Here is a 222,455-nt window from a genome sequence, read left to right on the forward strand (position 1 = left end):
ATGCCAAGTCTGAGACACATGAAGGGATGGTGAGTAAAAACGTAGGTGGATATGAATAGGAGGATACAGCTAAGCAAACTCTGACTCTGAAGTTAATAATAACATTAACAATAGTAATAATGTCTAATAGAATAATGTCTAATTCGAGGGGTGAGAAGGTAAGCTGGAAATAAAATATGGGATAACAAAAGCATCTAAGTTGAGAGAAGTTAACAAGAATTAAAGCATTCTCAGATCCTCGTACTGGTCTAATTCAGCAGGATTAATATTTGGATTGGTTTTGGTTTAGTGCAGGCATGTTAAAACACTTGCTCAACAAATTGTTCAACTTCTTTAGCAAGCTGAGCAAGTTGTTCAAGTGGACATGGAGTGGATAACTTTTTCCAAACAAGTCGAGAAGGAAATTTTAGTAAGAAAAGGAAAAGAAGTCAAGAATGAAGATTGTTAAACATTATGTAAAGTGACAATACAGTCACAAAAAGATAGATATTATATGATTACACTTATATGAGATACCTAGCAATTCATAGAGACAGAAAGTAAAATGGTAGTAGCCAGGGGCCGGGAGGAGGGGAGAAAGAGGAGTTGTTTAATGGATATAGAGTTTCAATTTGGGAAGATGAAAAAGCTCTGGAGATTGATCTCACAACCATGTGAATATACTTAACGCTATATTGAATGGTACACTTTAAAATGGTAGGATGGTAAATTTTATGTTAGGTGTATTTACCACAATATTTTAAAAGGAAAAAAGACTGGAAATTGTTTAGAATTTTTTTAACCATAAAATGCAGTATAAAGAGAAAACACATAATAAGCATAATAAGATAGTATAAATATATTTTAATATATCAGTAATCACTTTAAAGTTCAATATACTTAACTCTCCAGTGTCAGTGTTTTCATATTGGATTTAAAATAACAATCCAGTTACATGCTTGTTATGAGACACAATTAAAATATAAGAAGGCAGAAATATTGAAAGTCAAAGAACAGTAATATACATACTGTCATAAACCAAGTTTCCATACTTATGAGGACTGTTTCTTAGTTTTTACACACTCAAAACATCTACTCACACCTCCCACAAGACACTTTTGAATGCAGCAGACTTAAGACCTGGGGAGGTGATGGCAGAAATTGCATTACAGAAATACAAACAATTTCAAATCAAATACAGTTAGAGCATTCATAATCTAAAAAATCTGAAGTCAGCAATGCTCCAAAATCTGCAACATTTTGAGCACTGATATGACATTCAAAGGAAATGCTCACTGAAACATTTCAGGTTTCATATTTTCAGATTAGGAATGCTCAACTGGCCTGCAAATATTCCAAAATCTTTAAAAATCTGAAATCCAAGGTACTTCTTGTCCCAAGTATTTTGGATAAGGGATACTCAACCTGTATTGCACACTTGATCTTAGCAGTTCTTTGGTCACCCTACTCCAAAGCTCCAGGCATCATGTAATCTCATTGGCTTCTCCCTTAACCCTTCCCCTCTCTCTCCCACACTTGCACCCAGGATCTCTAATTCTTCTTGCTCATCATGCCCAGCAATTCAGCTTTCTCCCATCCTCCTACCCAAACCCAGTCAATATTCAAATCCATGTAGACGCTCTGAATAATGACAGACATTTTACTTAATAAGAGCCTTCCTTCTCAGAAGGTAGTGATTTATTATTACATGTAGAATTAGAAGCAATCAGGAGAATATTTTAATATCAAATACTGCACAGAGTGTGGCTCATTCCAGAGCAGTAGTTTCTAACCAGCAGTGAGCATCCAACTTCTCAAAAGCCTCTCTGCAAATCCTCTTAATCAGACCTCCTACCATGGATTTGGATCCACAAGTATTTCTTGTAAGCAAAAGAGAAAACAAAAAGAAATTACTGTTGCTGAGTAGGTTGTGATCACTCAAAAAGGAGAAAGAGTGGGTTTCCACTCCACTCTTGACTTCCTAGTCCAGCCCTCCTAATTTGTCTGAAATGTTGCCATGGTTTCTTCTCTAGCCAGTTGGCCTGCTATTCCTCCTCCCGCTCCACTGGCCCTGTACACGCCACATCTGAGACCATGGACTTTTCTCTTCTTGCCACCATCCCATATTAAATCTGCATCACCTCTCACCAGGAATATTTGAATGGTCAGACCATCTTCAGCCTCTCCCCACCAATATTACTATTCTCAATGCTTTCAGAAAATTATTTTCCTTTTAGAAGAACATACATTCACTGATTGTCTATGATGTGCCAAGCACTGTTGGAACCTTCTGCAATATTGCAACTACCCACATACAACAGGTATTACTATCCCCATTTTACAGACAAGAAAACTGATGCTCAATGCCAAGATCACAGAGCTGGTGGTGGAGAGGCCAGGATCCATGACCACATCTGCTTCCTGCAGAACCCACACTTCTTCCACCACAGTCATCTCTGCTCCAGGTTTGCCATTTTTGCCACTTCTACCGAACACCTGTATAACTATTAACTTACTATTTTTATTTATATCAAGTCTATTTTTATTCTTAGATATATTCTTTTTAAAATCTGTATGTCACTCCTGTTCATTAAAAATGAGTAACACTTTTCCTCGGCACGGTAGCTCATACCTGTAATCCCAGAACTTTGGGAGGCCCAGGTGGGTGGATAATTTGAGATGAGGAGTTCAAGACCAGTCTGGCCAACATGGTGAAACCTCGTTTCTACTAAAAATACAAAAATTAGCTGGACGTGGTGGCACACGCCTGTAATCCCAGCTACTCGGGAGGCTGAGGCAGGAGAATTGCTTGAGCCTGGGAGGCAGAGGTTGCGGTGAACCGAGATCACACCACTGCACTCCAGTCAGGATGACAGAGTGAGACCCTGTCTCAAAAGAAAAATTAATAACTCTTTTCATAAACAGAAAGTAATATAAAGTGAAATGAAGATAATTTGATTTTATTAAATTTAAACATAATAAGGAAGGATAAAGAAAAGCTCCCTAATGTGGTTTGTGGACCCAGCGTGCTTTGGCCCTGTCCCCTCCAGCCTCGGCCCCTCCGCTCTCTAGCTTGCCCTTCCACAGCAGCCTTCTTTCTGTCCTTAGTGCTTGCCATGTCACTGCCACAGGGTATTTGCACATGCCACTCGACCTAAAACCCTCTTCCCCATCATGTTTACTTACCTCCTTCCAGCCTTTCAAAGGTCAGCCTCGGGAAACCTTTAAAGAACTTCTAATTGGGCCAAATCCTCTCTACCTCAGGCCTCAGGGCGCTGTGGGTCTCTCCTTCATAGCACTTTTCCCAGGGACAGTTTTGCATTTGTTTGTGAAATTGATTAGCCTCTGTTATGTAAATTCACCAGGGCTATGACTATTCCTGGTTTTGCTCACCATTGAATTTCCAGAATTTAGCATGGTGCCTGACACACTGTAGGCATTTAATAGTATTTGCTGAATGAAGAAAAGAGTGAATGAGTGACTGAATGGTTCCCAGATTTTTGAAATCTAAGTAGTAAAGTGCAATTCCATGTGGATGTAACTTTTTTCTTCCCTAATCAACACCTGTGTTTCTGACTTGATTATGTGGTGTGAGAGATACTGTAAGCTTTCTCCGGTGAGGTCACCACTGCTTCCTTTGACCAAGGAGGCACAGCTGGGTATGGTGCTCACAAGTTTTGAGAGTCAGTGCTTTCTGAATCTTCTGAGTCCTCCAGATACTGCCATCTCCATGGTCCATCCTTTGCAGATCTGTGTCATCCCATTCACACAAGACTGTGACAGATAGGCAGGGGCTTCCATATGGAAAAATAAAGATATAACTAACAAGGTTTAAAACAGCCTTCCATGATTCTTTTAGACTTCACATTTCATAAAACACCAAAAAAATGTGATCATTTCTCTGCCAAGTCTGCATAGTGTTTCTCCAAAATCTCTCTATCTTCACTGCCAATCTCTAAGTCAAGCTCTTGTCCCTGGCATCTCAACCATTCTAACAGACCCCTCCAGCCTTTGTCTTCTCTAATGGATTCTCTAACAGGCACAGTCCTAAATTCATATATGGGCAGGTTGCCTCTTAGCTGAAAAACTGGGAAGTCTCCCAACTCCCAATTCCCCACAGATCACATCAAGGCTTCCCCAGCAAACATTTAAAACCCCCCTTAGTGCAGACCCCACCCTGCCCATTCCGCTTCTTTGCTCAACAGAAGAGAAAGCCGCTTGTTGTTCTGTGGTCACCCTGAGATTCAACCCAGGCCTGCAGCTCACGTATGGCCCACATCACACCCACACCAGCACCAGGCCCAGGGGACCAGGCAGAAGGAGAACCTGAGCGACTCAGTGTTAGTCCCCACAGCTGAGGAAGCTCTCAGAGGTGCAGACAACCCTTGCTGCTGGGTTCTCGTAAATGCTGGAGGAGGCATCAACTTAGGCACAACTCACAGTAGGTGTGAATGAAAATATCTCTTTCTGCTTTCTTTGAGAAAAAAAAAATACCAACTCACATTGAAAGAATAGAATCATTTACATTACATGGATCCTGGGAAAACCATGGAAAACTGCACTCAGGGAAAAGAATGGCAGAAACAAGGGGAATCACCTCCAGAGGCAAATTGGTTTCTAAAACCATCTCTCCAGGAAGGGAAGTTAATGGGGAAGCAATCCAACAAAAGACCCAGAACCACTGCAGACAACTGTGATTCAGTGATGTCGGTCATGGAGCCGCAGCTGCAATACGCTCTTACTGCGGAGCCCAGGCAAGTCACAGAAACTCTCTGAGTCTGTGATACAGAGATGGTAAACTAAACGTCATCAGAAAAGTGGGAGGATAAGGAAAGATATGTGAAGAGGTGTTATAAACTGTAGCCTGCTTTCAAGTGTATATGAGCTCAAGAGAGACCTCTGGGGGCTTTTTGGGTTTTCTGGAGGTGGTTGCTTCTGGCAGAGAGGGGATTACAGATAAATCAGGTCAGATCCAGAATTTTGTCCCCACCTTTGATGATTCAGAAACATTTCATTTATTTAAGAAAATAGTCCTGACTGCTATCCAGGGCAGCTTTTCCCCAACATCATGCTACCAAGGAAACCAAATTAATAACCAGAGATTTACTTACTGGGTGGGGGTGGAAGCTGAGCCAAAGGAGACCAGATAGTCAGAGACACACTTTTTTTAAAACCACAACTTACACAGAGCCTGAAATTTCTGATACAGTGGAGAAATGGTCTATCAAAACCAGGGTGAGATACCGCAGAACACCAGACACAGTATCTCACTCTGTTTGTCGGTAGCAGAACAAACCCTGTAATTGGTTTTCTTCAATTTCAGGAGAAATCCTTTGTCTGCCCTTTCTGTAGATGTCTACCCGTCTGTCTGCATTTTCCACTAGTATGACACAGTTTCTAAGGCTACAGTTTATGCTGTGGTTCTTGGTTTTCTTCCTTATCTTCCTAATTCAGAAAAACCCTAATCTGATCAACCACATGTTTAACAAGCCTTCTCTGAGTTCAGCTTTCCATGTATTACGGAAATTCTTATTATCCAGGAATGTCACTTCCTGACCTGATGGAGAAATTCAAAGAGTGCCTTCTTTTGTACTTTAATTACATTTCCAAGTAATTCAGAAAAACAGACTTGGAAAATGGCTTGAATTTGGCTCCAATATGAACAGAGCACTGTGAGGAGAGAAGGCCTGAAAAAGCAGCAACATTGAGCACCAAGGTGGCCAGTGCCTCCGGGGCCCATCTTCCTGGTACCTTTAGGCATCAGTGTTTCTGTGTTGTGTGTGTGTGTGTTTGTGTGTGTGTGCGTGTGTGTGTGTATTCCTCATCCGTGGTCTCAGGAAAGAGCAGCAGACATCTGATTTATGCCAAATTTTTTAGACAAAGTGCCATAGTAGCCATCCCAAGGCCAAGCATGAATCTAGCACCAGGGCAATCCACAGGGAGAATTCCAGTTCAAAAAACATAAGGGAGAGCCTGGCACAGTGGCTCACTCCTGTAATCCCAGCACTTTGGGAGGCTGAGGCAGGCGGATCACCTGAGGTCAGGAGTTTGAGACCAGCCTGGCCAACATAGCAAAATCCTGTTCTATTAAAAATACAAAAATTAGCCAGGCATGGTGGCAGGCACCTGTAGTCCCAGCTACTCAGGAGACTGAGACATGAGAATCACTTGAACCCAGGAGGCAGAGGTTGCAGTGAGCCAAGATCCCAAGGTCATGCCACTGTGCTCCAGCCTGAGCAACAGAGTGAGACTCTGTCTCAAAAAAAAAAAAAAAACAAAACAAAAAGCAAAAAGAAAAAAACAAAAACAGACAAACAAAACCACAAGGGACAAGTGTGGCCCCATCCAGCCTCAGGTGTTCCAGTGAGCCGAATGAAGCTGACACGTAGTGCAAAAGGAGATGGCATTAACTTAGAACTGTGGGATTGAGCAAAAGATGAAAGTACCAACTTGGGCCAACCCTGGCCCGTTTGGAACTGGGAGTACTAAGGGGGAAATGACAGTCCCTGCTGCCTACTCTGTGGGACCACATCTGGACCACTACAGGATGCAGAATTCCTGGAACTTTTACTGGGTGTAAAGCGCATTTGTTTCCACAGAGCAAGAGGAAATCAGCTTCATTCTCAACAAAGTGCACAAGTCTTCCTGGCCCACTAAGGCATCCTTTTTTCTTAATGGTTTAATGGGCCCTGGGTAAACAGTGGGTGAGCCCCTGACTTAAATGGAAAGGTCTGAGATTATGTAATACAGCCCTGCCGAGCTAATAAGGCAGGGTGGGGAGCTGCTTCGGAGCTATTGCTTTTATACGAACAACCCAGTGGATTGTTTTACTGGAACAAGCTTTGACATAGGTTTCATTTACTAAGGGAGGAAAATTTCTCTGAAAGTAGGGAATCAGCAGACACAATATATGAAAGATACAGTGGTGAAGCAGCACATAGTTAAAATGTGTCATGCTACACAGTGACAATGGTGATGGCTCAAGGATGGGGTGGGGGTCAGGAAAGGAAAACCAGGAAGGAAGAACTGTGGACCCAGGGTCAGGATCCTGGGCTGTCATGTAACATCTTCCAATAAATGTGATCTTGGGGGAGACCATTTTGGGCCTTGGTTTCCACATCTGCGAAATGTTATTATAGCCATGAACACTTACTGAAAGCTTACCCCATATGCCAGACACATCTTCCAATCAACTTATGTGAGTTATCTCATTTAATTTTCACAACAATACAAAGTAGCGGGGAAAACTTCTGGCTTCTCTTGAAAACTCAGAAAATCTAACAATGTTGAGTATGAGTCCAAAATGTCAGCAAGAAGCCAGAGCTGAATAGGGAAGGCTGTTTTAGATGAGACCATTAGCCACAGACCTCACCACTCTTCTTACTGTGCTACTTATTTCCTTTATAGTACCTGAGTGGTTCCTGCTGCGTGTGGGTTTGTGGCCCCTGCATTAGATGGCCTTCATGATTCCTCTTCACCCCTGAGCTTTGATGTTTTTTGCTCCATGTCACCTTCACCAGAGTGGTCAGGCCATTCTTCAATATTCAGACCTAGGCAAAAGGTGCATGACTTTGAACTCCCCTAGTTAAGTTAAGGCTTCTAGAAAGAACAGGCTTTGGGAGCTGAGGAAGGGTGCTCACTGTGCCCTATAAAATAGAGTTTCAATAGACACTGGGTCCTCTGTGGCCTGACCTCCCCTGTGTCGGCAACTTGAGTCTCACTTGAATGGGGAAAGAAAGTAATAGAGAAATGAACAAGGAAATTCTGAAACCCTCAAGACAAACAAGGACCCTCCTATCATTAAGGTAAAGCCAAGTGTGACCCTAAGGCAAGTTACTTAACCTCTGTGTCTCAGTTTCCTCATCTATAAGTTAATGACAACCTCTACCCCATAAGGGAGCTTGAAAGAAAATCCAAAAAAGAAAGAATCTCTTTGAGTTGCTAATGACTCTTAAGTTTCTGGTTCTAGTCCTTTGACCATCATGACAGTCCTATGGTTTTACGAAAGAACTATCCATCTCTATTTAAAAAACAAAAAACACAAAGACCTTTTTTGCTTAAGCTAACTTGTGTTGGGTTTCATCCACCAGGAAGTTAGAGAGAGAAATTACTTAGAGATAAACTTACACATTACAAATCCTTCTGTTCTGTGTGCTTTTAAAAATGTTCAATTTCTAAATGGGCCTCTGGTGAAGATAATGATCACCTCATTGATTTGTTCCCAGGAGAACAGGATAAAATGAAGTCCTGCTGATCACATTTCTAAATCTTTTTAGTCCCATTGCTTTGGGAAAGTTTCTACACCAGTCATCCTTCTACAGCCTCCCTCTTTCCCACTGTTCCTTCTCTGCAACCACCAGGAAAGGAGGAATCCCAGAGCAGTCTTGCTCCATGACCATCAGGTCCTTTTCACTCATAATCCTCTTAGACCACATTCTCTAGGAATGTACTCATTCTTCAATGGGTGCCTCCACTGAGGAAGGTGCCCTATTCATCTGGAGACCAACATGTTCAGAGCTGCTAGTATCTGCCTCCTTCTGGCTCTTCAACATTGCATTCAATCTAAAGAGCTCCCCCTACCTTCCCATAATTGTTATTTTAGTTTAAATAAGAAAGAGCTGGTTTCTGTTGTTTGCAACCCAAGAACCCTAAATCCAATATGGCACCTTAGTGGTGAGGACAAGGGGGTAGATGGTAAAGGGGAGATATTGATATTGAATTGTCAAGGAAAGCCTTTCTGAGGAGGTGAAATTTGTGCTGAGCTTTTTTTTTTTTTTTGAGACAAAGCCTCACTCCTGTCCCCCAGGCTGGAGTGCAATGTCATGATCTTGGCTCACTACAACCTCTGCTTCCCAGGTTCAAACAATTCTCCAGCCTCAGCCTCCCAAGTAGCTGGGATTACAGGTACCTGCCACCATGCCCGGCTAATTTTTGTATTTTTAGTAGAGACGGGGTTTCACCATGTTGGCCAGGCTGGTCTCAAACTCCTGCCCTCAGGTGATCTGCCCACCTTGGCCTCCCAACGTGCTGGGATTACAGGCGTGAGCCACTGTGCCTGGCTGAAATTCGTGTTGAGCTTTCAATGAAGGCACGTGAAAGTCTGGGGGAGGGAACATTCCAAGAAAATAAGAGCAAATGCAAAGACCTTGACTCAGAAACATATTCAAGGGCAGTGAGGAGGCCAGTGTGACTAGAGTTGAGTGAATGAGCAAGCATAGTAGGAGATGAGGCAGAGATGTAGGCAGGGGCTGGATTATGTATGGTCACTAGGCTGCAGCAGACTATTTCAGTTTTGTGATACAATGAAAGCCACAGGAGGGCTTAAACAGAGGATGACATATTCGGATTTTTTAAAAAAATGTCTTTCTGGCTGGCTGTCTTTTTTTTTTTTTTTTTTTGAGACAGAGTCTTGCTCTGTTGCCCAGGCTGGAGTGCAGTGGCGCAGTCTCAGCTCACTGCAAGCTCTGCCTCCTGGGTTTATGCCATTCTCCTGCCTCAGCCTCCCGAGTAGCTGGGACTACAGGCACCCGCCACTACGCCCGGCTAATTTTTTTTTGTATTTTTAGTAGAGACGGGGTTTCACCGTGTTAGCCAAGATGGTCTTGATCTCCTGACCTTGTGATCCACCCATCTCGGCCTCCCAAAGTGCTGGGATTACAGGTGTGAGCCACCGCACCCGGCCTGCTGGCTGTCTTAAGAATCAACTGTTAGGGACAGGTGTAAAAATGAAAAGATCAGTGGGGACACTGTTGCAGGAGTGCAGGCTGGAGGTGACCATGGCTTGGGTGTGAGCTATGGCAGTGAAGATGGAGAAAGGCAAATAGATTTGTGAAACCATTTCAAGGAAAAGCTGTCTTACATAATTTGCTGATGTGGATTGTGAGGGGAAGAGTATAATCAAGGCTGAGTCTTGGATTTTGGACTGAACAACAGCATAAATGCATTTGCCATTTGCTGGGATGGTGAAAACTAGAAGAGACATGTTGTTTAAAGTATTAGTCATCTACTGCTGTGTAAGAAATGACCTCAAAACTTAGTGGTTTAAAATAGCCATAAGCGTTTACCATCTCACAGTTTCTATGGGTCATGAATTCCAGAATGGCTTAGCTGGGTTCCTCCAGCTCATGATCTCTCCTGAGGTTGCAGTCAAGATGTTAGCTAGTTGGTCTTGGTTGGGACTAAAGGGTCTGCTTTGCAGGTGGCTCACTCATGAGGCGAGGTTGTACTGGCCATTGGTGGGAAACTGCCATTTCTCCCTACCGGGACCTTTCCACAGTCTGTTTGAGTGTCCTATACAAGTGATGTAAGAAAGTAAGGCAAAAGCCACAATGTCTAGCCTTGGAAGTCACACTTTTTGATTTGCACAATATCCTGTTAGTTATACAGATCAGCTGCCTTCATTGTGGGAGGAGACTACACACGGGCATGAATACTAGGAGCTGAGAATCACTAGAGGCCATTTCAATGGACCGTCACCACACCATCCACACTGCTGCCAGAAGGAAGTGCCGACAGAGCCAGCAGGTGCGTCAGGGAGGCCAGTCTAATAAAGAGGAACTGAAGAATATGCAGGAATAGGAGTGGAATGATCGGATTCAGAGAGATACAAATGGATCAAAGAGAATGATTCCAGACACATGGAATGGAGACTTCAGTGGAGCTGGGTGTTCCCCATTGAAGTGTGAGCTGAGCTGGACAGACCCTACTTCTGCCTTACATACTGAGTGGCCCACCAGGCTTTGTGAACGGTGATGCAGTGAGGTGACCACAAGAAAGAAGAGGGAACCCCGAAACTGAAGATGTAAAAAGAAATCAATCCAGGCTGCTAATCAGGTTTAAGATGCAAGTATCTCTCCCTCCCTCCTTCTCTCTCTCTCTCTGTGTGTGTGTGTGTTGTTGTTGTTGTTGTTGTATTGAGTGGGAGTAGAGTTGGGGAATGAGCCAGAGATCAACCATGTTGGAGAGGAACAAACAAAGGACAAGGAGGCATTGAAATATGGGGCAGATCCATACAATACTGATAAAACCAAGTGGAAGTCCTGCAATTAACCCTGTGATTTTTGCAGCCTGGCCATGCAGAGCACAGCTTTGTGTTTGAGGTTTGTACTGAGTCTCTTGGAGCAAGGATCTATAGAGCCACATGTCATTTTCCAGCTGTGAGACCACTTTCCCCTTGACAGGTCAAGGTGGAATTCAGTCCCCTGCATTTTTGTACCCCTACCCCTTTCTTTCCGCACCTGGACAACTACAGCAAGACCAGTAGAGACACATCCCATTGAGAAACACAAGGCTCTGCCTACCACACACACACAAGTGTTTAATGTGAAACCACCCCAAACACAGTACATAGTGACTAATGCGCAGCAAAAGACAGAAGCTGAGTATCTTTGGAAGGGAGGATGGGAAAATTAACATCACAGGCATTCATCCATCTCTCCTCTTTCCTGTCCTGTCCTGTCCTCTTTTCATCTCTCCTTTCTCCCCTCTTCCCTCCTCTTTCTTCTTCCTCCCTTTCTCTCCCTCCCAGTGCCTTTCTCTCTCTCTCTCTCTCCCTCTCTCACACACACACACACACACACACCTGTCCTGTCCTTTACAGGAGTCACTCATCTTGCAAGGCTGGCTAATGGCACAAGCACGTCTGGGGCCCATATTTCTAGCTTACAGCTTCTTCCACAGGGACAGGGCTGTCTCTCTCTCAGTGCCTGAACCTTCTTAGGGACTCCTCAAGGAATGTGGATCAAGTATTGAGGAAAGTAGTAATCTCCCCAAGACACTCTGAGATCCAAGAGTTTTCTCCTAAGAGCAGGCATCACACAAAGGAGACACCATTTGCCCATGTGACCTGAAGGGGTCTAACTTCATCCCTGAGGCGACCTCACACTCGTTCTGGACACTGGCACTTCAGTGAAGCCTAGTTGATCAAATTTGATGAATCTTACCTTAAAAATGCAAAGAGCAGGTTCTGTGAAGCCACAGAGCCCGGGGCTGCTCTCTCAGGGAGCCAAGGTGCCCTCTTGCTCCAGGCCCAGCCTTGAGGAGAAGTTTTCTTAATAAAGGACCGCATCCCAAACCTGTCTGGCTTCTCCACTGCCCTGTTTCTGTCTCCAGCCCACATTTGCAGAGCTTGCACATAACTCAACTTTGCCATCCTGGGAAGGATTTGAGCACAAAGTCTGCAGTTCAGCCTCAGAATCAAGCGTGAGGGAAACAGTCATACCGTCCTGCCTCCAGGACTAGCTACATAATTTGTGGCGCCCGGTGCAAATGGGAATTTGAGGCTCCTTGTCCATAAATAATTAAGAATTTTAGAATGGTGACAACAGAGCATTAAAGCACTGGGCTTTCTGAATGCAGGGCCCCGTGTGACTGCACCAGTTACACACACATAAAGCTGGCCCTGCCTGCCTGTGACTTCCCCTGAGTCCACAGCCTTGATGCCTGCCCTTAACATCCTTCCAGCCAGTCTCCCTGCATGCCTCTCTAGCCCTGGGCTGAGCCACACAGGGCTCTGAAGGAGAAATACTCTTCCTTCCTTATTTATGACCTATCTCTCATTCTCTGAGCCTAGGCAATTCCATCATTCACCTCCTGGCCAGTACAGACCCTGTGGCCTCCATCACAAGTCTCTGGGCTCCCCCATCCCTCCTTGTTACAGTTCTCTCCCCATCTGCAGCTCATGCCTGCCTTCCACACACCTTGCAGTCTCTTTCTGTCTCAGGTAGTCCTCGCACACATCTTTCCCCTGTCCAGCCCTTACTCCATCTCCCTGCCATTGTTTCTGAAAGCCATCGCCTCATTTATTCGTCTTGTCACCAGGATTCTGCCCAACAAAAGAGTTCTACCATCAGCTTGGGAATATTCCCTCCCCTCATAACAACTCCGTTCAGAGTTTTATAAGACTGCTAGGCTTTAAAGATATTTTATAAGTGACAGGAGATATCTAAAAGTTTATTTTTATTACAACTCTGATTTTATAAATGAGGAAATAGGAATGTGGATGGGGTAAGTGGCTTGTCCAAGGTCACATAGCTAGTGAGTAGCAAAGCCAAGACGGGATTCCAGCACCTGCTGACTCCTACTACAACTCCTAAAGTTGGGACTGATGGGGTCATAGGAGAATAAAAGAATAAGGACATAAAGGAAAAAGGCAGTATGTGGTTTTTTAAAAACAATGGCTGCATATTCTTTGGCACCACTGAGAGGTGGGGATCTATGTCCCTTCTCTTGAGTCTGGGCAGGTTTGTGACTGCTGCAACCATTAGAGTAAGGTGGAAGTGATGAAGGGTCAACAAAAGTCTGCCTGGTTCTCCTGTGATGCTCACTCTGGGGGAAAGCCAGCCTCCATATAAGAACTCCAGACATCCTGAGACTGCGATGCTGGGGAGACCACAAGTAGTGCTCTGGTCAACAGCCCTAGTTGAGCATCCACCTAGCAGCCAGCATTAACTCCAGCCATGCAATGAGCAATCTTGGACTTCCAGCCAGTTGGGCCATTAGAAGATTCCAGCCCCTGCCTAAAAGTTTTTTTTAACTGAGGCCCCAGACATCATGGAGCAGAAACCCGCTGCCCTGACTGAATCCCTAACCCACAGATCTGTGAGTATACTAAAATGGTTGTTCAAAGACAGTAAGTTTTGGAGTGAGCTGTTATGCAACAGTAGTAAGCTGGAACAGCTAGGTACAACCCGTGCATCTGTTCACTGATGTTCAAGTCATAAATTTCACATGACTTCCTCTAACTGCTTTTCAGAATTCCTTCAACAGGCAACAAAAAGATGGTGCTTTTGAAGAATGTGCTTAGAAAGAGCAGGGATTCCTCTTCCTCATCCACATGCCTCAGTCCAGCCAGGTCTGCTTTCTGAAAAGAAGTGGAGAGGCTAGGGTTCCAACTCCAGTTGCATACTTAACTTCTCTGAACTTCAGTTTTTCCTCTGTAAAATGGGAATTAGTGAGTAATTCCACATAGTGGAACTGGTAGGGGATTTTAGGAGAGCAAATGTGTGAATATGCTCTGGGAACTTTGCAGCACAATATGAAAATAATCATTAAGGCCCCCTACAATCCGTTCCCCCATCCACCCCACCCCCTCTCATTTTATCTTGGTGCCTGGTAGATACAGGGTGACTCTGTCGAAATAATGTTCCCAGTCCAAGCCATTAGCTTTCCAGAGGCTCACACAGCTGTCATCTTTCTCTTCCAGTTTGCACCTTTCCAATAAAAGCATTGCCTCTTTTGATTACAGGAGAATTCACTCTAATTGACTTCCAGGCATTAAAGTTTTACTGAGATGAGCTCAGAGGCTCCCTGGGGATCAGGGGAAGTGCAGAGCATTGCTGCCCTTAGGGCCCTGGTGCTGCCAAGAGTTTCTAAAACAGCTGGCTCTAAATTTTGGCAGAGCGACTTCTGGGGAATATAAAGAGCAGCTCAGAGCAAGGGAGGCACTCCATCTCGACTTATCCGAGGTGCTGGAGGGGAGAAACTGCTGGGCCCCGGGCTCCCTGCTGCATCTCACTCACCTCTGCAATAAGGGGCAGAGACCGAACACAGACATGGAGGCCCTCACACCTGCATTCCTGACCCAAATCTGCCCACACAATGCCTCTATGTGGGCACAAAGGAGTGAAAGGCATGGTGCCTGCCCTCAAAAAGTCAGCATTATGCTTGCATGTATGATAGGTGTTGAGATAATGTGAGGCAATATAATTAGGTGCCAATTTAGATGGCATAATTAGCATTAAAAGAGGTAAATTGGAGGAGGAGAGAGGAGCAAAGATTAGGGATGACTGAGAATGGTTTCCTACTAGGAAGGAAACAAGTGCTGGGCCTTTGAGAACAATAACAATAGTAAACACTTACATACCACATGCTCTGTGCCAAATCCTGTGCAAGCCCTTTATATACTTTAACACATTCATTCCTCCCCACAGCCCTTCGAAATAGAGTCTGCTTCCAATCCCCTTTTCACAGATGAGAAAATCATGGCATGAAAAGGTTAAGAAACACGGCACAGGTCAGAGCTAGCAATTGGTAGAGGCAGGATGTGGAGCCAGAAAGTCTGACTCAGGGGTCTGTGTTCCTGACCACCACACTGTGTGTCTTTCAAGGCAGTAAAGGAGATGAGAAGAAAGGGAAGTACCTTCCAAGCAGGAGACACTGCAGGCACAAATGCACAGAGTGGGGACTCTGCTCCCCATTCAGCGGCCAATCACATCTTTCTTCCGTCTCCTGGGGGAAAAAATAATCATGTATATGGTTTTTTGTGCTTAGGAAATTTCCAGGATGATATGGAAAAATAAATGTTATCAGTGATTACTTCTTAGAAATGGATGGGAGTGAAGTGAAAAAAGTATTTTATACTTTCTAAAAGTTAGAAAGTTTCACCTTGAATCACTTTTACAACTAAATATTGTTTTATAAAAAACAAATTAAGACTATCCTCCCCATGCCCCACCATTTCTCTGAAGGAAACAGTTGCTCAGAAGGAGAAGAAGACCAAGCCAGGGCCAGTCCTTGGGCAGCAACTGGGTACAGGGAAGATGAGCCTATGGACTCTTTCCTCCGCCCAGAGGGAGCTGGGGACCTGCCCTCCTGCCAGCTCACAGAATCCATCCTTCAGGCTCTGGACACTATGCTCACCCTCACCCTCTCTTCCTTTGTCTCTGAGCTCCCCAACCTTCCTACTCACAACTGTGTGTTTGCAGAGATCATAGAGAGATGAAGACCTCTTTGTTTGACCTGATAATGTTGTGCAATTTCCTAAAGTTACTTGACAGCTTACAAAAATTGACAAAATTTGTATAAAAATTTGGATTTCTGACTTTGGATAAAATCAAAAGATCTGACAATCCTAGGCCTCCATTTTCACTGGACAATTTGGAAGCGGAGTTGATGTTAAGGTCAAATGTCATTTACATGGCACCTATGCTGTTGTTTTTCTTATAACTGGCCTGCTTGCTTAGCTACATCACCTGCTGGGTCCTGGTAAGCAGTTGAATTGGCAGTCTGTGCTTTATTTTTTATTTATTTATTTTATTGTATTTTATTTTTGAGACAGAGTCTCACTCTATCCCCCAGGCTGGAGTGCAGTGGTGTGATCTTGGCTCACTATAACCTCTGCCTCCCAGGTTCAAGTGATTCTCATGCCTCAGTTGCCTGAGTAGCTGGGATTACAGGCGTGCACCACCATGCCCAGCTAATTTTTGTACTTTTAGTAGAGACGGGGTTTTACCATGTTGGCCAGGCTGGTCTCGAACTCCTGACCTCAGGTGATCTGCCCATCTCGGCCTCCCAAAGTGCTGGGATTACAGGCATGAGCCACCATGCCTGGCCAGTCTGTTCTTTAGATTGCAAATAACTCCCAGTTGTTTCACACTTCTGCTTTCCCAAAGATTCTTGAGTGCAGAAACGAAGTCCAATACATCCTTTGCATTCCACCTATATTCTAACAGTGAAGCTTTTCATTGAAGGCCTGATGAACTGATGTCATGATTAAGTTACAGAGTAAAGACCTGGATTTCAGTCTATCCAGGACTGGCTATGGCCACATCATCTGTGCAGCTCAACACTCAATCCTCCTCAAGAATGGTCTGTGCTTCTATGCCTCGGAATATTGATAGACAACATGCTGCTCTCCCCTAGGCTTATGGTTTTACTAAATATAACTGCTGATTTCTGTTATCTGTCTTTACAAACAAACGGCATCCTCTGGTGGATCTGCCTTCCCCGCCTTGACAGTCAACTTCCCATTACATCTCTCTTGCTCATGCATATTATATGAATGACTCATGTATCAACAAAAGGAAGAATCCCTTATACCTTTTACTTGATTCATTTCAAATAGTAAAAGAAAATACCCTTACAGCCTGTGTGTCATGCTAAACCTCTTTCATACCTTTAGTCTCACCAAATACTTTCAGCAACCCCCGGAAGGTGGCATGGTCACCATATTACAGATTAGGAAACCAATGCACAGATAGGTCAAGTAACTTGCCAAGCATCATATCTCCCAGCTGGGACCTGCATCTAATCAAGTGCTTTTTCCTGATACATCAAGGGCAGGTAGAGTTTTACTGGCTACCTTTCCCTCTTCCATTTTGCTTTTGTTCACTGCCTAGCCTTCAGCTGTGGGCCAGGCTGAGAGCTTCCTACGCCACTCTCCTACCTTACCACACACACTTGCCACCTCAGTCCTAGGTCAGGTACAGACATCCCCGATTCTCAGGAGCAATGGCCAATGCTGCACTCTGCCCACTCAGCCCCAGAGAACTGGTCCCTAATGGGTTGCAATAAGAGGAAAAGAATATGTGGTTCTCTCGAGGCATTCCTCTGCCTCAGATTTCCTGTGACCGTGATTGTTTGAGATGACTGTGACTCCCAAGTGCTTGAGAATCCAGCTGGACTCCTCTGGGGTGGCCATGGGAGAACAACAGTGTCCTTTTTGAAGGGCCTTGTAAGGGACAACATACGCCAGACACTGGAGCGCCTCTGGGAGTTTTATTCATTGGAGAATCCAGGATGAAGGCTACCGGGATCAGAAAAAAAAGAGCCCTAACAGAAGCCAATCTCAAATGCCACTGAGAGGCACTGAGCCAAAGCTGGGTCTCACTCTCCTCGGCCAGGTTATGTCGTATAGCAGATGTCTCAGAGTTATGCTAGCCTTGGCTCCCTTCTCCTCCTCTAAAACTTCTAGTTTCCAGTCACATACTTTCATACTAAACAGGAGGGAAATTGGTTTTACTATAAGAAACAAATCATGTGTTGATCATAACATCAGGCCAAGAGGAACTTCTGGTCACTGAAATTTCATAAAACTACAGGGAGGCACTGCAAATGCAGAAGAAACAGAGGTCTGAGATAGGAAAATCTGCACATTCAAAGAAAGAAACACCCAAGCAGTCTTTTTTCATCACTTTTCTCCTGGCCTGTGTGCAACGGTATCAGCTGCTGTTTATGCCCTGTCCAATATCCCACCTATCCCAGCCCACCTAAGTTCCACAGCACTGGAGATGCCTTCCAACCCCTCAAGTGCCTAGTGTCTCTCTTCTTTTCTGCCTCCTGCATGCAGGGAACTTGGAGTAGGGGGCTGCAATTAACACCACTGGGGGCAAGTTCTCCACAAATTACATGGGAAGCAGCCTTGCCTTCCTCTAGTGGGAAGATTTTGCAGCATCTTCCATGCAGTCTCTTAGAGGGTCCCAGTGCGGTGCAGCCCTAGCTGTCCACGCAGTAACCATTCATTAGCATACTCTACATGGACTTTTCTCCTTTCCCTGCCTCATTCTCCTCTGTCCTCAACTGGTCTTCCTGGGATCACTCCCCAAATAAATTCTGTGCATCCAAGTCCTTGTTTCAGGGTCTGAAAGAAAAGAATCAAACTAGACACAAGATAAGACTAAAAACTAACTCAGTGATATACTTTGATTGCAATTATTCTTATTTTTCTTAATGCTAATTATAAAGTATTCCTATATATTGTCATGGCAGAACGATGGACCAGCTAAGCTCCTGGATCCCTGTATAGGAACCTGTAACAGGATGGTAAAATGAGCACCCAGGATACTGAGTGTCACATTTAAGGTGAAATGCTGGACTAGCATAGGAAATGTTCAGAACATGTTTAGGACATTTCTAGGGTACTTACATAAAACTGTTTCCAAGACTCTTGGCCACTTTCCCATTTGTTGTTGACGTTTAAGAGGCCACAAGCTGGAAAAGAGAAAGAGGATCTCTTTGGAGAGAACTGTTGGTATATTATGATTCCTCCCTACTTCTGCCCTCATATCCATCAGAGATAAGCACATAGGTTTACAAGCCCCTACATCAAACCTAGTGAGAGGACATCAAGGAGCACTCCTGAGGAAGTTGGCCTAAGTCCCTTGGAGTCTGCAGTGTCTGTGGATCATGGAGGGGTTTGTCAAGCCAAAGCATGGGGAGTGTTTCTATGGACGAAGTGGGAGGCAAAGGGGAGAGACAATTTAAATAGACTTGGCCCACAAGATCCACCTGGAGACAGATGGAAGCTGGAGGGACCTACACTCACAGGGCTCTGGGGGAGAGACTCACATGGCCAGCAGAGGAGCTATTTGTCTGCAGCTGAGAGGCTGCCAGAAATGTGAGGCCAGTCTCTGAAGACCCACAGAAGCCCCACGAAGCCGTCAAGGGAAACACCCCTGCCTCTCATTCTACCTCCCTACCTCCTCGCATCTACATTCACCCACCCTCCACCCTCAAAGATACAGACACACTTCCTGGGAAGCTAACAAGCTTGACAGGAAAGGGTAGAAAAGACATAGCGTGACTTCTGGGCCCCAAAGAAGCCCATATCAGCATATAAGGGAAGCTTTAATTTAAGAACTTTTTTTTTTTTTTTTTTTTGAGTTGGAGTCTCCCTCTGTTGCCCAGGCTGGAGTGCAGTGACGCGATCTCGGCTCACTCCTCCCGGGTTCACGCCATTCTCCTGCCTCAGCCTCCCGAGTACCTGGGACTACAGGCACCCACCACCATGCCCAGCTAATTTTTTGTATTTTTAGTAGAGACAGGGTTTCACCATGTTAGCCAGGATGGTCTCCATCCCCTGACCTTGTGATCCACCTGCCTCGGCCTCCCAAAGTGCTGGAATTACAGGCGTGAGCCATGGCACCCGGCCAATTTAAGAAGTTTAAGAAGAAACGTGAATGGAGTTTCCTGGATGAAATTAGTGTTTGAATTGTGGGCTCAGTGGACCACCTTCCTCCATGTTGGGAGGCAGGGAGCATCATTTAATCTGCTGGGGGTCTGAATAGAACAGAAAGGAAGAGGAAGGAGAAATTCCTCTCTTTTCCTTCCCACCTGCCTGTTTGAGCTGGGACCTCAATATTCCCCTGCTCTTGGACTAGAATTTACAGCACTGGCTCCCCTGGTACTCAGGCCTTTGGGTTTGGACTAGAATTACACCACAGTTTTTCCTGGTTCTCCAGCCTGCAGATGGCTGAATGTGGAACTTCTCAGCCTCCATAATAATGTGAGCCAATTTCTCGCAATAAATTGTCTGTCTATCTGTCTGTCTGTCTGTCTATCTATCTATCTATCTATCTATCTATCTATCTATCTATCTATTTATATTTTGTTTCTCTGAAGAACCCTGACCAATACAAAGCCATAATCCCACAATGTACAGATAAGGATGTATATAGAGATAAGGACTGTGAATAAGGTCATAAGAATGTGACTCTAATCTGATAGAGCTGGTACCCTTGCAAAAGATGAAGAGACACCAGAGCATGAGCGCTCTCTCTCTCTCTTTCTGTCTACTATGTGAGAACACAGTGAGAAGGTGACCATCTACAAGATAGGAAGAGGGCCCTCACCAGGAATTTAATTGTATGGCAACTTGATCTTGGACTTCCCAGCCTCCAGAACTATAAGAAATAAAATTTTTTTTCAGTCATCCCACCTGTGATATTTTGTCATAGAAGCCTACTCTTAGACACATATAAATGTACAGAAAGGGTGGATGGACATAGGCACTGGTTCACAGAGAAAATACAGTCAAAAGACAGAGCCCAGAAGCACCCATGTAGCATTATCCAGGGCAGGGAGTGCCTAGCAGATAGGTATCTCAATCTGCTTGAAACGAATGTCCTTTTCAAGGATGAGTGTATCTTGCTGTCAAGATTCATAACATCAACCATCATTTATCCAATTAGCCTCATTTGCAGGAATCCCAGACTTCGTGATTAGGTGGCTTCCAGGAAGCATTTTTCTAAAGACTCTAGGAAGCTGCCATAAGGCCCCAGTTATCTTGGCAGTGTTGTCTTTTATTGTAAATGAATAAATCAACATCAGCCTTGTGTGGACTTTGAACTTGAGACCCTACTTTTGAGAAGATCAAAGTGCTGAGAAGATAATGTTCCCATAATACTACAATTGCATTGACCCACCTATTAGCATCTGCATCCATAATCACTGTCTTCCCTCCTGCGGTATATTGCGAAGATGGCAACAAATTCTTCCATGCCCTATAGTTGTGTAAATTTGCGGTTTCTCCCATCAAGAAGGAGAGTCAACTGGACATGGTGGTGCATGCCTGTAGTCCTGGCTACCAAGAGGCTGAGACGGGAGGATCACTTGAACCCAGGAGTTCAAGGCTGCAGTGAGCAGCCACTTGATCATGCCACTGTACAGGATAAATGTTAATTCTTCCTTCACTGCCAATCACATCTTACTACTTTCTTTGCCTCCTCCTGGGTTTACATGACCATCAGTTCCCCCCTCAGTTACCACAAGTGGCCTCCTAACTAATCCCCCTGCTTCCACCCTTGCCCCCTCTAATCTATTCTCAACATAGCAGTCCAGTGATCTTTTAATAAAGTCATGTCATGTCACTGCTCTGCTCAGAACCTTCCCATGGTTCTCTGTTTCTCTCAAAGTCTTCACAGTGACCTCAATGACCTCCGAAGCCCTGTTCTATCTGCTTCACTCCCATTAAATCTCTGACCTTGCTTTTGGTCTCTCTTACTTACACTTACTCCACTTCAACCACATCAGTCTTCCTGATGTTCCTGGGACAAACCAGGATGCTCTCCTCTTAGGATTTTGGCCCTGGCCATCCCCCTTTGCTGGAGTACTCATCCCCAGATGTGAAAATGCCTAGCTCCCTCATCTCCTTTAAGTCTCTGCTCAACTGTCACTTTCTCCATACATCTATACCAGTCACCCTATTTAAATTATAATCCACAAAGAAATCCCAGTCCTCATGCTATGCTTTATTTTTATTTTTCGTTTCCATAGTACTTACTCTCTTTTAACATCATATACAACTTATTAGGTTTGATACATATTCCTCTGCCCCTACTAGAATGTTAGCTACACAAGGGCAAGGATCTGTATCTGTTTTGTTCACTGACAATCTCATGTGCCTAGAACAGTGGATAGAACACAAATGAGACACTTAGTAAATGTTTGTTGAGTGGCTAAGTTAGTGCTTGAATAATGGAGATAAATGAATGTGGAATCTCCATGTTCATCTCTAATTTTCCATCTCCAAAGATTCAGAAAGGAGCATAGGCCTTAGACAATGGGGCTTTCCCCACCATCTGCAGTATCACATAATACCTGTAAGTATTTATCATGAATACCAACCAATGCCTGTTAAGGTACATGTTTATGGATTAATACTTTTAATTCAAGATATCCTCACTTGGGACAATGAAGGTGCATACTGATAGGAGAGAATCCGATTTTAAAAATAAATGTATTAAATATCTATAACTTAAGGATGAGAAGAAAAGATTTTCATAATCCCCTTCCAAAAACAGAGGGATTCTTTGCTTTAACAACTCCCTCCCATAAAAAAGAAGTCTTGCTTTTTAAACATGGAACTTCTCCCAAAACTGATTAGAATGAGACTCACTTTATAAATATTTACATGTACTGTTTTTCAGAAATATGACTACTACGTTAAGGGAAGGAAGAACAGTTATCTCTGCAGCTGAATTTCTCACGAAGTCCAGAGGGCAGCTTTTATGAGCCATCCCAGCATTTCTATGATTTAAGTTTGAAGCAAGCAGATGTAGCCATCATAGGAAAATGTCATTCCTCTTGGAGGAAGAAGCTGGATGAGTGAGTCTGGAATCGGGTTTGCAATCTCCACTAACCAAACACATAGCAGCACTTCTATGATGCTTTTATGTCTAGTGGGCTCTGTAAGCTCTTATAAGGTAGAATTAAGGAGTTCCTTAGAAAAAGCCTATTTAAGAGGAACACTTTTACACTGTTGGTGGGACTGTAAACTAGTTCAACCATTGTGGAAGTCAGTGTGGTGATTCCTCAGGGATCTACAACTAGAAATACCATTTGACCCAGCCATCCATTACTGGGTATATACCCAAAGGATTATAAATCATACTGCTATAAAGACACATGCACACGTATGTTTATTGCGGCACTATTCACAATAGCAAAGACTTGGAACCAACCCAAATGTCCAACAATGATAGACTGGATTAAGAAAATGTGGCACATATACACCATGGAATACTATGCAGCCATAAAAAATGAGGGGTTCATGTCCTTTGTAGGGACATGGATGAAGCTGGAAACCATCATTCTCAGCAAACTATCACAAGGACAAAAAACCAAACACCACATGTTCTCACTCATAGGTGGGAATTGAACAATGAGAACACATGGACACAGGAAGGGAAACATCACACACCGGGGCCTGTTGTGGGGTGGGGGGAGGGGGGAGGGATAGCATTAGGAGATATACGTAATGTTAAATGACGAGTTAATGGGTGCAGCACACCAGCATGGCACATGTATACATATATAACTAACCTGCACGTTGTGCACATGTACCCTAAAACTTAAAGTATAATAATAATAATTTTTTAAAAAGCCTATTTAAGGATAATTATTCCTGGGAAAAGTCTACTTAACATGAATCCACTTAAATGGGAAGCAACATTTTACAGCAAATAATGGAGGTAAGGGAGAGTGTGGATTGAAGCTTTAGCTTTAAAAGAACTAAAAATTATAATACTACATTTGTTTTCTTTTACATGTAACCACTTTTGATTATCATTGCAACTATAGACGAATTCTTAGGACAGGAAGTTGAATCAAGACTCATTTTGGTGTGCTTTTTTTCTAAAAAACAAAATTGTAAGGTGGCAAAATATGGCATCCATCATTTCTCATTTGACCTTCATATCAAGATTTTAAAGAAGGTAAATTTTGCAAAATAATCAAGGACTTCACTTTTCTCCGGGACCTCTCCTAACCCTTTGAATTTCTAATTATCCCCTTTTGAAGACTCTATTATGTCATCATCTTTGTTAATTTTCTCTTCTTCAATTGTAATCAAACAAACTCTGCCAGACGCTCATCTCTTGGAGGCATTCTAATAATTATTCCATCAGTCCTCCTCCATTGCTTTCATTATCTTAGTGAAATCCTTCATGTTTGTGAGATTGGCAGTTTCACCTTGCAATTTGTCAGCATAATAATCACAGTAAAAAAACCTGACAATAATAGTGGGTGGGAGTAGATGCCAGTGTTAAGCCAGAGGGAGGTGTGAGTGGAGACTAGCTTTGTAAGGTTCTGTTAGTGAACATTTCGTGTTGGGATGACCTTTGCTTCCCAACTTATAATTATAGGTACTCCAATAGTAAATACTCTGAAAATGAGGTTCCCCTGCACTCAAAAACAGGAATTAGCATTGCAGGTTCTTGGTGAAAGTACTAATTGGAAGAAGTGTGATGATGGATATAGCACCTGGAAAGGTGATCAGCTGTAACCTATGCATGCTGGCTGAGGAACTGACCAATACCCCCTCAGGCTTGGCTCCCAGCTTCTGTAGGTTTGAGCCCTAAAATGTGGTCAACACCTGAAGCTAGAATACTGAAAAGATAAAGTAACACAAATATCTGCTTTGTAGCTACTGCCATCTAGTGACTTTAAACTTCATTTCCAATTTGATGTTTGTTAACATCGTAACCAACTCTAAGGGGCAATACATTGCATGTAGTCTGTGACTTGGATGGCTTAGCTTAGCTTTGTAAGAGCTGACAAGACTTAAAATCCTTTCCCCCTGTTGGGAGTCTGTTCGGAGGTCTTTGATTTGTGTCTGGGTTGGTGTGGACTGGGTAGAGCTTGGTTTTACAAGTCCTCAAGGTATGCATGATGATTCACTCTTGGAATAAGGCTTGTTCTTTCATCTCCTGACTTTGCACATGTTCTTTACATTGTTGACCTACTCTCCAGCTTCTCTTCCACTCAATCAGCAAACTGTTCTTAAAAATCAAATTCAAATATACCCTCTAGAAGGGCGTTCTCAACTCCCCCCTCCCCAAACTTGTTCTCACTTTCTTCTGTGCTTTTAGATCAAGTTTTACTCAGTTCTGTTACATTTACCACATGCAACTTAATTATTTAATAGTCCCTTTCTTCCTCTAAACTCAAGATTTTGGGGTGCAACTGTTACGGTTTGATCTTATTAGCATGTATTTCATTCACTACCTAGCACGTTGAAGATAATCACTGAACATTTATTAAATTAATTTTTTTAAATACCGTGATTGGCTGGGTGCAGTGGCTCACTCCTGTAATTTCAGCACTTTGGGAGGCCAAGGCGGGTGGATCACTTGAGGCCAGGAGTTTGAGACTAGCCTGAGTAACATGGCGAAACCTTGTCTCTACTGAAAATACAAAAAATAGCTGGGCATGGTGGTGTGCGCCTACAATCCCAGCTACTCAGGTGGATGAGGCATGAGAATTGCTTGAACCTGGGAGGCAGAGGTTGCAGTGAGCCATGATCATGCTACTGCACTCCAGCCTGAGTGACAGAGCAAGACTCTGTCTCAAAAAACAAAAACAAAAACAAAATCCACGATTATGCCAAATGGTTCTTGGTTTCACCAAGGTTACATTAACCTCCTAAACTCATTTTTTTAGTGAGGTAAAATTCACCATTTTAACCATCTGAAAGTGTACAATTCAGTGGCTTTTGATATATTCACAATATTGTGCAACCATCACCACTTTATAATTCCAGAACATTTTCATCACCCCTCAAAAAAAACTCCATATCCGTTACAAAGCTGATTTCCATTCTCTCCAGTCCCCAGCCCTTGGCAATCACTAAACTACTTTCTGTCTCTATGAATCTGCCTACTCTGGGCAAATAAATACGATTATATAATATGTGGTCTTTTGGCTTCTTTCACTCAGCAAAATGTTTCTTTTCCAAGGTTTATCCATGTTGTAGCATGTATCAGTATGTCATTCCTTTTTATGGCCAAATAATATTCTATTGGATGTATATAACACATTTTGTTTATCCATTCATCAGTTGATGGATATTTGGATTGTTTCTACTTCTACATCTATGTTTTCTTCTAAGAGTTTTATAGTTTTACTTCTTACTTTTACGTCTTTCATCCATTTTGAATTAATTTTTGTGTATGGCGTGAAGTAGGGGCCCAACTTTATTCTTTTGTATGTAGCTATCTAGTTGTTACCAGCAGCATTTGTTTAAAACAAACAAACAAACAAACAAAACACTATTATTGGCCGGGCGCAGTGGCTCACGCCTGTAATCCCAGCACTTTGGGAGGCCGAGTGGGCGGATCACGAGGTCAGGAGGTCGAGACCATCCTGGCTAACACGGTGAAACCCCGTCTCTACTAAAAAAAATACAAATTAGCTGGGCGTGGTGGCGGGCGCCTGTAGTCCCAGCTACTCAGGAGGCTGAGGCAGGAGAATGGCGTGAACCCGGGAGGCAGAGCTTGCAGTGAGCCTAGATGACACCACTGCACTTCAGCCTGGGCGACAGAGTGAGACTCCGTCTCAAAAAAAAAACAAAAAAAACTATTATTATTTCCCCATTGAATAGTCTTGGCACACTTGTCAGAAATCAATTGACCATAGATGTATGAGTTTATTTGTGGACTCTCAATTCTATTCCATTCAGCTATACATCTATCTTTATGCCAGTACCAAACTGTTTGATTACTGTAGTTTATAATAACTTTTGAAATTTGGCCAGTGATTCCTAACCTGAAAAGTTCAAACAAGTCTAAATGAGAAACAAATATTGTGATTTATTTTGTCTATAATATGACCCACAACCAGTGCTTTAATAAATTCTCCTTACATGAGCTTTGTGCAAATGGACTATGTTTGTGAAGTAAAAAGAGCTGAGTTTCACCATCTTGAATGATTTATACAAGCAAAAGGCCAAAGGCAAAAAGGAACAGGAAAACATACACAGTCCAGGAATTTGCTGGCTTCTAAGAAGGGATTTGTATTTCTACAAGTTTTGTAACTGAAGGTTCAAAACCATTTTACCCAGATCACACAAACCATGGAGGCTCCAACTGACATCAAGGGTATGTAAGATGTGAGGAGACAGATGTAGTACAATTCTTCACCCTTCCCTGTATCCATACCCTTTGCCATGTGGCTTTGCAGTTTCTCGCACTCCTTGATTTTGCATTTGGCTTTGTGACTTGCTTTGGCCAGTGGAACAAAGTAGAAGTCATAGTATGTTGGTTGCAAACCTTAAATGCTCTTCTGTAATTTTGTTTGCTTTCTTGAACCTCTGCCTCTGCCAAAGAGAAACATACTTGCGTTAGCCTGCTTGGCCAGGAGAAGGATAGGACACCCATGGAGTCAAGCTGAACTGCTGCAGCTAAGTTCAGTCTAAATCAGCCAACAAGATCATGTTCTTGTTCTTTTTTAGGAACTTAATTTAGAAAATTAAAAGTTGTTTATTACAGTGTTTTGCCTACCCAACTAGTAGGGAGTAAACTTATTTAGTCTTTGTAGAAAATACTTCTTTTTTAACTTTTATTTTAGATTCAGAGGTACATGTGAAGGTTTGTTATATAGATAAACCCATGTCATGGGAATTTGTTGTACAGATTATTCAATCACCCAGGTATGAAGTCCAGTACCGAATAGCTATCATTTCTTCTCCTCTCCCTCTTCCCACCCTCCATCCTCAAGTAGACCCCAGTGTCTATTGTTTTTCTTCTTTGTGTTCATAAGTTCTCATCATTTAGTTTCCACTTATAGGTGAGAACATGCAGTATTTGGTTTTCTGTTTCTGCATTAGTTTACTAGGTATAATGCCCTCCAGCTCCATCCACATTTCTGCAAAAGACATGATCTCATTCCTTTTTAGGACTGCATAGTATTCCATGATGTATATGTACCAGATTTTCTTTATCCAATCTGTCATTGATAGGCATTTGGGTTGATTCCATATCTTTGCTATTGTGAACAGTGCTGCAATGAACATCTGCATGTATGTGTCTTTATGGTAGAATGATTTATATTCCTCTGGGTCTGTAACCACTAATGGGATTGCTGGGTTGAATGGTAGTTCTACTTTTAGCTCTTTGAGGAATCACCATGCGGATTTCCACAATGGTTGAACTAATTTACACTCCCACCAACAGTGTATGTGTTCCCTTTTCTCCACAACCTCACCAGCATCTGTTCTTTTTTTACTTTTTAGTAATAGCCATTCTGACTGGTGTGAGATGGTATCTCATTGTGGTTTTTATTTACATTTCTTTAATGATCTGTGATATTAAACTTTTCTTCATATGCTTGTTGGCCACACGTATGTCTTCTTTTGAAAAGTGTCTGTTCATGTCCTTTGCCCACTTTTTAATGGTTTTTTTTTTCTTGTAAATTTGTTTAAGTTCCTTATAGATGCTGGATATTAGACCTTCGTCAGATGCATAGTTTGCCAATATTTTCTGCTATTCTGTAGGCTGTTTACTCTGTTGATGGTTTGTCTTGCTATGATGAAGCTCTTAAGCTTAATTAGATCCCACCTGTCAAATTTTGCTTTTGTTGCAATTGCTTTTGGTGTCTTTGTCATGAAATCTTTCCCTATTCCTATGTCCAGGATGGTATTGCCTAGGTTGTCTGCCAGGGTTTTTATAGTTTTGGGTTTTACATTTAAGTCTTTAATCCATCTTGAGTTGATTTTTGTATATGGTGTAAGGAAGGGGTCCAGCTTCAGTCTTCTGCATATGGCCAGCCAGTTATCCCAGCATCATTTATTGAATAGGGAGTCTTTCTCTCAATCCTTACTTTTGTCAGCTTTGTCAAAAAACAGATTGTTGTAGGTGTGCGGCCTTATTTCTGGGCTCTCTATTCTGTTCCGCTGGTCTGTGTGCCTGTTTTTGTACTGGTACCATGCTATTTTGGTTACTGTAGCCCTGTAGTATAGTTTGAAGTTGGGTAATGTGACACCTCCCGCTTTCTTCCTTTTACTTAGGATTGTCTTATTTGGGCTTTTTATTCCATATGAATTTTAAAATAGTTTTTTTCTAGTTCTGTGAAGAATGTAATTGGTAGTTTGATAGGAATAGCATTGAATCTGTAAATTGCTTTGGGCAGTATGGCCATTTTAATGATATTGACTCTTCTTATCCATGAGCAGGGAATTTTTTTTTCCATTTGTTTGTGTCTTCTCTGATTTCTTTGTGCAGAGTTTTGTAATTTTCATTGTACAGAATATGAAAATATCTTTATTTTGCCCTCACACTTTAATTATATGTAGAATTCCAGGTTGACAATTTTTTCTTTCCACTCTTCATACATATAATTCTATGTCTTCTGCTTCAGTCTCATGTGATACTGTAGCAGGACGAGCTGCAGACAAAACCTCTCAGACACTGAATTGTAGAAGGAAGGGCTTTATTCAGCTGGGAGCATCAGCAAGCTACTGCCTTAAAATCCGAGCTCCCTGAGTGAGCAATTCCTGTCCCTTTTAAGGGCTCACAACTCTAAGGATTTCACATGAAAGGGTCGTGTTTGATTTGAGCAAGCAAGGGGTACGTGACAGGGGCTGCATGCACTGGTGGTCAGAGAGAAACAGAACAGGGCAGGGAGTTTCACAATGTTCTTCTATACAATGTCTGGAATCTATGAATAACATCGGTTTTTAAGTTATGAGTTGATTTTTAACTACTGGATTTAGGCCAAGCAGGCCCAGGCCTGGTTTCAGGCCTGGCGCCGGGCTGCCTGTCTTTGGCTTTACTTCCTTGTTGTTTCTTCTAAAACAGGTACTGAGTATAAAACAGTATAAAACAATATGAGAGGGTCTCTCTCTTCTCTCAATACAGGGCTCTGAGCAAAATCTGCCATTCTGTACTAGGATCTCCCCAGACATTGGCAAGTGACTGCAACCCCTGAGAGGGGTAACAAAGCTATCTCAGGGACCAACCTCTTTGGGAAAGACCAAGCCTTTCCTACCTCTGGCTTCGCATAATGAGCCCCATTCTAGTCTCCTACCACGTGTGAAAGTGTTTGTGGCTCCCATTCCTGCAAAGGCATTAAGTTTTGGCTCAAAGTGCCCATTTACAGTCCCGGTTCCCCAAGGACCATGTGACTTCAGCCCTTGTTTGCCATGTGGGCTGTCTTTTTGCTTCACATAAACTTTCCATTAACTTCTAGATCAACTATCCACATTTTTTAATTTTAAAATATTGTCTTATCCATTTTTACATATTTGGAGCAAAGGAAAAAGCATTTGGCATGTGCTCACTCTGAGGCTTTGAACAAAACCCTCAATCAGTATTTAAACATAACAATGAGCTTTACTAATTTTTTCCCCTCATTCTGCTTCCTGCCTCCCACTACCTCTCGGATTTGTTTTTTGTTTTTTTTGTTTTGTTTTGTTTTTCTTACCTGAGTACATACTTTAATAATTCCTTCAGAGAAAGTCCAGAGTACTGAGATTTCTAAATCATTATTTTTAAGAAAATAGTTCTCTTTCATCTTCAATGTTGAATGACAGTTTAGCTTGGTATATGTTTCTAAATATAAAGTAATTTTCTCTCAGTACTTTGAAAATTCTGCTCTATTGTCTTTTTTGTTCAATGTTTTTGATAAGAAGGCTTATGACAATCTGATTATCATTCCTTATTATGTAATACGTGTTTTGTCTCTAAAAGATTTTAGGATTTTTCCCTTTATCCTTTACATTCTGATATTCACTATGAAGTCCACACATGGCCTTTGCTTAGTTTTGCATTGTGTATTGTGTTTATCAACATATTTGATCTTTCAGTGCTTCAAGTGACAACCTAAACAACTAATCAATATCTGGGAATGAAAGAACCTTCTCTTGAGAATCTGACCAGCCCAAGAAGTCCCAATGATACCAACATAAAGGATTCCTTGAAAATAGCCCAGCCAGATCATTCTATGATAAAGCCCACATCTGATGCTCAATCAGGGTTTGCATGCCCCACCATTATATAACCAATCAAGAATCAACAGACATCTGAGAGCTTTTTTATGAAAGATGGAGACAAACCAACCAATAGATAAAAGCAATCTTGAGGAAACAGATTCTGAAAGGAGGGGAAAAAAAAAAAAAGAAGAAGAAAACATATTATCGAAGTCTTCAGGGTACTTAGAGAAAATGTTGCAGCCATGAAACTACTTTAGCACAGTGGTTCTTGCCTGTAATCCCTAGCACTTTAGGAGGCCAAGGTGGGAGGATTGCTTGAGCCCAGGGGTTCAAGTTTACAGCAAGCCATGATTGTACCACTGCACTCCATCCTGGGTGACAGAGTGAGACCCTGTCTCAGAAAAACCAAAACCAAACCAAACCTAAATAAACAAACAGGAGCATTCAGAGGACTTTAATGTCACTAAAAGAAAAAATTTGTAATTCAATAGAAGAATTGAAAAATAAAGTTGAGAAAATTGTACAAAAGTAGAACAAAAATAAACAAGACATAGAAAAAAAGTGGTGGTGGAGAGAGGATCTGAATAGTAGTTTCATAGAGAGAGAAAAAAAGAAGAATTTAAGTGAAACTATTATCAAAGGAAAAATTCAAGAAATTTTCCCAGAATGGAAAAACATGAATTTCCAGATTAAAAAGACCTAGGAAATGCCCAGTACACTGGACTCATACCAAGACATATCACTGGGAGATTTTAGAATGCTGGGAAGAAAGAGAAAATACTTGTGATATAAGAAATATACATAAAAGAGCAACTCAAAGCACTCTAAAAAAATTTTAAACAATTTTTTAAAGAAATGTCCATTTTATCTTCATCCCCTGTTCCTGGCACAAAGCTCCTAAAACCCTTGTAATTTCCTGAGTGATAGGAGCACCTTTTGTTATAACATTGGGTCTTAGTCCCCGGTTCCTGACATAAGAGCCTCTATGACCGTTGGAATCTCCAGAGTCATAGGAGAGTCTTTTTTCGTGTTAATAAAATGACTGGTGGCTGGGTTCCCTGGATAGCCTCAGGATAGGGTCTGGTTGCCAGAAAGACTGAGGCATTTTAGGAGGGGAAAGGGGCTGGAGATTGAGCTATTCACCAATGGCAATAATTTATCAGTTATGCCTACATAAAGGAAACTCCATAAAAACCCTAAATAACACTTAAAAAAGTTTCCAGGTTGGGGAATACATCATTGTGCCAGGAGGCACATCCCAAATCCATCGGGAAAGGAGCTCCTGCACGCAGGACCATTTCAGACCTTGCCCTATGTACCTCTTCATCTGGCCATTAGTTTGTATTCTTTATAATAAACAAGTAAGTGCAGGTAAAGTGTTTTCCTGAGTTCTGAAAGACATTGTAGCAAATTATCAAACCTGAGGAGAAGGTCATGGAAACCCCAGATATGTAGCAAAGTTGGAGAGAAGTGTGGATGCCCTAAACACCCAATACTTGCAACTGGCATCTGAAATTGGGGGCAGTCTTATGGGACTGAGCCCTTAATCTACGGGGTCTGCATTAACTCTGGACAGTTAGTGTCAGAAATGAATTAAATTGTAGGACACCCAGTTGGTGTCCAGAGAGAAGTGGAGAATTGCTCAGTGTGGGAAATCTACACATTTGGTGTCAGAAGTGTTTTGAATAGAGGCACAAGTTTTTATTTTAATACTAAAAGTTCTCTGAATGTAGAGTAACAGGATCAGTAATCACAATGGCTTTTGACTTCTCAATAGCAACATTGGGGTCTAAAAGATAATGGAGTAATTCATTCAAAATAATAATAGAAAATCATTTCCAAATTATTATATTAATTCAGCCAAACTCTCAATCAAGTATGAGAGGAGAATAAAGTCATTTTCAGACATGCAAGGTCTGAAAAAATGTGTCCCCAGGCATCATTTCACAGAAAGCTACTGCAGGATATATTCCACTAGAACAAGAAAGAGGAAGCCTTAGGATATGGGAAGAGTATATAGCATAGAAGAGAAATCAAGAGAATCCTCTGGATTTTGGTGAAAGGAGACACCCGGATAACTGCTGAGCACCAGATATAGAGGGAAACCATTTCAAATGGAGCAGTCAGAAAGATCCAGAAGGAAGTCCTTTTTAAAAGATTAAATTATTAGAACATCCAATGCATCTAAATATATTTGGAGCTGGGCACAGTGGCTCATGCCTGTAATCCCAGCACTTTGAGAGGCCGAGGTGGGTGGATCACCTGAGGTCAGAACTTTGAGACCTGCCTGGCCAACATGGTGAAACCCCATCTCTACTAAAATACAAGGGTGGGTGTGGTGGCACGTGCCTGTAGTCCCAGCTACTCAGGAGGCTGAGACAGGAGAATAACTTGAACCCAGGAGGCAGAGTTGCAGTGAGCCAAGATTGTACCATTGCATTCCAGCCTGGGCAACAGAGCAAGACTCCATCTCAAAAAAAACAAAAAAAAAGTATGTATATATATTTGGACCAGTAATTCCCAAAGTCAGGTCCAGTGGCCCTAGGGGTCCCTGAAACCTTATTAGATAATTTGCAAGGTCAAAGCTATTTATGTAATAATACTAGATATTATTTTTCTTTTTCAATCTCCTTCTCTCGTAAGTATACAAAAAAGTTTTCCAGAGGCTACATGGCATGTGATATTACAACAGATTGAATGAAAAAGCAGATATGAGAAGTCAGCTGTCTTCCAAGAAGCCAAACATTAAAGAGATTTGAAAATATGTAAAATAATATCATTCTTATTATATTTGTTTTGTTTTAGAAAACATAGTTACATTTCATGAAAAATGTTAACATAAAATACATTTAGTATTTTAATGTATTAATACATAGATTTTATTATTGGTAAGTTTTAATTTCAAATATGATAAATGTAGTGGATATGACCCATATAATCAAAAGCTCTTTGGTCGTCTGATCCTGCTCATGCAAAAATAAAAAATGCATATATATATATATATAAAGCTCTTTAGGATTCTCCGTCATATTAAGAGCGGAAAGGGCTCTTGAGACCAGAAAGTTTGAGAATTGCTGATTCAGAAAACTAATGGAGAGTTTAGGTTGAATTTTTGTTAGGTAGACCAAAGCAAACAAACAATTATAAATTCCAGAGAAAATAGAAAGTTGAACAGAAAAGGAAAACTAAGCATAGCATACTAGATGGCTCAGCTGAGAAGAGCGTGTACACAGTCTTTTAAAAATATTTTTTATTTTCATTTTTTGAGACAGGGTCTTGTTTTGTCACCCAGGCTGGAGTGCAGTAGCATGATTATAGCTCACTGCAGCCTTGACCTCTAGAACTCAAGTGATCCTCCCACCTCAGTCTCCTGAGTAGCTGGAACTACAGGTGTGCATCATCACGCTCAGCTAATTTTTTTTTTTTTTTGGTAAAGATAGGGGTCTCATTATGTTGCCCAGGCTGATCTTGAACTCCTGGGCTCAAGCTATCCTCCTACCTCCACGTCTCAAAGTGCTGGAATTACAGGTATGAGCCACTGTGCCCAGCCAGGGCACGTACATAGCCATATTAATGTAAAATGATATTGTCTAATCAAAGGTATGACATAACTATATTAGATACTAGGGGCAAGTCTAGTTAAAGGGAAGTTGTCAAAAAAGAGCTAAATTCTCATCTTCCATAGTGAGAAGTCAACAGATAATAACTAACTCTAAAAAGAAGCTTTTAAAAATAAGCATGTCATTTAGAGATATGAAAATAAATCCTAAAAAACCCACAAATAAAAGTAGAAGTAGTGGCCTCTAGAAGGGGGAAATGAAGAGGGAGATGGCATTTTCCCAACAAGTCCTGTGGAATTATTTGACTCTATGTATAATTTTGTTGAAGATGAAAGCTGAAAATAGAAAAAAATTAGTACAAACAGAAGTTTTAGTTTTTTTTTTTTTTTTTTTTTTTTGAGACAGAGTTTCGCTTTGTTCCCCAAGCTGGAGTGCAGTGGTGCATCTCTGCTCACTGCAAGCTCCGCCTCCTGGGTTCACGCCATTCTCCTGCCTCAGCCTCCCGAGTAGCTGGGACTACAGGCGCCTGCCACCACGCCCGGCTAATTTTTTGTATTTTTAGTAGAGATGGGGTTTCACTGTGTTAGCCAGGATGGTCTTGATCTCCTGACCTCATGATCCACCCGCCTCGGCCTCCCAAAGTGATGGGATTACAGGCGTGAGCCACCACTCCCAGCCCGTGAGCCACCCTGCCCAGCCTAATATTTCTTTTTTCTTGACTTTACAATAGATAAATTCATGAGATAGCAGCTAAATTTTCTGATTCAGAGACCACCGCAGTAAATTTGGGATTTTAAATTTTGATTTGAGAAATGGAAAATTGTAATACATGTTTCCGAACTGGGGGGTGGAACATAAGAGAATCACAAGGGTGGGATTGCTGAGGAGGGGTGTGTGTGGTTTGAAGAAAAACTGCTGTTCATTGAAGAACCATTAATATTTATAAGAAACAGTGAATTCAGAATCAAGAGAGCGGACTGTGGTTCCAGCTCTGCCACTTACTCCCCTTGTTGCCGAACCAAACCTAGGGTCTGCTTGCCTGGCGCAGCATAGCCAAACATTAACACTGAGGTTTTGCAGCAAGAGAAAGGAGGGCATTTATTTGCAGGGTGCCAAGCAAGGAGACTCAGGCAGCTATGCTTAAGACCCGACCTCCCTGATGGTTTACAGAAAGGGTTTTTAAAGGCAGGGGTAAATTTCAGGAAAGTAGAAGTTACAGGCAAAATTATAAATTGATACATGAAGGTTATACACTGGTTTGGCCTAAAAAGGTGGGATATATTTAAGTGAGGGCTTAAAGGCCATAGGTGGATTCAAAGATTCTCTGATTTGCAATTGGTTCAGGAAGTAAGGCTTTGCCTAAAAACTTAGGGTCAGCAGAAAGGAATGTTAAGTTCTGGCCTGTAGGCGTGTCCTTCTCCAGGGCCCTCAGGAAGAAATTTAGAACAAAGAACAGTGGTCAGAGTTTGGTCCTCAGTTCCCTTTTATCTGAGGTCTACGTGCCAGCAGATGGCATTTTCCATTTGGTGGAGGTCCAGGTTTCCGAAAAAACAACTCTGAAAAAGGACATATGATAAGATATTATCTTTAGTTTCTATAGGGAACCAAATATCTTGTGGTTCTAACTTCCTAGTCTACTGTTTTAAGCTAACTTTTTGCTTATCAGGTTGCTCATTTATTTCTCAAGGCTAGCTAGATGCCTGGAAGTCTCCTTGAAGGAGCTCAAGATTTTCCTATATTTCCATGGTTGGGGGCGGCGGGTTCCTAAAAATGGTCCCTGCTCTGTCTCATCCTAACCAAGTCACTTGCTCTCAATTTCCTGTTAAATAAGAGGAGTGCACTTGATAGTCACTCAGATTACAATTAAGTCAAAAAATGATTGTATGTTCTACCAATAATATTCTGAATTACAAAAAACAGGTCAGATTGATCTGGACAAGGAAACTCTCTTATCTTTAAAATAGAAATAAAAACATTTTAGAAAAGAAAAATAATATTTGATTTGGGCTTTGAGATTTACAAATTAAATAATATGAAATTCTGGGGCCAGGAGCAGTGGCTCATGCCTGTAATCTCAGCACTTTGGGAGGCCAAGGCGGGCAGATCACCTGAGGTCGGAAGTTCGAGACCAGACTGACCAACATGGAGAAACCCCTTCTCTACTAAAAATACAAAATTAGCCAGGCATGGTGGCTCATGCCTGTAATCCCAGCTACTTGGGAGGCTGAGGCAGGAGAATCGCTTGAACCTGGGAGGCAGAGGTTGCAGTGAGTCGAGATTACGTCATTGCACTCCAGCCTGGGCAACAAGAGTGAAACTCCATCTCAAAAAGAAAAAAAGAAAAGGAAAGAAATTCTGTTGATTGAATAAACTTGGTGTACTGGATCAGCTCCTTCCTTCCTTCCTTCCTTGCTCTTTCTTTCTTTCTTTCTTTCTTTCTCTCTTTCTTTCTTTTTTTTTTTTTTTGACAGAATCTTGTTCTGTTGCCCAGGCTGGAGTGCAGTGATGCTATCTTGGCTCACTGAAGGCTCCACCTCCCAGGTTCAAGCAATTCTCCTGCCTCAGCCTCCCAAGCAGCTGGGACTACAGGCATGTGCCACCGTACCCAGCTAATTGTTGTATTAGAGACAGGGTTTCACCATGTTGGCCAGGCTGGTCTCAAACTCCTGACTTCAAGTGATCCACCTGCCTTGGCCTCCCAAAGTGCTGGGATTACAGGCGTGAGCCACTGTGCTCGGCCTGGATCATTTTCTTTACATGAAAACTCCATAGCAGTTTTTCTTTGAGCTCCTTTCCAATAACTTCCTTGCTTCATAAATTCTACTTAAGATGTTGTTTTCTCTTCCTGATCTCTATGTGGGCAGAAAAAAGGTAGCAATGCTTACGTAATAAATGATTATGCTCATCTTTGACTTTTTCTTATGTTCATTTCTACAGTTTCTACTGCAATTATTTTTTTTAACTGAGGATGGCTAAAAATGTACCTCCACATCTCAAAAAAAAAAAAAAAAAAGAGAGAAGGACTGTGTGGTAGATAGAGCTCCCTCTCCCCTCTCCCCTCTCCCCTCTCCCCTCCCCCCTCCCCCTCTCCCCTCTCCCCTCTTTCCACGGTCTCCCTCTGATGCCGAGCCGAAGCTGGACGGTACTGCTGCCATCTCAGCTCACTGCAACCTCCCTGCCCGATTCTCCTGCCTCAGCCTGCCGAGTGCCTGCGATTGCAGGCGTGTGCCGCCACGCCTGACTGGTTTTCGTATTTTTTTGGTGGAGACGGGGTTTCGATGTGTCGGCTGGGCTGGTCTCCAGCTCCTAACCGCGAGTGATCCGCCAGCCTCGGCCTCCCGAGGTGCCGGGATTGCAGACGGAGTCTCGTTAACTCAGTGCTCAATGGCGCCCAGGCTGGAGTGCAGTGGCGTGATCTCGGCTCGCTACAACCACCTCCCAGCCGCCTGCCTTGGCCTCCCTAAGTGCCGAGATTGCAGCCTCTGCCTGGCAGCCACCCCGTCTGGGAAGTGAGGAGCGTCTCCGCCTGACCGCCCATCGTCTGGGATGTGAGGAGCCCCTCTGCCTGGCTGCCCAGTCTGGAAAGTGAGGAGCGTCTCTGCCCGGCCGCCATCCCATCTAGGAAGTGAGGAGCGCCTCTTCCCGGCCGCCATCACATCTGGGAAGTGAGGAGCGTCTCCGCCTGACCGCCCATCGTCTGGGATGTGAGGAGCCCCTCTGCCTGGCTGCCCAGTCTGGAAAGTGAGGAGCGTCTCTGCCCGGCCGCCATCACATCTGGGAAGTGAGGAGCGTCTCTGCCCGGCCGCCCATCGTCTGAGATGTGGGGAGCACCTCTGCCCTGCCGCCCCGTCCGGGATGTGAGGAGTGTCTCTGCCCGGCTGCCCTGTCTGAGAAGTGAGGAGACCCTCTGCCTGGCAACCGCCCCGTCTGAGAAGTGAGGAGCGTCCTCCCTCCTCGTCTGGGAGGGAGGTGGGGGGGTCAGCCCCCCGCCCGGCCAGCCGCCCCGTCCGGGAGGTGAGGGGCACCTCTGCCCGGCCGCCCCTACCGGGAAGTGAGGAGCCCCTCTGCCCGGCCAGCCGCCTCGTCCGGGAGGGAGGTGGGGGGGTCAGCCCCCCGCCTGGCCAGCCGCCCCATCCGGGAGGCGAGGGGTGCCTCTGCCCGGCCGCCCCTACTGGGAAGTGAGGAGCCCCTCTGCCCGGCCAGCCGCCCCGTCCGGGAGGGAGGTGGGGGGGTCAGCCCCCCTCCCAGCCAGCCGCCCCATCCGGGAGGGAGGTGGGGGGGTCAGCCCCCCGCCCGGCCAGCCGCCCCGTCCGGGAGGGAGGTGGGGGGATCAGCCCCCCGCCTGGCCAGCCGCCCCGTCCGGGAGGGAGGTGGGGGGATCAGCCCCCTGCCCGGCCAGCCGCCCTGTCCAGGAGGTGGGGGGGGCGCCTCTGCCCGGCCGCCCCTACTGGGAAGTGAGGAGCCCCTCTGCCCGGCCAGCCGCTCTGTCTGGGAGGGAGGTGGGGGGGTCAGCCCCCGGCCCGGCCAGCCGCCCCGTCCGGGAGGGAGGTGGGGGGGTTAGCCCCCCGCCTGGCCAGCCGCCCCATCCGGGAGGTGAGGGGCGCCTCTGCCCGGCCGCCCCTTCTGGGAAGTGAGGAGCCCCTCTGCCCGGCCAGCCGCCCCGTCCGGGAGGGAGGTGGGGGGGTCAGCCCCCCGCCCGGCCAGCCGCCCCGTCCGGGAGGGAGGTGGGGGGGTCAGCCCCCCGCCCGGCCAGCCGCCCCGTCCGGGAGGGAGGTGGGGGGGTCAGCCCCCCGCCCGGCCAGCCGCCCCGTCCGGGAGGGAGGTGGGGGGGTCAGCCCCCCGCCCGGCCAGCCGCCCCGTCCGGGAGGGAGGTGGGGGGGTCAGCCCCCCGCCCGGCCAGCCGCCCCGTCCGGGAGGGAGGTGGGGGGGTCAGCCCCCCGCCCGGCCAGCCGCCCCGTCCGGGAGGGAGGTGGGGGGGTCAGCCCCCCGCCCGGCCAGCCGCCCCGTCCGGGAGGGAGGTGGGGGGGTCAGCCCCCCGCCCGGCCAGCCGCCCTGTCCGGGAGGTGAGGGGCGCCTCTGCCCGGCCGCCCCTACCGGGAAGTGAGGAGCCCCTCTGCCCGGCCAGCCGCCCCCTCCGGGAGGGAGGTGGGGGGGTCAGCCCCCCACCCGGCCAGCCGCCCCGTCCGGGAGGGAGGTGGGGGGGTCAGCCCCCCGCCCGGCCAGCCGCCCCGTCCGGGAGGGAGGTGGGGGGTCAGCCCCCCGCCCGGCCAGCCGCCCCGTCCGGGAGGGAGGTGGGGGGGTCAGCCCCCCGCCCGGCCAGCCGCCCTGTCCGGGAGGTGAGGGGCGCCTCTGCCCGGCCGCCCCTACCGGGAAGTGAGGAGCCCCTCTGCCCGGCCAGCCGCCCCCTCCGGGAGGGAGGTGGGGGGGTCAGCCCCCTGCCGGGCCAGCCGCCCCGTCGGGGAAGTGAGGGGCGCCTCTGCCCAGCCGCCCCTACTGGGAAGTGAGGAGCCCCTCTGCCTGGCCAGCCGCCCTGTCCGGGAGGGAGGTGGGGGGTCAGCCCCCCGCCCGGCCAGCCGCCCCGTCCGGGAGGGAGGTGGGGGGGGTCAGCCCCCCGCCCGGCCAGCCGCCCCGTCCGGGAGGTGAGGGGCGCTTCTGCCCGGCCGCCCCTACTGGGAAGTGAGGAGCTCCTCTGCCCGGCCACCACCCCATCTGGGAGGTGTACTCAACAGCTCATTGAGAACGGGCCATGAAGACAATGGCGGTTTTGTGGAATAGAAAGGGGGGAAAGGTGGGGAAAAGATTGAGAAATCGGATGGTTGCCGTGTCTGTGTAGAAAGAGGTAGACACGGGAGACTTTTCATTTTGTTCTGTACTAAGAAAAATTCTTCTGCCTTGGGATCCTGTTGATCTGTGACCTTACCCCCAACCCTGTGCTCTCTGAAACATGTGCTGTATCCACTCAGGGTTGAATGGATTAAGGGCGGTGCAAGATGTGCTTTGTTAAACAGATGCTTGAAGGCAGCATGTTCGTTAAGAGTCATCACCACTCCTTAATCTCAAGTACCCAGGGACACAAACACTGCGGAAGGCCGCAGGGTCCTCTGCCTAGGAAAACCAGAGAACTTTGTTCACTTGTTTATCTGCTGACCTTCCCTCCACTATTGTCCTGTGACCCTGCCAAATCCCCCTCTGCGAGAAACACCCAAGAATGATCAATAAAAAAGAAAAAAAAAAAAAAAAAAAAAAAAAAAATGTACCTCCAGCTAGAGTTTATAAATGCAAGATAAATGCTTGATGAGCTGCTATTAGAGGTTCCTGAAAATAAATACCAGGTGACAGTTTGCACTGTTCATCAAAGAGCATTAACAGAGATGAGAGGGTGGCATACTTTCTTATTTTAAAAAACAACCAAATGAAAAAAAGTCATCAATAATGCTACCACTTAGAGATAATGATCTTTAGCAAATTACATCATTAATAGTGTCTTCCAATCCTTTTTCTTGGCAGGTATAACAAACTAAGTGATCCAAAAACACATTTTACATGCTTAGTTCACACAAACTTTCACATACATAAAATTTGTATATGCCATAGTTGGAGCTATGCAGGAGATCCAGTCCCTGCTGGAGATGATGCTAGGACACAGAAAAAGAGGAAGAAATTCTCTGGCTTCTGCCTTTTTTTTTTTTTTTCCAGTCTCCCAGTAGTGCCTCCCATTGGCTGAACCCAGCCAGAAGTCAGCTGACGTAAGATCTTGGAAAATGCAGCCCACAGCGGGGAAGCCCCAGGAAGTCACAGGAAGAAAGGTAGAGGCACAAACAAGCACAGGATCAGCATAGCCCACCCTTTTTGCTATTCAGCATCCATTCTAATCTTTCTGCCCATACTTAACTCTCATAAAACAACCTTATGCTTCTACCTAACATAAAATGTTAGGCGGAAGATCTGTCCTACAAATAAGGATGTTCTTGCTCTCTCCCCAACAAGGGGAAACACAAAATCTCATCTGTCATGTTGTCCACATCAAGTCTAAGATCTCCAAGGGATATGCAGCAACAGCAGGTCTGGTTGTATCTTCTCATACCTGGTTGCCATTGAATTAAAGTTGAGCACCATTGAAAGTCTTTGTGCAAAACCACAGGGAAAAGATGAAGGGCAGAGGCTTGGAATTATTGGTTTAAATACACATAACACTGCAGCCTCAGTCCTCAGCTTCGTATCTGATCATGAAACCATAGTTGATACTTATCACATCCTTTTTCCATTACCCATTCCATAATACCTTTGCCTTCGAGCAGAACCTTGGCTGGTTGGAATTGTTTACACAGTGAGGTGACCCACACCTTCATTCTTTATGGGTTTTAGTCCTTACTCGTCCTGAATTTTTGTGGTCACTCTTACCCACCTCTTCCACACTGACCTTTTCTATTGAACATGCAAGTATTAAGAGGTGCCCCAGGGAATTCGTGATTCCAGACATGGTCTTCTCAGTCCTCATTGAGTAGAAATGCCTCCAATTCAATGGAACTATTGTGTCTCCTGATGTAAGCATTCTGCTCTTGGGAATTAGGACTTCTAGACCAGAAGTCAAGGTTACAGACAAAGTCAACAAACTCTTGCAAACAGGTTATTAATTGTAAAAAGGAGCCCCTCCCATTTCCATCACTTGGTTTCCAAACAGTGTGCTCTTGCCAGGAGAGAAAATGAAACATATATAAATTATTGGCTCAAAACACATCCTATAAGACAATATCCCAACTTGGTAAAGTATTGTCTCCCAATTATGTCTGCCATAATTGAGTCTTTAGCAGATCATTCTACCATTTTTATCAGGCCAGCTGCTTCTGGATGGTGGGACACATAGTAAGACCAGTTGAATCCCTTGCTGTACTTATTTATGGTAAAATGAGTTCTGTGATTGGAAGTGATGTTGTGTGGGATACCTTGGGGGTGAATAGGAATCCCATAAATCCATGGATAGTGCTGCTAGTTAAAGCAAGTTGAATAGAAGCAATTATTCATATTCAGAAAAAAAATTCAATGAGATAAAAATGCTGCCCACTTAATGATGGAAGGGCTTCTGTGTAATTGATCTACCATCAGGTGGCTGGCTGGTCTCCCAAGGAAATGATATAGTATGAGGGGCTCATCCTCAGCCTTTGTTGTTGGCATATTGTGCACTCAACAGCAGCAGCAGCCAAATCAGTCTTGGTGTGGGAAAGTCCATACTGTTGAGCTGAGGCATGGCCTACGTTTCTGATGTCATGGCCACTGCTAACCTCTCCACAACTCATGTTAAAATTTAATTGCCATTGTAGCAATATTAAGAGGTGGAGCCTTTAAGAAGAGAGAGCCATTAAGATCAGGGCACTAGGCCTCCACCCTCATGGGTGTGATTGGTGCTGTTATAAAAGGGCAAATTTAGCCTCTTCTAGCTCTCTTCTTGCCCTTCTACTTTCTGCCATGTGATAGCATAGTAAGAAAGCCCTTGACAGATGCCAGCCTCTTGATCTTGGACTTTTCAGCCTCCAGAACAGTGAGCCAATAAACTTCCACTCATTATAAATTACCCAGTCTCAGGTATTCTGTTACAGGAGCACAAATGGACTAAGACAACCACTTTGGGTTTCTATACACAAACCCACTGAGTAAGCACAGAACGACTGAAAAAAGAGACTGACTTATGGCCATAGGATGATCATCTTGAAGCTTGATTATTGTGAAGCTCCACTGATGTTAATGCCATCTGCTCAGTATTTACATTGGATACAAACATTTGTATACTCTGTGCCTCTCCTAATTCAGGTTTCCCAGAAGCAGAGCCTGAAACAGAGGTTCATATATATGCAAAATTTTTTTCCAGTGGCTTAAACAAATAGATGTTTGTTTATTTCTCATAGAGACAGTGACTACACTGAAAAGGGTTACTGAGCACTGGATTGTTCTGGTCATCACAGGAAAGATGTGACATATATATTTTTTGAGACAGAGTCTTGCTCTGACTCCCAGGCTGGAGTGCAGTAGCGTGATCTCGGGTCACTGCAAACTCTGCCTCCCGGGCTCAAGCAATTCTCCTGCCTCAGCCTCCCAAGTAGCTGGGATTACAGACACTCACCACCATGCCTGGCTAATTTTTGTATTTTTAGTAGAGACATGGTTTCACCATTTTCGCCAGGCTGGTCTCGAACTTCTGACCTCAAGTGATCCGCCAAACTCAGCCTCCCAAAATGCTTGGATTACAAGCATGAGCCACTAGATGTGATATATTTTTAAGGCGCTATCAGGAGAAACTGATAAGGGAATGAGAGAAGCAGGGTAGGGAAGGAAAAGGAGCTATGTAAGAATGTGGGTTAAAGTGACGTCTAGCTTCATCTGATCCCACAGGGAACTTTGAAGTATAAATTGTGCCACAGAATCTGTCCCACTTTGAGGCAAGGAAAGGGGCTTTAGTACCCCCATTGCAGATGGTCATTGGCCATGGGCTGCCAGGGTAGGGAAGGCAGTAAAATTCTCAGGTATCTGGGGTAAGATGGCTTTAGTTGTTCAGGGGTGATCCCCCAGAGAAAGTTGCAAGTATGAGGTATTGCCTGAAACACCCTGTCAGCTCAAGTATGTGCATACAAACTAAGGCACTGAAAACAATTCAATTTCTGATGTTTATTCCTTTGTGTAGATCCATGTTTCCACCTGGCATCATTTTCCTATGGCCTGAAAGACATCCTTTAATAGTTCTTATAGTGCATCATGTAGTAGTGATAAATGCTTTCAGCCTTTGTTAAGTTTGGAACATATTTATTTTGCCTTCATTTTTATTTATTTATTTATTTAACTTTATTTATTTATTTTTTGAGATGGAGTCTTACTCTTGTCGCCAGGCTGGAGTGCAGTGGTGAGATCTTGGCTCACTGCAACCTCCACCTCCTGGGTTCAAACAATTCTTCCGCCTCAGCCTCCCAAGTAGCTGGGATTACAGGCACACACCAACATGCCAGGCTAATTTTTGTATTTTTGGTAGAGACAGGGTTTCACCATGTTGGCCAGGCTGGTCTCAAACTCCTGACCTCAGGCGATCCACCCATTTCAGCCTTTCACAGTGCTGGGATTACAGGTGTGAGCCACTGTGCCCAGCCAGCCTTCATTTTTAAAAGATATTTTTATTGGTTATAAAATTATAAGTTGATAGTATTTTTATTTTAGCACTTTAAAAATGTTGCTTCACTAGTGCTTGAACTGACTGTGTTCCCCTCAAATTCATATGTTGAAATCCTAACACCCCGTGTTGTTGATATTGGGAAGTGGAGCTTTTGGGAGGTAATTATATCATGAGAGTGGAGCCCTCAGGAATGAAATTAGAGATCTTATAAAAATACACAAGAGAGCTTGCTTCTTCTCTCTCTGCTCTCTGCCATGTGAGAACACAATAAAAATGATGGCCTTCTGCAAACCAGAAAGTGAGCTCTCATCAAACATCAAGTCTGCCTGCATCTTGCTCTTGGACTTTTCAGTCTCCAGAACCCTGAAAAATGAATGTTTGTTGTTTATGCCACCTAGTCTATGGTAATTTGTTACAGCAGCCCAAGCTGACCAAGGCAACTATTTTCTCACTTACATTGTTTCGAACAAGAAATCTAAAGTCATCCTCATCCTTGCTTTTCTGTAATGCCTTTTATTCTCTCTGGCTGCTTTTAAGAGCTTCTCTTTATCACCAGTTTTATGATGTGCCTTAGAGTTGTTTTCTTTATGTTTCTGTACTTGAGTATTTTCTGAGGTTCTTGGATCTATAGATTTATAGTTTCCATCAAATTTGGGAAAATTTCAACCATTATTTTTTCAAGTATTTTTTCTGTCTCTCTCTCTCTTTCCTCTCTTTTGGAAGCTCCAACTGTATTGTTTGAAGTTGTCCTGCAGTTCACTTTTATTACAGTTTTCATGTAAAAGTTCTATGTCTTTTTTTTACATCTTTTATATCTCTACTCAACTTTGTGAACATATGCATATAGTTACAACTGTTTTAATGTCCTACTAATTATAATACCTATGGCACTTCTGCGTTGTTTTGATTGAACAATTTATCTCCTTATTATGGGTCATATTTTCCTACTCCTTTGCATGCCTGGCAATTTTTGTTGGGTGGCAGATATAGTGAAATTTACTTGTTAGGTGTGGGTATTTTGTATTCCTATAAATATTCTTAAACTTTGTTCTGGAACACCATTAATTTATTTGGAAAGAGTTTTGTTTCTTTGTGGTCTTACTTTTAAGATTTGTTAGGTAAAACTGCAACAGCATTCATTTGGGGGCTAATTATTTCCCATTATTAAGGCAAGACTCTTCCACAGGGACTACCCAGTGCCCTGGCTGGTGAAATTGGGCCACTATTCCTGGCTTTTTGTGAACCCTGGGCACTGTTACTTCTAATCTTTTTAGAAACTTCTTTTCCTGACCTGAGGTTGATTCTTCACACACATGCACTGATCAGTACTCTGCCAAATACTAGAAAAGAACTCTCTACAGATCTCTGGGTTTCTTTCTGTGTGCAGTTCTCTCCTTGTTGGTTGTCTGTCCTGAAAACTCCGGGTGTTTTTATTCTCCTTCAGACTCTCAGCTACTTCTCCTCAACTCAAGGAAGCTACTGTACTCTGCTGGGTTCCCCTTCCTGTTCTAAGACCTGGAAGCTCTCTCAAGATAGGGTTCACCTCCTTTGTTTCCTGTTAAGGAAACTGTCTTTTGTTGTTTGATGTTGAGTGTCTTTAAAAAATCATTGTTTTGGGCCAGGCGCGGTGGCTCAAGCCTGTAATCCCAGCACTTTTGGAGGCTGAGGCGGGTGGATCATGAGGTCAGGAGATCAAGACCAGCCTAGCTAACATGGTGAAATCCTGTCTCTATTAAAAATACAAAAAATTAGCCAGGTGTGGTGGCGGGCACCTGTAGTCCCAGCTACTTGGGAGACTGAGGCAGGAGAACGGCGTGAACCCGGGAGGCAGAGCTTGCAGTGAGCCGAGATGGCGCCACTGCACTCCAGCCTGGGTGACAGAGCAAGACTCCATCTCAAAAATAAATAAATAAATAAATAAATAATTGTTTTGAAACTGCATTTGCAAAAATTATATAACAGTGATAAAGTTATGTCAGTGGGGGAGATCTGATCTAGCCAAATGCTCTTTCTTTTGCCTTTAGCCTTCAAGCTGCCCTCCTAGGCTTAAGCAAGCTAACTTTGGGAGAAATATAGTTCATAATTTACATGATAATAACCCTTCCCCAAAATTCAACCATCTTTGTAAAGCTAATGAGAGACCACCAGGCTAGGAGGATAGAGAAGCCTGAATTCTGCTAAGGTGTAGACATAAACAATTGCCAGCCATTATTCTGGAGGTCACAAGATATGCAACTTCCCCAATTATTCCTGCAGATAACATTAATATTATAGAACCTAAGATTGGCCTTTTGAGATATCTTTTCAGTTTTTTTGCATGTCCGATAATGGATGGCTGTACCTGGACCCACCAACCACTCCTGTGACCCCACCCAGAAGTGACTCAGTGCTCAGGAGAATCATTTCCCACACCCTTTTGATTGCACCTCCAACCAATTACCAGCAAGCACTCCTACCCCTTTCCCCAAACTACCTTTGAAAAACCCCTAACCTCTGAGCCTTCAGGGAGATTGACTTGAGTAATAACTCTGTCTCCTGTGTGACGTGGCCGGCCTCACATCAATTAAACTCTTTCTTTACTGCAATGCCATGGTCTCCATGAATTGATTTTGTTTGTGCACTGGGCAGGAAGAGTCCATTGAGCAGTTGCAGTTTCACATGTTTGGTCTATTTTTTCATTGTTTCAGCAGGAGAATCAATCCAGTTTCTGTTATGCCATCTTTACCTGAAGTCAAAGTCCACTCTGCTGTTATTTTTATGAATCCCTCACTTCCATTTTCCAAAGCTTAATTTGTTCTTTTCATAACTTTTGAGTAGAATGTTTAATTCATGTCACTTTCTTATTTATAATGATATTCCCTTTTATCACAACTTTATCCATAACCCATACATTTTACTTTATAGGGTTTTTCTTATCATCGCTTTCATTGTCTCATCAGATAAATTTTTTAAATCTCCAGATGGTTGGGGTATTTACTGTTTGATCATTTTGTACCATTGTTATTATAAACTTCTTGTTTTTCCACATTATGAGTAAAGGCTGCGGTGAAGCAGACCCCATAGTGGTTAATAGTTTGAATGCTTGAGTCAGAAGGCTGGGGTTTACATCCCTGCTCTTTTTCTGACTATATGATTTTGCGCAAAGTATTTAACCTAAGGCTCAATTTCTTCATTTGTACAATGGAGATGATAATAATACCTATCTCAAATGGTTTCCCCAAGAGTTAAATAAAGATAATAAGTATCCGGGAAGCCTTAGCGCATAGTAAGCATTCAACAAATCTCAATTAAAGTTTCTATTTGGGAAAATTTATAGATTTATTTGTGGTCAAATTTTGATACTCACTGATACTTGAAAGAATAAAAAAGGATGTTCTCAATAGGTGTGAAGGTCAATGTTGCAACGGATGTTACTGATCTCCAACTCCATATTCCTTTGTCCCGCCTCAGAGTTTGCCTGAAGCTGCATTGGGCAATGTGCCGACAGGACAGTTTCCCTCAAGAACCTGTACATTTCTCTGCTTGTCTACCTGAAGGTGCTCCAGGGACAGTCCAGCAGTGTTTGAGATTTGAAACTCTCAGAGATAATTCTCAATCAGTGAGGAACAGGAAAAAAGGGATACAAACCCCAGCTTTCCTGTCCCTTGAGAGATAAAATCTAAGGTGTGTTGTATATATTCTTCCTAGAATCCCCAAAAAGACTCAGCTTCGGTCACCCACAGAAGAAACCCACTCATTTTTTATGCACCCTGGATGGGCTTTTTCCTCTTCCTGTCTCACAGTTCCTGCTCTTTCTCTTGGGCTTCCTGAGATTACCTCCTAAATCTGCTTTCTGTAGGAACACACACTAACACAGATATGTATATGTATTAGATTGTCCTAGCAAATGCACTGTTCACATCTTCTAAGCAGTGGCTCTCAATTCTCATTTCATATTATAATCAACTGGAGAATGCATCAAAATTTCTGGGAATGGTGAAATAAAAAACAAATCCAGATTTAGTAAGGAAAGACTTTATTCAAAAAAAAATATTGCAAAGGGGAGTGGGGAGGAACTATTGCAATAGTGAGAGAAGAGCTATTACAACAGAGAGAACCTTCTGACCATAAGATCTGTTAAAAAAAAATAAGCTTATGCACATTAAAATTTTAATAAGTTTATTTGAGCATTCAGCTATTTGTGGATGGGGCAGTACCAGACTACAGGTGGTTTAGCGCTCCACCAAGAAGGTAAGGGAAACTTTTTGAAGGTGTTCATAGAAGTAAGGCAAATTAAATATTTGCTTGGTTAAAATGGAAAATCCCTAGTTAGAGGTTAGTTGGCCATTTCTGATTGGTGAAGTCTCTAGGTAGAGGTTAGTTGGCAGTTTCTGATTGGTTAAGCTTAAGTTTTGCTTTATTGTTTACATTGAGTTGGGTTTTAGTTTGCTTAGGAACTCAAGGTGCTGGAGCTGTATTAGCCTAATGGCCTCCCTATTAATGATTTTGACAGCTCTCAAGGCCAAAAAGGGATTTCTTTTATACAGAGGAGTAAACAAGACAAGAAAGACCCTGGTGTGGGGAACTGGGATGAAAAGGTGGCCTGATGGAATAACAGATCAGAGAATGGTTTGCTCTGAGGCCAGCCTATTCTTGAGGGGCTGCTAAGAAGATGTTGTGGGGACCTGAGTGAAGGAGAGAATCTTAACCGAAGTTTGGTTAACAGGCATTTGTTCTGAGTCCCACCTAAGTCATGTGGGAAAGGATGGTTCTTTGCAATGGGCCTTTTCCAGAACACAAAATGGGTGGGCAAGGGAAGGATTCTTAACTGTTTCTTCTTTCCACAATGATACGACTCAGGTAAAATTCAATGTTGTCTAGATGGAGCCTGAACAACATTTTCTAGAAGCTTCTGTAAACTAAAAATAAAATTCTAAGCCCCTCAACTGACTGCTTGGCCAAGGAGTCCCCAGCATAATCTTGAAAACTGAGTTATTGGCCATGATGGGATCGGGGGTTCAGACACACCTTGTTATACCCCCTCCCTGACTAACCATGATTAGGCTTTCTTCCCTCAGGGCTTAGCAGAAACCAGCCCTTTCAAAAGACTCCACCACTGATATCAATCAACCAAGTGCCTAAGGCTGCCCCTCCTTTTTTCCCTGATAAGAGATCACCACTGGAGTAGTTTTGGCCTGTCTAAGGAGAAGGCACAGTAATGGTTTGTGTGTCCTCTGCTTCACCTTTTGATATCAGAGGGCCAAAAACTCCACCCTCAGATCATGCTAACATTGCTATGTTTTGTCCCTGGGACTCATGGAGAAGCGTGAAGCTCAATTGTGCATGTGCATGTTTCTCCTTTCATAAATATTCATGACTCTTCCTATAGCTTAATAAATATGTATATTTGGCCACTGTGCTACACATAAATTTCTGCTCCCTTTGCCCCTCCCTTGAAGTGTCTGTTTCTGGCTTCTTACTGGAGGCTGTGCTTCCCAGCCTGTCAGAATGGCCATCCCGCAGGCTGCAACCCTTTATGAGACATAAAGCTTTCCTTCCCACATTTATGAACCTTATCTTTCTTCAGTTGACACTTCCTAGGTAAAGTATAGATTACAATAAGAGACTTGTGAGACACATCAACCAATCAAAATGTGTAGACCTTACTCAGATCCTGAGTTAAACACAGTTTTTCTTGCCAGGGGCAGTGTCTCACACCTGTAATCCCAGCACTTTGGGAAACTGAGGCTGGTGGATTGCTTGAGTCCAGGAGTTCAAGACCAGCTTGGGCAACATGGCAAAACCCTGTCCCTACAAGAAAAATACAATAAGCCAGGCACGGTGGTGCATGCCTGTAGTCCCAGCTACTTGGGAGGCTGAGGCAAGAAGATTTTGAGCCCAGGATGCAGAGGTTGCAGTGACCCCTGATCATGCCATTGCACTCCAGCCTGGGTGACAGAGCAAGACCCTGTCTCAAATAAAATAAAATAAAATAAAATAAACACAGCTTTTTAATAATGGCATTTGTGCAACAATTGGAAACTTTAACACTAAATTTTCGATGAAGTTAAGGAATTATTGTTATTTTTTAAGTGTGATAATGATACTACGCTTACAAATTTTTAATTTTTAAAAAGTGATAAGGGTATTGTGGTTATGCTTTTTAAAAGGAGTCCTTACATTTTAGAGATACTGACTGGAAGAAATGTTTATAGATCAAGCAATATGATTTCTGCGATTTGCTTCAATATAATCTGGAAAGGGGGAAACTGGATGGGGACACAGCTGGTCATGAATTGATAATGGTTGATGCTAGGTGGTGGACCATGTGGGCTCATTTGGTTAGTCTATTACTTTTGCATATGTTTGAAGTTTCCATAATAAAAAAGCATTTAAAAAGAAACTTCTAAATTGTTCTTCATATACAGCCTATATTGAGAACTGCTATTCATACCCTTACTTATTTTTTGTCTGCTCAATTGTCAAAACCTGAAAGGGTTTTTTTGAGGGTTCTCCTCCCATGACTTTTATATTTCTATTCATTTCTACTTGTATTTTCTGCAATGCTTCCTTTATATCTTTTATTGCTTTATTATTTGTCAAAGTAGGTTTATAAAAAATACCCTTTTCTCTTTAAAAATAATATATGCTTATGGCAAAAGCAAAGAAAAAATCAAGCAGAATATAAAGGTAGATGATGAAAAATAGACTTGCCTTTCACCTCAGATCCCCAACTTTCTTTTTTTTTTTGAGACACAGTCTTGCTCTGTCACCCAGGCTGGAGTGCAGTGGCATGATCTCGGCTCACTGCAACCTCTGCCTCCCGGGTTCAAGCGATTCTCCTGCCTCAGCCTCTCAAGTAGCTGGGACTACAGGCACCTGCTACCACGCCTGGCTAATTTTTGTATTTTTAGTAGAGGCAGGGTTTTACCATGTTGGCCAGGCTGGTCTCAAACTCCTGACCTCAGGTGATCTGCCCGCCTTGGCCTCCCAAAGTGCTAGGATTACAGGCATTAGCCACTGTGCCTGGCCAAGATCCCCAACTTTCAGTCCTTTCAGTCCCCCTTCCCAATCACCAGTTTTTTCTGTCTCCATGGAGGAGTAGTGACTATGTATATAAACTGTAGGGACCAAAAGGTGTGATACCTGTCCTCCCCATCACAAGTGTCACTGCAGATACTCCTATAACAAAAGACAGGTTAACAAGAGAAGAACATAACAGATTCATTTAGTCAAAGTTTTACATGCTTCAGAAATGAAGACCCAGGGACTCAGGGAAAATAGTTTGTTTTTATGTTTAGGTTCGATGAAGAATGGATAGCCATGTAGAAATGTGATTAGACAAAAGGGTATGACCTAATAGTAGCAGATAGACTGGGGAAGCCCAAGAAGGCCTGTCTGTTCAGAATCTTCTTGGCTTCTCTGTTGTAGCATTTATTCCTCCTGGGTATGGGGCAGGACCCTTTGGAATGAGGTTAGGTCTTATGACCTACTATCAGGCAAGGGCAGATCAGAGAACATCTTTATGGCCAGTGTTGGGGCTCAGAAAACAATATCCCAAAATGAAGGCCTCAGAAGCAGCCTTAAGAGAAAAAGTTTCTCCCCTGAGACTAGCCATACAAACTAGAATCCCTGTTCCCCAAGGAAGGTCACAGAAACCAGAACCCCTTTACCCCAAAGCCAGCCATAAAACCACAACATAATACTCTAACTTTTCCTCTACCTTTCTGTATAAAACTGGTCATAAAAAAAGTTATCTGATCTTCCTTGTTTGACTGTAAGTCATAAGACTCCCATTTCAGAAAGGGTCCTGCCCCATACCCAGAAGGAAGGAATGCATGCTCAGAGAGGGCCAGAAGAGTTTAGACAGACAGGCCTTGCTGGATATCCCCAGTCTATTAGCATTAGATCATACCCTTTCTGTCCAATCACATTTCTACAGGGCTGTCCATACTTTTTTGAACCTAAGCATGAAAATGGACAATTTCCCCTGTATCTTTGGGTCTTCCTTCTGAAGGCTCCTGTATATACACATTACATAAATTTGTATGCCTTTTCTCCAGTTAATCTGCCTTTTCCAAGTTGGTTTTTCAGCAAACCCTCAAAGCGCCAAGTGAAACCCCCTGGCCTCTGCACGAGCTCTTAGACAGAAAGGTTGGAGGAAGTTTGGAGTAACAGCTTGCTTTGGATAAAGGGAGTTCTAGCTTCTAAGAGCCCCCCTTAACCCCTGGGGAAGAGCAATTCTTGTTCCTGACTTACTTCAAGAGAGGAGGGGTGGGAGACAGGAGAGCAGGAGGTCAGAGAGACCTTGGTTCTGAGGCTGCTCCTGAGACCTTCCAGTCTCCTTTAGTTCAAAGTACTCAGCATGCCAAATTGCCCTCAGAGAGGGTTCTTCTATCTCACACAAGAAAGGGTTTGGAGCAAGCCCGTAGAGGGAAGTGAAAGCAAGTTTATTAAGAAAGTAAAGGAATAAAAGAATGGCTACTCCCTAGACAGAGGAACAGCACAGGATGCGCAGCTGGTTATAGTTATTGTTACTTCTTGATTATATGCTAAACAAGCGGTGGATTATTCATGAATTTTCCTGGAAAGGGATGGGAAATTCCTGGAACTAAGGGTTCCTCCCTGTTTTAGACCATATAGGGTAACTTCCTGGCATTGCCATGGCATTTGTAAACTGTCATGGCACTGGTGGGAGTGTCTTCTAGCATGTTAATGCATTATAATTAGTGTGTAAGGAGCAGTGAGGACAACCAGAGGTCACTTTCATCGCCTCCTTAGTTTTGGTGGGTTTTGGCTGGCTTCTTTACCACAGCCTGTTTTATCAGCAAGGTCTTCATGACCTGTATGTTGTGCCAACCTCCTAACTCATCCTGTGACTAAGAATGCTTAACCTCCTGGGAGTGCAGCCTAGTAGGTCTCAGCCTTATTTTACTCCTCCCCAATTCAAGATGAAGTTTCTCTGGTTCAAACGCTTCTGACAGTTCTATTGCTATTATTTCTTTCTTTTATACCTAATGCACTAAGTATTTTTATAACTAAAGCAGTATTTTTGTTGACAAAAATACTTAAAAGAGTACTTGCTTCAGCAGCACATATACTAAAATTAGAATGATACAGAGAAGATTAACATGACCCCTGCACAAGAATAACACGCAAATTCATGAAGTGTTCCATATTTTTATTACATTATGTGTCAATTAAAAATAAAATAAAACTTTAAAAAAACATAGAAGAAAATCCTTTCAACCTTAAATATCACATACTGATCTGTCATTAGAGATTGTCTGCAATGATTTCTCAGCTGACAAGTCATTATACAAGGCAGATACTTATCTTTAAAATAATCCTGTGTTCTTTTTTATGTGTGAAGGTTCACTTTCTGAAAATTCATTAAGCTCTATACTTAAGATGTGTTCACTGTTCTCTACCTGGGATATAATTTAGAAATGTCTTCTAAACAACTCATTTGCTCACCACGAATTATCTGAACTACAACCTCGCCGGGTCGTGGGAGTTCTCCCTTCTCCCATCATGATGAAAACCTTTAAGTCCAACTTCCCATGATACCAGTGATTTTCTCCCGGGTAAAGGGCCTTTAACATCCTGCAGACCTCTGTCAAGGAAAACCAGGGCCAGACAGAAGTTAAAGCAGTGAAGACAAATTTTATTCAGGAGCTATTGCAATAGGGAAAGAGAGACCTCAGTTTAGAATGGGCTCCCTTCTGAATACAAGGACAAGTGGGAAATTATGGCCAAGGTGCAGGGTGAGGTCAGTGGATGGAAATTACTAAAAGGGAACATCAGCAATAAGAGGGATTCTAAACTGACTCAGCTTCTAGCTGAAGGCAGCCAGGATAAGAAGATACTGAGGGAGAGGGGTTGAGGAATTTCATCAGATATCAAGGGTGGTCAGATACCAAGGGTGGGGGATTCTAGTGACACTAACTCAGCAGGATTCTTTCTGAAAGCAGAATAAGCAAGCCAAGGACAGAGCCCATGGTCTGGGTCTTCAGGGCTTAGAAGAGCCTTATTAGTGTTAGGTCAGAGAGAGTCTGTCGCTCTAGATGTCCCTAAAGCCCTCAGGGGTAGGAGAGCTAACTTTCCTAGACAACTTCTGAAAACAGCTGGCCCTCCAAATCAAGACTGCCTGATGCCACTTCCTCCCATGGAGGCCACTTCCAGGAATGGGTCACTCTACTAGAAAAAAAAAATGTCCAGCAGAAGCCCTGGCCCTAGAAACAACTCACATGGAAAGATGGGTAGAATGAGGGACATTGAACATCCCTGTCTTGTTTACCTTGGCATGGGGGGTTTTCCTTTACTCAATAAAGACTATTCCTTACTTAAGTCATGCTTGCAAAGCCAGTGGCAACCATAAAGGGCCTCATCTGGCAGGATAGATCCTCCTTCAGTTTTATTAAACCACGAGATTTGCAAAAGGATTGTTACTGGGTTTTGGGGGTCATTCACTTACTCAAGGTTGACACCAGTTTTTCAAAAATCCCTGCTTGTTGCCCAGGGGTCAGTGCATGATAGTGAGATTCAGAACACATGACTTTCTTTTGTAAATTGGAAGCTCAGCTCGAAAGTGTAGGTAAGAAAAGAAGGACCAGCATTGGCACTCAGCCGTGGGCAAATTTCTCAAGCAAATGAACTTTAGGAATAAACACTCGGCTTCTGAAAGTTTAGCCCCTTAAAACTATCACTGCCCCTATCCCTTAAAACATCTCACAAACCCGACTGGGGAGGCTGTTTACCCCACATTCACAGCTGCTATTTCAGATACTACCAAGGTTGAAGCAAGGATTTGAGAAGTAAGGAGGTAGGAGAGTTCTTCCTTAGCTGGTGGCTTCTCTGGAACTAGCAGATGATTGAAGCTGGCATTTTACCTTCTAGAGCTTTCTTGGGCACTTCTGGGAGCCCCAGCTCTGTGACCCAGCTTCAAGTCTCCTGAAGAGGTGACATATTCTGCTCCTTGGACTAGCTGCATCCCTCTCAGCCCTGGGTCATGGTGATGCACCCACACATTTTTCATAGTTGAAGACTTCTTTCTCACCTCCCAGGTGGTCCTCTTGAGTGGGACTTAATTCAGTTCAGCCTGGATTTTTCTCCCATCTCCCACACATCCATCTAGTCTACAGAAAACCCTCATCAAACCCTTACCCCCTCCCAAATAAAAAACTGTGGGAGTACAGTCTGTCAACTAGCACTCTTGTGGCTCTACCACCAAAACAACTAGTTGGCCCATCTCTAGCCCTCTAGATTTTGGAGGGTTACACCCCAGACCACCCATCTGGTCACTTACCAAGCTCTCAGATGCTCTCACTGAAGATCTACCTCATTATATTTCGGATCACAGCATACATCCCCTTGGGGGAGAAGGGATAGAGTTCATAGCACAGATTTTTTCTGAAGAAATAGTTTAACCCCTCTTCCCATGTTCTGACACTGTTAATATCCTTAAACCTGCTAGATGCTTATAACTAGTTCTCAGGGATATTTCATTTGTCAATTGGCACATAGGATCCGTCTTAAACCTATTTGAGATTTTATATTAATTATGTTTCTATTTCAGGTCAAACTGAGACAATAAACACTCATGCCATACCATTCTTTAACTGCTGTCTTGTCCTGTTTTCTGTTGTTATAACAGAATGCCTGGGACTGGGTAATTTATAAAGAAAGGAAGTTTATTTGGCTCACAGTTCTGGAGACTGAGAAGTCCAAGGGCATGATGACAGCTTCTGGCAAGAGCTTTGTACTGCATCATAACTTGGCAAATGGCATCACATGGCAAGAGAGCAAGAGTGTGCAAAAAAGACAAAACATGAGGGGTGGCCTTGTGTTATAACAATCTGCTCTCATGGTAACTAATCCAGTCCCGTTGGAGCAAGAACTCCCCATCGAGAACTAACCCAGTCCCATGAGAGCAGCATTAATGTCTTCATGAAGGCAAAGCCCTCATGACCCAAACACTTCATAAAGTTCCCACGACTTTTCAACATCATTACATTGGGAATCAAATTGCAACATGAGTTTTATAGGGGACAAGTCATATTCAAGCCATTAGTAACTGCCTATGCATGGCAGTATCAGTAACTGTCTGGATGCATCTTTATGGATGTATCAACAATTCATTTAATCTGTCATGGTCATTTACTTCAATAATGCTTTAATAAATATCCCTTTACCTGTGTTTTTAAGTCAACTGTGAATATACCGGTAGGCAAATTTCTAGAAAAAGAGCTAAGTCACTCTGTGAAGAGGTTATACCAATTTACCCTCCCAATCTAAGTGTAAAAAAAGATGGTTTTTCCACATCCTCTGAACACAGTACCTTATTAAACTTTTAAACCTTTTCCAATGTAATAGGTAAAAAAATTATATCTATATAAATATGTATTTTCTTGATTATAAATGAAGTTAAATATATTTTTATGCAATTTAAAACCACTTATTTTCTTTTACTATGAGATGCCTGTACATATCTTTTGCCCATTTTTTCCTATTGTGCTTTTGGTATTTTTCATATTAACTTGTAAACACTTCTTGTATTATTAGGGAAATTGGCTCACTGTCATGTGTGTTCCAAACAGATTTTCCCATAGTGGGAAAGGACATAGTGGGCAGGGGAACCCATGAAGAGATGGTTCAAGGCAAACGTAGTACAACTCAGGGCATTTAGAATGTAGCTACATTTGGAACAGCATCTCTCACATCTTCTCCTGTCTTCCAGATGTTACTGAGTTGTTACCTTCTCATTCATAGCAGTTCAGCAATGAAGATTTAATCGAAATGTAAGAAAAAGGGTCCATTGGACAGTCACCATGGCAACTGCCCCTCCCACAGTATTTACCATTCAAAGGCTTCTGCAGGCATTCATGTACAACAAATTAGCAAAGAAAGATTTCCAGATTCACAACCCTAATTTTGAATGCAGTTTGAAGGTGCTTAGAGACATAAAGAATGCCTGTGCTTTCTATAGGGAGATTACTAGGAAAAGAATTGTCTTCAGTTCCAGCTTCTGGGGCAAGATGATTTGTTCAGACATTAGAGTATATTTTGTTTTTGGTGTAATTTTTCTTCCATTTCCACCATCTGCTGAGGGTTGCCAGCCCACAGTGCTTGCTGGTCTCAAGAGTGGTTTATATTCCTGGGCATAAAGCAGAAACTGCTTAAAGATCATCTCTGGTCTTGCCCTTAGTGAAAGCTCAAGCTCACTGAAAAGTTTTAAACTATACATCTAAGTGGGGAGGGGCATGGCGAGGACAAGCCAATTCTCTTTGGAGGCAAGAGGAGGAGTGAGCGAAAGCAGGAGAGGCTCTGCAAAGAGGGCAGACCTGTGACCACTGCTGAAAACATCTAGGTTGGTGACAGAACCTGGTCGTGATGGCTGGAGCTCTTCAGGAAGTGCAGCCCTAGGCACTGGGATTCCCGGTCCTAACAAAAAATCCCAGTCTCAACGGCAGAAAAGACCAGTGGCTCGCCCACTTCCACAGGACCATATTTCTGACACCCTAAGGCATCTCAGCCCTAACCACTATGGCCTGAGGATTGTTGGTGCTTCCAGGCATATAACCCCTGGGATACATGAGTGACTTTATGGTATATTAGAGTGTCAGAAGAATCTTAACAGTAACTGAAGTTACGTTTTCTATCATTTTAGCTGGCCAAGAGCTCGAAATTATTTTTATTTTTAATAATGCGACATCCAATTTGACACATCAGTTTGTGGATTAAAATTTACATCCAGCGCACGTTTTTAGACTAGTATTGTTAAGAAGCCTCAGCCAGTTCAGCTCCTAACAAAAATCCTACCACACACACACACAAAGCACATTTGTGACATGGTTTTTATATTGTTTTTATTTTGCCCACTTAGTACTTTACAAACACATTTTGCTTTATTTCTTTTAATGTATTTTCATGATCAATTATAGAACTTCTATGGGAGAAAATAGGTTTCCTGAAAAGATACTTTGGTTATGACTTTTCATCAGTAGGGATTAAGTGTTAAGTATTTTGAAGTCTGACTTGTCATATTCGCCAGTTAGTTCAAATCAAGGATGGCCTGGATGGTTCTCTACTGCCCTCCAGTGGGAAAGCTAGATGGAGGTCAAAGCATTTTTGAAATGGAAAATGGACTGGTTTATGTGTCTCTAATATTGGGATGTAAAATATATAGACAGAAGGAGATAAAATAACTGAAGGATGTTTTCTTCTCAGTGTGTTCAGAAATAAGTGAACTGTTGAACAATGAACCATTCAGCACCATGACTTCTTACAACTTCAAAAGGATATTGTAAAGACTGTATTTAAAACCGAGGTCTTGGCCAGGCACAGTGGCTCTCGCTGGCCTATAATCCCAACACTTTGGCGGGCCAAAGCAGGAGGATCACTTGAGGTCAGAAGTTGGAGACCAGCCTGGCCAACATGGTGAAACTCCATCTCTACTAAAAATACAAAAATTAGCTGGGTGTGGTGGCGTGTGACTATAATCCCAGTTACTTGGGAGGCTGAGGCAGGAGAATAGCTTGAACCTGGGAGGTGGAGGTTGCAATGAGCCAAGATTGCACCAGTGCACTCCAGCCTGGGTGACAGAGCGAGATTCTGTCAAAACAAAAACAAAAACAAAAACAAAAACAAAAAAGAAGGAAGGAAAAAGAAAAAGAAAGATAAAATGGAGGTCTTTCTGCCAGGACAAAAATAGTACACAACTTTGAACTTAAACATTTTAAGCATTCTGAGTCTCTATGTATACTTATATAATCTTGCTTTACTTCTGCATAATTATTTAATTATGATCTTCTAGTCTATTGTATATCATAACACCCTTATTTCTTCAAAGAAGACTATTAAAGGGCTATGAAGAAATTATGCGGCTTCTCAGTTTCTCCGTGAATCTGATTAATATCCGTGATAGGCTTGCATTAAAAAGTTTATTTTATTTACAGAAAAAGTTTGCCAAACCCTGCTAAGTCAGAATTCCCACCACATTTGCATCCTGCTTTAACCAACTGGTAGATATATTTTACAGTGAAGGAAAAACTTAGAAAAAGTACATTTTACTAACATAAAAACAAACAAAAAAAAACCAAAAATGGTTATACAAAAGGAGTGGATTAATCTCTGAATACTGACTGATTCTTATGTGCTCATTTCCCCCTGTACTTCTAAATATACTTCTAGAACTGATGTGTTTAAAACAGATTGATATCTGTGTCAGGAGCAGGGCAATAAAATAAACTCAGTTGCTCAAAAAAATAGTTTATTTAGCATTTCTGCATTATTTAAATGAGTCTTATTCTATTCTTTTAAAAATCTGTCTTTAAAATATCCAAATTAACATATTAATCACTAACAGACAGTGGTGGTTATAAATAAAGGCTCTAATTATGTTGCATTTTAAAATATATTTTCAAAATATATTAATTCCTCTTGAACAAACAAAAAATATGAAAACACTCACCGCTCTCCTCTGGTAAACAAGATGCCAACTCTAGGGTACGGTGGAAAGACATACTGGATACTTTCACGGTGTTCAGCAAATGGATTGAACATGGAGCCAAAAACATGTGAAGCACTGGGACAATCTGAAAACAACAACAACAACAAAAAAAACAAGCTTTATCATTTCACAAGACCTTTTCCAGGTTGTAAAAGCAAGAGAGGAGGCAAGAAAAACAGAAAATTTCAAACTGATTTGAAAATTTTAAAAAAGTGATAGAGCCTGTATTACATAAAACTTATGAGACAGTTGACTCTAGGAAATTATAACACTTTGCCAATGTTTCCTGGGCAAGCTGATTATTAAAAATAATACCTAAAATATATTGACTATTTCCTGCATACTAAGTGCTATGCTAAGATCATCTCATTTGAATTCAGAAGACCCATATGAAATGGGTACCCTTTTTATTACCATTTTACAGATAAAGAAATTGAAGATGAGAGAAACTGGCCAGGCACAGTGGCTCATGCCTACAATCCCAACACTTTGGGAGGCCGAGGTGGGCAGATCACTTGAGGTCAGGAGTTCGAGACCAGCCTGGCCAACATGGCGAAACCCTGACTCTACTAAAAATACAAAAATTAGCCAAGCTATGGTGGCGGGCGCCCGTAATCCCAGCTACTGGGGAGGCTGAGGCAGGAGAATTGCTTGAACCTGGGAGGTGGAGGTTGCAGTGAGCTGAGATAGCGCCACTGCACTCCAGCCTGGGTAACAGAAGGAGGTTGCATCTTGAAAAAAAAAAAAGAGAGAGAGAGAGAAAACTTAATTAACTTGCTCAGGTAATTGGCAGAAGAAAGATCAAACTTCAGAGGATGATTTAACAATAGCAAGTCTGGTTTGTTTGGAAGCAGAAGCCTTCTAAAACTCTTATTTACTTTTTATATTTACTACATTTTTGTTTATTAGACACGTGAGGTTTCTTTCCAGATGTTAAACTTTTCTCATGTACAATCTACATTTTATTGCACAAAAATGCTTAAAACAAAGATTCGAGACTCAAAGAGAACAGAACTACAATATACCTCAGAAGTACCTTGTGAGAAAAGCATTGTTATTACTATTTTACAGATTAGTTAAGACCTTGGGGGCTTGGAGAAATAATGTGAATTCTCAAAGGGCAAAGGCTGACCTAGGACTTGAACCATATCATGTGAATAACTTCAGGTGTGTAAGATTGACTTGAGAATATTCCTTAGGTCATGGCACATGGCTATCATTAGGCATTCACAGGGAATCTGAGAGATTATATGAACACATCACAGTACAGTTGGCCCTCAATATTCATGGGTTCCACATCTGTGGATTCAAGCAACTGCAAATAAAAAATATTTGAAAAAAACTCAAGAGTTTTTTCTTGTTATTGCCTAAACAATATAGTAGAACTACTATTTACATAGCATTTACATTGTATTGGGTATAAGTAATCTAGAGATAATTAAAAGTATAGGATGGGCATGGTGGCTCACACCTGTAATCCCAGCACTTTGGGAGGCCAAGGTGGGCAGATCACAAGGTCAGGAGTTCGAGACCAGCCTGGCCAACATAATGAAACACCATTTCTACTAAAAATACAAAAATTAGCAGGCATGGTGGTGTGCATCTGTAATCCCAGCTACTCAGGAGGCTGAAGCAGGAGAATTGCTTGCACCCAGGAGGTGGAGGTTGCAGTGAGCCGAGATCGCACCACTGCATTCCAGCCTGGACGACAGAGTGAGACTCCATCTCAAAAACAAAACAAAACAAACAAACAAAAAACAAAACAAACAAAAAAACTATACAGGAGGCAACAAAATACCAGCAAATAGAATTCATCAGCACATTAAAAAGATCGTTCATTACGACCAAGTGGAATTCAGCCCAGAGATGCAAGGACGGTTCAACATATACAAATTAATTAAGGTGATACAACATATTAACAGAATAAAGGACAAAAATCATATGATCATTTCAATTGATGCTGAGAAAGCATTTGATAAAATCCAACATCCCTTCATGATAAAAAAAAATCCTCAAAGAACTGGACATAGAAGGAACATATCTCAACACAGTAAAAGCCATATACAACAGACCTATGTCAGTATCAGACTAAATGCAGACGAACTGAAAGTCTTTCCTCGAAGATCTGGAACACAACAAAGATGTCCACTTTCATCACTGTTATTGAACATTTTAATAGCAGTCAGTGTCCTAGCTAGAGCAACCCAGTAAGAGAAATAAATAAAAGGCATACAAATTGGAAAGAAAGAAGTCAAATTATCTTTGTTTGCAGATATGATCTTATATTGGGAAAAACTTAAAGACTCTATCAAAAAACTATTAGAACTGATAAACAAATTCAGTAGAGTTGCAGGATATAAAAATCAACATAAAAAATCAGTAGCATTCCTGTATGTCAATAGTGAACAATCTGAAGGAAGGTAATTCTATTTACAATAACAACAAATCAAATAAAAACCAAGAACAAACTTAATCAAAAAAGTAAAAGATCTCTATAATGAAAACTATAAAATGTTGATACAGGAAATTGAAGCAGACACACAAAAAATAGAAAGATATACCATGTTCATGGATTGGAAGAATTAATATTGTTAAAATGTCCATACCACCAAAAGCAATCTACAGACTCAATGCAATCCCTACGAAAATAACAATAACATTCTTCACAGAAATAAAAAAAAATCCTAAAATTTATATGGAACCATGAAAGGCCCAGAATAGCCAAAGCCATCCTAAGCAGAAAGAACAAAACTGAAGGAATCACATTACCTGACTTCAAATTATATTACAGAGCCATAGTAACAAAAACAGTATGGTACTGACACAAAAACAGACACACAGACCAAGGGAACAGAATAGAGAATCCAGAAATAAATCCATACATCTACAATGAACTCACTTTTGATAAAGGTGCCAAGTACATACACTGGGGAAAGGACAGTCTCTTCAGTAAATGGTGCTGGGAAAACTGGATATCCATATGCAAAAGAATGAAACTAGGCCCCTATCTCTTGCCATATATAAAAATCAATCAAAATGGATTAAAGACTGAAATCTAAGACCTCAAACTATGAAACAACTAAAGGAAAACATTGAGGAAACTCTCCAGGACATTAGTCTGGGCAAAATTTTTTCTTTTTTCTTTTTTTAGAGATGGGATCTCCCTATGTTGCTCTGGCTGAAGTGCAGTGGCTATTCACAGGTGTGATCCTGGTACTGATCAACATGGAAGGTTTTTTTTTTTAGATGGAGTCTCGCTCTGTTGCCCAGGCTGGCGTGCAGTGGCACAATCTCAGCTCACTGCAAGCTCCGCCTCCCGGGTTCATGCCATTCTCCTGCCTCAGCCTCCCAAGTAGCTGGGACTACAGGCACCCGCCACCACGCCTGGCTAATTTTTTGTATTTTTAGTAGAGACAGGGTTTCACCATGTTAGCCAGGATGGTCTCAATCTCCTGACCTTGTGATCCACCCGCCTTGGCCTCCCAAAGTGCTGGGATTACAGGCGTGAGCCACTGTGCCCGGCAACATTGAAGTTTTGACTTGCTACATTTCTGACTTGGGCTAGTCCAATCCTCCTTAGGCAACCAGGTGGTCTGGTCCCCTGCTCCTGGGAGGTCACCACATTGATGCCAAATTTAGTGCAGACACTTGATTGGCATAGTGCATTATAGCTCAGAACTCCTGTACTTAAGCAATCCTCCTGCGTCAGCTTTCTGCACTCAGCAGATTTCTTTTTATTTTTTTTTAGAGACAGAGTCTCACTCCGTAGCCCAGGCTGGAGTGCAATGGCACAATATCAGCTCACTGCAACCTCCGCCTCCCAGGTTCAAGAGATTCTCACGCCTCAGGCCTCCCAAGTAGCTGGGATTATAGCCATGCCCCACCACATCTGGCTAATTTATGTATTTTTAGTAGAGACGGGATTTTGCCATGTTGGCCAGGCTGATCTCAAACTCCTGGCCTCAAGTGATCTGCCCGCCTTGGCCTCCTAAAGTGCTGAGATTACAGGCAAGAGCCACCACACCTGGCCAAGCAGATTTCTTGAGTAATACCCCAAAAGCACAGACAATCAAAGAAAATGGATAAGTGGGATCACGTCAAGCTAAAAAGCTTCTGCACAGCAAAGGAAATAATCAACGAAGTGAAGAGAGAATACATAGAACGGGAAAAAATATTTGCAAACTATCCATCTGACAAGTGGTTAATAACCAGAATATATAAGGAACACAAACAACTCTGTAAGAAAAAATCTAATAATCCAATTAAAAATGGGCAAAAGATCTGAATAGATATTTCTCAAAAGAAGACATATGAATGAAAAGGTGCCCAACATCAATGATCATCAAAGAAATGCAGATCAAAACTATATTATCTCACCCCAGTTAAAATGGCTTTTATCCAAAAGACAGGCAATAACAAATGCTAGTGGAGAAAAGGGAACCCTCATATACTGTTAGTGGGAATGTAAATTAGTACAGCCACTCTGGAGAACAGTATAGAAGTTCCCTCAAGAAACTGAAAATAGAACTACTACACGATCCAGCAATCCCACTGCTAGGTATATAGCCAAAAGAAAGGAAATCAGTATATTGAAGAGATATCTGCACTCTCATGTTTATTGCAGCTCTACTCATAATAGCCAAGATTTGGAATCAACCTAAGTGTTCATCAACAGACAAGTGGATAAAGAAAATGTGGCACGTGTATACGATAGAGTACTATTCAGCTACAAAAAGGAATGAGATCGTGTCATTTGCAACAACGTGGATGGAACTGGAGGACGTTATGTTAAGTGAAATAAGCCAGGCATAGAAAAACAAACTTTGCATGTTATTACTAATTTGTGGGAAGTAAAAATTAAAACAATTGAACTCATGGAGATAGAGTAAAATGATGGTTACTAAAAGCTGTGAAGGGTAGTGGTGGGGGTCAGGGAAGTGGGTATCATTAATGGGTACAAAAATATAGTTAGATAGAATGAATAAAACCTAGTATTTGATAGCACAAGAAGGTGACTACAGTCATTTATAATTTGTTGTATGTTTTAGAATAACTAAGGGAGTACAATTGGAATGTTTGTAACGCAAAGAAATATGAATGTTTCAGGTAATAGATACGCCATATACCCTGATGTGATTATTGCACATTGTATGCCTCTATCAAAGTATCTCATGTACCTCATAAATATATATACATCTACTATATACCCATAAAATTAAAAATAAAAAAAATTAAACTGTACAGGAGGATGTGCTTAGGTTATATGCAAACACTATCCCATTTTATATCAGAGACTAGAGTATACTTGGATTTTGGTATCAGAGGAGGTCCTGGAACAAATCCCCCATAGATATTGAGGGATGACTGTACTTATAATGGGGGATAGAAATGAGAATGGGAGCCAAAAATAAAGAAGGATGTTAAACCTTTCATATTATGTAGGAGTTTTGGCAGAAGTCTTAAAAGCTGAAAACAATATAATAGGTGTCAAGGCTTCTTACATTTTGAATAAAGAAACCAATCTTTTCATAAAGAAAATGCTAAAAAGATTGTTAAAGGAATTCTGCCAGGACAAGCCTCCTAGCAATTTTGTAAGAGAAGGCAAAGAATTAAATGGTAGATTGAAGAGGGTGATGGTAAGAATATCTTTGTGAGAGTTGTGAAGGCGCTGTGACATTTCCACTCCCCATGAGGAAGAGAAGGTGTATTAGTTATCTATTGTTGCAATGCAAATTATCCCACAACTTAGCCACTTAAAACAATAATAAACATTTATTGTTTCACACAGTTTCTGTAGTTCAGGAATTCAGGAGCAGTTTAGGTGGTTGGTTGTAGCTCAGAGTTTCATGAGGTTGCAGTCAAGATGTTATCTGATTAGTCAAGCTGAGGTTACATGAACATACTTTAACTATAAAAGTGAGTAACTATCCTCATTTTCTATAGTGGGAGTATTGCTCACCACAACCAAGACACATACGGTGAGGAATTCCACACACATAGAAAGAGGGCTCAGATGATAAACAGCAGAAAATAAAACCACAAAAATGTCAAACACAAAGTCATCCCTTTGGTTGCCCAACACCAATATAACCATTGCTTCCAATGTTTACATTTCAAAAAAGTGTTGCCACTTAAAATATTGCAATTTTCCTTTATACAATCAAAGATGCACTCACACTGTCACTCTCCAAGGAAGTCAATCCAATGTGTCATAGTTACCACATCCATCAACCCAATTCCAAGTCTAGAACCATCCATCACCAAGTCTAGTTGGTGGCCATTCTTCTTCAAGTTCTGTACTGATTTCGTATCCACATTCTGATACTTATGGACTAAATAATGAAGTTTACAACAGTATCACACCCTACATACAATAGTGAAGTATAAAGGCTAAAGAAAGAAAAGTGAAAACACATAAAAGAATACATGAAACATTAAAAAATACATAAACAAGATGACAACTCTCATTTCTTCCCCTGATCATAAGGCCTTCCCTCCATTTATGACTTCCTTTCTCTACCAGTGATTCCATGTTCCTTTTACTTTCAGCCAGTACCTTCATTTCTAAGGGATCCAAGCATTTGGTAGATCTATCTGTTTAAAGATATACCAGCAGAACTATTTTTTTTGCTTGATGATAAGTTTAATAACATCAATCAATACCATAACCTTCTTCCTCTCTTTCACCTTCTTCTTCTCTTGCTTATCCAATGATAGATGACATGGAAAATGGTCAGATGGCAGTCTCAGCTCCAAATCAAAGAAATCATTGTTTAGCCCTTGCTGGAGGAACTCCTTTCTTTAGAAACAAACCTCTAAAACCACCGAAGCCCAGAATTTCAGAGAATAGAAGTCTAAAAAATTGTTTTAAGTGGGTCATTAGGTATAATATCCCTTTGTTTCTGAATCTATTTATTTTGCCCATGGCAGTGTGATGGTTTTAAAATACATCCACAAACACACAATGAACCCTCTCCTGCAGACTCCCTGGGACCTAAGCTGTCACGGCATGGTACCATTTTGGGAAAGAAGCCACTGCTGAAGTACATCCTGCCCCAGGATCCAATGGCCCCTATGTCTCCAATATCCCCGGGGCCCTGCGGTCATTCCACCATGCCCATACAGAAGACTGAGTGCCAGTATCCCAGCCAGACCTAGCAGTAGAGCCATGACTCTAGCACTAAAGCCCACATAGCACTCTGTGCTCCAGGAAGCAGGTAGTCCAGCACAGTAAGGAGGTCACCCTCAGGAGTGAGGAAGCCAATGTGCATGGCCAGCCACCTGGTACCCACCGCTGCCAGCAACCCTATCCCCTCCAGTGATGAGGCTGCCTTATGCATGGGCACCCCTAGAGACCAAAGATCAGCCCACCTAGAGGCTGTCACCACTGGAGACCCTGCCCCCTCCAGTGGCAGAGCTACCATGTACCTGAAACAGTTCCCAGGGACCAAGGACCTGCCCACTTAGCACCCAGTGCTGCCAGCAACCCTGCCCCATCCAGTGGTGGAGATATAGCATGTGTACATGTCCACCAAGGGCTGAGGACTGGTCTACCTAGCACACACCACCTCTGCTAACCCCACCCCCTCTAGAGGTAGAGACATCACGTGCTGTGTTCCTCAGGGCTGGTGCCCACCTGGTGCCCACCACAGCTGGCAATGGCATCCTATAATCAGTAAAGCTGTTGTTCCAGGCAAGCACCCTCCCATAATCCAAGAACTGGCCACCAATGGACACTTACCACCAGCAAAACTACACTATCGCCTCCATAAATGTCAACAGTCTATGCCACTGTGGCACTCAAATACTGCTGATGCTGTTAAAAATCACACAGAGACTACATAACTGTTATTGCTTCTCAGCCTTTTGTCTCAGATCGAGTGTGGAGATTATACTACTGCACCCACTCAGAACCAAAGCCAAAGCACCTTATGCAATCAACACTACAGGTCACAACTACAGGAAAAAAGTCTTTCCCAATGAAAGCTACTCCATGAAATTGGAAGAGGTGACTATTTTACCAGATGCACAGAAATCAACATAGGAACACAAGAAACATAAGAAAACAAGGAAACATGACACTGCCAAAGGAACACAATAATTCTCCAGTAACACATTCCCCAAAATGAAAGCTATCAGATGCCTAAAAAGGAATTGAAACTAATGAGCCTAAGGAACCTCAGCAAGATACAGGATAAATACAGACATATAAATGAAATCAGGAAAACATTAATGCTCTGAATGAGAAATTCAACAAAGAAACATATATTATTTTTTTAAAAGAACCAAACAGAAATCTTGAAGCTAAAAGATTCTGCTAATGAAATAAAAAATACAATAGAGAGCTTCAATAACAGACTAGATCAAGAAGAAAATAATTTCTGAAGGCCGGGCATGGTGGCTCACACCTGTAATCCCAGCACTTTGGGAGGCCGAGGTGGGCGGATCATGAGGTCAGGAGATCGAGACCATCCTGACTAACACGGTGAAACCCCATCTCTACTAAAAATACAAAAGAAAAATTAGCTGGGCATGGTGGCGGGTGCCTGTAGTCCCAGCTACTCGGGAGGCTGAGGCAGGAGAATGGTGTGAACCCGGGAGGAGAAGCTTGCAGTGAGCTGAGATAGCGCCACTGCACTCCGGCCTGGGCGAAAGAGCAAGACTCTGTCTCAAAAAAGAAAAACAAAAGGAAAATAATTTCTGAACTTGGAGACAGGTCTTTTGAAATAACCCAGTCAGACTAAAAAAAGAAAAAAGAATTCAAAAAGAATAAAGAAAGCCTACAGTACTTACAGGACACCATTAAGCAAACAAATATTCACATTCTGAATGTTTAAGAAGGAAATGAGATGAAAAAGGAATAGAAAACCTATTTGATGAAATAATCACTGAAACCCTTCTAAGACTTTGGAGACATATGGACATTGACATCCAGGAAGCTAAAAAATCTTCAAATATAGTCAACCCAAAAAAGTCCTCTCTGAAGCACATTATAATCAAACTGTCAAAAGTCAAAGACAAAGAGAGAATTTTTAAAACAGCAAGAAAAAAATGTCAAGTCACATATATGAAAATCCCCATTAGACTAACAGCATTTTTCTCAGCAGAAACCTTACAGGCCGGGACAGAATGGGATGATATATTCAAAGTGCTGTAAGAAAAAAACTGCCAAGCAAGAATATCAAACCCAATAAAACTGCCCTTCAGAAATGAGGAAGAAATAAAATTTTCCCCAAACTAAAACTGAGGAAATTCATCACCCTAGACCATCCTTACAAGAAATACTTAAGGGAGTCCTACATCTGGAAGCAAAAGGATGATAACTACCATCATGAAAACACAAAAGTACAAAACTAACTGATTGAAAAGATACACAAATGAGAAAGAAAAATAAATCAAACTTTATCACTGCAAAGATAAATTAGAGAAAGAAAAGAACAAAGAATTTCAAAACAACTAGAAAACAATTAACAATATGACAGAAAAAATATATTTCAATAATAACCTTGAATGTAAATGGATTAAATTTCCCAATTAAACAATATAGACTGGCTGAATGGATTAAAAAAACAAGACCCAGGCCGGCACAGTGGCTCATGCCTGTAATCCCAGCACTTTGGGAGGCTGAGGCAGGAGGATCACTTAAAGTCAGGAGTTTGAGACAAGCCTGGCCAACATGGTGAAACCCTGTCCCCACCAAAAATATAAAAATTATCTGGGCGTGGTGGTAGGCGCCTGTAGTCCCAGGTACTCAGGAGGCCAAGGCAGGAATATCGCTTGAACCCAGCAGGTAGAGGCTGCAGTGAGCCAAGATTGTGCCACTGCACTCCAGCCTGAGAGACAGAGCAAGACTCCATCTCCAAAAAAACTCAAACAAACCAAGAGCCTATTCTGCCTATAAGAAACTCACTTCACTTGTAAAGACACACATAGACTGAAAGTGAAAAAATATAAAAAAGAAATCCCAATGAAATTTCTACAAGAAAACATTGGGAAAACACTCCAGGACATTAATCTGGGCAAAAATTTCTTGAGTAATACCTCACAAGCACAAGCAACCAAAGCAAAAATGAACAAATGGGATCACATCAAGATTCCGCACAGCAAAGGAAAAAATCATCAAGGTGAAGAGACAACACACAGAATGGGAGAAAATATTAGCAAACTATCCACCTAACAAGAAGTTAATAACCAGAGCATATAAGGAGCTTAAACACTTCTATAGGGAAAAAAAATCTAATAATCTGATCAAGAAATGAGCAAAAGGTCCGGGGGCAGTGGCTCACGCCTGTAATCCCAGCACTTTGGGAGGCCGAGACAGGAGGATCACCTGAAGTCAGGAGTTCGACACCAGCCTGGCCAACATGGAGAAACCCTGTCTCTACTAAAAATACAAAATTATTCAGGCTTGGTGGCACATACCTGTAATCCCAACTACTCGGGAGGCTGAGGCAGGAGAATCACTTGAACCCAGAAGGCAGAGTTCGCGGTGAGCCGAGATCATGCCATTGCACTCTAGCCTGGGCAACAAGAGCGAAACTCCATCTCAAAAAAAAAAAAAAGAAAAAAAAAAGAAAAAGAAAAAAGAAATGAGCAAAAGATCTGACTAGACATTTCTCAAAACAAGACGTACAAATGGCAAACAGGCATGTGAAAAAGTGCTCAACATCATTAATTATCAGAGAAATGCAAATCAAAACTACAATGAGATTATCTCACCCCAGTTAAAATGGCTTTTATCCAAAAGTCAGACAATAACAAATGTTGGCGAGGATGTGGAGAAAGGAGAACCCTCGTATACTGTTGGTAAGAAGGCACATTTGTACAACCATTATGAAGAATCATTTAGCAGTCTCAAAAAACTAAAAATAGGGCTACCATACAATCCAGCAATCCCATTGCTGGGTATACATCCAAAAGAAATGAAATCAGTATATCAAAGAGACATTTGCACTCCCATGTTTGTTGCAGCGCTGTTCACAATAGCCAAGATTTGGAACCAACCTAAGTGTCCATCAACAGATGAATGGATAAAGAAAATGTGATACTTATACACAATGAAGTACTATACAGCCAAAAAAAAAAAAAAAAAACCAGAATCCTGTCATTTGCAACCACATAGGTGGAACTGGAGGTCATTATATTAAGCGAAATAAGCCAGGCACAGAAAGCAAACATCATATGTTCCCACTTATTTGTGGGATCTAAAAATCAAAGCAACTGAACTCATGGATACAGAGAATAGAAGAATGGTTACCAGAAACTGGGAAGGGTAGTTGGGGGTGGGGTGGGGGGGAGGTGGAGATGGCTGATGAGTACAAAAAAAATTAGAAAGAATAAATAAGACAGTATTTCATAGCACATCAGGGGGACTACAGTCAATAATACTTTAATTGTACATTTAAAAATAATTTAAAAAGTATAATTACATTGCTTGTAATAAAAAGGATAAATGCAAAAAAAAAAGGATAAATGCTTGAGGAGATGGATACCCAATTTTCCATGATGTGATTACCATGCATTGCCTGCCTGTACCAAAAGATCTCATATATCCCATAAATGAATACACCTACTATGTACCCACGAAAGTTAAAGATAAAAATAATTTTTTAAATGCCAAATGTAAATGCAAACAGAAACCAAAAACAAGCAAGAGTTTTTTACTTTAAGTCAAAAACTGTAAAAAGAGAAAAAGAATGTCATTATATAATAATAAAGGGATCAATTCAGTAAAAGGGTGTAACAATTTTAAATATATATACACCCAGATATATAAAGCAAATATCATTAGATCTAAAGGGAAGACAGACTCCAATACAATTAAGTTGGGGATTTCAAAACCTTTGACCAGATAATGTAGACAGAAAATCAACCAAGAAACATCAGATTTAAACGGCAATATAGACCAAATGGACCTAACAGACATTTACAGAACATTTTTTCTAACAGCTGCAGAATACACATTCTTTTCATCAGCTTATAGAACATCCTCCAAGATAGACCATATGTTAGCCCTCAAAACAAGTCTCAACACATTTTTTAAAATCAAAACCATATCAAGTATCTTTTCTGACTACAATGAAATAAAACTAGAAATCAATAATAACAGAAACTTCGGAAACTGTGCAAATACATATAAATTAAATAACATGCTCCTGAATGATAAATATGTCAATGAAGAAATTAAGAAGGACATTTAAAAATTAATTGAAACAAATGAAAATAGAAACACAACATACCAAAACCAATGGGACACATCAAAAGCATTACTAAGAGGAATGTTTATAACAATAAATGCCTACATCAAAAAAAGCAGAAAGATTACAAATAAACAAACTAATGATGCACGTCAAGGAACTACAAAAACAAGAACCAACGAAACTCAAAATTAGCATAAGGAAAGAAATAATAAAGATTAGAGCAGAAATAATGAAATCGAGACAAAAAATACAAATCAACAAAACAAAAAGTTTTTTGAAAAGATAATATCCACAAACCACTAGCTAGAGTAATTTTAAAAAAAGAGAGCAACAACCCAAATAAATAAAATCAGAAATGAAAAAAAACAACTGTTACCACAGGAATACAAAAGATCATTAGAGACTATTATGAACAACTATATGCCAACAAGATGAAAAGCCTAGAGGAAATGAATTCCTGGACACACTCAACCTACCAAAATTGGATCGGGAAGAAATAGAAAACCTGAACAAATCAATAACAAGTAATGAGATTGTGGGAGAAATAAAAAGTCTCCCAACAAAGAAAAGCCTAGGACCATGGCTTCACTGCTGAGTTGCACCAGGCATTTAAATAACTAACACCAATTCCTCTCAAATTATTCCAAAAAATTGAAGGGGAGGGAATTCTTCCAAACTCATTCTACAACCCCAACACTACGCTAATGCCAAAACCAGGCAAAAACACAACAAAAAAAGAAAGCTACAGGTCAATATCCCTGATGAACACAGATATAAAAATTCTCAACAAAATATTAGCAAACCAGATCCAACAACACATCAAAAGGATTACACACGATGATCAAGTAGATTTATTTCAGGGATGCAAGGATGATTCAACATATGCAAATCAATAAACAAAAGATACATCACATCAGCAGAATCAAGGACAAAAACCAAACGATCATCTTAATCAATGCAGAAAAGGCATTCGATAAAATTCAACATCCTTTCATGATAAAAACTCTCAACAAAGTAAGTATAAAAAGAACATACCTCAACACAATAAAGGCCATATATGACAAACCCACAGCTAGTATCATCTTAAACAGGAGAAAATTGAAAACTCTTCCTCTAAAAACTGGAACAAGACAAAGATACCCACTTTCACCACTCTTATTCAACATAGTATGGAGAATGCTAGCTAGAGCATTTAGGCAAGATTAAAGAATAAAGGGCATCTAAGCTGGAAAGGAAGTGTCAAATTGTCACTGTTTGCAGATGATATGATCTTATATATAGAAAACTTAAAGACTTCATCAAAAAATTCTCAGAACTGATGAAGAAATTCATAAAGTTGTAGGATATAAAATCAATATACAAAACAGTAGCGGCCAGGCACAGTGTCTCACTCCTGTAATCCCAACACTTTGGGGGGCCTAAGCAGGAGGAACACTTGAGGCCAATAGTTCAAGATCAGCCTGGCCAACAGGGCAAAACCCTGTCTGTACTAAAAATACAAAAATTAGCTGGGCGTGGTGGCACGGGCCTGTAATCTCAGCTACTCAGGAAGCTGGGGCATGAGAATCACTTGAATCTGGGAGGTGGAGGTTGCAGTGAGCCGAGATCAGGCCACTGCACTCCAGCCTGGGCAACAGAGTGAGACTCTGTCTCAAAAAGAAAGGACGGAAGCAAGGAAGGAAGGAAGGGAGGGAGGAAGGGAAGGAGGGAGGGAATGAAGGAAATTATAAAACTCTGATGAAATAAATTGAAGAGGACATACACAAAAATGGAAAGACATCCATGTTCATATACTGAATTAATATTGTTAAAATGACCAAACTACCCAAAGTGATCTACAGATTAAATGCAATCCCTATCAAAATACCAATGACATTCTTCATAGAAATAGAAAAAATAATCCTAAAATTCATATGGAACTACAAACAACCCCAAATAGCCAAAGCAATCCTGAGCAAAAAGAACAAAATTGGAGGCATCACACTAACCTCAAAATATACCATACAAAGCTACACTAAACAAAACAGCATAGTACTGGCATTAAAAAAGACACATCAACCAATGGAACAGAATAGAGAACCCAGAAATAAATCCATGTATTTATAGCCAACTAATGGTTTTTTTGAAACAGGGTCTTGCTCTGTCACCCAGACTGAAGTGCAATGATGTGATCTCTGCTCACTGCAGCCTCAACCTCCTAGGCTCAAGCAATCCTCCCACTTTAGCCTCTTGAGTAGCTAGGACTACAGGCATGCACCACCATGCCCGGTTAATTTTTGTATTTTTTGATAAAGACTGGTTTTGCCATGTTGCCCTGTTTGGTCTTGAATTCCTGGGCTCAAGCGATCCACACACCTCAGCCTCCCAAAGTGCTGGGATTATAGGTGTGAGCCATTGCACACAGCCCCCCACCCCCCCACCCCCACCCCCATCCCCCCACCCCCACCCCCATCCCCCCACCCCCACCCCCCGCTTTTTTTTTTTTAAGACTGGGTCTTGCTATGTTCCCCAGGCTGGAGTGCAGTGACTATTCACAATTGTAGTATACTGCAGGCCTCAAACTCCTGGGCTTAAGCAATCCTCATATATCAGCCTTCCAAGTAGCTGGGACTACAGGCATGTACCCCCATGCCTGGCAATTAACTGATTTTTAACAAAGGCCCTATAACATATTGGGAAAAGAACAGCCTGTTCAATAAATGGTGCTGGGAAAACTGACCACCTATATGAAAAGGAAAGAAACTAGACTCCCTACGTCTCACCCTATACAAAAATCAACATGATATGGATTAAAAACCTAAATATAAAACCCAAAACTATGAAACTACTAAAAGATAATACAGGAGAAATGCTTCAGGACATTGGCCTGGGCAAAGATTTTATGGATAAGCCCTCAAAAGCACAGGCAACAAAACCAAATATAGACAAATTGGATTACATCAAACTAAAAAGCTTCTGCACAGAAAAGGAAACAATCAATAGAGGAATGAGACAGCCTACAGAATGAGAGAAAATATTTGCAAAGTATTCATCCAACAAGGAATTAATATCCAGGAAGTATAAAAAACTCAAACAACTCAATAGCAAAAAAACCCAAATAATTTTTAAATGGGCAAATGATCTGAATACACATTTTTCAAAAGAAGACATATAAATAGCCAACAAATACATGAAAAAAATGCTCAACATCACTAATCATCAGGGAAATACAAATCAAAACCACAGTGAGATATCATCTCACTCCAGTTAGAATCACTATACGAAAAAGACAAAAACAAATGCAGAGGGTGAGGATGCAGAGAAAAGGGAATTCATACACTGTTGATAGGAATGTAAATTAGTTCAACCATTATGGAAAACAGTGTGTAGATTTCTCAAAAAACTAAAACTACAACTACCATATGATCCAGCAATCCCACTACTACCCAAAGAACAGGAAATCAGTATGTCAAAGAGATACCTGTCCTCCCATAGTTACTGCAGCACTATTCACAGTGGCCAAGATATGGAGTTAACCTAAGTGTCCATCAAAAGAAGAATGGATAAAGAAAATGTGGTACATATATGCAATGAAATACTATTCAATCATAAAAAAGAATAAAATTATGTCATTTGCAGCAACATGGATAGCACTGGAGGTCATTATCTTAAGTGAAATAAGCCAGGCACAGAAAGATAAATACTGCATGTTCTCACCAATATGTGAAAGAGAAATAAGTTGATCTCAGAGAAGTAGAGAACAGAATAGTGGTAACTAGTGGCTGAGAAGGGTAAAGGAGAGGATTATATATAGAGAGGTTGGTTAACACATATAAAATTACAGCTAGGTAGAAGGAATAATTTTTGGTGTTCTATATCACTGTAGGATGACTATGATTAACAATAATTTATTCCATATTTTCAAATAGCTAAAAGAGTGGATATTGAATTTTCCCAAAGCAATTATTACAGATTGTATACAGGTATCAAAATATCACACTGTACCCCATATATATGTACAATTATTATGTGTCAATTAAAAAATACATCCACAAATTTATTGACACTTCATAAAAAAAGGAGTCATCTAATCCCCTCTCCTTAGACACTGATGGCCTTTGTAACTAAGTTCTAATGAATTGACTATGGCTTAAAGTGACACTGCATGACTTCCACTGTGAGTTTAGAAAAAGCATTATAGCTTTCAACCAGATTTTTCTTCTTCGGGATGCTCATCCTTGGAACCCAGTTAGCATATTGTGAGAAACCAAATAGTGCTGTGGAAAGATCATGAGAAGGTGTTCTAGCCACAGCTTTGGCTAAGGACTAGGCCAACACCAGTATCAGTCACCAGACATGTGAGAGAAGGGGTCTTCAGATGATTCCAGCCCCAATCTTTTAGCTGCCCCAGCTGATGTGAAGTGGATAGTGGAACAGAGACAATCTGTTCCCACGAAGCTCTGCATAAATTACAGATTTGTAAGTAAAGTAAGTGTTGTAATTGTTTTAAACCATTACATTTTGCAGATGGTTAAACAGCAATAGATAAAAGGAACAGGAAAAAAGAGTGCTGAATATTGGACAGTAGTTCAGAGCATATACTGCATCCTACAGGACAGTATCAAAAAGGGTTATCTCCCAGAAGGCACCATAGCTAAGTCTTCAATATATCTTCAATAAGACAAGATACTTCTCAGTGATTGAGTACACAATTAGACCAATAAATTCCATGGGCAATAGCCCATTGCATTACTTCTTTCATTGCAGAGTGAATTTCTTGGTCAAAAGCAATATAGTGTTAGAGAAAATGATAGTGTCTAAAGCACTGAGTAATTCCCTAGATGGTGGTGTCAGCGGAAGTACAGTGAGCAGGGAAAGCAAATCTCAATCTAGAATAAACATATTTTAGAGAGAACAAATAAGAACTCCCTCAATGATGGGGAGGGCCAATGACCAATGGAATAGACTTGCCTACATGTGACTGGCTGACCCTCCCAGAGCATGGGGTATTGGTCACTGCTTCTGAATACCCAGCGGTGGCTTGGTGATCCCATGCATAGCTCCAATCCTGTTGCCATTGCCATTGCCATTTATTTCATGATTCTACTGAGCAGGCAGTGAGGCTGAGTTTCATCACAAAGCAGTTCATTTCATCCATATGATTCTTAAGATTTATTCTGAGAGGTCCATCACTATATCCCTTCTGGAGTCTTCCTTGTCACTAGTTCTCCAGTCTTGCTCTTTCCATGTCCTTCGCTAACTGGCCAAAAAATTATTCTCTGACCCTGAATTGACCATTTCTCCTTTCAGCCAAACTGAACATCAAAACATACTGGTGAAAATTCTGCCCACTGAAAGAACTTCACTATTTCAATATTTTTCAGGTCCAAAGCAGGACTACAACATATCAATTTCTAGCAAGTACCAGTATATTGTCCAGAGCAACATACCTGTATTGTATTTTGCACATCATAGGTGCTCAATAGACACTTAAGCAATTTTTAAAATACAGACATATTATTTCCCTAGCTGTATTTCAACAGCTTCCCATTGGTCTAAAAGATCCTGCTGGGTATGGCCTCTGCATACTCCTTTCACTTCTCTGTACTCTAAGCCTTGACACTCAGTTCCTGTAATGTTCCATGCTCTCTCCTGCTACAAGACCTTTGCTCAGACTGTTCCCTCTCCTTGCCTAGTTAACTCTTGACTCAAGATACTTCCTGTCTTACAATCATCTTTCTTCAGAGTACTTATCTCTGTATTAATTCCTGTCTCATCCTGGGACTGTAAGTTCTATGACTATGTGCACTCACCACTGATTCCCCAACACCTAATATAGTGCCTGGCATATATGATGTGCTAAATAATATTTTGTTAAATGAATGAATACATGAATCAGTGAATGAATAAGCCTGTAATGATGCAGTAATTTACCTATAAGTTATCACTCCCAGTTTTGCTTAAGAAGCTTTCTGCCATCACAATTTTTACTCCTCTAATTCACATTTCTTTATTAATTTAAGAAGAAGTATTTGTCAAGACAACTTTTCTAAGCATTACTTATATACTAGCACTATGCAACAGAAATTTGTGACCACATATGTAATTTTAAATATTCTAATATCCATGACAAAATTAATAAATTTTATTTAGCCCAATATACCCCCAAACATCATTTCAACGTGAAATCAATACAAAAAATTATTAATGAGATATTTTACATTCTTTTCTTCAAACTAGTCTTTGAAATTTGGGGGTAGTTTACAATTACATATCTCAACTGGAACTAGCTATATTTCAAGTGCTCAAGAGCCACAAATGACTAGCAGATACAACATCATATGCTATATCCCACAGTGTAGTTCTATAGGATTCACTTTCACTAGAGAGGGTCTGATCACCCTCAGCTCTTATAATTAGTGGTCAGGAAAACCACCTTAAGTCAAACCTAACTGTTGCAGTATAAGAGATGATTTAAACTAGAACTGGGTTTTCAGTTCAGGGTTTGGAACTGAGTTGTCTCTGGGAACAATTTTAGCTGGTGTACCGTTTTCGCCTTCCTATAACACCTTTTTGCCTTGTTTTTTTTCTTTTTTAAACTTTTAAGTTCAGGGGTACAAGTGCAGGTTTGTCATATAGGTAAACTTGTGTCACGGGTGTTTGTTGTACAGGCTATTTTGTCACCCAGGTATTAAGCCTAGTACCCATTAGTTATTTTTCCTGATCCTCGCCCTCCTCCCACTCTCCACCCTCCGAAAGGCCCCAGTGTGTGTTGTCCCCCTCTTTTGTGTCCATGTGTTCTCATCATTTAGCTCCCACTTATAAGTGAGAACGTGCGGTATTTCGTTTTCTGTTCCTTTGTTAGTTTGCTTAAGGATAAGGGCCTCCAGCTCCATCATATCCCTACAAAGGACATGATCTCGTTCTTTTTTATGGCCCCACTTTTTATCCTTTTAATTTAAACGGATTCTTTGCTCCCCCTGAAGATGGAGGCCACCTCCTTTGCAAGGACTTCTATTTCTCCCCCTTTGAGGCCACGATATAATTCTCCGCATTTTTAGGTACTTAACAGTAAATCACTTGGTTCACTTGGTTCTCCTGCCTGCCTAGGAAAGGTCAGGAGATGGTCCAGCGCCATGTCTAGCACTGTTAATTCTTTCAGTGCTTTCGTTTTGCTTGGGCCTCTCGGGGAGGGCGCGGAAAAGAGCGCAAGCCAGGGTCTAGGGCCACACAAGTGAATTCGTGTTGGTCCCTCAGCCCTGAAAAGTGGCTCTCTCCCCATCAGCATTATACTTGCACAATGGTTTTGTTTTTAGCTGCATCTACCTCATCACATGGCTACCGGCCACACAGCAACGAACAACACCGAGGAAACACAACAGCCTGTTTACCTTCAGCCCCGCCACTAACCCTTGGCCAAAGGGAAAGGGGCAGGACATCCGCGCGCTCTGAGCCACCTCCGGAAGTGACGTCGGAGTGTCAACATGCAAGATGGCGGCCCATCACCGGCAGAACACAGCAGGGCGGAGGAAAGTGCAGGTATGGAAGCCCGGTTCCTCGGTCTTCCGGACGCGGCCGGCAGCTCCGGGCCCACTCCAGCTAGAAGGTGCCCGGCGCCACGACCAGCTGGGGTAGCGGCATGGGGCGAACGGGGCGGGGCGCGGCCGGCCACGAGGGGTGGGGCCGCAGCGCTAACGGCTTAAGGGGCGGGGGTCGGCTTGCTTGGCCCTTGGGGCCCAGGCCCGGGACCCTCGCGGGCGGCATTCTGAGCCCGGGATTGCTTGTCGCCGCTCTTCTGTAGGAGTGGACTTGCGGGGTCGGGATAGGCTCGTTCCCCGCCCACTTGCCTCCCCCTTGCTCTGTCTTTCTTCGAAGCGCTCTGCCCTCCCTGCGTCGGAGCCGAGGCCTCCAGGGGTTTCCCAGGGGGGTGGGCGTTGGAGGAGTGAGCGGCTTGTGCGGGGGCGTGGCGAGGCGGCGGAGCGCCAACGGCCCTGCGGGGTTTCTGCTGAGGATTCCGCACTTGGGAGCCCCCAGCCCTCTCTTATGTGGGAGCTGTCCCCTGGGTAGGTGTAAGTGACATAAGAATGTGCGTGGGGAAATTATAATTTTAATTGTTTTGGTATTTAAGTTCCTCTTCACCATTTCTTCATCTTAAGTGTGCATCGCTGAATCTGTCTTTATTGTTTGTGTAATTTATTGTCCATGTGGTAAAGAGTTGTCTAATCTTACCGTGTGTGTCTTGTGCCTTATGCCTTTGTGAATTCATTTTTGTTTGCGGTTACGCTTAAGAGTTACTGCCACTTCGGGGAACATCACACACCGGGGCCTGTCGGGGGCTGGGGGCGCTGGGGGAGGGATAGCATTAGGAGAAATACCTAATGTAAATGACGAGTTGATGGGTACAGCAAACCAGCATGGCACACGTATACCTATGTAACAAACCTGCACGTTGTGCACATATATCCTAGAACTTAAAGTATAATAATAATAATAAACAGTTATTGCCACTTAATATTTTCAGTGATGCAGGGAATAAAAGCCCTCTTACAGGTGTTTGCCTGCAGGCATATTGTATGTGGTAGTGGCAGTTTGGTGCATTTATTCATTAAACATTTACCTAGCACTTAGGGTGGCCCCCAAAGGGGAAAAGGGATTGAAAGGGTGTAAGAATAATTAACACCTAGGCTTTCTTTATAAAACACAGCATTATATGGAGTTCTGCGGGTTGAAATCAAGTGTCAGATAAAGGTAGTTAGATGAAGGGGTCCTTCAGTAAGGTAATCCCAGCAGAAGGTGGTAGGCCATAAAGTCTTCTGATTAGTTCACATCTTGGTTTTATTGATCTCATTGATCAGTACAGTGTCTTAAGCACTCACTGGATGTTTGTTGAAATGAGTGAAATTAATAAGTCTAAACTTACCCTATTAGGTGAATTTTTCAGTGCATTAGTGATAGGATTTAAGTATCACCAGCATCCAAGGCAGGTAGTGAGAATGTCTCCTTGGGACTGAAATATAACTCAAAAAGTAACCTGATTGTATTATAGACTCTATGGTGGTGTACATCTTAGGAGAGTAAGGGTAGTTAATCAGGCCTTTCAGTTTATTGCATTAAGACTTAAAACTCCTATTACTGCAGTGTGTTCCCTGCTTGCTTCCTTCCCAGGCCTGCCCACTCCCAAAATGCATGCAATAAAGTATATATATTTTAAAAAGACTTACAAGGCAATTGTACTAGTATGGGATGGAGAAAATGTAAATTAACTGCAGCAGGTTTGGAAAAACAGTGTTCTAATAGGCTGAATGTGAGCCAGTGCACGTAGAATGAGGCAGGTGATAGATAATTCCACTTTTCACTGGTCAAAGTACAAAATTAGAGTTTGGTGTTCAGCACTTAGGACCTTGTTCTTCATAGGTAGCAATCAGATTGGTGAACTGACTTGAAATTATTTCCTATGAAGAACTTTTGAAAGAGCTGTCTTAGATTAACCTGCTGAAGAGAAGATTCAGGGAACTTTCGGAATTTGTCCCTAAGGTATAGAAGCAGCCTGAGAAGCCACAGGGATTGATTTCATCTGAACCATCATTGTCTATGAGGTGTTTTTTAAACTAATGCGTGTTCATTGTAAAAATCCCAACAAACAAAAATATAAATTAGAGTTGCCCTCCATGCTTCCAAGAAAGCTACTGCGGGCAATGTCATGTTTTAATCCTAGACCAGAGTTTATCAACCTGAACATTCTTGAAATTTCATCTGGATAATTCTTCACTGTGTCTGAGGGAGGGAGCTGTCCTATGCATCACAGGTTCTTTAGCATCATCCCTGGCTTCTACCAACTAGATGTAGTAGCATCTCCCCAGTTGTGACAACTAAAAATGTCTCCAGACATTTTCAAATGTCCCCTCAAGGGCAAAATTGCCGCTGGTTGAGAACCACTGTTCTATACCTCTTGCTGTTTGTGTACCTGACTTAACATGATTTTTTTGCTATAAATGGAGCCATAGTATTCACTGTTTTGTGTCTTGCTTTGTCAAATTTTTAAATAAACATTCCCTTTAGCCCAGAATTCCTTATCTAAAAATATATTCTACAAAATTGCATATGCATATATCTGTCCCTACTTATGCAAGGGTGTTGTGTGAAGCCATTCTTGAATTGCTATAAAGAAATACCTGAGACTGGCTCATTTATAAAGAAAAGAGGCATAATTGGCTCATAGTTCTGCAGGCTTTACAAGAAATATGGTGCTAGGATCTGCTCGTCTTCCAGGGAGGCCTCAAAGAGAGAGTCAAAAAAGCAAGTCAACATGGCATATTCCCATTTCCACAAAGGAAATATGCATTTTAAAAGTCAGGAAGGGTAATAGCAGTGATTATCCCTTTGGGAATAGATTGTATGATTATAGATAAGACAGGACATCGGATATCTTTTAGTTTGAAATATGCACAACTTTGTATTTTTGAACTTTTTACCACATTATTTGCTCTTATACATCAAAAAGAAAACTTCTCATCTTGGAAAAAGCATATATGGGTACTTGGAGTAAATATACTTTGTCTCCTGACTGTCTCAGACCACGAGACAGTAGCCCTGAGCTCCTTGTCAAGTTGTAGGCCAAGACAAACCCTTGAGACTTAAAAATATTGCTAAATAATCAGTGGAGGCCAGGCATGGTGGCTCATGCCTGTAATCCCAGCACTTTGGGAGGCCAAGGTGGGCAGATCACTTGAGGTCAGGAGTTCGAGACCAGCCTGGCCAACATGGCGAAATCCCATCTCTACTAAAAACATAAAAATTGCCAGCATGGTGGCGCATGCCTGTAATCCCAGCTACTTGGGAGGCTGGGACAGGGGAATCGCTTGAACCCAGGAGGCAGAGGTTGCAGTGGGCCGAGATTGTACCAGTGCACTCCAGCCTGGGTGACAGAGCGAGACTCCATCTCAAAAATAAAATAAAATGATACTTAAAATCAGTGGAGAGGGGTCCAAACATACTGCATATTAATTGTAGACATAATTTTAAATGAGTCCATGTCCTACCATCTTCAACTTCTAGGAAAACTAGAGATACGAGGGAAGAGGGATGGATTTGTGACTGTCAGAAACATAATCAAATATGTGAATTCAGATACATGATGTAGCATTTTCTCTGGTAACCAGGATATCAAAGCAAGTCTTTTCCATCCTTGGCAGTCCCTTGGTGGTATGATTTTCCAACAACCTGAGTCTGTTGATTGGCTCTCTCTGCCTCCATTTTTCCTCCTGTTATGGCCTCTTCCTTCAGTGCTTCACAGTGCTTGGGGAAAAAAAATACTTCGCTTAACTTGCTGCCACTTCTAGTTAAGCTCTTTCCCCCGCTAAATGCCAAGAGGACTTTTGTGCTCACTACCGTATCCTCAGCATTTAGAATAGTGCCAGGCAACAAGTGGGTGCCTAGTCAATATTCGTTGAAAGAATTAAATCCATTTTCCTCTATTTTTCTATAGCCAGACATTTTAAATTTTTTCTCTGTACTTTAATGGATGCAGATAACAAGTTTTTAAGGTGACATGTCTTGAGACATATCAGCGTATATAGTTTTCATTCTTTAATGACCACATAGAATGGATGTACCATAATTTGTCTAGCCATTTCCTTATTGAAGATATTGCTTTGATTTTTTTTCCATCATACTATAATTTGCTTTAAAAAAACCTCCAGTTATAAAATAGTAAAGGAAGTGTTACAAAAATAAATGAAAGGACAAAGATAGATAATACAGAATGCATAGAAGATGAGGGATCAGTTTGAAAGTTCCAGTATCTGACTCATTTGAGTTCAAGAAAGAGCAAAGAAAACAGAGATGATGATTAATAATGGATACAAGAAAATTTCCCAGAGCTTAAGTGCCGCAAATTTCTAGATCGAAGGGGCTTTCTAAATGCACAGAAAAACTGATAGAAAAAACAAACAAGAAATGTCACAACACCAAGGAAAAAGAAAATCCTGAAAGCTTAGGGAAGGAGATGACGAGGGAGTGGAGGAAAGAATGAAAATAGGATCCCTTTAAAGCTGTATGAAACAGAATGGCATTGAAATCAGTGGCAACATTGGATGCTAGAGGAACTTACGGCAATGCTTTCAAGAGCTGAGAGAATTGCTAAATCAAGTGTAAATGTGGAGGAAAGACCTTTTCAGGCATGCAAGGACTAAGCTGCCAACCCATGTGCCTTTTCTTATATTACTTTCTTAAGGTATTGGGGATGTATTTCAGCAAAACTGTGGAGTGGACAAAGAAAGAAGGAGGCATTAGAATTCAGGAAACAATGGCTGTAACCCAGAAAAGCAGTAAAGGAAAACACCAAAGGTGACAGCTGTGCCAGCAGATCTAGAGGGCAGTCAGCCTAGATTGTAATGAGAAGAAGGAGGGTTTGGAGGGGGAAGCCTTCTGAGAAAATAAAGGGGTGGGGGTGAGTTCTGTGGTACAGCAATTAAAATTGAAGTTAAAGTGGAGAAAACCGTTGAAGAAGGAAAAATTAAAACTCTAGGGAAAACAAAAAGTTCTTTGAGGAAGGAAATGTATTCATAATATAGTACTTAGTAGATAGCCTTACAGTCACAACAATATAGCACGGATTATTTGTTCAATTAAAAATAGGGATGTATCTATATTAGAAGAGTAGAGGGAGGAGATATTGAGGGTAGTTTCAGAACTACATCCTAATCTACAGTAGCATGAGTAAATCGATAATGTCTAAAATGGATGAGCCAAAAAGTTATAGGATAAGCACAATATTTAGAGAAATGCAGTTAACTATCCAGTAGCAACAACTGAGTTGCAATTAGTTACCTTTAGGGATGAAGACTAGGTGTGGGAGTCTTATCCAGACAGTAGAGAGACAGTTTTTCATTACAGTCATTACTATTTGATTTTCTAAATACAAGCAAGAATTACTTGGATAACAAATGATCAAATTTTAAAAACTAAGTAATACATGTTGTTTGTAAAACATTCAGAACACATGAAAGAGACATGAATGAGTGAAAAATCACCATAATCCCATCATTCAGAAATAACTGCTGGTTATTTTATTTTATTTTTATTTTTATTTTTTTGAGACATTGTCTCACTCTGTCTTAAGGCTGGAGTGCAGTGGCACCGTCATGGCTCACTGCAACCTCTGCTTCCTGGGTTCAAGTGATTCTCCTGCCTCAGCCTCCTGACTAGCTGGGACTACAGGTGCGCACCACCACACCCATCTAATTTTTGTATTTTTAGTAGAGACGGGGTTTCACCATGTTGGCCAGGATGGTCTTGATCTCCTGACCTCGTGATCTGCCTGCCTTGGCCTCCCAAAGCTGGGATTACAGGCATGAGCCACTGCGCCTGGCCCCTGGTTATTTTTATATATGTATAGTCTTCAAAACTTGTGTATTTATTCTGAAATATTTAATATTTTGAAACATTTTTATAATAATGACTATTGTACATTGTTGTGTTGGATCACACATATTTCACTAAAAATATATCATGGCTTTCCGCCCATGTTTATCAGTCTAGACCTCCATCAACTCTTTCTTATTCTTTAGAAACAGGGGTCTCATGCTGTTGCCCAGGTTGTAGTACAGTGGTGCCATCATAGCTCACTGCAGCCTCAAGCTCCTGGGCTCAAGCAGTCTTCCCACCTCAGCCTCCTAAAGCACAGAGATTACAGGCATGAGCCACCACACCTGGCCTACATCAACATTTTAAGTGATTGAATAGTGTTGTGTTTACAGATGTGCGTGCTAGAATTTATCCAACTAGGATACTTCTAATTCTTTTGCATTTTAAAGCACACGTCTTTAGGAAATACCGTTGAAGAGGTTGGCCCAGACTGGTTTTAACAGTAATTACTTTCCACCTAGAATGAGAATTCTGACATTCAGGTTATTCTTTCACTCTTGCCTTAACCAGTCAGATAATCTCCCAGAAGTCTGGATATCAAGATTTAGATATGCTGCACAGTCTCAGTTAAAGGAAATGTGAGCTAGGTAAGCAGCCCTGGAACCCCAGAGAAAGAGAGATTGAGAGAGACTGAAGTTGACCAAATTGAAATTAGCTTGGTTCCTGGTGGCTTTGGAAAGCCAATTCATGCAATGATACGTATGTCTTTTATATGCCAGACACTATAATGGGGGCACGGTGGTGGAAGGAACAAGGCAGACAAGTCCCTTGCCTTCTTGGAGCTATTATTCTAATGGAGAAGATACACCAAAAAATATAAATGTGGCTGGGCACGGTGGCTCACACCTGTAATCCCAGCATTTTGGGAGGCCAAGGTGGGTGGATCAGAAGGTCAGGAGTTTAAGACCAGCCTGGCCAAGATGGCGAAACCCTGTCTCTACTAAAAATACAAAAATTAGCTGGGCGCCATAGCAGGCACCTGTAATCTAAGCTACTCGGGAGCCTGAGTTGGGAGAATTGCTTGAACCTGGGCAGCAGAGGTTGCAGTGAGCCAAGATCGCACCACTGCACTCCAGCCTGGGTGATACAGTGAGACTCCGTCTCAAAAAAAAAAAAAAAAAAAAAAAAGAATACAGAATGTGTTAAGAACTGTTAAATAAGTAAGGTAAGATAGATAGGGTCATAACCCTGAGGAGAATGAGATCAGAAAGGCCTTTCCAAGGAGACCTTTCTCCTAAGATCTGAAGAGTAAGGGTGAGTTAGACAAGATGAAAGCTGGAGAAAGAGTATTCCTATAGGGATTCGAGGGGTGGTGAATCTTCATGACACTGGCAACAGTAAATGAGAAGGTACTGGGATGGGAAAGAGCTTGATGTGTTTACGGAACAGAAAGGAGTTTGGAATGACTGTCATAAAAGAAGCTGGGGGCAGTCAGTTTGAAATGAGTGGGGGATGCAGGGTCAGAACTAAGCATTTGAGGAGTTTGAACTTTAAGTTTTGTGAAAAGCCATTGGAAAGTTTCAGCAGAGAAGTGTCATGATTTGATTTTTTAAATGCCTCTTATAAATGATGACTGTATTTCCTGACCTTGGGCTCTGTTAAGATATCCTTGTGTTGAAGTCTCCTTTAAAAAACAAACAAACAAACAAACAAACAAACAAAAGCTGGTTTGAGTAGATCTCAGTTACAGTTAATTGCATCCAAAAGACTGGGTTAAAACAACATCCTTGTAGCTATTTGTGTCTGCAGCCCTGGCCCTTTTTAAAGGACAAATTTCTGGAAATTGAATTTTAAAGAACATTTCAAAGAGTTTAAAACTTTTGTCAGAAAGTGTTTATCCTCAGGGGAAACAAAAATGGCAGTTACTTTAAAAAATTCTTGTATTATAGGTAAAATAATCTCATATTAATTTTGTCTTTGATTATTTGTGGGGTTTTTGGCCATTTCTTTTTTAAAAAGTTCCTTTTTGTAACTTTGTCCCTCTTTCTGTTGGTAAATTTGACTTTTTCTTATTTTATAAGGAATCTTGTTAAGAGTAAACTTTCTTTCATATTTATTTCATTATTCTCTTAGTCTTGCTCATGTTACTTTTTGACATTCAGAAGGTTTAAGAAAATAATAACATTGTGATAAAATTCACATACCATAAAGTGCACCCTTTCAAAGTGTACAATTCAGTGATTTTTTTGTATATTCGGAAAGTTGTTTATTGGTCACCTAACTCCAGAATGTTTAATTACTCTATGTTCATTAGCAATTACTCCCCATTTTTCATTTTTCCCTCCTTCAATCCCCTGGCAATTACTAATCTACTTTCTGTGTGGATTTGTCTATCCTAGACATTATATATAAATAGAGTCATAAAATATGTGGCCTTTTGTAAAATATGTGGCTTCTTTCACTTAGCACATTTTCAAGGTTCATCCATGTTATAGCATGTGTCAGTACAGTGTGTGTGTGTGCATATATATATATATATATATGCACACACACACATCACATTTTGTTTATTTGTTTTGTCAATTGATGGATATTTGGGTTGTTTCCACTTTTGTGACATTATTGTGAATGCCACAATGCTGTGAACATTCTTGTACATAGAAAAGGTTTTGACTTGTATTTGGCCAGATCACCATTGCTCTTTTCCTTCGTAAAGATTACCATCTTTCTTGGCATGTTGGAAGAGTTTTCTCTGACAAGGGACTATGTAAATATTCACCTGTCTTTTAAAAATTATTTTTATGCTGGCCAGGTGCAGTGGCTCACGCCTGTAATCCCAGCACTTTGGGAGGCTGAGGCGGGTGGACCACTTGAAACCAGGAGTTCAAGACCAGCCTGGCCAACATGGTGAAACCACCATCTCTACTAAAAATGCAAAAATCAGCTGGGCACAGTGGCATATGCCTGTAATCCCAGCTACTCAGGAGGCTGAGGCACGAGAATTGCTTGAACCTGGGAGGTAGAGGATGTAGTAAGCCAAGATTGGGCCACTGCTTTCCAGCCTGGGTGACAGAGCAAGATTCTCTCAAAAAATAAAAACAAAAATTATTTTTATGGTTATTAAATTTCAGTCTTTAATTCATAGAAAAATTCATTTTTGGTTTAAGATGTGGAGAAAGGGTATAATTGTTCCTAATAGAATCACTATAGGTACTTGAGATAATTTTTTTTAACTATTATACTTCAAGTTCTAGGGTACATGTGCACAACATGCAGGTTTGTTACATAAGTATACATGTGCCATGTTGGTTTGTTGCACCCATCAACTTGTTATTTACATTAGGTATTTCTCCTAATGCTATCCCTCCCCCAGCCCCCTACCCCCCGACATGCCCCATTGTGTGATGTTCCCTGCCCTGTGTCCATGTGTTCTCACTGTTCAGCTCCCACTTACGAGTGAGAACATGTGGTGTTTGGTTTTCTGTCCTTGTGATAGTTTGCTGAGAATGATGGTTTCTGGCTTCATCCATGTCCCTGCAAAGGACATGAACTCATCCTTTTTAATGGCTGCATAGTATTTCATGGTGTATATGTGCCACATTTTCTTAATTCAGTCTATCATTGATGGACATTTGGGTTGGTTCCAAGTCTTTGCTATTGTGAATAGTGCTGCAATAAACATACGTGTGCATGTTTCTTTATAGTAGAATGATTTATAATCCTTTGGGTATATACTTAGTAATGGGATTGCTGGGTCAAATGGTATTTCTAGTTGTAGATTCTTGAGGAATCGCCACACTGTCTTCCACAGTGGTTGAACTACTTTACACTCCCACCAACAGTGTAAAAGCATTCCTATTTCTCCACATCCTCTCCAGCATCTGTTGTTTCCTGACTTTTTAATGACTGCCACTCTAACTGGCATGAGATGGTATCTCATTGTTGTTTTGATTTGCATTTCTCTGATGGCCAGTGATGATGAGCATTTTTTCATGTGTCTGTTGGCTGCAGAAATGTCTTCTTTTGAGAAGTGTCTGTTCATATCCTTTGCCCACTTTTTGATGGGGTTGTTTTTTTTGTTGTTGTTGTTGTTGTACATTTTTTAAAGTTCTTTGTAGATTCTGTATATTAGCCCTTTGTCAGATGGGTAGATTGCAAAAATTTTCTCCCATTCTGTAGGTTGCCTGTTCACTCTGATGATAGTTTCTTTTGCTGTGCATAAGCTCTTTAGTTTAATTAGATCTCATTTGTCAATTTTGGCTTTTGTTGCCATTGCTTTTGGTGTTTTAGTCATGAAGTCTTTGCCCATGCCTGTGTCCTGAATTGTATTGCCTAGGTTTTCTTCTAGGGTTTTTATGGTTTTAAGTCTTAACATTTAAGTCTTTAATCCATCTTGAGTTAATTTTTAACTGTTTATTTCATTACATCAGAAAGTTTTACTTCTGGCTGCCAGCCAGCTTATTGGCTTTTTCTTAGGTGTAATTGTTTTCAGTTGATCCCCTGTTTTCACAAGGAACAGACAGAGGTCACCAACAGTAACAAAGTAGGGAAAAATGCCCTGAAGAAAAAGTTTAGTATGTGATAGGAGCTCAAAACCTCATTTTGCTTGGCAAGTCAAGGAAGGCCTTCTAAAGGAAGTATTGTTTAAATGGAAACCTGAAGGCTGCAGCAAGAGTTAGCCAGACAGGTCGGAGGAAGAGCTTCCAAACAGAGAGGACCAGCATGTGTGATGGTCTGGAGGCACAATGCACCAGAACCTGGAGCAGAGATGAGTGGCCAGAAAGACAAACAGGGTACTTGAGACCATGTTAAGGAGTTTACATCCAATCATGAGTCTAGTAGTCAGCAACTGGAGGTTTTTGAGCAGAGCTGAGATAGATTTTTAAATAATTACTCTAGCTGCTTTGTGAAAAATGGACTAAAGACTGGGAAAGGAGTCCAGTTAGGAAGCAGTTATAGTAGTTTAGCAACTTACTCATGTTGGAGTAGGCTATCATTGATACCATCCTTCTCTTCAGCCCTTTAGTCTTTAAGGAGTAAAATTTAAATTTGTATTGGGTTGAAAAAGTACATATTGGAAAACATGGGATTTTCTGTTTCAGATTGGCCACTAGTAGACTATATTTTATTACTGCATGGCTTGTACTTTATAAAAAGCATATGTTGACACATTTGTCAGGTTTCCTATGTTATTCGAGATGAAGTGGAGAAGTACAACCGAAATGGAGTCAATGCTCTGCAGCTGGATCCAGCACTAAATAGACTTTTCACAGCCGGTCGAGACTCTATCATAAGAATATGGAGTGTCAATCAGCACAAGGTAATGCAGGGATTAAAATCTGTACCCAGCAAATTTTGGACAAATGGCTTTTACTGTCTAATATGACACTTTTCACAGTTTCAGATTTAATCTCTCTGAATGCTGAGTTATTTGGTACACTCTATAAAGACATCGCAACCAGAATTCTGTAAGCCTCTGAGAAAAACCATCCCTAGGAAAGTTTCAGAAGTGTTTCAGCTAAGACAAGGACTCCCTAAACTAGGTTTGCCTTACAGAGTTCTTTGCCACAAAGGAACAAAGTGATTTGGCTAGTAGGGGGATTACTTTCAACAATTAATTTTTTTGCTTTAAATATGTTCTCCAACAACCTCTTGGTAACCTTACTAAAAAAAAGATTGAATATTCTTTTACATTTCTAATTAATCTTGAAAAAATATTTTATTTTCCTCACTTATAAGTAATTAGGATCCTCACAAACCCCACACGGCCTAACTAGGTAATACAAGGTTAGGCTGAGCATGGTGGCCCACACCTGCAATCCCAACAATTTCAGAGGCCAAAGTGAAAGGATTCCTTGAGTCCAGGAGTTCGAGACCAGCCTGGGCAATGTGACAATACCCTGTCTCTGCAAAAAAAAAAAACTTAAAAATTAGCTGGGCATGGTGGCACACACCTGTAGTCCCAGCTACTCGGGGAGCTGAGGTGGGAGGATCACTTGATTGAGTATGGGAGGTTGAGGCTGAGTGAGCCGTGATCACACCACTGCATTCCAGCTTGGGCAACAGAGGGAGACCTTGTCTCAAATAAATAAATAAAGATAATATAAAATTGGTGTTAAAACTATGAAGACAACATGCTCCCCTTCAAAGATTTCCCTTTCTTAAGCAGGGAACAGGGTTTAAATATATGTAAAGATAAATCCCCAGGCAAATGGGAACGAGCCCTTTTAGTATTTTGTTGGAACACCTATATTGTGAATGACAGAGAAAAGAAGAATCAGGAAAGAAAAAAAGAGCATTTATTGATCTTCTAATTATGTGCCATACGCTCTTTGCATTTTCATATCCAATGTGATTTTAATTTTCAGTGTCCCTCAAGGTACCTATTAGGATCCATTTTCTTTTTTTTCTTTTTTTTTTTGAGATGGAGTCTCGCTCTGTCACCCAGGCTGGAGTGCAGTGGCGCGATCTTGGCTCACTGCAACCTCTTGACTCCTGGGTTCAATCAATTTTCCTGCCTCAGCCTCCTGAGCAGCTGGGACTACAGGCACACGCCACCACATCCAGCTAATTTTTATAATTTTAGTAGAGACGGGGTTTCACCATATGGGTCAGGCTGGTCTCAAACTTCTAGACTCAGATAATCCAACTGCCTTGGCCTCCCAAAGTGCTGGTATTACAGGCGTGAGCCACCGCGCCTGGCCAGATCCATTTTCATAGATGAGAAAATGGGCTCAGAGAAACCCATGGTTATGTGGCTAGGAAGTGACAGAGAATTAGTACCCAGCCCAACTTGAAAACCCTAGTGCTAGACCTTGTATTTTTAAAAGTTTGTGTATTTTTAGCAAGTTTTACAAGTCTGATATTCAGTTCAGAAAAAGAACCACTACTTTATGCGCCTATAACTTCAGTCTGGCAGGCTTTGAATTCTTTAGCCAATGGACCATGCAGTGGTGGCCAAATGTCAAAAGCATGAAAAGTAAGAAAACTATGTTTGGCTTTGAAATGCTTTTTGGTACTTATAATTGAATTGGAATGTCTCCTTTCTGAGCATTCACAGTATTTCAAACAAATTAAGAAAAACACCCACAAGAACTAACTTGAAGAATCTGGAAATCTGCCTGTCTTGCCCCAAACATCTTTTTTCTGGTCTTCCTTTTATGACAAGATTGAATAGCATTATTTGTCAAACAGACTTGTACAGAGCTGTTCTGTTTGCCCATAAAGTGTCTCAAACTTGCCTGTTTTAGGTGTAGGATGTAACTAAATACTGTTCTTTAAAAGGCCTCTCCTGGTTATTAAGCCAGGTAAGAGAAGTAGAATCTCGAATCACCTAATTGAAATGGTGACACAGGTTGTCCTTTCTCAGCCGTTGGGTTTCCTTTCATCTCTGAAGGCTTGTAGGTACCATGAGGAAAACATTTAATTCAGAGGGTGAACCCAACAGTAGGAAGCTGAAAGCAGAAGTGTTTATCTCCCTCTGCATTCAGACCAGGCTCCTTAGTGCACTCATCAGACTCATTGCTGCCCCTGCTGTCTGCTGTTGAGCCTTCACCACCACTCATTCAAATCCCCACAGCCTACAGATTCCTACAAGTCATGTCCTTTCTAGTGAACCCTTTTTAAAGGGTTTTATGTCACACACAGTGCCTAGTCCAGAGCTTGTTGCCTTCACTTTAACAAGGCAAAAAAAAAAAAATGAAGTATTTGTCCTGGAAACCTAAGCTTTCAGTAAGAGTAAAACTGTCCTGAAACAAAACTGTTTACATCTGTTACCTGGAAGCATCACCTATTTGGTGAGATTCTACTCAGAATTCAGGTGTTAGTTTTAATGCCTAGAGCAGTATGTCACATTAATTGAAGAATTTAACCATATCTATCATTTGTAATATATTTCATTCTCTCATATAAACTCTTAGGATTTTTCTTTTAATTTCAGCAAGATCCATATATAGCATCTATGGAACACCATACTGATTGGGTAAACGACATTGTACTCTGTTGTAATGGGAAAACATGTAAGTATTTCTTTGGATTATTATTGGGCTTCTGATATATTTTTTGTTTTTTATATAAGCTTTTTTATTGAAACATACATACAGAAAAGTACACACACTTCGAGATTGCAGTTCAACACAATTTTAGAAAGTGAATACCCAAATCAAGAAACAGAATATTACTAGAAGCCCTCTTGTGCCACCCTTTGCCACCCTTTCAGTTATTCCCTCTTGCCCTAAGGTAACTGCTCTTCTGTCTTCTGAACACCAAAGGGTAGTTTTGCCTTCATTTGAACTGTATATAGACTCGTACTATATGTATTCTTCTTTTAGCCTTATTAATACCTCTTTTTGTTCTCATTTTGGTGAGATCCATTCCTTGGTTTTGCAGTCCGAGTTACAGGAATTTTTCTCAATCACATTAGTTGAGCCTTCAACTGGAACATTAAAAATGTTTGCACTGCTTGTTTTAAAAATATATTTTTTTCTTTGAACATGTGTCTTGAGATTTTAAAAAATTGAGGCAATATACAATAGGTTCTAGAAAGAGCTTTTAGGTATGTTTGTGTGTGTAAGAGAGAGAACATGTTAGTTTGAAATAATGTTACATTGTTATAAGTTTTCAAAGTTGTAAGTCATACTACTAAGGAGTTTGTTAATTCTTTGCTTCTTCTAGTAATATCTGCTTCTTCTGACACGACAGTAAAAGTATGGAATGCACACAAGGGATTTTGCATGTCAACATTAAGGACACATAAGGTAAAACAATACAGTTCTCAGTGTCTTTAGTGTAATATTGGGATCTCAGTACTTTGTGTGGCTCATTTTATTACTGATCTACAGAATAGATCATAGTATGTCTGTTCTATTACAGGATTATGTAAAGGCCTTAGCATATGCCAAGGATAAAGAACTAGTAGCATCAGCTGGGTTGGACAGACAAATATTCCTTTGGGATGTGAATACTCTAACAGCATTGACTGCCTCAAATAACACTGTCACAAGTAAGGTGTTTAAAAGAAACTTCTTTGAAAGTGATCCAAGTTAACATAAATAAAGAATGGTTTATAAAACATTTTTGATAGGTTTGCATCGAGAGAGTGTTTCATATTTTGAGAGTGCTTCTACCTACAGCGTTCTAGCCCCCAAGAGTATGATTGAACAACAAAGAGCTAGTTCCTCACTGCAGTCTAAAAATGGTAACTTCTCCATGTGTAACCTGGTTATTTTTTGTACGTGTGCATGTCTTAGCTCCCTAGCTAAAATGTAAGTCCCTGCAGGGTAGAGGAGACTGTCTTACTACTTCGTATCTCCCACAGCATTCCCTGGTCCAAATCCATACACTCAGCAGGTATTATTGAAGGAGGTGGTGATTTTCTGACAAAGTAGGTGGTTTTCTGACTTTTTAAAGTGTTAAGAGCTTTTGAGTTAATAGCCAAGATGAAAAATGCCCAGGAGAAAGAAAGAAAAGGTTTCCAGTGCCAGTTATCCAATTTTCTGCCTTTTAGAGCAGCCCTGAGGAATCAAACCAATTCCAGAAGAGCCAGAACGGTAGAGTGCTTCTAGAGGCAATCCAGAGATGTTCACAGCATGGATGATTCATCAGCTAAGAGATCTCAGACTACCAAGTCAGGCTCATACAAGTCTAGATTTGAAATTGAGCTTCATGCTTGGCCCAACCTAGTAGAGTCCTCTAGGCCAGGTTTCAGAAGGGACTGTTAGGAGCACATTTTTGGCTAGGCCTGACCTGGAAAGTCTACATTGAAGACATGGGCCTGCATTCTCTGGATCCCTACATTATAGGTCCATTTTATAATGACTCTGTGGAGTGTTCACATTGACATAGACAATACAGTTTTACTAATATAGCCTAGTATGTGCCAAGAAGGGTAAGTTGGGAGACTTGTGTTTATAATCTCTTGATTGTTGTTTTGCCTTGTTTTCCAGGAATATGTGAAGGTCTCAACATTCTGTTTCCCTTGTTCTTGATTTTTCACCTGTACATTATCTCTGATTCATGAGCTGGTCCCTGTTGGGGCTGTCATGGTGCATCATTAGGTTTTAAGTCTGGATGTAAGGCCTGCCTCAAAGAGACACTAATGGGAGGGAACAAAGCAAAAAAAAAAGCAGGTTGTCACAAGGTCAGGGCCCAGGCTTAGTGGATACAGATTCTGCTACATCTTGCTTAGAGTTGTTTAGAGAGGATATCACACTTTTTTTTAATACATAATAATAAAAATAACACGAATAATGGCTAACCTGTATTGAGTACTTGCTACAAGTAGACATTTTTCTAAACAGTACATGTAGTAACTCATTTACTCAACTTTTTAATATGTTTGTAAAATTGGGATCATACTATATAGACAGTTTCATATGCATCTTTTTTCACTTCAGTGATACTGAGAGTATGAACATGATTTTTGCTATAGTCTGAATTCCTTCCTGAAAGGTTGTACCTATTTATCTTCACATAAGTAATATATGAGAGTTCCATTGTACTGTTTTCTTTTTACAATCAAGTATTACCTTGTTTTTTGTCTTGGTGTATGAAACAGTGTTTTTGGTTTGATTTGTGTTTGAAAAATACTGAAATTGAACATTTTTTTCATATTTATGGCACATGAATAGCTTTAAACATGTCATTTAAGCGGATAGCTTTTCAGTGGCACTGCAATTTATCAGATATTGAGCATTTGTGTATATTCAAATCCAGAAAATATGTAAATTTTGATAATAATACTGTTTAGATTTATCTCCATTATAGGTAGATTTCTTTTCCGTAGAGTACTTATAAAGATAAGGTTTTCTAAATTGAATAATTAAACTTGCAGTTTTTGCTGACTAGTTACTAAACAGCTGATGATCTTGTTAACATTTAGCTCCGTTTATCCTCAATAGCTTCTTCTTTAAGTGGAAACAAAGATTCCATTTATAGCCTGGCCATGAATCAACTGGGAACAATCATTGTATCAGGGTCCACTGAAAAGGTAAGGAGGAGCTTATTTCTTTATTTAAAAAAAAAAAATTATTTTTCACATACCTTGTCTCCTATTTTTTAAGCAGGTATTTTACGATTAGCTTCTTTATATTTATTTATTTAGAGACTGGGTCTCACTCTGTCACCCAGGTTGGGGTGCAGTGGCATCATGATCCTGGCTCACTGCAGCCTTGACTGCTGAGGCTGTAGCGATCCTTCCACCTCAATCTCCTGAGTAGCTGGGACCCCAGGCACACACCGTCACGTGCATCAGGCCACTCCTTGTCCCATCTGGCTAATTTTTGTATATTTTTAATAGAGACAGGGTTTCGCCATGTTGTCCCTCCAACTCCTTAGTGCAAGCAATTCACCTGCCTCGGCCTCCCAGAGTGCTGAGATTACAGGCATGAGAGCCACTGTGCCCCAATCGGGGGAGCTTAAAGGGTGGTTTGAACATTAGAAAATAAAGAAACCAAAATAATTTAATCTGTGTAATTATTAAATATATGGACAGTGGTTTTGCCTAGTGGGTGCTAAACAAAAGGTTTTATTTGAATAAGTAAGAGTATAACTATAACTGTTGTGTGTATGGTGACAAGATAAAGAGGCTGTGCATTTTTGATGTTTGAAAGGCCTAATTCCCTGAGGTTGGGAGGCTTAGACAGTGTCCATTGGCAGAAGTGGTATTGCCTTCTCAGAATATAATGGTTATCATTTGACTTATGAGAGTTGTCTGTTATTTAAATTTGATACTGATATATTTAGTTTGTGTAATACTCTATTAAAATTCACAGGTGTTAAGGGTATGGGATCCAAGAACATGTGCAAAACTAATGAAGCTTAAAGGGCACACGGATAATGTGAAGGCATTGCTATTAAACAGAGATGGCACGCAAGTATGCAGTTTCATTTGGGTGTTTACCTAATAACCTTGTTAGAAATTTCCGCACTTTGTATACTATTGCATAGGTTGATTTGAACCGAAAGCCACACTTATTATAAATTGTCTAATTAAAAAATTTTAAAATACTAAATTGCACATATAAGCTACATTTAAAAACTATTCTATTTGCATCACTTTTAACAAAACAAAGAATTTCCTTAGAATAATTCTGATGCAGATGAGTATATGCATTTATGGTGCATAGGGGCTAAAATAACTAAAAACATTACCTGTGTAAAGCAAAAGGAAGCTTTGATATCAAATGCTTTTTGCCAGTGTATTAAGTGGAAAATTTGCTCACAGTGGGTCTGACTTAGGGGCACATTTTGTCAGTTGACTATGTAGATATAGTTGATAAATTTAGTTTTCTAACATAATGCTCAGAGTGAACATTTCAAAGAAAAACATTTTGGTAATGTTATACATTAGCTCTGTTGGCCACGTAATTTGTGAATTATAAATCACAATTCTGTTCTGTAGCAATGGAAAATACTTTTTCATCAATGTAGATAATAAAAAACAAAAACTGAGCATCATTTTATGGGTATGACATATGTCTACCATGTACCCTTGACTCAGCCATTTTTTTTCCAGAATGCAGTGATAAGTCAGAGATAACTGGAATTGATTGTGATAGGGTTAGAAAAGGGCAAGTAGAAAGATGATGAAGTGAGAAACACCATCAGTTTCTTTTCCTGTGGAAGTTAAGACTTTAGACATGAAATTGCTAAAATTTCATGTCTAAGAAATTGCTTTAGACATCAATCAGAGAAGCCGTCGCCTCCAGAAATGAACAGAAGGTTTGGAAACTAGTCTAAGGAAGGAAATCATTTTTCAGAACCAGGAGAAGAAAGATTTAAAGATACCTGTGGAGTATTTGGAGATGTGAAGGATCTTTTTTTTTTTTTTTTTTAATACTTTAAGTTTTAGGGTACATGTGCACAATGTGCAGGTTAGTTACATATGTGTACATGTGCCATGCTGGTGTGCTGCACCCACTAACTTGTCATCTAGCATTAGGTATATCTCCCAATGCTATCCCCCCACCCCCACAACAGTCCCCAGAGTGTGATGTTCCCCTTCCTGTGTCCATGTGTTCTTATTGTTCAGTTCCCACCTATGAGTGAGAATATGCGGTGTTTGGTTTTTTGTTCTTGCGATAGTTTACTGAGAATGATGATTTCCAGTTTCATCCATGTCCCTACAAAGGACATGAACTCATCATTTTTTATGGCTGCATCGTATTCCATGGTGTATATGTGCCACATTTTCTTAATCCAGTCTATCATTGTTGGACATTTGGGTTGGTTCCAAGTCTTTGCTATTGTGAATAGTGCCGCAATAAACATACAGGATAGGATTTCACTTTAGTCCTTAATTTGCTCATCTGCAAAGTGAGAATCATAATATATAGTTTATATAGTTGGTGAGAGTGTGTGTATATGTATATATATGTGTTAATAATAAGTATTTTCTTAACTGTAAGCCAGGGCATTTCCTAGAGCTCTCAAGTTCCTTTGTGGCCTCATTTTCACATGACTGTAAGAATTACCCAGTGCAGTCAGCTCCTCACTGTTTTGCAGTGTAGCTGCAAGGCTGCACTTCAGATGGTTGCCCGTGTCTCTTCAGTTAGCTTTGCCAGGATTGGGCGGGATCTATCATCTCCATGGTTTCCAGAAGGGGGCTATGGGCCTGGCAGACCTTCTAAAGCTCTACCTGTCTGCTCCATCTCTTGTTTCCTATCTATGCAATTATGAATGTGCTTCTATAAAAGATGATTTAAGTATCACGTGTACAGTTAGAAATGCACTTCATCTGAAGTCAGCTACACTCATTGTAAGCAGAGGAAATATTGTGGTTCTACTTTAAAAACTGCCTGTTAGTCTCAGAGTGCAAACTTGATAGGTATCACTCTTCATCTAGTTTCTCTTCCACCCATTTTCCTTATTGGCAACTATGGACTAAATGTAAAATTACCACCAACAACCAAGCATATTTATGTTAGTGAATTGATCAACAAAAAACTATAATAACTGCTTATTTGGGAAAAAGAGATGAGAAAAAAAGAAACTCTTACTGATTAATGAATTGACCAACAAAAAACTATAATTACTTATTTGGAAAAATGAGGTGAGGAAAAAAGAAACTTCTACTTACAGATTCTTGAATTCTTGTAATATGGAAGAGGTGGTTATCAGTTACTGGGCCAAAGTTTATATTGCATCCTGCTAAATTGCCCTGTGAGCTTGTAATATAGGGTATCTGGTGGCTTTGTAAGTCAGGAATTGGCTGTAAGATACATATCTTATAGGCCAATGAATCCCATGAATATCTACCTGTTGCCTGATTCTTTTGTTGTAGAATAAGATTCTTATTTACCAAATTTATTTGAGGTTCTCCCTGAGGGAGTTCTGCCTGTAAAGAGATCAGCATTGCAGTTGCTTTGATTGGTGCTAACATTATTGGGCAGAGCCACCTGTCTTTTTATTCCTTTTACTTAGGCAATTCATTGCTTGAGGAGCTGGGACAACCTGCCATCTTGATTTGAGTCAGTCATGTCCTTGTATGTCACTCAAAGGGTTCTTTTGGTAATACAAGTCTGCTGATCCTAGCTTATGGGTCTGAGGGTCTCAGAGCATCAGGCCACTTATTGCCCCAGCTTACGTTGTCCACTTGGCTGATCTCTGTTGGCACTTGAGATTGTGTGTTAGTGACCATCCCGGGAACACTCCTGTTGGTCAGCAGCAACTTGGCCTCAGTACACTGGTGCTTCCTATCTTCATTGGCAGAAACAAAGAGCACCTGATTAGGGCTACAGACTATTCCACTAAATCTGATTTAGCAGAATCATTGAAGGACATTCTGTCCTAGTCCCAGGAGTTACCTCATAATGAACATCTTCATGTTTATCTATGTTTTTCTAGTGGAAGGATGGAGGCAGTGGAAATGTTTTGATGACTCCTCCAGCTCCTACAAGATCTCAGGCACTAGAATTCCTATAAAACAGGACATTCTTTTTTTTTTTTTTTTTTTTTTTTTCTTTTTTATTGATCATTCTTGGGTGTTTCTCGCAGAGGGGGATTTGGCAGGGTCACAGGACAATAGTGGAGGGAAGGTCAGCAGATAAACAAGTGAACAAAGTTCTCTGGTTTTCCTAGGCAGAGGACCCTGCGGCCTTCCGCAGTGTTTGTGTCCCTGGGTACTTGAGATTAAGGAGTGGTGATGACTCTTAACGAACATGCTGCCTTCAAGCATCTGTTTAACAAAGCACATCTTGCACCGCCCTTAATCCATTCAACCCTGAGTGGATACAGCACATGTTTCAGAGAGCACAGGGTTGGGGGTAAGGTCACAGATCAACAGGATCCCAAGGCAGAAGAATTTTTCTTAGTACAGAACAAAATGAAAAGTCTCCCATGTCTACCTCTTTCTACACAGACACAGCAACCATCCGATTTCTCAATCTTTTCCCCACCTTTCCCCCCTTTCTATTCCACAAAACCGCCATTGTCTTCATGGCCCGTTCTCAATGAGCTGTTGAGTACACCTCCCAGATGGGGTGGTGGCCGGGCAGAGGAGCTCCTCACTTCCCAGTAGGGGCGGCCGGGCAGAAGCGCCCCTCACCTCCCGGACGGGGCGGCTGGCCGGGCGGGGGGCTGACCCCCCACCTCCCTCCCGGACAGGGCGGCTGGCCGGGCAGAGGGGCTCCTCACTTCCCAGTAGGGGCGGCCGGGCAGAGGCGCCCCTCACCTCCCCGACGGGGCGGCTGGCCCAGCGGGGGGCTGACCCCCCCACCTCCCTCCCGGAGGGGGCGGCTGGCCGGGCAGAGGGGCTCCTCACTTCCCGGTAGGGGCGGCCGGGCAGAGGCGCCCCTCACCTCCCGGACAGGGCGGCTGGCCGGGCGGGGGGCTGACCCCCCACCTCCCTCCCGGACGGGGCGGCTGGCCGGGCAGGGGGCTGACCCCCCCACCTCCCTCCCGGACGGGGCGGCTGGCCGGGCGGGGGGCTGACCCCCCCACCTCCCTCCCGGACGGGGCGGCTGGCCGGGCGGGGGGCTGACCCCCCCACCTCCCTCCCGGACGGGGCGGCTGGCCGGGCGGGGGGCTGACCCCCCCACCTCCCTCCCGGACGGGGCGGCTGGCCGGGCGGGGGGCTGACCCCCCCACCTCCCTCCCGGACGGGGCGGCTGGCCGGGCGGGGGGCTGACCCCCCCACCTCCCTCCCGGACGGGGCGGCTGGCCGGGCGGGGGGCTGACCCCCCCACCTCCCTCCCGGACGGGGCGGCTGGCCGGGCGGGGGGCTGACCCCCCCACCTCCCTCCCGGACGGGGCGGCTGGCCGGGCGGGGGGCTGACCCCCCCACCTCCCTCCCGGACGGGGCGGCTGGCCGGGCGGGGGGCTGACCCCCCCAACTCCCTCCCGGACGGGGCGGCTGGCCGGGCGGGGCGCTGACCCCCCCACCTCCCTCCCGGACGGGGCGGCTGGCCGGGCAGAGGGGCTCCTCACTTCCCAGAAGGGGCGGCCGGGCAGAGGCGCCCCTCACCTCCCGGATGGGGCGGCTGGCCAGGCGGGGGGCTAACCCCCCCACCTCCCTCCCGGACGGGGCGGCTGGCCGGGCAGAGGGGCTCCTCACTTCCCAGTAGGGGCGGCCGGGCAGAGGCGCCCCCCCCACCTCCTAGACAGGGCGGCTGGCCGGGCAGGGGGCTGATCCCCCCACCTCCCTCCCGGACGGGGCGGCTGGCCGGGCGGGGGGCTGACCCCCCCACCTCCCTCCCGGATGGGGCGGCTGGCCGGGAGGGGGGCTGACCCCCCCACCTCCCTCCCGGACGGGGCGGCTGGCCGGGCAGAGGGGCTCCTCACTTCCCAGTAGGGGCGGCCGGGCAGAGGTGCCCCTCACCTCCCGGACGGGGCGGCTGGCCGGGCGGGGGGCTGACCCCCCCATCTCCCTCCCAGACGAGGAGGGAGGACGCTTCTCACTTCTCAGACGGGGTGGCTGCCGGGCGGAGGGGCTCCTCACTTCTCAGACGGGGCGGTTGCCAGGCAGAGGGTCTCCTCACTTCTCAGACAGGGCGGCCGGGCAGAGACGCTCCTCACATCCCGGACGGGGCGGCAGGGCAGAGGTGCTCCCCACATCTCAGACGATGGGCGGCCGGGCAGAGACGCTCCTCACTTCCCAGATGTGATGGCGGCCGGGAAGAGGCGCTCCTCACTTCCTAGATGGGATGGCGGCCGGGCAGAGACGCTCCTCACTTTCCAGACTGGGGAGCCAGGCAGAGGGGCTCCTCACATCCCAGACGATGGGCAGTCAGGCGGAGACGCTCCTCACTTCCCAGACGGGGTGGCTGCCAGGCAGAGGCTGCAATCTCGGCACTTAGGGAGGCCAAGGCAGGCGGCTGGGAGGTGGTTGTAGCGAGCCGAGATCACGCCACTGCACTCCAGCCTGGGCGCCATTGAGCACTGAGTTAACGAGACTCCGTCTGCAATCCCGGCACCTCGGGAGGCCGAGGCCGGCGGATCACTCGCGGTTAGGAGCTGGAGACCAGCCCAGCCGACACATCGAAACCCCGTCTCCACCAAAAAAATACGAAAACCAGTCAGGCGTGGTGGCGCACGCCTGCAATCGCAGGCACTCGGCAGGCTGAGGCAGGAGAATCGGGCAGGGAGGTTGCAGTGAGCTGAGATGGCAGCAGCACCGTCCAGCTTCGGCTCGGCATCAGAGGGAGACCGTGGAAAGAGGGGAGAGGGGAGAGGGGAGAGGGGAGAGGGGGGAGGGGGGAGGGGAGAGGGGAGAGGGGAGAGGGGAGAGGGGAGAGGGAGCTCTATCTACCACACAGTCCTTCTCTGAACTCAACAGGACATTCTTTAATTATACTACCAAATGCTGCGAAGAAGTTGGCCAACATAATACTTTTAAAGTGGTTGCTTTGTTGGGGGATCTGCTTTTCTGTAGTCTTAGAATACTGATTACCATCAGAGATTACTTGGCGTTCTATATCAGGGTTGATACAACTGTGTTTCCTTATCTGCTTCCAACTGTGCACCCTTAGTTTGGGACTTATCCTTTCCTGTTACAAGTTGCCCCAGGCCACGAGGACTTCTAACCCATCATATCTTACTTTCCTTGTCCTCTTTAAGTTGTCAAATCTTACTCTGTAGATGCATAGTCTAGGATCTGAGGGATCAAAGCTTTACTAAAAGCTTTGCCACCTCAGAATAACACCTCTTCCTGGAATGGGGAGCCCCTCCTTGGCCCCTACACCATCAGATTGCCACATTTCTCACTCACATATGTTGCAGATTTGCTTTAACTTTGCTCCTGACGTTTGCTTTATTGGTTAGTTTCTTGGTTCCCTTGTAAACTAGCTGGAATAGGTTATTAAACTACTGATGCTCCTGGCATCTTGTGGGAGAGTTTCCTAGTATGTGTTCATTTAATTAAACATGCTTAGAGTTCTCAAGGGCCCTTAAAGTCATGGGGCAGGCCAGTAAATTTTTATTCCTGAAGGCCTCATGTATTTGGGCACCTTCCAAATCTCCAAGCCCACAACTGTCTTTCCTTCTTTGAAGCTCTGCTTACTTAACTTCATACTCCAGCACCAGCAATTGCTTTTTCCTCCGGGCCATTCTTTTTCCTAAGGAAATCAAGTTTTTATACTCTTCTGCAAGTCACCACAGTAACATGCTGTGTGGATGCAGGGTGTCTAATTCAGTCTTTTTCCGCCTGAGCACACTCACAGTGTGCTCAGCCCTAATTTGTGTGTCAGCAGCTTCTATGTAGTTGACTCTCTTGAGCCATCAGAAATTGTCAGAATTGCCAGTGTTAACTCACTTGAGGCTTATATGGAAAGTGTCCAACACAAAGAGTGAATGGTAAGCCTGAGACTAGATTTTGTTTCTGATTCTCGTCAGTAGAATCCAAGAGACCTGGCCTCATCAGGAATCCAGAGCCATGAGACAGAGGTGTAACCCAGGACTTCAAAAGGCTTGCTGGCCTAGTGCAGTGTTTGTCAAAGATAGTGAACATCAGAATCACCTGGAGAGCCTGTTAAAGCACCAATTGCTGGGTTCCAACAGAGTTTCTGCCTTGTTAGCTCTGAATGAGACCCAATAATTTATATTTTAACAAGTTCCCAGGGGATGCTGATGCTGCTGGGACCACACTTTGAGACCCATGGGCCTAGTGCATACTGCTACCTTCATTTCCACTGCTTTCAAACTCTATCTCCCTCAGTAGTAGATAATGCGAGTAGGGCTTGTCTACAGGATTGACCAGAAATCAACAAGTGGCCAGGTAGAGAGGACAAAGGCAGTTCTGCTCAGAGATTTCTCCTGCTGGAGTATCTCTAAGCATAATTAATAGGTGTCATTCATCTAGTTTCTCTTCTATCCATTTTCCTTATTGGCAACTATAGACTAAATGTAAAATTACCACCAACAACCTAGCATATTTACATGAGTGAATTGATCAACAGAACAACCGTAACTACTTATTTAGGAAAAAGAGATGAGGAGAAAAGAAACTTTTACTTGCAGATTAGTGAATTGATCAACAAAACTACCCTAATTACATATTTGGGAAGAATAAGGAATTTTCCCAAAATTACATAAATTTGGTCACTTTAGCCTGTGGTGCATGGTTGTCAAGCCTTTATCAGAGGCAGAAACACAGGTTAATAGAGTCGTGTGTTTGACAGTGTGGACTCGGGAGAAGTCAAGTGCAAAGCACAAGAAAGCAGGAACTTTGTGGCAAGTTCTAACTTTGCCTTTCTTTGTTTGCAGTGCCTTTCAGGCAGTTCTGATGGGACAATTCGCCTTTGGTCCCTTGGCCAGCAGAGATGTATAGCAACATACCGAGTCCATGATGAAGGTGTTTGGGCGCTGCAAGTCAATGATGCCTTCACACATGTGTATTCTGGTGGAAGGGACAGGAAGATTTATTGTACAGACCTAAGAAACCCTGACATTCGGGTGCTAATTTGTGAAGAAAAAGCACCAGTTCTCAAGGTATGTCATATGTTAATATTTTAGTTTTATAATTAAGGTTGTTACATGTGTTAGCCAAATAGAGCAAAAGCTATATTAAAACATGACTCAACTGCAGGGTTCGGGGGGAAGGTTTGTAAAAAAGATATTCCATCATGAGCAGAACTTGACAGGGTAAGGAAGAGTAGGCATCTGTCTGGATGGAAGAGTGTCAGTATGAGATACTCTGGGTCAGTTCTGGGGCACTTTTGTGTTTTGCTTTTTTTTTTTTTAACAGTTTTGTAAGTCGCCTATAGAAGAAAGTGTGACTTCTTGGTACATCAGTGATGCATGGCTGTCCCACTGATGAATTGTAGTGAAATTGTCTCATACTTGCTCCTGAGCTTGCCTGGCTTTCCTGAGCAGTCCTTAGGAAGAGAAATATGAGGAGTTAAGGTTATCTGTGAGCAGACAACAAAGCAGAGGAAGGTCAGGAAATGTGTCCATGGTTTCAGGAGTAAGGAAGTGGAAGAGTACTCTCCTGAAAGAAGAGAGAGCAGGCTGCTTCATACTCCAAACCACCACTGCCTCAGAGCAGCCCTAACCATCAGGATCTGCCATGTGGGTCAAAGGGTTCTTGAGGAAGCCTTTGGAAGCCATCCACATGAACACCTGCTGAAAGTGAAGCCTGGACTGAAAAATGGCCAGTCGACTTGTTCAACCTCACCGATAGTCACAGAATTTCACATTAAAACAACAGTGAAGAAGTTTCCAAAAATTTTTTTTTTTTTTGAGACGGAGTCTTGCTCTGTTGCCCAGGCTGGAGTGCAGTGGCGCGATCTCAGCTCACTGCAAGTTCCACCTCCCAGGTTAATGCCATTCTCCTGCCTCAGCCTCCGGAGTAGCTGGGACTATAGGCACCCACCACCACGCCCAGCTAATTTTTTTTTGTTTTTTTAGTAGAGATGGGGTTTCACCGTGTTAGCCAGGATGGTATCGATCTCCTGACCTGGTGATCTGCCCACCTCGGCCTCCCAAAGTGCTGGGATTACAGGCGTGAGCCACCACACGTGGCTGGAAGTTTCCAAGTTTTAAAATGGAGGCAGAAAAATACTACCACTCCCTTTTCTCAGAAATCACCTAAAAGGAAAATGAGAAACAGAACTGCAGATACCCATTCTCTACGAAACTAAGTGACATCTGAAACCTCAGACTGTTGTGTAGGAGGAAGGGCTGAAAAGAGGAATGGAGGTCAAATGCGATGGTTGGGAGGATGTCTGCAGTCTAAGAATTCAGACAAAACTGGCCAAGTACGGTTCTTTAAAATAGATGGCATATCCTAATGGACCGAACCAGTAATCCTTTAGAGAAGCAAGGAGTCAGAGCTGAATTAATAATCATACATATACAACATGTGTGCAGGCAGCAGGCTGATGTGATGGGGAGACAAACTTGGAGGAGAAACACTCTGCATTATGAGTTCTGCAGCTGCCTGGATCTCTTGCCGGGATGTTGGCTGTGGGGAAAAGACTGAAAGAACTTGGCACAAACATAATTATATGTTATAAGGAATATCATCTTGAACTGAGGAGGATTGCTGCTAGCTAGGAGTCCTGCCCTGTTCCCACCACTGCAAACCTGCGGTTTCCTGATGTGGGAAGAATAGTGGATGAATGTAGAGTGATTCCGCTTGTGTAATATATACATGCACATAAACATATTCTTATATGTGCAGTATTTTACATACAGAAGAATATACAGTAAGCTATTCCCAGGTGTCCCGTCCTTAGGCGAGGGTTATTTTCACTTTTACTATGTTGTTAGGATGTTTTTTACTTCAGACATTTTCAAAGTAAAAAGAAATTTATTTCCTTGTTACTATAGAAACATAAAAACTGGAGTAACAAGAAGAGAAAATTATGGAAAGTCTTTATCCTTTTGACTGTATCCATTCAAGTACCTCAAATTGACCACACTTAAAATTATTGGCCACTGTTTTAGGTGAGAAATTACCCCATTACACTTTTATAGGGCTATGAATTTATTTAGCAAAGAAAAAGACTCTCTCATTTTTCTGTGCATCCTTAGTTTTTCACACATGCCCAGGTATAGTCACCACAATTGTTGAATGAAGGAGTTGATATTAATAACGTATCTAGTCCTGGCAGTTCAGAAGAGTTGACATTCCACAAAGCAATATTTTTGTGCTTTGTTTTCAGATGGAGCTTGATAGATCAGCTGATCCTCCTCCTGCAATTTGGGTTGCAACAACTAAGTCTACAGTAAATAAATGGGTAAGTGAGCTATTAACCTGGCAAAGGTTTATAAACATGTATTTTGTTATCACAGACCTGTAGACGCCAGTTGCAAATGCTCAGTGTGGCCCTAACTCTAGCATGCTTTTGGGCAGGGGCAAAAACCTGAAAGCCCTGTGAATGTAGGTGGAATCCTAAAGACCATACTAAAATTAAGAAAATAGTCAAAATGACTATTCTGACTTCTTTGTCCGGAGCCAAGATACATGTTCCATGTCCTTAGAATAGACACTGTTGCCTGGTAAAACCAGTAAGTCTTAGTACATCTTCTGACCTCATGAAGCTACATTTGAAGATAGGTAGCCCAAGTACCAACAAGGCAGGGAAACTCACCAGGATTCAAATTTGTTTAAACATAAGAGAAAGCAGAAAATTGTGCTTTCAAATTAGTTTTCTTTTTCCTCATAGCATGAAGAACAGGGATAGAGATAGAGGATAAACAGAAGTCATCCAAAGTGCACCGTTAATTCTTAAATCTTAATTTAAAAAGACTTAAGTTTTCTTGCTTACCAGACTATCTGTAGGTAACAAAAGAGAAGGTGTTTGCATTTATTCCTGTTGACATGCAGGTCAAGTGTTCTTTCTGTATACTTATTTTTTAAATGTTGTATATCTTGTGTTAATTTCATCATGCCAACTTATGACCAATATAATTTTACCTGGAAGAGCACGCCTGCTTTCATGCATAGTTTTCTCTCCCAAAGACAATATTCCCTTCTTAAAATTTGTTTCTTTCTAAACGATGATAGATAATTGTACTGTGACCAAATATTTTTCGGTTGATGTAGTGGTTGTTGAGGTTTTCTTGTTTGTTTTTTGACTTTATTTTTCTTGCCACTTTAAACAGGCTGGCAAAGCTTGTAGAGCATAACATGATCAAATAACAAATTTTGTAATTTTAGACTTTGAAAGGAATTCATAATTTTAGAGCCTCTGGAGATTATGACAATGACTGTACAAATCCTATAACACCTCTTTGTACACAACCTGACCAGGTTATTAAAGGTAAGAAAATGGAAGGTACTGTACCCCTTATTGAAGTTAGCGATAGTTACTTAGAGATTGACAAAAATCAAGACAATGGCCTTTCTTTAAATATAATCCTGATGTAAACAAAAGATAATACATTGGTTTATTTTTAATATAAGGAAAAGGTTTTTTTTTGTTTGTTTGTTTTGCTTTTTGTTTTGTTTTGTTTTTTTGAGATGGAGTGTTGCTCTGTCACCCAGGCTGGACTGCAGTGACGGGATCTTGGCTCACTGCAACCCCTGCCTCCCGGGTTCAAGCCATTATCTTGCCTCATCCTCCCGAGCAGCTGGAATTACAGGTGTGAGCTACCACGCCCAGCTACTTTTTATATTTTTAGTAGAGATGGGGTTTCATCTTGTTGGCCAGGCTGGTCTCAAACTCCTGACCTCAAATGATCTGCCCGCCTCGCCTCCCAAAGTACTGGGATTACGGGCGTGAGCCACCACGCCCAGCCAGAAAAAGTTATTTTAAAAAATGCTGTTAATGACTTTTAAAGTGGACTTTCTTGAGTCAATTTATTTGCCTAACATCAGAATAGCCATGATAAAGCCAGTAACCACTTCATAAAATACATAGGATTTAATATTGTACTTAGATATGAGGCAGAAAAGGACAGATATGATCCTCAAATTCTACATGCTGCTGCTGATTATGGCAAAAAAGCAGCATATGTTTAATGTCAGAGTTTGGGATTAGAATTTTGTATGGCACATTCATTTGTTCATGCTGTTAAACCTTTAGAATATTCATTCAGGAAGCAAAAGATGGGAAGCCAAAGTTAATGCAAAATGAGACTAATACAGAGACTTCCTGTCATCATTTTGACTTTTCCCAGTGGATAAAGCTGTTGTCCCTCAACAATTTTCCACTAGTACCCCCTTGACATGAAGAGCCCTTTAATCCATAATGTATTATTAAAATCAGATAGTTTTTCTTTGAATGTTTATAAATGGACATAAATAATTTATGGGACTTGAATTGCTTTAGATATAATTATATAGTCTTTAGGTTTGCCTTTTCCTTTCTAGTAGCTAGTACAGTTTATGTTCCTGTTAGATACCAGTTAACAATTGTTACCACACCATGAATTTAAATGTAGAAAGATTGTTTTACCAATTGTGTTTTTTTTTCCCATTAGGGGGTGCTAGTATTATTCAGTGCCACATTCTTAATGATAAGAGACATATATTAACCAAAGATACCAATAATAATGTGGCATATTGGGATGTATTGAAGGTGAGTATTTTTTTGGGGCTAAATATAGGTTGTTAGATTGTATACCCCCTTTATTTTTTATTTTTTGTATGTGATAAGATAATAAATATAAATTAAGATGTAATTGCAGTAATACTTTATGGGGTGGTATATACTTTCTTATATGAATATTAGATAAGATCATAGTTCATCTTTTTAAGTAAATAAACTGTTTAAATGGAATCATTTTCTCTGGTTAGTGTATTGCAGACAATCTTATATGCTGCCTTACCTTAAAAGTCTCATCCTTGTAGCTATTGACATCTTAAGCCAGATAATTATTTGGAGGTGGAGGAGGGGGCAGGTAGGGGGCTATTCCATGCATTGTAGGATGTTTAGAACATCTCTAGCCTCCACCCAGTAGTTGCCAGTAATACCCCTCCCTCCCCCTAGGTGTGGCAACCACAAGTGTCTCCACATGTTGCCAGATGTTTGGAGGGAGGAAGAATGCTGTAAAATCACCCTAGATGAGACACACTGGAGTGCACACAATAAGGTTGGCTGTTTCTTAGGATTTATAGACATCACTATGAGCATTAGTTACAACTCTGGGTCATGTTACAATAACTCCTTCTGGGACAGTTGAAATGCATGAAGCTATTCAATCACATTCCAAATAGCAGTGAAGCATTTGTAGGCAGATTAAAAAGTTAGTCTGCTTTTATCATTCTCACCAGTCTCTCTCCTAGTGTTGTTGGTATACTTGTTCATTTGTTCAACAGATATTTCCTAGATCGAATGATTGTCATGTGCAAAGAACCATGCTTGAGGGTCATAAATGATGAAAAAGTCTTTACCTTGATCCCCTTTGGTAGGAGGGACAAGTGGAATGGGAAAACCTTATAGATAAAGAAGGAACAGATTTCAGGATAGCTTATGGATGAGGGAAGTCAGGAGAGCTTCGTGGTGGAGAAATCGTTTGAACAAGGACTTAAAGGTTTCCAGTAGATGCATAATGGGAGTAGAAGGAAGAGCATTTCAGGAAAAGGAAATGAATGGCAGAGGCACAGGAAAAGGATGGTATGTGCTTATTTGGGGCAAGGTGAGCAGTTTTGTTTATTTGGAGACCAGAGTAAATATAAGGAAGTAACAGGGGTGTAAGATTGAAAAATGACATTTAGGTCATTTCCCAAAGAGCCTTCAGCTGCAGGACCCAAAGTTGGCCTTTCTTTTGTACTCCTAGAAGAACCTTAGATAATTTTAGAGCAGGAAAATCTCATGTTGAGGGCAGTAGTTGTTAGTGTATGTAATGGGAAACTGAAAGCTGGAAGACGTCATGATTGGAGATCTAAAGGAAGAGACATGAGCACCATAGGAAAGGTTAAATAAATAAATAAAAATAAAGGACGAGACAGATGTTGAGCTTATTATAAAGGAAGAATTGAAAACAGCTGGTATTTTGGTTAAGCTCCTGGTTATAAAGAAAAGAGATTCACTTAATGAACTAAAGAATAAGACAGGCAAGTTTCTTGCTAGGAAAAAGGGACTGTCACTGAACAGAAACCTTGGCTTGACTACCATTTTTCCTCCCTGTGGGACATCTATGTGGGAAGTCCATTATGAAACAGTTGTTTGGTGAGCATTGCTTCAGAATGAGAGGCTTTAGTTCTTTGAGTAGAAAGTTTAGTTGCAGCAAGCTTCAAAAATCTGATTAGTTTTTCTCTACAATAGAGAGATGCCTGTTGGGGGTGGGGGTAGAAACACATTGATTTCAGAGAGGGTTCTCTTGGGGACTGGCAGGATCCAGAACAGCCCTAAGAAACTCATCAGCAGAAATTATTGATTCTTCACTTTGATACTCTACCACAAATGTGTCCCTAACTCTGTCCTGTGGCTGGACTTCGCCTCATGCTGCACAGGACCTAATTGTCTCCAGAATACCCAAGAGAATCTGATCAGGCCAGCTCCTCTTTGAGAGTTGACCTATCTGTTTTCTGTATATGGGTCTGTTGTCCACTCTTGGTCTGGTTAACTGAGGCCTGAGTAGAATCCTGCTGTCTGAATGGGAGGTACTTCTACTTAGATGGGGCCAGCATACATCATGATTGGCATTTCTGTGTACCTAGCAGCTTCCCATATCTAGACCTTGAAGTTTTGATATCAAATGATCTGGTGTAATAGACGTGGCTAAACAGTGTGGGACAGTCAGTTTTTTAGGAACATTGGCTTGGGAGTTGGACAGAGCTGCATTCTAACCTTGGCTGTGCCAAATACTCGCCAAGTGATCTACGGAATATGCTAGGGAACATCTCTAAAATGGTTTCTTCATTCCTAAAATGTCGGGGGTGCCTATTATTGGTGATGTTGAGAAGCACAGTGTCTGGTACATAATAGGAGGCTGTTGCACTAGTACAGGTGAAAGGTGATATTTGTCTAGACTAGGGTGGGAACAAGGGGGATGGAAAAAATAGAATGATTAGGAAAATATTTAGGCCTGTGAACAAGAGTGATACTTTTTTTTTCTTCTTTTTTTTGATACGGAGTCTCATTCTGTTGCCCCGGCTGGAGTGCAGTGGCGTAACCTCAGCTCACTGCAACCTCTGACTCCCAGGTTCAAGCGATTCTCCTGCCTCAGCCTCCCGAGTAGCTGGGATTACAGGCATGCACCACCACATCGGGCTAATTTTTGTATTTTTAGTAGAGACAGCGTTTCTCCTTGTTGGCCAGGATGGTCTCGATCTCCTGGCCTCATGATCTGCCCGTCTTGGCCTCCCACAGTGCTGAGATTACAGGCATGAGCAACCGTGCCTGCCCAAAGGAGTGATACTTTAATGAAAGGAGTATGAGGAAAGGAAAAAGCAAGAATGAGTCCCAGGTTTCTTGATTGTCCAGTTTGGTGAATGGAAGTGATGTAGGGAATGTAAGATGAAAAACAGGTTATCAGGAGAAAAGGACATGCTGAGAAAGATGTTGAATTTGAGTTTCTGTGGGATATCTGAATAGAGGTGTTTGGTGGGCAGACAGCTGTACAGTCTCATGCACAGTTAAAGAACTGGGCTGGAGAAAAAGGCTCAGCAGTCATCAGCTTGTGGGTTACAGTTTGATGTCATAGGAAATGTCAGAGTTTCCAAGGGACATATGTAGACTGAGAAGAAACTAAGTCATCAGTCTTTCAGGGATGTTGGGAAAAGAGGAAGCCACAATAGTATATGATTTTAAAAAGTTGCGGGGGAGTAAGAAAACAAAGAGCCAGTGGCAGCTCAAGAACTAATTGAGTGTTTCAAGAAGGAGCTTGCGGTTAGTGGCATTAACCTGCTGTGAGTTGATTTAAGATGCGACTTAAATTATTAAATCATGGATTTAAATAAAGAGGGTGGCCTCTGGGTAGAGTCTTAAGGGCAAAAGCCAGGTAGAGTGAGTTGAGTAGTGATTTGAAGGTGAAGAAACAGAAAATTTGACTGGATAATCTTTGAAGAAATTTGATTGGAGGGGTAGGCAGGAAGCGGCGGAAACTAGAGAAGATGTAGGAGTCAGAGGGCCAAAGGAAGCTTTTGATTTTGTTTGGTTTTGTTTGGATATTTGGGTATTTTTCAGATGTAAGAAATTTGAGCATATTTCATTGCTCCTGGGAAGAAGCCAGTAGAGACATTCATGGGTAGATGACAATACAAGGTCATCCCAAGAAGCAAGAGGTGAGGGGGACCGGAGCACAGTCAGAAGGGACACCGTTTTCCTTGCACCAGGGAGAATGATAGAGAAAGTTAAGGGGATTCTGTCAAGGCTTCTCTTTGTTTTGAGAAAAAGGAATCAGAGTCATGTGCTGAGGGTAATGGGGAAGGTGGCAAGGTCAGAGGTAGAAGAGAGATTTAGTTGAGATGGACTGCAAGACAGCCCAGGGCTCAAGTCTCCAGTAAATGAGGGAGAGTGGCAGGTTGCTAGATGGCAGTGAAGGAAAGGTGTACAGTTTACTGCTGCTAAATGACATAGGCCCCAGAGAAATAAGTTTTTACATGGAGATGGTAGAGTAATGGTCTCCATGTAGCATCAAGGAACAATGGGATGTGGGAAAATAAGCAGTCCCCCTTTGAGAAGATGGCCGACAACTGGGACCCTCGAAAGAGCCACGTTGCTGTTAAGATGCGGTGGTATATTATATCAATATCAGCACAATTAAATACAGTTTCTTCCCAAATACTATTTTGTGCTTTTTTAATTTAAATTTTTTATAGCAGCAGATTATTTTAAAAAAGGACCACATTCTTTTTGAAATGTATTTTAGACTGTTTCACTTAGACACATGTGAAAATTTGTAAAATTTTGAATACCAAAGTCAGAATCAAGTGAATTCACCACTTAATATTGATCATTATACTTTCTTTTGATGTATAGGCATGTAAAGTTGAAGATCTGGGCAAAGTGGATTTTGAAGATGAAATTAAGAAAAGATTTAAAATGGTGTATGTGCCAAATTGGTTCTCAGTAGACTTAAAAACAGGGGTAAGTTAGCAATTGATACTTGTATGATTTGGGATAATTGAAGATTTTCATTATAGCTTATAATTATTATTAGTTACAGAGTCCTGTGTTTTTAGGTGTGAAAAAAAAAATTTGTGTTAAAACTTAAAATGCAAAATGGAATAAAAAAGAAAAAAACAAAATTAAAAATATATTAAAAAAGAAAAAAATTTAAAAGTTACAAAATGCCTTTGGTATCCCAGGAAACTAAATTGTGTTGTTGCGTTGAATCACACAAAACACATTTTGGTTCCTGAATTTATGACTTAGCACTTTAGTCAAATAGTACAAATAAATGAAGGTTTAGAGACTTGTTTGGAGAATATATTCAAATGGGATGCCACTAAGTTTTTTCTTTTGATAGATGTTAACTATTACTTTGGATGAAAGTGATTGTTTTGCTGCCTGGGTTTCTGCAAAAGATGCTGGTTTCAGCAGCCCTGATGGGTCAGATCCAAAATGTGAGTTTAAGTGTCCTTCATTTTTTTCCTCCCTTCTGAAGAGAAGATGAATATGAGCTGTTTTTTGCTAAGTACTTATCTTTGTAAAAGTTCTCTATATTTTGTTGACTATGTCCTAAAAATGTGGTATGTACAAATACCTAATGTATACAAATCATTTTAGTAATTTCATATGGAAATAGCCGTTTAAAGAATCTGATTCTCGGCCAGGCGCAGTAGCTCACACCTGTAATCTCAGCACTTTGGGAGGCCGAGGCGGGTGGATCACGAGGTCAGGGGATCGAGACCATCCTGGCTAACACGGTGAAACCCCATCTCTACTAAAAATACAAAAAATTAGCTGGGCGTGGTGGCAGGTGCCTGTAGTCCCAGCTATTCGGGAGGCTGAGGCAGGAGAATGGCGTGAACCCGGGAGGCGGAGCTTGCCGTGAGCCGAGATTGCACCACTGCGCTCCAGCCTGGGTGACAGAGCGAGACTCTATCTCAAAAAAAAAAAAAAAAAAAAAAAAAAAAAATCTGATTCTCATGTTTGTTTTTAAATAATAGCTGTATCTGAACAACCAAGTAGAATATCTCTTTGCTCCATAGCATCATTGCTTTAAACATTCTAAGATAAAATTTTAGCAGAATTGGCAAAATGACTAAAGTCTTTATTTTAGACATCATTCGCATTGGGTTAAGAATTTAACATCAGAATATGTACAAACTTACAATTTTTATTCTATTTTTAGGTTAAAGCCAAGTAACTCGCTTTTCCATTTTATCTCTTTTTAATTAACTTTTTTGCAGTGAATTTAGGAGGACTTTTACTCCAAGCACTCCTGGAATATTGGCCTAGAACACATGTGAATCCAATGGATGAAGAGGAAAATGAAGTAAACCATGGTCAGTTTTTATATTCAGATAGTTGCATAAAAAGTTAGAGGTACTTACTTAAAAGGTACTTACTAAAAGGTACTTACTTAAACCGTTAGCTAAAATATTTGTGGTGTACTCAGTTTATTGTCCTCTCTTCCATATCTCAAAGTAGGAACATCCATCCAGTCTTAACTGAGACTGAGATTCCAAAAGACCAGACCACCTTATGATATGGCTTTTAGTGAGACTGCTCAAGATAAATAAAATACCTATATTTATATTCAGATGACTTTTGTCTTAAAATGAGGCACCTTAACAGACTTATTTCCAAAATATTCTTCAAGGTACCTCTGATCTTTTGGATTAACCTCCAAAGCTAGGTAGTTAGCTGCATCAGAAAGCCAGGTTTGTCATTGCATAGTCACTCTTCATGTTGGGCTGAAATGTTGGTATTTCCTAGTCTCATGGCCTACCTGATTTTGACTCTGTTTCAAAAAAAAAATTCAAATTCCAACTCAGAAGTGACAGAGCATATGCTCAAGCATGTGTAAAGAATTAATGTCACTGAGGACATCTGAAACGTGTGTGTGCCATAGGCAGTGGCAGTAACGTTCCCTGAGCAGCAGAGGAGAACATGTTTTGAATATATGCATTTGGCTCAGTTTGATCAAAGGAAGGGGAAACAAGAACTTAGAATTTCACATCCTCATGTGTAACCTACAGCTGGTTGAGGAATCATTGAGTCCCATCGACTGAGGCTTACTCTGCTGAAGATTCTCTGCTGGCCACCAGGAGTGAGCAACAATGGCGAGTACCTCCTGCCAGGGACTTTGTTCTGGCTGTCAGATTCACCCATAATGATATGTGGAATTTAAATCTCTCACATGAGGATGACATGCTTCCTTGAAAACCAGTCTTCTGATGTTCCTGTCAGAGAGAGGGTGCTGTTGCCCCACCCATGGTGGCTTTTCTTTTACATCACCTGGCACACTTTGATCCCTGTCAGAATTGTACAGTGGACTTTGAGCTAAAGAAACTGATGGAAAAATCTTTCCACAGAGGGTCAAGAAAGCTAGGTTCTGGGTTGGGCTCTGCTGCTTAACAGCTATGTTGCTGTGGGCAAATCATTTCCAGTTAGATGGGATACTCTCAGCCACCCAAATAAGCAATAAGGATTAAGTTATCAAAACAGTGGTATAGTCATGCACCCTTTGGATCTAGGCTTTGGGTGAGGAGTATAAGGAAGACATCACCAGAAATCACGTCATCCTTAACATCAGACTGCATGGGAAAGGTAGGGCAGGGCATGGCTACTATCCAGAGCTCAGACCACAGCACCTGCAGCATACTCAGTGGACACTCTGGAGTTGTTCAGATGGTGCTTGGTGAGCAGTTCTACTATTCAGGGGCCCTTACCAAGTTTCAGGTGGGGGTACTAAAGACACATGGGTATGGTCCCTGTCCTTCAGGAGCTGATGTTCTGGTATGGCAGAGAGTTACTTATGGAAAGCATTCTGAGATAGAAGGGTGCTAGGAGAGAGGTTCCACAAATGCTATAGGATTTCAGGGGGTCAGATGCTTCCAGTTTGATGAGGAAAGTGTCATGAATGAATTGGCACTTGAGTTGGTATCACCCACCTGTGCTAGGTCAAAAGTTTATGAAGAAAGCAGAATGGAGCTAGGCGTGGTGGCTCACACCTGTAATCCCAGTGCTTTGGGAGGCCTCTAATATTTGTTGACAGTGATTTTGACGTCTGTGCTTGTTGGGTCATTTACTACTTCATGGCTTATGTTTAGGCTGCCCTGCCCAGCAGCCTTGAACCCAGGAGTTTGAAACCATGCTGGGCGATACAGCAAGATCCTGTCCCTACAAGAAATGTAAACAATTAGCCAGGTGTGGTGGTGTGTGCCTATAGTTCCAGCTACTCAGGAGGCTGAGGTGGGAGGATCACTTGAGCCAGGGGAGGTTGAGGCCGCAATGATCTGTGATCACGCCACTGCACTCCAACCTGGGCAACAGAATGAGACCCCATCTCAAAGAAAAAACAACAGTGGAAAGGAAATCTGCAGAGAACAATAAAAGCAAAATTGTGGACTCCTTGAGGATTTTTTCACAAATGCTTCTGTCTTTAGTTATGGCTGCCATTAAATGTAATTTTTTTTTCCTCAAGAAATTTTTCTGAGCTTGGTGTTCTACAAAAAACAAAAACAAAAACAAAAAAACTCTAGAATCGTTTATATACAGGCTGTCCTAGACTTCCTTGTGGCTGAAGTAGCTGGTTATGTTTTTGTTCTGAATCTCAAACATTAATCTCTTTTATTAAAATCCTCTAAAATACAGTCATTTTTTCCATGAAATAGACCACAAGTTGCTGTGTTTCTTATTTTCAGAAATTTAACTTGTTTTTAACCTTTATTTCTAACTCTGGTGGACTTAGAGGACATTTGAATTTAATCTTGCAATGTTTGAAGCTTGTGGGAGTAAAATGTTTAGAATCTGTGTTTTTAGCACTAACTCTGATGTTAACACCACCTGCATCTTTTCCTAGTAAATGGGGAGCAGGAGAACCGAGTGCAGAAGGGAAATGGATATTTTCAAGTGCCCCCACATACACCCGTGATCTTTGGTGAAGCTGGAGGTCGCACACTGTTCAGGTATGGGTAAGAAAGACCAGAGGTTCTGCCTGAGAAGGTATCCCATTTGCTAAGAAGTGTCGACTAAAACTCAGTATTTCGATATTAGAAATAGTTTATTATTAAATTCTAGGGATGCCAGGGATTGGAAGCATCCCATGTCCATGAGATAGTGAAATGTCTGCTGCTGTTAGACCACATTCTAATTGGGAGGAGAAACTCTAGTGTTAGAATGAGGTAGAATACTTTGCCTCGAAGCAGCTTCTCTGTTGGTTTCTGTAGGTAATTCTCACTTTCCTTCACTTTGCCCATGTGACTGCAAGGGCCAAGCAACAGATGATACCACTAGAATTCCCTGCCCACAGAAGAGCTTCAGAGTACATTACATTACTTTTCTTAGGCTGATCCAGCCAAGATGAGCTGGGCTGCTCCTGGGAACTGTTGAGGCTGACACTGACACTGCCTGGGGTGCCAGACAGTTATGTGTGGGGCCCTTCAGGGAAGGGCTGGACTGGTTCACCTCCAAGTTGCTAGCAAGGTCCTGGTAGAGCCGGGTGAGAGCTTACTAGTCTATAGGTGCCAGAAGAAAGAAAGAATAAGACATGCTTGTCTTATTCTTGAGTGCAGGATTATCTATCTTTCTGATAGTTTCCTGAGTGGTTACCAGAAATATTCTGACTTCCACTGCGTGTGAAAGTCTCTGCCATGCACTGTGGCACTAGCTGGGGACCTTTACTGGGTGCTTTGCTTGCACCCAGGTTTCCTGTCATCACCCAGGGACTCCAAGAAGCAGCTGTAGTGTATGCCTGGCCTTGGAATCTGGGGGCCTGATTTTAGGGCCTGCTTTCCCTTTTAGCTGAGTGAGTCATTCTTCCAGGCTGTACTTTTATTTCCTTAGCTGTCAAGTGGGGGTTATCCTACATGAAAACCATGAGGGTTCCTCCCGCTAATATTTGTTGACAGTGATTTTGACATCTGTGCTTGTTGGGTTACTTACTACTTGATGGTTTATGTTTAGGCTGCTCTGCCGAGATTCCGGGGGTGAGACTGAGTCTATGCTTCTTAATGAAACAGTGCCACAATGGGTAATTGACATCACTGTGGATGTAAGTATCCTCCACTGCCACTTTGCTCTTTTATTTTTTTGTAACTCATGAAATTAAGAACTGCTTTAGACATTATAATTTTAAACCTTAATAAAAGCTAGACTCCCAAGTGGAATCCCCATCTGCTTCTTTGCAGTTCCAAAGTTGCAGAAATAGTACTGATAATTATTTATATATCTAGCTTTGTTGGTTTTTAATTATAAAAATAACATATGCTTATTCAACAAAATAATAAATGAATGAAGCTCTCATCTTCCCCAAGCATTCATTCTTGCCCATTCACTCCCTATCCTTCCTCCCAGAGGTAACAACTATTAATAAATTAATGCATAGACTTCAGTACTTTTTTCTTTGCATACAAGCATATATTATTTGTGTACATAGATGTGTCTACAGTTCATTTTATATTGCACAAAATCTCTTATACTGTTCTGCAACTTTTTTTTCACCTAAAAAAATGTATCCTGGACATCTTTTCATGTCTGTACATCTTTTCATGTCTGTACATGTGAATCATTCCTTTTTAATGACTGTGTAAGATTCTGCTGTATAAATGTACCATAATTTATTTAATCAGTCCCCTATTAATGGACATTTAGGTTGTTTCCAATGTTTTCTATTACAAACAGTGCTGCAGTGAACATCCTTGTACATATATCTTTGTGTGCTTTTTAGGATAAATTCCTAGAAGTGGAATTGCTGGATCCAAGGGTATGCACATTTTAAATTTTGATAGATACTGCCAAATTGCCCTCCACAAAGGCTGTAGTAGTCTACATTCTCACCAACAGTGTATGAGTGCCCATTTCCCCACACCTGCACCAACACTGGATACTTCTAATCTTTGCTAAAAAATAGGCAAATAGTATCTCATTATTTTTATGTGGATTAAAAACAAATTAATAGTGAGGTTAAGCATCTTTTCATATTGGCCATTTGTTTTTCTTCTGTGAATTACCTGTTTGTATTCTTTACCCATTTTTCTATTGGGTCATTTTTCTTACTGATTTGTGGGGTGGTGGTTTATATTGAATATTAACCCTTTAACTATTATCTGTGTCTCAATTAAATTTTCACTTTGTTCCTTTTGCCAGGTGAAAAGTTTTACTTTTTCTATAATCAAATTGATCCTTGATGGCTCTTAGTTTCATGTCTTGTTTAGGTATTTCCTACTCCAAAGTAACAAAAGTATTCTCCTATATTCTCTTCTAGTTCTTTTATGATAATTATGTCTAGCTCTCTAATCTATTAGAATTTAGTCTTCTGTTTGGTGTGAAGTAGGATTTAGACTTTTTCCAAAGGGACAGCTAGTGTGCTAGCACAATTTATTGAAAATCTGTCCTTTTTCTACTTATCTGGGATGCTATGTTTATCATGTACTAAATTTCTGTATACACATGGGTCTGCTTCTAGACTCTCTTATGTACTGTTGGTCTATTTTGTATCTTTCTAAAGCCATATGAAAAGGAATTTAATCTTTAGAACCTTCAGAAACTTTATTTTCTGTCCCGGATATACCTCTAAGACTTAAAGCCAATGTGACACCTGATGGATATTCCATGGTCTTCTCTATGCCTGAGCACCCCATAAGCCACTAATTTCTTTGAGTGTGAAACTCACCTGGGACGCATTGCTGACTTTAGCCCTGTGGCTTATTCTTGAGAGGAGACATCCAGACAGGATGTGACATGGAGGCTTGGAGGGGATTAATACCCTGAGAAAAGATGACCACGTAATTTTATCCTTCATCTAAGAATGTGGTTTACTTCATGGTAGACATCTGGGTTCTTGGCTGAAGTTTCCACTCTTTCTTAACACCTCAGACCTCACTCTGATGTCAGAGGGAAAGAAAATGGGAGGACTTTGGTTGGCCTTTTCAGTTGGATGATGGGCCTCACCAGCACAGAATGTGTGGCTTTGCTCAAAGGTGAACGCTGTGGGTTTCTCTCAAGACACTTAAGTTTTTGTTTGGGCCTTTAGGTATCAACTCCAATATTTTAATGTAGAATTGAGATTCTGGTTTGTATGGCTTAAAAAATTAAAGTTTGTTTCCCTTTAATACCTTGTACTGTTATCTAAGAAGAGCCATGCTACAATTTCATATTACCTCTAATGTTACATATATTTTTCTGATGAATTTTCTCGAAGGCTGACTTAGGTAATTTGATAGCTTACTATACATTTCATAGAAAGTCACTTTTAATTGTAAGATAATTATTACTTGCAAGTCATGTTTTCCTATTAACATTATTTTCATTTATCAACTAATAGAAACTGTTATACCTTTTTAACTTTTACTGTTTCAGAAAAATATGCCCAAATTCAACAAAATTCCTTTCTACCTCCAACCTCATGCATCTTCAGGAGCAAAAACCTTAAAAAAGTAAGTAAATATATGGTTTCTTGATCTAATTAACTACTAGAGAGAATTCCTTTTCCTTATGATTGCTTTTATAGCAAAGGAAGCAAATACCAGATCTAAGGCTGATTTTATAATATTCAAAGTTTATACAATTAAACCACTTACCAGGTACCAACTTTGGCCGATTACAGGTGTTCAAAAATAAATAAGGCCAGGTACAGTGGCTCATGCCCATAATCCCAACACTTTGGGAGGGTGAGGTGGGAGGATTAATTGAGGCCAGGAGTTTGAGACCAGCCTGAGCAACGTAGTGAGACTCCTGTCTCTACGAAAGATTTAAGTAAAAAAATTAGCTGGGCATGGGAGCACACGCTTGTAGTCCAGGCTAGCCAGGAGGCTAAGGCAGGAGGATCATCAGAAGTTTGAGGCTGCAGTGAGCAAAGATCATGCTACTGCACTCCAGCTTGGGCAACAGAGAAAGACCCTGTCTCTAAGAAAAAAATGATAAATAAAACACACATTTTGTCTGTTGCCTTAATTCACAGTTTAGGACCCAACCTGTATATAATAGTTGTTTTTATGGATACTTAAGGAATAATGAGAGTGAGAGAAATAAATGAGCTTTTGGCTGGAGCTTCCCAGTAAGGCTTCTTGAAGGACGTGGAATTTGAGTTGGACATGTAATGATTGGTAGAACTTCAAAAGATAGATATTCCAAGTCCAGGACACAGTGTGATCAGGGATGTGGAAGTGGGAGCATGCATAAGATAGTGGAAAGTAACATGAGGACCCATGCACCTGCAGCATGGGATGGAGGGGCAGCAGGGGGATATTAGGAGGTAAATTGGAAAAGCAGTTAAAGGTTTTGTTGATGTTGGATTTGAATGCCAAGCCATAGAGCGTGCAGTGACTAAACACCAGAAACTTTTGAGCCAATGTGGGATATGGTCCAGGGAGACCCAAGAGAAGAATTTTAGTAGTGTAGTAATGGGATGCTAAACTATGAACAATATGTATTCTAGCAAATAAAATAAAAAAATTTTTAAACCTTTTTATTACAGAGATTTCCAAACTTATATAGAAAGAAGCTAGTGAGCCCCCATCGTCCCATCAGATAGCTTCAGTAATTATCAATACCTTGCTAAACATTTTGCTTCACCTATACCTCTACCTGCCCTCCCACCCATCTCTCTCTACACACACACACACACACACACACACACACACACACATTTTAAAGTGAGTCCTAGACATCACTTCAGATAGATTTAACAACTGAAGTTCAAATGATTTTCAGAGCGTAAGCCTTAGTTTTTTGGTATAATAGTTATTGACTGTTATCAGAGATACAGAAGTAGGGTGTTGATGAGTATAGTTTGGGACATACAGTTTGAGGTGCCTGTAGGACATCCAACTGAAGATACCCAACCAGCTGTTGGGTTTGTGGTTTAGAAGAGAAGGTTGAGACTCAAGGTCTAGACTCAGGCATTGTCTGCTCACAGGTGCTAGTTGAAGGCATGGCAGTGGGGAGGAGAGCCCAGGGAAAATTGAGCACTAAGAGTGTCGGACCCTGGTAAGCACTGGGAGCTGCCTGCCTTTCCAGAATTATTTAGTTTGCCCAGGTTCTGGGAAAGTATTCAAGGGAATAAAACCCAGAAGGCTACTATGTATGTATATGTAAATGTTTTTGTTTGTTTTTCTGAGATGGAGTCTCGCTCTGTCGCCCAGGCTAGAGTGCAGTGGCGTATCTTGGCTCACTGCAGCCTCTGCATCCTGAGTAGCTGGAATTACAGGCGTGCACCACCATGCCCAGCTAATTTTTTGTATTTTAGTAGAGACGGGATTTCACCATGTTGGTTAGCCAGGCTGGTCTTGAACTCCTGATCTGAAGTGATCCACCTGCCTTGGCCTCCCAAAGTGCTGAGATTATAGGCATGAGCCACCACACCTGGCCTGTATATGTCAAGTTTTAAGAACACATATTAATCTCATTTAGTTGTACATAAACTGTGTCTTAGAAGGACACTGTAGAAAATCTTTCGGCAGCTCTAAAAATGGATTAAGGTAATGACTAAAAACATTTATTGGTTTATTTTTCATCTTTATAAAATGTTTGCATCAAAGAAAAATAATATGGAATAAATAATATCTAGTGATTTCCCTGATGTCACAATATGCCATTGCTTTTTTACAGAGATAGACTCTCTGCTAGTGACATGCTCCAAGTCCGAAAAGTTATGGAACATGTTTATGAAAAAATTATCAACTTGGATAATGAGTCTCAAACCACTAGCTCTTCTAATAATGAAAAACCAGGAGAACAGGAAAAAGAAGAAGATATTGCTGTGTTGGCAGAGGAGAAAATTGAACTTTTGTGCCAGGACCAGGTAAGTGGTAAGCCCCAATTTTTCCAGTGCTGGTGCTCATAAAGAGTTACATGCCTTTGGGTGGGGGGCTTCTACTTTTAGAGGGGCTCTAAGGAGCCCTGGGCCTCTCCTACCTAAAGCCCACCCTAAAGCTCCTCTTTACTGCTGGGGAGATTTTCAGAGAAGGGATACATAGACAAATGGTGGATGTGCTGGTAGCTTTTTTTTCTGACAAGAAAAAAGACACATGGTCTTCTTGATTTGCAAAAAGCATGTGCCATGTTTATGATTTAGAGTGAAGGTGTGCGGAGAAATGGCAGAACTGTTTTTTAAATCAAGATGCACTCAAAACGTATCCTCAGAGGAATGGCTGAAAGATGGCCTGGTGTTTCTGGCATAGTCACAAAAGATGTACATCTCACTAAGCTCAATTTCATTTCCGCATGCATGGAAGCCGTGACAGCAAGAATTGGATACCAGGCATAGGGGAGGAGTGAGCAAGCTGGATCACCTGATGAGAGTCCCTGAGTTAATGATAAGGTTTTAGATATTAGAGACTTTGAAATTTTTAAATTTAATTTTGGCTATTCAGGTTTTGGATCCAAATATGGACCTTCGAACAGTGAAACACTTCATATGGAAGAGCGGTGGAGACCTCACCCTCCATTACCGTCAGAAGTCCACGTGAAGGCTGGGCTAATGCTCCTGGATATTCATTTATGACCTTCCTTTATGGCCCCAAGAGTAGTCCTAGGAAGCCCACTGATCCCCAACGGGAGCAAGACTTCTAACGGCTGATTTGGTATGGACCGAGATTATCTTTCAATTGAAGTGACTAATCGAGATGTAATATAGAAACCAGTCTCCATGTGTAGATTAAGCTGTCCCCAGGGAAGCAGAGTGCAAGAGCAGAAGAGCCCCAAGCAGACTATGTCTTTCAAGATGTACAGAAGACTGACAACAGGCCAGTGCAGACTTTGCTTCCTCCTTTTGTTTCAAAGGACCTTATCTACCCGTTAACACTTGTTAGAGACACCTCAGTCGGGCCACAACTGTCTCTGTTTCAACTTTAAGCCCACACACTCTGTAGCTTTTCTAAAAGAGTACATTCCATTCATGCAGTAGATATGAAGGCTTTTTCCAAGTTTGTCATATAAAAAAATCAAATTGTTTTCACCATTTAAGACAGTTATTTTTAATGGGAATTTGCTGTTGCACAATTTGAGAACCAGCCCATTTCATAATAAAAGATTAATGTTGGGCTTGTTTTTAATATTGCATCTCAGATGTGTTCTTGTAGGAAGATCTGTTGAAATTCCAGGTGCTGGATCATAGCACTTGGACTGTTGGGCCGGAGTTTGTGCAGCCCATGCCTAGCGATGCTGCACCTCCCATGATGTCCTGGCTTTGTGGCAACCCCAGGGAGGTGCAGCAGTTTCACTCCTTCCTCCACTGTGTCCAGTTTTATTTACACAAAGCGAGCTGAGACCACAGGTATCTTGCTCTGGATGAGCAGCATGACACCATCAAAATTTAAGACCATGATGAAATTTCAGTTTCATTCAAATGTTACCTAAAATTTATGGTGTCAGAATAAAGGGAGATCATAGTGAGTTAATTTGATATTCATATCCTGGAAGTATACATATTTGTTTTTCCAAAGTTTTATATGCAGGTTTTTGTTGTACCTGTATCCAGATCTTCTTTTCACTGTTCTAACAATCTAACACTTTCATAGAATCATTTGGATCTTGTATAGAGTGTAACTTATTGGGGATAAACACTTCAACTTTTGGCAGAAAATACTTTGGATTCTCCCCAAGGTCATTTGTATTCAGAGTAAATCAATGGTCCACCCCCATAAAACTGTAAGACAAGCCTCCTGTATGAAGCCAGAAGCACAAGTGCCTTCAGAGGGCAGTTGATTCCAGTCCAGTTGCCTCCCTAGCTTGTGTGTGGCCTGCCTCCACCATAGCAGGGACTAGGGAGGGAGGCAGGGAAGGTTTTTTCTTTTCTACATCTTCACAGGTTCGGCTGGGGGCAGCTGATGGGCCTAAGTCCATACCTTACTATTTAAGATACTCTGATCGCACAACTGCAGAGACAGGGTTCCCTCACTGCTAGTCAGCTTCTTTTGGAAACTGGACAGGCCATTGCCACCTGCACTTTGAAGAAGTGAGCAAAGACGTGGCCACATTTCTAATAAGTTGAAATGGTCTTTCTCCCTTCCTCAGAGAGCAACCAGCTTCTTTTTTTAAAAAGTCCTTTCTATCTGTTGGATACAACAGTGCACTTTTGGTGCACATTTTTTAGCAATAGTTGTGAATTAATGGCAAAAAAAAAAAAAAATTATTTACCAGCCCTCAGTTGTGTTTGCCCGAGGGGCCTTTGAGCAAAGAAATGGGTTTTGCTGGGTCATTTTGCCCTGTGTGCTAAGCCTTGGGTGGCTGCATTCCCCTCCTGTCATAGATCTGACCCCCAGCATGATTGTATTTCTTTCCCCTCCAGTCAAACCGTAATACAGTTTCCAGAAAATTTGACAGTCTGCAATGCCAAAAGGGTAAAAATCTGTATTTCACAGTTGTATAGAATAAAGGCTTTAGTTAAAATATTTCAAAGTGTAGTACACATTTATTTTCATTTGTTATTTTCTTTCATAGCAGATTACAGAGAAAGAAAGAAACCTCTGGTTTCATGTTCTCCCTGGAAATACTAGCATGGATACCCATTTTATCCTCCAACTTATGGGGGAAGGGAAAGTAAAAGTGAGGGAGGGAAGAGCCAGAACCTTTGAGTGAGGGCAACTTTGGGTCAGACTGCCAGGCTACAGAGTTAAGGGAAGCTGGCCCCAGAACAGTCCTGTGGCGATTCTGTTCTACTTCCTGCATTCCAGCAGACTTGACACTGGGCTCCCAGACGATCCAGGACACAATGCCTCACTGTTATGCACACGTATCAGCTGCTCTGGTAGGCTTGACAAGGGTTTGCTTTAAATGAAGGGTTTGCTAATTTGGGACCCTCCCTCCATATAGTTGGCCTGTGCCCCCCAGAGCAGACATTCCTTGTCCTGCATACCTGACACAGCTTGTGAGTTCCCTGCATGTACACCAGCATTACAAATGATCCTGTAAAGGTGAGACTTTCAACTAGGCACAGGCTAGAAGACGAGGCCAGAGCAGCTTTCATAGTAATTAGCAGTGTGGGAAGTGAGGGTCCAGTCAACACAGCAGAGGACTTCAGGTGATGAGGGGCTGTCCCCAGATGGAGTGCAGGGCCTAACCTAGCCTTAACCTCCAAAGGCACCTGGGGTGGGGAGAACAGCTTCCTCCCCTACAACAGGAAAGAACAAAAGGGTCTTTACCTACTCTTAATCTATTCCCCTAATTCCCCCTTGGGGTTGGGAACCGTGCGTGGATAGACCTAGTCAGGTAGACTGGCTTTGAGAAATTGCTTAGGGTGTTGAACTTAAATTTGTGACTTTTATTCACTATTGGGGCTGGGTAGATGCCTTGTATATTTAGAAGAGATCACTGTTTAAGTTTGGGAGCTAACAGGAGTTGCCACTGGGGATACAGGTCTGTGGCATGTAGTCCCTGAGGAAGAAGAAATATTGTGGTCTGGGCACAAATGGGTCTCTGCTGAAGGGCCTAGAATTTCCAACCCACCTCCCTCCAGGAGAGGGGGGCAAGTACACTGCCTCTCTCTCCCTCCTGTGACTAGCATGGTGATCAGCCTGAGCCAAGTGTAGCATTGTAGCCTAGGGACAAGGACACATGACAGAGGACTCAGTGTTTGGGACTTGAAAGGGGGTGGTCCCAGGGCTCCAGGGTCCCTTCCAGTACAGATGGGGTGGGCTGAGCTGTGCAGGAAGAATCAAAGCGACCAGGCCAACACTGGACAGCAACCCCTTCCTTCCTCACCTCATCTTTACACTGGATTATGACCAGACCCTGCTGCCTCCTGGGAAGCCCCAGTGACCAGAGCAGGACCAAGCACTGGACCTGAGGGTACACGGCCAAAAGATATCCTCCCACAAGGCCCATGGCCCCCTCTCACCACCCACTGAGGCCTCATGCCCCACCGAAGCAGCAAGGAATCCTGACCGCATAGTGCAGCCCGGGCTGCCTGCCCACATCTGGGCCTCATGAAATGTCATCATGGGCCTTGTCACAGCCCAGGGTGTTATTCTGTGGTAGAGATCTGGGCCTGGCTGTCCAGCCCCTCAGCCTCCGTCCCAGTATCTAGGCCCTCTGTGCTTGCTGGTTCCTCCTCAGCCTGAGCTTCAAGCAGCTCGGCGGACAGCCCATCTTCTGGTGAGGCTGCAGAGGTGAGACTGTCAGGAAGAGTCAGCTGAGGCAGGTGGTCCGCCTGGGCTTGGGCACCTGGGCTGTCCAGGAAGGAGACCTCAAACTCTGACCCAGACCATGTAGCCTCACCTGCAACACAGAAGATCAGGCTGAGGAGGTCTGCAAGAACCTAGGGCCATGGTGTTAGGGCCAGTAACCCCACCGACCGCTCCCCATTGCCACTCCAGGTTTGATGGGGGATTGGAGATGGAGTGTACAAATGCTTTGGTGTGGCTGTATCAACCCGATGGCCCGCTTCTGCCCAGCTGAGGAATTGAGGGCAGCCTTCCCAACAACCCGGGGTCCTTCCCAGAGGACTTCGGAAGGTGATGGCCACTCACCACCCCGCTCATGAGAACTGCTGCTGGAGCAGATGTCCTCTGGCCCTGAGGTTGAGACAGCTGTGGTGGTCAGTTCTGTGGAAGAGGGCAGGCTGGGCCACACACTGGCATTGCTGTTGTCCAAGAGAGAAATTCCCGACACGTCCAGGAAGCCTAGGGGAGGGTGGTGCAGTTCTTTGCCAGCAAGAAACCCTGACTGCTGGAAAGCAGCACCCTGGGCTCACCTTGCCTAGGGCATCTGGCCCAGCCTGTGAGACTGTAATCTCCTCAGCCCCTGGTGATACCCCTCACCCAACCTCAAAGAGGTTCCCACACTGCCTGTTTCTGAGGAAAGAAAGGGGCCTGGAGTTGGTCATCATGGGAATAGCACAGTGGCAGTAGGCATAGACTCTGCTCTGTCTCCAATTTGCTGTGTGACCTGAAGGAGGCTACCTCTCTTCTCTGGACTACAGACTCCCCATCTGTATACTAGATTGGATGATATGCAACTATTAAATATCTTCGTATACATGAGATATGAGGGGTCAGCAAGGCCTGGGGAAAGTTTTGACATAGCTGCCAAAGTCCAGCCCCAAGCCTGGGGCCCACTCCTCTCCAGGGCCTGCCCAGTACCTGGGTCCATAACTCGCTGCACTGGAGGTGGGGGCTGAAGAGGAGTCTCCATGAAATGGGGAAGTCCATCAGGGTCTGGAGCACTGTGGCTGGGACTCCCAGGCCCAGGAAGGGGATCCTCCATGGAGGAGCCAGGTGCCTGCAGCAGGGCCTAGGAAAGAAGAAGAAATGGGTAGGGGACAATCAGGACAGTGCCTCAAGGGTGAAGAATTTTGCAGTCCAACCTAACCACCAGTCCCCACTTGTCCCAGGAGCACTGCTCTGCCTAAAGGAAGGAAATGGCCTTAATAAACCACCCCTTCTTCTATTGGTGATAGGAAGTCAGGCCTGAGGGGCCTGGCCTGGCCTCCCTGCAGTGTTGGCACTGAGAGGGAGCACTCTTTGCACTCAGACAAGGAATCCCAGGTGCCCACCTGGCCCCAACACATTCCCTTTGCCCCATCAATGACTCATTAGAAGAGAGGGGCTTCCTTGAATTCAGGCATACCTGGAGAACATCCTTGAATACTCCCTGGCCTAGACCCCAGGCACCAGCCCAGTGCCCAAAGGTGCTCTCAGAGGACCCACTCATCAGCTGTGAAGGCAGGGCCAGCACTTCCCTGCAGACTTGGCTAGACAACCATCCCAACTGTGGCTCTGAAGGCCTAGCCCTTTGTCCAGTTTTGCCACAACTCACAGGAACAGCAAGCACCCATCTCTGAGCCTGTTTCCCACTCATGAAATGAAGATGACAACTGGTGCTTCACCTCCACCCTCACTTCTAGACCCAAGGGGCAGGAAAGCCAAAAGTGAGTTTCACTGCTCCAGGCATGGCCTGCCTGCTCCCACTGGGTCCCAGAAGTACATGGGCCTCTCAGATCACAAAGGCCCTACAGGCCCCTGGTGAGGGTTGCTGATGGCTCCCCAAGGGCAGCCTCTAGAGTTTTCTGTCTTCCCAGTTGGCAGATTCTCCCCACATACCTCCATGTAGTCACTCTGCCTGGAACCTGTCTCCAGGGAAGGAGAGTCCTCGGGGGTGGGTCCAGGTGGTAGAGCATCAGGTGGTGGGGCACCAAGTGGTAGAGCAGAAGGTGGTGGGGTGCCAGGTGGCTTCTTGTGGTAGCTGGGGGGCTGAGTTGGGATCCGGTGTAGATACCCATAGCCAATGCCACATCCCAGACTGCCGAAGGCCAGAAACATTCAATCCAGGGGCTTGTCCCACGGCCCTCCCTACCTTTGCTATCCCCACCTACTACCAGCAATAAGGGGGCTGAAAAGGGTACTTCTGAAATACCGGTCAGCCTCAGGATCCCTGGGCCCAGGGCCCAATCCTCCTCCATCTCCACCATAGAACTCTGAGGTCCATGCCCAATGGTCAGGCCCCACCCACCTGGCCCTGCAGCCCTCCAACCCCACGAAGTACCTGCCCTCTCCACCCCAGGCTGCGTTGGGAGTTACAGTCACCTCCCGGCAGGAGTCTGACTTGGAGTTATACACCATCAGCTTCAAGGGCTTCCCCTCATGAGACTCGATGAGCGTAAAGAAGTCCTCGGACTGTGAGAAACGCATAGCACCTGAGGCCTGCTTCCAGGGCTAAAGCCTCAACAAAACCAGACACTTCTCATGGACAGCACCCTTCTCTTCACACCACATCCAGAGGGTCTGGGGAGGGGCAAATTGCGGGTTCCTCACCTCCTGGAGAATCTGGTCCGAACCAACCACATAGTCTGTGTAGGGGCGCAGGCCGGCAAGGGCAGCAGGTGAAGATGGTTCCACATCCTGGGGAAAGAACCGCAAACCACTGGGCCATGCTACTAGAGGTGGGGTTGGGGGATGGGAAAGGGCAGGGGGAACTGCCTCTTGAGGTAGTGAGTGGGACACTTGTCCTCTGTCCCTAAGCAGGGCTTCAAGCCCATACTCCCTCATTTCACCCCTCCATTCCCCTACCTCCCCCAGGTCTACAGCCTGTCCAGCAGAGGGCAGTACCATGATAAGGCTCAGCACCAGGCTCTGGAATCTGACCCCGGGCTCAACCCCTGGCTCCAGCTGCCCAGCTATATGACTATAAACACATTATTGAACCTCTCCTAGCCTCAGTTTCCCCACAATTAAAAGTAAGATACACAGTACCTAATGATAGGGTTGCTGAGAAAAATAAATAAATATATGAAAAGAAGAAAAGCACACCTTGGCTACAGGAGCACCCACTACATTGCTGCTTCTGCTGCAGGCATGTGGCTAAAGACTCCTAGGGGTTGGAGGTGAGGGCAATGAGCAAAACTGGGTACAAATAAGGATTCCCTCCTCCCTTGGAAAGTTCTACCACTCCCAATCTCCCAGTCTCCCTGGGAAATGCAAAGCAATTTGCATCATCAGTCCCCTTTCCCTCATGGGCAGATTAAGGCAGGCTGTGAAAGTTGAGAAACTTGGCCAGGCTCTCCCAAGAAGTCAGTGAGAAAAATAAGTGGCTAGAAAACAAATCAGCCAACTTCTAGTTCAGAGCACCCTCCTTCCACCAGGCTACAGGACTGAGCATTCAAGAACTTAGATACCATCAATGGGCACAGGTGTTGGGTGTGCACGTGTGTCTGTGGACAGACTAACATCTATGACAGCTTGGTCACTGAGGTTAAGATATCAATTAATCATATAAGAATATACCAGAAAAAACAGTATATTTACAGTCACGTTGCTTAATGACAGGGATATATTCTGAGAAATGCATTGTTAGTTGACTTCATTGTTGTGCAAACATCATAGAGTGAACTTAACCTACACATAGCCTACTACACACCTGGAGTATATGCTATGGCCTGTTGCTCCTAGGCTACAAACCTGCCCAGCATGTTACTATACTGAGTACTGTAGGCAACTGTAACACAATTAAGTATCTGTGTGTCTAAACATTCAAGCATAGAACAGGTACAGTAAAAATATGGTATTATAATCTTATGGGATCACTATTGTATATGCAGTCCGTGGTTGACTGAAACGTTGTCATGCAACACACACACGGAGAGACACAGAGAATAATAAAAGCAGCAGCATTCCAGCAGTCCAACCACCATTCCAGTAGATGATATTTCTACCTTTCAAATTAAGTAACCTAGGTATAGAAGGTAAGAAAGTACCCAAAGTCATGGCTAACAGGAAGCAAGATACACTGTTCAGGTAGTAATGAGCTGCCCTCTCTGGGACACTGGAATGAGACCACATCCTGCCCTCAGTCTTCCCTGGCTACTGCTCCGAGGCTCCCGCTCCACTCCTGCATGTCCCCCCTCACACCCCGCCCACACCCAGACCTGCCCCAGTAAACTCATCCTTCCGACACACCCTGCCCTGCCATACCCCACACTCACCAGCACATGCCACACCTGCTCACTGGCCCTGCGGAAGCTGCAGAAGCGCACACTGGCACCCAGTAGGCCCTGGCCGCCCCACATGTTGCTGGGCACCACCTCCACCTCGCGCACCCTCATGGTCTTCATATTGAACACCTCCAGCTTCACGGGCTTCTCCACATTGGCTTTCAGTAGTGCCTTCAGGGTGTCATTCTCCTTGTTCTGTGGGGGCAATGGGGCTGACTCCAAGGCCACCTCATGCCCAGGCTAGGACCCTCAGACAAGTCTGGGCCTGAGATGGGGCAAGGGCCTTAGTGGGCAGCAGCCCTCAGCAGGGTCACTGTGGGGATGGGCCAAGGTAGTGGATGGGCCAGGTTCACAGACCAGGGTTGAGCCTGCAGCCACTGGGACCCCCACCTTCCCCAAGCACTGCCAAACCTTCCTCAGCCTGCCAGAAAAAACAAAGCAAGCAAAAAGCCTCCCGGATCCACAGCATTCCAGTGCTGCCCCACTCTGAGCTGCCCCTTGGCCAGGGCCCTCATATCCCTCAAGCCCCAGGAGGCAGGCCCCTTGGGCCTTGTGGCCACCTCCAAGAGGCCATATGTCCTCTGTCCACCCCACAGAGCTCAGAAGCTGAGCATTGGGCAGGGCCCCAGTCAGGCTCTGAGTACAGCCCTGGAAGAAGGGGAGACAGGGCTGGGACTCCCTTTAGAAAAAAAGGGAGGGAAGGGTAGACTGGGGCCCCCTGTGGGACAGATGGAGACACACAAACACACATAAGCAAGCAAAGCAGAGGCAGGTTGGGGAACTCACCAGCCTCGAGTGCCCAATGGTGATGATGAAGTCAAAGTAGGGCTCCAGGCCCGCCTGCTGGGCTGGGGAGTTCTCCTGCACCTGTCCCACAGCAAAGACCACAGTCACTGCGCCAACCCTGGGACTCTCCAAGTAGCCCTCTCCCCCATTTCAGGAGCCATCAGCACTCCCAGTGTGCCAGCCAGAACACATGTCTGGCATGAACTGTTCCGGACATTCTCAAGGTTCACTCCATGGCCTCTTGCTACCTTCCTGGGCACAAATTTTCCTCTTAGGAAAATGGCTCCTTCCTGATTATGATCCACAGATGCTTTCAGAAATGGCTCACAGCCCAGGACATCCTTAGGGGCTCCCAGGAGGCAATATGGAGACAGGCTGGCCCAGGCCTGTGGGAATGCTGCTCCAGAGGGCTGGGCTAGGGTTGGCCGGAAAGCCAAAAGGGTTTACCAGAAAGGTTTAGACTGGACAAGAAGGGAGGGCCCTGACGTGCAGTGGAAGTGGGCAGGCCTCGGGAGGGATACACCCAGGGCTGTACCCAGAAAGAGGAATGGGAAAGGCAGCTTGCAGCCAGGTCCCAGCTTGCACCCCAGCCTCTGGGGTGGGAGACCCAGGCTCAGTCCAGCAGGTAATGAAAGCCACTGGCAGAGAAGCAGACCCCAGGGGTAGAACTAGGCCTGAGCCAGGGAGCCCAGTGAGTGGGCAGTGCCAATCCCCACAGCCTGGCTCTGGACTGAGGAGCCCCCCAGTGGCTCAGCTGCCCTACCAGCCTCATAGTCTAGCCTCCATGCCTGTGCAGGACACCTCCTCCAGAAAGCATTCCCATTTCCAGGGTGCTCCCTGCCCCTCCCTGAACTCCCCACCTCACTGCTGTCTCCAAAAGCACAACAACCAGGCTTTGCAGGTTGTGGCAGAAATCCATCCCAAAAGGCCCATATACAGAGCCTGGCTTAAACAATGCAGGCTTTGTCCCAAGGCCCTAGACCCGAAGATGGGCCCACACCCTCAGGTCTTTGGCTGCGGGCATTTGATAACCTGTTGGCGTAGACACCAGCCAGACCCAGCCCAGAGGGCACAGGACCTAGGCTCTTGCTGCCTCCTCATGGGAAAGGCCCTGTGGCTCCTGCTACATACCAGCCCCTCCAGTTTTGGATTCCCCAACCTGAAGGAGAGCTCATGAAGACTAGGCTGAGAACAAACCGCTGAGATCAAGGCCAGTTTGCCCCTGGAATTAGGATTCCCTTCTGGCAGCATCACCAACTGAGCCCCTCCTTATCACCTCCAGAAGCTGCCATGGCTTCCAAAGGGAGTGAGTGCGGCCCAGAAATCAGATCTGGGCCTAGTTGGCCTGGCCCAGTAGGCAAGCTGCTCCCAGGCCCCGCTGCAGGGGAGCTCTGGGCCCTGCCCTCTAACCCTTCAGGTGAGGGGATCTTTCGAAAACCACAGGACAGGACAGTTATTCAGGAACAGCTTGGGGACAATGCCCCTCCCTAATCAGGGCCACCTCCAAATCACTCCACGTCAGGTGCCTGCCTACTTCCCTCCCCACTCCCCAGTATTGCATGTCAGCTGCTCTCCATCATGAATGAGGTCCAGAGGGTCAGGCCCCAGGCCTGGCCTCCTTGACCCACCCAATACCTCCACCACCCTCTCCTGTGGCTTTGTCCTCTGCTTGGCTACACTCCACTTCTCTCACCTGGGGCCTCATCACTACTCACTATGGCTCCGCAGCTGAAATAATCTATGCTGCTGCCCACTGTACTGCTCCCCCTGCAGAAACCACTGCCTGCCATCCAGCTCCCTCAGGGGCTCCCATCACAGCCTGCCCCACGGCCCTATAGTGCTGCTTTTCCTCATGCTCCCACCCTATTTTTCCCAATCAGGGAACCTAATGGAACTCACAGTGATCACAACTTACACTTACTAAGGGCTGGTTGGCTGAGTGCCAGGGCATGGCACCACCTCACCTGCTTTATGTATCATTTAACCTTTTTAATAACCTCAAATGACAAATGAGACCAAGTACTCAATAATTCAGTAATTTGACCCCAGGAAATCCAACCCAGAGCCCTCCCCCTAACCACTGCCCTCTCCTAACAGCTGTTTCCTGGTGAATCTGCCACTACTCTAAGCTCGCTGAGGGCAGCGACTTCTCCAAAGTATTGGGCACGCAGCGAGGTGCCAATATTTCTAGAATGCAGCACAGCTGTTCTTCAGTGTTGTTAAAGGTAAGTAGGTCATGTCACTCCTCCATTTAAAACCTCCTGATGGTTTTACATCTCAGAATAAAATCTTAAATCTTCAGGACAACAGGCAAGGTCCTACACGGTCTGCTCTGGTCTCCTCCTCACACTGGCCACACCATCCAAGCACACCAGCCTCACCTGGCATTTCCTCAAACACACAAGCACAACCTACCTCGGGGCCTCTGCACAAGCTGGTCCTTCTGCTTGGAATACTACTATTCCCCTAAATATCTGTATTGTCCACTCTTTACTTCCTTCAGAAGCATCTGTTCGAATGTGACTTGAGAAGAGGCCCTTCCTGACCACTCTATCAAAAATAGCACCCACTCACCATTCTGTATCCCCTTAACCTGCTTTATTTTTATCACTGGTAATTACCACCTACCATGTATTTTTTCATTTCCCTTCTTTCCCTACCATCATCCAAATGTCAGCTCCAGAAGAACAGGGACCATGTTTGTTCTGTTCACTGCTTTATCTCTAGAGCCTTAGAATTCTGCCTGCCAGAGTAGGAGCTCAAAACTTTGTTTTTGTGACTGACAACCTCTGATCCCTGGTCCCTCTCCAATTTGTCCCTCTCCATCAGGCAGGCCCCTCCCGTCTTCGAAGCTCCCATCATCGCCCCACCCCTCCTCTTGCCAATATCCTGAGTTCCTTTGCCTTTAATCAAACCTGTTGGAAGACTCTCCTGGCTGGATGCATTCAACTGTCCACGCTTGCTGTTTGGTGTCTCACCATAAGAAAGCCCATTCCCAAGCACAAATCCTGTCAACTCTGGGTTCTCCAAGCCAGCCTGGTTTTCACGTTAAGAAACTTTTAGCCCTCTCATGTGGTTAGCTGGCAACAGACCCTACCTTCAAAACACACAAACCGACAAGCTTGCCTGTCTCCACTCATCTCTGCATCCAGCTGCCTTTCACTAGGGAAAGGGGGGTGCAGGGACGCCTCTTCCCCGCAGCGCTCCGGGGTCAGAGACCCCCAGCCCCTCTCACCTACATTATAGCCCTTCCCTCACCGCAGGCACAAATCTCCATCCGGCTGCGGGACCCTCTCCTCACCCTCACAGCACACTCCGTTCTAGGAACCCCACTCCGTCTCCACTCTCCGGAAGCCTGCTCGCCCAGACCTCCATGTAGCGGCATCTAAAGGCTGGGACCCTCCCCAGCTGCAAACGCTCTCCTCGAGGATTCTGCAGCACTCTCCCGGCCCTCCCGCTCCCCACTATCCCGTGGCTGGTTTGCACCGGTCCTCTACCCTCGGAAGCCCTTTCGACCCTACGACTGGCAGGACGCGCGCCGACGGGCTCCCCCGCAGCTGCGTCCACTCGGTTAACCCCGGCCCCCGGGACTGTCCTCGGCGTGGCTGACTCTCTTCCCAGGCCCAGCACGGAGAGCGGCCCGCGGCAGGCGAGCGTAAATGTGTGCTAAGTGCACGAGCGCGTCCCGACTGGTAGTGGTGCATTCTTCACCCGGGAGGAGCGCCATTCCCGGCGGCCGGACCAGGAAAACGCTCCGCTTCCGGCACTGCTGGCACTTGGGGCGGGCGCTGGGCCCGACCGCGGCCGTGGACTAGCCAGGGTCCGGGAGTCCCGCGAGGCCGCCTCTCCCAGGAGGCTCCCACCGGGCAGGGGGCACCTCCCGCCACCCAGGCGGAAACACTCGGGCCGGGACCCCGCCGCAGTCGCCAGCCAGCCGGCGACCGGACGCCCGGACGCGGGGTTGCGGGCGCCTCGCCAAGGTCACCGGCGCCGCGGCGGCAACTCACCCCGTGGAGGTGGAAGCCCTCGGCGCCGCCTGCGGGCTGCTCAGCGCTGACGCCCAGGCCCATGGCAGCGGCTCCGCTCGGCACCCAGGTCCAGTCCCGCTGCGCCTACCCGGACCGACCCGGCGCCAGTAGCGCCGACTCGCTCTCTCGGCGCTCGATTCCTGCGCCTTGTGACGTGAGGCGTTTTGTTCCTCCCACTCCAGACACTGACGCTCCTAGCAACCGGCTAGCAGCTCGGTTTCCAAGGACTGTAACGCCTTCAACCGCCCGCCGCGATAGAGTGCCCACGACCCTGCCTCGGGAATCCCGCTCTGCACCGCCCCACCAGACCCGGACTCGGAGCCGCGAGCGGCCCGAGATGAGCAGCAATGATTCCTCCCTTATGGTGCGTGGCCCGGGCGCTGTCCGAGGGCTCCCTCGTGACTCCCCGCCCCTGACCCAGAGACCGTCTGCCCTGCTACTCTCCTGCCACCCTTCGCTGTCCTCAGTTATATGAGGCGGTCCTGCCTTTTCTTGCCCCACTCCCCCTGGCAAGGGCGTCTTCTCCGGTGGCTTCTGCGCACCCTGAGCCCCAAATTAGCATCCCCGTTTCTTGAGCTACCCCAAACCAGCTCATCCAATCACTATCATTATCCCTTCTTGTCATCATCCCTTCTTCTTCCACCCAGCTCACTCTCGCCTGCGCCTCCCACCCCAGTTGATGGCTTCACCATTTAATCTCCTAGCCTTAACTCATACCTCTTCCCTATACTCATCTTCTAATCCTGTCTACAAGAAATGCCAGCTCCTTGATGTCTCCTGGGTTTTCTTTTTATCTTTTTATCTTCTAGCCCAGAACCAGCACCATCTCTCCCCTCTGAGAGCCTGCAACAGCCTCCCTCCCATCTGGTTTCTCTGCTCTGGCTCTTTTCAGCATCAGTAGTCCCTGCTGCCACCACGGCACACACCCCCCACATGCAAAAGCAGCCAGAGTGGTTGTTGCAAAAATGTACATCTGAAAACATCCCTCGCCTTAAAACCATTCTGCTTTCTGTTACCCTTAGGATGGTGTCTGGGCTCTTTCATATGGCCCATGAGGATGTTTACAGTCCAACCACATCTGCTCCCAACCTAGCACCCACAAACCTTAGGGGAAGTGAAACTTAACTTTAAAATCTCAGCCCCTTTGTCAAGCTGTAGTTTCCATGGGCTTAAGCTTCCTTAGCTGTGAAAGATACTGAGAGGACCATGCACAGGATAGTGGATATGAAGCCCACAATAACTTGTAACTACAATTCGTATAATTTTTCTTATTATTTGTCCTCATTTTTCCCCCCTTATTCCCTTCCTAAGACAAAGCCTTGGTTGAATTCCCCATCATAGTTGAACCAGAATCTGTTGGTAATCCCCCAAACAAACACCTCCAAACTCTTTCCTGGGAAAACTGCATGGAGCTGCTCCCAGGGCTGTTAGAGGACAGGATGAGGCCTGAATGTTTCCTCTTTCTCTTCCCTTTGCAGAACTGAGGAGGAGCAGGGGATAGGGAAGGGAGCAGGTCTCATCCCATCTGGGACAGAACAGAGACAGAGAAGGGACTGGGCTATTGCAGTTATGTCTTCCTTCATACAGGCTGGGATCATTTACTATAGCCAGGAAAAGTACTTCCACCATGTGCAGCAGGCTGCAGCTGTGGGCCTGGAAAAATTCAGCAATGACCCTGTGTTGAAGTTCTTTAAAGCCTATGGAGTCCTCAAAGAAGGTAAGGACTTGGCAGTGTTGGTCTTGTGACCCCAGGCACTAGCTGGACCCTAACACTCTGGCTCCACCTGGATGTCTTCTTGTTTCCTAGTTATGGTCCCATAAAAACAGTTTCACACTCAGCGGCTGGATTCCCACGGGAATCCACAGAGGCCTACGTAATCCATATCTAGTTGACTTTTGAGACCTCAGAGCGCTGACTATCCCTGCTCTGCACCTCGGGTTCCCTCTCTGTAAAATGAGTGGTTGGAGAGATAGCTGCATGATTCTTGAAGTAATTCCAGGCCTGGAAGCTGAGAACTGGTAATGCAGGCAAAGGAGGGGGAAGAGGTAGGTGTGAGGACAGGTGGGTATGGTACAGGTACAGGGAGAGGAGTGGGACCCATGCAGGTGCAGATGGGCTGACATTCAGAAGGTGGTCCTGGGCTGAGGACTGGCCGAATAGCCCATGGCCAAATGTCTGAGGACATGGAAGGATAAATGTAATCAGTGGCTCTTGAGCAGTAGCTGAGAATGCCCTGCCTGAGGTCCTTCTTCAGAACTGACGCAGCTAATAATTGCAGCCTCACACATATCCCCACAAGTACTCACAGGGTGAACCTTTCAAGTCCAAGATTTCCAGCCCCTAACAGCCTGGACCATGTTACCAGCAACTCTTTCAAAGAGCCCCAATCTTCAGGGAACTTGGGTCACTGGGGACCTTTCAGACCAGTTAGTCCAGCAGGTAGTAGTGCTGAGCTGTTGGGTCAGCTACAGAGTCTCATGTCCTCTAGTCCTGGAGCTTGAGAGTATAACTATGTGGACTGTCTTTGCAGAGCACATCCAGGATGCCATCAGTGACCTGGAAAGCATCAGGCATCACCCAGACGTGTCCCTGTGCTCCACCATGGCCCTCATTTATGCTCACAAAAGATGTGAAATCATTGGTGAGTGCCACCATGCTCAACCAGGCCTGGCCCACCAGGGGAAGGAAAGCCCTGCCCCAGAGATAACACAGCCCCTCAAGGGCTGCCAAAGGAGATATGTCCCCTGGTGGCTGTGCAGATGCTGTTAACCAGTGAGAAGTGGCTGCTGCTCCTCTCCCCCTGGAGGCCTGGGAGAAGACTCCATGCCTGAGCCCAACTGAGTGGAAGCAGGCAGAGCCCATGACAGTGGGAGGGGCCCATGCTCCAGATCCCAAGATTTGGGGAAACACCCTTCTTCTTTGCCAAGATCTTGTCAGAAAAACCAAGCCAATATATATAATTCTACCCCTAATCTCCACATTTCTAGAGTCAGGGAGAGGGTCCAAGAGAGACTACAGACTACTATTTCCCTACTCACAATAAGTTGTGGGCCTGAGGCTAAGGATTTTGGTTTGGCCTGCCTGCTCAGCACACTGCTGGGCACAGAGAAGAGAAGATAATCTCAGACAGCACACCTGAGTCCACACCAGGGCAGCCCCTGCAGCATCTCAAGGGCAGGTACTGCTGGTTTCCAGGCCTTGGGCTGCATGCAGTGTGCTGCATATGTTGAAGGAGATCCACAGTGTCTGGGGGAGACCCCGAGGTAGTTCCCTGGGCCCTCGGTGGCCCATGCAGAACCAGGCAGACTTCCACATCCTAACTCTCCCTCTTCCTTCGCTCTTGGATTTACAGACCGAGAAGCAATTCAGGAGCTTGAGTACAGCCTGAAGGAAATACGCAAGACAGTCAGTGGGACTGCACTGTACTATGCTGGCCTTTTCCTCTGGCTCATAGGCCGCCATGACAAGGCCAAAGAGTACATTGACCGCATGCTGAAGATTTCTAGAGGCTTCAGAGAGGTACTTACCACACCATGGGGACAACAGGCGAAGAAAGCAGCATCCAAACTCATAATAGCAGGGTGGCCATCATTCCCACAAAGGGCCCTGAAACTGGGGGAGAGCCACACCCAGGCACTGACAAAACACCGGGTCTCACAGTTGCCCCACGCATGTTGTCTCTGGGCTTAGCAGAGGTTACACTTTGGCATTTGTACACAGAGTCTGATCTTTAGATAGATTTTCTATGGCTTGCACCATATTCTTAAGAAATTTTTTTTGAGACCTCACTGCAGCCTCAACCTCCTAGGCACAAGCAATCCTTCCACCTCAGCCCCCCAAGTAGCTGGGACCATAGGTGTGTGCCAGCACGCCCAGCTAGTTTTTACATTTTTTGTAGAGACTGGGTCTTGCCATGTTGCCCAGGCTGGTCCAGACTTACTGGTTCTTTTGAAGACCCAGATGAGCTGGCCACACTGGGCCATTCCCTCCCTGTAATGCTCTGCTGGAACTGAATGGTGGCTCATGCAGTGCAGCCCATATACTGTATATCTGCACTAATATGGAATTTGAAGCCTCAGTCTAGGCCATGCCTTCTCAGCAGGGCTGATACCAATTTTCAAGGGTGTAGACATGGTCCCTGGGGGAGAGGGTGAAAAAAATCTTACTCTTTATGTATAAAACACAGATATATATACAGTACACAATACACAGATACGGTATATCTGAGGCATTAACATTTCTTGGAAGGGGAGGGATTGATTAGAAAACAGTATCTAAAGAGACTCCTTAGGATAGATAATAGAAAAAGAGAAATAGAACTATAATAAAGAAATACTGATCTAGGCCATCAAGAGGGGTGCTTTAGGGCAGGGCTCTTCCAAGTCTGCTTCCCAGGCCTGGCCCTCCCCATCTGCCTGGAGAGGCTGGGTGAAGGCTAACATGGAACCAGCGAGGTCCACGAGCTCAGAACGGCTCCTGCTCACCCACTCAGAGGGCATTCCTTGGCTTCCTATGCAGGGCCAGGCCTTGTGCTGGCCTAAGGAGTGGAGAGATCAAGAGTGGCCTTGCGTAGGCCCCCATGTTGGCTCCTGACCCCAGTGTAAACAGGCAATGACAGGATAGGTGAGTGTGCCTCAGTAAGGGTCATGGAGAGCTGTAGGGGTACAGGGAGGGAGGCCTCCTAAGCAGAGGCCTCTGAGGCTGAGTTGTAAGTAGTGGTAATGGACATTAGGTGAAGGGGTTTGGTTGGGAGTGGGAGGGGCGCTGTCCAGGGCATTTCCAGACAAAGCAACAATGGGAGTCCTGGCCATGAAAGAGAGCTGGCTGCCCTGGGATCTGCACGGGACTGTGCCTGGCAGGGCCTCAGGGTTTTGGGTGGCAAAGTGTGGATCATGTGCAGGCTGAGTTGATTCTGTGCAGGACCAAGGACTTCATCTTTCATCTTGTTCTCATCCCAGGCCTATGTGCTCAGAGGCTGGGTGGACCTGACCTCAGACAAGCCCCACACTGCGAAGAAAGCCATTGAGTACCTGGAACAAGGAATTCAGGACACCAAAGATGTGCTGGGGCTGATGGGAAAGGTGGGCAGTGGAAAAGGGAGAGGTGGAAGTATTCCTGGCCAGGCCACTGGAACCAGAGACCCACCAGGTACCCCCAGGCCAAACCCTCAGTCTCCAGATGCCTCATCTCATAGATAAAGAGCAGAGGCCCAGAGAGGTTCAGCAACCAATCCAGGGTTACACAGCAGTCCAAGGTCCACTCTACTTCTCAGATTTCTTCCTGCTTGATCTGAGTTTCTGTCTCATTTGCATGGGGGTCTTCTCAGGGTCACTTTCTTAAGGTCTGTCCTTCCTTGACCCTCTCAGGCTTTCTCTCTGCCTCTGTGTTAGTTTCGCTCAGTGCCCTTCTCCCTTTCTTCTTTTATTTTGACCTTCCCATTTCACCTCTTTCTACCTGTTAAATTCATTTAGTGTGCCGTAAGAGAAGGGAGGTATATATTTTATATGTTCTGTGTTTTCTGATCTTAAGTTTCTTTTTTCTCTTGTGAACCTCATGGAATTAATCTTTGAGAGAAAAAATGTCCTCATATTTTCTTCTGTTTGCATATATTTTTATTATAAAAGAATACATACTTATTTAAGAAAACAGAAGCCTAAAAAAAGTCAACAGATGAATTAAAATGGCAGGCTTAGTCTTACCGCTCCAAGACAAATGTTAGTATTTTAGGGCAATGTCTTCTAGTCTTCTTTCTATACTTGGGTCCAGGGTGTGTATTAGGTTGGTTTTCTGGCTGGCAGAAAGCAATGGAGATTATTGTGAGCCAGCTTATCACAGAGCACCCTTGGGGCCAGCACCTGTGGAAAGAGAAGGCGGGCTGTGAATAGTCACAGCAAAGGCCACAGCCTACTCTTTGGGGAACTCTGGAGCCGGGAAGCCCCTTCAGTGAGCTCCCCATCAGTGCCTTGACACTGGAGGTGGGCTGCCCCAGGGACAGGTGTGACCTGGGACAAAGCAGCTCCCTTCAACCATGGGTAATCCCTGGAGGGAGACTCCATGGAGAGCCATCAGCCACCAACTCTCCTGCTCCTGATGGTAGGGGGGTGGGTCACACACAGCAGTCACTGTGGGGTGGGAGACAGTGTTGGTCTATAACGTAGTTTTCACCCTAGGGCATATTGTCATTTAGTTTGTTTTTCTTCATGTAATATTTTCTTTGTGTAATATTCAAAATGTCAGTTTGAACATGGATATAAAGCCAGTCTTCTACTGTATGAGCATAATGTAATTTACCAACCCAGTCCCCTATTGTTTGGATATTGGGATTGTTTCCAGTTATGCACTTAAAGTGCTTCAGTGAACACATTTATGCATAAGTCTTCATTATACGGAATAATCCTCTTGTTTTTAATGACGAGTCTCTTAATGGGGGTTACTGTAGGTCTAAGGGAAGCCGTCCTTTCAGAGTCCAATTTCAAGTCTTTTAGAAGCATTGCCCCCTGGCCCTTAGGGCACCTGTGTCATGACTCTTTGAGGAGAACCTGGTGGCTGGTGTTGGCCTGCAGAGGCCATGACCACAGCCCAATAGGCCTTGACAGAACAACAACAAAAAAAACGCCACAACCTTGCTATAGAAGTAGTTGCCAGAAAACCCTAACTGACTCAGAATTGCTAAACTGGGCCTTGGCGAGCAATTTCAGTGAGGAAATATGGAAAAGTGAATGGGAAATGAATGGAAAATGTATGGAACTGGAAAGCACCCAGTGACCTCACCTCTTCCCTTCAGGGTGACCTCACATGGCCTTACCCTATCCCAGGCCTGCTAAGTTTTCCAAGCTTGAGGCTTAGCTATCTCCCCAAAGCCCCTGCTCATCCTGTCCGAGAACCCAAGACTGTTGTAAACCTGGATATGTCACTCCTTCTCCCGGGAACTTTGAAGGGCTACTGGCCCAGCTGAGAGGACCCACAGTGCCCATGTGTCAGGTTCTGTTCCTGTTTTCATGGACACTGAGACAACCCCCCTCCAGCAAACTCCCTTCATGGGCACTCCCTTCACGGAGGCTCTTCTGTCTGGCTCCCAACAGGCAATGTACTTCATGATGCAGCAGAACTACTCAGAGGCCCTGGAGGTGGTGAACCAGATCACTGTGACTTCAGGGAGCTTCCTGCCAGCCCTCGTCCTGAAGATGCAGCTGTTCTTAGCTCGGCAGGACTGGGAGCAGACAGTAGAAATGGGACACAGGTGAGCTACTGCACAAATGGGCAGCCAAGGGTGGTAACACGTATTTACCATCTTATAAGCTGGGGAGGCAGGAGAACAAGACAGAAAGGTAAATATCGCCCATAGAGGAACTGGAAATTGTGCTATGGCCAAATTGGGATGAGGAAGAGAGCAGGGATGGGTGCAAGCAAATGAAATACACATGATAACATGAGGCTAGGAGCTGTGGCCTATGATGGCTAAATCAAGAAACAGAGGGTAAAGGCTTATTGTTTAGAAGAGACAGGGAAGGACCCATCAAAAGAACTAAAGCAAGAGTTACAGGGTAGAAAGCAGTTGCTATGAAGACTGGCAGGAGAATGAGACTAGAATATATTGCATTATTAAGGTTTTTTTTAAACTATTAAGTATAGTATACCTTAATAAAAACTTTAGGGGAAAAAAGTCACTGGTGACTTTGAGAGAAGTGTTTTAGCAGCAGGCTGGGTACATAAACCAGAGAGCAGATTTCAGGAGTTATTGGGCATGTAGAAACCAGACTCCAAGTGTAGAGTGATCTGGAAGCATTGTGAAGAGAAATGACAGCCGCTTTGGGGAGGGTGTTTGATGCAAGGCTTTTGGGGAACCAAAAAAAAAAAATTATCTCTTTAAACTCTAATGGGCACAGTGGCTCATGCCTGTAATCCCAACACTTTGGGAGGCCGAGGCAGGAGGATTGCTTGAGCCCAGAAGTTCAAGACCAGCCTCGGCAACATAGTGAGACCTTGTCTCTACAGAAAATTAAAAAATAAAATCAGCTGGGCATGGTGGTGTGCACCTGAAGTCCCAGCTACTAGGGAGGCTGAGGCAGGAGAATCACTTGAGCCCAGGAAGGTTGAAGCTGCAGTGAGCTGTGATTGTGTCACTGTGCTCCAGCCTGGGTGACAGAATGAGACCCTGTCTCAAAAAAAATAAATAAATAAAATAAAATAAAAATAAACTCTAACACTTTATTTTTATCGCAATCATTCTAAAATGTGTCATCTTCACTTTTTTCCCATAAGGAGTTAATGGCCCATGAGTTATCACTATGACTTGTAACTGAATTATAGGGAAATATATAGCACAGGTCTAAAAAAAAGCATATAATCAAACCTCTTCCTTCCCTGGAGAAGAATCCTAATTCCTCTGCTGATGACTGGAACTTGAATCTTATAGAGAGGTGCTGGTAGCAAATCAAACTTATCTCTACCCTGCCCAGCCCACAGGCGCCACACATGTAATGCCTGTGTGGACCTCAGCTTCCCTCTCTCGCAGTGTAAACCTGGCCTTGGTAGGAGCTTGCTTTGGAGGCTAGGCCTCAGGCCAGCAACTCACCTGGAAGCACCTGGCTGAAGCCATATGTGGATGTTTGTGGCCTCCCTGGCCCTGCTGTGCCCATGTGCAGGGAGACAGTGTTTGGGGCCAACAGATTGAATCCAGTGCCCCAGCGTGTTCCCTCATGGAAGCTTTCCCAGTTAGTGGGATTCATAGAATTCCCTCACTGATTTTTAAAACTCTGCTCTGTAAAGATGTGTTTCTGTTTTCATCCCTAATATATTTTTTCTTTCTTATTTTTCTTCATTAATATTAAAAGTTTGCCTCTCTTATTAGTCTTTTTAAAGAAACAGCTTTGAGTTTTGTAGCTCCTTTCTATTATATTCTAATAAAGTAGAAATTTTGTATTATAAATTCTATATTATATTCTTTGTGTATTCTAATTTATTAATTTCTGCCCCCCCCCCTTTTTTGGGGGGGAATGTCTTGCTTTGTTGCCTAGGCTGGAGTGAAGTGGCATAATCATAGTTCACTGCAGCCTCGAACCCCTGGGCTCAAGTGATCCTCCCACCTCAGCCTCTTGAGAAGCTAGGACTACAAGCAAGCACCACCATACCCAGCTATTTTTTTATAAGCTATTTTTTGTTTTTATGTTGCCCAAGCAGGTGTCAAACTCCTGGGCTCAAATGATATTCTTGCCTCGGCTTCCAAAAGTGCTGGAGTTATGGGTATGAGCCACCATACTCAGCCTAATTTCTGTTCTTAACTTTTTTATTTCCTACCAACTGCTTTATTCCAAGGTATTTTGCTATTGTATTCTAACTTTTTAAAAATTTTAGTTTTTAGTTTTATTTTTTAATTTTTAATTGGTAGAGATGGGATCTCACTGTGTTGCCAGGCTGGTCTTGAACTCCTGGCCTTAAGCAATCCTCCCACCTCAGCATCCCAAAATGCTAGGATTACAGGTGTAAGCTACTGTGTCTGGCCTGTTTTCTGACTCTTGAGTTGGATGCCTGTCTCAACCATTCTCAATTTTACTTTGGAATATAAGCATTGAAGTCTGTGCATGTCCCTTGAGGTACCATTTTTGCACAGTCTACACATTTGGATATGTAATATTTTTCCATATCATTTGGCTCCAAGAATTTTCTAATATCTGTTTGATTCTTCTTTGGTCTATAAGTTATTTCAAAGTATGTTGCAGTTTTTGTTAATTCTGACATGTATGAGGTTTACAGTGCTTTCAGAAGTATCAGAAATGGTTAGAACTTTTTCAATGCTGATTGTGTCTAATCATGTCGGAATTTAGTATGTGAATTAGACTAACCTGCTATTAAGCAGAAAGTCATTCCCTGACAGGCTGAAAAATGGGAAAGAATCTTTCTATAAAGAAATAGAATATTGAAAACCTCATAGTATGGTCAGAAGCTATAGCTTCACAATAGTACAAAATTGAAACCCAGGTTCCTTTTCCATCTTACAGTGACTGCCCCCCAAGTGCCTTTCTGGCCACCTCCAGTCTCTGGCACCATGGTCATGTCTGGTTAGTTGGGTTATGAATAAGTTTCTGTGGCAAAGATACCCTCAGATACACAACTTAAATAACATAAAAGGTTATTCCTCCTCCAGGTAAAGTTGGTGGTGGCTCAGGGCTGGGATGACAGCTTAACTCTGGGGAGTCCCAGGCCCCTCTGTCTTGTTGCTCTGCTATTCCTAGGATAATGCTCACATGGTCCACATTCCATAGAGTAGGCAGGAGGAAAGGGGGGAAAGGGAAGGCATGCTGGTAGGGCACAACTGGACAGCACACCCCTCATTTGCACTTCTATCCTGTAGGTCAGACCTTTGTCACATGGCCAAATGTAAGCTGCAAAGAGAGGCTGGGAAATGTCTTTATTCTGAGCAGCTTGTGCCTGGCTAATTTGGGAGTTCTATTATTAAAAGAAGAGGGGAGAATGGATATTCAAAGACAATCAGAAGTCGCCAACACACCATCCCAGCCTTGCCTATCAATACTCTCAATTCATGTGCCTCCTCTTCTTCCTTCAGAATCCTAGAAAAAGATGAGAGCAATATTGATGCCTGCCAAATTCTAACTGTGCATGAGCTTGCAAGAGAAGGAAACATGACCACAGTAAGTTCTTTGAAGACTCAGAAGGTGATCCTTGAAACAGAATCAAGGAGGAACCCTTCATAACCTGTGCACCTGACCCAAAGCCCTTGTAGGGAGCTCCTGGATCTCAGCTTCCTCTTTTCTACCCCACCCCTATACTCGCTGCCAAGGAGGCCTGCTCTGGTTTGACTCTTTGAGTTGTGTAGCTTGGGAGTCAGGCAGTGAGATTGATTCTAGGCTCTGCCATGTGCTGTCTGTGGAAGCCTGGGCAGGTGTCCCCACCTGGATAAGCCTCAGGCTTCCTGTTTGTAAAATAGAATTCCACACAGGACTAAATGTGATAAGAAGTGGGAGAGTTTGGAACAGTCCCTGGCACACTACAGTAATTCCATCAATGTTAACTGATAGTAGAAGTTGTGGTAGTATTTCTGAATTCAGGAAATGCCTTTTTTTTAGGGGATAGTTGGAACTGCTCAGGCATTGGCCAGGTAATACTGGGCCCCAAACATGCTCGTAAGTCTTGTAGTTTTCCAAAGAAACCAAAAATAGCCCTCAAATGCAGTCAGAAACACCTAGAATTCTTAGTGAAACCTCAATACCCAGACAGGTTCTCATTTTCAAAAAGGTTTGTTTTTAGCCAAAGCATTGCCTTTTAGATCAGTGAAATATATTGCCTCTATGGAGAGCATGGCAAACCAAGAGTCTCTAAGGGGTCATGGTGGGAAGGGGAAACTTCTGGTTTCTTCTGCACAGCTCTGAGATTGTGGATTTTGTGGGATGGGGTGAGGTAGAGGGGAGAGTCCGTATTTGGGAGAAAAAGGCCCCAGCCCTTTTCGTCTCTGGGTAGGAATAACAGAATAGGACTATCCTCAGCTCCCTGTGACTCCAGATCCCTAAGCAGGCCTTCCTGGGGCCTGGCCTGAAAGTTAATCCCAGGGGCAGACTTAGCATTTAGCTAACTGAGATTTAGCATTAGCCCCTTTTTTACTCCCACTTCAAACCTTGGGACCTACCCACCGACCCCCGGCTGGCTACCCAGTTCTAATTTTGTTCATACTTACTGAACAGAGTGGACCCATACCATCCTTGGTTTTGCTTTTGGCACTTCTCTGCAGCTGGGAACTAAGAATTCCTTACTCCTGGGTGGGGAGTGGGAAAGAACCTAAGCTTTGGAATCTGTCAGTGACCTAGGTGGCTGGGTGACCTCAGACCACTTGCCTAACCTTTCTAACCTTTCATGTGTTGGACAGGAAGGTTTGGAAAGTTCGAATAGTTATACTGACTTACATTTGATTCATGTCAAAATGGAGCAGAGGCTTCTGGGCCAGCACAGTTAGTTTGCTGCTGGCCTGGCAGGCTGCACTGTGGACACAGTGAGGGCTAGCTCCTGGCTCTACCTGGGTGGGTCTGAAAAGGCAACTTCTCTTCACAAACTCAGGAACAGGGCTACTCTATGGGTTAGCCCTGCTCCATAAGGAGCAGTCAAAAAAAAAGAAAAAAAAAAACAAATTCAGGAACAGAGGGGCAGTGCCAGCTCTGGATGAATAATGTCCCCAGGAGTTCCACTTATAGGCCTTTGAAGTAATTCTGATGCCTGGACCACTCCAATTCACTTAAATCTGAATTTCTGGGGGGTTGTGCCTGGGCATGGGCATTTTTTAAATCTCCCAGCTGATGCTACTATGCAGTCAGGGTTGAGAACCACGGCGCAACTCTGACCTTGCACCTTGCATGTTGACATTCTCTGTTTTGTCCCTGCAGGCTACCAATCACGTTAGAAATCTGATTAAGGCACTAGAGACAAGGGAGCCCGAAAATCCAAGCCTCCATCTTAAAAAAATTATTGTGGTTAGCCGACTGGTAAGAAGGTTCTTTCCTGGTTCTGAAATGGTGCTTCTCCCTGCTTTCCTTAGAGGAGAACTGTGCTCCCCCAGGAAGCTCCTTGAGTGCCTTACCCCTCCCTTCTGGCTCAAACTTGTCCTTTCAGGGTAGTGGCTCATATCCTGCTGTGCCTACTTGCCTCTGGCTGATAACTGTGACATGTGGGTTCTACATCCTTAGCCTAGGTGCCCCCTCAGAGATGCCATGAAGATCAGGGAGACGGGGTCTGAAAGTGCTTTTGGAGTGGGCTGTGCCTTATTTGGGGAAAGCGGGTGGTATTGCAGCTGTTATGCAGCAGAGCCACACCCAGCTCTAGCCTCTAGTGCCTGGGTGCCCATCTCCCATATTCTTTTTTGTGGAGGTGACCTGAGAAGGCTGGCCTGCCTAGGCCTCTCAAACATCAGGGAAGGTTCAACTAGACCAGATTGCCAACAAATCTGTATCTCTTTCAGACCCTTCAGCCCCAAAGCAAGATTTACTAGAAGTAGTTGCTGTAAGAATGAAGGCAACTCTGGGACCCCAGGAACCAGAACTGTGGAGTTGCATAGGCACCATCTCTCCCTCTGTATGTCTGATTCTCTCTGCCTTGTTCTCCACACATGGCAGGGAACATGGCTGATGGCAGCCTTTGGGGCCACTTCTTATTACTGGACACATTCAGCTTCAATTTTTGAAAAACCTCTTGGTGACTCCTTAGACCAATTACTGTGACCAGACAGGGGATAGGTCCCTCAGAGGACCCAGTGGCTAGAGGCAGGTTCCACAGATGTGGCCAGTGAGAGGTTCCTTGGGAGCCAGACAGCAACACAGACCCAGCTGCCTAGACACACGGTACCTCTTGGGCTCTCCTGGGCCTACCAGCCCTGCCTACCAAAGTGTCCCCCGTTTCTGACATGACCTTGCTCATACAGGCTGGACTGACTGGTTTCCCAATTCCCACCTTCCTGTTTCTTGCAGTGTGGGAGTCACCAGGTGATTCTAGGGCTAGTGTGTAGTTTCATCGAGCGCACCTTCATGGCCACCCCCTCGTATGTCCATGTGGCCACAGAACTGGGCTATCTCTTCATCCTGAAGAACCAAGTGAAAGAGGCCTTGCTGTGGTATTCAGAAGCCATGAAACTGGACAAGGATGGCATGGCTGGTTTGACAGGTATATGCAGGTGTGGCAGGGCTCAGGGATGGGTGTCGGGAGCCAAACCGGGCAGCTTCCATGGGTCCAGAAGAGAGGTGCTGGAAAGCATTCTCCTTGAAGGGTATGTGAATTTTGGGGTACAATGTATGATGGGGTATCTTTCTGGGAATCCACAAGTATAGATGTAAGAGGCACAGCAATGCTCAGAGGTATGATCAGAGTCACTCTGATCTCCACCAGACCTCCAATGTCTGTCTACACTGACTGCCCCAGAAGACTAACAGGCTGAACCTTATACTCAGTGGGCCCTGCCTCTTCTCAGGCTGCCCAGGCCGGGGTTGGAGGCAGTTCTACTCACCACCAGTCCCCACATGCAGAGCCTCTAGATTCACCTCTGTAGACCCTCCTTCAGGGCTCTGAGCTGAAAAACCACCAAAAAGAGTAGCTCTGAGAATTATATATTTCCCTGTCTGTCCAGGTGACTTTAAAAATCTTTTCTATAAATGCCAAATGAACTTTCTACAGTGCCATTTCCATTTTACACATTTTTTAAAGCCCCCTACTCCATGGTCTGTGGTGAAGCAGACCATGTCTGAAGCAGCAGTATTTGGTTTGGGTTGAGGAAGTTGTGTGGTCCAGTGCTCAAGGCCCGCCGACTCTTGCCCTGGCTCTGAGGGGCTATGTGTTTGGGGCCAAGTCACTTCTCCTTTCTAAACTCCAGGCTCCTCATCTGCATAGCACATTTATCAGAGTAGTTTATCTTGACTTCTGGTTCAACATGTCAGGCTGACCCCCTCAAATCCATGCTTTCCCTCTGTCCCCAAATCCCATGAAAATAATGAAAGATATCTTTAAAAGGTAATGAGCCAGGCATGATGGCTCACGCCTGTAATCCCAATACTTTGGGAGGCTGAGGTGGGCAGGTCATTTGAGGTCAGGAATTCGAGACCAGCCTGGCCAACATGATGAAACCCCATCTCTACTAAAAACACACAAAAATTAGCCAGGTGTGGTGGAGGACACCTGTAATCCCAGCTATTCGGGACGCTGAGGCCGGAGAATCACTTGAACCCGGGAGATGGAGGTTGATATGAGCCAAGATGACACCACTGCACTCCAGCCTGGGCCACAGAGTGAGACTCCACCTCAAAAAAAGAAAAAAAAAAAAAAAAGAAGAGTACATAGCAGCGTGGACCAGAAACTTTGAAGAATTTCACATTTCTAGAAGATGGAAGGCAAATGGTGTCAAATACATGGGAATTCGAAGCAGATCTAGAAACCCATAAGCAAACATAGGCAGAGATGGGTTAGCTAAAGAATTTAGTAGACCAGCTTTCCCCAAAGAGTTCCAGGAAAAACAAAAACTAAAAAACACGAGCTCAGGGTCACCAGAGGCTGAGTGTGAAAGCATGCCACAGGGCAGTGAGAGTGATAATAGGAGGATTACTGGAATCATGCCTCGGCCAGAGGCTAGAATCCAGGAGGTGTGTATTGGGTGTTGGGGCAGGAGGGAGAGGAGCAGTGCTCTGGATGATTTCCCACCGTAACCAGGGACATGAAGGACAAAAGGACTTGGCTGCTCAGCACAAAAGCAAAATTCCCTAGAATGTTCTTCCACCAGGTTGAGTCCTTCCCTACTTCCTCCTTCAAGGGGCAGAGTCCCAGTGGTTAGCCAGAGGAAAGTCCACTGGTCAGGATGTCTGTCCCACTCTCCCAGTCCAAGCTGAGCCCACCTGTATGTCCTGGAGTCACCATATTTTCTGCCCAGTCTGACAAAATCAGTGACCTTAACAGTGTGTAAAATGTGCCTAGTTGCTGTCCTTCCTTTATAAATCTGCTAGCAGTCTGAAAGGTTGGCCGAGTGGAACATGCAAAGCAGTAGCCCTCTGAGGAGCAGAGTTAAGGTTAGTACAGAAAAGACTTTTCCTCCCAAAACACCTTCAGTGTTTGGAGAGGCTATTATGTCAATAAGTAAAGAACATGCTACTGTGAAAAAGGTACAGGAACAAAAAAGAGTTGCCAAAAATAAAAAATATTATTGTAAGGTAAAAAATTTCATAAATGGGCCTAATAGTGGGATGGATATAACTGAAAACTAAGATGGTGATGAGGAAGACAGTCAAGAATAAATATACCAAAGTAGCAAAGAAATACCTGTGCAAGTAGAATAGCTTGCTTCAAACAGATGAGATTTGTCCTCCCAACATCAAAACATATCACAAAACTACAGTAATTAAGTCCCTTTGAGGCCAGCACTGACTGGGATAAGCAAATAGATAAATGGGATGTAACAGGCCTTATTTCAAACTAATAGGTTGTTCACCAACTCCTAGTTGGATACCCTGCTATCCATTATGAAAAAGAAAAAAAGGTAAGTTCTCATCTTACACCATACTTAAACTTCAGATGAATTAAGTATTAAACATAAAAATTAAATGAAACATGGGTTTCCCTGGGGATTCTAAGCCTAACTCCAAACTTGGAAGCTGCAAAGTTTGGCTTTGTGGCTCTACATGGAAAAAAAAAAATAGAAGCTGCAAAGGAAAATATTTTACCTATTTGACTACATAAAAGCTTAAAATTACTACATGACAAGGTACTGTAAAAATAGTTAAAGGATAAATGGCAAACTAATAGAAAACACTTGCAACAAAGGGTTAATAAAACATAAAGAGAAAAAAAATCACCCCCCCTCAAAAAAACCAGGCACGCTGTGAACAGAATATTCACAGTAGAAAGGAAAAGGCTATATTGGAAATATGAACAGGTGTTCATTCTCCCTAATAGTTAAAAAAGGTGTTAAATGAAAACTAGTTACTTTTCATGTTTCAGACTGGCAAAAATTACAGCACGTTTGAGGTTATGAAGAAAGGATGTTTTAAATTCTTGATAGTAATATAAGTTCAAGTATCTTTGAGGGCAAGTTGACCTTATCTATCAGTATTTTAAATATGTGTGCTCTATGACCCATCAGCTCTCCCTCAGGAATTTGAACTTATGTAAATGTTCATCATAGCATTGTAGTATTTAAATACCAAAAATAAAGTAAATGTGAAATTAGATGTCCTTCAGTAGGGCAATAGTTAAATAATTAGTAGGGCAATAAATTGTTACATCCACAGTAAAACATTGTGTTGTCATCAAAGAAAATGGGGTAGATTTGTATGAAGAGATGGGAAAATATGACTATCATATACAAATTTTAAAAAGCAGATTGTGGCCAGGCGGGGTGGCTCATGCCTGTAATCCTAGCACTTTGGGAGGCTAAGGTGAGTGGATCACCTGAGGTGATCCAGCCTGGCCAACATGGCAAAACCCCGTTTCTACTAAAAATACAAAAATTAGCCGGGCGTGGTGGCCATGCCTGTAATCCCAGCTACTCAGGAGGCTGAGGCAGGAGAATTGCTTGAACCTGAGGGGCGGAGGTTGCAGTGAGCCAAGATCGTGCCACTTCACTCCAGCCTGGGCAAAAGAGCGAAACTCCGTTTCAAAAAAAAAAAAAAAAAGCAGATTGTAGAATGGTGTATGTGAAATTTGATTCCCTTTGTGTATGTGTGTGTTTTTAAACCCATTGGTATGCTCATGTGTACATATATATGTCTGAGGTGTCTATATAGTAGTAACGTATTATACCTCAAATTGTTCCTAGTGGTTATCTCTAGAGAGAGACATTGTTAAAGCCAGAACATGAGCTAGGGATGTTTTTCTGTATTGCCTTAGGGTTTGAATTCTTGAGCATGAGCATGTATTTCTCTTTAAGTTTGTAGAAATGTTGGAAAAGATCCCCTACACTGAGACATCTTCCTTCCACTGTCTTATCCATGCTCCTTGACCTGATGGGCTGCTGGCTGTGCTTCAGTGTTAGCTGCTCATCATTGTTTTGTCTCATTTACAGGGATCATCTTGTGTCATATCTTAGAAGGCCACCTGGAGGAAGCTGAGTACCGGCTGGAATTCCTGAAGGAGGTGCAGAAGTCCCTTGGGAAGTCTGAGGTCAGAGCTCCCTGGGGGTATGGGTTGCTCCAGGATGATGTCCTCTGCTGTCCTCCCACCCCCACTTTCCAATAGAAAGCATGCAAGGTGGCCTGGACCTTCACTTTGCCCTTGCCTACCAAATCTGCCCAGGCTGACATTGGCACTGAGACTCGGTCCTCTCTTCCACAGGTGCTAATTTTCCTCCAAGCCCTCCTGATGTCCAGGAAGCACAAGGGGGAGGAAGAGACCACAGCGCTCCTGAAGGAGGCAGTGGAGCTTCACTTCTCCAGCATGCAAGGCATCCCTCTTGGCTCTGAGTACTTTGAAAAGCTGGACCCGTACTTCCTGGTCTGCATTGCTAAGGAATACTTGCTCTTCTGCCCCAAGCAGGTTAGGGGAAGGCCTATCTTCATGGTGGGGGTCTGGAGTACAGGTTTGGATGGTGCCCACCTGAAGGACAGAGGCAAGGACCTTACTTGGCCAGTCACAAGTAAGGATGGGGTGAGCCTTGGGCAGCTGGGGAGCCCAGTGCTCTTCAAACTTGAACATACAGCACACAGGTCACCTGGGAGGTTGTTCCAGTACAGATTCTGACTCTACAGGGGGGTCTAAAACCCTGCATCTCTAACAGGCTCCCAAGTGATATGGATGCTGCTTGTCTAGGGACCACACTTGGAAGAACAGGGCACCGGCCCATGGCCCTGCCTTTATCCGAGATGAGAATTTGGCTTCCTTTTCCGCAGAAGCCCCCTAAGAAGTATGTTAGTCTTTACTTGTTTGTCCTGCTCTTCCAGCCAGTCAGGATTCTTTGTGACCAAGGATCATATTTTTATACACCTTAATATCCCCCCAGTGCCTTGTAATGAGTCATTCAGCAAATATTTATTGAGTGCATTACTACATGCCAGATACCATTCTCGGTACTGGGGACACAACAGTGAACAAAACAAAGTTCCATAGTCTGGAGCTCGTGCTCTAAGCACTAGGTGATACAGAGGATAATAAATAAGTGTGGAATGAAGCAAAATTCCTTCACTGAGAGCATTTTCTGAGAGCTCCAGGAGTCTCTCTTAGAATAGGGCAAACCTACTCCCACCTCCACCGCCGTGTTCCCACAGCCCAGGTTACCAGGCCAGATCGTGTCTCCACTTCTTAAACAAGTCGCCGTGATCTTGAATCCTGTAGTCAAAGCAGCACCAGCTCTGATCGACCCCCTGTATTTGATGGCTCAGGTCAGGTATTACTCAGGTGAGCGGGGGATCCTGACAGCCAGGTGGGGACTTGCAAACACTTGATGTAGCTTTGTGTCTGCAGCCTCCTTTCCTAGGATACTACACACATACACACACACACACACACACACACTCTCCTTGCCTGGGGTACTACGCACACACACACACACACATGCATGCTCCTTGCCTGGGGTACTACACACACACACACATGCATGCTCCTTGCCTGGGGTACTACACACACACACACACACGTATGCACACACGTGCACACACACACAGGCACATGATCCTACAGGCCTGCCCACTCCCAGCCTCCATTCCCTAGTAAGCTTCCTGACCTCTCACCAGCAGGGGTCTCTCCCACCTAGGCCTTTGTGGATTTACTCATTTGATCTGTGCTGGTAATAGTTATTGAACTTCTTCTGAGATACAGTAGTACCAAAAATAGGCAAAAATTCCCTCATGGAGCTTGCATCTAGTAAGGGGAAATTGACAACTGAATGCAAGCTCCACGAGGGAGCACATCGTATTTTTTTGCTAGAACATGGTAATGCTATGGAAGAAGCTGAAACAGGGAAGTGATGCAGGGGTGGCAGGGTTGCAGTTTTGAAAAGGTATCCAGAAAGAACTTGTGGAGAAGTGAGAACCCTGTACCATGAGGCCTTCAGAGCCTCCAGGGGCTCTTTCACCTTCTCCCTTCTCAAGGCCCAGACCCTGGAGAGAAAGGGAAGGAGAGGGAAACTCTTCCATGGGTGCTCTATTGTCCTCTCTGATGCAGAGTCCTCCCCTGAAGTACTGTCTCCCTGTGGCCTCTCACCCAATCCTGCCTGCCTGGAAACCAGGCTGATCTGTGGTGTTCTGGGGGTGTCCAAAGGGATCAGAATACTGTGGCCATTTGTCTGTCTTCTGGCATTGCATCGTGTGGGTTGCACTCCTGCTGAGAGCTTTCCTGTCTTCATCCTTGGTCCTCCCTATGTTCATTTGGGTGCCAGGTTTCCCCACAGCTTCAAGGTATCCTGGATACAAGGCCAGGGTGAGAGAACTTCCCCTGGGTGCCGGCATCTGCCAGCAGATTTGGGCCCAAAGCAGTCTCCAGCTGTGTAGGTTGCCATGGTGACCTCTTCACATTTCCACAGCACATAAGAAGGAGCAGGGAGCTTGGGACCCAGAAACAGGTGCTCCCTACCCACCAGGTTATGGATCCCAAGTAGGAGTTGTTGAGAGACCTGACTGCAAGGGAAGAGAGTGCCCCTACCAACTCATCACACCCAACCCCTAGGCTGCTGCTACCACCCTGAAAGTGCCAGCCTGTCTGCAGGGAGGCCTCGCAGCCCTCAAGCCCCAGGGGATTCAGAGCTGAAGCTCAGGAACCCAATAGGCCTGGACGTAAATGCCAACTTCGCCCCTTCCAAGCCGAGTGGCTTATATCACTGGAGCCCCAGGTACCACATCTGAAAAAACAAGAACAATAGCACCAACCTTGCAGGGCTGGGCAAGTAATAAATCAGACTTTCTAAAGTGTTTTGCAAGTATTGAACATAGAGCAGGAGCTTCTTAAATTGTAACTATTATAGTTGCTGTTACTACTAGGTTTTGTTTGCTCTTAGGTGTGGGAATTGAGACTTAATGTGTTCCCCTGAGCTTCTGGATGGAGCTGTGAAGTGACTTAGCTATCTCCCTGAGGGTTACAGAGACAAGAAGGGTGTTGCACTGAGGTTTGAGTTTCCTGTCGTTTGTCTGAGTCAAGGAAACAACTGTGTAGTCTTAATTTTAGAAATGGACCCCTGAGTGAAGCAGAACAAAACTGGCTAAAATACTCAACTTTGTATATTTCTGGGGAACAGGACATGTAAAATTCATTCTGCCCTTGCATATCAGGTCTTAGGAGCCCTTGGGAACCCTGCATGTAGAGGTTTGTGTATTATTTCTAGGAGAGCTAGAGAATGCCCAGAGCATCCTGCAGCGTTGCCTGGAGCTGGACCCCGCCTCCGTGGATGCCCATCTCCTCATGTGTCAGATCTACTTGGCTCAGGGCAACTTTGGCATGTGCTTCCACTGCTTAGAGCTGGGTGTCAGCCACAACTTCCAGGTGGGTGCCCTGTCATCCTCTCAGCATCCCAAAGCCCAGCTAGCTGTGGCCCCTGTTTGCCTTCTGAGAGTAGCCCCAGGGGCTAGCTGTGTCCCGTAGATCTTTCTGCTCGTCCAAAGGCAGGGTTAGGCTCAGTGGGCTCCTGAGGCTTTCTCTGACCTGGCTGCTGTGAGCAGCAGCAGTAGCAGCAGTGAACTGGAGCCCCACACTCTGCTGTGCTCCTCCTAGGTCCGAGATCACCCCCTCTACCACCTCATCAAGGCCAGGGCCCTCAACAAGGCTGGAGACTATCCAGAGGCCATAAAGACGCTGAAAATGGTCATCAAATTGCCAGCTCTGAAGAAGGAAGAAGGCAGAAAGTTCCTCAGGCCCTCTGTGCAGCCTAGCCAGCGGGCATCCATCTTATTGGAACTGGTGGAGGCCCTCCGGCTGAATGGGGAGCTAGTAAGAAATGCCGTGCTCTCTTCCCTAGGGACTAGGGCACACGGGAGGCTCAGGGTAGGCCCAGGAACCAGGTTCTTTGATTCCACCCACTGTTTACTTGTGCATCAAGTGAAGGGTCTGTTTGATTCCCATGTTTTAGCATGAGGCCACCAAGGTCATGCAGGACACCATCAATGAGTTCGGTGGCACACCAGAAGAGAACCGCATCACCATTGCCAACGTGGACTTGGTCCTGAGCAAGGGCAATGTGGACGTGGCACTGAACATGCTAAGGAACATCTTGCCCAAGCAGTCCTGCTATATGGAAGCCAGAGAGAAGATGGCCAACATCTACCTGCAGACCCTCAGAGACAGGCGCCTCTACATCAGATGCTACCGGTAAGCCCCACAGGCAGCACAATGACAGCTTCTTCTCCAATGGTATCTTAGGGAGTGTTTCCTTCAGATGGTATTTCTTCAACCTGGGTCTCCAGAATGTGTCCTTGGAGTGTAGTTGATGAATGTATGGAATTGTCCATGGGTTACAATTTGAGCATGAAAGGTCAGTAAGCCCTGTTCATGGATGAGGATACAGAATCGAATTGGCCCTGAGCCCTGCTTGCCTCCCCCTCACCTGCTTGCACATGCTAGTGGGAGACTATAGGCCTGGTTCTCAGAGCAGACACACTGAAGCTCCAAGCTGCTGTCTCTGTATGATTTTGCATTGGGACCTCCAAGGCACCTTCCTCATCCCTTTCTTCTGGCAGAGCTGCATCTAAGCAATTTAAACTGGGAGGTGGGGATGCTGAGGGAGCAGGGAAGGCTATCCAGCAGTGGGAAACCAGTGAACAGTATGGAGGCACGGCCAGATTGGAGTTTTAGAAAGAGTGACATTGCTGCCTCATGGAGAGGGATCTGGAGGGATAGCGGGTAGAGTGAGAGGAACAGGTAGAGGGCCTGGCCATGGCCTAACTACAGAGATGGATGTGGAGAGCCTGACTCAGGTAGCTAGCACAGTGCCTCATTCACAGTGGACTTTCTATAAGTATTGATTGATGAATGAATGAATGTCAGCCAGAATCAGTGGGAAGGAAGTGAAGGAGATGATTTCAGGAACATGAGGTGTGTGCGAACCTGGGATAAGCTTTTGGTTACTCTTGCTTGCAGTGAGCTCTGTGAACATCTGCCTGGCCCCCACACCAGCCTGCTACTGGGCGATGCTTTAATGAGCATTCTGGAGGTAAGTGAGAGGCCTCACAGCCTTGCCAAGTGGCCCCCCCAGTCTCCCTTCTCCAGTGGGAGAGAAGAGGAAGACCCAAAGACACTTTCCCCACCAGCCCGAGAAGGCCCTGGAGGTCTATGATGAGGCCTATAGACGGAACCCACATGACGCCTCCCTGGCCAGCAGAATTGGGCAAGCTTATGTGAAGGCCCACCAGTATACTGAGGTCAGGCTGGGCTAGGGTGTGAAGGGGCAGGGAGGGCCAGCCCAGCAGGGAAGGAGGAGGACGGTACATGACTGGGGAGCTCTGGGTGGGAGGAGAGTGGCTGACTTTTCACTCAGCTCCTTCCTGAATGGGCTGCCAAGGGGAGAACTCAGCAACTCTCTGCCACTGACCACACCTGCTTAAGCTGAAGGTTACACCCTGTGCCAGCTGGGAGGAGTGCCTTTTCACTTTAGGCTATGTTCTGGAGGGGCACACTGGTGTGATGGCTGCTGAGGGGAACATGGTGTCAGGCACTGAAGGGCAGAACCAGGCCAGAGGCTAATATTTACTGTTTGCACTAAGGCAATTGAGTATTATGAGGCTGCCCAGAAGATTAATGGACAGGACTTTCTGTGCTGCGATCTGGGCAAACTGCTCCTGAAGTTAAAGAAGGTCAATAAAGCAGAAAAAGTTTTGAAGCAGGCACTGGAACATGACATTGGTGAGGCAGCATTGTAACCCATTTCTAGCATTTGGAGCAGACATACTCCTCCCCCATTCCCCATTAGCTGAAGTCCTGATCCCAGCGCTCCCCACCAACACAGCTTCCCAGGAGCCAGTGAACTAACACTAATTTGAGTTTCCATTTAACAGTCCAAGACATCCCATCCATGATGAATGATGTTAAGTGCCTGCTTTTGCTGGCAAAGGTTTACAAGAGCCATAAAAAAGAAGCTGTGATAGAAACTTTGAACAAGGTAATTGACAGGTAGACTCAAGCTCTTTATCTGCCATCTGCTGATGGGGGCTGAAGGAGGAGGAAGGAGAGAGCTCCAGGTCTGGAAAGCCCCAGACCTCTTCCTTAAAAAAGGACCTAGGTTACACCTCTGACATCCACTTTCACTTATTTTCCCGTCCTGGTTCATTCAGTGATGGTACACTAATGTGCTCTGAGCTGTGGTGGGCTGGGAAAGGCAGGAAGTAAGAGAGTGCCTTTGTCCTCAAGGGTGATAGTAGAGATAATAAGGATGGTAATGACAATAGCTCCCATGCATTGAAAGCTCTGTGCTAGGTTCTGTAGGGTTTTTGCTTTCTTATTGAATGATCACAGTAGCCCTTTGTAATAAGCATTGTGACATTCCCATGTAACAGATAAGTCTCTAGGAGGTTGAGAAATGTGCCCAAAGTTGGGTTCAGTTGTGTTAGTCTGTATTCTGTTGGTGTATACCAGAATACTTGAAACTGGGTAATTCATACATTTTCTACAGTTCTAGAGGCTGAGAAGTCCAAGGTGGAGGAGCCACATCTGGTGAGATCCTTCCTGCTCAGGGGAAGGGGAACTCTCTAAAGAGTGCAGTGCAGGGCATCACATGGTGGGCGGGGGGCGCCGAGCATGCTAACATGCTTGCTCCGGTCTCTCATCCTCTTCTAATGAAGCCACCAGTTCCACTCCCATGATAACCCATTAATCCATTCACCCATGTGTAGTTTAATCCATTTATGAGGGCAGATCCCTCATGATCCAATCACCTCTCAAAGGCCCTAACTTTCAATACTGCCACATTGGGGATTAAGTTTCCAGGAAAGCTCATGACATTTGGGGGGCATGTTCAAACCATAGCAACGTCATATGTTGCTTATCAGCAGGGATATGATTTTGTTGTGTGAACATCATAGAATGTACTTCCACATACCCAGATGGTATAGCTGACTTCACACCTAGGCTATCTAGTGTAGCCTATTGCTCTGAGTCTATAAACCTGCACAGCATGTTACTCTACTGAATACTGTAGGCAGTTGTAGCATCGTGGTAAGTATTTGTGTATTTATACACAGCTAAACATAGAAAATGTACAGTAAACATACAGTATTATAATCTTAAGGGACCAGCATCGTATATGTGGTCTGTCATTGACTGAAATGTTATGCAGCACGTGACTGTACCAGTAAGTGGTGGAGCTGAGATCTGAGCCAGGTCTGGCCTTTCCCAACGCGTGCTCTTTGCACACTGGGCTGCCCCTGATCCGAGAGCCCCCGGCCATTCCTGTCATATCTTCCTCACTTTTTTCCCCCCAGGGGTGTGGCCTCAAACTTGTTCCTGGAGTATGCTCTGTGCTTTTAGAGGGAGGGCCCACTCTCTGACTGTTCGAGATGATTTATCCCCTTGTTTACCACTGGATTCCCATTCCTCTTTTTGGCCCTCGGGGAGCCAAGTGCTGATTCCTACCCACGTCCTACAGCTTAACCCTGGCATCATCATTTCCTCTTGCCCTGATGTTCTCTGCTTACTCACCTGATCATTTGTGTGGTGAATATTTGTGGGTGCTTCCTCAAATTCCCAGCAGGGAGGCATACAGAACAGAATAGTCTACTGTGTGCCTTGGACACCTACTGTGTGCTAGTTCTAACCTGTAGTGCAGTGAAGCGAATTAGACACAGAACCTCAAGGTGTGATGGAAGCAGGTAAACAGGCTAAGTACAAAAGCGTGTTTTGTTTGAGTCCTTTGCTTCTGCTCCTGCCCCCAGAGGCAGTGCCAGCTTGCCTCATGTGTACTCAGCCAGTGGCTTTGCCTATTCAGAGTGACCCAAATTTGCCCAAGGGCACTTAAGATGTCATTTTTCATACTTCTGGCTCTGAATTAAGAACTTAGGACTTTCTGTGAACTGGTATGTCAGGCTCTGAGTTTCTGATCCTGGCTTGATTGGTTTCTCAAGGCCTTGGACCTCCAGTCTCGGATACTGAAGCGAGTTCCACTGGAGCAACCAGAAATGATTCCCTCCCAGAAGCAACTGGCAGCCTCTATCTGCATCCAATTTGCAGAGCACTACCTGGCAGAGAAAGAGTATGACAAGGCGGTACGGTCTTATAAGGATGTCTTCTCCTACTTGCCAACTGACAATAAGGTGAGTGGCCCTCAAAGCAAGAGGCTGCTTTCTCCCTCAGGGCACAATGACTTGCTGAGCTCACTGACCAGGTCCAGGGGCCAGTTCCTTCTCCATTCTTCCCTGAGGAGTCACAGATATGATGGGCATGGGAGGCCAGCTAGCAGTGGCCTCTGGGGTAAGGTGCCTGCTCCTGCTGACCTGGGGCCTCACCTGCTGCAGCCCTTGGAGCAAGGCTCACCGTGGATAGCCAAATGTGAAGGGTGTAGTGGGGAAGACATTGCTGAAAATCACGTTAGTCTGACATTTTCAAGTCCCCCTTGGAGGTGGGGAGATGACGAGGGTTGCAGCTGTCAGGGCACTTTGGGCATGAAGTGCAGGCTGAGCTTCCAAGAGGGCCTAGACTTGTGAGGGAGGTGTGGCTCCAGATAAGGGAACCATAGTTGGAGTTCACGCTAACACAGTAGATGAAGAGCTTAGTGACCGATACATTCATTCATTTAATACTCAACTCATTTAACAGATACCTCATCTAATATGTGCCAAGTACTGTGCCCGGCTCTGGAGACATAGTGGGGCAAAGCTTGGTCACTACCCACAGATTACCCTTGGGCAAGGGCATGTAGACGAGAGCACAGGCAGCGCTAATGCCATGCAATACATGCCTGCATGGGGATACACGGCACCACTTGGAGGAATAGTACCTGCCCCAGAGTCTGGGGCACAGAGGGCTCTCAGAGCAGTGAGGCCAGAGGTGAAGCTGAAGGATGAAAATGTGTTAGCTTGGCCCAACTTTCAGAGGTTAGTAAGACACAGGGTTTGACTGGATAACTGCATGGGAGAAGGGGAAGGCCAGGATGTTCACTTGGGGAATTCGAGACATATTTTGAAGGCAGAGCTGATAGAAGTGGGGTGTGAAGGAAAGAGCTGTCAAGGATAACCCCAGGGGTTTCCCATGGTGTTTACTAGTTAGTTTATTATATCCGGCCTTGTCCCAGGTGATGCTGGAGCTGGCGCAGCTCTACCTGCTCCAGGGGCACCTGGACCTGTGTGAGCAGCACTGTGCCATCCTCCTGCAGACTGAGCAGAACCATGAGACCGCTTCTGTGGTAGGAAGCCCCCAGCACCCACTCCCTCCCCTCCCTTCCTCCCTTCCCAGGGTCCCTGTGACCAGATGCAGGCTACTTCCTAGCCCCATAACCTCAGATGCCTCACTGACACACCTCTGAGGAGCTGTCGGGCAGAGAGGACTCAGTGCTGCACCTACTCTGCCCTTTAGCCGGAAGCGGTAGGCTGGCTGGCAGTGGGCAGCATCAATCTCCTGGGCCAGTCTAAGGTGGGGTGAGGTTGATTCACCCCAGGGGAAAGCACATTCACTGTAGGTGAAGGCAAGGGTGGGACAGGTTCCTGGGGCTTCAGGAAAAGCCCTCCTCGGTCCTGCCTCTCTCTTCCCTATCATCCAGACCTCCTCTAGGGCTGGCCCAGGAGCAGAAGCTGAGCCCTTGCAGAGCAAGGAGGGGTCCTCATCCCTACCTCTATTGCCTGGCAGTTCTCAGAATGGGTGGAGAGGCTTCCCCTGTAGGCTGTCAAAAAGCCCCACTGGTCTCTACCACTAGTCTTACCTTCCCATGTACATCCTCAACCCAACTCTTCTTGCCCCTCACCTTGGGAAGTCCTCACCTTCTGGGTGGGGGCCTGAGAAACCCTCAGGCTTCTCCTGTGGCGGCTTCTCACAAGGCCGAGGGAGGCTGCCCTGCAAGTCCTTTTCTACCTTCCCTTCTTACCACCATCACCCCCATACCCCCCGCCTCCCCCTACACCCATGCAAGCTGCCACTGTTGGGAAATCTGGAGCTTTGTGTGTTTTCTGATAGTTGATGGCTGACCTGATGTTTAGAAAACAGAAACATGAAGCGGCCATCAATCTTTACCACCAAGTCTTGGAGAAAGCGCCAGGTAATTCTGCCCATGGAGACTGCCTGTACCAGTTCCCACTGAGCAAGGGCCGCTCTCCCAGAGAAGGGTGGGACCTCTCCCTCCTTCCTGACTGGGCAGAGGAAGCCCCTTCCTCCCTGATTGTTCCAGAGAAGCAGGAAACTGATAAAGACCCAGTGGAACGTGCCGGCCCTTCCCGAGTCCAAGGGGCCAGTTCCTGGTCTCAAGGACTTGGCACTGGACCCAGGACAGCATGTCTGTCCCCAAATCACAGCCAATGGGGCTTGACACAGTCCCCTTTTGAGGTCACAGCCACTTGGAGGGACTAGAAATTCTCCCCCGTTGTATAGCTTCATTCCCATTCCCTGCAGCGTAAAACCACCCCTTATTGCTGGGGAAAGGGGCCAGACCTGAGGCTCAGGTTGGAGCCCTGGCAGGCCCATGGCAGTGTGCCCATAGGCCCAGGAGGTCACCACGGTTAGGAGTATGGGTGCTGGGGCCAGGCTGCCTGGGTCTGAGTCCTGGTCTACCACTTACTGGTTGTGCAACTTTCAGCAAATTATTTCTCCATGTCTCAGTGTCCTCATCTGTAAAGCAGACACAATAAGAGTACCTACCTAGGCCGGGCATGGTGGCTCACACCTGTAATCCTAGCACTTTGGGAACCCGAGGCGGGCAGATCACAAGGTCAGGGGATCGAGACCATCCTGGCTACACGGTGAAACCGTCTCTACTAAAAATACAAAAAAATTAGCCGGGCGTGGTGGTGGGTGCCTGTAGTCCCAGCTACTCGGGGGTGGGCTGAGGCAGGAAAATGGCATGAACCCAGGAGGTAGAGCTTGCAGTGAGCCGAGATCACGCCACCGCACTCCAGCCTGGGTGACAGGGCAAGACTCCGTCTCAAAAAAAAAAAAAAAAAAGATTAGGTACCTACCTAATCTTGCAGTTAATATACAGGTAAAGCACTTAATACCAGGTACAATATAAGTGCTATATAAGTGTTAGCTGCTATTCTTTACTATTTTTAAGCATTAGTATTATTCTTTACTCAACCCTGGAGACCAGTGGAGACTCTGGAGCTGTTGGAATGTCCCTGCTCAGCCCAGATGGGCAGTATCTCTTGGCTTCTCCTAGGGCCCCAGCACCCTCATCTGATAACAGCTACTGGGCATTTCAGCCTGGAGATTTCTGTCTCTTATTTTAGACAATTTTTTGGTATTGAATAAATTAATCGATCTGCTAAGAAGAAGTGGTAAACTTGAAGACATTCCTGCCTTCTTTGAATTGGCCAAGAAGGTGTCTAGCCGGGTGCCTTTGGAACCAGGGTTCAATTACTGCAGAGGTATCTACTGCTGGTGAGTTGGGTGTGGTGTGTTGAGGGGCAGCTGTGTGCAGGAAGCCCTACTGGCAGATAGGCTAGGCCCTTGCTCTGCACAAAAGGAGCAGAAATTCTGCCTCCAGGACACCCGGACCCAGCAAGTGAGGGCCCATGGGGGCAGGGGTAGAACCCTGTGGAAGTCAGGGAGAGCCTGCAGCCTCTGGATGGAGGCCAGGTGAGGGCCACTTGGGCAGGCCACCAGCCTGCATCCAACACCCAGGTCCGACGCCCGCATCTCCTCCAGGGGAGCTGGGAAACCAGAGATCCAGCCTCTGCTTTGTGCAGACTCACAAAGTGGTCCTTGTATATCCCTGCCCTGTCTGGGCCTCAGTTTCCCTCACTGATTCTTGGTGTTTTCTCCACCACAGGCACATAGGGCAGCCCAACGAAGCCTTAAAGTTCCTGAACAAGGCACGCAAGGACAGCACTTGGGGCCAGAGCGCCATCTACCACATGGTGCAGATCTGTCTGAATCCAGACAACGAGGTTGTGGGCGGAGAGGCTTTTGAGAACCAGGGGGCTGAGAGCAAGTAAGGGCCCATGGAGGCAGGGGCGGAACCCTGGGGAAGTTACAGAAAGCCTGCAACCTCTGGGTTGAAGCCAGGTGAGGGCCACACGGGCAGGCCACCGGCCTGTGTCTGATACCCAGGTCTAACACCTGCAGCTACATGGAGAAGAAGGAGTTGGAGCAGCAGGGTGTGAGCACTGCCGAGAAACTGCTGCGTGAGTTTTACCCACATTCAGACTCCAGCCAGACCCAGCTGCGGCTGCTGCAGGGCCTCTGCCGGCTGGCCACCAGGGAGAAGGCTAACATGGAGGCTGCGCTGGGCAGCTTCATCCAGATAGCACAGGTTGAGGTGTGGCTGGTGGGGACTGGCGGGCATGGGCAGGTGGCAGGGCCGAGAAGACCAGGCGGCCAACACGTGCTGACGTCCACTTCCTACCTGGTGTGCAGAAGGACAGCGTCCCTGCCCTGCTGGCCTTGGCACAAGCCTACGTGTTCCTGAAGCAGATCCCCAAGGCGCGTATGCAGTTGAAGCGCCTGGCCAAGACCCCCTGGGTGCTGAGTGAGGCTGAGGACCTGGAGAAGAGCTGGCTCCTGCTGGCCGACATTTACTGCCAGGGCAGCAAGTTCGACCTTGCCTTAGAACTGCTGCGGCGCTGTGTGCAATACAACAAGGCAAGGAGCCACACACCAACTAGGGCTGCGGGATGGCAGAAAGGGTTCTAGGCATTCCAGGAAGGTGAAGCAGGCTTTGCAGGTAGAGGCCATATGGAATAAGAACTAGTCGGGAAGAGGCAGGCTGAGAGGGGCACATGGGCGACAGACCAGAATAGGAATGAGGATCAAGGGCGATGGACCAGGTGAGAGGAGGTGCACAGGGGTCGTGTTATGTCCAGAGGAGGGAACACTAAAGGACAGAAAGAGATGGGAAAGCTTCATGGGTTCCAAGCTGGAGGGACTTTTGCAGGTTAGAAAAGGCCAGGAATGGGAGTGGCGGAACAGGAGGGCTGCAGGGAAAGGGGTTACGCCAGTGTCTGGGGTAGCTGAGAGGAGGGCACACAGTTGGCTTCTTGCAAAGGTTGGGGTACCCCTGGGGTCCCTTGACAGTTTGGTTTATGGCAGTTCACTTCTGTCCCTTGCCTGCTTCTGGTTCTGGTCCCAGTCCCACCCTGGCCCAGGGAACCAGTTGGGGCTTCCACTCTGCAGAGGCTCTAACTGGCTTTCCCTGCAGTCCTGCTACAAGGCCTATGAGTACATGGGCTTCATCATGGAGAAGGAGCAGTCCTACAAGGATGCAGTCACCAACTACAAACTGGCCTGGAAGTACAGTCATCACGCCAACCCTGCCATTGGTAAGGCAACCAGCCAGGGTGCACGTGAATGGACGTGGGAGGGAGGTGGGCAGGAGGGCCCCCACCATGACCCCAGAACTCAAGGCCTGTACCCTGGCTGTTATGAGAACCAGAGGGGTTCTCAGGTCACCAGGGTGCCACCATCCATGCTCTCCATGTCCCCGGTAGGCTTCAAACTTGCTTTCAACTACCTGAAGGACAAGAAATTTGTGGAGGCCATCGAAATCTGCAACGATGTAAGCCAGCAGCCTTGGTGGGGAGGGCCTGGTGTAGTGGTGGGGAACCCTGCATGATACTGCACACCCATTCTCTCTCTGTTCCAGGTCCTCAGGGAGCACCCCGACTACCCCAAGATCAGGGAGGAAATTTTGGAAAAGGCCCGAAGGTCCCTGAGGCCCTAGCTGGGGTCAAGGGGCCTGGACCAGTAGAAGCCATCAACCTACTGAAGTTGTGTGGAGGGATGGAAAGTGGGTCAGTGGAGAAGGGAGTCAGAAAATGACACATTCTTCCCCATTTCTGTAGTGTATGTGGTTTATTTTGAGTCATGTCTCATCTGACCTAACTTTATGTTTTTAAGGCACAAGAAATTTTGCTCTGGGAAGAAAGACATCAACTGGCTTAACTTTTGCTGGGCTCATTGGGCGCTTTCTAACAGACTTCGCTTTTATCCCAGACTCTTTGAGGGGGCGGAGGGGAGCAAAGAGGGGGCTCCTAGTGGAATGGTGGTTGAAAAGAATCCCCTTCAGCTGTTTTTCAATGGTTGTTTCCCCTCTCCTGTCTGGTCTCCAGGATTCTGGAGCTAAAGCAGCAGATACTTCTCCCTGCCATGCTACCCTCTGAGTCTGCCTGGCGGTGGGCCCAGGATGCTGTGGGCAGTGGGCCCAGACAGGAGGATTAACTGCAGAAGGCCCCCACAGCTAAGGCCCTGTGTGAGAGGGCCTGCAGGGTGCAAGAGCCATTGTCCCACCCTGTCCATGCATTGTTTCCCTTTCCCCCGCCCCCCGCACCCCCACTCCCTGCCAAGTCCAGCTGGCTTCTTCTGGTCCTTACCAGTTTGGGACAAACCTGACTACCCTCGCCTGGCACAAGGAAATACATTCCAAGAAAAAATAGTTCCCACTTCAGCTTTTACAAAATACATTGCCTATCTAACATCCTACAGAAACCCTTTTAATGTCTAAGGGGGCAAATGCAGTGGTTCCTATTTAGATGAATAATGTTAACTGCAACTGGCAAGAGGGTGACAGAGGGCACCTTTGCTGTGCTCCCAATACCAGTCTTCCTTGATGTCATTAAGGATGCCAATAATGGGACAGTCTGGCCTCAGGACAATCAGGAAGCCTAGGATCTCCCAATGTGGCCTTCCCAGGTCCCTTCCCCTCTCTGGGTCTTGGTGTCCCCATTTGTGGCAGGAAATTAGATGTCTCCCAAATCGTGGCACAACTCTCTGCCAGTGATACACAGCAAACATTTTAAAGTTTAATAACTATGTGTTTTTAAAAACACATCATTTTTACATGGAAAACCAACTAGCACAGAAAAGTCAGGAATTTATGGGTGCTGTTCCATGGGATGGGTTTAACTTTTAAGCATACTGAAATAATTGATTTAAAGAAAAATTATTTAGAGTAAGTAGAATGCAGATATGGGCAGAGTTTTCAAGAGCAGTTGTCCAGTGACTAAGGTTTGGGAACAGTGGACAGATAAGGGTCCCTTTGGAACAGTGTAACTCGGATGGTGCTGAGCCTTGTTTTTATAACACACTGCTGATCACATACATGGTTTGTTGATATGAGCTGGGGATCTGGAATGCTTTCTCCAGGTTACTACCATTTTTCCTATGGGAAAACCCAGTCCCCTTTCTGTGATCTGCTTTACAACCCAGTTTTGTTGGGACAGGTTTGTTGACAGGTCTATCTATATGGAGAATGATCCTGTAAAGGGATTGTACATTAATCATGTTTTTGCTGTAAAACCTAGATTGTCTTCATTTATCTAAAAACAGAGAAACAAAAACTAAGAACCCTGTGGCCCTAGATGGGAGTAGGCAGGCCTCAGTCCAGCCATGGGCTGAGTCCATGTGGTGGAAGCCTGTTGGGACTTCCTGCCAGAGTACTGGAGCTGAGGGCTGCCACCCAGACCACCAGGCCAATCAGAGTGACCCTGGGAACCCTTGAAGAACCCAGGTTTTGGATTGTGCATGCTGAAGTAATCACTACAGAAGGGTGTCTAGGCACCAGTGAAGAAGAGACAGGACAACTCAATGTACCAGGGTACTCTAACCTGAGAAGCCTATTCCTAGTTAAGCTGGTTACAGGGACATACTGCCCCACCATAGGCCAGACTCCAAACTATGAGTCCTCTAAAGGCACTGATATGGCCATGTGGTCATGACCATGCATGTCCAGAGGCAAGAGACAGATACCTGAAGGGTGACAGGACAGGCAAAAAAAGGATTAAACATTCAGAGGAAGAATGGCAGAAACATGAAAATCGATGCAAGCTGCAAACATACACAGGACTTGCATGTTCCAGGCACTCTTTAAGGGCTTTGTAAATATGAAATAAACAAGTTTATGAGGTGAGTAGTGTTACTGTTTGCATGTAGTATTGAGGACACCCAGGCACAGAGGGAGTAATTTGCACAAATCACCTCACTAGGTAGCAGAAAATCTGAGATTCAAGCCCAGCATTCTGGCTCTGTGCTCTTACCAGTTAAGCCAAAGAGATGAGTGAGCCCAGTACAGACCAAGGCAGAGAATTAGAGCAAGGAGACCCAAATCAGTTCTCCTCTGGCGGTTCCTCCTTCCAGCTCTTGTACAAATCACTATCATTCCTAAGGGGGAAGTCAGCCTTTCTCAGGCCCCCAGATTGGGGCTCCCCAGAGCAGGGTGTGGCCTACTCCTCTGGCCTGCTGCCCAGCTGAGCTGCCAGGGACAGGTCAGACAGGTCTGGCTGGTGCAGAGGGATGAGGTTCTGCAGCTTCCCCCTGCCCTTTCCGCTGCCCCCCTGCTCAAGTCCCCAGGGACCACAGCTGCTATGTAAGGCCATCACCAGGCCTTGACCAGGCACATGCCCTTACCCTGCCTCCACCCAGGTTGGTGAATTCACCCTCAGGACAAGGCCTCAGCTCAGTGTGGGTGTGTAGGAAGAAGGGTGCCCTTACCCATCCCCAGCAGATAGCCCCATGTCAGAAGACCCTGGTGCTGCTCCTCCCCACCACCCCAGGTCACCACTGTAGAGGAACAGGTTACTCCAAAGGAAAAACTGCTCTATCTGCCTGGCCAGCCTCTCAGCTGGCTTCCTGCCTCCAACTTGACTGGCTTGCCTGGAAAGAGGCCCAATATGCTGGGTGTGCCTACTCCTACCCCTCAACACAGCCTGTGTCCATACTCCCCTCTGCAGGGCTTGTCCCCCATCCCCTTTGCCCCTGCTTCCCACCCCACAAATACATACCACATTGCTAAAAATAAAGCCCCTTTATTGGTACCTGTAAGCTCAGGTACAAGGTGTTCCCACAAGCACACAGGCTGGCAAGGCCTCCTGGGCAAGGGGGCAGGCCCAGAGCCTGCGTTTCTTGGCACAGACACAGAGAGAAATGGAATAAATTATAGTTCTGACACTCAGGGACAATGTAGAAATTATGATGCAAAATTAAACATTAGCAAACAAAGGGTATAAAAACCCTCAGGAGCCACCCCTCGCCAACTGGCCTCAGGGCATGGGCAGGTGGGCCAGGCTGAAGTGCAGTGCCCAGAAAGCCCTGAGATAATAGTCTGGGGCATGGTTCGCGCCCCGAGGTAGGCCCTTTGCCCTCTCTGGGCTTCCTGTTTCCTCCTTCCCCCTCCTACATCCCTGGGCCTGGAATAAAGGCTGTGGCCTTTGGGAAGGGGGAAGATGGAACAGAGGGCAGGAAGTGGAGGGGGCAGGGTGGGGCAGAAGGGAGTTTTGGTCACAGCTGTTCAGCCCAGGCTCTCCCCCTGCCTAGATGATGTCCTTGGCCAGCACCTGCCCGCAGAGCCATCTAGGAGCCAGGCAGCAGACACAGATCACAGAGCTCAAATCCACACCTAGTCTGCACCAAAGCCCAGGCAGGGCAAGGTGTAGGACTACAAGGCAAAAGGGGCTCTTGAGGGCCTGTGCCCACCCCACCCCTGGCATTACCCACCAGCCAAAGAGGTGCAACCAAAGCCTCCTCAATCTCCAAATAAATTATGGAAATAAATTATAGTCTTCACAGTCCAGTGGATTTAGCCACCCATGGGTCTAGGGCTCAGGGTGGCAGAAGCCACCTGATTTCAGCCCTGTCTCACCGTCTTTGGGCTAAGGAACATCACGCAAAGACCGGAAAGTGGTCTGCCAAGCTCCAGAGGAGCCACATTTTCTCCTCTTCCAGGCTCACGTTGTGGAGATAGAAGAGCAAGCTGTGGGTGTGGGGGGCCGGGCAGCTGAAAGGGGAAGCCCCCTCCCCCCAGTCCTCTCTTCAGCACAGAAAAGTTAAAACAACAAATAAATAAATCCAGAGAATTGTTTGAAAACCAGGAGTGTGCACATGGCACCTGTGGGTGAGCCAGCCAGTGGGAGACTGTTACGCAGACTCTGGGGAGCCCCATAATTACAAGAAAGCAGCAACAGGTCTCTTGGGGCTGGGAAAAGGCATCCTGGTCCTCACACCGGCACAGGCTCCATTAGAGATGCCGGGACAGTGTCCTCAAACTGGCTGTCAATAAAGGGATCTAGGGCTTCGGCGGCTGGCTCGGAGAAGCCCATGAGGGACTCCAGGAAGCAACTGCTGGCATCCCCAGGTGGAGACAGGCCAGGCAGGGGGAAGTGAGGTGCCTCAATGTTGTCCAGGCTGTCAGACACCTTCTGTGATGTGTAGTGAGGCCCCAGACTATAATCTGGCAGAGCCTGGAGTAACTCAAAGGAGTCACAAGAAGACAAGCTGAGATCCACTGAGCTACTCCGGCCAGCATCCATGCTGGGTGGCACTGAGGTGCCAGGAAGGCTGCCTTCCCTTGACCCTTCAAGGCCACCATTTAGGAAGCAGCTGGCATCCAGGTTGGCATTCTCATCCAGGATGCCTGATGTGAAGCTACAGCCAGAATAGCTGTGGGTCCAGCTGGCCAGGCCACCAGGGTCACTAGTACCAAAGATGTCAGCTGGATGGAAGCAGCTGAGGTTGTCCAGGTTCCCCACACTCCCTTCCTCCTCTTCCTCCTCCTCCCCACCGAAGTCAGAGTCACTGAAACTCAAGATGCGTGCCAGGCTGTCATCATCAACGCCAGGCTGGAAGCCAGGGCCAGGCAGGCCTGGGTGGGTGGGGCAGTCAGGAGCCTCACTAGTGCCCGATGCTGATGAAGATGCTGTGGAAGAATCAGTCATGTCGCTGCTGCAGCTGTTGTCTCCCAGCTCATTGTTCATGGGGGGCGTGGCCAGTGGGAAAGTAGGGACCAGGGCCTCCTCACCAGGGCTGGGTGGGCTGCCCTGGGCAGGGGCCTCCAGCTCCCTAAAGCTCTCAGCCTCCTGTTCCAACTGCAGGCGGGTGAGTGTGTGGATGAAATGGGTCTGAACTCTTGCCTGATTAAATTCCACACGGCCCATGGGGTTCTCACAGCCCTCCCTGCAGCAGCCACAGGGGAATGCTGTGTGGTCCATCTGCAGAGAAAAGTAGAGGTACAAGTGAGGGTTCTGTGGAGTGCAAAGAAGTCCCCACGCTCAGGATCCCCATCCCAGTCCAGCCATCACACCTGGCACTTGATGCCTGCCAGGCTGCAGCTGCAGGTCTCAGGGTCGCAGATCCTATCGCAGTGACAGCCACAATCCTCCCGGGATTGGCGCAGTGCCTGCAGCTCCCGCTTCTCCTCCCGATCGATCCTTCGCACACCTGAAGCCCTCAGCAGAGCTCGACGTCGCCGGGCTGGGTAGGGCTGTAGGAAGCTCACTTCTTCCAACCGGCCACCTGCCACAGCGACTGCCAAGTCCTCCTCCACAGAGGCGTCATCAATGGCATCCACCACAGGTGGCAGCCCTGCCTCTGCCTTGGGTACCCCAGCTGCCGAAAGCTGCATCCACAGGAAAGAGGGATGTGAGAAGCACAGACATGGACATGGGCTTAGCCCTACTGTCACTAGACAAACCCTCCCCAAGTGCTTACCCCCCCACTACTCGTGCTTAATCTGCGATGGGCACTGTGTGTCAGACAGTGAACAGGACAGCCAAGAAAACTGCCCTCAGGGCATTTGAAAAAAAAAAAAAAAGAGATATCCTACTCATGGCATTCCCTAGATCATGGACAGACTGCCTTTCCTAACCAGACAGATACGCACCCCCTCCAGTTCATATCAACTTCACATCCCCCTCTCCAAAAAGTTCAGATTCAGGTATCATGCCCCCAGCCCCTGCAGCAAATAGACACGAGCCCTCCTCTGCGCCTCCTGTTGCAGACAACCCAGGCAACAGACTCCAATCAAGCCAATCACTAGGCCCACAGGCCTGTTTCCCCATAAACATAATGAGCAAGTCAGCACCCACCCCTGGTATGCCCACCCCTCAAGGTTAGGACTCCAGGAGCTGCCTCAGGAGGTGGGCCACGGAGAGGGCTCTCTCTACCTTCCACTGCAGCATCTCCAACTTCTCCTCTTTCAAGCGCTGGCGGAGCTTCTCGTGCCGTGCACGGGCTTGCTCCTGCGCAAACTCAGCCAAAGAGAAGCGACGGCAGGCACTGTGGCGAAGGGCCATACCCAGAGTACAGCCACCACGGCTGGGCACACTGGTGAAGCCCTGGCAGCGGGGGAAGTAGAAGACGGTGATCCCATCAAAGGCTACACGGCCTGGGCGCTCCCGGCGAGCCCGCTTCAGGATAGACAGGGCTAGAAAGCAGGCAAAGATGGGCTGGGGATTAGTTTTCAGTGAGGCACAACTTACCTCCAAAAAGATCATGCCAGACTGCCCTCCCGCCTCCCACCTTTTCCCTCCTCCCTCTCTACCCATTTTGAAAAAAGAAATGTGAATTTAGGAGCCTGTGTGGTTGGGACTGGAGCGGCTGAAACTGAATACCACACCCATGTCAGAACTGGCTTATTGTTATTTACCAGTCCAAATGACAGTATTCGTAAGATTAAACATCTTTCCTATGTTTATTAGCCATGTACAGGTCCTTTGTACAGTTTTCTATTGTTTTTTATTGATTTGTAGGATTTCTGTGTTTTGCAACAGGCTTAAAAAGGCTTTCCCTTTACAAGTTAATGTTTATTGATTAGTAAGCTATGTACTGGTATTTTCATTAGGTTGAACCATAGCAAATTACCATGTAATGGTCAAATATTGGAATTTCCATATATTTCAACTTACTATATTAATTTTGTACCCAGCTACCAGAGGGAATTCCCTTCTAAAAGGTTTTCTGTTTATACTGTTAGATTCCATGTGCTAAAAATTATATTCTTTTTATGTGTAATGCACAGATATATACCTACAGTCCATAAAAAGGTAAACAGCACATCTATTGTATTAAAATTTCATGGTGGGGGGTAATTAAGGAGAAAATGTCTAAATAGGCTTCCTGGGGAACAATAATGAAAAATAAGGTCCAGAAACACTGCTCTAGGGCCATGTTCATCAGTCTGGAATCACAACTATACAAGCTTGAAAATAACCAGGAAAAACCCCTTTTCACTATGTTCAGGCAAAATGGACAGCATTTTGACAGGAGAGGGACCGGCTTGACAGGCCCCGTGGCAGAGAAGCATGGGGCGGGCGGGGAACTCCAGCAGTTCCATTTGTAGGACGGTAGGGTGCTCACTGGAGAAACGAAACTGGAACAGAAGGGAGGGGCCAGACCGGGAAGGCCCTGAGGGCACTCTGCAGAGCTGCATCCTGGATGTCATCACTCCCAAGGTCAAAGGTGAATTAGCTGGGCTCAGGTGCCCCTGGACAGTGGACACTGAGTGACCACTATATTATAGCTCATGAGAGCTACCGCCATGGGGACCTAACCACCAGAGGCCAAAGGCATTTGGTCAGGGACTTCTAAATTTCATCTTTCAGGAAGGCAGGCAGGTGATGGAGTTCCCAGGGGAGGGAGTACTCACGGGTGAAACTTCTGGGGCCACAGAAGTCACGGTCAGGCAGGGGCATCTGATCCCAGGGGCCTTCCTCCTCTGAGTCCCAGGCACGGGAGACAGAAGAGCTTGGGGAGCAGGAGCGAGACTGGCACCCGGAGGAAGAGGAAGAGGAGGAGGAGGAGACCGAGGAGTTGTCCTCATCCAGCTGGTCAAATTTCCTCTTCAACAGCCCAGTCATGGTGGTGCCGGACGTGCTCTGGGGTCTGGGGACAGACAGCCTGGAATAGGAATGAGAAGGCTCTAAGTGGCAGGCAGGCAGCAGCAGGTGGACTTCCAGCCAGGATCATCATCCCTCCCACTTACCCTCCAAGGCATCCCAGACCCTGGCCTCTGCCCTCCAGCCCTGCCTGTGGAGCTCTGTGTGGGGGAGGGCACAGTCTCCAGGAGGATCTCTGCACAAGACACAGCACCTCCCTCCCTCCAAACTAATGTGCAAATCCACGGCCTGATGCTTCAAACTCCCACCTCTGCCCAAAGCCTTCCCAGGCACCAGGCACCTTCCCCACTACCTCCTACAACACACACTTACATACATACACAAAACACACACACACACACACACACATGCATCCACACCAGCAGGGGAAGGAGGCAGACAGACCAACAGATGGACTGACAGACCTCAGCCTGGTCTCACTCATTCCCCGACAGGAATCCTGGGGCTGACTCACAGGCTGGGTGATTCACACAGCTTGCATCTGTGTGCCTGTGTGTGTGTGTGTATGTGTGTGTGTGTACGCCCTACAGCCCGCACAGCCCGCACGGCCCTGGTATGGTGGCTCTGCTTCCTCCTCCTCCTCCAGCACACCCACACAGGCACGCCACTCTGCACACAGGCAGGGCTGCGGGCCCTTGCTCCAGGCTAGCCAGGCACTCTGGGGAACAGGCTGGCTTTGACGTTGGCCTCCATTCCTAGACGGAGTAGTTTCTGAGCCCTTCCCCTCCCGGTGTGGGAGCTTCTCAGACTTTCCCTTAGAAACCCCCGCTCCACTGACAAGAAGTCTCCTGCCTCCAGGCCTGTGTGACCACAGCCACTAAGGCTGTCTCTTTAACATCTCATTTGATCCTAATGTCCAAAGTCTCTCCTGTCTATGGCTTCGTGACATGGAGCACCCCACAACACAACACTGTCTCCCAAGTGAGAGTCTCAGCCCTCAGCAGAAGTATAACCAGAGACTCCCACAGCTGGCTGGCCTTATCCAAGCAGAAGAGACTTGGGGCTCATTCCCTGGAATGCTTCAGCAAATAAGGGTCCTTCCCAAGGTTTGGCAAGCCCCAGAGGACTCAATCCCAAAGGCTGAGTACAGCTACCTTGTGTCTGTTGCTCCAGCTGGGCCTTTGGGGAGGTCACCAGGGGGAAAGGGAAAGGAAGTTGAAGCTGAGGCCGAGGCCCCAGTGCTGGGGAACCCTTCCCCCACTGCCATCACAGGAAATGAGAGAGAACAGGAAAAACCAACCAGAAGGCTGTCTTGGTCTCCTCTACTCAGGTGTCCTTTCCAAACACTCCTTTGCCCTCTTCCCAGCCGCCTACGAAGTCCCCGAATCCTGTAGAGTTTGCTGTCAACCTTACTAACTGGATAATGTTTACCCCAGGGACAGCCTCCCCTAGGCAAGCGTGAGAGAAGCAAGAAAATCTCCCTCCCCGGCCAATCCCCCACCCTGGGCCTGGGGGAAGAAGACTCACAGATGTTTCCGGGGGCTTCTCCGTGGGTAGTTTCTCAGGCTTGGCACCCCCCTCCCAGGGTCAAACCACAAACAAAAACAACCCAGCTCCCAGCTGACCAGCAGGTTCTCCCAGGAGGTGGGGGATTCATGACCCAGAGGCAGGCATACTCACATGTACACACATGCTCAGACCACACGGAAACACACATATGGACAAACAACACCCGCACATCCTGTCCCCATCGCATCCTGCCAAGAGACCCCATCCTTTTCCCAGTTCCAGATGCCATCTACAGGGCCCTGAATGCCTCCTTCACCACACATCCAGCCTGAGATCCCCCAGGACCCACTGCCCACTTGTTATCTCCGCCCAACCATCCCCTAGAAACATAAAATTCTGCAGGCCCCAAATCGAACCCCTTGTGTCTGTTCCCCACCCCCCATGCCATCTGTTCCTCTTCCTGTGTTCCCTATCTTAGTAACAGCCCCACCACCCACCCAGTCACTCAAGCCAGAAACCCGCAGTCATCCTCAACTCCTTCCTCTCTCTTCCTCCATCTATATCCAGGCACGCCATGCCTGGGAGTTCATGTAAATCCATTTAATCCACACAGAGCCAGGAACAGACCCAGGAGGTATCATGGAGGCCACGTGGCCGTGTTAAGAGCTTCGGCTCCAGAACCAGACTGCCTGCTTTTGAACTCTGGCTCCACTGTTACTTGGCTGGGTAATCCTGGGCAAGTTCCTTAACCTCTCTGTGCCTCCAATTCTTTGTCTTAAGACCTCATAGGGTTGGGGGATTTAGAAGAATCAACACATGTCACATGTTCTTAGATTAGTGATAAGTGCTCAGTGAATGTGTTATTCCACACTGTTTAAAAAAAAAAAAAAATGAGCTCCAGCTCCTGGATGCACACGACACAGATGCATCTCACAGACATCATGCTGAGTGAAAGAAGGCAGACACGAAATACATGCAAATGTTCAAAAAAAAGAGGCAGAACTACTCTGTGATGATATAAGTCAGAGCAGTGGTTCCCCAGGGGAGGGAGAAGGACACCCTGGAGAGAGTCATGAGGGAAATTTTCTGGGGTGGGAGGTAGGAAGGGCTGGGGGACCTGTAAGAGTTCTATGTTGATCTGCATGGTGGTTAAATGAATGTCTAAAATTGTAAAAATTCGTCTTATGGACACTTAAGATTTATATACTTACGCGTTTTATTTAGGTTACTATCAATTTAAAAAGTTCACTAACCTTAACATGTCTCTGTCCCCACAGCGGCCACCCCATGTCCCTCTGCTCCTGCCCTCTTTCCCCAGCCATTCTTGATCCTGCAGCCAGAATGACCTTCTTAAACCACACATTTACCTGCCACTCCCACGCCTAGAACCACTCTATAGCTCCCCTTGGGGCATTAGGATCAAGTCCAGAATTCAAGAAGCTGAAGCTGACCTGGCCACTGCTTCCCTCTCCCCACCTTGCTCTCTTTACTCCAGCTGAACTGGCAGTTCCCGTAATGGCCATGTCCCTGCTCACCTCCTGGCCTCTGCATAGCTGGAACAACCCAGCCTTATTCCCTTTCAGAAAGTCATCTTTCAAGGGGCCTCCTGAATCCCCCACTCCTTCCTCCTGCCTTTCTGTGCTCCTGCTATGGACTGAATATTTGTATCCTACCAAAATTCTTATGTTGAGACTGAATCCCCAGTGTGATGGTATTTGGAGGTGGGCCTTGGGGTAATCAGGAGATGAATGACACCTTATTAGCACCTTTATAAGAAGTGACACAAAAGAGATGGTCTCCCTCTCCAACATGTGAGCTCAGACCCAGCAAGAAGGTGTCCATCTGCAAGCCAAGAAGGCAGACTTCATCAGGCTGACTAGAGCCTTGATCTTGGACTTCACAACCTCCCAAGGTGTGAAAAATAAATCTTTTGTTTAAGCAACCCAGTCTATGGACTTTCCATTATAGCAGCCCAAAGTAAAACAGCTCCCAAAAACCCTGGTATTTCCCTATCACAGACTTTATCTGATCAGACTGCAAGGGCCTCATTGCTCATCTGCCTCACACTGAGGGCATTTCTCTCTGGCTGCCCCTGTGCCCATGTCTAGGACAGAGTCTGGCATAGAGAAGGCACCTGATAATACCAGAGGTAAGCAGACCAGCCCTGCATATCGGGTATAGACCCAACTGCACAGGCAATCTTACGCACATGAGGCTGCTGAGGGCGACTGGTCAGTGTGACCTTCTCCTGCTCCTGTCACAGTTAATTTAAGAGGGGCAGGAGGAGAGTCACATGTCTATCCCCCAGCTGTGCCAGAGGGTACAAGCAAGAACGGTGCTCAAAAAGGGTGGCTCTGGTGGCAGGAGAGGGAAGCTCAGGCTGCAGGCAGGTGCCAATGTAGGCAATCCCAGGAGGCTCCCTGGTCCCCCAAGAGGAAACAGATGGAGAGAGATGTCAGGAAAGCAGGCTCAGCCACGCACTGCGGCTCTGCCTAAGGGATCGCCACAGAAAGAGAACTTAAGGTGAGGAGGTTATGACCTCCAAGCCTACAGACAGGGAAACAGAGACACAGGGAAGCTACGGTCATGCTGCAGGTTCTAGTGATGAACAATCCCCTCCAAATCTGCAGAGCGGGAATGAAATGAGAAATTACCTCCTCCCTGATACTCCTCTGGAGAGGCGGGAGAAGTGCCCCTGGTTCTCATGTTCCTCTGTTCCACCTCGGAATCCAGAGGCTAAGAGGCAGAGGCAGGAGATGAAACAAAAAGACTGAGCCAGAGACAAGGAGAGGCCAAGAGGGAATGAAACATAGTGAGAATCTAAGAAAAGTGTCAGACAGTGAGTCAGAGGTGGGGGGAGGGGCCCTCAGCAGCTACCCAGGAATCAAGATCCTGACCATGGCAGTGTTCCCAGGGTGAGCACAGCCCCCTCCCTAGGGTCCTGGAGGAAGGAAAAGCAGTTCCCAGGAGCTGGCTCAGACAGAAATACCACACCGCCGAGGAACCCCAGAGACAGGCCCTGAATCTGAGAGCCAGGCTTCTTCTGGGATCTGAGCCCTGACAATCAGGCAGCCCTCCTGCCACCACACACAGGCACTGACAACCCCCCACTCAACTGGCCACAGTTATCCACACGCTCAGGTCACACTGTGCAAATCCAGGAAAGGCCACCTCACCCCTGGGCACCAAGCAACCAAAGGCTGTTTTTGAGAAGTGGGGGCGGGGCTTGAAAACGTCACAGCAACTCCTCTGTCCACCTCAGCAGTCCTACCAGTGCCCCAGGCCTCAACCCAAGCCAGTCTTAGGGAGGGGGCACCTTTAGCTGCCTCCATCCCCCTTCAGGAATCTGAAGAATGTGTCCTTTAACCTCAGAGCCCCAGGCCTTGGCCAGTCCCCCCAAAACACTTGGGGTCACATGACCCCTGTCCCTCAGGAACTTCCTGGGAGAAGGGGTGGGCACCTCCCAGCACCTCTAGCCCCCACTGAAAAACCAGCCTGGGTGGCCCTGAGAGGGCAGACCGAAAGCCTTGGCACCTCCTCCCCAACCATCCCTCTGAAGGAGAGCTGGGGGAGGGGACGGCTCCTCGGCTTTGGCCTCCAGGACCTGGCACTGGATAGGTGCCAAATGTTTGCTGGCTACATGAGGCACTTGTTCCTGCAGAAGGGAAACTGCACCTGACAATGACTGCTTCCTCCACCTAAGTGGGGCCTTCTTCCCTCTCTCATTCATTCATTCAACAAATACGCACTAAGCTCACATATGTGCCAAACACTGTGGCAGGCACTCGCGCATGCAGGGAGCAAGACTTATACAACTGCTGCCCTCTTGAAGCTCTGAATTGAGCAGGGAGGACAAATAGAGTGGGGTGCCGGGATGGAGGGTCTGAAGGGTGGGGCAGGGTACGGCTGGGGTGAAGGTAGGTCTCTCCGAGCAAGGAATGTAGGCAGAGTTCCAGATAGGGGCTCCGCATGGGTAAGGAACAGGAGGGACCAGCACAGTGTGATCGGAGGAGGGGCAGCCCGCGAGGCTGAGCCTGGGCTCCAGGGCAGGCTTTACCTCGAGGGCACGGCAAGCCACAGAAGGCTTAAGTAGGGAGTGACAATGCCAGATTTGCATTTTAAAAACGTGGCTCAGCACCGGGAGTGGAGGGGGTGTGACCGGTTGGAGGTGCTGCCAGGGCCAGGAGAGATGACAGGTCAAGGGCATAGGAGAAAGGCAGATACCAAGATGTGGAGAAGGAAGAGGGCAGGGCTGTCAAGGATTTGGGTCGGGGGAGGTGATGAGCTACTCTCCAAAAGGCTTGAGACTTCTGGGTGGAGGTGCTGGGTGGGCAGCAGGAGACGGGGAGGAACCCTCTGGTGTCAGGAGTGTGGGCTACGGCTGTGTGTGATTGTGCCGGGAGCGGGAGTGACTAAGTGTGTGACTATGGCTGTGGTGTGGGCATCTCCACAGTGCGTGCCTGTGAATGGGCCCCGGGGAGGAGAAACTGAGGAAGGGGAGGAAGTACGTGCTGCGGAAGGAGGAGAAGTGCGTGGGAGAGAGTCTACGTGTGCCTGCGGGTGGCCGGTGTAGCTGAGACCGTGACTCACAGCAGTGGCCTCTGAGAGTGACGGCGACTGACAAACAGGTGAGCCTACGACACAATCCCTCCCTCCCGGGGTCCGTGACTCACCGCGCCTCCCTCTACGCTCATCCCTCCACTCCCTCCCTGACCCCCGCCGGCCGGGGGCGCCCGGCACACGCCGCAGCTCCCGCAGCCTCCCCGAGGGGGGAGCCCGAGGAGGAAGGCGAAAAATGTCACCTGCTCCGGCCACGCGAGGAACTTCTGAAAAGTTCTCAGGCAACTGGGTCAAAAGGAAACTCACCCGCGGACGCACGCCCCCGTCGCCTCGCCGCTCGCGCGCAAGCCCGGCTCTGTCCCCACTCGCGCCGAGCTCGGGGAGCCGTGACTTCTCTCGGGGTTACCGCGGCGGGCGGGGGAGGGGAGCAGAAAACCTGCGACTCCCGCCGGCCGGGCCCCCGGCCCCCGACTCCGGCCGCGGCACGCCGTCAGAGCCGGGCAGCTCCAGCCCCCGCGCCCGCTCAGGGTGCCGGGGAGTGAACGGCAGGAGGCAGGAGCGGCAGTGCCACTCGCGCTGAATGCCCCCTCCGCAAAGTCCCGTCCTGCCGGGCCCGAGGCCCCTCGGCGCTCACCTGCAATCCGGACGCTCGCGGAGGACAACGACGCGACCCGCGTCCCGGCCGGGGACGCCCCCTGCGCCGCGACTCTGTGCGCTCGGCCCGGCAGCCGTCGGTCCAGCCGCCCCTCGCTCTGCGCGTCCGGCAGCGGCGGCGGCGGCGGGAGACTGGCTGCGCCCAGCCCCGCCCGCCGCTCCGCCCTCCTCGTCAGTGGAAAACTCCGGGGCTCACTGCGCTGACGCACGCCGGGCCTCCAGCCAGGCCGCCCGGCAGCCCCGCCCCGGAGGCGCCGCCTCCTCCCCCGCCTGGAGCCTGGCGCAGCGGCCTGGGGGCCTCCCTGCGGACTCTGACCCGGCGACTGCGCCTCCGCCGCTCTCCGCCCCCAGCCCTCTCCCGCCAGCGCCCTCCCCGCCCCGCTTCCAGCACGGTCCCTAAAGGCGCGGACGACTCAAGCCGGCAGAGCCGAGCGAAGAGATCCCCACCTCGCCCCACCGCCCCAGTTTACAGATGGGTAGACCGAGGCCGGGAGCACCTCGTAACTCCGCAAGGCCACGGGCTAGACAGTGGCAGAGCCGACGTCTCCTGTACGCTCTCCACCCCCACCCCTCTAGAGGGAGTTTATTTTATTCCAATCTAAAAGTTCCCCCCTCCGCCCCCAACCTACCACCCACCCCCAGATCCGCCGGAAAAGTAAACTGTGGCTGGAGAGGAATCTGGGGTGTGTGGGGAGCGGGGAGGCAGGGAGCGGGAAGGATGGATGTAATCAGTGGGCCTGAACTTCATTCCTGCCCACGGGCCAAGAGACCCTTCCCTGCAGAAGTTCCAAACTAGGGGTTCTTAGAACTAGCTTCCCCACTCCCACCTCAACCTTCCCTTAAAAAAATAAAAAGGCTGGTTTCTTCCGGGCCAGATCTTGGCCACTTAAAATGGCCCACTGCCTTCTCTGCTCCCGCCAAGGCCTATCCTGACTCGGGGCCAACCCTCCCGGTACGACATGCCCCGGCAACCAAGTCCTGGCCTGGGAGCCCACCCTCAGCCCCACTTCCCAACCGCAGGTACGAGTCTACTCATCACCTCGAGCGTTTCCACCCTCACGCTTTTACTGCAGCCGGTCTTCTCGACTGGAATGCTCTCCTGCCCTCTCTCTGCTTACCAGAATCCCAATGCCTTTAAGGGCTCAGCTTGCACTGCCTCCTCCAGGGAGCCTTCGTGGGAGCCTGACCCTCCCCCTCCCAGTCCTGCTCCCGCTGCATTCTGGGTTCTTCTGACTGTCCTAGATGAATGCTGTCAGCCACTAGCCCAGCCCTCAGGATTCCATTCTACCTTCCTCCAGGTTGGGGGTGGGGGTGACCTCCTGGCCTGCTTGGATGGCATCTGCGGTGGAGTTGATGGTGAGAGCCCCTCTTCAGCCACAGATGTGCATGTAGAATGGCAGGGGTCTGCTCCACTTTACCTTTCCTGCAAGAACAATAGGAGGAAAGCAGGTTGGGGGAAGATAAAGGCCCTGTCCTTCCGCATGCATTGAGTGTGTACCTGGGGGCCTGCAGGCGGAGGTGTCTGGGCAGCTGGAGCCAAGCTTCCAGTGGCTTCCCAGTACCCTCCTGATGAAGTCTCAACTCCTTGGGGCCTACAAAGCTGGAATAATCTGGCCCTTTCTCACTTTTGCAGTCTCACCTCTCTCTTCATACCCTCATTTACCACTCCCTTCCCCCCCCGCCTTCAATGCTATTAATGTGTGTACGTGTCATTTTGTTGGTTTATGTGCTTTTTTTTTTTTTTTTCCGAGATGGAGTCTCACTCTGTTGCCCAGGCAGGAGTGCAGTGGCTCAATCTCGGTTCACTGCAACCTCCGCCTCCTGGGTTCAAGCGATTCTCCTGCCTCAGCCTCCCGAGTAGCTGGGATTACAGGCATGCGCCACCACGTCTGGCTAGTTTTTTTTGTATTTTTAGTAGGTATGGGGTTTCTCCACGTTGGCCAGGCTGGTCTCGAACTCTTGACCTCAGATGATCCACCCGCCTTGGCCTCCCAAAGTGCTGGAATTACAGGTGTGAGCCACCGCGCCTGGCCAGTTCATGTGCTTTTAACGTTAGTCCTTCTACATTTGGTTTTATTTTATACATGAGGTATGATTCTGTCGCAGCCTCACCTGTACACTTCCACCTCATACCCCTGATGACTGCTCTCCAGCTCTGTTGGCCAGTTGTCAGTTCTCAGAGTATGTCCTGTTTTAAACTTTCAAGGATGCTGATCCCACCTTGCACCTGCCTTGCACCCACTTAGTTGTGTGGTTTCCTTGTGCATTTCCTTGTGCTTTGTCTGTGAGCAGTGGGAGGGCAGGAGCAATGTTGGACTTGATCACTGCTCTATCTCCAGTGCTTGATAAGAACTTGTTGAATAAACTAAACATGACTAGTAAATGGGTAAAGTTGCTAGGGCTCAAGGAGAGGGCAGGGCTGGAGGTGGCAGTGGATGGATTTTTAACACACAGCTAGCACACTGAAGCTATAGTGTAGCTGAGAATGCACAGGAAGGAACTTAAAGGCTACAAAGCTGGGTGTCTGTTGCTAGAGGTGACTCCACTCTCAGGGCTTTAAGGGGTAACCCCGCAGGCCACCCACCCTCCACCACCCACCTCAGACCTCAGCTGTGCTCTCACTGTGGCTGCGGGCTGCAGACATTGCTGTTCCCAAGGAATCCTTTCCACTGCCTGCCTTCCTGCCTGCCTCTAATCTCCAGGCCAAGTTTCCAGCAGAAGAGAGGCTTCTATGATACCCAGAAGTGATCTAGTTTTGTTTCTGTCCCTGACTGTCTCTTTCCCTCGCTCTCTGGCCTTTAGCTTTTCAATCTGTAAAATGGAGGCATTGGACAAGAGAACCCTCACCAGCTTCAACATTCGTTGACTCAGTTTCTAGAAGATGCTGCCTGCTTATCAGGGAACTGGGCAGGGTTGGGCACTAGAATTAATGAGGGTCTCTCATGCTGCCTACGTTTGCATCCTGTTGAGTTGTATATTGGGGAAACCAGACGAGTCAGAAATCAGGGTAGGGAGTTTGCTGGTGAGGGCTGGAGTGGTGCTTAGAGTGGGGAGCCCAATGGAAGAGAAAGAGAGAACAAGGGAAAATACAGGAGAATAAGAAGAATCAAGTGACGTGTGTTCTCCAGAAAAGCATCTCCCCGTCCTGGGATGGACTCACCAGATGTTCCCCAGATGTTACTGATGATGGGAAACATCTCCCTCTGGGATCCCAAGTAAACTCTTCTTATTCATGGGGAAAAGAAAGGTCTGTTCCAAAGCATTAAGGGTGGGGTCTGGAGCAGCATCCATCTGTGACTATGGCACATATATAGGCAGAAACACACCCACATATCCTCAAGGAATTTCTGAATACTTGGAAGAGTCCTAAGTTTCTCCAACATTCAGCATCCATGAACCACCAATTTTAGGTAAATAAAAATTATCACAAGTTTTAAATAAAAATTTTTTAAATTAAAAATTAATGCTTTATTCCCATTAGTAAAGCTAATCTCAAAGGAAACTAATAATATTAAATATGACAAAATTGAGAATTGACCAGATCCGTTGTAAATTGTTCAGGCTGGAGTGTAGTGGCATGATCTCAAGTCACTGCAACCTCCGTCTCCCAGGTTCGAGCAATTCTCCTGCCTCAGCCTCCCAAGTAGCTGGGACTACAGGCACATGCCACCATGCCTAGCTAATTTTTGTATTTTTAGTAGAGATGGGGTTTCACCGTGTTGGCCAGGCTGGTTTTGAATTCCTAACTTCAAGTGATCTGCCCACCTTGCCCTCCCAAAATGGTGGGATTTCAGGCATGAGCCACCATACCTGGCCCATCGTACATTGTTGATGGGAGGGTGAATTGACACAATCAGGGAACTGGGCAGGTTTGGGCACTTGAGTTAATGAGGGTATAATTGGAAACTATTGGAAATAATTCCACTATTCAGTATATACCCAGGAGAAACAAGGCGCTTATACACACCAAGAGACATTTAAAATAATGTTATAGCAGTTTTATGTATGTTTTCAGCCCATAACTGAAAACAACACAAATTCTACTAATAGGTAAGTGAAAATTAATTGTTATCATATAATGGGATATTACACAACAACGAAAAATAACGAGCTATTGCTTCATACGATACTATGGTTTGAATGTCCCCGCCAAAACTCAGATTGAAATTTAATTGCCATTGTGTCAGTACTGGGAGGTGTGACCTTTGAAAGAGGAGTAACTATAATTCCACTTATTTTATTAAATTTTAAAGCAGGTGAATTAAAGCACAGTGATAGATAATGTTGCCTTGGGGATATTGACTGGGAAGGGGCACAAGAGCCTTCTGGGATGCTAGAGATGTTCTATATCTTGATCTGTGTAGCAATTGGACAGGTATATACATGTGTAAAGATTCAAGTTCCTTACTGAAGATTTGTTCACTTTAAGTTTTACCCTGATTTTTTTTTTTTTTTAAAGAGAGGAGAAGTTAGTGTCAATCACAGTGCCATTATTGTGAAAATGGAGCCAGTGTTTTCAGCCTTTCACCGATAATCTACATCTAGACCAGTGAGGTATATCTGGGGTCCACAGGTCAGGTTCAACTGTTTGGTTTCTCTTCATCTAAATTAGTGTGATGGTCTGGAGAGTTTTCCAACACCTACAGCCAATTATCTGATTCTCCAGACACCAGCTGGGTGTTCAACAATTCAACTTTAACACTAACTTCCCAGCATTAGTGCAGACCCCACAGCTTCAGGGCTCAGTCTCACAAGACTGACCATTCCTCTCAGACACCAGTCACAAGTTCCAGGCTTATTGTACTTCTGACCAACCAGCTATAAAGCTGGAGTTCCCACAGCCCCCTCCTAAAGTTCAATAATTTGCTGGAATGGCTCACAGAACTCAGGGAGACGCTTTAGTTACCAGTTTATTATAAAGAATGCAAACGAAGAGCCAGACGACGAGAAACAGATTAAGGTTCAGAAGTGTCTGGAGCACTGGGGTCTGCTTCCCTCTTGGTATGTGGATGTGTTCACCAGCCTAGAAGCTCATTCCGTCTTATTGTTCAGGAGTTTTTGTAGAGCTTAATCTCTAGTCCCCTTCCCCCTCCTGGAGGTTGATGGGTAGAGTTGAAAGTTCTAGCCTTCTAATCCCTTGGTCTTTCTGGTGATCAACCTCATTCTGAGGCTAAGGGCCCCACCCTTAATCACTTTATTATAATAGCATAGACTCAGGTGTGATTGTAAGGGGCTCCTGATGGATAAATCCTGTCACTCAGGAAACTCCAAGGGAAATTCCAAAGGAACTCTGAGCAAGAAAGTAGGGACAAAGACCAAATATATTTCTTATTTTGCCACAGATGGGTAAGAATTTTATTCCATTCATGACTCTCAAGTGCAAGGAGCTTCAAGTTATTTTTCATCTAAGAGTTTCATAGTTTTAGCTCTTACGTTTAGGTCTTTAATCCATTTATAGTTAAATTTTATATGATAATAAGCTAAGGGTCCAACTTCATTATTTTGCATATGAATATCTAGTTTTCCCAACATTATTTGTTAAAAAGAATTCCCCCTCCCCCAAATCAAATCCGAGCAGCTAAGTCTCAAGGGGAGCTTCCCCTTCAGTCAGCAGAGACACTCTCCTGTGTGCCATCCCAACCCCACCCCTCTGAGGTCTATCTGAAGAATGGGGATGCCTTCCCCTGTCTAGGATGACCTAGCTGTCTGATTTTCAGTCCATACTGTCTGCTTGTGGCTAATATTCTCCTTCTCCAAGCCCATGGATCCACTGAGCATAGAAGATGGGCCCTGCTATTTCTGAGCTATCCTTGGTTGTGCAGAGGGAAGGGAAGACTTTTATGAGGCTGCGAATAGGGACTAAGTTCCTGGCTTCCTAGGGGGCTCAAATATTCCTCTCTGGACAACCCCACCCCAACTACCTCCTCCTCTCCATAGTCCTGAGGGGAATTCTGCTCCTCTCCACCTTGCCTTTTACTCTTCCCCCTCCTCAAAGGAATTCCCCTCTCTAGGCCTTCATCTTGGTTGGAGACCCACCCCAGCCCTCTCAACAGGCTAAGGCAATTGTTCTCAAGTTCTAACCCCTGACCATCAGCATCAGCATCACTGGAGAAGCTGTTAGAAATGCAGATTCTTGGGTCTTTCCTAGACCTACTGAATCAGAAATTCTGCAAGTGGGGCCCAGCAACCTGGGTTTTAACAAGCCCTCCAATTGATTCTTATGCACATCAAATTTTGAGGCCCACTGAGCATTGCATTGGAAAGCAAAAACGCGGAAAGGAGACTGTCTTAAAGCACATTTCTTGAACATTCTTATTTATCTAAATTGGAAGACTTTTGTGCATAGATCTGTAGGTTAAAAATCCAAGCGGTTGAGTTCTGGGTCAAAGGAGTTTGAAAGACATTGCCAAATCACCATCCCAAAAATTGCACCAATTTCACTCTCAACCAATAGTGTCTGAGGGTGACTGTTTCCCAACACCCTCCCTGGCACTGGGTGCTATCAAACTGTGAATCTCTGCCAATCTGATAGGAGAAACAATCTTACTGTTTCAGTCGGCATTTCTCTTTTTACGAGTGAAGTTGAAGCTTTTAAAAGCCATTTCTATTTCTCAGTAAACTGCTGGTTTATATTCCTTACTCATTTTGTCTTGAGTTGCTTTAGGTCTTTGAGGATGAGGGAGGTGAGCTTGTCTGTCTGTTACACAGTAGCACTTATTATTGGTTTGTCTTTCACCTTGCTTTATAGAATGCTTTACCGTACAGAAGTCTTTTTTTTTTCTTTTTTTTGAGACAGAGTCTCGCTCTGTCGCCCAGGGTGGCTGGAATACAGTGGCAAGATCTCGGCTCACTGCATCCTCAACCTCTAGGGTTCAAGCAGTCCTCCCACCTCAGCCTCCCAGGTAGCTGGGACCACAGGTGCACACCACCACCCCCAACTCATTTTTTTTTTTTATTACTTGTAGAGACCAGGTCTTGCTATGTAGCTAGGCTGGTCTTGCGCTCCTTGGCTCAAGCAATCGTCCCACCTCAGCCTCTCAAAGTGTTAGGATTACACATGTGAGCCTAAATTTTTATATAGCCACATTTCATAAATGTTTACTTTAGGGATCCTGGATTTTATTTGCTGAATTCTTTATCATACTATTATAAATAAATTTACTTATTGTTTCTCTATGGTCTTATGGTTTTATTTTTTATATATATCCTTTATCCACCTGGAATTTATTTTGATTTAGGGAATAGTGTTCCCATTATATTTTTCCCCCAAATGGGTAGCTAATTTTACTACCACCTTTCTCTACTAATTTAGAATGTCACCTTAAACGTAAACTGAATTCTGATATGTGTTGGGATCTATTTCTGATTTTCTATTCTGGTTTACTGAGTTGTCTATTTCACCTTTGGATACCAAATTGCTTTACAAATTATAATTTCATAATATTTTTATCATCTGATACATCTAGCCTCATCTTGTTGCTTTTCTTTTTCAGGGCTTTCCTGGCTCTTATTTATTTCCTCATTTGGTTGTCATATAATTTTTGACAAGTTCCTCACCTGACTAACAAACAAATCCAATGGGTATTTTGATTAGAGTCACAGTGAGTAAATGGATTGAGAAAGCACTGACATTTTTTATTTTTAAATTTTTAAAATATGGAGTTGAGGTCTCACTATGTTGCTCAGGCTGATCTCAAATTCCTGGCCTCAAGTGATCCTCCCTAAGTTCTGGGATTACAGGAATGAGCCATTGTGCCCAGCCAACACTGACATTTTTATAATATTGAGTCTTTCTATTCAAAAGCACAGAATAGGCCGGGCACAGTGGCTTATACCTGTAATCCCAGCACTTTGGGAGGCTGAGGCAGGTGGATCACCTGAGGTCAGGAGTTCGAGACCAGCCTGGCCAACATGGTGAAACCCTGTCTCTACTAAAAATACAAAAATTAGCTGGGTATGGTGGCAGGCGCCTGTAATCCCAGCTACTCGGGAGGCTGAGGCAGGAGAATCGCTTGAACCCAGAAGGCGGAGTTTGCAGTGAGCCGAGATTGCGCCATTGCACTCCAGCCTGGGGGACAAGAGTGAGACTCCGTCTCAAAAAAAAAAAAAAAAATTAGCCAGGCATGGTGGCGGGTGCCTGTAATCCCAGCTACTTGGGAGGCTGAGGCAGAAGAACCACTTGAACCCCGGAGGCAGAGGTTGTAGTGAGCTGAAATCACACCACTGCACTCCAGCCTGGGTGACAAGAGGAAGACACTGTCTCAAAAAAAAAACAAAAAACACAGAGTAGTCTGGCTACAGTGGCTCACACCTGTAATCCCAGCACTTTGGGAGGCCAAGGTGGGAGGATCACATGCATCCAGGAGTTTGAGACCAGCCTGGACAACATAGGGAGACCCTGTCTCTACAAAAATTCAAAACTTTGTGGTGTGTGGTGGCATATGCCTGTAGTTCCAGCTACTCGGGAGGCTGAGGTGGGAGGATCACTTGAGTCCAGAAGGTTGAGGCTGCAGTGAGTCATTATCATGCCACTGCACTCCAGCCTGGGAGACAGAGTGAGACCCTGTCTCAAAACAAAACAAAAAACAAAAGCCTAGAATAGAATGTTCTCTATTATTTTATTTATTTTTATTTTTAGAGACAGGATCTCACTTTGTTGCCCAGGCTGCAGTGCAGTGGTGGGCTCATAGCTCACTGCAGACTCAAACTCCTGGGCTCAAGCAATGCTCTTACTTTAGCTTCCCAAGTAGCTGGGACTACTGGCGTGCACCATCACATTTGGCTAATTTTGTTTGTTTTTAGCAGTGGTCAGGCTTCACTGTGTTGCCCAGACTGGTCTTAAACTCCTGAGCTCAAGCCATCCTCCCGCTTTGGCCTCCCAAAATGCTGGGAGCACTTTGCCCAGCATTCTGTATAATTTTAATATTATCTTTGTAAAGGCCCTTATATGTCTTTTAAATATTTTTCTAAATATTTTGTCTTTTTGATTGCCATTATAACTGTAATTTCTATCATATATTTCTGATAGATTTTATATATATACATATATTATTTATATAAAGTAAAGTAAAGGAGAGCTACTGGGTTTTGTATATGAACCTTGGAAACTGCCATCATCTTTATTTATTTATTTTTTTGAGATGGGGTCTTGCTTTGTTGCCCAGTGGCACAATCTTGGCTCACTGCAACCTCTGCCTCCTGGACTCAAGTGATCCTTCCACCTCAGCATCCCTAGTACCTGGCACCACAGGTGCTCGCCATCATGCCTAGCTAATTTTTGTATTTTTTGTAGAGACAGAGTTTCGCCATGTTTCCAGGCTGGTTTCGAACTTCTGGGCTCAAGAAATCCACCTGCTTCAACCTCCCAAAGTGCTGGGATTACAGGCATGAGCCACTGCGCCCGAGCCATCCTGAATTACTGTCTCTCTAATAGTTGGGAATTTTCCAATCACATCATCTACATATAAATTTGCTTCCTCTTTCCAATATTTACATCACATTTCTCTTTTTTGTCTAATTACACTGGCATGAACTGCTAGAGCCATGTTAAATGATAATGATCATGATGGCTGCTTTCACCTTGCTTTTTATTTTTTGGCTTAAAACAATAGAAATTTATTCTCTCACAGTTCTGGAGGCCAGAAGTCCTAAGTCAAGGTGTTGGCACTGCTGTTTCCTTCTGGATGCTGCGAGGGAAAACCATTCCCTGCCTCTCTTGCAGTTTCTGGTGGCTGCCGGCCCTCCTCGGCACTCCTTGGCTTGTGGCCGCGTCCCTCTGGGCTCTGCTCTGTCTTCACGTTGCCTTCTCCCCTGTGGGCCTTTTCTCCTCTTCTCTTCTGAAGACACTTATCATTGGATTTAGGGCCCATCTCAATGCATGATGATGGCATCAAGATTGTTAACGGAATTACACCCACAAAACTCCTTTCATACATTCACAGCTTCCAGGAGGACATTATCTTTGGAGGCACTACCTTCAACCTGATGCCTTTTCCTGAAATGACTTTTTCTTTTTACATTTGGCTACTGTGGTATAAACTGTTGTCCCATCCGAATGACCTGACATGCACCTGAAACATGTTTGAAAACGCAACGTTTGTTAGTGCAGTCAGCTCTCCTCTGGAACCTTTCAGCTAATCTGTCACCTTACAGCTCTTGGTTTAATCCTCCTCTTACCTGGGTATAGGATGTGCCCACAATGTCAGGCCTTTTCGTTCTCTCTCTATATATAATTTTTTCTTTCAATAGCTTGTGGGGTCCCAGGGGGTTTTGGTTTCATGGATGAATTATATAGTGGGGAAGTCTGAGATTTTAGTGCATCTCTCGCCCAAGTAGTGTATATTGTCCCAATATCTGTCACCCCTTTTCCACCCCCCTACTTCTGAGTCTTCAAAGTTTATTACACCATGCTGTTTGCCTTTGTGTACCCACAGCTTAGCTCTCACTTATAAGTGAGAACATACAGTATTTGGTTTTCCACTCCTGAGTTACTTCACTTAGAATAATGGCCTCCAGCTTCATCCAAGTTGCTGCAAAAGACATTATTTCATTCTTTTTTACAGCTGAGTAATATTCTATGGTATATATACCACATTTTCTCTATTCACTCATTAGTCGATGGACATTTAGGTTGGTTCCATATCTTTGCAATTGTGAATTGTGCTGCTGTAAACATGCATGTGCTGGTGTCTTTTTCATATAATGACTTCTCTTCCTTTGTGTAGATACCCAGTAATGGGATTGTCAGATCAAATGGTAGATTGAGTTCTTTAAGAAATCTCCATACTGTTTTCCATAGACGTTGTACTAATTTACATTCCCACCAACAGTGTATAAGCATTCCCATCTCACCACATCCACACCATCATCTGCGGTTTTTTGGCTTTTTAATAATGGCCATTCTGGCTAGGGTAAGGTGGTATCTTACTGTGGTTTTACTTATTTCATTGTTATTATTTTTTTTTGAGACAAGGTCTCACTCTGTCACCCAGGCTGGAATGTGGTGGCATAATCACGGCTCACTGCAGCCTTGACCTCCCTGGCTCAAGTGATCCTCCCACCTCAGCTTCCTGACTAGCTGGAACTACAGGCACATGCCACTATGCCCCACAAATTTTTAAATTTTTGTAGAGACAGGGGGTCTCCCTATGTTGCCCAGGCTGGTCTCGAACTCCTAGATGCAAGCAATCCCAAACTGCTGGGATTACAGGCATGAGCCACCACACCCGGCCTAAACTAGATTCTTCAGGTGGATACCACTCTTGCTCCTGTTTAACTTTTTTCTTTTTTTTGCCTCGTTTCACATTTTTATATTTAATTTAATTTTGGCTGATGGTAACATTGCAGCCTCAGCTTAGTATTTTCTGGTACACCTTGGTTTGTATTTTATTTTTAACCTTTCTGAGTTATTTTGGCAAAGATGCATCTCTTGCACACATCATACACTTTTTAAGACACTTTTATCATTCGATGTGAGAATCATTTTTCTATCGTGAGTAGTTTTATCCCATTTACATGTGCTGATATAACTGAGACATATTCGCCTTAACCGTGTCTTCTTATCTTGTTTTCTATTTAAATACTGCTTGTGTTTTCTATGTTTTACCCTGTGTATTTTTGTCTTCTTCGGTATGCATGTGTGTGTGCGCCTATATGTTTGTATTTTTGTCTGATTATTTGAAGGTTCATAAGTCTGTTTTTAATATTTCTAGTGGTTGCTTTTATATCAATTTATTTCTCTGCCAAGAGAAGAAAACATTTAGATGTAGGAAAAGAGTTGTATTCTCAAAGGCTAAGCTTTGGCACCACAGTTCTGTCTTCAAAATCTTGATGTCTTTTTCTCAATATGAAAGAGGTTGATAGCCTTGCCCAGAAGCCAAAAGTTCAGGGTAATCAAGATACTGAATGTGCCACTGAGATGCTGCTTGAACTAGCCACCTACATCAAAGAGCTATCAGTACCACAAAGGGATGCTGTATCTCATCTCTTCTTTCAAAACCTCATGTGAATATCTTTCCTTCAGCAACCAGCATACTTTGTTCAACAGTGTCTTTGACTTACTGTCCATTTCTCTACACAGTATTCTGAGAAGACATAATAGGAGAGGCCATGAATTGAAAGCATTGACTCTTCTTGCTATTTGTTTCTATATATATCGAGATTAGGAGCCAGATTGTTGCCTGACAGCTGGTCTTTGTGAATACAGTGGTGTATGGTTGACATTCAGCTGCAAGTTTTTTTTTTTTTTTAAATCTGTGAATTGATGCTGGTTGGTCAGTCAGTATACCAAAAGATAATAGCACACTTAAAACCAAGATGAGGCGGCTCTGCCTATGGAGTAGCCGTTATTTTATTCCTTTACTTTCTTAATAAACTTGTTTTCACTTTAAAAAAAAAAAGGCTTGTTTTAGGAAGCCTGATTTTAGGAAGGCTTGTTTACAAGGGGACTATTTACAGTCTTGCAGATGTAGAAGTATGCCAAGAGATGATACAATAAACTGGAGAAGCAGTAGCAAAGCTGTTACCACCAACAGGCCTGAAGAAAAAAAGGGTGGAAGGTGTCATTAGAAGGGAGAGAACCGATGGAGTGGGCTGTCTTGGGAGGACCAGTGGCCTCCTGTTGAAGGATGCATCCAACCCATGGTGACTCACAGGCAGGAAGCCAGGGGATTAAGTGCCCTGATCTCACTCTCTTCCTTCTCCATTTCCTGCTGGGGATTGCCATTGCCGAACCCAACTGGGAGCCAGAAGCTCATTCATCTAATCTTGCAAAGGAATTCGGTGATAAACAGCATAAAAAGTTAACAAGCACATTTCCCTCATGTGTCTTGAAAATATGTGAAGAGCTGACTCACACTCCACACACCAGTGGTGCACCCATTAGCAATGTCTGCAACTATCAGTGATGGAAAACAAGTTACAGTGGCTTTAAACATAGAGAGGTTGACTTCTATACTATAGCAGGCAGTCTTGAAGTAGGCAACCACTGACATTCAGTGGCTCAATAATGGCAGTGCGGATGTGCCTAGAATTATTTCAGCTTTTACCTTGTACTGGTTGCTTCATATTTGCAAGATGGCTGCCCAGCCCCAGGCATGGTCAACTTAGGAAGAAGGAGGGAAAGAGGTACCAGCATGTATGCCTAATTATTAAGAAAACAAAAATTTTCAAGAAGTACCCTCAGCAGACTTCCCATCACATTTCATTGATCAGAATGGGGCTTCGTGGTCTCCTATAGTAGCAAGGAAGACTGGAAAGGTGGAAAATGGGTTGATCATGCCTGATTTAGATGACTTGTAATTAATTGCTTGAGACTGGAGACTTTGGTGCATGGATCAAAATCAGGGATTTGTCATCAAGAAGGCAGGGATGGGATGAATTCTTGACAATGAATGAGGCTTACCACAAGTGGTTGTATTCAACAATGAAGCCAATTGTGTGCTAGCACTCACTCAGGACAGCAATTGCTCTTTCACAGAATGTGCCATTGATTTTCTGTGACAGCCAAAAGTGTTGTTTGATCCAGTAATTTCATCAAGAGCTTGCTCTGCTTTTTCTGTAATCATCATATTCCCTGGTAGCCTATGACTCAGTTTATAAGCCATGGTGTGAATTGTGTTGATTTTCACTGTAAGTTGGACAAGTTTAATGATGCCTTTGTGGTTTCAATCTTTTCTCTGTCTTTAGTGAGAAAGTGCATCCCTATCACAGTAGACTTTATTTTACTCACATTCAGGAAAAGCTTGATTGGTTTTCTAACTAGTTTACAGGGTCTGATGCAAACAAATATGATGCAAAGGCCTCACTGGGCATCATGCCACTATCTGACAAGTTTCACAATAGACGATGCCTCAAGAGGAAATGCATTACAAGCTAACAAAATCCTATTTTTGGATATTCATTCCCATACCCTTATTTCTGATTCGTACTTTTTTTCCTACTTGTATAAAATCATCTGATTCAACCACTCATCTGCCCTAATATATATAATCACACTTTATATTGCAGTATTTTTGTTACTATTTTCAATAATACTTTTATTCTTTAATGAACCTTTTTTGAACGATGGATCTATCTTTATGATTTGGGGCCATACTGCCATTATTATATGATATAATAACAATAATAGTAACAATAAAATGGAAATATAATAAATATAAACAATACCATGAAAACAGTATGAAAATGTTTTATCAAGTTGGACTACAGCTAATGGTATTTATTCTCTTTACTAAATACAAGCTGAGCTAAACTGCTTAATTCAGCTCTGATGGCCCAGGTGCATGCTACAAGACCATGATAATTATTACAAAGGTATTGAGATTTCTATGGAAATTATCATTGATCTCACATTTATGAAATGTATGTGAACAAAATTTCTTGTCTGTGTAGCAACCTCTGTGTAGCCATGCCCTGCTTGTATCCCCTTGGGCTTCATAGTTCTCACACCTCCTGATGGTTTCTCACTGCAAACACAGGTGACTCTGCCTGAGTGATGTTTCTGGTCACAGGACCATGCTCCACAGGCACACAGGGCAGGCTGGACATGCCCCTGAATACAGCCCTTAGGTGACAATGGGTTAGGGTAGACACTGAGGGGTGTTCCAGACAGCATCCCAGAGGTCCCAGGGAGATTGAGCTGCAGTTGCCCACCCTGGTAATTTACTCATCAACACACCCTGTGTTGGTTTCCTTCCCTTCCCTGCCCATCTTCCTTTCTTTCCATGAGTGCTTCCTGGGATCCAAGTGAAACACTCAAATCTTTGTCTCTGGGTTTGCTTCTGAGGGAAATGAGCTCGAGGCAGTTTTTTCTTTGAAATATCCCTGCCGGCTCTGAGATTCATGGAACACATTTTAGGAAAAACTATTCTAGACAACTCTGCTCATTTCATCAATGAGCGGACTGTGGCCCAGAGTCGGGGCCCTGAAGTGCCTAGGGTTACTCTATGGTGAGGGACAGACCCAGCGGCCCTGGTGTTTGTATGGAACCAGCATAGACTGATGTCCTGATGCCCTTGGGGGCTGCCTTGGAGGTGTAACCTGAACTCCCCCAACCAGGCAAGACACACAGGGGCCTCAGCCCTTCTTAGACTTACCTGGAAGATCCACTGAGGACAGGGAGCTCCTGGCATAAGCTGGGGCAGGAGGGGAATAAGAGAAGAGGAAGCTAAGGCTGGAAGGGGTCTCCAGCCAGTGAAGGGCTGGGCCTGACCACTCTGTACCTCCTCTCTCCCCTGAACCCCTCTCACCTCGCTTTCCCAGCTCTTGTGTTTTTCTCCTTCTGCTCCTGCCCTCACCATTGAAATGAAGGGTTTTCTGGTCCGTTCCTTCCTGGATCTTTCCTAAAGAAGTCCCCACACAAACAGCCCACATAGAGATCTCTTCGGCTTATGATGGAGTTAAGTCCTGATAAACCCATCATAAATTGAAAATATCATTAGTCAAAAATGCATTTAATACACCTAACCTACTAAACAACATAGCTTAGCCTCTCCTACTTTAAATGTGTTCAGAACATTTATACTAGCCTACAGCTGGGCAAAATCATCTAACACTTTTAAGACTATTTTACAATAAAGTGTTGCATATGTCATGTAATTTATTAAATACTAAAAGTGAAAAATGGAATAGTTGTATGGGTACTTGAAGTACGGTTTCTACTAAATGTGTATAGCTTTCACACTATAGTGAAGTACAAAAATTGTAAATAGAACCATAGTAAGTAGGAGATCATCTGTGTACGCACTCGTTTCTTTCTGGGATTAGACCCTGGCTCTGTGGATCTCAAAGAAACTGAGAGGGGGCTGGGCGTGGTGGCTCACACTTATAATCCCAGCACTTTGGGAGGCCAAGGAGGGTGAATCGCCTGAGGTCAGAAGTTCGAGACCAGCCTGGCCAACGTGGTGAGACCTTGTCTCTACTAAATATACAAAAATTAACCGGGCATGGTGGGGCATGCCTGTAATCCCAGCTACTCGGTAGGTTGAGGCAGGAGAATTGCTTGAACCCAGGAGGCAGAGGTTGTAGTGAGCCGAGATTGCGCCACTGCACTCCAGCCTGGACAACAAGAGTGAAACTCTGTCTCAAAAAAAAAAAAAAAAAAAAAAAAGAAGAAGAAGAAGAAAAAGAAAAAGAAAAAGAAACTGAGATGGATTCATGTCCCACAGAACAAGGCATTTTTCTCTGTGCTTCATCTTTTCCTATTTCCTATGAGAGAAGCTTGTGACCCTGTCAACCATTTCCAGAAGAAGAAATTGGCTTCTAACCTAGTTTTCTAAATAACCGATTGGAAATGTCTAACCTATGGACCTTTTCTTATTTCCATTTGACAGACTAAGGCCAAGAAAGAGGTTATATCATGAACCCATGACCTGACTCCAGACAATGATTTTGCCATTCCAACTTCAGAGGAAGCTTTGGAAGGAGTTTAAACCATAAGCTTACCCTCTCAATCATCCACTACCCCAAGGTAAGTAGGGCCTATTAGAATCATGGCCCTGCTGGTAAAATCACCCGCTCTCCTAGCTGTGTCCTGTCCAGATCCCTCACCTCAGGTTTTGTTTGTTTGTTTGTTCGTTTGTTTGTTTTTTGAGACAGAGTCTCACCTCTCACCCTGTTGCCCAGGCTGGACTGCAGTGGCACAATCTCAGCTCACTGCAACCTCCACCTCCTGGGTTCAGGCGATTCTCCTGCCTCAGCCTCCCAAGTAGCTGGGACTACAGGCACCTGCCACCATGCCTGGCTAATTTTTGTATTTTTAGTAGAGACAAGGTTTCACCATGTTGGCCAGGCTGGTCTCGAAATCCTGATCTCAGATGATCCACCCGCCTTGGCCTCCCAAAGTGCTGGGATTACTGGCGTGAGCCACTGCACCTGGCTCTCACCTTAGTTCTTATGGGGCCAACTGGGATGTCATCCTAAGGAACTGGAGCATAAATGTCCAGGGCCAGCTCTTGCAAGAGGAAATTCATTTATATAACAGTTACTGAATCCTGCAGGGCCCTAGGCTCACATGCAGAATGATAGAGGGTTCAGGAGATGAACCTTAAAGAATCGAATGCATTCCTGCCCTCCCGCGGTGAGCGCATAGGCTAAGAAGTGGGATAGTTCCCATACTACAGGCTAGAGCATACTAAAGGCAACAACAATAATAATGGCTGTGATGGTTTAAAAACATGCCTACACATTCTTTCATGCTTTTTTTTTTTTTTTTTTTTTTTTGCAATTAAGTCTTTTTTTTTTTTTGCCAGGCTAGAGTGCAGTGGCATAATCTTGCCTCATTGCAACCTCCACCTCCCAGGTTCAAGCAATTCTCCTGCCTCAGCCTCCCAAGTAGCCAGGATTACAGGCGTGTATCACCATGCCTGACACATTTTGTGTTTTTGGTGGAGATAGTCACCATGTTGCCCAGGCTGGTCTTGAACTCCTGACCTCAAGTGATCCACCCACCTTGGCCTCCTCAAGTGCTGAGATTACAGGCATGAGCCACCACGCCTGGCCACATGCTCTTCTTATCAAAATCAGAATCTAACATCCCTCCCCTTGAAAACAGGCCAGGTGGCTGGGCGCAGTGTCTCACACCTGTAATCCTAGCACTTTGGGAGGCTGAGGTGGGTGGATCACAAGGTCAGGAGTTCGAGACCAGCCTGACCAACATGGTGAAACCCTGTCTCTACTAAAAATACAAAAATTAGCCAGGCGTGGTGGCGCGCGCCTGTAATCCCAGCTACTTGGGAGGCTGAGGCAGGAGAATCTCTTGAACCCTGGAGGCAGAGGTTGCAGTAAACTGAGATCATGCCATTGCACTCCAGCTTGGGCGACAGAGCGAGACTCCGTCTCAATAAAAAGAAAGAAAATGGGCCAGACTTAGTGACTTGCTTCTAATAAATAGAACGTAAAATAAGTGATAGTGTGTGATTTCTAAGGCTAAGTTAGAAATGGTGATATAGCTTCTACCTAGCTTTTTCTTGGAATACTCGCTTTTGAAACTCAGCCACCATATTGTGAGGAAGCCTGGGCTACCTGGCACACACCTCACATGTAGGTGTCCTGGCCAATGGCCCCAGCTGACAGCCAGCATCAACTGCCAGATTCATAAGTGAACACAGTTTCAGATGATTCTCACCTCTAGCCTTCATGTATTTCCAGTTATTAGCTATTCTCATCAAGTTCTGCCCAAATTATAGATTTATGAGCAAAATAAATGTACGAAGCCACTACATTTGTCAATTGGTTATGCAGCAACAGATAACTGGAACCATACTAAAGTGTATTGAGTATCTTCTACAAGCGAGTGTGCTAAACACATTACAGGGTTATAATCACATTTAATCCTCCCAACAATCCTATAGGTAGATATTATGGGATGTCTACCTTATAGAGAACTGAAGCTCAGAGCAATTAAGTGACTTGATGGAATCATAGAGCTTGTTAGTGGCAAAACGGGACTGGAGGCAGTAGTGTGCTGGTAAATGATTAACAACCAATTCTCTGGGTTGGGGCAGGGATGGAGGGAGGAGGGAAGCCATGATCTTTAGTGTTTTCCAGTTTCTGTGGTGTAAATTATTCCACAATGGCTGATTTCAAGCTACTGGCACAGAAAGTGAAATTGGGCAGAGATGTGCACAATCACCTCTCTGAGGCTATAGTACACCACTGAGTAGAGGCTGCCAACCCCAGGACCTATGTGTATGGGGTTCTAAAAATGGATGGTTGGAAGATTTCTGAGTGGGTGATGGAGAAGCTGGTTTAGGGAGTTTCTCCTGAAATGTAGTTTGAGCTGCGGAAAAGGCATTTTGGGCATTCATTCATCCTGTGTACTCAACTGAGTGCCAGATGGTATTCTAGTCATTGATCATTAGCAGAAAATGATACACACAAGCTCCTTGCTCTCATGGAGTTTTCTTTTTCTTTTCTTTTTTTTTTAATCAGGACAGAGGTGGGAAAACTCAAAGGCACAGGCTGTACTGAGAAGTTTGAGCAATGGAGAAGAAAGTGGAGCTCTGACTGACCTTAGCCCACCACAGTCAGGCTCCAAGAGGGGAGATGGCCTGGGCTGATGGCTCCCTTTCCTCTGCTGGCCCTTCCCTTTTGGGAAAACCCCCATGTCAGAAAAGTCTCAAGTCTGTCAGACTGGGAGTCCCCAACTCCCAACCCAAGGAAGCAGCCCTAGGAAAGGAGAGGATGAGATTTCCCAAAGCTATCTCTTACCACTTCCCTCCCCCAATCTCATCCCTCCATCTATTGGTGAGAAGCCTCCTAAAGTTGGCCTGAGGCTCCTGAGGGACTGGTTCCACCGGAGTCTTTAACCAGGACCCTATCCTCCTTGGGACCTGCAATAGAGATAAGAATCAGAGTACAATCCTCAAATAATTCCCACAAATTTGGAGCTGATTCTTAACTGAAAAGAAAGAAAGAAAGAAAGAAAGAAAGAAAGAAAGAAAGAAAGAAAGAAAGAAAGAAAGAAAGGAAAGAAAGAAAGAAAGAAAAGAAAGAAAGAAAGAAAGAAAGAAAGAAAGAAAGAAAGAAAGAAAGAAAGAAAGAAAGCTTTCTGTCCAGAGGATTCTGTGCTCTGCAAGGAAGACACACCTTGTCTGAGGGTTAGCTTCATCAGAAAGAGAACTAGGAGGAATCTGTCTTCCAAGATGACACCATCCAAGCTTGGACATCATCTAAGGAGGGGGATTTATTTTTGATATACAAGACTGAAAATACTTAAAGCATGACATGTAAAATTATTGAAAAGATACTAAGATGTGATGAATTAAGCTTTCTTGAAGTCTTGAGTTGGAAGGAGTGGAGTGAGGGGCAAGTCATGAAGCACATAGCAGGACATAATTTAAACCAGATGTCAGAGGTCACTGCTCCTAAAACCATTGGCTGGACTGACACATGGAGAAGATGCTTCCAGCCATTCTCTTCTCAGCCTTGCCCGTCCCAGACTCTATCAGCTCTCTTTCTCAAATCCCAGGGTTACCCCCAAGGCTGCCTTTCTTGCTTTTTTTTTTTTTTAACTTTTATTTTAGGGTCAGGAGTCCATGTGCAGGTTTATTACCTAGGTAAACTTGTGTCACAGGGGTTTGGTGTACAGATTATTTCATCATCCACGTACTAAGCTTAGTATCCACTAGTTGTTTTTCCTGATTCCCTCCTTCCTTCCACCCTTCACCCTCAAGTAGGCCCCAGTGTCTGTTCTCCTCTGTGTGTCCATGTCCATCATTTAGCTGGTCTCAAACTCCAAACTGAGAACATGTGGTATTTGGTTTTCTGTTCTTGCATTAGTTTGCTAAGGATAATAGCCTCCAGCTTCATCCATGTTCCTGCAAAGGGCATGATCTCATTCTTTTTTATGGCTGCATAGTATTCCATGGTGCATATGTATCACATTTTCTTTATTCTGTCTGTCACTGATGGGCATTTAGGTTGATTCCACGTTTTTGCTATTGTGAATAGTGCTGCAATGAACATAGGCGTGCATATGTCTTTATGATAGAATGATTTATATTCTTTTGGATATATACCCAGTAATGGGATTGGTGGGTTGAATGGTACCTCTGTTTTTATGTCTTTGAGGAATTGGCACACTGCTTTCCACAGTGGCAGAAGTAATTTACACTCCCACCAACAGTGTTAAGCATTCCCTTTTCTCTGCAACCTCACCAGCATCTGTTATTTTTTGATCTTTTAATAATCACCATTCTGACTGGCGTGAGATGGTATCTCATTGTGGTTTTGGTTTGCATTTCTTTAATGATCAGTGCTATTGAGGTTTTTTTTAATATACTTGTTGGCCACATGTTTGTCTTCTTTTGAAAAATGCCTGTTCATGTCCTTTGCCCACTTTTTGATGGGGTTGTTTGTTTTTTTCCAAGCCTGTCTTTCAACTGATTAAAAAAAACTGTGGATCTGCTTTTTTATTTTTATTTTTTGAGATGGAGTCTTGCTCTGTCACCCAGGCTGGAGTACAATGGTTCGATCTCGGCTCACTGCAACCTCCGCCTCCCGGGTTCAAGGGATTCTCCTGCCTCAGCCTTCTGAGTAGCTGGGATTACAGATGCCTGCCACCAGCCTAGGCTAATTTTTGTATTTTTTAGTAAGATGGGGTTTCACCATGTTGGTCAGGCTGGTCTCAACTCCTGACCTCAGGTGATCCACCTGCCTCAGCCTCCCAAAATGCTGGGATTACAGGCATGAGCCACCGTGCCCCGCCTGGATCTGCTTTTTCTATAAAATTATATCTTTCTTGAGGTGGCAGAGCCTTTTTAAAAAGTCCTATTTTCTTTCCTTTGATAAAATTCATACATATACATGATTAAAAATATCAAAAATGGAAGAAAATGAAAAGTTAGGTCTCATTTCTTCTGTTTACCCTTAGATGTCTCCGCTAGAGCCACCATTAAGAGTTTTTTGGCTGGGCGCGGTGGCTCATGCCTGTAATCCCAGCACTTTGAGAGGCCAAGGCGGGCGGATCACGAGGTCAGGAGATCGAGACCATCCTGGCTAACACGGTGAAACCCTGTCTCTACTAAAAATACAAAAAATTAGCTGGCATGGTCGTGGGCACCTGCTGTAGTCCCAGCTACTAGGGAGGGTGAGGCAGGAGAATGGCGTGAACCCAGGAGGCAGAGCTTGCAGTAGCCGAGATCACGCCACTGCACTCCAGCCTGGGTGACAGAGACTCCGTCTCAAAAAAAATAAAAATAAAAATAAAAATTTTTAAAAAGAGTTTTTGTTGCTTTCCAGAAATATGCTATGTACATTATTTACAGACACACACACCCTCATCCTACTAGACCTCTCTGGAGTCTTCATCTCAGCCCCGCCTCCCTTCCCCTTCCTAGACACACTTGCTTCCCTTGGCCTCAGGCACAGCTCTCTGTTCTCCTGTCTTACTGACTGCTCCTTTGGCGGTTCCTTTCCTGGCTCTATTTTATCTCTCAATCTCTAAATATTGGAGGGCCCCAGGACAGTGAACTGGGTCCACTTTTCTATCTGCCTCACTTCCTAAGAGATCCCTTCTCCAGCCTTACGGCTTTGCGGATCACCTTCACTGCTGGCTCCTGCGTCCCTGGCCTCCATGCGCCACTCCAGACCCGCTTGCAATCCTTCTCCTCCCTGCTCTGGGCTGGGGACTGACCCATATGTGCTGCATCCATGGGCTCCCTTGCTCTCCGGCTTCCCATAGCCTTTGGAGGAGGGGTGGAGAGTGAGGTCAGGATATTTGTTCTCCCTGTAGGGTTGCCATGGACTGGTTGCATTTTTCCACCAAAGGCCTCAGCTCCTGTCAGTTGGCAACATACAAACTTGTCTATTAAAAGATAAATCCCAGGCTGGTGTGGTGACTCATGCCTGTAATCCCAGCACTTTGGGAGGCCAAGGCGGGTGGATCACCTGAGGTCAGGAGTTCGAGACCAGCCTGGCCAACATGGTGAAATGCTGTCTCTACTAAAAATACAAAAGTTAGCCAGGTGTGGTGGTGCACACCTGTAATCCCAGCTACTCGGGAGGCTGAGGCAGGAGAATCACTTGAACCTGGGAGGCGGAGGTTGCAGTGAGCCGAGATTGTGCCACTGCACCCCAGCCTGGGTGACAGAGCAAGACTCCATCTCAAAAAAAAAAAAAAAAAGATAAATCCCCTTCCTTGGATGAAATCACATGAGTTTAGATGTTGTCTTCTCCACTCAGCTACCTTTTAGCTATCTTTGTCCCCAGGTTCCAGCAACTCCCTCTTCTCACTCCTTCAGAACTATGGATGGTTAAGGCCCCACTGTTACTAGCCCTGGGGGCCTACACTGCCCTCCTGGTTTCTCTACATCCTGCTACTCTTTTCTAAAGGCTCCTTTTATTAAACCCTCCTCAAATTTCTCAATTCCAGGGTGCCAGCTGTCTCTCCCTGGGACCCTCTCTGCTACAAATTCCAAACAGCTCTCATGTTTCCATCACTCCTGAATTCCCAACCCATGTGAGTTCAGACTGATTCTTCACCCCGGTCCCCCAAAATCTTGCTCCTCCCACCAGCTTCCCTCTCCTGATGAAAGATAACTCCATGCTTATAGTTACACACTCCTCTTTCTCTCATACTTACATCTGGGGCTATCAGCAGATCCTATCAGCTCTACTATCAGAATGTACCCAGAAGCAGATCACTGCGTGACATCTCCTACCACCCTGGTCCAGCCCTGCTGTATCTCCCATGGTTGCAGCAGCCTCCTTCCTGGGCTCTCAGATTCTACCCTTGCCCCTCTGTAGTAGTCTCCACTCAGCAGCCAGAGGGATCCTTTAAAACCTAAGTCGAGTCATGTCACTTCTTTGTGCAAGACCCTCCAATGGCTATGAAAGCCAAAATCCTCACAAAAGCCTAGGAAGTCCTACCTGACCCTCCTCCTCCTCTCCTTCACTACTGTTCCTCCTACCACTGTGACCCTGCCAGCTCCTCTTCAGCTTTGCTGGCCTCCTGGCTGGTCTTTGTGTCCAAGTAAAATCCTGGGCACAGGCTAGGCCCTACACCAGGCAGATAGGTGACATTCTCTCCCATCATTCTGGTCTCTGCTCCCAAGTCAACTTGTCCCAGAGGCCTTCTCTGACCACCCAATCTAACATAGCACAACCCTGACATTTTCTGTACCCCTTGCTCTGAGTGAGTCTCCTCAAAGCACTTATCACCGCTTGATGCATTTTATTGGTTTTCCCCATCCCCATAAGCTGTTTTGTTCTCTGTTTTATTGCCAGTATCTGCAATGTGCCATGCACTTTGTAGGTGCTCAAAACATGTCTGTTGAATGAATATATACCTTTAAGAAATGACCAGACCAGGTGTGGTGACTCACGCCTGTAATCCCAGCACTTTGGGAGGCTGAGGGGGTTGGATCTCTTGAGCCCAGGAGTTTAAGACCTGCTTGGGCAACATAGTGAGACCCCCATCTCTACAAAAAATTGAAAAATATTATCCAGGCATGGTGGCGTGCACCGGTGGTCCCAGCTACTTGGCAGGCTGAGGTGGGAGGATCACTTAAGCCCAGGAGATCGAGGGTGCAGTGAGCCATGACTGCACCACTGCACTGCAGCCCAGGAGACAGAATAAGACCCTGTCACACACATACACAAAAAAGACCGTAATGGGGAACACAGAGCTGGCTCATAAACAGCTGCCTCATTCTTTTTCACAGCACATAGTATTCCAGAGTACGGATGTACCATGGCATTTTTTAGACTAGTTTCCTATGATGGACATCTAGGTGGGTTCTAACCTTCAGTATTTCAAATGATGCTGCTGAAAACTCTCTTAAGCATTTATCCTTGTATTTCTCAGTAGGATAAGTTCCTAGATGTGCGATTGTTAGGTCAAAAGGTATGCTCATTTAAAATTCTGATCATATTTCCAAGTTGTTCTCCAAACTGGCAGACCCGGCCAGTTCTCTCTCCCTGACAACAGTGGATAAACACTGCTGTTTCCCCACCTGCTCCAACACCATGCAGTATCAGACTTTTTGATCTTGGTCAATAAGGATCGGTATTTCTGTGTTCAGTCGGCATTTCTCTAATATGGTAGTGAAGCCTAGTTTCCTTTGGAACTTTTCCAGGGGTCACACCGGCCAAGGCCTGATTGGAGACGCCTGGGACCCTGCCGATCTAGCGGGGGCGGGGGGGGAGGGGGCGGAGGGGGGAGGGGGCGGGGGCCCGCCTCCCGCCTCCCGCCTCCCGCCCCTGGCCGCGACAGCACCCACAACTCCGATCACTGCTCCTTCTTTTTCTGCGCTTTCCTTTCTCCCCCACAAGCTTCTGATTCTTGGAACCAGGCTCGGTGACCTCACGCGAGTGACTTCATATCCGGGACTTTCTGGGAATTCTCAGCAGCACTTTTTCGTAAGAAACGTAACTGGGGAGGCGCGGGGTGGGAAGGGGGTGGGAAGGGGGTGGTGGGCGGAGCTTTTGAGGAAGAAGAGAGAGAACAGCTCAGGGCCAGCTTCCTTTTTCCGATTAGGTCGGGTGGAGCTGGCAGGGCGGGCGGGCGAGCTGCAGCCAGCGAGACCCGAGTACCGCCCCCTTGGCCCGCAGCAGGGCACCCCCGCGCCTGCCTTCCGGGACGCAGGTGGGGGTTGGGGACACGGACCTCAGTCCTCATAGCTCCTGATTTGGGACCAGGGAGTGGTTCCTGAGGGTTCCCAGGCAAAGCCTCTGCTAGAGTTTTCTTCGGAAGTTAGCTGGGCATCTAACTAGGCAGCTCTGCCACAGGCTGGGGGGAAGGACAGCATAACCAAAACCAGAGCCCCATTATGATTTTTGTGGGCCCTAAGTACCTTTGCCTTAATGGGCTCCTTTTCCATAAAAAAATATTTAAAAGTATATTTTACGACTGTGGTGGTATAAAGCCGAATATGTTAATGTTATATATTCAAACAATTTCTTCGGCCTGAAAGTTTGTTTTTCCCTTCTGATAGTAAAATGAGTTAAACATTTTCATGAGCTTCTAAAAGGATTGTGGACCCTAGGCAGTGTTGCCCCCTGTGCCGGATGGGTGAGTTGGCCCTGGGTAAAATCAGAGCGATGTGACACAGCCTGGAAAGAACATGAAAGGATCTAGAGGATAGAATTCTCCCCTCCTGGAGGAGGCCATAAACACAGTAACAGCTGCACAGGAAGGGCCTTGAATGACCTAAGAAGCGTGGATTTTAAGGCGACAGAGGTGGTGAGAAACTGCTGCAAGGCTGGATTGGAGGACTGATGGTTTGGGGGTGGCACTGGTGGTGGGGAGAGAAATGAGGAGGCTGTTGCTATGGTAGTCACATGTTGGAGCTCACAAATCAATGTGGAAATGAAGCAGGGGGCAAGGGGAAGACATACTTGGGAAGCCAAAGCCCACTGATATGAGGCAGTAATGCAGGGAGAAGCCTGGGCTATCTTCTCTGGCTTGGGTGAATGGCAGATGCTGCTACCCCTCTTGGAAAATAGGAAGACGGGAGGAGAACGTGTATGTGCTCCAGGACTTTGGGAAGATCAAATGGAAGGTCTTTCACAAATAACAAAGCAAGGAGACTTCGAGTAACTTCACAGGCTTGTGGGCAGCTTCAGGGTCACCTCTTGCCCAGACCCTGCAAGTTGGGCCACTTTCCTGCTCACTATGGCCTGGAGGACAAAACCACCTCACTTGGACATTTCCAGAATAAAGAATGGGGAAAAGCAGACTAGGTTTTCAATACCCTTTCAGTAGAAAACTGCCCCATAAACTCATTGGCTACCTACTTCTTAATCTCCAATAACTGTTTTTATGTGCACATCCCCACCCCCATAATAGGCTTGACTCCCACCCTCCAATACAAACACTGGGCTTTCTCCAGAGCAGATCAGGCCAAAAGCAAGGGCTGGGACAGGAAATACACTTACAGGGAGAAGAGCTGGGCCTGAATGACTCCTTGAAAGATAATCCTTCATGTATTCACTCTAAAACACGAATCTAGCACTTACTATGTGTTCTGGTACCATTCTAGCACTGGGGATGCAATAAAAATCAAATGAGACGTGGTTCTTCATGGAGATGCTACTTCACTGGGGGGAAGACTGACTGTGGAGATGTCACTTTCCAAAGATGTATGCATGTTCTAGAATTTTGCCTCTTCCCTACCAAAAGGTGATGTCCAATACCCCCTTCCTTTCAATCTGGGCAGACTTGTGACTCACTTGTAACCAACGGCATATTGGTTACAGATGTGATTTTTCATGACTTCTGAGACTAGATCATAAGAGGTGATATAGCTTCTGCCTTGTTAGATGGGACATGTCTTTGGAGCTACAACTCAGGAAGTTCGACAACCCAGAGATTGCCATGTTGTGAGGAAGCCCAGGCCACATGGAAAGGCCACATATGTGTGTTCTGGTTGACATCCCTGCTGATGTCCCAAACATTGTGGCACAGAAACAAGCCATGTCCACTGTGCTCTGTCCAAATTCCTGTTTGGGGTGGTTTGCTATGCAGAAATACTATCTAGAACACTAAGAAACAAGTGAATAAGTGAGCAAGATAATTTCATATTGTGAGAGGGAAATATGGGAAAACATAAAACAGCATGAAAATAAGGGCCTCTTTAGATGGGGGAAGTGGGGAGGACTGATCAGGAAAGGCCTTTCTGGAGAGACATTGGAACTGAGACCTGAGTGAGAAGGAGCTCAACCGCTAACCATCTGGGAGAAGAGACTTTCAGCCAGAGGGTTCATCAAGTACAAAGGTCTGGAGGCAGAAATCAGCTTGGTATGTTCTGAGAAGAGCAAGAAAGACAGTGTGACTAGGGTGATGTGGGTGAGGAGGAGAGTGGGGCCAACGAAGTTGGAGAAGAAGGCAGAGAGGCAAGTCATTCTGGTCCTACAGGTCACTGAGAGGAGTTTGGATTTAAGACTGAGTGAGCTGGGGAGCCGGTGGAGGGTATTATGCAGGAGTGACTGGATCTGGTAAATTCTTAGTAAGAGTTCTGGCTGCCTGGTGGAGGACAGAGCGTAAGGACACAGAGGGCAAAGGGAGGAGGACCATTGGGGAGGCTATGGCAGTGCCTAATCCCCCAGGGAAGGGAGGATGGACGGTGGCCTGAGACATGGTGATGGCGGTGAAGATGGGAACTGGTGGACAAATTCCGGACACAGAGGCAATGACAGAGAGCACCAGGGAGGGAGGAGGCGCCCAGTCCTGCAGGTCCCGGGCAGGATCTAGACGTGGGTGAGGACAGGAACCCTGTATCCGTCTGGAATCCGAAGGGAGCCTCAGCGAGAGGGCTGGCCAGGACGGCGCGTCCTGGCGCCCGGCGTCTGCAGTGCAGAGCCAGTCCCTGGCTGCACGCCTGCCGGGCGTCTCCCAGCAACAGCCGCCGCCGCCCGAACGTTCTGAACTCGGCGGCCCCTTAGTCCTCATCGTCACCTTGGCGACGGCCGGTGGGAACACGCCCTGCGGGCTCCGGGGGCGGGGTCTGGGCGCCACGCGCTCCGCCTCCCGCGGGGTGCGCCTTCAGCCCCGCCCGTCCCCGCCCCTCCTCGGCGGCACGCGTGGCCGCAGGTGTGCAGGGCACCGGGAGGGGCCTCGCCGAGAAGCCGCTTCTCTCCTCTGTGCACGCCGCCGCCGGCGCGCACCACCGGCCTAGTCACCTCTCCCCACTCTTCCCCCTAGGCCGCCACCTCCAACCAATCGGACTGGCTCTTCTGTCATTCGGGTCACCTCCGCTGAGACGCCTTCCCTGACCACCCAAGTTGAAGGAACTGCTAACCTTTTCTCTTGGACTTTGTTTTTTATTTCCTTCACAGTATTTCTCCCCTCTAAAATTATCTTGTCTGCTTCTACCTATATTGCCTTCCCTCTTGAAACCGAAGTTCCATAAACTGAGGCACAAATTCTGCCTTGTTCATCTCTGTTCTCAGCACTCTGAACAAAACCTGGCATGAATGAGGTGCTCAATAAAAGTTACTTGGATGAATCGGCAGATTTACTCAATCATTTCATTCTTTATGCATTCATTTATTTGACATTTATGGAGTGCCCTCTAGGCACTTGTGGTAAAGACGTACCAAGATGAATGAGACAGGGACCCCCCTGGAGGTAAGAAAGAAGATATATTTTTTTTAAAATTACAATAATACTAAAAGTGAGTGTCTTGGAGTTCCAGATGCCAGGCATAGCTTCAAGCACTTTATACTGCCTAGTGTTCCATTATTGGAACGCTAAGCATGTGGGAGTTATTTCTGCGACTGCTCAAGGTCATTGCCAAGGTCTGATTACAAAAATTCAAAAAATTGCGACCTCAGGCATAAATGGGTTAATTCACTTAATCTTCACAATAGTAGGTAATATAGCTGTGCCCACTTTACAGATGAGAACATTGAGGAGAACAGTCATGCTATATAGGCCACTGGGCCCTGTAATCAAGTGAGATCCCACAGAAGGCAGGGGATCAACAAGATTCATGTACCAGGCCCAAGCAGGTGGATTTGGTACCTTGATTATTCTTGACACAGCACAGTCTCCCACAGGGCACAGGCTCCTTCCAGATCAGAGCTGTGTTGTCCCAAGGGAACCCTACCCATATTGGCTGAGCAGGCAATGAGGGGCCTGTGAGGGTTGTGGAAGATTGGGCCCTGGGCTAGGGGTAGGCTAGGGGCCTGTCTCTTCCATTGAAGCAAAGTGTGGGTGACTTTCCACATAAACTTGGTGTGAGGCAAACCTAGTTTCAAACGCCTGGGTATCCAGGAAACCCAGGAACTAAATTTATTCCACCTCGGGGTCTTTGCAAGTGCTGTTCCCTCTACCTAGCATGCTTCCTCCCTCAATTTTCACATAGTTGCTCTTTGTCATTTAGATCTCAGCTGAGGTGTTTTTTTTCTTAGAGAGCCCTGCCTTGGCCACTCCGTCTAAGGCAATCACCTGCCATTGTCATATGACCATATTTTAAGACTCTTATCCCAAAGTGGGAGAGTGGCCTAGTCAGATGCATCACCCTATTCCTGATCTAATTTTTCTTATTTATTGTCTCTCTGTCTCCTCATTCTAAAAAGTTCCCTGAAAGCGGGACCCCATTGGACCTCACCTCTGTGTCCCCACTGCCTAGAACAGGCCTGGAATACAGAAGATGCTTAGTGATTTTTGAAAGACAGCATGAAAAGGGCCCTTCACCAAAACATCCTGACTTTCCAGGCCAGGATCTGTGCGCTTCATTTCTCAGGAACCACTGCTTGGCACACAACACCTGGGCTGAACAGGCAGAAGTGATCCAGCCATCTTGGGCACAGGAATTCTCCTGGCGTGAGTTCCTCCCGCTTCCCAGTCCTGACTGGGCTGCTCTCCAGCTCTGGGGCAGGATTCTAAGAACCCCTCCAGGATGGTATTCAAGAACATCCAGGAGGCGAGGTCGAGATAGAGAGGGCAGCACTGTGTGTGTGTGTGTGTGTGTGTGTGTGTGTGTGTGTGTGTGTGTGATGGGGGTAGGGTCAAGGAGAATAGAAGTGTGGGCAGGGCATTTCTGGTTGCCAGCCAAGATGGTGGAGAAGGGGTGGCTTTTAGAGCCTTCCCACACTGCTGTTGCTAGGAAGACGAGGCACCTGGAGGTTGTGGCTGTTTTCTCCCCCTGCAGTGGGAACACATACTGGAACAGATGTACACACAGTCAGACATGCACAGAGTAGAGAATAAAACTTGGATTTATTCAGACCGTATGCTTCCCATTTGGGGTGCAGAGTGGGGGACAGTCATGGGGACAGAGAAAGGCAGTGCATTTGGCTTCTAGGGACATGCTGATTGCTGACTCTTTGTGTGACCTTTGGGCCACCAGATGACCAGCTGAATGATGGAGATGGTGATGAAGGGGCTGGCGGCCAGGTCCTTCTGGAGACCTCACAGTGATTCCAAACAGAGACCAACGCTGTGTCCAGTTGGCTCTGTTCCTCTCCAGGGATTAAGGAGCAGATGGCTGGGAACACTCAGACTAATTAAAGAAATAAAAACTCTGGGTAGAGGGACACTCTAGGGGGCTCCAATTCAGGCAGTGGTGTGCAAATTCACACATGTCGATGCGTGGGCCAGGCCTGTGTGAAAAACATGTGTGTGTCTGTATATATTACATCCTCCACAAGCAGCTGGGAGCCCCCATCCTACCCCCACGCCTGTGCAACTCTGTGGGCCTCTTCCAGACCTTTCTTTTTCCATTTGGAAGAACTGGGCCTATTGAAAGAACTGCGAAAGGGAAACGGCCCACAGTAATCCTCTGAAGATGCCATTTCCTCTTGGTCCTTGCTCCAGTGTGCAGGAGGCAGGTACCCACTTCAGTCCTGGGGCAGTGGAGGCCAGGAACAGGTGGCAGGTGTGGTGGGAGGTGGTGGGCCTCACTGGGCAGCTGGCTGGGAGTAGCTGCAGGACACCTGCACCGTCTCAGCTTCTGTCAGGTCACTGCTGAACCCAGCTGGGCTGTGCAGGAACTGCCTCAGCAAGGGGGAGGCGCGGAGCCCGAGGTGGGAGCCTGGGTTCCTGGGTGGCTCTGCCTGCTCGGTGACTGTGGTGGAAGACATGAGGACTGTGTTCCCAAACTGGTCCACCTCCTCATACTGTTCAGTCACGGTTCTCATGGCTCCATAGTGTTGTGAGCTCCCTGGCCCCGTCTGTAGCTCCAGAACACTCTTTTGCCGCCCTCTGGGCAGGGGACTGGCTGAGGGAGGGGCAGGTTCAGGTTGCACAGAGCACTGGGTGACGTCCTTCTTCCCAGTTTTGTCTTGGACACCTTTCTGGTGGAGCAGGGCCTGGCCTATGTCCTGAGCCAGTTGTGTGCTTTTCACTGAGACATCAGGGTTGCCCTTAAAGCTGGGAGTCTCTAGAGGCTTCCTTGTGGCCGACTGGATGGAGATAAATGTTGGGGAGGAGGGAGAATCTCGGCTGGAAGGTAAAACCCGAGGAGGGCACAAATACTCTCTTGATGTCTCCTGCCTCCTGGTGGAAGGGGCAGTTGAGGCTGTGTGACCTCTGGCCTCTGTGTGATTTCTGATCTTGACTTGACTCTGGGCCTCAGTGTGGCATTCAACCTTGGCTTGGTTCTTGACTGCGGTTTGACCTCCGACCTCCTGGCCTGAGCCACTGGGCCTGGCGCTACTGCTGACTGTGACACTGATCTTGTGGGCACTGTGGTCTTTTGGAGGTCCCTGGAAATGGCCTCTGGCACTGGCCTCAGGCTGGAGGCTAGACATGGAGCTGAGTGCCTTGTGCACAGCCTCTTCAATGTCCAGCAGCCTTGCCAAGGTCTGTTCCTTCAGTTGAGCAACTTCCGTGCTGACCCGTGTCAGCTCCCCAAAGGCCTGCTCCACTGAGGCCTCGGGCTTTTGGTGGGCAGCAGGAGCCTGAGGAGCAGCCCCTCCCAGCTGGGGCATGGCCTCAAAGAACCTCTGCAGGGCCTGCACGTCCACACTGCTTGCGGCCTCCTTCTCCAGGGCTTGCACCTGGTTCAGGAGGCCCTGGAGCTCTTTCTGGTTTCTTTGCAGACTGTCAGGGCTCTCAGGGGCCCCTTGGTGGGAACCTTCCATGGGCTGCTCTCCTGAGGGGCCGAGGCCCCACTGTGGTGAGGTGGGATCACAGTTGAGGGCATTGAGCTTGGGGGGCTCAGAGCTCTGGGCATTGCTGCCTGTAGCCTGATTCTTGGTGGGCCTGGGGGCCGTGGTGCTGAGGCCATGTTGTAAGCTGGGCTGGCTATGTCCACTGGGACATCTGGCCAGAGGTATGTGGCCCTGGTCTACAGTAGTGGGAACGTTGGCTGGCTGAGGGATGGCTGTATCTCTCTCACCTCGTTGGTGTTCTCTTTGCCCCACCTCCGAGGAAAAGCTGGGAGATAGAGGCAAGGGCTTGGGCAGCCTCTGAGGAGGGTGGCTCTGGGTTAGGTGTGCAGGTTTAGGGGGCAGCTGCGGCTTCTTCTTTGGGGGCATGGTGGGGTCCAGTTTTGGGGTCTTTGTCTGTGACCCTCCAGGGGTTCTCTGGCCAGCAGGGCTGCTGTGGGAGTGAAGAAGGGGGTCCTTCAGGGGCTCAGAGGCCTGCTGGATGGAGTCCTCATCACGGTGGGCTCCGGCTGGAAAGTCAGGTCCTGTCACAGCAGCTGGGAGAGTAGGAGGAGGAGGAACAAAGGCATTATGGGGGTGCGGGCTGGCACCTGCAGCTTGGGGCCCAGAGGCCAGAATGTGGCGGCCTAGAGGGGCAGTCTTCAGGGTGGTCTCTGCAGCTTGGAGGCCCCCTGGGCAGACTTCTGCCATCGCCTTCCCTGGTGGCCCCCAGGCCATCTGTGTGCAGCCCCCAGGCTCCTCCCGCCCTGGCCCAGTACTCTGACCTGGGCCTCCCTGGAGTGGGCGGGGAGCCTGGACTGAGAAGGCAGTCTCCCTGTGCCTTGACTGGGGTTCCCTCTGAGAAAGCTGGACACCCCGAGGTGGGTCAAAGGTCCTCACGGGATGAGCGGTGTAGATGCCATCCTGAATTGTCACCCACCCCCCAGGCAGCCCTCTGGGTAGTGCTTGCTCTTCCCTACTGACCTTTCTGGGGGCTGCTGGGATCCGGGGATCACTTCCACCCCCAGGCCTTATGTTGCTTTGGGTAGCCCCAGCTTTCCGAAGACCGTCCTGGATGGGGTTGGAAGTGGCTGTTGGGGTGGGGCCCTGCTTGTGCTTGTTCAGAACTTGCTGGTGCAGGCTCTGGGCTTCAGCTGTTGCCATCCGCAGACTCTGCATGGCGGCCAGAAGGTCTGGGGCCCCAGGCCCCGGAGGGGTAGTCGTGGCTCCTTCTGACTTTCCCAAGACTGCCATCCCTTTCTGTCCAGAGTGACTGTCTTCCTGCTTTTCTGTGTTTTGCAATTGGGCTGGTGCTGCAGCTTCCCCAGCCAGAGGGACTGCCTTTCCAATGGCCTGAGGAGGGCAAGGGGTGGCCCCTGAGGCTCTCAGATGCCCCATCCCCATGCTGGGGTCCAGTGGGGGAACATGGATGATGCTCTCAGTTGGGGGCAGGCTCTGGGCCCCCTCGCTGGCTGGCATTGGACTCGGGTCAGCCGGGGGCTCCCACCGCAGACTGTGCAGGCCACTCAGGTCTCCTTTATCTATGCAGCTGGCCAACAGCTGCACGCTGCTCCTCTCAGAGGCCTTGCTAGTTAGCCGGGGCTGCAGAGAGTAGGCAGTCAGTGCGACCAGGCCCTGCTCTGTCTCCTGCATCACCAGCCCAGTCCTTGCCACGGAGGTCCCAAGACCGCAAGCCAGCAGCTGCTGGAGCTCAGGGTCCATGTCTTCAATATTCCCACTGCTGCCTGGAGTTGGCAGCCTCAGCGGCTTGAGTTGGAGCTGGCCAGTTGGGTCTTCCTGCACCAGCAGCCCCTGCTGGTCCACATCTGGCCGGCGCAGGACTTGGCAGATGATCCTGGGAAGTTCACCTGACACCAGCTCCTCCTTTCGTATATAAGGGTGCCCCTGCCCTGTGCCCGAGAGCACATACTTGGCAAGACAGAGCTCCCCTGGCCCTCGGGCCTCCATGAGGATGCCTCCATGGTGCAGGATGCCAGGTGTGGCATGCAGAGTCCGCAGGGTCCCCTCAGCTGCAGTCTCCTGGCTCTCTTGCATCCTGTTGCCTGAGGGGCTCATGGGCTGCTCTTCCAGGAGGTTGCCCCCTTGTATGCTCTCAGCTGCCAGGGAGCCCATGGGACAATTCTCAAAAAGCCAAGTGAACTTGTGGACAGAACCCGCGGGGATGGACCCAGCGATTACCCGGGGCTCCTGTTCTTCCTTCTTGCCTGCCTCCAGGGCCTGAAAAACCTCTTTCTGACGAGACACCTGCCCTGAAGGGATCTCCACACGGCTGCAGTATCTCACAGGCCCTCTTCCACAGGGACGGCCTGAGGCCTGAAGAGGCTCGGTCTCAAAGACGTGTCTGTCTGTCTGTCTTTCCCCAGCCGGGACCTGGCTAACCTGCAGGTGCTGCTCCCTGGAGCCCACTGGCCTGTCCACAGGTTGGGGCTTGAACATCCAGGTGCAGGACTGTGCCTCAGCCTTGGCTGTGGGATCTGTGACCTCTGACCCCTGCTTTTCGGCCAACTCACTCATTGGGCAAGTCTCGAACAACCACCGGATGGTCTGCACATCGCCCTTTGGGGGTGCCTCAGGCTGGGGGTCTCCCTGACTCTTCCCTTCTTCTTTCTGTCGTTCCTGCTGCTCCCGTTGGTGGATCATCTCCAGGGGCTGAGTCTCAAAAAGCCACCGAGCTGTGCCAACGTCCCCAGCCACCACTTCCTGCCGGGTGATGCCTCGCACCACGTCGATGGTACTGGGGCTTCGGCCGAGCTGGTCTAGGGGCTGTGTCTCAAACATCCACCTGTAGCCCTGCACATCACCTCCGACTATCTGCTCTCTGCTAACAGAGGTCAGGGCATGGAGGCGGCCCTTGCTGTCCTGCATGGCATACACTGGGGACCCTATGCCCTGGGCCTGCCCAGCAGAATCAGTTCCTTCTTCTCTGCTTGGACTCCCATGGGCCAGAACCTCACCCTGTCCAATGCTGTCCAAAGGAAGGGTCTCAAAAAGGTTCTTAAAAGTCTTCACATCCCCCTTTAGCCCATCCCTCTGGGGGGCACTCTGAGAGAAGGGCAGTGCTGAGGAGCTGTCACTGGATAGATGCCCCTCACCGTCCTGGGGATTCACTCGCTGTAGGTGACCCACTTGGACCTTGTCTCTGAAAGCATCCAGGGGCTTTGTTTCAAATAGCCACAGGGTGGAGCGGACATCACCAGGGACCACTTCCTCCTTGGGTGGGGCCTCTGCTCCAGCCTCTTCGTCCCCCTTCAGAGTGTCCAGCGCTCGGGTCTCAAACAGATGCCGCTGCTGCTGAACATCTGGACCAGGTGGGATAAGGTCTGGGGATGGCTGGAAGTCCTTCTCATCTACCAAGATCTCCCGGATGGCATCCAGGGGCTGCGTCTCAAAGATCCAGCGAGTTGCACTGACGTCGGGCCGGGCCCCCTCCTCCAGGGAAATCCCCCGGATCACCCGCACCTGGCTGGGGTCCTGGTTGATGGCGTCCAGAGGCCGGGTCTCAAAGAGCCAGCGGGCAGACCTCACTGCGTTGCTTTGGATCTCCTCCCGGCATGCGGCCTTGACCTCATGGATGGCGCCCTCTGCATCCTGGATGGCACACAGGGGCTCCGTTTGGAAGAGCTTCACTGTCTTTTTCACATCACCCTTCAGCTCCTGGATCTCTGAGCGCAGTTCCAAGGGGCTCTGCTCCTGCAGGGAGGGGCGGGAGCCCAGGCGGTCCAGTGGCCGCGTCTCAAAGAGCATCCTGGTACCCTGCACATCTCCGCTGGCTGCAGGCTCCCTCACAGTGGCCTCCAGTTCCTTGGCCTGCCCTGTCAGCTCGTCCAGTGGCTTTGTCTCAAATAGCCAGCGGGCTGCACGAACGTCTCCTCCACCTGGCTGGGGCCTGGTTGGCTCCTGGTCTGTGCTGTTGGCAAAGGAGCCTTCCTCAAACTTGCGGGAGGTGGCCTGGACGTCACCACACAGCACGGGCTCCTTGGCAGCTGGCCTCTCGTGATCTCCAATGGCATCCAGTCTCCAGTTCTCAAAGATCCAGCGCATGCACTGAACGTCACCCTCGGTGGGTTCCTCAGAGCCCAGGACCTCAGCCAGATCCTCGGCCACAGCCTCAGCCAGATTCTTGCGGAGCTCAGGGTGGATGTGCCTGTAGAGGCGGCGGAGCTCACTAGCTTGCCGCTGCTGATGGAACTTGGAGAAGGATTCCTTGGGTGGCGGCAGTGGCAGATCCTCCAGGGCTGGGGGTGGAGGGAGGGGCAGGTCCTCTGCAGTTGCCATCCTCATGGTTGGTGTGGGGGCCACCTGTGTCTGGGTGTCGGCCATCCTTCTGAGAAGAAGGGGCAGAGATGAGGATGGGATTGGGGGCCTTAGATCTAGATGTTCAGCAGGGTAGAGGCTGGATGCTGGGAGAAATGGTAGTAAACAGGGCTCAGAGTCAGAGTAGCTCTGGGTGACTTACGCTTAGAGACTCCTTCCCTCTCTCTATGTGCCTGGCCTGGGCTTCACTTCGCTGCCTGCATGGTTCGTGGGCAACAGGTCTTGAACTTAGGACATGGACCCATTAATCATAGTGGGTTCCTGCTTTCCCTACATCTCATGCGTTGCTAGGGAGTGACCATGGTACCACTGGACATGAGACACTTTCCTTTAGCTCCATAAGGGATGCATAAACCTCCAGTGGGCAAACTGGACATGCCCCATCCTCACCTTCCTTTGTTAAAAATCAGTGTTTCCCTGGAAGACTGCCAGGGGAGTGGCCTGGGGGAATCCTGACTTTTGGAGTCCCAGCCTTGGAGAGGCAGGTCTCTAAACTGGTGACTGATTTCCTATGGAGACGAGATTCCTTTGCAGAACACCAGAGGGCAGACTTGCCATGTTGACCTGGAACGCTGCCTAACTTTTACCTCTTGGCTGTCAACGCACTCCAACCTTTCCCAGGCCCAAGGAGGCAAGCAGAGGCCAACAGCCCATGCTAGAGCGGAAGCAGTTGAGAATCAGGGCTGGGAAGCTGCTCATCAGATATCTCATGCTTAGGCCAGATCCAAATTCTGAATATCTGGTCAGGGTTTTTTGCATTATACTCGAAGACTGAGAATGTCTGAGCTAGGGGGATCTCAAAGGTCTTTTAGCACAATCATTTATAAATAAAGATGAGGGGACTTAGGCCCAGAGTCAGATCTTGGTGAATAAATGGAAGGCCGTGCTGGCTTGGGGTCCCTAGACTCCATTTAGGGCATGGCCTCAAGAAATAAGAGGGTAGCAGGTGCAAAGCTTTCTTATTGGCCATAGAACCCGTCTATTCCCCAGCAGGCACCCCTGGGAGGATATGAGGGTGACAACAACCAGGGAGAGGACCATGGAATCAGGGTCCTTTCTGCAGAGACAGCCCTGCCTCTTGCTCCTGGAGACCGCTCTCTAAGCAAGCAAGCACAGCTTCAGGGGCTCGGACTCAGGGGGGCTTCAGGCTAAGCCCTACCCCTGCAGGCCTCATGGCCACCCCGTAGCTCAGCCTCTCCCCGGCTACACCCCCGCCCCTCAATGGCCTACCACCCCTCAAGCCCTTCTCTGGTCTCTGTCCATGTATGTCTTATCTCTCTTGTGACAGGTGTACTAACAGTCCCCAGAGGCCAGTAGGGAAAGAATGGGAAGCATGTGCCCCCTCCTGCTGCCCCTGACCCACTGCTCTGCACCACACAGGGTGCTAAATATAGCTGAGGTCCTGGCCTCAGAACAGCAGCCCTGGGCTCAGAGGGAGGCTGAGGCCCAGCCAGTGGGGACCCTCAGTACCCTTGGCTCACCTCATCTCCTTCATTAGCCTGGGCTCCCCTATCCTGCCTCCTGGGCTGGTGTCAGGCCCCTGGGCTGCAGGCCAGCCAGGTGCTAGAACCTGGACACCTTCCCTGGCCAAAGGAGTCTGCACTGGGGGGAGGTACTGGAAGTAAGTGGGGCAGGACTTCCTCCCTATGGCTACCTCAGAAGGAGGAGAGAGGAAACTGAGACCTGCTGACCCCATGCCCACCCTGGCATGTCCACCAAAGACATCAGAACCTTTGGGGAATGTGAGCTCTGAAACCTGCAGCCTGAGTCTCACCAAAGCTCTGGGTGGTTTTCTTTCATTTCTGAGCTCCAATGAGGATCCCCTGCCCAAGGCAAACCTGAGCCTGTCTCCACCTCTACTCCATCCTGTCACCACCAGGGTGGCCTGAGCAGATGGCGTGTGCACACCATCAGCTTCACCCCACCCCCGCCCCCAGGAATTTCCAGAATCTCTGCTAAGGCCACAGACAGTTATTATCATGGAGTCCAGGGATGTCAGGCCTAAGGACCCTCAGAGGTCACTCAATCTAAACCCCTTATTGTTCAAATAGGGAAACAGGCCCAAAGAGGGGAAAGGAGCTGTCCAAGGAGGCTCAGCAAGGCAGTAGCAAAGCCTGAAGCATGTCTCCTGACTCCTGGCCTTCCCACCACCATCTTTGCCTGGCTTGAGACTGCTGGGACAAGTGTAGAGTCAGGACAGAATTCATAACTGGGACCAGACTTAGGTGGGGTGAGCCCCAAGAACTGTCCTAGAGCTTGGTCTCCTAGGGCTGGGCCAGCCTCTCAGGATGGTCCCCCTGCTGTCCTCGGGTCACCTCCTCCTTGGCCCAGCTGGCTCCATATGTCTTTACATCTGGGCAAATTCAGATCTGGTCTCCCTCCCGTGAGCCCCCCAGATCTGCCCTGGGGGCTTTCCCACTGGGCAAGACTATGGACATGGGCAGAGTCTGAATTCCACCCCAGGTTTTAGGCTATGATATGTAGGGAGCTGGGCTCCGGCCAGCCCCTGGGAGCTATCCCTGGGCCAGATATGCCAAGAGTGTCATCCACAACAACTAGGCATGGGGCTTGTTCTAGCAATGCACACTCAGGCCTACTTACAGCCCCCTGCCCCCACCTCTCTT

The 222,455-nt window shown here is 45.6% G+C and overlaps 5 protein-coding genes, 1 long non-coding RNA gene and 1 other non-coding gene across 57 annotated transcripts in view; 4 read left to right on the forward strand and 3 right to left on the reverse strand.

The window, feature by feature from the left end:
- The first annotated feature begins 53,450 nt into the window (after positions 1 to 53,450).
- LOC112208720 (U6 spliceosomal RNA) lies at positions 53,451 to 53,557 on the forward strand. The gene has a single exon (XR_002943297.1). It is a non-coding gene; the product is annotated as a U6 spliceosomal RNA (small nuclear RNA).
- Positions 53,558 to 79,522: 25,965 nt separating this feature from the next.
- Positions 79,523 to 126,761, forward strand: WDR48 (WD repeat domain 48). 6 transcript variants are annotated; one of them, XR_010155037.1, is made up of 20 exons: positions 79,523 to 79,603; positions 90,609 to 90,749; positions 93,369 to 93,447; positions 94,103 to 94,185; positions 94,301 to 94,430; positions 96,328 to 96,416; positions 97,201 to 97,302; positions 105,128 to 105,352; positions 107,530 to 107,604; positions 108,528 to 108,630; positions 109,793 to 109,890; positions 114,238 to 114,345; positions 114,728 to 114,824; positions 115,614 to 115,709; positions 118,232 to 118,337; positions 119,335 to 119,422; positions 121,729 to 121,805; positions 123,979 to 124,171; positions 124,743 to 125,510; positions 125,577 to 126,761. XR_010155037.1 is itself a non-coding variant. In XM_024355199.2 (20 exons), exons 1-20 carry the CDS (start codon positions 79,556 to 79,558, stop codon positions 124,836 to 124,838), a joined length of 2,148 nt encoding a protein of 715 aa, XP_024210967.1. In that variant the 5' UTR covers positions 79,530 to 79,555; the 3' UTR covers positions 124,839 to 126,761.
- GORASP1 (golgi reassembly stacking protein 1) lies at positions 126,762 to 137,761 on the reverse strand. Of its 10 annotated transcripts, none has more exons than XR_010155163.1 (9): positions 137,080 to 137,396; positions 133,583 to 133,663; positions 132,788 to 132,991; positions 131,121 to 131,207; positions 130,852 to 130,982; positions 130,410 to 130,559; positions 129,450 to 129,600; positions 128,838 to 128,990; positions 126,762 to 128,586 (listed from the first exon to the last, which is right to left on the reverse strand). XR_010155163.1 is itself a non-coding variant. In XM_001171913.8 (9 exons), the coding sequence occupies exons 1-9, from the start codon at positions 137,650 to 137,652 to the stop codon at positions 128,333 to 128,335; spliced, it is 1,323 nt and encodes a 440-aa protein (XP_001171913.1). In that variant the 5' UTR covers positions 137,653 to 137,751; the 3' UTR covers positions 126,762 to 128,332. The 10 variants fall into 10 exon arrangements, 9 of the variants coding, with proteins under 9 accessions (XP_001171913.1, XP_009443481.1, XP_063661663.1 ...); XM_001171913.8 differs by lacking the exon at positions 137,080 to 137,396 and adding an exon at positions 137,590 to 137,751 and having other exon boundaries at positions 130,410 to 130,608; XM_009445206.5 differs by lacking the exon at positions 137,080 to 137,396 and adding an exon at positions 137,590 to 137,725 and having other exon boundaries at positions 130,893 to 130,982.
- TTC21A (tetratricopeptide repeat domain 21A) lies at positions 137,651 to 169,075 on the forward strand. 26 transcript variants are annotated; one of them, XM_016940748.3, is made up of 29 exons: positions 137,651 to 137,974; positions 139,198 to 139,327; positions 140,142 to 140,252; positions 140,964 to 141,130; positions 142,570 to 142,692; positions 144,694 to 144,851; positions 148,176 to 148,260; positions 150,001 to 150,099; positions 151,078 to 151,270; positions 155,148 to 155,245; positions 155,417 to 155,617; positions 156,346 to 156,475; positions 158,394 to 158,551; positions 158,780 to 158,995; positions 159,135 to 159,373; positions 160,142 to 160,214; positions 160,312 to 160,422; positions 160,765 to 160,903; positions 161,056 to 161,159; positions 163,117 to 163,305; positions 164,283 to 164,393; positions 165,158 to 165,239; positions 166,396 to 166,573; positions 166,965 to 167,126; positions 167,246 to 167,453; positions 167,552 to 167,776; positions 168,333 to 168,453; positions 168,622 to 168,689; positions 168,777 to 169,075. In XM_016940748.3, the coding sequence occupies exons 1-29, from the start codon at positions 137,651 to 137,653 to the stop codon at positions 168,852 to 168,854; spliced, it is 4,281 nt and encodes a 1,426-aa protein (XP_016796237.2). In that variant the 3' UTR covers positions 168,855 to 169,075. The 26 variants fall into 26 exon arrangements, with proteins under 26 accessions (XP_016796237.2, XP_009443469.3, XP_016796238.2 ...); XM_009445194.4 differs by having other exon boundaries at positions 167,261 to 167,453; XM_016940749.3 differs by having other exon boundaries at positions 166,423 to 166,573.
- A 2,842-nt stretch (positions 169,076 to 171,917) lies between these two features.
- On the reverse strand, positions 171,918 to 184,725 carry CSRNP1 (cysteine and serine rich nuclear protein 1). Of its 9 annotated transcripts, none has more exons than XM_016940760.4 (5): positions 184,578 to 184,725; positions 176,547 to 176,797; positions 175,066 to 175,325; positions 174,204 to 174,518; positions 171,918 to 174,111 (listed from the first exon to the last, which is right to left on the reverse strand). In XM_016940760.4, exons 2-5 carry the CDS (start codon positions 176,755 to 176,757, stop codon positions 173,122 to 173,124), a joined length of 1,776 nt encoding a protein of 591 aa, XP_016796249.1. In that variant the 5' UTR covers positions 176,758 to 176,797; positions 184,578 to 184,725; the 3' UTR covers positions 171,918 to 173,121. The 9 variants fall into 9 exon arrangements, with proteins under 9 accessions (XP_016796249.1, XP_016796247.1, XP_526177.5 ...); XM_016940758.4 differs by having other exon boundaries at positions 184,499 to 184,643; XM_526177.7 differs by lacking the exon at positions 184,578 to 184,725 and adding an exon at positions 183,440 to 183,587.
- Positions 181,497 to 202,861, forward strand: LOC134809436 (uncharacterized). The gene is made up of 3 exons (XR_010155164.1): positions 181,497 to 182,873; positions 199,791 to 199,927; positions 202,390 to 202,861. It is a non-coding gene; the product is annotated as an uncharacterized LOC134809436 (long non-coding RNA).
- A 10,745-nt stretch (positions 202,862 to 213,606) lies between these two features.
- XIRP1 (xin actin binding repeat containing 1) overlaps positions 213,607 to 222,455 on the reverse strand; it is a 9,421-nt gene continuing 572 nt past the window's right edge. Inside the window, exons 2-3 of one of the 4 annotated variants that reach the window (XM_016940769.4) lie at positions 216,481 to 219,917; positions 213,607 to 216,053 (exon numbers count right to left, since the gene is read on the reverse strand). In XM_016940769.4, coding sequence (XP_016796258.2) covers positions 216,045 to 216,053; positions 216,481 to 219,837 — 3,366 coding nt within the window. In that variant the 5' untranslated portion in view covers positions 219,838 to 219,917 and the 3' untranslated portion in view covers positions 213,607 to 216,044. Of the gene's footprint in view, positions 219,918 to 222,455 lie in introns of all 4 variants that reach the window. The other 3 variants (XM_016940766.3, XM_009445209.5, XM_016940768.3) reach the window with 3 other exon arrangements.

Source organism: Pan troglodytes, chromosome 2 (assembly GCF_028858775.2).
Source record: "Pan troglodytes isolate AG18354 chromosome 2, NHGRI_mPanTro3-v2.0_pri, whole genome shotgun sequence".
NCBI classification, from domain to species: domain Eukaryota; kingdom Metazoa; phylum Chordata; class Mammalia; order Primates; family Hominidae; genus Pan; species Pan troglodytes.

Bases quoted from the DNA above. Each gene is read 5' to 3' on its own strand.
- WDR48 (XM_024355199.2), top strand. From the start codon at position 79,556: ATGGCGGCCCATCACCGGCAGAACACAGCAGGGCGGAGGAAAGTGCAG. The intron at 93,448-94,102 runs GTAAGTATTTCT...TGCTTCTTCTAG, and splicing joins CTGTTGTAATGGGAAAACAT to TAATATCTGCTTCTTCTGAC. The intron at 97,303-105,127 runs GTATGCAGTTTC...CTTTGTTTGCAG, and splicing joins TAAACAGAGATGGCACGCAA to TGCCTTTCAGGCAGTTCTGA.
- GORASP1 (XM_063805593.1), bottom strand. From the start codon at position 137,286: ATGCACCACTACCAGTCGGGACGCGCTCGTGCACTTAGCACACATTTA. The intron at 128,991-129,449 runs GTACTGGGCAGG...ACCCTCCCCTAG, and splicing joins GCAGCGAGTTATGGACCCAG to GCTTCCTGGACGTGTCGGGA. The intron at 128,587-128,837 runs GTGAGTGGCCAT...TCTGTGTTGCAG, and splicing joins CAGTTCTCATGAGCGGGGTG to GTGAGGCTACATGGTCTGGG.
- TTC21A (XM_016940748.3), top strand. From the start codon at position 137,651: ATGGCAGCGGCTCCGCTCGGCACCCAGGTCCAGTCCCGCTGCGCCTAC. The intron at 142,693-144,693 runs GTGGGCAGTGGA...GGCTCCCAACAG, and splicing joins TGCTGGGGCTGATGGGAAAG to GCAATGTACTTCATGATGCA. The intron at 167,127-167,245 runs GTAAGGGCCCAT...TCTGATACCCAG, and splicing joins AACCAGGGGGCTGAGAGCAA to GTCTAACACCTGCAGCTACA.
- CSRNP1 (XM_063805589.1), bottom strand. From the start codon at position 178,003: ATGGCAGTGGGGGAAGGGTTCCCCAGCACTGGGGCCTCGGCCTCAGCT. The intron at 175,326-176,546 runs GTGAGTACTCCC...CCTGCTTTCTAG, and splicing joins TGGCCCCAGAAGTTTCACCC to CCCTGTCTATCCTGAAGCGG. The intron at 174,112-174,203 runs GTGTGATGGCTG...TTTTCTCTGCAG, and splicing joins TGGCAGGCATCAAGTGCCAG to ATGGACCACACAGCATTCCC.